The sequence below is a fragment of the Stigmatopora argus genome, chromosome 13 (assembly GCF_051989625.1).
Source record: "Stigmatopora argus isolate UIUO_Sarg chromosome 13, RoL_Sarg_1.0, whole genome shotgun sequence".
In the NCBI taxonomy this organism is placed as follows: domain Eukaryota; kingdom Metazoa; phylum Chordata; class Actinopteri; order Syngnathiformes; family Syngnathidae; genus Stigmatopora; species Stigmatopora argus.
Window position 1 is genome coordinate 12,602,079 of NC_135399.1, and position 286,067 is coordinate 12,888,145.

Consider the following 286,067-nt stretch of genomic DNA (forward strand, 5'->3'; position numbering starts at 1 on the left):
AATTTAATACCTTGCCTCTTCAACATAAAGAAGTTTGAAAGAAAACACAATAATGTGACCTTTCCTATCATACAGTAACAACACATTCTCAGTGCAAACTATTGTCAAACACCCACTTAAAGATGTCCTTGTTGGTCAGTGCATGCATGTCAAGGAATTATTCTCTGCGACAGTCCCAGTTTAGTTGATGTGCTGCTGTGTGGCATTTCTCTTATAATGGCTTTGCTGAGAGTCACCTCTGTTAACATTAAGCAGAAATACTGGCTCCAATTACAATTAATTGCAGAAGCATTTGAAGGAAGTGCTTGTTAATGACAAGCAAGAACAATTTATACGTGTTTAAAAAAAATACAAATGATAGGATTAAGAATAGTCCCTACTAATACTGACTGAATTGTTATACTAAGGTTTTAATGAACTATTGGTGCATCCACATTGTGACATCCGCAAACCTGTCAACAAGTGAGTGTATACTGTACAATATAGGAGGGGGAAAAAACTAGAAAAGAAAATGCAACAATACATAGGCACAAAAACGATGAATGAATTTTCAAAGTGTGATGAAAAATTATAATAATCATTTGTGGTATAATCTAACGTAATTAGCATGACAGTGAGGATTAATTCTGCCACTGTTTAACCACTGCTTCAGCAAAGAGTGACTGCGTAAGCTGGCAGAGAGGAGGTTTTGTACATTTCTGCTGCCCTGTCGTTTTCTCGGCGGGGTGTCTCCTGGGAAAATCAAGGAAGGGGGGGAGGTCGCCGGCAGGTGGGAGTTCTAGCCAGAAACGCACATGCACAGGCATCACATCTCTAAAAGGCATCGCAATGTCGGCACACCGACGCTACTTATGTGTGATTAAGCATCTGCCTGCGAACAGCCCATACGTCTGATGACCCTGTTGGTGAGTATCTCTGAGGTGTTGCTACACTCTCTCTCTCTCACTCTCTTTCTCACAACCTTCACCCTCCACCATGTTTTTCCCTCTGCACCCCTCCCAGATGCCACGGACGACTGTCTCAACAAGAATCACTCCCATGTAAGAGGCAAGGCATTGCTTTGTGAGGCTGCCTGAAACTGACATTAATCCACTTTTTCTTCAATAGACTGACAAGAGCATGGAATGGGAGGTGTCACACTTTGACAGTGGAGAGGGAAAGTTGGGCTCTGACAGGCCTACTAAAGCTTTGCTGCTGCCTGTAACAGTCAGAGAAACACAAATTGGAGATCCAGGGGAGATGATCTGTAAAAAACGTGCGCATCCGTGGTGTTAAAGTACAGCTGACTCAGAGAAACTAAAGCAAGTTTTTCGGGTTGTTTTGGTTCTTTTGTGGAATGACCAACTCTCATGTGACGTTGTTAAAACAGGATTTCCGTATGTAAATGTACCCTATGTAAATAGGTAATAAAAATTAAATTGTGATATCCATTAAGTATAGAAAGTGAAAGCCTGTGAGAAATGCCTTGCCAAAATTCTTCAAGTACAATCCACTTATTATTTTTGCTACATGCCTGAATATAAATAATCCCAATTCATCAGCATGTAAAACAGAACATTGGGAGGAGCGGGTTAAATACAATGACAAAGTAAATCAGCTTTTGAAGGACAATTATGGGTCAGAAAAAGGTCATTGAGAGTTTTTTTTCAGCTGCTGTGAATATGTTTGACTGAATTGTACAGATAAGTTACTTACTGGTAAAAGATTTCTAATTCTGTCATTGGAACAGTATTTCCAGGATGAGGATTCCAAACTGCTCTGTTTATGATTATCCAATGGAGGATGTAACGTGAAGGAGGTAATGTGCTGTGTAATATGAGGCCACTCAGCTGTTTGTCAAGTGAGTGTGCTACAAATCTTGCCTGGCTTCAAACAAAAACTCTCTATTTCGCTGACATGTGCAGGAATGTTGAGTTTCACCAGGAGCCCTCAGTATGTATTCAACCATGTGGGGACAATTGCTTTATTAAGAGGAATTTGACCAGGTCAGATGCAAAGATTAATTACATGCTCTATACAAGCAATTTTCTTCAGACAACCACATTATGCAGCAACATAACTCAATTTACCCAACACCTGTGCTGCTGCTTGGCTGTAATGATGCAGGGCCCTTTAAAGTGAGTGGTTTTACTTGATTATTTTAAAATCTATCATTGCATTATATATTCATTGGCCACAACTATGGGTACACTGATTATGCAATCTAATAAGCTATATTTACAAAATGCACATGTAAAAATATTAATATTTATGTTGCTAATAGTGAGAGTAAGAGTAAGATATTTACACCAAAAGACAGCTCATTAGCCTGTAAAAAAAGAGAAAGAAGACAAAAGAGAAATCTATATTTTAGCTGCATTGGACTATAAGACAGAGCTCAAAGAGGAGTAAAAAAACTGTGATTTATTTTCCGAAAATAACTGTACAAGTAATCACTATTTTAAATGGAATAGGATGGACAACAGGAGGGTAGGGTCTATTCTATTCTAATGTTGCATCTCACACCTGTTAGGACTGAATAGACAGTGTCTACGCAGTTTGTTTTTTATGAAAATGTAATAATTTTCCCTATAACTTCTCATGTGGGCTCATACACTGTATCTGCTGGTAATGGTCTACCAGTAAAATTGTTTCCGAGCCTACCGTTGGAATTCTTTCAGTTTTGTGGTCATGATATATGGCATTTTGTATGGGAAGCGTCTCCAAGATTGGTAATAAGCGATTTTTGACAATGCTGCTAATAGAATTGAATTTGACACACGATATGGTTTACTGTAAGTGGAGCTGCATTGATTTCAATCCCAATTATGCAGTGGTAAAAAAAACATGTCTGAATGAATTATCATATCACCACAAATTGAATTGAATAAGCCAGTGTTGATTTGAACAATTTCCAGTGTGGCATTATTCTCCTTACCCTGTGGGACACCAGCTACATGAAGAGCGTTCCTCGCCGCACAAAAACTAACACTACGCTGATTGGTGGAATCAGTTGAGTCATTTGGAGGCCTTGTTTATCTAATGGCTGGGTGATGGCAGATGCCTTCATCCTGAATTAAAGTCACCCTATCCGAACGAGTGGCCTGCAAGAGAGGACTATGTACAGTAAAACCGACAATGGCAGATCCTTTTTTTTTCTTTTTTTACATTTATAGCGCCCAGCAGGTGTCAACCACAGCAGTCGTTCTGCCCCCAATGACACCCCATGGCTGGCCATCTCTGACGCATGAAAGAGAAGCGAAGGAGAGGGACGGGGGTGGGCTGGGGGGTTTAGCTGCCGCCTGGGATTAAGTACCTGAGTCTAATCTTGAGGGGCAGTGGGCTCCAGTGGCGGCAAAGTGTTTTCTGGGGGAATTTCTCTCGTTCTCCACCAGCTGATTATTTCCAGATTTTAGTTCCGCCTCAGCGGAGATGAGATCCTTGCAGTTTTGCCAGGCGTGGTTAAGAGTTACACTCAGATAAGTGTTAGTATCAACCACGCCTAATGTTACTATCGAAAATTCCAAAGTGTGGAGGCTAAATGTGGTAAGAAAGAAGAAAAAAAACAAAGACATTCAGCTCTCTATGCCTTCCCCCTTCCACCCGTGTCAGCACTGCTCTGTCTACTCTTGCTCATTAACCTTGCTTGTTCTTCCACTTCATAGAACTGCTAATATGCCCACCACCCCCAATGCTTAGAAGTCTCGGGAACCCTTTGAATGAGGGTAATACATGCAGGCATTGAAATACTGGAGAGATATTTGCCTGCACCGGAAATCACTTACATTTACGACTACACTTACTAACCGTTTTAATACACACACCTTGGAAAATATTTCTCACGTTCATTACTAATTTTGGGTGATTGTATAACAATTTTAGATGTACTGTTACCAAAGTAGCCTAACATAATGAACATGTTTTGTTGTACTATGTTTTGACCATGAGCGCTAACATTTAAAAACAATCCTTCTTTCTTCCCTTTGATTTTTTTCTTGAAGACTGTCAAAATTACACAAAAATACAGAACCCTCACTTTTTTAAATAATGAAGTGCCAACAACCTTGGTAGTGGAATTTGAGCATTTAGAGATTGATGTTTTGAAGTCATTTGCAATGTGTAAATTTACAGCAGTTTGCTTCTTTTTTAATAGGGCAACTTAAAGTGATGTCTTGTTGAAAAGAAATTCCCCAAACAGTGCGCAGTTGTCAGTGGCCTCTAAATTGGCTGTATTAATTACTCTTACAATTATTTCTCTTGACGCCTCACAAACCCTTTATCTGCATGTCCTCCAATTTGTCTCTTTCTTAGCCAATCAGCCATCCAAGTTGAAATTAATAACTAGCAACGTCCAAATGCCAATTTAGTGAGGTATGGACTAGCACGGACATTTAATTAAGAGTTTATTTCAAATGTCTTAATCACATTTTGTGCAACAGCATTTAAGTTGTGGAAATATGTACTACCAATAGGCATTGAAGGCGCTATTGCTATTACCATGACAACAAAGGAAAGGTCCAATAACTTGGTTCAATTAAGAAAATTAATGCCTCTGCCTTAACAACGGATGCAGGGTATTGTAAATCATGCTAAGTTTAACCATCCCTCACTTGCGTCTGGTAAATTATGTTAGCTCCCTTTGGGAGTGGGTTGGGGGGCTCAAAGTAGATTGTTTTCATACATATGGTATAATGTATTGGTCTAGATTGATGTTTTATCACATAATTTTCAGAAAATGTAATGTCGTTTTGCTCAGAAAGCATCTTTTTAGTCAGATTATTTCTAGATTGTCTTAACATGTTTTAAAACCCGCAGTAAATGCAAACGTACAACTCGACGAGATTACAGTGGGGTTTTCTCAAAGGTATGAAATTAATTAACATCCCCTTTAAAATAATAACGTTAAGTATGACTTATCTTAAAAAGGGAACATTCAGAGAGAGCGGCACTCTTCTGTTTTTATAATCCGATGTGCCTTGAGTAGGAAAAGTTGTTCATTGATGGTTTAGTCCGAAAAATACGGTGGTAACTTTCTGTCAGTCTCAAATCAATGCTGAGCATGAAGGCAAGGCCTACATGTTTTCAAGTATTATTAGTTCCTAATAAACAAGATTTGTGCCATTCACCTATTTCAAGGCTGTTTTGTTCCATCTCCAAACAATGTGTGACCATGGATACAGTTTCATTACGCTGTGCTCGCTGAAACACATACGGCTAACTGACTTGAGTGGATGCTCAGACAAAAGAATCTAATTAGTAGGTGTAGAAAGACATTGAGAAATCAGAATGACCCTACAATCATAGGACAAATACGCCTACCGGAGCTTCAATTCTGCCTTTACTTAAGCATCAAGAGTATATCAGAGCTCATTGTTGTCTCTATTCATTGCCATTTGATGGCACGTTCAACACAGGAAAAAACCCTCAGCGCCCGCTCTAATGATGACAAAAGAGGCCAATATGGCAGTGAGATCCAGGGGAATTTAACAAAATCCTCATTTAAAGGTCTAATAATTAAGATATTGATTCATTAGTACTACATTGATTTACAGTCACACTTTATCAAACAATGACGCTCTAATTAACGTGCCATTATGCCAAAGGCTGACCTTCTCTTTTTTTGTCACATGTAATGAAAAAGCATTTCTTTAACAGCCTTTTAAATTTTTGACCTGTAAAATTTTAATGGGGACTACGGTGGGTGTTGAATGTGGATTGCCAATAAAGTCATGGGTGGCTAATGTCTGTGAGGCTGGTTAAGTGGCTGTACACACACCGGGGGCTAGAGAACCTCTCGAGAGGGATTGGTCAGGATTGCTCTGCTTCAACAAATTAACATCCGGAAAAAAAATTACATTTAATGGTCACAACAAATCCTACCTTTTCTAAGTGTTTACATTTCAACTGGGTTAGAAAACAAGTAGCTGTACTTGCAACATGTTTTGAAGATGCATTTTTAGTAAAGTTACATCAAATTCAGTGAGTGCTGGTTAGTTAATAAAGAGGTGTTGAACGGAAAATGAATATGAGGTTCCTCTCCAGTGTAATAAAATGGCACTTCACGCACTCAGGAAACCACATTCTCTTCCTAAAATTGCAATGGGGACATGTGAGTGGGGTGAAAAACCATCCACACAGTTTTTCCTAAACATCTGAAAAGATCAGGGAGGTACAATCTGGGAAGTTTACAGTTTTCCTAGTGCCCCCTGGGCTGTTCATCATCAGGGATAGGCATTGTCGTAAATTCTTCTGCCGGTGTGTAGGCACAAAGAGACTGACAAGTGTTCTATCCAACTAGTCAATTAATTTTCTTTCTTCGACATGGCAACTAATACAATAACAACTCACTATTGTGGTTTAATGGAAGTGATATGAATTTAAAAATATAAAAAGCTTATGAATATGAGTCTCTGGAGTCCCTTTCCACCAATTAAGTGTGAATTTATGCAGCCAAGAAAATGCTTTGCTAGGGTGTCTGCAACATTCAGAACATGAGTCTTTGCAAATTTGGCTCTATTGTTACTAGATCAAATTAATTATTATTTTATCTAAGTAATATTTCTGATGGACTTGAACATTTATTTCTGCTCACAATTCCAACCAAGTCGAACAATAGTACAAAAATGTTACAAAACTAAGATTTGTCTATTCCTTCAAACAAGTTTCACATGTTCCACTTAAAGTTGTGCCCTCTTGAGTTCACACAACTCTCTGGTGTAAATGGAAACCCTTCAAAGTCCGTATTTATTGACATTAATATAACATGAGAGAAAACCTTTCCAGGTTAAAGCAGAATGGAGTACTTTTCATAAATATTCTTCACTTAAAGCCACCCACATGGCATGGAATGATTCCCAGATGCATATTGCATGATCTATTGTGTAGAATGGATGGGTGAATAGATAGATGGATAAATAGATGGATAGATAGATCCCATTTTAAAAGGTTGAAGATGATATGGTTTCATATTTTAATGAGCATGAACAACCTCCATGATTTTGCTGCATCAGAACCTATATCCACCCCACCTTTGTTTGCACCCTATATTTGCATTTCAAAGGCTGCCCCTGGGAAGCCGCTTTGCATATTTACATCTGATTAACGACTTTAAATGAACATGTCAGAAAGCGAAAAGTGTGCACAGCTGACATGAAGCGGCACCGGACCGATTCCGTACCACGGGCTATGGGAACGCTTAACATAAGGTGGGATTAATTAGAGGATATCAAATTACACATCTTGGAGTAACAGTTTTATGAAAAGAGCCAAAGTATTCATTTAAAAATATTCTCACATAGAAGTACAGAGTCACATATTTCCTCCCGGCCTTTTCTTCAACGCTGACCGTAACTGTGATGTTTGAAGTTGAGGTAAAGCATCTGAGGAAGGCTTTACTTGAACAAATGCTTGCGTAAGTGAGTAGACGCCAATGGGAATTGAATGGATAACTGCCCTACAGCATTGTCTAGCGCTTGTATTGTGTCACATTGTTCTTGATTCCTATCAATATTGCAGTGCCACCAGAGGCGGTACTAATTGTTTCCTGACCATCAAATATTACCGTGAGCATGCAGGCAAAATTAAATTTGCTGTAAAATCCAAATCATGTGTTTCATTTTCAAGATCTCATGGCTTAGTTTTCGTACCGAGTTGAAGTTTAATGGCATTGTAAACACAAAACTAACAGTTTTACACTGATTTGGTTGCCAGCCAATCACAGGGCACCATGAGACGAACAATCATTCACACACACTCACTCATAGGACAATTTAAAGTGTTCAACCAGCATGGCATGCATGTTTTTGGGATGTGGGAGGAAACCAGAGTACCCGGAGAAAACCTACGCAGCCATGCGGAGAAGTGCGGTTATCGTCAAGCAAAATTGTTTTCAAATGAAGACTGACACGTTATTGTAAAAATAAGTTCACATTGTTAAGAGGAAGTCTTTTCTGTTGAGTCCTTTGTTCTGCCGGGCTCTACTCGGTATAAAATATGAAATAACTATGTGATTATTAATTGGGTCCATTGTAATTTGAGGGTTGTGGCTTGCATATTGTTGGCAGCTCTCCACGGGCTCTGTCTGTGCAGGAACGTGTCGAGGGGGTACCAGCCGCGATGCCTCAGCCATTTAGAGAGCTGCTCGCCACTCGCCCATCGGCATACCAATGAGCGGGGTTAAAAAGGCACGGCTCCTCTCAGAGACAGCCTTCCTTCGCAAGCTCGGCTCCAAAGGGTCTCCACGGACTAATTTCCAAAACCACCTCTTAATGTGGGCTTGTGTCAATCACCTGAACAGACAGCTTCATCCCCTGATGTGGAGTACTCACACAGCCCGGACCACCAAATGCACTTGTGCTTCTTTGACAGTGCCGAAACCATATGGAAACATAAAGCTCTTTAATGGAATCAACGCTTGGAACGCCGCAGCTTTGTCCACATTTACATTTGGTCATTTGCATCACTGTGATAATGGGCTTTGAGAAGAATACGCATGAAAATTCAAAGTTTTCATCCGCTATCAAACAATTATTTCAGGAGGGCTCTCTAAAATTGAGAGATGAAATTGAATTATAAACACTTTTATTTGCATTTTAATAGTTGGAAGACTACAAGGATAAATCGCAAGTTAGTCGTTTGGGAATATAAAACTGTAAATTGAAGAATTGAAAAAGAAGAGAGAAGCAAGTACTAACAGAGTGTTAATCATTTTCCTCCCTTTGATATATTGATGAAAATAAAGGTTTAGTTCCCCTTTAAAGCCTCTCAACAAGAGTTGTTTTTTGTACATATTAATAGGATTTCCTTTCAATATAAGAGCAAAATATGATTTAAAAATGCTAAAAGCCACATCGGTCCAGTAACATTCCTAGCATGTGTTTTGATTCGCCTTAAGGCCTGGGACAGGGCTGCTATCTTGGAGGGTTGGCTGTGATTGTCTCATGAGAGCTAGTTTTTCTTGAAAGGTTGGTCTCAAAAATGGTTTTTCTCTTTTTAGTCATGTGTGTACAAAAAAAATTACATTTTCAGCCAAAGCCTCCCAGGAGCGACTCTGATGTGCTTTGTGTAGAGCTGCCGGCTCGTTCAAGCAAGTGTCCAATCACAGGTCGTGTAGTGCTGATCATGTTCAGGTTTCCTATATGAAGCGAGGGCAACCTAGGGCGATAGAGTCTAAGGACCAATCACTATTATGGCCAACTTGGCCATGACTGATTGGCTAATAAAACTACATTTAATGAATTTCATCATAAAATGTTGATATGCCAGAAGAGAACGGTTTGCTGACCCTGATGTTCCACACTAATTTCTCTATTTATTTCCAAATAATTGATGAGCAGCAATCTTAGACTTTTTCCATTCTTAACATAATCTTTACACATACGCCAATAATCATTAAGTAAAAAAAATAGGCCTGTAACATTTGATAATATTTTTCCAAAACTAAAGTCAAATTGACAGCGTCAAACAATTTAGGGAGAGTGTCCAATTTTTAAATAGATATAGGAAAGCCAAGAACATAATCTGGATGGGGTCTATTTGAAATATTTTTTGTGACACCTAGTACTTATTTATTTGCAATCCTATCACCGGCTTCACACTGAAACTTCCGGCTAAACAGGGAAATGTACAGTGGCATAACCGTGTTGCATTATCACAAATAAAGCTGTCACAAACACAAAATCCTCAACTTATCTCCCACTTCACGCCTACGTGGTTTCGCTCATACCGAGTTTTACCTTTCTGTGTTCCAATCTGAGATGACACGCGACACGCTGGATGATGAGAAAACCGTGGGGTGGCTTCCAGTAGATTGATTCTCCCATCGCTTCATTTTTTTCTAGTTAGTCTTTTATTGGTTACAAAGGTAGAAGCGTCGCGAAGCGGCGTGAGAGAGGAGTGAACCGGTCTGCCCTGTTTAATCCATGTGGGCATTGAAGGAGGGTGATCACTTCTTAAGAGCACAAAGGCCTACAAGGAAATCATTGGCGTCCATGAGATCCCAAAGCTGATTTAAAGCAGAGATGTCCCAGCTTGGGCTCGAGGCCTTTACCGGGAATAAGGCCATTCTGTAGCATAACAATCTAAGACCCCAGAGGAAAGCTTTATTCATGGTCAAATAAAGTCTCAGGTTTGGCTGTCCTTTATAGAAATAAAGACCTCTTACAAGAAGAAAAAGAGCCGCTGGAATTATTGTCCGCTTACAGGCAGATCAAGTCCATCTTTACTCAATGCTGGATGGATGAATAGCGGACAAGCTGCTTGGAAATGAAATCCTCGGTAAGGTCTATTTAACTGGAAACGGGGCCCGAAAATGAGGGTGGTGTTTATTGAGAAAGCAGCCGGTTGCAAGAGTTTGGGAAGTAATCCATTTGTAAGTCATGCTGTGTGTGTTTTTATTTTTTTCAATTCAAAACTATTGATTGCACTGGAGCTTTCTTTCCCTGTCTACCTTTCTCCCTGATGATGTGTATTCATTCAAACAATGGTCAAATTATTGCACAATGGTAGCTCTCGTTTCTAACTTTCATTGACAATAACCCTTTTAGCACTGGCAGAAAACTCCAGCTCTATATTTCGGAGGTTTAAAGACGAATTGCATAATTAATAAGAGGGAACTCTGACTTGAAGTCAATGAAAATATGTCATTAATGTTATTATTCATTCACCTCTATGGTGCAGAATTTATATCACAGAGACCTCATGCGTTGAATTCTTATTGCATACATTTCCATTTTTTGACAACGAGAGACCCGAAAGTGGCTGGGGGGACATTTGGGAGGTTCTGGAGGAGAGAGGTTTGAGTGACGTTGGTGAAAATGAGGCCGGAATATTTTTATGCCCTTTCTGCTATACTTTTCACATTTAAGATGTTCACTTACCCATGAGCCTTTATGGATTTCAGTTTATTTCTTTGATTTTCTTTGCTGTATATTATCTTGTCACGATAATACCTGCAAAATCAAATATGGGAGAAGAAAATGAAACATCACTGTAAAGATAACACTTCATTTTTGATTGATAGTGATGCATACCATGAATAATAACACTCATCAATGTGTGTATTATTAGAGCTGGAAGAAGTAACTGTGCCAAGCCCATGTTGGATATGCTGGGTATTTATGTAAAACATAACACTGTGTAAAAACTGAGAAGTGATACAGAAGTTGAATTTAAGCTTCTTGTCGAGGCCAGATTTAATTATATGTTCATACTATGTGGGCCAATAAAAAAATATGCTGCATTTGGCCTTGAGGCCATTGTTAGAACACCTCTGGTTTAGAATGACTTGTAATATCGATGATCATCGGACTACATTATACGCAGTTTTTCTTGAATTCTTTCAACCTATTGCATGTTATTCCTCACAATTTTTAGGGGAGGTTGACCTGTGGAAATTCTGAAAAGAAAACATTTCTTTTGAGTGCAATTTTAATAGCGGCCAGTCTTTGCACGTTTTCAGCAATTATTTTCAAAATTGTTTGAGCAAATCTTTTCCATCCTTTGAAACTTTTTGAATGGACAATCTGGATAAAAGAGCTTTATATCATTTCAAGAAAAAGTCAGCAAGAGAAAAAAAATAATAAATAAAATACAGATTTTTAGTTGAGTACATTTTTTTATGAATAGCTTAGCAACCAGCTGACATTCAGTCTGCAAGCGCTTCTCGCCCCTGTTTCATAGTGTGCACAAACATGACAGCAATTACTCCAGCATCTCAGTGAGTTGACAACCCCTGCAAAGCATTACACTGGAATATGTTGTGATCCCTGTGTTCAGCAGTGTGTTATGGACAAAGATGAATTCCTTCCCTTTTAGCGCGCAGACATTTCTAAGGTCACGGCCATTCTGTCCATATCCGATTTCCCGGTGTATATTTAGCAAGGCAAGCAAACGGCGGGCCGCGGTCGAGTCTGAAGACTTCCTCTGTTGTCGGCATATTATGGGTCAAAGAGGAATCTTTTGAAAACAGATAGGAATATCATTCCACGCTAAATGAAAGGGGTTTACAAAGCTGCTACTCTTCTCCTAAATGTCTGACCAGAGCAAAGAGATATTCAGGCAAAATACTCAAATCATTCGACAGTCCTACACCTACTCCGTCGCTTTTGTGCCTTTAGAAATGTGGAAGCATCTGGAAGTTAGCTGTACACAGAGATTCAATTAACTTGTTTTGTAATAAGGGGCACGGATCGGCGTTAACTGTACACATCAAAAGGCCAAAGGTGGCGCTGACGCTAGTTTGCAATCAGACTCAAAGTACACACATGAGAAAAAATGAATAAGCCGTACACCTGCAGAGAATAGTCAAAAAAGAAGAAGCGGCAGGCGTTCATCTTGGAGACTTGAAATGGTGTTTGGCCAGTTTTATAAGCTGTCGGCCACATCGCCATGTGTATGCATGCACGCATTGTGGAGCCGCAGATAAATTGAATAAGCTCGTGCGCTGTAAATCTCGCAGATGAAGGACGAGGTGTAGCTCATTCTTGGCGCTCTCTGAAGGAGGAGAAAGCTTCAGGGTGATGACAGAGAGGCAAGAGTGAAAGTAGACTGAATTCGATGTTTTCTTCCTTGAAATGTTGGTGCTCAAATGAAGGTGAATGTAAAGTTGCTCTTGTGTTTTTGTCACCGCTTGAGTGTCCCGGCATACTTTGATAATAGCTTTAGCTTCTATAAACAGATTGCACGTGATGGTCATCCTTTTCAATGTCTTACATGACATCATAAGAATGATGTGTTATGTTAAGTGCATGCTTACCGTACGAGTGTAATCTCAAGATTAATTTGTTAATTCCTTACTGCGTGTTGGGAATTAATACGTGGTACAATGTGCAGTCAAATATCCGTGAGATCGTATGACAGGTAGACCAAGAAATGTTTTGGACACATTTTCTATTTCAAAAAGTCCATGGCAACTATACTTTATTAAAGGAACAGAAAATACCTAAATGCCATTCAGGTGATTAAGGAACCTTAATTTGCAAATCACAAATTTCTTACAACTGAGATGAAGGTGAAAATAATGTTTAACAATAGGTAATGATAGCCCTCCCTCTCAAATTGGATTGGACATATGTCATTGTCAATGGCAGCCAATGAGTTTAACTTAAAAATAAATAACACCATTTTAAAAACCCCATCTGATCCTCTGAAAATCACCTGATCGCATCTGGGACATCTTAAATTCTAAATTGGATAACTAGCAGTTTTTGTCTTGGCTCTGCATCACTTATCCTATCTATGACTCAAAACGATAGGATGAATAGCTCTCGTATTGCGTTTGCTTGAAGCTCTTTGATGGCTCATCCAGGCATTTCCACACAATACCCAAAGAGATTGTAAAATCCACTTTGAAACAGTGTGATTTTAATTTGAATGAATGGTTCCCAGGCAGCAATGTTTGTAACTGTGTGGCAGTGAAAATGAAACTGTGGGAGGACGCGTGTTTGATAACCACAACGCCTCACCTCTCGGCTGGAAGCAGTCACTTCCCGCGTTCGCCGTGTTGGACCGTGCCATTAATGTATCACGGCGTGGGAATGAATGACTGATCAGCAGGTCGTGTAATATGATTGTGCTGTGTTGATGCTCTGGAGGACTTTTGGGACCGGGGCCACCCTAGCAAGCATCAGTCTTTAATAGAGATGCTATTAGTCAGCAACGTCTTGTTGAGGACACTATACAAATATTCTCAGCAGGTGGCGATATGCTTTTGGTATTACTATTTTCAGCCAAATTTATACTCACTGTGTACTGAACTTAGACTCAAGACAACATTTTAATGGCAGCGATCATATGACAATATAGTTTATTTTTTTATGGGAAAGATGAATAGAGCATCGCATCATTATTTGTGTGACTAATGTTCTGACACTTTAGTAAATGACTGCAACTTAGTTTTGCTCTGTTCTGGTTTGGTCTCAGATAGTATGAACTTGAGCACAACACTAGAAGTAAGTTAAAGTTGTTGTTGTTGTTGTGAACAATGGTGCATTTTGGCATGTGCACTAGTTGAATTAACAACTGGCTTTTTTACCTGTATTAAATATATGAACATTCATATTTACTCAGGTTATTGAGGCTTTGAAATTTTCAAAATCGGTTATTTTGGTTACCAACTAACAAACAGAGCATGTGCCATTCGGCCAAACTGGCGTAGCCAGAAAATAAAATGTTAAATATGAAGTGTGCTACACGTCGTCTCTGAAGGTTGAATTCAAAATATGTTGAAGACGAGAATTTTCTTTTGAAAGGGGTTATTGCAGGAAGATAATATACATACTTGAGATGGCAATTCCGTTAGAAATTGTGTTATTTTACCCACAGAAAATAAAATGGGAATGCATGATAAAATAAATTAATAAAAGGAACTTTGTATTCTTTTTTTAAAGAAAATGTGTCCTCCTCGTTCACCCTGAAAAATTAACAATAACTACTTTGACGGTTGAAATAAATATTGACATTGACATAAAGACATTGATTGAAAACCTATTTGTGTTTGCCCTTACCTCAACTCGGTTTATTTTTTTTCATTACATCTTTGAAAACTCAAAACAAAACAAAACATTTTTTAAATTATTTTTTCACCCTGGGGTTTCCATATTTCTTTTACCAGACACCTCCTCTAAAAAAAGTATGTAAAGGTGAAATGACCTAGTAACAGTGTACCAACTATAAAGCAACAAATTACCTGACACATAAACTTCATAAACAACTTGAACTCCAATGAGTTTCAATTAAAATCATCTCATTCATTCATTATATTCTAACCTGGACATACAAACACCTACTCACATTCACGTTAATGTACAATTTGAGGCATCAATATATCTCCAGAGAAATTTTTCCCAAGCACTTCTGCACAGGGAGACCTGAAATAAAATTCCAAACCTTGAATATGATCAAATTTGAGTTTTGTGTCACGTAAATATGTCACATAGAGCGTTTAGATGAGAGAATATTTATATTTGAATATTCTGTGCCCTCTTGTGGCAGTGCTTTGTAGTATGAAGCTCCAGGAAGATTTGATTCCTTGTCCTGAAAGATGTTGAAGAACTGAAATGAAAGCCTTGAGGCTACAATCATGAATAAATGACAGTCAAACGTCGTATCCGTAGGTAAACATCTCCTCCCGAAAACAAAAAAAAAGTAAATATGTCTAAATCTCAACATCCCATATAATAGAGTCACTTTGACTGTTCAAGAGAAAACAAAAGAGCTGAATAGAGACATCAAAGTATTTACACAAGCAGAATAGATTACCATAATTTAGAATCAACAACATGCTACACTAACAACAGACTTTGACTCTGAGCCAGATTATATGGAAAGTGAATCCATTCGCAAATGCCCAGCAAAAGGTCACCATGGTATTGGATTTTTTTTTTCCACATATCTTTCAAAATACCTCCTGGCATTGCAAATACTTTTGACCACTGTGTAATTCTACGGGGAAGGATGAAGCCCCACTCTTCCATGCCCCCATCCATCTTTCTCTCACACTCTCCTCTCCACACACACACACACGCACGCACAATGGCTGCCAATCTGCACTGAAAAACATCGCTCTGGGTTATTCATCGATTGCCGAATGAAATGCCAACATTGGCCGCTCTGCTTCTACTTCACTGTGCTCTCAAAATGGACCATTTCCTCATTCTTCCACAAGGCTTCCCACTCTGTTCAGGAGTCACTCAAACACAATGTAAATGAGAGTGGGAAAGAAATACTATAAATATGCTATATATGAAATTAAAAAACAGGTAAACCCATTTCATTCTGCGGGGAGAATACATCTTAAGATTTGCTCTTTGACCTTGGCGCATTTCTTTTCACACGAAAGAAAACATCCCTGAAGTTCGAGGAAATTACATTCAACCAATCACACTGGGAATGGCCGGAAGCAGAACAAACAACGTTAACTGAGGGACTGCCATTGACAAAGACGGATGTACATTTCATTAGACCTCGCCAACAGTAGTCATTCAAATGGATTGGACATCTATCGTTGTGAATGGCTTTTTGCCGTGTGCGGTCTTTTGGTCGCCGTCTTTTGGTTGCCGGTCTTTTGGTCGCGGTCTTTTGGTCGCCCCGACTGCGACAATGGGCGACCAAAAGACCGGCGACCAAAAGACCGGCGGAAAAACAAGGTAAAACAACACAGTCTACGCATCAATAAAAGCCAACAATGGCCATGAGCAGTTTCACTGAGCCGACGTGTGAGTGTATAAGAGTTTGTATGTACATGAGTTGTCCCCTTAGGAAGGTACGTCCGTCAGGGTCTTAGCAAGTTCTCCAACAAAAAACAATAAAAGTCCGGGAAATTGGGAGCTTTTCTTTAGCCTAATAATTAATAGGGCATTAAGTATGACTAAATAGTAATTCGCAGTTTGTATTTAGGGAATTTGAGCAACGATTTAAATGGTAATTATCACTTACCTTCCGGGCGACCAAAAGACCGGCGACCAAAAGATCGTCGACCAAAAGATCGGCGACCAAAAGACCGGCGACCAATCGACCGTGTACCAATAAAAAGTCCAGGGTATGTCAACGGTTCCTCGATTTCTAATGCCCCAACATGTTTAAGAGAACGACACCGACACATACTTCTTAAAAAATAAAAACAGTAAGCAAATGAAATGAAAGAATTAATGGCGCCCTCTTCTAGCCAGGATTCATATGAATACCTGCCAAAAGTTGCACTCATTCACTTCAGAAGCGGCACTGCTTTGGACATTAACTAGTTTCTAATTCTCCCGATAATCTGCTTCCCAAGTGTAATCCTGTCAAACATCTCAGTTTAACGTTCTTTTTTTCATATCTCTCTACCTTTTATGTCAGAAAAAGTTTGCCTTTCTCCAATTGAGACCCCCTCCTGTTTCCCTCCTGTCGTTTTCCCTTCCCAAGCCAGCCGTTTGATTGCCTAAAACATCAGTCCATCATCACCAGGAGCTTTGGTTTACATCTCCCCGCTGTCCATCGTTCACTGTCTACTTTCCAGAGTGAGCTCCTCCCCGCTGAGCCGGAAGAAGTGAGCAGGTTTTTTTTTTTCTCTCTTTTAAATGGAGAAGAGACTCAAGAGTTGCCCAGTTTCTGGGAGGCCACGCCGACTGCTGCACTTCACATCCGTTGTTTGTTCATCTACGCGTGGCTGGATGTTCTCCACTCCAAGGTTCGTTTCCACAAGCCTGTCAATCACTTCCGACTGAACACTTTGAATCAGACGTCATAGGCGTCTCCAGAAATGTGAGTATGAGGCGGCTCAGCTAACGTTGGCCACCTCAGTCTGCCCGATGGAGGTATGTCTTTCAGATGGGGATTACAGAGGGGGTGGGCAGGAGGGGACATGGCCTCAATAGGGCTCCCTCGGTGCAAAGCCAGTCTTCCCATGTTAATTTCTCAAGGACATGAAGAACCTCTGCAGTGTTTCAGCTTTGAAGGTGGGCCCAACAATACAATAACAGGAACCCCGCTGGATGAGGAGAATGCACACAGGGATTCAATAGAGCGAGACATACCTGTTGCTAGGATCACAGAGGACAGCTCAGATGGTATTTTTTTTCTTAAGACAACAGATAAAAGAAATAGCCACTCCATGACCATGCTCGTAACTCAAAACATTTTCAATCTTAACCTTTTCAAAGAAATGGAAATGCTGTTCATCCCTTTCAGTCTCATTCAAAAAACTGGATTTTTTTAATAAAGTATCATTTTAAATGTTTGTGCTTTTTAGTAACTTAGGGTAATAAATTATGTTGGTTCTATGTTATGTTTGCTCATAAACAGATTGGAGCCACTTTTTTAATTATGTTCTTAATGGGTACTTCATGTAAAGTATGAAAACTGTCCGATTATGGCGCTAATAGAAATCACAGATTATTATATTGTGTAGTTTTATGTTGTGTTTGCAGCTTTTATGAAGAGCCAGTTTTATTATAATTTCTTTTATACAGTGAAATACTGTGAGGTGCTATTTTTCTTCTTAGACCTTCTGAACTGATAAATTGCATTTATATTTACACAACTGTAAATGTATTCTGAACGGAAGCAGGTTTGTGACAAATGGGGAAAGCGGGAGTCAAGGGGTTAAACTCATCTCAAATCACTATTTCTACTTGTTTATAACATGTTTCTTTGTATTCAAGTGTTTTTTTTTCATTGAAAATGGCGGTCGTGCTGTATTTTTAAAGCCCTATCTTTACATCCATATCTACTTTTCAGGTCCGTGATTTAATTTTCTTATTGTGTTTTCATTTATATTTCAAACAGTATATACGACAGCCGCATACATTTTGCATATTTGTCCTTTATATATTTGCCCTCGAGATTGTTTGCATATCTTCACTTTCACAGCTAAGACGACGGCAAAGCATATCACTGCATTACATTAAACTGTACATATGTTACGTGTTTTTATGTTCCATGTTTCTTAACCTGATTATAAACAATTATTAAAGAAATAATGAATACAGACAGTGACCTATTCCTATGGATATAGTAGTAATTCTTCACATAAATTATGCACATGTATTAATTTATGTGGTGGCTGAGAGGGTGTCTTTTGTTTGAGCCCACATTGTTTTTTTTCTCTTATAATAATAATTTTAAAAAAGGAAATGCAGTAATGTTTTAACATCTTTCTCAAGTTCTTGTTTGGCTCAGTTCCTGCCGGATCCACATTAAATATGAGCATTCATCACTCTCTGTCTCAAACAGTTATTTCACAAGCCGCACGGTCTAGCTCTAATTGAGCCACTTTACATTCTAATAAGGCATCAAAATGCACGGGATCATACCAGACTCGCTTCCCCTACGAATTAGCAAAATAGGGCTTCGAATTTGAAAAAAAATAAAAAATACGGTGACTCCACAGAGACTTGAGCGCTCATGATTGATTATCAAATCTGGAAATTGCCAAGCAACATCCATTATTTGATGAGTGAATACGTTTCTCATATCATTATCAATGTGGTGTGTACCCATTACAAGCAATTCAAAGGCCTTTTCGAAAAATATATCAAGGTTTTAAGACAGGCAGTTTATAGAGCAAGAACTGTCTGGGCAATTATCGCAGACATAATAAATCTGCTTGGCTCACAGTGTAAGAGCCCTCGCGCACTGTCTAAGTGTTTATGATTAAGAGAATGCTAAACATTGACACATTTAAAACAGCATCTAACCTAGATATTTCATCATGGGGGTCCTCTGAATAATAGTTTCTCCTTTGTATGCATTTCTCAATGAGTTACGTTCACATTTAAGGGAAGTTTCAATAAAAAGGACACAATGTAATTGTATAAACAAACACAATCACCCCTCAGCCTTGATTCGTCAAATAATGACACGGTTTTAATAGCAGGGGGAGGACGGTTGTGTGCATAACCTCATAGAGACCACAGAGATAATCTCTTTAAGCACACATGATTGTTTAGCCAATATCTATAAAGCCCAATGGCCATAATTGGCAAATAAAAAGCACTTAAACCGCAAGTAGTAATAACCACATCTATTTCCCTTGCAGTGGGAAACTTAGGAGAATGGAGTGTACTACTGTAGTCCTTGCATTTTGCATGCAGTCCTGGCATTTGGTGAACTCCCTTTAAACAGATAGAATTATTTGAAATTCTGTAGGACATTTTTTAATTATTATTTTATTGTTTTAGGTGGGGGGGGGGGGTCTTACTCCACTTTAAATAAAATTGCGAACTTCAAAAACTATTTCCAATTAGAGGATTTCCCGACACTACTCTGAAAAATGAAATAATCCGTATAAGAGACAGAAAATACATGCATGATTTACAAATCCTGTTTGCTTGCTATCACATTTACTCAAAAATCCATTCAATTTACCACCCTTTCTCCTGGTCTAAATGTTATCTAAAACACTGACTAACATTAACAATCTAAATTCTAATACAATGGTGTCCAAACTACAGCCTGCAGCCCAGTTTTTATTGACAGGCAGCACATTATAAAATATATCCTCACAAGAAGCTTAAGTTCAGACTCCATGCAGCTGCACTTCTCGGTTTCAACACTAGATAGTACAAATCACCTGAACAATGCCTCTTCATTTAGGAGCTAGGATGAAGGATCACTGGTCAACAGAAGGCAAAATACTGTAATTCTCTACAGTAAATCCCTTTTTTTATTCTCTCTGAGACACTCTCATGAGAAGTCAAAAACAAAGAATCCAAAGTTGGCACTTGTGTACTGTTGTTTTTGGGGCACAGTATATAGTCTACCTAAATGTTCAGTGCCCCACTAAATATTTGCATTGAAAAAACTGTGGTTAAATTGATACTTCTGTGAAAGTACATTTGAAATACAATAACGCGGAGAGGTGTAAAGTGCTAAGAGTGCTTTTGGTTGTCCGTGAGGGCCAAGAAAGAACAGAAAGGAAAAGAGCTTGAGAAAGAAAGCTGTCCTAGCTGGAAGAAATGTGGTGTCCACAGGCCGTCGGTGTTGGATGAATTCATTAAAGGAAGCGCATTCTCTCCCAGCTGCCATTCTTCCCCCTGCAGCCAGGCGCCGATCAATGGCAAGAATACATCCAAAACAACATTTAGCACAAGACCTAAGTAGCAGGGGTACATTTAAGACTTGTGTGTTTGTGCACGCCTCCTCCGGATGTGAGTATACACCCGTTCAAAAAAAAAAAAAAAAACTGCTTTTGAAGTAGAGCAGGAGAGGAATCAGGGCAGTGCATTTATATCACAACAAAGAAGCTTGTTTAACACATGCTTTCAGATGAGACATTCTGTCCGTTTGCAGGGTTTATTCCGAGTAAAATCAGACACGAGTGAGAGCATGACTCATTGATTGCACTTGTAATAATTGCACGCATCCTTAGAGGAAGGGAATACGCGGAAGGCCTGTATAGGCTTGATAATGTGAATATGACCTAATCTAACAGGGCTAATACGTTGGCAGAAAATACAACAAAATTCTTTTTTATGCTATCAAATGTTATTTCTGAAAAGTGTTCACTTTGTTCATTTGTGATAAGTGATTGCTGATAATGATTTTATCAGGAATTTAGTCTGATAATGTGCACTGTTGATGGTATTTAATTTGGGGGGAAATGAACTCCAATTTCAATTGATCTTTTGACTTCTAACATCAAAACTGGAACAGGGCCAACAAAATGATTTTACTACCATCTACTGGTCACGAGATGATCCGCACCTGCACCACTAATAATGTATAGTACATCAGTGTAAAGTGTGTGTAGAATATATTAAATCACAATTGGAAATATTGGGTTAATGTACGGCATTCACGTGCAATATACAGCAAATAAATTTAACTAAAAGGGCCTGCCGTTAAATAATAAAAACTTTTCAAGGTAGATAAGTGAACAAAGAAGCAAGCGTGTCAGGTGAAGGTAAAGCTCATTATTTTTGAGAAACTTAATATGCAAATCAGCTCAAGGGATAAATCCTGAAATTATTATCTTTACATAAAAGTAAAATCAGGCTGTAACATGATTTATTGGATGTTTATCTTGGTCTTTGTGAGCACTTAAAAATGTGACTTTCATAATAAAAATGACAACTAACTGAGAACATGCTAAGGACAATATCACAATGCGCACGATTTACTACATTCCTTGTATATATTTGTTATTTGTTTTACTGCCTTTGTGAGATATTTTGTGCAATAAGCGAACAGGCCGCAACAAAATTAGAATTTGACACCTTGCACCTGTGACAACATAAAAAATATTTATTACAAATGTTAAGGCAGGCTTTATTCATTACAAGATTTAAAAAAAATAGTTAAGTACAATATTGGATGGTTTGAAATATGTTATTTATATATTTTTAATGAAGTTTTATTTATCCATAGACATGAAATATATCAAACAAAGAGGATTTAAAAAACAAATCTCCCAACCATTGCAAAATGAATACATAAAGTAGTACTTCTAAAATATAATCATGAGGTGTGATACAGTGAGCGATCCTGACACACCTTACACGTGTTTGCATCATTTTTTCTTCTATGCACAAAATCACTGTGGAGAAACACTCCAAAAAGTGGCCTTTTGAGCAGGGGTGCCTGTGAGGGTTTGACGGCGCTGGTCCCGATTGTCACAAGGTGATCCCGGTACAGTGTTGCTTGAGTTTGCAGGGCAGCACGCCACGGTTCAGCTGGTAAAAGTCCACAAGCTGAATCAAGTCTGAGAAGCGCGTGTTACCGTCGTCGAGGCTATAGGACAATTCCCCTGCATCGTCCACCTTTAGAATGGAGATAGAATGTTAATGGATGAGAAATTACTGACAGTCTTAGAAAATCATTCAAATGAATGGGTAATGATAATAGAGAGAAATCAAAATCTATGAGGACAAACTACAGTTTTTTTCCACATCCGTGTTTCATGCTATTCTCTGGTTCAAGGCACTCACAGGTAAGATCTGGAAGTGTTTGACTTTTTGCAAGTGGCACATTGACAGTACAAATGTCTTGGGGTTGCTCTGACTGTCCCTCAGAAGAAATAACCTGAAATCAAAAGTTGATTCATTTTTTTTAAAGAACAAGTTCTCGTGTTGGACATTGTTAGTTTGTACAGGTGTGTACATAATGTTGTGGCCAGTGATGTTTGTGCCAACAGAGCTTGTTACCCATCAATGGGACCCTGCTGAGTGATCAGACGCTGAGCTTCATCTCGTGATAGCTTCCCGTGGAACCAGGGCTGAGCTGAATGGAGAGCTGAAATAAATTCTGCGAGATTACTTTTGATACTGTTTGCAAAGATTTTTTTTTTAACCAAGAAATAGACTTGCTCAAAAATAAATCCAACCTATATTGAGTGAACTTTGGGATGCAGAAGGGCTTCCATGTGCACTCAGACGGTGGCAGCTTTTCTTCTAAAAACCCATACAAAGATTCCGTGAACACATTTTAGACTGAAGAGCTCCTGTAATGGATTAGGGTTTTCAACAATTGTTTCACTGTAACTCACCCTCCACGCCAGGCCTTCCTGCACAGCCACAGAGAGAACTTCCGAAGGGTTTTCGATCACTCGACTCTTCTGTCCAGAAAAGTCCATTGCCACCAGGGAGTTCTCCGAGATGCTCCGCTAAAATTATGATCATTATTTCAGTCAATGTTGCATCCATTGTTTGCACTATATGTATTTACACGCAGTGTCATTTTGTACGCTGCCATTTTGTATAAGTGTTTATCTAAATGCCCCACAAAAAATAACAGAGCTGAAGTTGAAGCGGATCTTTACGTGCCAGTGTTCCATCAAAGTGATTTTATTTCTCTTTTGAGTAAAATGAGGACATATATTTATTGTGTGGGTCTACGGTTTTATTTTCAGTTACTAATTAAATAACAAAATTCTGGTTTTCCCCTTTTAGATAATAACAATAATAACACTATGCTGAAAATACAGAAGGAAAGGAGATTCCAATGAGTAACAGGCTACATGATTGTTACTCATTGGTAAGCTCTTTTTCCTTTGGATAAGACTGTTGGTCACATAACACAAGCATCCCACTTGAAAGGAGAGTTGATGAGCTGTCCGATTTTAGAGCATCTGATAGTGTTATTTTTAGAAAACAGAGAGTTCATGAACAAGTCTGTATGCCATAAATAGGTTTAGTTCAGCCCCGCCAGCTGGGTCTCGGGCTACTCTGGGACACCATTAACCGAAGGTGCCTCATTTGTCCGAACTATTTATATAACAACTACCACAAAGACTACACAGATTTCCTTATTTGTTCATCCAAGCAAATTCACATGATTTTTCAAATGGCACAAGTGATACTAGACTTTATCTTTTCTCAACCATCTTACCATTGGGGAAGCTTTTTGTTTCTGGTGTGGCTGTATGAAATTTTGGTATAGTTGCATTCCAAACTGAAACAGACAAGTATAATGGAAAATAACATTTTAGTATTCTGAAGCCATTCTTACACTCGACCTATACATCGTTCATTTCATTGCATTTTGAGAAACAATGTGTTATTCCTAACTGTCTTCCAACATATTCCAACATCAGTGCATCCTAAGTTGTAACATTAGATATTAAAATAAAGCACCCAGTTTTTATTGATTTAAAAAAAAATGGAACTAGTTAAGAGTTTAACTGTTTTATGTTAGATAAAAAATTAAGTCAACCTTAAATAATCGGACCGCTGCAATCCAACACATCCTCGTCTGCTCGTCATCAGCACACAGCAGCTTCAAATCCCGAGATGAAGTGCACTTTAAGGACTGCAGACAATTTAATAAAGAAAATTATTAGAAAAAAATAAACATTTTAGTTTTAGCCACATGGGTCATTAAAACAATACCTTGACACAGAAGCCGAAGTCAGTAGGAGCCCCATGTGTTTTTTTGGCTGACAGCAATGTATAGACATTTGAATCTGTGAAGTCAGTGATAAATTGAAGATGCCAAGGATCCTGTAATTTGCATTATAAGGATAAAAATTATCATCTGAAATTCATTACAAAATTAGTAATGAGCTTTGGTAAAAACTTGAAATTATTAGTATTACCATTTGGAGTAGTTGTCTGTAACATATCAGTAAAAGTGTTTACTTCTCTTTTTAAACTATTGACCTAAAACCTGCTTTATCTCCAATATGGAATTTGTTTTAGCTCTATTCTAAATATAGTTGCTACATAACATCATGCATGTAAGCGAAAGTGAGATTTTCATCTCTCCACAAATGCATACACCTTGAACTCACCACCTGTCAATGTCAGAATAGCCAGCTAGCAATGTAAGGACAAGTGAGCTAAAATTGATTTGTTATATAGCTATGGCCGAGCTGAATCCAAGTAATATCGTCATAATTAATATGAAGTGCATATGTCACATGTCACTAAAGCACTAAATGGAGAAAGACTCAACAACAGGTCCAAAGATAAATCTCTACATGGAAAAAAAAGACTCACAAAGACGACCATTGTTCAGCCTTCATGTGACACATTCATGTGTCTCGCTCCCTCCCTTTTCAAGTAATAGCGCAGCATTTTAATGTTTGCGCTCACACAAGCGCGATAACGTGCCACTGACAACAGCGGTTGACAACAAAGGTCCACTGTGGGCAGGTTAAAAGATTTGTAGGCATTTTTCATAATGACCTCATCATGACCTACTGTGAATGTTTAAATGCCAAGGTCACAACTATAACATTAAGTAGACATGCGTAATCAAATAAGATTGAAAAAAACCCTTGCATCAACAATTTTGCCTTTACAATGTTTTCAATGTCATGTCAGATAGGTATTTAATAGGTTATGCCATATTTGAATAATTCTGCACGCTAAAATGTTTTGTGGTGTTTCCACCAATCATGGTTTTTATTAAACCTCGCTTAGGATTCCTTTTGTGTTTTCACTAGCGTAAAATAAGCTTGCCGAGAAGTCTTCATCGTCAGCCTGTTCTTAATGCCTTTAGGCTGCTGCGAGGCAAATCAAGTTCGGCCCGTTCCACTACTCCCTTGAAACATGACCGAGATAGAACAGCAGATGAACCGGTGACCTTTTGTGTCGACAAACTAGAACAACTAGAACAAATCTACCCAGATAAAATGAAGATGTTTTTGTTTCTATTCCTGTCTCAATGTTTAGTCTACGGGAAATCAAGTGAAGTGCAAACTCTTCTATAAAAGTGCTTGAAAGATAATGATTCCTGGTTGTGAGGAAGCCCTCATTTAAAAAAATGTATTTGGGCGTCCTTGTGTGGAAATTTAAATGAACCAAAATATTTACAGACTTCAGGATGATGCTACAAATATAACCACTGTAATTAAAATATTATACAGTCAGTGTTATCTCTTGCATGCTGTGGAGCCGTTTCACGTTAGCTCACTGACCTTAGAAGTTCCCTTGCTGGAGACATAAAGCCCTGACCTCCGCAAGATAAAGTACAACTTCTTCCAGGTCTTCTTGCTTGGCTCTTTGGAATGAAGATGTCCGTGAATTTCTGGGCACGTGCTGGAGCTGAGAAATATCTGTTGGTTTGTTTTGACATGTTAATCAATAGAGAGAACAGAGGTGTACAGTGAATCCCAAATTACATTTTGAGGAAAAAGACAGATTAACCTGCCAATCGCTCACGACATACATCTGTCCACTCATGTGTAGTGTCAGCGTATTGTTACCTTTAAAGCTTCCCTTTTATTAGAAGCAGTGATAAATTGGCCCTGAACATATTATGTACACATGGAATATGAACAGTATACAAAAGATAAGGTAAGAGTTGACACCTGTACAAGTTGAGAATGATCCACTATCCCATTGGATTCACAGGATATGGACACCATGTGATCAGGGAAGAAGTCCTAGAAGAATTTTGAGAACATTTGAAAATTCACATTGCAGTAAAAAAAAAAGATACAACAGTGTTAAAATGACAAAATGACATGATTCCAGTATTTTTTCCATCACAAACTTACCGAGGGTTTCTTGAAGAACTCATATTTGGCATAATTCTTTCTAAGATTTAGCCTGTTGTCAGAATCCATCCCCCAACTGGATATCACCTCCATAATAAACTCATGGTCTTCAATTGTTCTTTCTAGATAACAAAAGAGGGATTAACGACATGATCATGTTTTCCCCCCTCATTTGTGTTGTCAGATAAGAACAGGCGTGACCAAGGTTTTTTTTTCTCCCAGCAAAGTGGAAGATTTACCACCACCCCCATTGGAGAGGCACTATTTAAGTGCCTAGCTACATCTAGTGTTGAAACTGAGAAGTGGATCCGCATTTAGACTAAACTCAAGCTTCTTGCGCAGGCGATTTTGAGGGATATTTTCCTAATTTGCTGTGGCCCATGATTTTGACACCATTACTGTTAAAATAAGAGACTTCAGATATCATACAAATAAGATAAATAAATGGTGAGCTTTGCTATGATTTTCAAGCTCCAGTTGTTCTTTTTAGCATTGGTTTAGACTTCACATATATAACATCACTCAAGTCAAGGAACTCTGCAAGAAGTATTTTTATCATTCAAAAATGCACAAAACATTGATGAAGATATGTTTCTACTTTAATTTTAGTTTCCACATGCTTTTTTAACATAATTCTGATGTCTTATATAACATTGACATTTGGGGTCTACGAAGCTCTCAAATATATTAGCAATAGATATATTTTGTTTTGAGATATTGCAATTGTTTAGAATATATGACTACTATAGTGGATATATTGTCAAGTGAACACAACTTTTTAAAATAGAAATGCAATTTTATAAAAAGGTATCTGATTGGTTGTTGACGAAACCACTACATGTGGTTGCTTGTTTCCTATGAATCAGGGCCAGCCCTCTCACAGTGTGGACAATTAGTTGCCATTAAGGAAACTGTTACCTATTCCCAGATGGGAGAGATGCTCGTAAAGAGTCAAGCTGTGTTCGTCGATGCATTGGCTCTTCAAGGCAAACAGCTGACATATGTCCCGGGCAACAATGTCACTGGGGATCTCCACCGCTCTGCTGGTCTTATCTTCATTATAAATCTTAATTACCTACAAGCACAAACCGTATATGCAAATCAAAACATTTTTTTACTGCAAATTCACTTCTATTTTATACAGTTCTTGTATAGGATTAGTTATAGTGTTACAGCTATGACATAATTCACTTTTTACATTTCTGTGTGGCTCTTAAGCCTCCGCACGCTGAGACCTTCCCAAGTTAAACCAATAGCTTTGTAACTGGTCCGTGGGACAGCTGCAGGCTAAAGAACAGCACGCATGATTACTTTATACTATGTTGAAAAAAAGAATACAGGAACAAGGACAAGTAGTGTCACCCAATTTGCGTGTCAGAAATAAATAGCATTGAAAAAATACACATTTGCATGGGACAAAATTGAGGCGTGGCATAGGTGGCAAAATCAAATTAACAATTTCCTGCAGCGGCCTTCGCATGAATACAGATATTTTTTGTTTTGTTTCTGTTGTCGTCTATTTGAAATAAATGTCAGTGAGGTTTTTTTCCCCCTTCATCTGGAAAGCAGTCATTGTATTGAATAGAGTTATAAAAGAAAGTGAACAGAATAAAACTAGCTGCACTTCGCTTTTTAAAGTGGTGTAATGAACAGAAGTGAGTAGTTTCCAGAAACATTTAATCAAAGAACATAATGGAAAACTTTAGCACTGTGGTAGTACTTCTAATATGACAAAATTAATCTTCTATTGGGATTTTTGTTTGCACAATGATGCCATGAAATAAGTGCAGAGATGAACTCAATACCCCACAGAGAAGACTGTTACTATCAATGCTGATCCCACCCATTCGTTTATCATTAGGTAAACAGTATTAATCCAAATTTGGCATGGAGAGTGGTTAAGATTCCAACGGCGTACAGCAAAAGAGTACGGCAAGCAAAGCGTAAATCTACACATTGCCGGCGTGTGCGGCACAATGGTCTTGTTGACCTTATTTCAAGGATGGGACAGCGTGCGCCACTTGGCCAATTAGACTCGTCGGCTTTAACCTTGAACCGCACCCCCACAGCTGCAGCTCTATCTGAGTGATGGTGAGGAGATGGCCTCCAGCTTTGTCTAGCCGCACACGCAGCTCGGAGTGAGTCGCCGCAAAGATTCGGGGAAAGCAAATAACCTTTTGCTTAACTGCCCCTTTTCACTTTAATCGCTGCTTTTTTATTGTCGCCATCAATTAACTGCAGTTTAGTTGCACACCTGACATTCGAGGGAATTACATGAAAATATGCGTACAGTAGTGCCTTGAGAGACAAGTTTAACTTCCCATATAAAGAAATCAAATTTACATATATGTTTCTAATTATATATGTATATTTACATACATACATATACACTTTACTATATTTCTCATACCAAGCGACAAATTGGAGTGCTCAATCTTTCTTTTATGCATGGTTTTGGGATGTGGGAGGAAACCAGAGTACCTGGGGCATGGGGAGAACATGCAAACTCCACACAGAAAGGTCACAGCTTACGATCAAACACTTGAACCAAGAAGTGCGTAATGCACGCCCACTGTGTCATCTTATTACAAAATACTATATTTCATTAGTCAAAATACTTTATTTTGAAAATATAAAAGTGAGGGTGTTAAAAAAGCAGGAACAAAATATATGCATGATTAGTTAATGCTTTAAAATGAACTCAACAGTTTATAACATCTAAAACCTTATTAAAACAAAATTATATAAATGGTGAATTCCAAAGCTTTTTGTCTTTTACAGTATATTTATTAAACGCCATATCCAGTGACGATTAAACTAATTGAACATTATTCAACATGACAACTAGAATGTCCTGAATTTCTCAATATATATAGTGAAATCTAAAATAATAGAGATGTCAGATCCTACCCGCTTCTCCAGACAAAGCGGTGTGATGGCAGGCAAGGTTACTCTTCTTGCACGGAAGTTCATGCTTCAATCTTCAACAAATGGTCAAAACCTCCATACATAGTCACTATTTAGGATGCTCTTCACCCTTTAACCAAATGCGTGTACACCAGGCGTACAATGCTATAATATGAATAACATATGTAACTCCAAATTTACTGCACGAGTCAGATCCGTTGCTCTTTAAGTGTGAGAAACCAGCAACGTTGCCACCCTAAAACACAAACTCCTCCTTTGTCCTTGGTAAAGCAAAAGCTTCCCGTTCTTTCCCGTTTTTTCTTTCTGGAAACCCTGCAGGAAACATGTTTTTATTTTTATTTAAAGATACAAGGTCATGTAGGGCAAGGAAAATTCAAGTACTGTCTATACCTGCTCATGATCATGCTCTATTTACTCAGCAATTTGCATTGTACTCGCACAATGGCTCCTTTGTTTTACTTAAGAAGCTGTCAAACGAGCCCTCGTCAAATCTGACTGATCGTCCACTCACAGGCCATATCATAAGGTACCAGAACAAAATTGGATTTACCATCGATTGAGCAAAGCCCCTGAATAGCTCTTACAATAGATTTATTTTGTTCCCCGAGTTGCACGTTCAAGCCCACAAAAGACAACATGCAGATTTGGCACCAATCATGGTCCACGCTGGCTACTCACAAGAGTTGAACGGTGCAGCAGTAGAAGAAGGAGCACCCTTCCCAGACCTTTATCTCCCAACACAGCAGTCGGACTAGTGAGAGTCCAGACAGTCAGACGCGGGTACTTATCGCATAGCTAAAATAAATTGGAATTAATGGAGCCAAGATGATAACAAAGTCTCCACTACTCTCATAACAGAAGCCGCTGTAGACACATTGTCCTTGACCGGGCTTGATCCAATCAGAATCCCCGGGAAGGGTCAATTAGCATAACCGTAAATGTATATACAGCATGCAAGTATATGTACAAACAGCACTCACATCAAGATGCCATTTTATGGTTTCCTATGATTTATAATTTCAAGGCCACACAAAAGTTCTCCTTCTAGTTCATTTCTCTCCCATGTTTCCAAAGGATTGCAATTTACTATAAATAATCTCCTAAAAATAGTTGATCTTGAACTACAATTTAAGCTGTCACAACAGTACTGCTTGACTTGGACTAAAAAGTGCAGAAGAATGTCATGTTTATTGACTTGCACCAATCAAAGTATATGTTTCTGAATTGAAGCTTTGAAATGACAAGTCACAGCCACTTAAACACTAAACAACAAGAAACAACAATTTCTTAATTATCCTTTGGGAAAAATAAACACTTGTGCTTGTTGCCAACTGCTTCGGGAGACACGCTTTCACAACATTGTGTTAATATCAATATCATTGTTATAGCTATCAATAACGGACAAACTTGATAAAAGGCGTATAGATCTTTTATTTCTTTATAAATACCGTATTTTCCGGATGATAAGTCGCACTTGTTTTCATAGTCAGCGACTAAAACTCAAGTGCAACGTACATATTTTTGACTCACAGACCACCAACCACCTGTTATGTTAAGTGCCCAAAAGTGTGTTTTGTTTCGTACAACCACTGGATTCTCTCCCTTGTGCTGACACCTCTCGGTCATGTTCGTTCAAAAAAAATAAGCCCACATGAGGGAATGTGAAAAAAGATGTCTTTTCTATGCAAAAGAATGAAAAATTACTGAGGGGCATTACATCAATAATCAAACAAACATCAATTAAGTTCTATTTGTAATGTACTGAACATGTGATTTTATCCCTGTTGTTGCTATACCATATCGTAAATGTACTTTTCAAATCTCATCCTCTCCATCATGGAGCAATGACTGTTTTCTCTAACTTTCACCCAGATACTAAAAACATACATGTTAAGATGTTCGAAGAGTTGACATCTGATTGATGTATGCATGTATAGTAATTCCCAAATTAGACGACGGAATCGGCATCTAATTGCAGTTTATGTGATGTAGTGTGACAGATTTAGGCTTTAGGCAACATTTATAACCCTGGGAAATGACAGATGCATTTTTTTCCTGTGACAAAAGTGAGCAGCATTTAAACTGTCAGTGAGAAACACAGCAAAAGTCTGGGTTCGAATTTTGGAGTATTTCAATTTGGTTGGTGTAGTTCAGCGGTCTCTAATCTTTTTCTCACAGTTGACCGGTAAATTTTCTCGCCAACCAGCATATGGGGATGGGAACAACTGAAAAGAAAAGCGTGGGGGGTGCACGGACGACGTCCAAAAAAAAGGGGAATTGATCACTGATTCCATTCATTGCTTTTAATTCTAAAGTTATATTGACAAAATGGTATAAACAGGTTGAAATTTCAGTAAAATATTTCATTTAACATTTTAATGTCAGCTTTTGTTTGTGTGTTGGGATCTTTGTGGCCGATTTATTTATTTATTTAACCCCTAGGTAAATAAACTTGAATAAACACCAATCGCAGATCATTTTGTTTCTCTGAAACTGATTTACAAACTGTACAGAAGTGAATGAAAAAATAACAATGGCCTAAAGAATAGAGGAAAAGAACCATGTTACTTAATGGACAAATTAATGATTTCAATCAAACACATAGGGGGGTTTGGAAAATAGGAGGCCATGCCATTAAAAATTAGGTTTGAGGTCAGCAGGACCAGAATAATTAGAGTGAATTTTGGGGGGAAATAAAGAATTTTGAGGGGTTTTTTATAGCGCGAAAAATATTGTAGAATCAATCAATCTCTAAATAACAGGACTGTGCTTACTTGAGTTGCACTTGATTTGGTCCAAGGTAATAAAGTGTCGGTAGTGGAGTGAGAGTGCGTTGGTGCGACACTTTCAGGAAAACAAGGTGACACATCTCTGGCCTCTTTTTTTGACCTGATGAACACAACCACACTCTTAAGCCAAGCCATTGAAATGCATCACACCAGTGGAGAAAATAAAACAAAATGTAAGACATTTCCAATCAAACGTGTAACTTTAGACGACAAACAGTTAAAAATACAATGTGTCCATTAAAAATTAGGATAATCTTTGTAAACGTTGAATTTTAGATACAGATTTTGTATTGGAGAATAAAGTCACGTATCTGAATGCTTAAAAAAGAAATCTCATTGAAAGTAGCACGGAAATTAGCTCAAAACTGAAGAATGCTTGTGTATTATTTAATTGATTTTCTCATATTAATACTGAGATAAATTGTTAAATATATCAATTAAATTGGTTAGTGATTCATTGTCAATAGAGAAATGATCAGGGTGCCATAATAAATAGTATAGATTAGTTAAATAAAACTTAATTATATATATTGTATTACATTACTAATATAACATTTGACTCGTGTTGCATGGTCCACATTGTCTATTCATTTTATTCAAATAATCATTATGTTTACATAAACAGTCCAATGTGGTTCTGCAACACAAAGTTAGTCCATGCATCCAATTTGACTTTTTTTTATTGCATCTGCTCTTAAAACTAATATTTAAATAAATCAAATTCAATGGATTTCCTAGTAAGGCTCTCCTCTCCTGACTTTCTGCACCACTCAGCAAACAGCAGTTACTGAGTTACTCATTATCTCGCACAAGGCAACAGGTGCCAGGGGTATTCAAACATGTCCACCGTGTTTTTTTTTCTGACCGTTTCAATCATTCCTCCTACTTTATGTTGAAGAGAGAAGAAAAAAAATAAACAATAAAGATGTCATGTTGTCATCATACCTGTTGCCTCTGCAGGGTGAAGTCCTCTTGACATTTGGTGTGAGTAGAGGGTCTTCTGAGGAGATGAGAGGTGAACTCCCACTCCTCTGGTCACTCTGGTAAATATCCACTTTGAGACCAAGAGTTTCAGATAAGTCCTCCAGTGCGTTATTCATATCACCTCGCTTAAATCCAAGGCATCATCATCTACAACGACAGGTCAGAAGAGACCGATAGTTGGAACCGGAGTGACTGACTGGAAGAGTGAACTGTCGTGTGCTCCTCCACTTGCACATACTGTATACATGAGTCATCTGGCTCATCTGCTGCCACACAAGGCTGCCTCAGTAGGGCAAGCTGACTGACCCCTCCCACACAAACGTGATCTATTACATTTTATCCAGTGTCCCCTACTGTAACAAGGTGCTTAAGCAGTAGCAAGCCCCTTTAGCATGATTTTATTATACCAAGTTTATTTCAAGGCCATTATTTGGATTCCTCTACAGTGCCTTAGTCATAAGAATGGTGTGCACCACATAATGTCAGTTTATTTTCACTTCCCCTCATGAAAAGATTCATTGAGTTGTACAGGTTATACGAGGTAATGCTCTTGTATTTGAAGAGGTGTGTGTAAATTTATAGTCACTAACAAACAAACTGTGTAATATACTGCAATAGGCTCATAGCTATAGTGTTGCAGATATGAGATGAAAGAAAACAGGTCAGCAAATTGCCTTGGTTGTAGGGGCGGGCATTAAGTTGGCATTAGGACATCTTAAAAGGTAATGTTTTACAGGAGTGACTGCTGCACTCATAAGAGTTAACAGGCAAAGATCACTTAATGATAAATGATTTTTTTGTGTGTTGTTAAAGAAGGCAAAATGCAGATCGGAGTTGTCTAATAATTAATCAGTCTGGATCGATAATTAAATAAACTGTCATCAGCTCATTGTATGAGATTATTCAGTGGCAAATGGTTTGTCTTAGCGCAGGGAAACTGGTTTTGCATTACAAGCTCCAAGATCAGCAGTTAAACAATCATTTGAGTAGCAATACCAATACCACCATAAATATACACACCTAAAGAAATATACATTACATATACTGTTGGATGTTTGCTATACATATCCACCTGAGGTCGACAAACTCATGTTTTGGCTGCAGAAAATAGAAGACTAATGCCAGATCAAGTTTACAGGGAGACAAAACACAAGCAGGCCTTCCACGTGGATGCAATGCAAAGAAGCATATTTCAAGGCCTCAATGAATTCTCAAACATTACCTATTACCCTCTCGCCAATTCTCTGGACAATATTTCTCAAATCATTATTCCTAATGGACTAAAAAGGAGACACCATTAAATTAAATGTTTATCAATTGGAGAAAAAAAATAGCACTCCAAAATATTTGTACCCATTAAAACACAATCGTGATAATTAATCTGCTCAAACACTCTTCTCCTCTTAACCCAAAAGGTTTGATTTGTTTTAATTGGAAAATACCCCACTCTAATATTGTACTTAAACATGATAAACACACAATAAACAATAAGGTCATTGTAAATTAAATTTCCCCACTGCTGGTATTAAGCAACCATGGGCAAACTGTATAATCAAAACAGTGTAATTTCATTTGTTTTGTTTAAATTGACTAAACAAACTGGGAGTGGGATTACAGTGACTACTACTTTGTTTGGCTAAATGCCAATAAAACCCACACAAAAATAACGCTGAATTCAGTTGTCAATCAGTGCTCACATCTTATTTGGAGAACAAATAAGTATGTACTTCCATGCAATACAATAAAATTGAGAGCATTTAAAAAAAAAAAAAATAAAGTCATATTCCAGTCAGCACTTTCCACTCATATCACCATTAATATCCTATTTTTCATGTTATTAATTGTGTGAACATAACATGACTATTCTGCTATGCTTTCCAGTCCATTTAAAGTTGATGGAAAGTGTATCCCCCCTGAAATAGAAAGGTTACTTACCTTGTTGCCTCTTTAATGGTGTTTGACGTGAAAATCCAAGCGTACGCATCACCGGTGGCGGAGAGTAACACAGAAAGAGTTCTTGTGCTTTCCGTGCAAAGTGAAATGTGTTACACTCCTTGCTGAGTGTTCACTCGACTGTTTGCAGTGTCCAATTTCAGCAGTTTGTGCAGGAAAAACCTGTCGCGTTTTACACACGCGCCAACGACTTCCATGGGAGCTTTTGAAATGATAAAGGATTTATTGCTTACACGACTCTTTGACCACAGCCACGTGTGTATTTCGGGTTTATTCAACATTATTTTCACGTCAGTTTATGAAAACTCATATTTAAATATAAACAATGCAAACGAGAAGCTTTTAGTACCAGTCGAGTCAAACATGGTCTTTGCAAAACTCAAAATTCAATATTTAGAAACCTCTCAGAATAAACAATAATAAACTAATATTATCAAAACTCTGAAATTTATCTTTATAATTTATAGAATTGCTCTTATTTAACAACTTGGTCAAGGCAAAACAATGCATTTAATGCAAGACGGCACAATATTCCAACCAAAAAAAAGATAAATTATATACCGACGCTGTTAATGAAATGTGAGTAAATGAACCAAAATACAGCAATACTTAATGATCAAACATTAAATCTATCACGCTGCCAATCAAAAGAGGTCAATCAAAAAATAAAAAAGCGTTCATTTCGTGCCCAAAAAGGTTTCAGGAAAAAAAAGAAAACAGAATGTGCTTCTCCTGAAAAAAGAATTGTAATTAACAAACCTGATGAATAACCTTTACAGAAAATTCTAATGAAATTAAGTTCCTTACAGTAGCTCATATTTGTCATAGGGCACTGCTAAATGGTTGACTCTCTCCCCCCATCCATTTCCACGAGCTCGCTCGTTGAAACTGGCTTTTCTTTGTCTTCTGATAGAGTACTTTTGTCATTCACCACTTGATCATTCTCTTCAACCTGCGTAGATAAAAACAAACATGGGAGTTTGAATAATAAATATTTTCTCAATCCTCAGCAAAAAGTGTTGGCTACTCCTTTCATTTGCCAATATTTCCAATTATAATTCTATGCGATCAGTAACTTAAGTTTGAAAATCATCATATCAAAAATCAGATGAACATACTAGTAATATTTCACAATTGAAAATAGATTTATTCAACTTATATGAGATGTGCAATACACATCTAAACCAAATGAGATGTGCAGAAATGTGGGCACCCCAACAGAAAAAATATCAACATTCAATAGATCCTCCTCTAGCAAAAAAATAATAAAACCATAAATCAGTCCAGTTGCTCCATCAATGCACATTAAACTCACAATAAGAGATATTGGTAAAGAGGGAAAAAAAACGCAAATCAAAAGTGATCCTCCCACTCTTATACTTTGAGGCAGTAGAAGCATGTGATTTCTTTCATTTAAACAGAAAAAAAATCTAATTCTAAAAACAACTCACAATAGAATGATACCATTGTGTGCTGAACCACCCACCCCCAGGTTGTGTGGAAAATAACATGAATGTGAATGAACATGAATAATTGTGCCACTCCCTAGAAATGTTCATACTGCATTGGCCATTAGATGCCACTGGGGGGCAGAAAATATCTATTAAACTTAGTACTTTGGCACCAAGAACCCAAGAGATATCAGCAAAGCATTACTCATGTCTAAATACCACTCGTCATGCCCCTTACTTTATTTTTTTATTTGGGACCAAGATAAAAACATAGTGCTCATTATTTTTTCTGAGTGGAGGAACAAGGGACTTTAAGACATGGCTAGAGTAACGCTGTGAGTGGCTACATTTTGAGTCATGCGGGTGGAAAAACAATACGAATATGCTCAGAGAGGATATGAGAGTAAAATGAGTCATGTACCCAAACAGAAGTGGTTTTGGTACTTCCATAACTTTAAGTACTCTAAAGACTTTTTTTCAGAGTCAGCTGCGAGGTGAATGTGAGTTCCAAATGGGAAATGTGAAAGAAAACACAATTCTAATAAATGCCCATTCAGGATGTCTCTCATAAAATGTCTAGTGAGGCCTTATTTAAGTATGAATGCCATTACTCACCTTGAACTTCATTACTGTGTTTTCCTCAATGACTGAAGAACAATTTGCGGGGGGGAAATTGGGTGTCACTGGAGAGCTGGGTGATTTGGGGCTGTCAGGCAGCGATCGGCTCCGCTTGACCGCCGAGGACACCGCCTGGGCAAAACGGGACGGTGTGGTAGGGGAATAAGGCCTGGGGGCCGCGAAACTCCTCAATTTCTCTAAACTTAATCCAAAACTTGGCTCTTTGGCCGACAGACCGCTATGCCTCGTCGTACGTGCATCTCTTACATCGTCCCTTTTAGGACTTGGGCTAAGGCCAGTGGCTTCAGCATCGCCCTGCATTGGAGGAGGAGGAGGAGGAGGAGGAGGAGGAGGAGGAGGAGGAGGAGGAGGCAACATCGGTTGGTCCTTGTGGGGAGAAGGGGGACTGGCGACGGGACCTTTCTCGGCAGCGGAGGTTACATAATAGCCAGGTGTCTTTTTCTGCTTGGACAAGCGGAAAGATGCTGGTTTTGGTCGAGTTGCAGGTGGAATTTTAGTTGCCTTAACCTCTCCTGGTGCAACTCCTTTAGAGGAGAAGAACACGTCAGCAGCTTTCGGAGAGCTCCCTGGCAATACGGCCTGAGTGGCTTCAGCTTGGCATCCGTTGACAGTGTTTTTAGGGGCAGCAGTAGTAGTAGTAGTAGTAGTAGCAGTGCTCAGTATTTCTTCCCTGGGCGTATTTGAGTTCTCGCCCGAGTCTTCCGTGACAATGGGTGCCGTCTCCAGTGTCAGTGCGACTTCAAAATACCTCAACTTTTCGCTCGATTTGGGTGGCACGATGGTGTACGTAGTCATCCCCACTTTAGGGATGTAGTCCCTGGTTAACTCATTGGAGGGCTTGGGCTGCGAGGTAGCGCTCGACGGAGCTTTAGGGGCAACAATTGGCGTCGGCGTTTGGCACGGGGACGTCGCTAAGGCTTGGCTACATTTGAAATCCGTTGGCTGCGGCTTATCTGTCGAAGTGGCGATGTCCTTATTTTCATTGTCCACTGACCCCAAACCAGAGTCCTTGGCAGAGGCCACATCTAGCTCAGTCTGTTCAGGTGGCAGCTCCGGGAAAGCCGTGAAATCTGTTTGCACCTGAGTGTCCTCGCCAGTGGGGCAAGACGTGGCAATAATGTCTAAACACTGAGAGCCGACCAACTCCTCCTCGGGGGCTGTGGTATTTTCTTCAACCAAAGCAAACTGGGATGCTTCGGCAACTCGCTGGAGGTCGCTGGTTACGTCCTCGTGGTCGACATTCACACTTTCATTAACAGGCTCTCCACAAATGGGCTGACCGGATTCACTTTCAACTTCACATGAGACACTTTCTGTATGAAAAACAATTCAGTGTTAATTAGGGGTTTTGTAAAAATCACTGTGTACCTACTAAGGGACTTTAACACTATTGTTTTAAATAAATAATAGCATTCCGGTTTTTTTCTTCACATTCTGAAACTCTCAGCTTAATACCAATATAATTAATCTTAATCACCAAATTCCACAAATCTATTCCTAGTGTTCATATTAAACAAATATACAATTGTTTAGCTCTTTCCAGATTATGAAATTGTAAACTGTATTTACAACATTTGTTCAAGTCATCTGTTCCAATCAATGCACAATATAAACATATTGATCGATCAGTAATGCACAGGAAAGCCATACCCGCCACTTGAGATGAGACAGGGCATTCTGGCCTTCTTTCATCGATCTGATTTGCTGCAACATCCGTAGTGCTCTGTGGCTGGCTGCCAAAGTCAAGCAAATTATAGAATTACAAGTATTCCTAAGAATGATATGAAAAGATATGTCTGCAGGGAAAGCCATTAGAGTTCGTACTTGCCATCTGAGGATAGATCACAAGACTGATCTTCCCCACGGCCCTTGTCATACTCTTGTTTATGCATCTCTTTCCCAGGTACTGATGTTTCCTCAGTGATTTCTTCCAGTGTTTTAGAGCCTAGAGCATCTACAAAAGTGCATTGTGATTCTAATGCATCAATACACAATTATTATACAGTGCATACATATTTAAGTTTTTGTATTGAGAGCTGAACAGGTTCGTCACAGGTCGTCACAAGATCACAATTCCAAAGGCAATGTGAACATAACCAGTGCGTGATTTTGTCATTTTTTTAAGCAGTACAAGAAGTACTATGAAGCTCATATACATCAGAGAAGGAGATCTGAGGGCAAATTGAGGAATGCCGTTTAACTCCTGTGAGCAGTGAGGTCAAATTTCCTGTAGGTTATTTCAAGGTGGTGACGCAGTTTATTCTGATGTAAACACAGCAAGTTTGTTTTCAAAGACGCACGCTCAAACGTTAAATGGTGTTATTGTTGGTTTAAATTGCTTTGTGCTCAGTTCGGGGCGGAATTTCCCCCACAGGACCATACAATAATGCTAAAATGTGTGCAGACAATTGCCGGAAAGTCACTCCAAAGACGGGTAATTCCAAAACACCACGGAAAGATACAAAAAGGTTGGAAAACACATTATCCTTTGAACTTGAAGGGCAAAAATGGGCACATAACTAGAAAATGTAGTAGCATTGCATTCCAAGAAATAATGATAAAATTCACAAAATATGTTGAACCTGCCAAATATATTAGCCACCAGGGGGCAAAAGCATACAATAAAAAAGTTCTTTTCAATCACTGGTCCACAGCACCGTAAGGGTCCGTCCATAAGTTATGTAAAACTGGCCTGCATGGGTAAAATAAAAATCACTGACAAAAATGTTTTATCTTGAAGAAGAACCAGATTTTCTCTAGGGAGAAAGCTCCAACTTATCCACACACAGGTTTGGGCATAGGTGCCTGCGGTAATCAGTATTAATGACATAATGCTGATGTTATATATTTGATTGGCTAGAATAGCTTGATATTGAAATACTGGCTTGGTGATATATTTCTCCTCTATCATGAATCTGAAAAGTTTAAGTGTTTACTACTAAACTAAAACTCACCTTGCACATTCTCTTGAGGAGGAACCCTTCCTGGTAGAGAACCAACTGGGGATGTTGGGGGTTGAGGAGCCTTGCGTTTAGTCCTCTTAAGGGAAGATTCTGCTGAAGAGTCACGACTGAAACCAGAAATCTGTACCATAAACAGAAAAAAAATTATACTTCAACATCCTCTGCAGCTCAACCTTTGCTGAAGACACAAATAGTAAACAAACTATTATCTGAACAATAGAAAAAGATTCAGAAAGTATGCAGGTAAAAGACTAAAATTATTTTAGACTTCTTGCGATTGAAAAGCAGAAGGCATTGCAAATTAGTGAGTTTTCTTTTGCTTAAATTAATGGTAGCGATATACAGAAATGGAAAAAACTGTGCTGATGAGATGTCTTTAGAAGTCAGGACTATGAGAAACAACGAAATAGCCTATAATGTTGACCAACCTCGCAGTCAACTGGGATAGCAGGTTCAGAGTAGAGCCTCTGGCGAGTGCTGGGGTCTGTGTGGCAGCTCTGAGACACGAGGATGGGGGGCTGAGGAGCCCTTCTCTTCTTGGGCGCGTCACCAAAGGGCGACGTTGGCGACATTAGCGGAGGTGAGCAGGAGCTGGGCAAGGCCATGCTAAGCGGTCGAGGCTTGGTCACGAGCACCGGAGAAGCAGGGGCGCTAGCTGTGGTGGCCTTTAAAAAAGGTAAACATCCAATCAGCAGATAATAAGACCTCTGCACCCGGATGACATTGCACATGTTGCACCAATGGAAAAGCTAAGTCAACAAACCTCCCTCAGAATGTTTGCATTTACCAGCTCATACAGTAGACATGCAACCTGTTCCTTGCCTGTACACTATAAAATTCCCAGCATTAGGTGCATAAGCACATGACCAAAAAAAGGCCATTAGGTACGGCATAAATTCCATACAAACAGAAAGAAAATATTTTATAAATAGTATATCTATTGCCAATATGATAACAGAAATACTGGAACATACTGTTTAACCCTTTATAGGGCACTCATTACCCATCAGCTGCCATTAACGGTATTAAACCACCAATCCATTTACTGCCAGCCTCTAATATTAATTAATAAAAACTTAAATAAATAAATAAAAATAAATACAATGTACAAAAAGCATGCACATAAATACACACATTTATATTGTTTTTCTTCAGTAAGTAAGAGTTGATAGCATACCTCCTCAGATGTTTTCCTGCTTGTCCTAAATTTGCTGAAGAGGCCCTTGTTTTCTTTTTCTTTCTGATTTTTATCTTTTCCAGGTGTCACTGCTGCTGGAAGGACACATTTGAGTAGCAGAAGGATTTCAAGAAGTAAGGGGGGGGTGGGGTTTTTTAAAAAAATAAAAATAAATTCAAGAAAATTAATCAAAAGAGACCTACCTGCATATGTGAATGAGGCTGTACACAAAGGAGACTCAGAAAGTCCTGAAAGAGAATAGTTTGATACATAAAGATAAAGTTAAATTAGTAGTACTTTATACTCAAAAGTCATGGACAGCTATGCAGCAAACTTCTCGTTTACCTCTTGTATCTCTTGCATAAACCTCCCTGATTGCATAATCATTTAGGGAGCAGGACAAGTCCAAAGGGGCCAGGGATTGCACATCTCTCAACAGAATTGTTGACTCCAGAGCAAATTCACATTTCTCACAGATTGCAGGAAGGAGTTCAGTCAAGGCAATTTGAGGATTAACTCTTAATATCGCTTTTTGGGTCTTTTTGTAGTTTATCACCATCCGAACAGTGGCCTGATGAATACAAAGGTGGAAATGTTTTGTTCAAGCGTTTTGGTAAAGTTGTGGTGTGTTAGGAATGGTGAAATGCACCTCAGGTTTTTGAGGACCCGTCTTCTTATTTTTATCATCTCCTTTAGGTTTAAGAAAGACCTTCTCCACATCTAAAGTTCCGATGAGAGCACTGGGCTTGAGTTTGATGTTGTGCCGCTCTGCGGTGATAAGTTCCAAGGTGTAACTTGACGGGTTGAGGTGATATCTTGCGCAGAGCATCACCAACAGGTCCATGAGAGGCTTGCTTATAGACATAAAACACAATATTTACTTTGTGGTTTACAAAGAAGAGTGGTGAAACCTGTACCAATTATAAAACACAAAATTGTCTGACCAAACAACCAATTGTGCTGTGCTTTTGTGGTTTAAATTAAACAACAACAATGAAGATGTTGTTAGATGTGCAGCACTCAATCATTTGTTAAATATGCAAAGCCTCCTCCCAACCTAACCCCTCCCCCCCCAAACACACGACATTCCACTTCATAGGAAGAGCAATTAGCCAAGATAACGGGTTAAACTTGACCTTAAATCAACAGAAGGTACAGTAGTAACATTATGCACCTATTTGATGGTAACAGAGTTCAAAACTGTTGTAAACTGAGGACCCCTTGTAGAAGTGTTTAGTCATAAAATGATTTATTGGTATTTCTTTCGGAATCTGAATTTATGAAAGGTAAAGAATTTGATGCGTAACCGGAATTGGTGTGATGTTTCTCAATAGTCGAGGGGAGGAAGTTATTTTTGTCAGGTTTATAAACAAACAGATCGTGAACATTTTGTTGGGGGGATTCTTTCTCCACTGAAGGTGTATTGAGACAGGAATGCTGTATCCTGAACCATTGGCTCACAGCTAGATGGTCTGCCTATACGTCATAGGAACCCTGACAATTGTGTACAAGTATGGAAAAAGAATACCAAGTGACCAGTCATTTTATAATGTTTCTAACATTTTTAAAAGAAACATTTACCTGCCATGAACTGTGGTCATCTTTTCCACACCGTCAGGCAAGACAACAACCAAAGAGAGGTCTTTATTAACAGGCTTCTCTTTGTGGTCCATGGTGAAACCCGTGTTTCCTGGGTACCACTGGGAGAAATCCAAGGAATCCAGATTCTTCAGTCCGGGCGGAGACGGGGCTTTGCTTTTTGTTGACAGTCTGGTGTTAAAAAAAGTGTTTTTAATTTGATGGTTACTATTAAGAAGTATTCTGGTAATTATATTGAGGCAATCATCACAACAACACTTTGGGGGACAAAACAATAATCAGTTTTCCATTTACTAGAGATTCTGATCATTGAAAAGATGGAATCGGTTTTCTTTGGGGGAAAATGCTTCATCACAAGACAAACCATGGGGGCTAAAACAGCAAAAGAATCACAAGACCCTGAGAGGACATAGGTACTGTGTTTACTCATTAAGCCTGAAGACATGTCTGCAAGTGGGAAAACACGACCAAGGCTGGAAAAAACTCTTTGACTTTGGAACATGGTTAATGTGATGCGAGAAAGCATTCTCTTATGCAGTGGCTAAAACATAAAAACAATAATACAACAACAGATGCAATGCAAATGTGTGGGTCTAATAACATTAATGATGGAGTCAAATTACTCTATTGGGTACAATCCTAAAAAAGTGAGACCCATGAATTTAAAAATGTAATAAAATTGAATTTTTCCTATACGTTTAAGTAAAATGGAGGGAATATGTGAAAGTGTGTAGGAGTTGTGAACAGAAAATTTGACTAAAATAAGATAGAAGAATGAAATTAATTTTTATAGAATGGATTTATTGGACTCTCTGCATTACATGCATAAAGTATCCTCTTATAGCCCCTGTGGTGGTAAGGTGAAAAGGCGGAACATGTTGTCAGTGGAGCCATAGATGACCCAGGTTTTTGCAGAACTCTTACCCTGAATTATACTCTGTTCAAGTCTCATGTGGGGGTACGGAGGAATCTGAGCAATGCAAGGTCACGGGCTGTACTGAGGCATGTCTTGGAAGGGATTATTAGCCCTGCTATGGGGGACGGCAGTCCTTAAACACCATCATATACATGAAAACCCTCGCTGCACTTAATCACCGAGGGATGTGGATACACCCAGTCTGACAAGTCATTTTTATGCATTGATTTCTAGGCACAAACACTTTGCCTACCCTACACCTTACCAAATTGAGTATGAATTCTGTCAGTGTTATTCACAATGATAGCTGCCCAATTAAATTATCGAGTCACAGTGATATTGTGCTGCAAAAGATGTTTTTTTCTTCATTAATATAGGTTACACAAGTGCAGCTAGTAAAAACAGGCAATTCATTGGGTGGTATACAGGGGGACATTCTTATATAAAAACAAAATTTTTCAACATTATGAAAGAAAGTCTTTCAGATTGCTTCAGTGTGATGAGCACAATCAGATCTGAGTGAGGCATGTGCCTTGTACAAACCAGGCAACAAAACCGTCCATCTCTTAGCACACCAACTATGCAGTAAACTACTAGGCATGAAGTGCCAAAGTTGAGTCTTGTGCAAATGTACACACCGCAGCGCAATTTTTCTTCATTGTAGGCAATAAGCTTAACAGGTTAATTAAATATTCCGGAGTGAAATAGTAAATACAACTGAATTAAAGGATTAAGTTGAATTATTCCAAATAGTTATGGTGCTTCATAGTTTGCTGGTTGCATTAATGGTCAATCCGGACAAATGGAAAATGAACAAATATTTTTATGTTTGTTCCCTTTACCAATAAAATCTATGGCCTGTATCCTATAAAAACAGTTCATACGTGGACTACTGCAAGACACCGTCATCAGCACTTCTGCACAGTCCAAAGTTGATAGACAGGAGGACTTGTTGAAATAATGGAATCAACTTTTTTTTTTTTAAGTACCACTTCACAAGGCATCGACACTTCAATGTGTATTATGAGATCAGTTCCTTTTCTTTGTGGCAGACTCCACAATAATAAAAATACACAAAATGGAGTAAAACAAGAATGTACCATCACTGTCATTAAATATGAGTGTATAGGTTAGGGTTACTTTACGATTGACTTGTTCACTCTTTTACAATTACATCGTTTCAAGAATGCAAGTCCAGCATGAGATATTAAGCCTTCAAAATTGAAACGGAAAAAAAAGCCCATGAGGATACATTTTGAATGAAAATTAGGCCATCAATTGCCAAATTACTATCAGTACTAATATGATTACGCCTTTATATGCCAACAAAAAGTGAAAAGTTCAGACAAGTGTGGAGCAGTTGGGGAGCTTCAAGATGTTGGTGAGGAATTCGTAAATATCAAGGGAAATGGCAGGAAATTGCAAAGGGAATAGACAGTAGCAAAACACACCAAATATTTCCCCTTTCAAAACAGTATTAGTTGAGTGCAAAGTCCTTATTTCAAGGCCCCGATTGTTTACATGACATCTACATCAACAGTGACGTTGAAACGTTCAGCAGTTGACAGGCACTGGACAAGGGCATTAAGTTCCATTCTTGTGTTTTTTTTTATTTTTGTTTTTTATGCAGGCGGGACAAGCCACAGCATGACTACACTGATGCATGTCTCTTTGACAAGGACTTCTAATGCTCGCAAACAAGTCTGTTCAATTGCTCACGAGAACCTGTACTTGAATATAGAGGACATACAGAAAGGAGCAGGGTTTCTGTCATTGTTGACATTGTTGCTATCTTTATCATTAGCAGAGTAAACAACATGAAAACAGACATGATTGTCAACCACCCCAAAAATAACAAGTTATAAGAGAAAATGCTGCTAAAAAGAAGAGTTCTGAATGAGATTGCAAGAGATGTTTATTAACTTATTTAAAGACAGGCAGGGTTATTAAAGGCAATTACTATATCCTCCAAATGCTTTGCGCCACTTGGAAAAAAAATGGAGCATATTAGTTTGCTGCGAAATTAATTATGAAGCAAATAAGGGACTTTTAAAATAATATGTATTGGTTTTGTGAGACCCCAAACATCTAAAAGGGTGGTTTTTATTCTACCCCAAAAAAAATCTACCGATAAAACAAAAACTGGGAACTGGTTTTGACTTCTAAGTAATTTTGCGATAACAGACAGAGTCACATACCTCAGCAATATGCCACACCTATTTTTTAGTGATCCCATGGCAACAATGAGGTCTTTGATCCGATATATTCAAATTGTACTTTATTTTTCTTGTTAATATCTCAACTAAATACCCCATTGCTGTATCTATGCATAAAATCTGTTTGAGATGCTAAACACAAATGAAAACCAAATTGGCACAATGCACAAGTCAATAAAGAAATCAAACCCGTAATTTCAGTCATTCATACAACACTTGAGCTCCAACAGAAGAGCACAATTGTATCAAAGCTGCTAAACTAGACTGTACAAGCTCCAACATGCCACCGACTAATACAACACACACTTGGGAGTCAAAACAAAATGCAACCTCTCTGGTGGCTTAAGGAAAAGTTCTGTGGCTGCTGAGCCACAGTATTTAAGACATTCCATGCAAAAATGTGGAGTGCAGGTGTGACAAACCTGCTTTTCTCCCCTTACTTTGCCAACAATTCCTTCCACTCTCTTACCTCACACAGTCTCTGCTCGAATAACCTCCATGGTGTCGCTTATCTACTGTAAGCTGTCAGATGGAGTGAAGGGTATTGAGTGTAGCCTCAAAAGGCCCACCACCTTAATGCCACGCCTGAGCTGCAGTATCACAAATGGTGTGTCCACCACCTAAATCCTGCTCGGAGGGCTTGGGAAAAGCTGCCACACATGTATGTTGATACCACTCCCCCACGGTCACGACAAGAAAGGTGTAAGCAGCTTTGCCTCCCTGTGCAGACATGAACCTGTGGGCGGGGCCACAGAAGCAACAGGATCACAGTACATTCCAAACACGTGGCTCAAGATAAATATGTTAATTTCACCATGACACTGTTTTCTAATCATGGATGACCTAATCAGGCCTGAGATGATTACATGATGAGAGCCAAGTGAACAGAAGGGTTAAAATAACCATGGCAATATCACCACTTGGGTATATAATGGAATCAGACTCCCCTTTTCATTGCGATATGACAACTTTTGTAAGCCACACCTTACCTCTAAAAAGTGACTCACATGTAAATCATGTTTATGGCTTGTCTGGTCTGTTGAGTCAGAATTTTACACATATACATACAAAAGTAAGCTGGAGCTCGCCACCTACAGTAAAAAAAGACTCAACGTAATGTAAAAAAAATCTTTCCCTCTATGACAAAAACAAATTAAAATTAAAATATTTTACATAGGAACAAATGTCAGTTTCTTGTCAAATTTGATGAGTCCGGTTTATCGCCAGGTGCGCCTTTTAGTCCATGGCATAGATTATAGTATAATGTATTACTATATGTGCACTATATAGACATACAGCTATCCAAATAGGCCTATTAATGCTATAGTGTCTACAAAAGGCTCATTCATTTATTCATCTTCCATACTGTGCATCCTCGTAAGGATTGCCGGAAACTATCCCAGCTGACTTCGGGCGAAAGGCAGAGTACACCTTTGACTGTTCGCCAGTCAGCACACAGAGAGACAAACAACCTCAGGCAATCACAATCATACAACCACCGGCAGGACTCGAGGCCACGCCTGCCCGCACGTGAACCACTACACCATCATGCGCTCCACTAACGGCTGTCCTTCTATTTTCCTGTTTTACTGTCTAATTTTATTAAACTGTGTTTAGAATGATGTCAGATCTTAGTACGTGGATGTTACCACCACAGGCTGTTTGATATGATGATACAAGGGCGGTTTTGGCCTGGGGATACTCTTTATAATCTTGAGAAAGATGACTGTGTTTTGTTACTGAGGAATCGGGGCCAAGGGCGGCTGATGTGTGCGTGTGTGTGGGGGGTTAAGATTAGAGTTGTCCATATGACTTGCATGGAGTCCTTCAAAATCTAATTCAATGCAATTGGAAGTTTTATTTAAAGGCCTTTTGTAAATACAGTACTACTAACAAATGCCATCAAGTAAAAGGAGGATAAAGCCCTCTTTACAGTCGAGAGGGCGTGTGAGTGTGTCAAAGGGGTGGAGCCTAAGAGTCACTCACATACACTGGCAGAAGGTTGGTTGATCCCTGAGGAAAGACAAAACACAGCGGGGCCATGAGCCGCAGCTGGTAATTTGCTGAGAGGTCATTCACAGTAAACAAGCTTTTAAAAAGAGATCTGGAAAGGCCATTATTTCATAAATTGTGTAAGATGGAAGATGATTAGTGAAGTGGGGCGGAAAGGGACCAAGCAACTCTGGAAGAACTCACAACTTCCTGTGCCAATTGTTCATTAAATATATTGTGTTTGTTTTTTTCCCCAGAAAAATCAATCAAACTGATTTTTTTGTGCACTGACCACCCTTGGATTGGAGTCCAAAAAAAATTGGGAGATGTTTGGGTCAAGCTCAAATTCTGTGCAGACCAAATTTCTGATATATACTGTCCGTGAGTTTCTAATTTATCTGTTGATTCTAGTTTATTCTATTTAGGAGAGGTTTGCGTAATCGTGCTACACAGTTTCACGCCAATGCAGTGGCAGTAAGACTTGTTGCGGAACTCAGTCGGCCATGAATGACTTGTGTATCTACATAAACATCTCGTCTAAACACTGATAATGAAGGTCAAATAAATTATGATAAATGTCTTGTGTGAAATGCTGGAATGTTATTGCAGATAAGTGAATGTTTCTATTACCAGGGCACAAAGGGCTAATTCATGCTGCATTTTTCACAGGGCGAGAGAAGGCGGAATTTAACTGTCACGTCCTGGAAGAGATTTGTTCCAGAAGTAAAAACTTGTGCCAGCATTGAACAGCGATGTGCACAGCAGGTCGAAAGACTCGTGTGCAACGTATGTGTATTATTCTTCAATACACAAGTCTGCACAGTTGCAAAAGAAATCTTTTGTTCACAGGCGAAAGCAGCCGTTGTGATAATGTGCGTGTGATAGTGTGGGGTTAAATATTCATCGGTATTCACGGTCAATGCGTCGGTTTCAGCGTGGTGACAAAGACAGCCCATTATTCTGAGTCTTTTGGCTTGTTGCCATGTCGACTGTTTAACTCCTGTGAGGCAGAATGCAACCGTGAGATCAAACATGCTTGTTTTCACTTACTGTACTCTAACAGCCTAATGTGCCTTCAAGGAACTATGCTTTAAAAAGCAGCAAATAAATTATGAACTGTCCATTGGCGTACAGTAAGGAGAATGTTGCCATGGCAATGAAGCACCTACTTAAATGGTGTATAATATTGGTGGACCAGTCTGGACTGCACTCAAGTGTGTTACCACTAGCATTACTGTTCAGTGGTTTGTGCAATGCTTGAACAAACAGTGCTATGCATGAGAAAAAATGAGTTAGATTTTGTGTTCAGTGAGAGCTCATTGGTTTGCCTTTTGTGTTGTTGAAAAGTATGGCATTGATAAAGAAACATAGTTTAGGCTAAAAAAAATAGTTATAAAAGAAAAACATTTCTGCCACCATTTATGTCAAACTGGATAAAATTCCATAAGGGTTACTTTGGCATAGTTAGTGCAGTGAAATAGTTTTCCTAATGCAGTCCCTTTTAAACTGTGTGTGTGTCTGTGTGTCTGTGTTCGTGTGAGGGGAGGGGTGTTTCCATTTGAAATAAAGCATGATGAAACTAATCACAAATTACAAGGAATGTAAAGAAGAAAAAGAACCCTTATTACCCACTGTGGTAAATAAATAATGTCTAAATGGATAATTCATTGCATGACCAACTACTTAAATTTGACAATCTTTGTAGTACACACTTCATACTTATTAACATTATTGCCAATTTGCCAGTAGGAATAACGTTTATAAGGTAATCCTCTGGTTTCACTTCGATATGTCCATCTCCCTTTGGTGTAACAGTTGTAGGTATTTGCAATACCGTAACTCAACCCACATTCTTCCCTGAGGATTTCCAGCTCTAGGATATGAGCTCATTCTTTCGTTTAAGGTGTGTCCAATTAGCCTGTGCCAATCTGTCTGCATCGAGACTGGTTGAGGAGTGACAGTTTGTGTCTTGATGTCATTCAGTCATACAATCACAGTTAATAAATACCACAAGGCTCGTAAAAATGTGGTTGTTACACAGAAAGTCATTTTGCAATGAATACATTTACCTCATTTTATTACTTGCTTTTTTTTTTGACTGCACTGCTTTTTGGATGTCAGAATTTGTTTAAATCCAGTCAGATTGCTGCGTTTGTGTGTTGCTTTGGCATTCTCACCTTGCCAGGGTCTTCAGTATATATAATGCTGGCCAAAGTAACTTAAAACGATGTGAGCATTAGGACTGTTTCTTTCCTCCAAACATCAGCGAGCTGACCCTTGAAGATGCAGCATTTTCCATCCTCTGACTGATTGTTCCAAGAAAACAACCGCTTCCACACTCCCCCACAATTCTTAAGTAAGAAATTTAACATGTCTTGAAATTGTGTCTTATTATAACCAAATGCTGACATTTATTTAAAAACATTTTTGTAGTATAAGTGTACCTCACAGTTTATTTGATATTTGAATACAAGTATACTGCATGCCTTTTTTCACATTTACCACACATTTTGACTTCAATATCACGCCCCCCCCCACATACAAAAGAGAGAATTCTGTTACATTACAGTAATACTATAGCTTAATGCATCTCGAACAGTATTGACATGACAGTTTCTATTCAAATAGGTTAATGTTGTAATAAAAAGTAGATCAAGTCAGGTAGGATAGCAGTAAAATTGCAAGTACTAAAAAGAGTGCATGCCAGGATTTCATAATATGAATAAGCATCAGCGTGCTAGCATTGAGTGCGGGCTGGAGCAGAGCCAACCTCGGGCTTTGGCTTTGGTCAGTATTTGGAAAACAAATGAACACATTCGTACAGTGCACGTAGTCTTCACTTGACAGCTGTCCACTAAATATTGCCTCAGAAGACCACAGAACATGTGCCATCCTGTTTATAGAAAAGGGTGGCTAACTTTTCTAAATAAACCACAGATTTTGATTCCCTCCACATCTTTACCAAGATGAGCTGACTGTGCAAAAAGGAATATTCACATAAATAGAGCGGATTTTTTTTAAAACTGTAAAACCTTAAAAATAAACTGCGGCAGGGTGAGATGTTTTGCTTCTTTGCCTTATTGTTACACTTAAAATTGTGGCCATGTGGAATCTCAGTATACTTCACAGTACTTTTTCTATTGGGATGGGGTGAATGGTAGTTGAATAAATGACACTTAAAAAGAAATGCTTAAAAGTGATGGCGGTAGCTTGACCCAGGAAATATGACCCTGCCACCCTATTATTTCATGTGAGGGGGTGTTATTATTTTTTAAGGAATCACATGTCAACTATCCTCACAGAATCTATTGAGTTCCCTAGAGGATCTTCTCGAAGATGGACTCAAATGGAAGATCTTGTACTTTCAGGAATGGAAAGTTTGCCTCAGTCAAAACCTCCTACTCTACCTCTCACCTTCAATTTAAACAACCTCTCAAAAAAAAACGGGGGAGGTCTCAAAGTTGCAAGAAACAAGCTCTGGAAACTCACTCCTCCTTCTTTAATGATTTCAACCGCTGGAATAGGCAGCTGACATCATCCCCCTGAACCGGAGCAAATAAGAAATTCCATCGTGCCCACTTTTGCATGTGATAATTTGAGATTTTGTTTAAGGATGCACGAATAAACTAATAATTTATACAAGCAAGGAGGTCGGAGAGTGAGGGGGAATCATCCGGTTCGTTTAAGCGACAGCGGAGGCAAGAGTGTCGTGCCTGCTAAATATTTCCCATGACCTCAACATATGGTCAAGACAAATTCTCACTAAAACTGGGAGAGCAGGAAATGGGGGGTGGTGGCGTGAGGGAAAAGGGTTGTTCAAAGATTGTTGAAAATATCTACAACAACTGTGATTTCACCAATACGCGCTCTGTGAAAGGAATGTTAGTCGTGTCATTGACCTTTTACTCACAAAGGTTGCATTGTGAAGACGAGCGTTGCTGAGGATGGCTCAGTAGGGGTTTGCAGGGACACACCTATGCAATGCTCATTCGGTCATAAATAAAAGCGCTGTGACAGTTTATGATAGGAATGACCCACTGTACAATGACGAATGCTTTCTTACCTCTTAGAAGAGTTGTGTGGATGATCCTGTGATAAATGATCATCCATGACTAAACTCATCGGGCTGACCAAATTTACTGGACTGTGGGGAGAAAAAAAAATAAGAATGAGTCATGCTTTATCAGCTTGAATATGGCTGAAATTCACTTCTTTCCCATTATAGTTTGGTTATTGATAATATGAGGCAGATAGGATCAACAAAGAGACATAAATAGGAAAACACAGTCATAAATAAGGAAATAGATGCAAATACATTTAATAGAGATAGAGACCGATACAAGTTTGCAGGGAGCTTCTGGAAATTTAAATCAAAAAGCTTACCATGAATGCAGATGTTTTTTGTAGCGGTGTTCAACATCCATGAGTCGTCACAGGGATGCGATTCCAAACATGACTTGGAGGAGGAAAACGGCAGCCTCATTTGTCCTAGTTAGGCGTTTTTCAAGTTCATTCCTTCCTGTTTTTTCGCACCGCCTGGTGGTTTTTGCGATCGGAATATTTAACTCAAGTGTGGCAACTTTTCCCCTCCAACTTGCATCCAGTTGACTGCCGCCGCTCCGCAGTAAACGTCAAGCTGCAAAAGGCGTGGGGCGTCCTCGATGCGGTTTCAGTCTCCCCCGGCAGGGCGTTTCAATCAAATTATTTTTTGAGGACAATCCTAAACCAAAAGAAGTGGACGTACCGCACAAGAAGTCGACGGGAAAGCCCAAAAGTGAAGTTAAATCGAAGCCTTAATAAATACACGAACAAGAATTCTTCTTTGCGGGTTTCCTTTTATTGCTTGCATTTGTGTGTCAACAGTGACTCTATGTGGGAAATAAGGGAAATGAACAGTCATCTCCATCAGTTTTCAATCATTTGCAACATTGGAAAACATTTACTTGGAGACCTAATTTGACCTTCCCTTAGTTTCCCAATGCACACGTCCTTTTATTCAGATCTTCACTACATTTTGCATAATTTACTGTTCTCCATCAAGCAGTTGAACACAGGGTTTTGGATCTATAAATGATATAAATTCTGCAGTCGAGGGTTCGATCCCAGGTCGGTCCTCCCTGTGTGGAGTTTGCATATTCTCCCCGGGCTTGCGTGGGTTTTCTCCAGGTACTCCGGTTTCCCCCCACACCTCAAAACTCTAAATTGCCACTAGGAATGAGTGTAAGCGTGAATGGTTGTCCATCACCTTGTGCCCTGCGATTGGATGGCCACCAATTCAGGGTGTCCCCCACCTAGTGCACAAAGTTAGCTGAGATGAGCTCCAGCACCCCCCACGACTCTTGTAAGGATAAGCGGTTCAGAAAAAGAATGGAGAAAGACACAATGTTGTACACATTAATGGATAAAGAAATCAAAACACACAGTTCCTTTGTTTAGAAAAAAAATGGCTCCCTAACTTAAAATAATACAGGCCTTTTCTGGCATAAATATAAGGAAAACAGTAGCATTGTATGTACACATTTGAAACAATGTTAGAGGTTTTATCATTATTGCTGTTGGACACAATTTAAAGAGCAACAATTGCCTTTAAATGTACTCAAGAAATGATTTCATTTGAACATATTGCACATGAAGTCTGAACAAACAGTACCTAAACACATGTTATAAAACAAATATTTATAAAAGATCACATTCAAATATATTGTTCTTAAAAGCTCAATAAAACCTGACCTAAACTTTGAACAGTTTTAATTCGGTGATTTTTTTAAATACCACAAGAAACCCTTTGTGTCACCAGTGGTAATATTTGTTGAAAATTATACAATGGAAAATGTTACTAAGACACTTGTATGTCCAAATTTGAATTATAAAGCCTTGTGGACAAATACTAAGTAGCAGTCATACTGGGGGTGGATTGGTAGAAACATTGGCATCTGCACAGTAAAACATCTCCATTCCGTGTGAGCAGTCTTGTGGATTGAGACCGGTCATTGTCAAACCAGTGATCATGACAAACAGGCCGAGAACGATCAACAGGGTGGGTATCAGGTTTTTGCAGTGATACCAGCATCCGGGGGAGAGCTTGAGGAAGCATGCGGCTGGGATGATGAATATCAGGGGGGTGGCGCTCAGAGCCCCCTGGTTGGTGGAGAACTCCATTAAAAATAAATTAAAAATAATACAGTTTCAGAAAAAAAGGTGACTTACATTCAACTCCAAAACAACTCCCAGGCAGTCGTAAGCCATGGATATTGCTGTACAAACTCCAACTATGATCACAGTTATTGACATGTGTTCCACTCTGGAAAGTTCCCGACCACAAATGGAGTTTGAAATCACCTAAGAAAGAAGAGAGTGATGGAGTTATATGAATATCAATGATATAAATTCACCGGTAAACACCTGATGATATAAAGACAAAGTTATGAACTCTGAGCAAACGTACAGGTGTCAAAATCTAGGCTTACCTCTCGAGTGACAAAACACTCCAGTGGAAACGTTGTTATGATGCTGAGGCCAAAACAGAAGCGACCAAATGTTGCCAGATTATCATCTTTGCAGTAATTCTCAAATATGTCTCCTGGCCACAAGGAGACAACATCTTTATTCAGTGTTTACATTTTTTTTTAAATAGCAGAACTGATGTTCACACATACCTTGTGTGTATCCCTTAAAGGTGACATAGCCTGACATTGCAAACACGGCGCTGATTATTAATGCTGAGCCTACCGAGATGTGAGTGACCCGAGTCCAATTGGTTAGTGTGGGTTGCTCCAAAGAGCCGTAGATTAGAAAGCTGTTATGGTGGCAAATGAAGGCTGAGGAGACACATGGGCGCAGAACATCAGGATTATAGAAAATTAGTAGAAAAGTCAGGATAACTTTAAGAATATTTTATTTTGGGGTCTAAGTGAGTCATTCAAATGATTTTATTTGACTTTTTACACAATAACCTGCAGAGTCATTTTACTCCATACTTCTATGTGTCATTCTTCACTCTGCCTCTCTTATTCTTCCCATTTATTCACTCATTCGTTCACTACTGTGAACACATTGGACTGCTCGCCAGTCAATTAATTCTATAACTAAACGGCATTCACGCTAGGTGGCATTTTTGTCTTCTCGTTTGCATGAAAGTACATTTTCAGCATTGTCCAAAAACATTTCGAGGCAAACTCACCAAAAGACATGATGCCGACTGCCTGAACAGCATTCCACTTTCCAAAAACCCAAGCATCTTCTGTTGGGGAACTAGGCAAGAAGCCAAATTTTTGTTGATTATTCCCACATTGCAATACATGTGCTATATTAAATATTCAATTAAAATGAAAATACAAATGAATGCTACTAATACATACATTTGAGGTCCCAATGTCGCTGCTCTGATAATTACAATAATTAGAATGACAACGGTCAGTACCATTGACAATAATGAAACCTGGGGCCAGACACGGACAATTTAAAGGCAAAAACAACACTTGGATTCTGCCATGATGACGCTCACCTTGCCAAGTTTCCCTATATTTCGAAAAAGCGAGAGAGGCAGCGTGCATAAGACTGTAGATATCACAATGACAAAACGGCGGTCGGCGAATAAGTGATCTGGTCCAACTGCAGAAAGAACCCATTTTCAGCACTTTGTGTTGGGGACTGGCCTGATATGGATCAACGTGACGACTGGTAGTTAACCTCCAGGAATCCTCTGAAACACTTTGGTCAGTGTGTCACCTGTTGTAATGTTGTAGCTGATCATAGCTTGGGGAAGAAAGCAAAACTTTAATAGGAGGTGTAACAAAATGGTGCCAACATTGGTGTCACCTGAGTTATTCAGTGATACTTTTGTGTGTATCACAGTGGTACTCACACTGAACTTTGAGATTCACAAAACATATTGATGGTTTTGAAATTAACTACAGTGCAAAAGTGCATATTATAATAAATACTTAACACATGCACAGTTTCACATCATGCCAATTAAGGCTTGTGTCACCATGACAACCAGTGGAAAATCTCAGATTTAGTTGCTGCTTAGCTTCGACATGTTAAGCACCTTTTATTTTTAGAAAGTGATGACAAAGCAATCCAGTGATATTTTATGGCCATTTAGTGAAACTGTGAAACTTTCTACTGGAGAATGGATGAATACTCAAAGCAACTCCCGAATCTATCTTCCATTGGATTATGAATACAACAAAATATGAATCTTGATTTGACTTACCAATGAACGGATAGAGGAACTGCAGCACTGATAAAATAAAAAATCCCGGAAATCCAAATGCGCTTTGCACTAGCGCCTGATAGCTGTTGGCCCCTGACAAGTTGCCACCTTTTATGAGTAGGATGATTGTGTAGTCTTCCATGATACATAAAAGAAAATTATCAGCGTACCGTAACTTTTAATAAAAGGCATGTACTCACCTGTGATGAATGCCACAAGAATCAGGAGTAAAAGGCCACATGGTAGGCCTGCTTGATTTAATGCATATGGTAAACCTGGTTGAAATTAAAATTAAAAAATAATCAATTAAAGTGCAGTGTATTTTTATCAATTGTTCTATGGTCGTCAGGCTGACTACTTAATTTTTTCTCTAGTGATACGTAACTTTGGAAGATTATAACTACTATGTGAGTGTGGGGCAAATCATGTTTGCTTTAGTAAACTTCTTTAATATTCAAACCACAAAGTCACATTATCAGAATGTGGGCAAACATCAACCCCCAGTTATCCCTGGGGTCAAGAGGTCGTGTGACCCAGCTGTGCTACAGGGCATTTTGGGTCTTAAAGAGTCCAAGTTGATCACAGAGGCTCTGGTCATATGATCAAGAGATTTTACCGCTGCAAGGCAAAGCTCACAATGTTATGCAAGCTAGTATTTTCCACCAAATTTCTGTACTGACTATAATAAACGAATACTGGGAAAAACTATTTAGAGCTCATGCCTAACAGAATTAAAAGAAACACATTTTTAAGCTTACCTATGACCCCAGATCCAATGATAGAATTGACAAAATTAAAGCAAGCAGATATTGTGGAAAATCTTGCTTCCGTGGTGGATTTCTGGGAGGAAATCAAAGAAATTCCTTGCTCATCGTTTAACTGGAAAGTAAAGATAACAGAGCTGTGGTTAAGGCAGAAAACAATAAACCATCTTGTGTTGGATTCAAGACTACCGGCTGAGCCATGAGGAACACCTGCTACTCTGGGATGATGCTTTGGTCCGTGTCTGAAGAAAATGTGACCCTCATTCAAAGAGCACTTCCTTTTTAACCACACTCAAGAATTTTAAAAGAGCTCAACAACGCCCCTAGCAGGTTACTAGTTGATCCTAAGTATTAAACAGACCGACAGGATGCCCACCTTCCCAGGCGCTGGGCTCTGTGACCTTTTCCTGCTGGCAAGGAAATCTGGCATTAAATGATTAATAAGGTAAGAATAATTTAGATTTGACAAGTGCCTGTTCAAGCTCAGAAAATGGAAATAATGGGATCAATGAAAGAACTAACCAGACAAAGGGCAAGTGTTTTTCAGCTGGGAATATTATGGGAATGCTGAGAGGATCAAGCATTCATATTAACGCTATTCTGCAAATAAAACGGAACTAATGCCATGGCAGCATGATTCAAGATTTTGAAAGCTAATCTTTTGCACACACACACATGAATATATATATATATATATATATATATATATATATATATATATATATATATATATATATATATATATATATATAAATATGTATATACACATATATATTCATATATATAAAAATATATGTATATACACATATATATTCATATACATATATATAGTTAAATCACATCGTGTTTTAGTTTAATCAACCTATTAATTTACTTTATTATTTATTTTAGTATCACCAAATGTAACCGTTAGGTGGCAACAGACCACCTGCTGAGGTCCTATGTAAACGCACCTCCCAATAGAGATATTAAAAAAAAAAGCAAAAGCGCCCGTTGTGCAACAAATGTCAACTTTTTAGACATTATTTCTTGCCACCTATCCCTTTCATAGATCACCTTTTAGACGGAATAAAACATCCCCACTCCTCCAGAACATCATTGTAGTAATGCCAAATAAAAACATCCTCAAATGTTGTCTTTCTCATGCCCATTTATTTTCAATCAAATTAAATTACATCTAAACATGGCCAAACATCCCGATCAATTTCACACAGTAATCAAGTTGAACCCGGCAAGAGGAGAGTTGACTGTGTCTCTGCCCTCTTCTGGTACCCAGGAAGCTGAGGTCCACCAGTCAGACAGTCGCACGAAGGGCGGATGAGAGGCTCTCTCTGGCGAGCTCCCTCTTTTTCTTTTTTTTTTTCTTTCTTTTTTTTCATGAAGTCATTAGAAGCAAGCTCTCTACCTACCACTCACACGGACAAATTAGTTTCTTTTAACAACTACTTTTCTCCCTTTTGGGGCGGGGAGGCAGCTCTCTGAAGTTATAAATTGGATGTTTCTGGCTTGTCGGTCAACTGGAGACGATGGAAAACTAATGGTAAGTACCACACAATGTGTGTAATTAAATATATCTATATAAAGTTGTTTTTTTACCTTTACAATTCCTCAATTGTATTTGTATTATTTTATAATGTCCATATGCACGTACATTGTCAAATTCATTCAAATATTTTTGAGTGAATATATCATTAAAGAAATGTTTCCCTTCTTTTTAATGCCAATGTTTGCCGGCTTTGAATGGGATGAAAGTAACAAATGATCACCAACAAGGGCATTCTTCACTGGCATTGTTAATGGGCATGGCAGCAGTTGTGAGGCCACAGTCCAGCTCAGGGCACTTCCTGTTTGCATGGCTGTCAACAGCCTTATTAGATTGCCGTCAATTACAGACTGTCCTGTTTGCCTTCTTGCCAGACTGTAGACATCTGTGCGCACCGTTGCCTATGGACGCTCGCACGTCAAATGTCTACGTGTAGGGAACTGTGTTGGCGGTTCTTCGTCGCCAACGCCCTAAATGAGGAACATCTTAATTGTGTTGTCTGCAAAGAGGAAAAGCACTGGTGGAGAGCACTTAAGAGCAGTCCCATAGGAGGTTACAAATTCAATACTGTGATCACCCTGTACGGGTTTTGTCATAAAAAAGCACATTGTTTTATTGTTTCGAAGATGAAGGTCCACCTTCTAAGGGTTGGGCTTTGCATGTTTTTACTATCAGTGCAATAGTACTCACCAGCCAGTTAGTCCTTGGAAGGCCATTCATCACTCAAATAAAATGACCAGTCAACATCTAGCGTGTTACTAGTAGGCCAAAGTTATCTAATCCAAACCACAATTCTAAGTCAGTCGTGAAAAATTTAAAATGAGTACAATGATTTGTGAATCCTTTGCAAGCTATATTCAATCACGTAAACTACAAAGATAAAAATAGATAAAGCGAACCTATCATGGCATTACACCCGCCATCACCACACCAACACACACACACACACACACACACACAATTTCCTGCACTAAACTGGCCTTAAACCTGGTTTAAGGTTGTCATCTATGATTGTTGTTAAACAAACACATTTCTGACAAGTATTAGCTTTGTAAAGGCATAAATAACAATGATCCATTACAAGGTAAGACCTTTTTGAAAGCATATACACAAACTTCCAAGGTCCAAAGACTACCCTTATATTAATTTAATGTAATTAGTTTGATGTGTGTTCTGTCAACAGTAATCTTCCCATGTTGACATAGGCAGAAGTGATATTCATCGGTGATTCCCATTGCTCTTACTTTGCACTAGAGGGTGTCCAAAATACTTCTAATCATCCACTTTATGATTTAATTCAATATTCAAATGGGTCATTTGTTTTAAAAAAATCAACAGTTGCATGTTTTAAGTTCCCTAGCAGGCTTGGAAATTTTAACAAGGCGATAGTTAGGATAACAGATACAATGCAAGGTCAAAGAAGGACTGTGTTTTTCCAAAGTTGAACGAACGTACAATGATGCTGGGTCAAGTCGGAGACGGCGACAGGTTGCCGATAAAGTGGAGTGGCTCTATTTGAAGGTTCAAAGTGTCAGAGGATATTTCAAGTGGAAAATATACAGTTGATAGTGGATGAATGATGACCTGATTGGGTTGAAATCCCATCAAGGTTAACCTATTCTTTTTTCTTCTCATTCTTGAAATTTTTGATAAGGCTTAACGCCTGATTGGTTCCCACAACAACATTGTCGATACATCTATTCATTCCATAGACTGCTTACTCCCACTCCGATTTCTAATTACATAAATAATAAGGAAAAAAACAGGAAACCAGAATATAATTAAGTATTATTTTAATCCCCAGTGAAAAACTATCCCCCCAAAGACATTGTGGAAGTTTTCAAGCAACACCACGCTTCTACGATTATGTCACACATGCACAAAATCCAGTGCTGTGGGGGGTTGATTGACCAGCTTTGTTTGTGATTGATTTCTTGCTTCGCAATGCAAAATGTGGAAGTATACTATTACACTATTAAACCAAAGGCAAAAGCTCTCAGTGGCAAAGCGTTGCAGTCTGAAGTGCATTCATATTTAATAGAGCAATGGGCTCCCTCACACATCACGGGAGTCAAGCCTATTAGCAGGATGAATCTTTTCATGCTGCTAAGGGAGGGAAGTCTCACCTATGATCCATCATAGTCATGTCCAATCTTAAATTTATCTACAGAGAAGAGAGGGTCATAATTAGGTCTAATTTTACCTCCCCTGCTTAGAATTTGGACATGAGAGCTCTGGATTTTGGCTTGCAGAGGCAATACACTGATCGAATAACAGAACGAAAGTTCTTCATTTTTCTGATTTAATCATAGTCATTTCAAATCCAAGAATATAATCAGGTGCAATATGTGAGTCAAACTGGGCTTTCTCTGACTAGTAAATTGGATCCTGAAAAAAATGTTAAAATGTTACCATATGCTAATATGTGAGCCATTCCAACAAACCCAACACTTTGGATCAAAAAATGTCTTAAAGATTTTTGGCTGTCATTGCTAAGATTTTGACAAGCTTTCAGTAGCTGTAACTATAATTGGATATCCAATTAGAATTGTCAAAGATATTGCATTTTTCATCCTTTAAATTTGAGGAAATTCAGGATTATAAAATACATGGAGAAAATGACGAAATATGTTGAATGTGGATATTTTCCTTTCAAATGTCCTGAGCAACCAAGCTTTACTGTAACAAATTAATTTGTAATCCTCATATTGATCAGTTATGGAAACCTGACACCACCACCTCTTATTTAGTTGCTGATATCCATGGTAAACGCTTCTCAAAACAAACGGTGAACTTTATAGTATTTCATTCCGCACTTTTATCAATAACTGTTATTTCAAGTTTTGCTAGGTGAGAGTTTATTTATAAATACAAATCTTTTGATCATAAAATGCCTCAAGAGGGAGCCATATCTAATTTGGATTCTGATACTTTTTTCCCCCCAAGATTGAAAAGTTGTCCGTCTGGCGCCCTCTGATTGGCTGGGGTGTCCCACGCCTAGGAGTACTAACGCGACCCCTGTGAGGATAAGCGGTTTGGAAAATGAATGAATGAAGCCTGAGTTTACTAAATATGAGCCACTGAGACCTAAGGTGTGCTAACTGCATCTCTGTCATTTGCTGGAGTGTGATTTAAGCTTTTATAGCTGCCTTTAAATCTAGGGGATTTATATTTTGGGTGATTTATATGACAGTGTCTAGAGTTGGTCATGATTTGTCATGGGCTACAGGGGAAGAGTGTGTGGGGTGGACTCACGAGAGTCGTGTCGGGTGAGTTGGCTGTGACAGGAGTGACCACTTTAGCTGATTGCGTCTTTTTACTCATGCAGTAGGGTGTTGGCCTCGAGTGTTGTTTGTGTGACAGAAAAAAAATGACTTGGGCCCACAGTTTTTGTCAAGTTGCCAAAGACTGGCAAGCCTGCACTCACTTTTTGGTTATGGACATGTCGTCTTTTTCTTTTGAAGCAGATGATTGAATAGAGGATTGCTCGCTGACATTTCATTTCTGTATGTGCTTGGCATCATATTCAATAGGCTAATCAAATTATTTCCTGTCGATACATGTTTTTTAGAGAAATAGGATTTTTTGTTGGATTAGAATTCATTCCAAATGGTTAAATCTATCAAGAATTCATAGAAATAATCAATCACATTCACTTATACTAATATGAAAATGTGATGGCGCCGAAGATGAAGCACTACTTTCTGAGTCTATAGATTCCTGAACTTTCCTTTCCGGGATGCTGTTATGGGAGTATGTAACATGGTTTTATCCGTGCTTATCTTGGGAATTTGCAATGTCAAAATTAGTACTTAATGATGATTATTAATGTGAAAGGTATGCATTTCCTCCATCAACGTATTGACTGACATTTATGGGTATAGTTGCACAACTATATTTTACCAAAGAGGTGGGTGAGTGAGAAATCTGATGCTTCTTCACAGTAAACAATTTAACTGAAGGGCTAGTGTATATTTTAAATCAGCAACATATACACATTTAAACAAAGAATTATACTCACAGAATGTGCGGTATTTTTAGTGTGTTTAGTGGAATTTTGCAGTGTCTGTTATATTTCTTGCTTTACAGGGAGTACTAAATAAGATGATTCACAATTTGTGTATATCACTGAACATGTGGTCCACTCTGAACAGGCCCAGATGCAATTTGGGGCCTCTCTAAAAATTGTGTGAACAGCCAGACCCTAAATGTCAGATTCGAGGAGGAATTCGATTAGAATTGAAGATGACAATTGACTGGCCCACAAAACATTCACTGACAATGTAGGACTGTAATTCAAAATGTGTTCTTGTCCCGTAAAGAAATAGCATTCTTCTTTGTCCAGGCTTTTTTTCATGAAGGAAGCTAGTTGTGCACTGAAGGTGCAGGATGAAAAGATGGCACAGCTGCTTGTACCACCAGGACCAGACAGCTTCTGCCGCTTTAGTCGCGAGTCCCTCGCCGACATCGAAAAGCGAATCGCCGAGGAGAATGCAAAAAAGCCGAAAGGGGAGAAGAAAAGGCGCTGCGATGAGGATGAACCCAAACCCAGCTGCGACCTGGAGGCGGGAAAGTCTGTCCCGCTGGTGTATGGGGAGGTCCCCAAAGGCATGGTCTCTACACCCATGGAAGACCTGGACCCCTACTACCGTAATCAGAAAGTAAGTTTCTCTTTTCTTCTTGGTTTAGTTGAGCAGAAAAAGAGGCGAGCTGGTCTGGACCAATGTCTCCTGAGAAAAAGATGACAGTAAAAAGGAGATGTGAAACAATTTGTTGAGTTTGTTCAGCGTGCTCCTAAATTAACTCCAAAACCCTGATATGAGTGGTCGATTGTCTATTTGTTTCTCAGACTTTCATAGTAATAAACAAAGGGAATTCCATCTTCCGATTCAACGCTGCTCCTGCCTTGTACATCTTGAGCCCCTTCAACCTTCTCCGAAGAATATCTATTTGGATTTTGGTCCACTCATATCCTCTTTGGAATGTAATTATATTCTCTGCCACCTGGATAGATTGGATGTTGTTTCGCCGACATTTCAATGGCATTTCCTTAACATGCATGCACATTGTTCAACTTGCTGATTATGTGCACTATCATCACCAACTGTGTATTTATGACACTGAGTCGACCGCCTGACTGGGCCAAAATTGTTGAGTATGTTGTTTCTCCTCTCCTTGCTCAAATATTATACAAAAAATAAGAATTACTGGATTCATTTTTTGTCCCTCGATAGATACACTTTTACTGCAATCTACACTTTCGAATCCCTGGTTAAAATTTTAGCCCGAGGCTTCTGCATAGGGAAGTTCACCTTTCTGAGGGATCCATGGAACTGGCTGGATTTTACTGTCATCGTCATGGCGTGAGTATTTGATCACAGAATTTTTTGCACCCAAGTGAATATGTTTTCCCTGGAGCACTTATCATTCAATTTTGGGCGCATTACTAACAACAGCTACAGGACATGTTTCCAATTACAGTGAGTTTAAGACTGATGGCATGTTATTCATTATCAGTTTTTAATTGTAATTTCCTTGCAGGTATGTAACCGAGTTTGTAAATCTAGGCAGTTTCTCAGCTCTTCGCACATTCAGAGTGCTGAGAGCTTTAAAAGCTATTTCAGTGATTCCAGGTAAGCGCTTTATGATTTCTAACATGGTTGACCATCATTTTAAGACATATTTGTTGGAAAATCTGCCTCAACTGCACTAAATGCAAAAAAAAATGTGTACCTTTTTTAACACTGCTTGTTTCCAATACAAACGGCGAACTTTGGATTTATTCGAATTAGAATATGTGAGAATTAAGTTTGGTGGAATTTGAGGTGATTTTTTTAGCCTCAATGTATCTCTATCTAAATCTATTCATAATGTATCTAAGGTTGGCTCGCAAAAAAAAATTCTTGAGATTGATCACTCTTAGGGAAAAGTACCATTGTTTCACAATTAGTAGTATGATTTTTCTTTGGAATGGGACTGATGCTATTACCATTCTGAATACACAAAACTCATCTTTAAATTGAAATACGGATTGGTAAAAATGCATCAATCCCACAGTATAACTGTATTTATTTCTGTTTTTGACTACATGACATGTCCTAACAATGTCACTGTATTGGGTAGGCTTGAAGACCATAGTCGGCGCCCTGTTCCAGTCGGTAAAGAAACTCGCTGATGTGATGATCCTCACTGTCTTCTGCTTGAGCGTCTTTGCCCTCATAGGGTTGCAACTGTTCATGGGCCATTTAAAGCAAAAGTGTGTGTTCATGCCAGTACTTGATACTTCTGCCACCAATGGTACCTTTTTTAATGGAACCTACATGAATGGATCACTTCACAGTGTCCAGAAAGAGTCTTTTAACTGGACTGAGTACTCGCTTGATAACAGTGAGTATTTGAATTATTATTATTATTTTTTGGGTCTATTTACATTTCAGCATCTATGCATTGCCAAGTCGGTCTAATCAGACGGGAGCTTCCCAAATAAGACCTATAATGGTGCAAACTTCCACTATAATAGCACTGCAACACAGAATAAATGATAGACATATTTGTTGCGGTCTGCACACTAAATGAATTGGAATTGCATTATTCTTGCTATTCACATTAATATATTTTATCCTCCAGACAATTACTATTACCTCCCGGGTAAACGGGATCCATTGCTCTGTGGAAATGGTACCGAGGCTGGGTAAGTTGAATCCATAGTTAAGTTATGAGGGAAGCATATTGTTGCAGAAAAATACTAAAAATAAATAAATAAGAACAATGCAGGATCCAATATATGTCACTTTTTCTTATCTTTTAGTCAGTGTCCTGAAGGCTTTTCGTGCATCAAAGTTGGAAAAAACCCAGATTATGGTTACACCAGCTTCGACTCATTTGGGTGGGCCTTCCTTTCTCTCTTCAGGCTCATGACTCAAGATTTTTGGGAAAACCTGTACCAGCAGGTATGACGTGAAACCGAAAGGGTCATGAAATATTTACCAAATGCTTGATTTAATTTTGTTTAGGCCAATGCAATTTAATATCCAACTATTGAAACTGCACTAGGAGGCCCAGGTTGGATGTGAGCCAATATTTAACCTTGATTGTCTACCTCAAATGAATTAGATTTTAGCATGCAATAAATTCCAAAGCCTCTCACACAGAAAGTTGCTTGCCTAAATTAAAGACACAGCATATTGCTTCATGTTAAATGTCCATGGTTCACAGATTATAATAAAAGTGCTTTATTTGTTCTCTCTGTTTGTCTAAATAAAAAAAAACTGCCCATGGACTCTATGAAAGCCTTCTCACATTACGAGATTTGAAAAAAAAATTGTTTTGAAGAGGTCGTTCAAACAAATGCACAACACGATGGGCAGGTGTGTCTCTTAATCAGAGTGAATAAAGAAGAGTTTAGGCGTGGCTCAGACAAACACATGATGTGTCTGTACATGTACTGTATATGTATACGTAGTTTGTATACATACATACATAGTGTGCATATAAACTGGAAATTCACAAGAACTGCAATTTTGACTGTCTTTTTTGCTTCCCAAAAGACACTGCGGGCATCTGGAAAGCCGTACATGGTGTTTTTTGTTCTGGTCATATTTCTTGGCTCCTTCTACCTAATCAACCTCATATTGGCTGTGGTGGCAATGGCATACGAGGAGCAAAGCCAGGCCACCATTAAAGAGGCTCAGGAGAAGGAGGAGGAGTTTCAGGCCAAGCTGGAGAGCCTCAAAAAACAGCAAGTAGATGCTCAGGTTTGTTTTTTTGTGTGTGACTTAGTGTTTGTGTAATCACATTGAGGTGCGCATTTTTTGTTGGTCTTGGTCACATTTTAACCCGTTTTGAGCAATTTTTAAATTGTATGATTATTTCTAAAATCTGCTTTAGTTTATTTCTAATGAAAAATGCCTCAAACTCAACATATTTTACAATCAATTCATTAAACACTGATTTATTTTAATCCGTTTTAGTTTATTTCTGCATCAAATGCAAAACATATTACCATCAAATTACAAAAATAATTCCTTGCCTTAAAAAATATTAAAGATATAGTTCTTTACAATAGATTTTTTGATTAATGTTTTTAGGGTGCAGCTTTGATGAAAAATATAAACAGAAAAATGGAAAGTCATATCACCACCATGATTTGTACCGTTTTGTTTTGCCATGGTCTTGTTAAAGGCCACCAATGTATTTACGTTAAATGTCACAACATATAATCCAATAACAGCAATGCGTTATTGTATTACCAGAGATGACATTGCTTTTCTAAACTGATGGCAAGTGTGCTGTTCATATGTTTGACATTTTCCTGTCTGCACTCCAGGCTGTAGCAGTCGCCTCTACAGAACACGGTGAAGTCAGTGACAATACCGGTTTTGTAGAGAGCTCCTCCGAAACCTCCAAGCTGAGCTCCAAAAGTGCCAAAGAGAGATGCAACAGACGGAGAAAAAGAAAAGAGGAGGGCAAGGTCCCAAACTCTGAGTCTCAAGATAGCTTTAAGAAGGCCCGATATCCCTTCCCTGTGGAGGACAATTTACTCAACAATGAAATGAAGTGCTCATCAGCTCATCAGGTTCAGTACCATTTAGAGGTTAATCTAGGCGTGTTGTTTTATCTCTTACTAAGCATAAGCGTTTAATTTTTTTATTTTATGGTTTAAGGTTGACTTTGGAATGAATTTATTCCATTATTTTTGTAAATACAAATGTAATATATTGCCTTCCTAAAAAGTTAGTTATTTTGTTTAGAGTACAACATCAGGTCAACTTGCAAAATTAAAAAAGATCCAGCACGATCAATAGCAGAGGTTCCGTATTGATAACTTTCAAATGAACCTGGATGTTTACTGCTAAATTCATTACCGTGTGACTGGATTATGCAAGTATACCTTATGTTATGTTTATGTAGTGCTTACATTGTTTAAAAACACTTCCAAGCACTTTTCTGTTATGCATTGCATGCCCATGCTAACATTCTTTACTCACTAACATGCGCTGTCCTTTTCATTATATTGACTCAAGCACGCTTCTTTGTGCTTGTGGCGCATCATCATCAAAAAAACAAATCTTCTTTCTCGACTCTTGTCATTGGTGATGAATTTAGCAAGACAGTTTTTTGATTTTTCTTTCCTTGAAATGCATTTCACCATTATAACACCATCATTTTCAGCTTCTTCTGCATTATTAACATCATCTTTGAGATTTTCAGTCATCGCAAATGTGGCATTTAATTTGCTTTGTTTTCAATGCTTACTTCGCATAGGCCATCTTCTTCATCACAAAGTCCCTTAAATGTCATCAATTCAATTGATCGTCTTAATGTTGTTTCTTCATCACACTCCCCGTGTATTCGTCTTTGCTACTGAAGAATATCTTTCTCTCTTAGTCCTTTCTGAGTATTCATGGACACCCATTCTCATCCAGACGGAACAGCAGGACCAGCGTTTTCAGTTTCCAAAGCCAATCACGAGATGCCGGCTCAGAAAATGAGTTTGCAGATGATGAGAACAGCATTTTTGAGGACAACCGGAGTCGAAGAACCTCTTTGTTTTTTCCCCGGGGGTGTGATCGACACGGCAGCAGTATCAGCCAGTCAAGCTTCTTTCCACATCCGCTACTTTCACCCTGTAGGAAGAAGCAGAGTACTGTAGACTGCAACGGCGTAGTCTCCTTAATGGGTGTCGATTCAATCCCGTTATCACCTATGGGGCTCTTTCGTCCTAAACTGACAGTAGATATGACCTCCAATAGAAACAAAGTAAGAAAGGGTAGTCCTGTCACCTCTGCCATGTCTTCAGTAGTGATTCTTAGCTTGTAATCCTTTACCTGTTGTAAAACTTTGAAATTTAAACAGACCTTTTCGTACATTTAGTCATTTTGCAATTAGAAGCGGGATTTGTGATGGGAAATCCGATTTTTTCAAACTACTAGTAGTTTAAAATGTCAAAGAAATTAGATGATTGGATAGTTTGTTCTTCTAGTACAGTGCAGTTCAGTTCATTTTATCATGTTTCCATTTCAAAAGGATGCAGAAATCCCTTCTTAAACTGAATCTTTCTCAGTGCCAATTTGTATATCCTAAAAAAAAACATGGTTCAATGGAAACTGAACTTAACTGTAAGGATTGTATTAATACAATATGGTCTGGCTGTTAAAATGTTTACAATCCATATTTTATTTTTCACGTTCAAGACAAGAATAAAATAAATGCCCTCTCAACAGGCTGACACCGCCGATGCCGATGGAGGAACCAACCAGGATTGCACCGATTACCTTGAGGACCCAGCAGCCAGGGACAGAACTTTCAGCGTAGCTAGTGTCATAACCAGCACGATGGAAGGTAATTAATGAATGCAGAGATATTTGTCTCCAGTTTTCCTGTTGAATAAATTTGTTGAAAAAAAATCTTTTTGTGTTTGCAACAGAACTGGAGGAATCGCGTCAGAAGTGTCCTCCCTGCTGGTACAGTTTTGCAAACTCCTTCCTTATCTGGGAATGTTCTCCACTCTGGATGACGATTAAAAAGGTGGTCAGAGTAATTGTGATGGATCCATTTACTGATTTAACCATCACAATCTGCATTGTACTCAACACCTTATTCATGGCCATGGAGCACTACCCAATGGCACCGGAATTCTCCAGGACACTGATTGTAGGGAACATGGTGAGTTGAAGACATTCTATTGTGAATTCAGAGATTTGTTAAAGGTTTGGATCTAAAAAACAAATGAAAGCTTTAACTTGGACGAAAATAATGGTTAAAAAGCAAAAGTAAGATATAATTAAGGCAATAAACAAATTATTTGTCTGAATTGCGAAGGACTCAAGCGTTCGATGGTTCCATTTTACGAGGACTAAAATGTTCAGTGGTGAGCATGTTTGGTTAAAAATGTGCGACCTTCTTGACAAAAGGATGGCTTTTCTGTTTCTCTAAAGGTATTCACCGGAATCTTCACAGCTGAAATGGTCTTCAAAATAATTGCGATGGATCTTTACTATTACTTCCAAGAGGGATGGAATATATTTGATGGAATTATTGTCAGTTTGAGCTTAATGGAGCTCTGTTTATCTAATGTTGTAGGAATGTCTGTTTTAAGATCATTTAGATTGGTAAGTTTTCACAAACACAGCATTGTCTGAAATAGTTGTTAATTGTGTTTCAATCCTTGTCTTTCTCTGTTGACAGTTGCGAGTATTCAAGTTGGCCAAATCATGGCCTACTCTCAACACCCTCATCAAAATAATTGGTAACTCTGTGGGGGCTTTGGGAAACCTGACCCTAGTGCTGGCCATTATCGTCTTCATCTTTGCTGTAGTGGGCATGCAGTTGTTTGGGAAAAACTACAAGGACTGTGTGTGTAAAATCTCCAGCGACTGCCGTCTACCCCGCTGGCACATGAATGACTTTTTCCATTCATTCCTCATCGTCTTCCGAGTGCTTTGTGGAGAATGGATAGAGACCATGTGGGACTGCATGGAAGTGTCTGGGACAACTATGTGCATCGTTGTCTACATGATGGTCATGGTTATTGGAAACCTTGTGGTACATTTTCATCTCTTGTGGTCAATTCATGAGTCCAAATCATCTGAATTTATATGTCAAGCTAACTGATGCAAACAATAATACCATGCACCCTATGTAGAAAGTGTCTTTAGCATATTCAGAGATTCATTCTATGATACATATTATGATCTGATAGGTGCTGAACCTCTTCCTGGCCTTACTACTGAGTTCATTCAGTGCGGACAACCTGGCTGCCAACGATGACGACAGCGACACAAACAATTTGCAGATCGCAATTGCACGGATCCACAAGGGCATTGCCTTTGTCAAATCCCTTATTCAGAGCACTTGTAATAGTGTCTGTCTAGGGAATAATGCACAAAGCCAGGGTGAGGATCTATCATGCCTTGAGGATATCCAAAAACCATCAGGACCAAACGGCATCCCCAACCACGCCATTAAAGCACTACCAAGGAACGGAAATGGGGATGTGACTGGAGTGGACAAAAGCGGGGACAAGTATATTGTATGCAGCAAGACTGACGACTCCATAATGTCTTTCATCAACAACCCCAGTTTGACGGTTCATGTTCCAATTGCGGTGGGGGAGTCCGACTTTGAAAATCTCAACACAGAGGACTTCAGCAGTGTCTCGTCTGATGCAGCAGGATGCCTAGTGGTAAGGATGCAGAAAAGGGCCCTTTATAGAATAGTTTTGAGACCCAAGTATTCCACAAAGGGTCGCAGGGGCACTGGATTTTATTCTGATCGAACAAGTTCGTTGTCATGTGCACCAGTTTCTAATGAATTTTAGCAACCCAACCCCACACAAAAGTTTCAAGGACTTGCAAGCTTCACTTATTTGAAGACACCTTGCAGAAGTCCTTGAAAAATGTGCTTATTTAGTTCTTGTTCATGTTGTTCTTCTTCTTGGGGAAGTATAAGACAACAAAACCACGAAATAGCAAATAAGTTTATATGCCACTAAGGTTCCACCTTATTTATGTCTAAAATGTCTTTTCCTGTGTCTGTAGTCTCACCCTCTTGCTACTGTGACAGTGAAATTTCCCGAATACGGGATGAATAAAGTTATCTAATCTAAAAAAAATGTTTTTGTTTTGATGGAACGTGAGAGGAAAGCAATACCCTTTTTTATTCAGCATGTTTGCTCAAAATATTTGCCTTCACAATAAGGAAGAAAGCTTGCAAAAGCACATTACTGTACATTACTATCATAATGCAGCTATAATCAGACTACAAAACCCTTTTAGGCAACTGATGTTTTTCTTCCTAATTTAATTCTCCAGTGTTTGTGTTTTCCCTGCTAATGTTACTTTTTATTTGTTAATATTTGCTCGCATGTAAGCCGTTTAGATACATTGAATAGTTTTGCATTGCAGGATTACCCAAAGAATTGCTTACTGTTCGTTTGTACACAAATTGATCACAAATAAATGACTAATTTGAGTTGTACATTTAAAGCTTAATTGGTGGCACAAACACATTAACTATAGTGCTCAGAGCATCTCACGGTTACATGCTTCCATCATTCCCCGCACTGCATTAGCCAGTCCCAGGACAGTCGAGGGCTCCTCCAGTATTCACTAGGAAACCTTTCAAGCTTTTCTACTGCTCCATTTCTTAGCAGACACACCCTTTGCAAAGGCTAGGAAAGAGCAACACTGCCTAGATACAAATAGCATTTTGACCACAAAAACATTTGTTTTGGATATTGGTTTTAAAAAAAGTCTGCCTGGAGATAAATCCTCTGCTGTTTCTAACTTAGTTGGCCAATAAAGATCACTCTGATTGGACACCTTGGTATTATACATAAAATCACAGTTCTTATTTTTAAAGACTTTATTTGCAAATAATGATGGAAAAAAGGGGTTTGGCCAGTAACAAATGGTCATATCAACACTGTTATAAACCCTTTATTGGACATCATAGGAAAGTTTTAACACTGGAATTTTGACCCATTTCTCCATGTAGATCTCCTCTAGTGCAGTGATATTTTGGTGCTGTTGCTTAGCGACATGAACTTTCAACTCCTGCCAAAGATTTTCTATGGAGTTGAGTCCACTCAAAAACCTTCAAATGGTTCTCCCAAAGCCACTTTTAATATATGATATACTATATATTAAATGTTACAATCTTAAATTTCTGTTCATCTCAATTAAACATGGCTTTTAATATATAAAATCAGACCAAAATAGAGTCAGTTTCTTGACTTGAGTCCATTTCAAGAGCTTTGACAGGCTGTAGGTCTGTCAAGTCATTTGTCTTTTTAGGATGTGGGAGTCAACCGGGGTAGGAAAAAAACATTTTCCTCAAGTGACTTTTTTTTAAGGGCAATGATTAGATTTCCTAAGGGACCTGTCATCCTTGTATAGATGACTGGCATTTATTATGCTTCAGTTCTATGTTAGCCTCATGTCGGATGCTTGTTTTGCTTAATCCATCTAGACCATCGATGAGGATGGCCAGCTCAGCACCTCTGAGGGCAGCACAGTGGACTTGGGGGAAAAAGATGGAGACTCTCTAGACCTTGAATTAGAGGAATCAATGGAACCTGATGCCTGCTTTCCGAACGGTGAGTATCAGTCCAAAGATAAATGGCAGACAAGATTAGCAGTCAATTAAAGTTGTGCTTGATATTTGTTCCATCTCAGATTGTGTACAGAGATTCAAGTGTTGCCAAGTAAATGTTCAGGTAGGCTGGTGGAAAGTATGGTGGACCATAAGAAAGACCTGTTTCCGAATAGTGGAGCACAACTGGTTTGAAACCTTCATCATCTTTATGATCTTGCTTAGCAGCGGTGCTTTAGTAAGTTTCTTACTGCATGACTGATATCATTCATGGATTGCAAAATCTTGATGAGTTTAATCGTGAGAAACCCAAAAGGCCTAAGCATTGCTGTAAAGGACATCAACTGGTTTAATTATGATTACAATGTGTAATCTTTGCTATTTTGTTCACTACTAGGCTTTTGAAGATGTCTACATCGAAACCAGGAAGAGCATTAAAGCAATGCTGGAGTATGCAGACAAAATGTTCACCTATATCTTCATCTTAGAAATGTTACTCAAGTGGGTTGCTTATGGCTATGCGAAATATTTCACAAATGCCTGGTGTTGGCTTGACTTCGTTATTGTTGCTGTAAGTTGTTTTTGAAGACCTTTTAGAATATGTGGAATAATTCAATGAAAAGCAAAGAATTGTTTACATTCATAGATTTGCATACATAAATTTACCTATGCCTTAATTTCGTTTTTGAATTATACCAAAAGAACTCAACTCAATTTATACAACATAAAAGTTGAAACCAGTTGAAAAGAAAAGTTAAAATAAAAATGGGGTTTTTCTCATGACTATATAAACATACATAACTGCTGAAGCCCGAAAAAGGTAGATCGCAGGAGTTAAAGATGTACTCCTTGAGCCGTTGGAGCAAAATAAGTTTGTTAAAAAGGAGGTTTTCATACCGAATTGCTTTGTTTAGGAACCTGCAAAGGTTTATGTTCCATCTACAGAAATGGTAAACACCTGGTTGATAATGGGGTGTATTTATCATTAAGAGATATATGTATGTGGAAAATTGACAAAAGTAACAAGAATGAAAATTCTAGCACTACAATCATATAGAGCTGCACAAAGCATGTACATATCTTCCATTGCTCAAACCAATACAGCATTTTATGAACTCCTGCTATTTACCAAATTAAAAGAAAATTCTATGATTAGACTCTTTTTTCCACTTGTTGTATTTCAGGTTTCACTGGTCAGTCTGGTAGCCAATGCGATGGGTTTTGCTGAACTTGGGGCCATTAAGTCTTTGAGAACCCTGCGAGCTTTGAGGCCATTGAGAGCTCTTTCCAGGTTTGACGGCATGAGGGTAAGGCTTCTCACACCCACTCCATATTCTACAACAGTTGACAACGGCTACAATACCGCTTACATTTGTTGTTTTTGGTGTTCTAAAGGTGGTTGTCAATGCTCTGCTGGGTGCCATTCCCTCCATCTTCAATGTGCTGCTGGTGTGCCTGATCTTCTGGCTCATCTTCAGTATCATGGGTGTGAACTTATTCGCGGGAAAGTACTACCGTTGCCTCGACAACAGCTCAGAACGGTTCCTGCCCACCAAAGTGCAAAACATGAGCGTATGTAAGTCCTTAGGAGATGACCAGGCTAAGTGGAAGAACTATAAAATCAACTTTGATAATGTTGGTCTGGGCTACCTTGCATTGCTGCAAGTGGTGAGTTGTAGTTACTAAATCACCTTCTCTATATAAGGATATTTTAAAAATTGGCTAATCTGGAACATGCACACAGGCTACGTTCAAGGGCTGGATGGATATCATGTATGCAGCAGTAGACTCCCCAAGCAAGGTGATCACACTACATTAAGCTTTTACAACAGTTATAAATTATGATTATCAGACTGGATATAAATATACATATATGCATATATCTATCATTCAGAAAGCCAAAGGATGTTTTGTCTTGTATTCTAGCATGGGGAACAGCCAGCATATGAGATCAACCTCAAGATGTATCTGTATTTTGTCGTTTTCATCATATTCGGTGCCTTCTTCACCCTCAATCTCTTCATTGGTGTCATAATTGACAACTTTAACCAACAAAAACGAAAGATAAGTATTTTCCTTCGTAACCAGGTACTGATTGTACTGTGGAACCTTTACTGACAAACAGCATTATTGCAGAACACTGGTAAATTTCTTATTCAATTATTTATTTATTTTAATTGACAATCCATGCTTTCTTTTAATCGAGTTACTATATAAAATGGTCATGGTCAACATTAAACTTTGTCACATAAAAGCCAAATTAGCTGTGATATGAGAAGATGCTTATGTTTTGCTGAATTTACTAGTTTTCCTCCTAAAATTATATCGGTGTTACTTCAGAAGTTGTGGTGTATTTACTGGTATATATTTTTAAATACAGTCAGTATGAGTTTTGCAGTGATTTAACATACCTTGCATCCCCTCTATACTTTGGAGGTCAAGACATTTTCATGACTGAAGAACAGAAGAAATATTATAACGCCATGAAGAAGCTGGGTTCAAAAAAGCCACAAAAACCTATTCCCAGACCATCAGTATGTAATTTTAGCATCTGTTTTTCTTCGTATTCATGATGACTTTTATTTGATTTTTGTCCCTTCTATTTTAGAACAAGATTCAAGCCTACATATTTGACATCACTACGAAACAAGCATTTGATGTTGTGATCATGGTTCTAATATGGCTTAACATGGTTACCATGATGGTGGAAACTGATGACCAGTCAGAAAAAAAGAAAGACATTCTCAGCTGGATCAACGGGGTCTTCATTTGTGTCTTTACGGGCGAGTGTTTAATGAAGATGATCGCACTCCGCCAATACTTTTTCACAAATGGCTGGAATGTGTTTGATTTCATCGTCGTCGTTTTCTCAATTATTGGTACGATCTCTTTACACTCACTGTAGAGTCCCAGTGCTTATTGCCATATTTTTCGGACTATACTGGCACCGGCCAAATAATGCACAAGTAAAATTAGTTAAATAGGAAACAACAGGCTAAATAAGCACTTGTTAATGTAGCATTTACAGTTTTTTCAATAACAGCCTAAAAAAACAGACTTTCAGTGGTCTGAGAGAAAAAAAACATATATGTCGTGCTGGAGTACTAGTCGTAGGCCCAACCAAACTCTGAAAAAAAGTGTGACTTATAGTTCAGAAAATACGGTAGTAAAGTGCTTTTGTGCTCAGCTAACAAATATTTCCTTTCTTTTTCAGGTATGTCTCTCTCGGAGCTGATTGAGGATTATTTTGTGTCACCCACTTTGTTCCGAGTCATCCGCCTAGCTCGAATCGGACGAGTCCTCCGCCTTATTAAAAGTGCCAAAGGAATCCGCACCCTCTTGTTTGCCTTGATGATGTCACTGCCTGCCTTGTTCAACATTGGTCTCCTGCTCTTTTTGGTCATGTTTATCTACGCCATTTTCGGCATGTCAAACTTTGCATATGTAAAGAAGGAATCGGGTATTGATGACCTTTTCAATTTTGAGACGTTCGGCAACAGCATGATCTGCCTGTTTCAGATCACCACCTCGGCCGGGTGGGACGGCCTCCTGGCTCCCATTCTTAACAAACACAAAGACGACTGTGATAGTAGCATGGAGCACCCTGGTAGTGCTGTCAAAGGAGATTGTGGGTCTCCTTCTGTTGGCATTGCCTTCTTTGTCAGCTACATCATCATTTGCTTCCTTATTGTAATAAATATGTACATTGCTGTCATCCTGGAAAACTTTGGTGTAGCCACGGAGGAGAGCGCCGACCCCCTAAGTGAGGATGATTTTGAAATGTTTTATGAGGTTTGGGAAAAGTTTGACCCAAGAGTAACCCAGTTCATGGAGTACAACAAGTTATCAGAGTTTGCCGATGCCTTGGATCCACCGTTACGCATAGCCAAGCCCAACAGGATTGAATTGATCTCTATGGATCTTCCTTTGGTGAGTGGCGAACGCATCCACTGCCTAGACATCCTCTTTGCTTTCACAAAACGGGTACTTGGTGAGGGCGGGGAGATGGACATATTAAGGGCACAAATGGAAGAGAGATTCATGGCCTCCAATCCTTCAAAATTGTCTTACGAACCCATCACGACTACCCTTCGTCGCAGACAGGAGGATACATCGGCTGTCATCATCCAGAGGGTGTTCAGAGAGCATTTGAAGAGACAGGCTGCTGAAAGAATGTTGGAAGAAGCCAAAGATATTGTTCTGAAAGATGAAAAACCAGTTGACAAAGAAGCACCATTCATGGACAAACTCAATGAAGTTTCAGGCTCTGAAATCAAAGAGCCGTCAACCTATCAAACGTCTGAAATTGACAATGCTGAACAGGATGCCACATGTAAAGACAGCACTGAGCATGATGCATAAGAATGTCGGCGATGCCTCAAGGAGATTGTAAAGAATGAATGAGAAAAATGTTTACAGTGGCATTGGACTCCTTCCCATAATATGGATATCTATGCCAAACTGACTTGAGCTCCTGAGCCTGAAGGTTGCTGTCTAAAATCGAAGCATGGCTCCTTTTGAAAGCAGAAAAAAACATTTTCTAGGACCGTCACTAAAGGAGATGGGCAACATTTCTCAAGTGTTCAAAAGGACAGCATAGTTCATGCTTTACTTTCAAATGCAGCTAGCTCTGCTATAAAGTGTCTTGGATTATACCTATATCACTGAATTGCCTGCTTATTTTAAAAGCATTGTTGTGATGTCATTTGTTTTTTAATCCACGATTGCCTTTTCGTACACTTTTCTTTTTGGGTTTTAAATATGTGCTTTGTTCAGGGGAAACAATCGCTTTAATGCTAGTTGTGTCTAGAATACTTGAACACTTCAATGTACAATGTCAGACCTTCTGCAGCTCAGTGTGGATACACATTTATGTTTTTTTTTCCTCTTAGAATTATGTATGCAATAGCATTTGGGGTGGAGTAAATGTTTTTGGAAGCACAGAGGGACCTCCAAAGTTGAATTCTGTCACAACCGAGTCAACAAAATTGTAAACCATCTAATATAGCGTTAAATCTCCCCTTTCAATTTTTAATTTCAAATTGTATGATTTAAGGCATCAGTCAACTTTGGATGTTCCCCTATGTTAATGTATTTGTTTACATGGATACATGTTAACAGAAACTTCACCTCAAGCCAGTGTTTCCCGACCTCTATAGTTTAATTTCACTCAAAAAAATCTATCAGCAGCCTGAAAAGGCTGACGGGGGTAGATTAATAAATATAAAAATGAAAGGAATAATTATCGGACTAAATCAAATTCAACTGATGATCTCAGTGGTTGGAATCACTGCCTTGGTCATGTGTTAAAACAAGTCCACCTCTTGGCCTGTCAAGTGTCAGATCAGTCACACTGGGCCAGTAAAACTTTGCACATTGAGTTTTGTTGCATCATCATTACGGTTATCTTAAGCTGATTGTGTGGGAGCATTTTCCAACATGGCCTCTTTCCTGTCTCCCAGCTTTTTTTTAGTTGAAGCTGAAAATCCATCACCATTTCTTTTAATTCATTCACTCACTACCAAAGACATAAACAATATTGTTTATGACGTTCAACTGCTAAGAACTAAAGAATGAAAAAGAGTCAAAACAAACCTTTTTTATGACAACAATAGAAATCTAATCTTTCTTTTTCTAAGTCCTGCATTCGTGTAGCCATAGAACACGATATTCCGTGGACCTTGAAAGAACGGGATGACTTGTGAAAAATGGCTGTCAGTTAATGAGTATAAGGTTGTTGTGGATTCGGCAAAATATTGGTTAAAAATGTGAACATAACCAAATATATTGCCTTTTATTGAGGCAGTCTGAGTTTGGAATTTTCAATTACAGCTATTCTCAGCTCCTTTTCATTCAAGCGTGTGTTAAATGTTTGAACGCTTTGCAATCCTTATCATGGTTAATATCAAAATGACCAGTGTGAGAGAGTATTTTTAATGGTTACACTTCGCAAGTCCTTGCAAATTTAGTGTGACCTTATTCTTTTGTTTACATTTTATTCCATAGTTTTTGTCACTGGGTGGTTGTTTCCATATAGCAAATGACATCTATTGTTCCATGTTATGAGAAGACTACATAAAGGTGAATATGTTTTGCATGTAAAATAATAATAAATACATACATTGTTTTGACCTTATTAACAAACGGATTTGATTACACAGACTCCTAAATCTCCCATTAGTAATATGCATAATGGTTGTAGTGTATATATATATTTATATATATACTGCATGCAAGACACTGCTTTAACTCGTTCAGTGAAAAGCCGAAAGAATAAAGATGACATGTACCTCATGTATGGCAAATACAGTTATTTTCTCATTCATCACAATGGATTTGATCTATGTAATTTCCTTTTGTGTATACTTTTTTGATACAAATTAGAGCGACAATCTTTATAATGCAACGGAAATATTCTAAATTTATCTTGAGGCAAAATATGGCATGCAAAAATTTACATGGTCTCTAATATTCACCAGAATGATGAAAAAATTAGATAAAAGAATCAAGTCAGTCAATATTGCTGTTATTTTCTAAAGATGAAACTATTAATTTGCATTGACAACACTCCATCTGTCTCTTTATTTTCAAATTGATCGCCATTTTCAACATATTATTTTTCATAGGTGAATATAATGTGTATTATGTTTCACCTAAACCCTCTTGAACGAGCTCTATTCTGGTCTGTGAGTGTGCTTTGCGGCTTCTGCCGGAAACAATTAGGATCTTAAGTGGGTTGAGTATTTTATTAATTATTGATGACATAGTCAAAATATTTATTACGGTTCAACATGCTTTTTGCTGCTTGTGACAACTAATCCCTCAGTACAGTGAACAAAAGGATGGTGACCAACTATTGATTATTTCAACTCCCATCTCCCACAGAGAATTGATATAGTTGCCCCGGGACCTGAGCGTGTCACTTTTATAATTTTGGACTTTGTAAATAGACCACATTGAAACGGTGACCCCCTTTCGTGATATATATAGATGCACAAGATTCTGCTGACAAGCTTGGAAGCCAACTTTCCCAGTTAGAATGCATTACAGTGAAAGGTTGAAACTGCTATGTGAAAGCATGCCGAATTGGATCTTGCCTCTTCTACGAAAGGACGAGAACAGTAAAAGGAGAACGAAATCTGAGAATGCAACCCATAAGAGCTCTAATTCTATTTGCCAAAGATGAGAAGACGATTCCATTAGATTAGGTTGTGGTGAGTTCCTCTGAACCTTCCTCCGCTATGGCCAAGTGACACACGCACTCCCACTCAACCGCTTAATTGCAGTTTCATTTAAACCACTCCCTCTAAAAAGCCATAAGCAGGCCCTTGTCCAGTTTATATTGACAATTCGATCAATATGGTAAATTGGTATCGTGGAACAGAGAAATTTGATGCTAATTGGGTGACACATTGAGACAAGAAAGGAAAAAAAAGTTCTTTAGTAAAGCCCAGCATCATTGAGTATGACTCAAGTACGACTTGATCAATAACAGCTCATAGAAACCACAATGGAGATGGCCATTAGAATGCTACTGCAGTTCAACTGAGGCGTGCATATTTCAGTCTTTCCACTAAAAGCTTTTCAGAAGCATTATTTTGTAAGTGCAGCAGCACATGCAATATTTATGGATTCTTGCGATTTACAACACCTCACTCATGTAACTACCCTCTATATGCTTAATACTAATTTTTACATATGATTTGACAATATCTACATCTCGTGAATGGCTTGCGACAATATCTAAATCATATCGGTGAACTCCATTGTTGACTACAGGACACAAATAGCTGCCTCAGCCCGACAGCAATGTGATTTACACTTCCATTGATGTGTGCTGGAGAGAGTTAACGATTATGTGCCACAGTTAGTGGCTAAATAATATCTGACACGGCCTGGAAAGGTCTCTCCTGGAACCGTTGTACCCATGCAGGACCCATGCTGCTCCCGCTATTGAATTAACACTGCAAACGTCACCCGTTCAAGCTTATAAGTCAATGCGCGCCGTTACATAAGGCTGGAGCAACAATCATGGGTGGATGGAAATTTAAATTCCACGGTGAAAAATGCAAAGATGCTGTGACCAAAACTAAGCAAACACACAAGGTATACTTAGAAAAACTACATAATTCAATACCGTTTAACCAATACCGACCTCTAATAGAGAAGTGTTGTTGTTGATTTTTGGGGGATTTTTTAAAAAAAGAACTTACTTAATACATTGATCTCTACAAATACTGCAAAGTGGGTTTACATCTCAAAAGCAGGGAGTCAAATTCCTAAGGCCTCAACGCAGCACACGCTTGATCCAATATGTCATTTCTAATTTTTGAAAAATTGGGATGAGTAGAAAGCACCTGTAGATGGAAAGAAAAATGAAAATGTTACAATATACACACACACACACATGCACAAATCTGAACTTGAGCTCACCTTATGGCACACATCTATGGCATCAAAATTTTGTTTTGCTTTTAAATAGTTCAAAGCAAGTTTGTATCCTGTAAAAATATCATATATTATGAACTTATTTAGAGTATAGTAGACTTAAACCTGAATGATCAACATACCAACGGTTGGGTTGAATTGATTTCCATATTTCCAAGCCAATCTATAGTTGAATGCTGCATCATGGAATGCTTGCTCGTTTTCCATTATGAAACCCCGGTACTCATAAGCTTTACAACACGACTGCGAAAAAAATGTGCAATTAGAATGAGCTAATTAAATTACTGCTTACATTGCCTCATATTTGACACGGAAATCAGCACTTTTGATACATTATTTGGACAAATTAAGCCACTCTAGTTTAATTTACACGGTTCAGTCAGACTCCTTTCAGTGAAGACACATGCTATCTACTACTACCTTTCCCCCTCATCTACACATTACAATGATATAACAGTGCGTGCCATCAGACCTTGTTATGATTGAGGCATCTCTTGAGGAGGTCATCTGCCAGGTCGTACTTCCCCGAATGAATGTAAATGTTTGCTAGGAGGAGCCAACTCTTTTCAAACTCTTCGGCATCAACAATATTCCAGCTCATCTTTGTTATTTGTTTGAGTTGATTTCTGGCTTGAGGCGTTTGTTTCAACATCATTGAAGCTGTCGCGATGCCCAACAGTGCTGGTACGCGGCCTCTCTAAATTCAAACACAACTCTCTAGTTACGCGAGTTCAAGACGATAACAATGCATGATGACGGTAACTTGGTAAATTTACTTAAAACAAAGAACTGTGCTGCTATTTTTAGGTAGCTTACTACATTGGTTGCAATCTCTGTGAAAACAGTAAGGGCTTTCTTGATGTTGACTTCCTGTTTAGTAGCCAGCAAGCAGTAGTTCTCCAGTATGTGAAGCTTTAAATGTCCTCCAGGTGTTTCTGGCTTAATCTCCTTCAAGAGCTGATGAGCTGTTGTCACACAAATCCTTTCCATCTCTTGCTCCTCTGCAGTGTTTCTGATGACAAAAGTGCACAGCATATTGTCCAGTCTAATTTCATTATGAGACTGTTGTCGTTTTCATCAATCCTACCCAATTCTAAGATCCAGGTTACATATTTCAACACCCATCATGTCATTGTTGAAATCTAAGTAGATTTCAATCATTTTATGAACCGCATCTTGACCCCACTTGGTGTCTTTTCGAGCCTGGTTGAAGTGATGTAGTGCAGGATTGGATTGTCCTGTGTACCTGACCATCAAGCACAAATATGGTCATAAAATATGAAAAAAAAACACTCAGAGGTATGTGAGTGATTACCTTAAGAATCATTTGACTTACCAAAGGTAAAGTCCATTGCAGTAGTGAAATCCAGGGTCTAATCCAAACCTGGTAGAATGCTTTTCTAACCTCTCAAAAAATGCAGGCATCTCATCCAGCTTCCCTGCCTTCCGCAGCAAGTCAATAAGACGTGACACGGTTGAGAAGTCTTCTTAAAACAAATTCATATGCATCACGTGAGGCCGATTGACCCCTGATGAGTTACTGTACAGATTTTACACCTGGATTGCTATCCAATAGTTGCTGGTAATGGGAAATTGCTTGTTCTTCATCTTGTCTCCTGAACATAATGTTTGCCATCATCTAAGGAAATAGGTAAGAAAAATGCTTTAGCGATATTTTCCAAAAGAATATTGGCTAAACATGAGTTGAGAGACAGAACAAACCAGAGTTGCATCTTTATTAAAGCAGTCATTCTTCAAGACAATGATGCATTGTTCCTTGCATGCATCAATATCTTCTAAAATGAGGAATGTTTGGGCCAACTCCAGCATCACCTATAATTTTATGGATTGTGGCTTACTTACAGTGTTAAAAAAGTCGACGACTTCCATAATTTTCCTTTGAAAAACTGATTGAAACTAGAAATATCGGACTAACAGTAAATGTAAAATTTATGCACCAGAAGAATTTTGTTTTGATAAATATTGCACATCTTATGTTAGCCCGATTGAACTTGGTTTCCTTTCTAAAATATGACTCTATCCATCCATCAATTTCTTGATCCATAACATTTAAGTTGCTGATGAAACATCCAATGATTTATAAATGGAAATTTTCAGTATATCCATACCGCGGTATAAAAAAGCCCCAACAATCAACATAAGGGTTAAGATATGTAATATCAGACGATAAGATGGTCAGAGTTTTCAACCAAAGCTGCCATGGGGAAGACTATGATTCAGCAGTAGAATACAGACCTTGTGATCAGTCTCACAATGGCTAAGAGCTTCTTTGTAAAACTCGATTGCTTTGGCGTAGACCCTCTGACTAGTGTAGTGTTGCGCGATCTCAGTGCAGATCTTGGCAGCCAGCTGCTTCTGGGCGTCGAAGCTGTCAGGCTGCTCCAGTTGCACCCGCTTCAGCACTCTGGCCTGTACATCCCGCGCCTGCCAACAGTGCAATTCATCAATAATAACATACTGGAACTCAGAGGATAGAAATGTAGTATCGCTTTTCAGTATAGCGACAGGATGGCAGCAAATTAACTTAAAAGAAAAGAAAAAGGAACATAAATATAAATCAAATTAAAATAAATTTTAATGAGGGCCCCAAAAGTCTGTCTGTGAAAAATATTTCATGGCCTATCCCACGACCTCTTCTCCTGTTTTGTCCATTGTGCCTAAATTGGAGCTGCCATGTCTTAAAATTGCAGTACAAAGTATATACAAATGTAACATTTATCTTTTAAAAAAAGACTTACACTTTGTAGGGATACTAATGCCTCTTCAGCTTTGTCAACCCTATTTTGGACCTTTGCCAACAGCATCAAACAACGACAATCATCTGATAGTGCACTTAGCCCATTCACTTGGGTAGCCCACAAAAAAGAACAAAAAGAAAGAAATCATGCTGAAAGATATTTTGGAGGTTATTGGAATTTCAAAAACAGTATATTGCATTGCAGATATGTTTGATGTGAGGTAGTCACTGTGTTGGTTTGAATGATCTAAGTACTGCTAAGTACCTGGCTTATGAGCAAGAGCATCGTGAATTACACTCTCGCAGCGCTCATATTGTTTCATCTTCATTAGCAACTCGGCCAGGTCATAGCGCAAGAAGTTCTGATGTCCGGTCTTCAATGCAGCTTCATAGTAATGTAATGCCTGGGTAACATTAATAGTGTGTCAAATCGGTTTTCTTTCTGAGATTGAATCCCTATTATTATTTTTAAAATGCAAAGCAAGAAAAAAAAATGATAAAGGTACCAACTTTGTCAAAGTAATGAGTCTTGATGAGAAACTTGCCAAACTTGCTCACTAGAGCGCCATCTTCAGGTGTTTTCTCCAAAGCATGCTCATAAACCTCAATGGCTTTCTCAGGCTGATGAGAGTTTAAGTTTTATGATTAGTGGTTGGTGTTCCATCTTAAATTTTAAAAAGATTTTTTTCTTGTTTACAATATTGATAGTAACTGATTTAAAATGCTGGTACTTGTACTATAGTATTTTTTTCAGGGTCGGCTCATTCATAAAACTGTGATCCATGCAAATAAATCACTGCAATAGTCAAGTTGATTGAGTACTTGAGACCAATTGTGATTGCTACTTACCTCTAAAATGTGCATGTAGGCTTCCCCGAGTAAGATGTATGTGTGAGGACTGGGTAGTTTGTCAACTATTTCCCTGAAGGACAGAACAATAGTTTTTTAATAGTATTTCTGTAAGTGTTGGTTTTCTTTCGAAATACTATAACAATTTGACAAGCATTTAGGTAACAGATTATAATAATGTGCATTCAATAAATGTGCATAGTCATTTCAACTCACCTGTAACAGCTTACGTACAGACGTTTGTCCTTTTTGTGATTCAGGAAAATGTCTGCCATTTTCTCCTTGGCTTGAATGTAGTAGAGCTGCTCAGGTGTAATGTTTCTTAGCATACTCAGTGCCAACTCTGTGTCACCATGCGACAATGCTAGATCGACATTTGCAATAGTGACTCGGAGCTCTTCAGGAGTACCGGAGAATTTATTGATTGCATCCTGCATAATGTTGGCTGCTTCTTGCTGCAAGTGCAATGCATATATTTGAGTACTATATATTACAACTGACTTGAAATTAAATTTCCCATGAACGATAACATTGCAATAGAAAGACTGGACCTGTTTATCGCTGAGCCGCAAAGCTTCGGCTAATTCCAAGAAGACAGAAACACAATCTGCAGAACTCAGTTCGATCTTCTTGTTTTTGAACATGGCTGAGGTTTCAGCCTTGCAGACACCTGGAAGATTCATTGCAATTTGCAAAATCTGAATGGCTTCTGTCAGCTCACCCATTTTCTTCTTGGCTTGAGCCTTGATCAGGAGGTACAATGGATGTTCTCTAATCTGGAATGCATGTGTAAACTTAATAACATGTTGAAATTCAAAGTGTGTGTGTGTGACCGGTATATTCTATTGATGCCCTTACCTCAAAGTTATGGCTGAGGCAGAGTTCAAGCGACTGGAAACACAAAGTGAAATTCCCCCGCAACAAATGGATCTGTGCCATGAGCAGATGAGCATCTGTATGAGAAGGACACTGTTCCAGGCAGTGTTGTAAACTGTTCTGAGCAGTGTCCACGTTACCTGAAAGAATACAAACATGCAGTTGTAACTAATGATCAGTTAAAAGCAGGGGTGGCCATTACGTAGATCGCGATCTACCGGTAGATCGCCAAGGTACTATTGGTAGATCGCTTTCAGTAGGTTGGCTCATTGAAAAGTATATCTTGGAGCAAAAAAAGTGTGAGCACCCCTGAGATAAAGGAAACCAAAAATGTAATGCTCACCGGACTGATATCGGACTTTGGCTTGCAAAAAGACCCCTTGAAGGAGACCTGGAACAACCCTGACAACGGTATCCAACAAGGAAGCACAGTGCCTGAGCTGAGGAGCAAAAGACTGGCCCTGATCTGTAGGCTGGTACAAAAACCGCCAAATTGTTTTAGAACTATGGCTTTAATGTAGAAACAAATGCATTGAGGTGTACCTTAGAAGGACACAGAGCTAGATACTCCTTGACAATCTGTAAGAGGAAGTCAGGGTTCATTTTCGTAAAGTACTCCACGGATAAAGGGAGACCTTGGAGATTAGAGAAATGGGTTTCCACTGCTTCTTTTAGGAGCTTGGTTATCTCTTCTTGGGGACGACGCTTTTTAATTGCCACTTGCGCAAGCAAGTAGAGGATTTCCTAATACAATAGAAAAAAAATGTTGGAGAAAGAGAAATTGCAATCATGAGAATAGACAAAGTGCAGGACACTAATAATAGAAAATACAAATTGTACCCCTGATTTTCCAGTGGTTTGTTGAACTTCTGTCAGAAATTCCAAATCTTTCTCAGCTTCCTCAAAACAACCCTCAATCAGCTGGCAGCAAATGATGCCTGCGATATTTAAAAAAAAAATACACACTGAAAGCTAAAAAGGCACAGTGTTTGGGTACTCTTCAACTTACCAGTCAGTGCAGTAAGGCTCATCTCATCCAAAGTCATGGCTGTCTTGTACCATTTCATGGCATCCTTCATTTTCCCCTGAAGAAGCATGAGGTAGCCCAACTCTGCTGCTAAATATGAGCTTCCTTGCGTCTCACCAAAAGCTTTTTCCACCATTTTGAACACCTGCTCAAGCACCATCTCATTTCGTCCACACTAGGAATAATCCATACAGCAAATTCTAACATTTGACCCAACAAAAACCTGACAAAAGCCTTCAAATTTGCCTTACGACTCGACTGAATGCCAGAGACATCTTGTAAGCGAGTTCAGGGTTGTGTGGTTCTTGCACATCCAGACTTTTAATGAGGTTGGAAAGATGTCTTGTTGACTGCCAAGGCAAACATTAACATTTAACTCCACTTATTAATGGTTTACTATGCCAGAAACCCTGAAATTTTGTTGTTGTTGTGTACCTCAGTCATATCTCCATTTATACATAATGAATGGAGAGTTAGAAGATGTAGAGCATTCAGATTGTTCGTGTCCATTTGTAGAACCCTGAGAACCGAGAGATGAAGAATATATACTACAATATGCTTGCAATGACAAAATTGTGATTTCTAGACACAAAACAACATGCTACCAACCTGATTGCTGCCTCTGTGGTTTGTTCCCAGTCTTGGAGATTTAAAAAAAGGGTCATCTTCTTAATAAGAGCAGGTAAGAAACCAGGAAAACTGGCAATGACCTTATTAACCACTCCTAAAGCTTCTGAGTAGCTTTGGCAATTTTCAAAGTATTGTGCCTAGTACAGATAAATGTAAAATAACATACTTTACTATGTTATACTGTAATATGAATGTGACATAATATACATCAGTAAAACTTCCCAATTATATATTTAAATACCACTGATGCGTTTCGCAATGGATTTGAAGAGTGTGATTCATAACTATAATAAGTGATAACAGCCTCACAGAGTTTCAGAAACTAAATTCACTTGACTTTTTTCCAACCTCACCTTGCCCATCAGAGCAAAAACATCTGCTCCATCCTTCATCCCTTCATCAAATAATTTTCCGGACTTTCTGACATAGTCGTCTTTGCCACAAGTCACATCTATCCATGCTTTCAGGATTAACCCCTGCAAAGTAAAACAAAATGTTCACACAAAAACTGCATCCCCCTAATCCCCCTCCTCTTTGGGGTTACCTCTTTGGTATTATTGGAGATTTTGATCATTCGCTCAGTGTATTCCCTCGCTTTATCATTTCGTCCCAATAGCCAAAGAAACAACCCAGCATAGTAAAGATTCTGTGGAGATGCACTTTTGCGATCCTCTCTGATTTTAGTTTCAAGATCACGAATGACCTCTCTGTCTGTGATTACATATCATTAAAATGTATGAGATTACAATTCTTTAAAATATAAACAAACGTTGTTGTTATACCTGTTGTTGACTTTTTTTTCTCGGCGTAGATGAGTGCCATAAGAGAGCAGAGAGAAACATCTGATCTATCTTTAATCATGTCCAACTCAGCTGCAGCTTGTCGTACTTGACCTGTGATTGTATTTTGAATTTGTTCGATAAATTGCCAAGAATTTTATACTGTATTGATTTCGTCCAGCTCACCTTGCATCAAAGCGCCGTATGCACGGAAGATATGGAAGACAGGCTCATTTCTAAATTTTTTCTGAGCAGTTGCTGTGGCATTAGCAACATGATTGAAATATTTTTCATTGCAATAATGCCGAATCAAAGCCTGAAATAAAATAAAAAATGGGCGAGTGGTAGATGTGTTAGGTGTCAAACAGATAGAACATAACCCAAATTCAAGGGTTCAAGCTAGGATTTTGTGATGTAAAAAAATGAATAAGAAAAGTGATTTTTAATGTGAACAATAAATAGCACAACTGAATTAACCTTTTTTTCAGAGGTGGAAATTAAAATAATTTAAAATGTGATTGCACATGTCTCACAATATGAATCGGATGAAGCTGCCTGAACTGGCAATTTAAAATTGTGCATTTGTAAGTTTTCAGACTAATTTTACAAATACATTCAAATCAAAGACAAAAGTACAACTATTCACTATTGAGCCCGGCCATAAAAATCGCACAAGCGGTCACGTTTGTTCAAACCAATAAATGTGATGCTTACCATTGCTGTGTCTTTATTCTCCATATTCACTCTCAAACTGTTGTTAGTTTTTACAGCTTAATAGCGCTCTATTTTTTTCAGATGTTATAAATGTGTGTTTTTTTATTTACTACAAAGGCACTTTCAAAATAACCTATGACACGTCAATATGCGTAGATGTTTTTATATCTAAAGGAGGTAACTATTTTTGTACAGTAGTTGTAATATCCATCTTGTCCAGATCATGGCGCTGTTCAATTGGCTACCTACACAAAAGACGAAGAATAAGATACGTTGCTAAGGCAACACAAGAGGAGGAAAGTCAATATGGCGCAGTCCTATACAAAATTCGTAATGATACAGTAGTTGTTCATCATAAATGCGACTACCAGACGGATGAAGAGTTTCACATGATCAACATTTTTCGGGCAAAATGGAAAAAGAAGAGACAGCGTTGGTGAGCTTAATTTTGATCTGTTCTACACGTAAACATAGCCAGTCTTCCACGATCAGATTTTTAATGTTGGCTGTGCCCAAGAAACTAGTGTCTTTAGAGCGATCAAGTTATGAAATTACATTCCTTGTAACGTTCATGTCTATGTTTTTTAATGTGCTGTGTGCTAGAGAGAGGTAAAGTAAGGTATTCACACGCTATACTTGAGTACTGTACTTAACTCAAAGCTATTTAAGTAACGGCAAGAAAAACTCAAAATTCTACAAAGTACATACTCAAGTCAGAATTTTTCTTCTTCTCTTCTTAAAGTATCAAAAATGTTTACCTAAAGGGAGTAAACGTAAAAAAGTAATCAGAAAAACCTATATACTTGAAAGATCTACTTAAGTGCATAAACAAAGTACGTATTTAATTGAGAATTCTACTACTACTGATTTTCTTTTACTTTTCTGGCATTGTTGTTGTCAGGCTTTAATCAGATATTATTGCAATGAAAAATATTTCAACCACGCCGTGAATGCCGCAGCAGCTGCTCTGATAAAGTTCAGAGGTGACCCTGTCCTCAGTTTCTACCATGGATATGGCACTTTAATGCAAGGTAAAGTCCACAAAATATGCAAAAAAAATGCATGATAGCTATTCTTAGCATGCATGTTCATGTGGTGCATTCTCATTTTTCATTTCCACAGATTTAATCCAGGAAGCAACACTAGAGTTGGAGACATTAAAAGATGCACAAGATGTGTCTTTGTGCACGCTAATGGCACTGGTGTATGCCGAGAAGAAAAAGACAAAACCAGGTAAGACAATATGTATATTTTACTAATGATATAAATATATCACTTTTGCTAATATTTAAATTTTTGTGTCTTGGTCATTGCAGACAGAGAAGTTGTTCAAGAACTTGAAGCTAAAATCAAGGAAGATCGCAAAAGCGCATCTGCCCTGAGTCTCTATCATGCTGGTATGTTTCTCTGGCTATTAGGCCGAAATGATAAAGCGAGGGAATACACTGAGCGGATGATCAAACTTTCCAATGGCTCCAAGGAGGTAAGACGGCCTTACTCTTGTCATTAAAGAAAGAAAAACATTCAGTTTTGTGGTGCCGGGAATCAAACCATCACATTTGTTTTGTAGGGAATCATTCTAAAAGGATGGATAGATGTGACATGTGGTAAAGACGCATATGCCAGAAAGGCTGGAAAATACTTTGACGAAGGGCTGAAAGATGAATTGGATGCTTTTGCTCTGATGGGAAAGGTAAACATGATAGGAATATTATTATGGAATTTGAGTCCTCAAACACTGTTAAAACTGTTATGATACTTAGATTAGTCACATTTTATATTCCTATACATCCTTAGGCTGTTGTTATTGTGATTAAAGAAATGCATTTTCCTTTGCTAGGCCCAATACTATGAATATCGCCAGAACTACTCTGGAGCGTTAGATGCGGTGAACAAAGTCATTGCCAGTTTCCCTGGGTTCTTGCCTGCTCTCATTAAGAAGATGAAGCTGTTTTTAAATCTCCAAGACTGGGAACAAACAAGAGAGGCAGCAATCAGGTGAGTAGGGAGATGCTTTGCACCTCATGTTTTTGTTAATAAACAAATTCATTTCCTATTTCAGACTTTTACAAATGGATAAAAATAACCTGGACGCACTACAGATGCTAACTCTGCATTCTTTATGTAAAAATGGAGATATTGATCAGGTACAGTATCTTCACAAAATTCCCACCTAGGCGATATTAATAAGCTCACATTGTTTGTAATGGTTGTTTATCTCACTTGACAGTCAACAAAACATCTTTCCAACCTCATCATCAGTCTGGATATGCTGGAACCACACAACCCTGAGCTTTCCTATAGACTCTCTCTCGCATTCACCCGAGTTGTAAGCAAAACATTGTTTTTGTTCCGCTATTAGTTTATTCTTGTTTTAAATTATTATTTGTATTATGTGTTGATTATTTGTAGTGTGGCCGAAATGAGAAAGTGCTTGAGCAGGTCTTCAAAATGGTGGAAAAAGCCTACTGCAAGACAGAAGGGAACTCAGATTTGGCCACAGAGTTGGGCTATCTCATGATTCTTCATGGTAAAGTTAAGGAGGCTATAAAGTGGTACAAGACAGCCATGACCTTAGATGAGACAAGCTTGCCTGCACTGACTGGTAAGATCCACAACCTAAAGATACTATAAATTGAACCATCTAGTCCAGTTAGTAATTAAATACTCGCCCAAAAGAATGACAACAGGACCCTTCAAGAATGGTTTATTTTTTCATCCTAGTTTTTTTTTTTGTCATCATTTTTTTCACATCATTTTGTTGTACAGGTATAATTCGATGCCAGCTGCTAGAAGGCCGGCTTGAAGATGCAGACCAGCAAATTGAATTTCTAACAGAAATTCAGCAGACTGTCGGAAAATCAGGGGTAACTTTAAAACATTTCTCAAATTCAAAGACTCTTTTTAATAACTATCAGCATAGGCCATCTACTCCTGCAGGTTGATATTCACATACTTCCACATTTACGATAACTTCAATTCCATCTCAATAGGACCTCTTCTACCTGCGTGCGCTTGTCGCAATTAAAAAGTGCCACCCTCAAGAAGATGTGACCAAGCTCCTGAATGACGCCGTGGAAACCCACTTCTCAACTCTCCAGGGTCTCCCTCTTGGTGCGGAGTACTTTCAGAAGCTGAACCCTGACTTCCTCTTACAGATTGTCAAGGAATATCTTGCTCTGTGTCCTGCTAAGGTACAACTTATAACCAAAGTTTAGGTTTCTGCTCTAAGGTGTACTAAAATAAAAATCTCTTCTTGACGGATGGCGTTTAGCCTCCAACTCAGGGACAGTCTCCTGCCCCTCAACTAAGGCACTGTGCTGCATTGTTAGATACAGTAGTCAAGATTGTGCCAGGTCTCATTCAAGGGGTCTTTCTGCAAGCAAAAGTCAGATATCAGTCTGGTGAGCCCTCTAAATGTAACGTGCTAGCATTTTCTTGAATTTACTATTTACTACTGCATGCTTATATTCCTTCAGGTGATGTGGACGCAGCTCAGAGCAGTTTGAACCACTGCCTTGAACAGTGTCCCTCTCATATGGACTCGCATCTGCTCATGGCACAGATACATTTATTGCGTGGTAGCTTCGCTCTTTGCTCACAGTCGTTGGAGCTCTGCCTCAGTCATAACTTTGAGGTGAGATCACTGTCATCGTCTTCACTGTTTTCTCCAGAAAAAAAATCATTATTCCATTATTTTTAATGAAAATCACATTAGTTTCACAGTAGTGGATTTTTTTGTAATAATGTCAGATTTATCAAGATATAATGTGATTCAGCACTATTTTGGGTTAATAAACCACAGCGTTAGACGGCAGAGTTGTGCTTTTTCATGTGGCGTGTAAACATCCTTAGCTTGCTGCTGCAATGATGCGTAAACAGTACTGCATGCAAAAAATCTGTTGCTAAAGGATTTGCTAATTCAAACCAATAGAAATGAGAACTATTTCCTTAACAAGATACTTTTATATTCCAGATTCGAGAACATCCCTTGTATCTTCTGATTAAAGCTCAGGCAAAGAAAAAAATGGGCGAGCTGACTGAGGCTATCCAGATTTTGCAAATGGCGATAAGTCTCCCTGGGATTTCCAGAGCTGGATCCTCAGCTAAATCCAAAAACAAAAAGATCGACGTGAGTTCTGCAGACCGCGTCTCTGTCTTCTTGGAGTTAGCTGAGAGCCTGTGGCTCAACGGAGAACAGGTATGAAGATTTTCCATTTGTAATCTATACTGTGTGTAGGCTCATATACCAATTTAATTGAACAGCATGAAGCAGCCAAGGTAATGCAGGATGCCATCAATGAGTTCTCGGGGACGCCTGAAGAACTCCGTGTCACCATTGCCAATGCAGATTTGGCTTTGCTTCGAGGTGACACGGAGTTGGCCCTGAGCATGCTCAGAAACATTACACCTGAGCAGCTCTACTATATTCAAGCCAAGGAGAAAATGGCCTCTATCTACCTAAATCACAAAAAGGATAAGCGTCTGTATGTGAGCTGTTACAGGTGAGGTGTCATTTGGATCTTAATATAGACGCTTATAATGCAGAGCAGGTTTCCTAACACTTATGTATTTGTGTAATGAGGATGCCATTTGATGTATCCTGGTCTGTTCTGTAGGGAAATGGTGGACAAGTTACCCGGTTCTCAAACGTACATCTTACTCGGAGACGCTTACATGCACATTTTAGAGGTAGGAAGCTGCAGAAATGGATAAATATAAATGTATTTTTTAAATATATTGTGTATTAAGTTACTGATAGACCTCCACTCTCTAGCCACCTACTGATACTCTATGTTTTACATACTGAAAAAAAAACTAAACTTCTGTAAAGGATACCTTTTATGAATCCTAATGAATTTGATTCAGAATACTTAGTACTCTTTTATCCTTCATATTGTTGTTTTTAATTCAGCTTTATTCTACAACATATTGAACTATTTATTCATTGAATGGAAAAACGGTTATGTGTGAACAACGTATGTTCTTTTAACTTTTTAAAGTTTCAGTGATAAGTAATGCTATAAACATATAAATTTCAACAACACCTTTAAGCAGATACAAGTGGCCTAACACTGTTTAATGTTCTTATCCCAAGCCGGAAAAGGCTATAGAGGTCTATGAGCATGCTCTGGAGAAAACCCCTAAAGATGGCGCTCTCGCCAGTAAGTTTGGGAAAGCCTTGGTCAAAACTCATTATTACGCCAAGGTTTGTATTAACATTTACACGAATATGCAATAATGCCTGTCAGAAAAAAAACACAAACCTTCTTGTTGCACAGGCAATACATTACTACGAGGCTGCGCTGAAGTCCGAGCAACAGAACTTCCTGCGTTACGACCTGGCTGAACTGCTGATGAAGATGAAGCAATATGAGCGCTGTGAGAGACTTCTGATTGACTCTCTCTCCTGCGAACCAGGTGCAGTTCTCTCCTCACAAAGCTCAGTGTCAACGTTACAACACACAAACCACAGCCAAGAAAAATCGGAAAGTGTATCTAATATATTCATGGCTGAGGATAAAGAGGACCTTGTGAGTGAAGTGCTCAATCGAATTCAAATTCAAATTTCTCAGATTTGCTAACAACACTCATTTCTGGTTTAAGGTCAAATATTAAAGACATTTATTTTCATACAGTGGGGGCTTTAAGACATTAATTACAAATAGGGTTATCAATTTGATTTCATAGTTCAAATTAAAAGGGCACCAATCCTTTGAATGAAACAAAAACTTTCTACATGTTTGCCATCTGCCCCACTGTACCTCACTTGATTTAACACATTATAAGATTATAAATAAGACCAAATTGAGATAAAATTTAAAGTCGGCCCACTCATTCCAATCCCCATTTCTCGTAATGCTTTTTATGGGTTTATTTTTTTTCTCTGGACCATAATAAAATGAAGATTTTGACAAGCTTACCTGAGGATATTAACTCCTAACAACTAACCTTAGCTAACAACATTTCTCATGTTCTACTATTTTAATATAACAGACCTAATGTTTTTTATTTACAACTTGTCCATCTCCCCACAAAGCAAACGAACTGACAGCCCTCTCAGATGACTGCCGCTATTTAATGCTTTTGGCAAAGGTCCAAAACAAGGTTGATAAAACAGAAGAAGCCTTAATATCTTTACAAAGGGTAAGTAGTTCTATTTGTATAGTTCCCTATTCAAATATATGTTTAATCATAGGTTTATGACAACATCTCTAAGCAGATAGGCAATAGAAAATGGGTGTCGTATTTAATCTTGTGTATGTACTGTAAGTGTATTTTATTGTGGTTAAATCATGTATTGTTGATAGGCTCGGGATGTCCAGTGCAAGGTTCTAAAGCGGGTGGAAATGGAGGAGCCTGACGCCATCCCCATGCAAAAGCAGCTTGCTGCCAAGATCTGCGCTGAGATAGCTCAACACTACACGAGGCAGCGGGGCTATGAGAGAGCAATCAAATTCTACAAGGAAGCTCTTGTTTACTGTGAGACGGATCACAAGGTCTGTACAACTGAATCAAAACGTCCTATGTCCTACTCTGTCGCAGCTGTGGTTGACTATCTTAAGCATCTTTTTCAATCACACCCCTACAGGTAATAATCCTCTTTTTGGATTTTTAGATCTGGACAGAGTGATTGCATTTATCTTTTTTAGAGGGATTCTTAAAACGTACTATTTCTAGGTGATGCTGGAGTTGGCACAGATTTTCCTCACGATAGATGAAGTTGATTCGTGCCAGGAACAATGCAGTATAATTCTGAAGAATGACCAATATAATGAAGACGCAACTCTGGTGCGTTTAGTATTCATTGCATCATTTGGCATTATGCTATTAGTACATGTTATTTTCCACGTGTTTCCATTTAGATGATGGCTGACCTTATGTTCAGAAGACAGGACTATGAGCAGGCTGTTTTCCGCTATCAACAACTCTTGGAGCGCAAACCAGGTTCAAAAAAGTCTACCATCATCTGTTAATTTTTATTTATAGTCAGGCCTGTCCACTAGCTATGTTGTTTCAATTTAAAAAAAATCATGAACATTTTTTGACATGGTGAAAAAGCATTATGATGGCATACTGTTATCAGTAAAATAATCCATACTAAAAATATTCTCTAGCTGGAACCCCACCATCCTTAAATTTTTCATGTTGGCTTAGTGGTACCTGTATCTAATGGCATTGTTCTTTCTATACATTGCCAATAGAGTCTTAATATTGCTGAAATCATCCGTTTTTCACATTTTGAACTACTAATTAGCAGTGCACATGTGGACAAAAGACCACTCACACTGTCACCAATGGATAATTTTGCAACTTTCAAACCCTACCACACACACTCTATAATTAAAAATTGGTGAATAGGTGAGTGGAAAAGCAAAACAATCGTAATCATTTCCACTTCTCATTATTTATTGTACATGTCAGACAATTATCCAACTCTGTCACGTCTCATTGACTTGCTGAGGAGGGCAGGAAAGTTGGAAGACGTGCCCAAGTTTTTTGATAAGGCCGAAAAACATTCATCCCGGGCGAAGTTTGATGCTGGATTTAACTACTGCAAAGGACTTTTTCTTTGGTGAGTCGGGCATCTATTGCTATTTCACTATCATTTACTTTGTAATATGTGATGTACAGTACCATTTAATTTGTGTGAAGGTACACAGGAGAATCTAATGCTGCTCTGCGCCACTTCAACCAGGCTCGGAAAGACAATGATTGGGGTCAAAATGCAATTTATAACATGATTGAAATCTACCTAAATCCTGACAGTGACACGTTAGGTGGAGAATTGTTCGAAAATTTAGATGGTGAACTTGGGTAAGTGAAAAGATCTTATATTTCAAAGCACCTATTAGCCATGTCCTTAAGACATAACTGAAATGTGACTTTCTTCAAATGCCAACCTATTTGTGCAGGAACTCTACAGAGAAGCAGGAGACGGAGCAAGTTGCGGTGAGAACGGCAGAGAGGCTCGTTAAAGAGATCAAGCCGCAGACCCCCAGCGGACATGTACAGCTTCGTATCCTGGAGAACTACTGCTTACTGGCCACTAAACAGAAAGCCAATATAGAAAAAGCTCTTGCTGTTTTCACAGAGTTTGCAACAAATGAGGTGAGTCAACCGTAAGAGTATGCTTGAGTGACTGCATTCTTCCAAGTGTAAATAACTTCACTGTGGTTGCTGGGCATTATTTCACCTCCCCTTATCAGCCATTACACAAGGGCAGGTAAAACCAGATGAAGCGCCCGTGTTCCGCAAAGTTCCATTGCTTTTGTAGACCATTTGTGGACCGTTTTAAAACTCGTTAAACACACAAGCAAGGGAGGGCGCCGCTTGCTGCTCTGATCCTGTTTGAACAGGATGTTGTTTTTGAATTTAGAAGGACCATGTGCCAGCATTGTTAGCCATGGCCACCGCCTACATGATGCTGAAACAAACACCTCGAGCCAGGAACCAGTTGAAACGTATCGCCAAGATGGCGTGGAATATCGTCGATGCCGATGAGTTTGAGAAGAGTTGGCTGCTTCTAGCGGATATCTACATCCATTCCGGGAAGTATGACTTGGCGGATGACCTCCTGAAGAGATGCCTCAACCACAACAAGGTCGGGAGACAGCTTTGGCATTGTATGGAGGAATTTCTTTAGTCAAGAATGTATGATATGAAAAACTTGACTCAATATTTTCTCTGCAGTCGTGTTGTAAAGCTTACGAGTACCGGGGCTTTATCATGGAAAAAGAGCAGGCGTTCAGAGATGCGGCATTCAACTATGAACTGGCTTGGAAATTTGGAAATCAGTCCAACCCAACCATCGGTATGTTGATCAGAATCATGGGCATGAATAAAGTCAAATTCAAATTAAAATGGTTATAGGTCATTTACAATCTCTACTTTCCAGGTTACAAGCTGGCATTCAACTACTTAAAAGCAAAGCGGCATTTTGACGCCATTGATGTTTGCCACAAGGTGTGTGACATAAAGCGTATTGCTCACAGTTGGAAATGATGTGAGTAATCATCTTTCTTTTTGTTCCCTACTTCTAGGTACTCGCTGCACATCCAAATTATCCAAAGATGAGAAAGGACATTTTGGACAAAGCTCGGGCTGCCCTAAGACCATAAAATTTTGTCCAAATAGATTTGAAAAGTTTACATACATTTTCTTTAGTTTTTTAAAAGTATTTTCCAAGCACCTGTGCATATTACAACCCCCCTGGTCACAACATTAGGTTGGCCAGAACTGTTTGAAAAAATATCCGATTCCAATTTCAATAGTATTTACAAATATGTTCTCTAAAAGAAAAAAATATATTTATACACCTTCCATACCTCTGATCCTTGCAAAGGTCATGAGGGTGCTGGAGGATATCCTACCTAACTATGTGCATAAGGTGGGGTCCACGCAGAATTGGTTGCCACCAATCACGGGGTACAATGGGACAAGCAGCCATTTTTCATGTTTTTAGGATCTGAGAGGAACCGGAGGACCTGGAGAAAACCTACGCAGGCATGGGGGCAACATGCAAACTCCACACAGGAAGGCCCAAAACCCCAGTGACGCCCTGTAAAAATAAAAATGTATTCATTTTCTGAACTGCTTATCCTCACAAGGGTTGCAGGGGGTGCTGGAGCCTATCCCAGCTAACTATGTGCACCAGGCAAGGTAACACCCTGAATCAGTGGCCAGCCTTTCATAGGGCACAAGGAGACAAAGGACAACCATTCATAATGATTTGGTGATTCATCATGATCCCATTGACTTTGATTTGCTTTGTACTTTGTGCTTTTTGCTTTGTTGTTCTGCGGCGTACTGTCTAACTTATAACTATGCCCTTTCTTGCTACTGTCACAATGAAATTTCCCGATTACGGGATGAATAAAGTTATCCAATCCAATCCTCACACTCATACAATTTAGATTGTCACACTAGCCTATCCTGCATGTTTTGTGGATGTGGGAGGAAACCGGAGTACCAAGGGAAAACCCACGCACGCTTTGGGAGAACAGGCAAACTCTACACAGTGAGAACCGACCCAGGATCAAACCAGGATCACAGAACTGTGGGCCGCCGGGCCACCCTACAAAAAAATAAAAATTGGATAATATCATAATTATCATTGTAATACCCACAAAGGCAACTGGATTATTTGTTCAATGTGTTCATGTTTCCCCCCCAAAAAAACTACATGGCAGGTATGATATGTAGTCAACAAAATACTCTGTTATTCCATGAATGTGTTTGGAATTGGTTTACTTAATAAATTACAATGAATCCATCATGATTGTGTTTTTGGGTGGACTAAGTAACTTCCAATTTTTGGGCGAGCTACTGCATGGGGCGCGCCAACTTGCAGTGTGTGCGCTAGTCCGGTTGAAGGCATACACGCTCCACGGCTGTGACCGATGTCGGTAGCTCTTTCCCCACGGGTGGGATTCAAGTCCCCCCCTAACAGCAGACTCCTCATCGCAATCTCTGCAGAAGTACTACTACTAGTGGAGGCGCGCCGAGTCCCGCTCCATCTGCCGGGTACGTGTTAGGAGGTGATAACCAAAATCTGCATCATCACATTGCCTTTGCGAGTTATTTGTTTCAACTTTTGGCAACATTTCCTGAGAGGGCTCGATTGGATGCGGTGCAGGATAAAGCGCGTTCCTATCCCGTGGGTATCCCGGCAACTGTGCGGATGAATGGGGCTCTTGAACAAACCCCACTGCTTCTTAGATTCATTCATCGTGAGAGACTACACAAGAACGCTCGTGTTAGGATCCCAAGAAGAAAAGTCGTATGTTTTATCTTATAACATTTCTTTGAAATTCAGTTTTCCTGATATACAAGACCCGATGATGTTTCTGTTTCCTTTTTGCAGCCATGGAGTTTGACACGCACGGCTCGGCTCTACGCATGCGCGTAAATTGGTCCCCGCCTTCTACCTGAGAACGGCGCACCTGGGGCCATCGAGACGGAAGTTTTGTAGGTACAAATCTTTTTTCCTGATTTCTCTGGGCTTCCCACGATAAACATCAACGTTTCCTCGACATCGGTGCGGCTAGGAGAGCGTTGCCCGATCGGAAGGAGACATGAATTTGGTCCCCTTGGTTTTGCTGGAATCGATTTTGGAGCAACTTTTTATTGAACGCCTGCTATACTGACTCATGGTAAGTTTTTCTTCTGTGACGGAATCCTCAGCATTGGGGTTGACTGATTGATGACATATTTATGCTCTTTGTGATTGATTATGTGTTTAAGATCATTCACTGCCATTAACAGAAATAGACATCTGAACTGCAATGATCTTGCTTTACTGCCATTGACGGACGTGGACGTCCAATCTGTGATTATTTCAAGGCTTTCCTTGTGGGAATGGACTAGATGTCAATGGCAGTGAATGGGTTATTACCATTACTTGTGCATTAGTCATTGAGTTCATTGTGCATTTAACATATAAATGGATGGCAATTGTGAGGTTGTCTCTTATTTCTCTTTTCACCACAACAGTGATTTTTTTTGGCACTGGCTCCTTAGCCGGTAACCGGTCAAATAGTCCCAGGGGCTATTTAGCCGGTAACCTATTATTTAACATTGAATGAATAGGGGATTTTCTAAACCATTCAACCAATCTTTTTGAAATTTGATGTGTTATTGCCAATTGATAGATTTTAACATTAGGTGAATAGGGATTTAATCACTATTATTTAGACGGTGGCTCCGTAGCCGTAGTTTCTTACTATTTACCCCACACAGAATTCTTACCGGCTAAATATGGGGCCATATAGGCTATTTGACCAGTTACCGGTTAAGGAGTCACTGCCGATTTTTTTTTAAATTCAACCCCATTGTCTTGTAATAAGTGTATTTTATGAAATTACAAAAGGCAAGCATTGATGCAAAGCCCACATTTTACCTCATGAGCTGACTGCAAGCAGTCTGTGCCCCCAAACATATTCTTTTGTGTGTATTTTAAATGTATCCCCCCAAAACACAGTTTTTGCAAAAGGAGGTAATATATACTCAATTTTGTGTGGGTTAGTTTTATTTTTTATTTTTGCAATATATTACATATTTCTCTCAGAAATTTCAATCACTTGCATTACTTCAAAATGAAAAAGTAATAAGTTATATTACTAGTTTCTTTTTTAAATGTTGTTCTTTTTTGGCATTTGAGTCTAATATGTTGTCCAACCAAAACGTGACACCGATTTTGACACTGCTTCTTTATCAATGTTTATGTACAACAGTTCACATTGCCACCTAGAACCTCCCGGCTCTTCATCTAAGAAGAATGACATATTTGCGTCGAGTGCTCCGACGACGACTGCACCCACTTAAACTGGCCCTGGTGGCTGTGGCCTTTGTCGCATTCTTGTTTATCATACAATGGGAAGTGGAAAACCAGAGTCCACAGAAGGACCCATGGTTACAGGAGATAAAACAGAAGCGCGATTCCATGCTGGGCTTGATGATGGGAGCAGTTAATAACTTCAGGGACGCCATGCCAAAGATGCAGATTAAAGCTCCGGTACATCAGAGGCACAGTGCAAACAGTGTGTCCTGTTTGTCGGGTCACTACACAGCTGCAGAGCTCAAGCCCATCTTGGAGAGGCCTCCCCAGGACCCGCTGGCTCCCGGGGCCGCCGGCAAGCCTTTCCACACCAACAACCTGAGTGCCGCAGAACAGAAGGAAAAGGAGACGGGCGAGCTGAAGCACTGCTTCAATCTGTATGCCAGTGACCGCATCTCGCTGAGCCGAGACTTGGGCGCAGACACAAGACCACCGGAGTACGTTTGCCTGCGCGCTCGTCATCCTGTTCACACAAAAGACTTTGTGTTTACCTAGATCTTAAATTCAATATGGTGTCGGTGATCTTTGTGCAAACTAAATGGTGCTTGCTCCTTTCCCAAATAATTATTCAGCACTAAAGCTACATTCACACCTGTGCCATCGTCAAATAATCTGATAATGGTAATAAAAAAATATTAACCAAGCACAAGGAAAAAAGTCCACAGACTACTTGTGCCATCCGATCGTGATAAGCCCAAAGACATTTTGTGTCATGTGGTTAAAATATGAACACATAGTATCTATTGTGGCCTTCATGACCTAAAGTGTCATGTCCACATCTGTGGATACCAGGTCTTTTTTTTCCCCTTTCATTTTTTATTTGTGGAAAATAAACACTTGGAATAGGGATAACTTGATATTGCCACTCTAGCGTTTCAACTAACTTATTCAGTTGAGGTAAAACTAAAACTTGCTCAGCTCCTTGCAACATGTAAATTGGGATGAAAGAACAATATCTTCTCTTATCTTATCTGTGGAGTCAGACAGAAACCACAAAGATAACTTCTTTCACAAAGACTTAACACCCTTAGCCAGTTGCTGTGGCAAACACAGGGCAAAGGCACTACCATTTGGCAAATTCCAGCAGAAATCCTCCTGCACCTCTTGGGACAGATAGATCTTTGTGCTTCTTTCTCCAGATGTATCGAGCAAACCTTCAAGCGATGTCCTCCCTTGCCAACCACCAGCGTGATAATTGTGTTTCACAACGAGGCCTGGAGTACCCTGTTAAGGACAGTGCGCAGCGTCCTGCATACATCCCCCGCAATCCTCCTCAAGGAGATTATCTTGGTGGATGACGCTAGTGTTGATGGTAAACGGGCCAATTATTTTGTTTTTTTTTACTGGGTTTGATTTCACATGGCGCTGTATAGAGGAAGCCCCTTTCCCCTTTTGTTGATCAAGGAAGAGGGGGTTGCTAGTGATTACTTTCTTAAGGGGCCTTCACAGTTGGAGCTAAGAATTGACCCTTGGAAACAGCTCAGTGGAGGGAGGTAACAAAATCCTGTGGGAGAGTTCAGCCAATCCTGAGTGTTTGTTAGCTTCTGTTACTTCTAGGGGGCCGGCCACAGGTGGTGCCCGGATATGCAAAGGCTTTACTTTGTAGAAAGTGGTTTGACCAAATTGCGTACAACGTTGAGGATTAACAGAAAAAAAGCTCTTTTATTCTGGGTAAATCAAGCATGCCAAGAATTGTGATTTTTAGCCAATCAACATCTTGACATTCTCTCCGCCTTTGTATGCATTCGTCAGCCATTCCATTGAAACTGGAGCAATGTGCTTTTAAAACTGCATCAACATTGTCATCTAAATTAGAATGGGGAATGGAGTCGGATTTTATGCCTTTTACAAATGTAAAGAAATTCGGGATCAGAAATCTAAGGAATCCAATATATTCTGGTTTCTGTCCCTTCAAGACCAGTTCTCAAACACAATAGCATTTTTTTTTTTTTTTTTTTGGTATGGGTTTTTGTGGTACAGCAACCAACAAAGGCTGGACTTCGAAAGAGAGAGGCATGTTTGTCTTTCAATTTATCAATCATACTTTTTTTTCCATGGCCCACAGTACGTATAATGAAAATACTTGCACCGGTTGTACATGTTTACCTTGAATCTTTCAAAGTACACACCATTTACTAGGCAAACACTTCAACATAGGAATACTATGTAAGTATTTTAAATAAAACTGATGCCTGATCCGTATTTTAATCCTTTATGGAAATAATTGGCCGCAACACCCTGCTGCTCAGGTTATTACATGCCATTCTGTCCTTTTGTCACTGTATGGGTGGTGTCTGTTTCACCTGTATAACCTGTAAAACTTTCATTTCTCGTTTTGAACTTGAATTTTGCCTTGCAGATGTGCTGAAGGACCAGCTGGATGAATATATAAAAGCACTGAGTATCGTTCGGGTCGTTCGGCAGGCGGAGAGGAAAGGCCTTATTACCGCTCGATTACTGGGCGCGTCGGTGGCCACTGGTGACACGCTTACCTTTCTGGATGCCCATTGTGAGTTCTCGCATACCACCGAGACATACGAAGGTCATCCCTGATGCATTTGTTTACTTTCGTTCACAGGCGAATGCTTTAATGGCTGGCTAGAGCCGCTGCTCGCCAGGATAGCGGAGAACTCAACCGCTGTGGTCAGTCCTGACATCTCGACCATTGATCTCAACACCTTTGAGTTCATGAAGCCATCCCCATACGGTCAGAACCACAACCGGGGTAATTTTGATTGGAGCCTGTCCTTCGGGTGGGAGAGTATTCCGGAGCATGAAAAAAAAAGGAGGGAGGATGAAACAGATCCAATAAAGTAAGAAAAGCGCCCTCACTATATTGGCTTTTTGAAATATTTGCTTTTTGTGTGTGTGTAAATTGAAATGTTGTTTAGGACTCCCACGTTTGCCGGCGGACTCTTCTCCATCTCGAAAGCATATTTCTACTACATCGGAAGCTATGATGAGGAAATGGAAATATGGGGTGGTGAGAATATTGAGATGTCATTTAGGGTAAGAATTTTCTATCCTACAAATGCCTCTTTGCCGGTTGTTCAGTCACACTTTTCTTTTTTTCCACCCTAAATGGCATTCCCAAACTTTCCAAAGGCCCTCATTATGGTGCCACGTTCAAAAGGGTGACGCTTACAGGCACATTATCAAGTCATAAGTCAAATTGTGGGGCAGGTCATTCATGATTGCATTCTGTCTAACTGCTGTAATATTAAAGCTCAATGTGTCATGCATACCACTGAAAGTCTTCAGGAGAATAACTGAATTTATGGTTCTTACTGTGCCTAATATATTAAAGTTCCGTTCAATTGTATCAGAGGTGAACAATAACATGTCCTGTGTTACACAGTTTGTCCGGAAACATTTTTCATTTTTCAAAAATAAATATATAAATGAAAGTGTTTCCCCCCCCTACAGACACTTTGGCTCATTTTTCTCTGACCAATGTAAGCGAAGACATTTATATTGCAGGAAGTTTCTGATCCCAAGTGTGTAAACTTTGTTGTGGTTGCAAAATTCCAGCACCAACAGACCCTGCATTCGTATACCTAAAAATGTTCCAGATAACAAATATAAGAAGTCAGTATAACACATCATACTTGATCTCGGTTTTCCATCAATCTGAAATCCCCAAAAATACAAGTGTTAAAATACTTTTTGGGAATCAAACAGTTTTTGAGCACTTGAGCCTTCTATTCTATCCTATTTTAATTTTAGTCAGGGTGGTGATATTTCGAGTGCTGGATATTAAAAAAAAAGGAAAGGCATTGTTTCAGTATATTCTAGAAACAAGAATTGAGGTGTCTCTGAACCTGCAGGTATGGCAGTGTGGCGGCCAGCTGGAGATCATCCCGTGCTCAGTGGTGGGCCACGTTTTTCGCACCAAGAGCCCCCATACCTTTCCCAAGGGAACGCAGGTGATCACACGGAACCAGGTCCGACTGGCCGAGGTCTGGATGGACGAGTACAAGGACATCTTCTACCGTCGTAACCAGCAAGCCGGGAAGATGGCCAAAGATGTATGCACTACCAGTCCTTGCTTTAAAAATCTATATGCTTTAAGACATGGGTGTGGGCAAAGCGGTCTTCGAGGGCCGCTGTGGGTACAGGTTTTTGTTACAACTGATCCAACAGGTTTCTGCTAAAAAAAAAAGAAGCGCCTGACTGCAATCAACTGATTTCAGTTGTAACATACCGGACTGGTGGAAAGGTTTCCTCTTTATGGGTTGAAAAGAAAACTTGCCCACACTGCGGCCCTTTGTGGAATAGTTTGCCCATCCCTGTTTGTCTTAATACCTGATTTTAAAAAGTTTTTGAAAGTTTAGTTACCAATCACCCATCTTATTCTCAAACTAAGTTTTTGTTACATAGTCAAGTACAGTTTAAATAAGTGATAATCATACCTTGTCATACAAAGTACAGAAATCCATCTCAAGCCTAGAAAGTGCTTTGTTGAAAGCAGACATTTTCTTAACTTTGTTTATATTGGATATCGGTGCAGGTGCTCTTATTTCACCCCTCTCTCCCCCCCTACAGCAAACATTCGGGGACATCTCAAAGCGTGTTAACCTCCGCGAGCGCCTGCAGTGCAAGAACTTCTCCTGGTATTTGAAGAACATCTATCCAGAGATGTACGTGCCTGATATGAAGCCTGTGCGCTTCGGCGCGGTAAGTTTAAGCACCGAAACCCCACACAACTTAAATCCTCCGAGCTCAATGGACCCACTGCTAGTTTCTCCTCGGGACCTCCAGCAGGTCCGGAGAGCTTCCAATTTGACGCCGCTGACTCTCTCCAGACACTGGAGTTGTTTAAACAGCTTGCTCGGTTTGTTAGCTTTTCATTTTGAGTCCTCTTTTTGTGTTTAGGTGAAGAATGTGGGCAAGGACTGGTGTCTGGATGCGGGAGAGAACAATGACGGTGGCAAACAACTGATCATGTACCCTTGCCATGGATTGGGAGGGAACCAGGTTTGTGGGAAAAATGCCTTAATGTCGCCAAAAATTAAAACTCCATTAATTTTTTTCCCCTCTCATCTTTGCGTCCAACCGTAGTATTTTGAGTTGTCCACTCAACACGAAATTCGACACAACATTCAAAAGGAGCTGTGCTTGCATGGAACGGAAGGGGCCGTCAAGCTGGAGGCTTGCCAATATAAAGGCATGAATACAGTAGTGGGTGTGCAGCAAAAGTGGCAGCTCAAGGATGTAAGTCTCCCCTTGCATTTTTTTCCAATTCCAGAGACTTTGATTGCAGGGAAATGTACTTTTTTTTGTTTCTCCAACTAGAACCTGTTCTACTTGCCCACACTGAACATGTGTCTGAGCGCCCGTTTTGAACATCCCGGTCTGGCTCCATGCGAACCATTGGACAAATACCAGCTTTGGTCCTTCACCTGAATGGTAACATCTGGTGTGTCATTTTTTTATAGTCATGACTGCGAGGAGTTTTAATTTATTTTTTTAACACACAAACGAAACTGTTGCTGCTTCAATGTGTGAAAGTTGGGAGAAAGCACGGTGGGCCTACTGCGGGGAAGAAACCTTTGACGGGTCACTCCCCCCAGCTCACAATGTGAATTCAAAGATGCTTGGAATAATGAAGGTTCGCTATGCTGATGAGAGCCTCGTTTTGTGTTTGAGATCAAATATTTGGTTTAAAGTATCGGGACTATTGCCACTCAATTTAAAGTGTACATTTTTCTCAAATGTCTTGGTAAGAAGAAAAAAAACATCCCCAAGTATGTGTTTTCCCGAGACTTTTGTCCTTGTGTACTATTACTTCTTATGGTAAAATGTAATGTGCTACATTGCACATATGAAGCCAACACTGAATTAAATATCTAGCTATAAAAAAACAGTTAATGCACCAAAGAGACCACAATGAGCGCTGCCTTAAAGAATATATTTTTATACAACTTTCATCCTGTGCCTTAGATATCATTTTATTCGATGGGAGTTGGTAGAAAGTGATCTATTGTGTGTGGAGAATACTGTTGCGGTTCATCACTGTCTTTATTTTCTTGGTATTTGATCTACGTTAGTACTTGATTCTGGACCAACCTGATGCACTGTCCCATGTTTAGCTGGAAAAGGTTTGTTTTGGTGGCACATTCTAAATGCCAACACACTAATGTAAAAGAGGCCAAAGCCCAAACCTGGTGTCTGAAATACTGCAAACTTTAATAGCATCATTGTATAATTTCATGTGAACATGAGAACTTGAGTAATAATAAATATGTGCAGTCATTTATCAGAAGCCCCGAAAGCATTAGTAGTGAGTTTCCGTCTAAACAGATTTGGCCGTCATTGCCAGCCAATGACGTAATCCTCTGATTCAAAAAGATGACCCGGCTAACTTATTTTGTAGATCTCTGATAGATTAATTATAAAAATAATCAAGGTATTCCTTAATTGGTTTTAATCATATTCTCCATTTTTCCTTAGGTTTTGAATGAAAGCACATTTTGATTTGCTACCTTTTGAATGCAAACATGAGTCAAAATTGATCCACATGAATTTTCTGCTCTTGCATGGATGGGTAAGTGTTAAGATGAGATATTCTTGAAATATCTTCTTTTTAAACAATTACACGGCCTAATATGGAGTAAATATTTTCGTTTTGTTGTACACAAATCATATTTATTAAGTCAAGGCCAACCAAATATTTTCTCTTTACTTATCAAAACAGTGGAAATTAGAGATTTATGCCATTTCCCTCTGCTTTTGCCCATGTTTGCGTCTTTTCCTTTTCCAATTTAGGGTGATTTTATAGTTTGTTTTTGTAAAATGAAACAAAAATATGAACCAGACAATATGGTCACCGGAGGGCGCCATCTATTCACAAATGACACCCACATTGCTTTGAAACGTCATGAAGACCAAATGACATTTATTTCAAACCTATCTAAAAATGAAAACTAAGCAAATCCTATCTACAAATAATCAAACACATAGAAAAAAAATCACCTTGTGCAAAACATGTGCATTTCACAAAATACAACAAAAAAAGAGGCACATGAAGCTTTACAACTCACAGTCAGCATTTAAAAAATAAGCAATTTTAAAATACTGAAGCAAAGTATTTATTACTGACCACAATAAATTCACGTTAATATATCATTCATAAATACTGGGGGTGGGGGAAAATGACTGGATGCAACATCATAGTGTCTCACCTTCTCACTGTACTGAATACTTTGGCAAAATCAGTACTAAAAGAGTTTTGTTCAGTCCCTCCATTGCCTGAAGCAGTCCGTGCGCAAGCACACATACAAGGTCCAACTACTCAACACAACCATTAAAAAGAAAAAAGAAAAAAAGATGTATTAGGAATTAAGTATTTATATTTCCTTAGCGATTTTTTTAAGTGCTTATTTTTCAGTTTCTCTCATTTTCAATGACTAGTATGATCATCTAAATATCAAGGTATGATTGTCATCCATTTGTTTATGTAATTGCAAATGGAGAGGAAGAAATGTAGTGTTAAGCCATAAAAGATACAAAAACAATTAATGGACCTTTAATACGTGAGTATTACACGCATCAACCTCATTTAGTGGCTCCACATAAGTAAACCACAGTTAGTAAAAATAAATAAAAAACAGACAGGAATGTTGTTTGAACTTAGCTCAAGTCAGTAAAATAACTGATAATACAAAAATAAAAAATATAAACATTCCATTAATTTCAGTACGGTTTGTATTTACTTTGTTTTCAGTAGGAATTTAAGTTTGAGCTCATCGGAGACATTTCAAAGTGCTATTTAATTAATATCCCTGTATTAATCAGACCTTCTAATATGGCAAATTGTTTTCCACCGTTCAAGTATCGCTTCAAGAGAAAAAAAAAATAAACACCAAAAACCACAGCATCCAATGGACCACCAGTACTTCAGTCCCAAAGGTTAAAATCGGACAATTTAGAACTCTGGCTTTTTCATGCTTTATAAGACATTAAAAAAAAGCATATGTAAGGGGGGAAATAAAACAAGCGCACATTTTTGTTTGTATAAAACAATATCTTTTTGTTCCCCTTAAATACTGCTGCAATTCCCAAAAGAGCATGCCGATTATCAAAACATTTACAATATATACTGTACGTATACAATAATAAATAAACTTAACGAAGATTCTTTTTGGACACATTTTGACACATAGGATAGACATATAAAAATTCCATCTACAGTACAATATTTGATCCAAACTAGAACTTTACATCTGAGAGTACCAGATAACATATCACGGGGTGACATAATTGAGCTTTGAAGCGAATGAATGTTATTAAATATGAGACCTAGGAAACATTCCTATGATGAAACCCGTGACCTCAGTGATGAAAATGTGCCACGGTGCTATGAACTGCTTTGAAATTGGACATCACGTAATGCGAAAGGCCATGGATTGTATGTACTCCCTAAAAAAATGCAACAAAACAAACTGGTAAAGAAGTCTGTGTAGCGTCTCAGTCATTCAAATATTATGCTAAGGCTGAATCGAGGCAAAGAAATGTTTGTTTTCTGTTAAAACATTTCACTTTTAATCAAACGGCTTCTGTAGGTTCTACTTTTTAATTCTTTTTATCCTTATACTAGTTGTAATGGAGTTCATATCAGTATTATAAATAGAGATGGCGATAAGTAGTGTAATAGTAATACTATTTGGTGTTTTGAAAACAGCAGAAAACTCAAAATGAATACTGTAGTCTTAGGCAGGTAGTGGAGGTAGAGCAGATACTAAGTGCTACTATACATGCTCCCCCTTGTGTGTTCCAGTTTAGCGTTTAACTCCTCGTGTCTTTGTAGATGCTTTATTTAGTTTGACACAGACGACTTTTTTTTACGCCTCATTCAAACCAATCGCAATCCTGATTCTGAAAGCCATCCTCAAGAGTACGGCTCTGAAATTTGGAAACTGAAAAAACTAGTAACAATTTAAATTCCATTGCCTCGGCACGACCTTGGTCCGAACGAGTCTAGATACAAATGCAGCCACTTCTACACAGCTGGTAAAGAAAGATTCTTGGTACTCTTTGCGAGTAAGTTCAGGTCTGGGTGCCCGTTAATATTGGACTGGGGCGGCGGTGGCTCGGCCGTCGTACATGAACTGTGAGTGTTGAATGGAGCCAGGCTGTTATTATTCAGGTAGTTGTGATACTGGTTCTCAGGCGGATCCACAAAGTCAGTTTTGGAGAGCAGCTGTTTGTCGTTGTCGTAGTGGTTTAGAGGCGCCTGGTGCGCATTACCGCCTAAATGAAAATTCCTCGGGTATTGTTCCTCCGGCTGATTTGGGAAGCCTCCCTGGGTTTGGCTGCCGCCGATTGTTTCTTGGAATGCTAAGGCTTCCCCGTAGGGTTCGCCAGATTGGCCAGCCGGACCTCCGGAATTCCCGAGTTGGTAGTAATCGGCCGAGGGGGAGTTCATTAAATACGCGTTCCCGTTGACGTGGTTTTCGTCGTCCCCGTAGCACAGCACCGAGGCCAAGGGGACCACGTCGGCGTGACACGAGTTCTCTGGCCTGTCTTCGTCTTCGCCCTCCTCCGAATCACTGTTGGCTAAACTCTGAGTGCTGGAGTCCGAAAGCCCGCTGAAAATGCTGCTGCTATCCTCATCATCATCATTTTCCTCATCCTCGTCGTCTTCCTCCTCCTCCTCCTCGTCTTCCTCGTCATCCTCTTCTTCTTCCTCCTCCTCCAAGGCTTCGTCCATCTCGCTGGCCGTCTGCAGGTGCACGCCGGCGCTTTGCGGAACATTTTCCAGCAAAGCGTAGTCCAACCTGTGCTGCGGCTGAACCATAGGACTCGAGCTGACTGCGTCGTTGCCGTGGTAACCGTTGGTGGGGGAAGCTTGTTCCTGCTCGCGACTCTTCTCTAGCTCCAGCTTCATTATTGTGTGCAGGAAATGGGTCCGAACGCGGATGGGGTTGAACTCTACTCTCCCACTCGAATTGCTGCAGCCTTCTTTTGTGCATCCGCATGGAAATGACATGCGGTCCACCTAGACGAAACAAAGCATTTCTTGTCATGGCCTGCAGAGTGTGATCATTATATATGAATTTAAACACCCACTATCACATCAGGTTGTGCTTTACCACATTTGATAGATTGGACTCACTGAGCCATACATAACCTGTAGTCTTTTTCTTTGTAAAATAAACCAAAACAGCGTTATCCTATTTCAGAGTCAGTTACCAGAAGTGTTGTAGGTAAAAGTAGGCTTTATCGCGTGCTGAGCTCTCATCGGTTTAATTTCATTGCTGCGGCGGCCAGCCTTTTAGTTGTTTCTTTCCAAGAAATTCAAGCGTATAAATCGGAAAAGAGGTTAACACATATTCTGTTGGAGGAAATAAACAATCCCAGACTTTGACTACATTATCAGTTTCAACTATGCAGAGGAAAACTGAGATAAATATTTTTTTTATTGCACAAATTACATAGTCATGGATCTGTGTGTCTTATTGATTTATTTTCGAATACTATGACAGCATGATGTTGTTTAATTTGTGTGTAAAAATCTGTGATAGTGGGACCTTGAAAGTTAAAAATGGTGTGGTTTAGCTCAGTAAATGTTGGCAATTTCTAAATTAGGCATAAGTCTTTCTTACCTGGCACTTGATGCCCGCATTGCTGCAGGCGCAGGTCTCCGGCTCACAAAACACTCTGCAGTCGCACCCGCAATCCTCTCTGGACATACGAATGGCACGAAGCTCATGCTTCTCTTCTACATCAATCTTCTTAACCCCCGATGTACGAAGCAGGGCCCGACGCTTTTTAGTGGTAAGCGGCTGCAGAAAAAAGTAATCGTCCACCTCTGTGTTGTCCAGGTCTATATCGTCGTCGGAAATATCTTCAGCCGTCAGAGCGTTGGCCTCTTCGGACTCGACTGTTCCGTTCTTGGTCAACTAGAAAGCGGGAGAGCTCATTGAAAATAGCTTGAAAACATTTTTTAGACTCCCAAGCAGCCAAATAAGAACAAAGTGTTATGTTTTACCTTGAGTTTGATGGAGTTGAGTTTCTCCTCCTTGAGATGGTCCCTTAACATGTCCCTGTGTATCCTCTCTTGCTCCATGGCAAACTCCCCGAGGGAATACTGCCTGACCCAGCTATGCCTGTTAGACATACCCAATGTACTGCCGCCCTGGCTGGGCACGCTGGTGAAACCCTGTCTTCTGCTGAAGTAATACACCGTCACCTTTTCAAAGTGCACCCTTCTCGTGCACAGACGCTTCTCTCTTTTCAGGATGGAGCCGGCTGTGGGGGAGAGCACGGGGATAAAATCGTGTCGCTATAAAGGCCTGCACAGCATTTCCATTGACAGCATAGATAACACATGTAATAATAGATACACTTATGAATAGGCATCACTAGATACATACTGGGAAATACTAACTGTTACTGTTGGATTAACACTGGGAATAATAGGGTGACAATTCATGAATTCCCACAGGTCATATTCTTAACACTGAGGTCCCCACGACCTGCTTGGCCCCCCTGTCAAATCTTTCATGTTATCTCGTGTTCTTTCCTATCGGAAGAGTTTTTTTCCTGCTGGTTTATAGTAGAACCCATAAAAGGAGTTTACCAAACTCGTCGTCGGATATTTAAACTGTTCTTCCAGCATTAATTTGCATTTGGATACATTGTGAAAATTTAGTTTGGGTATGTGATAAACAATAAAATGTGACGTTTGAATTGCTTGTGTACAAATAACTGCGTCTGTCAAGCAACGTGTTCACCAAACAAGTGCGAATTCAAACAAACAAGTGAATGTTCTTGTCCAAATATTAATGCAAGTCAGACCTATCAGTAGTATTTGGGGTGGGCTGAAGTCTCAAGATGAATGAATTTACTGAGCCTAGATTTTTTTTTTTTTTTAACTCCTTTTTATCTGTAGCTTTGAAGATGTTCCACTGCTGAGGGAGAAGAATGGAAACAGTACAGTATACCACAAAATCCCCCAGTTGGAGAGTACCGCGTTAAAAACCTTTGCATGGAAGAACAACCCTCCGAACGAGAAGAAATCTAATGCCATTGAGCTTGTATTAGCAGCTGCGACAAGCACGTGTAAGTGCACTTGTATGCTCACAAGCGAGTCCCTAGATCTCCCCTCCGTCATATGGTGCCGCGAGCGCACGACAATCGACAGAAGGTCAGCCTTTGCGAGCCCCCGTCCGCTCGCAGCTGTGGCCGACAGAAGCTACCGTCCGACTCCAGGGGAGCGTTTCTCTCCTTATGTTAGCACTCCCCTCATCAGCGAACCTCAGCTTTTCATTGAGAAATTTTGGCTAGTCTCCAAAGTAGTAGTCTTTCTTCCTGGCTCATGTCTATAGGGCCAACCCTTCATTTGGAATTTAATAACTCCAAGATTAGACAACACACAGAATAATTTGTGATATATTTTGTGTCTGCAATAGCGACCACCAAAAGTGATCTGCAAAACATAAGGAGATGACTGTACTGTTCAGTTAGTCTGATTTGTGTCAGGCTGGTTAACAACACTCTTCCTTGGCATGTCAAATTGTTTCCATTTTAATAACAGCTTCTTGTCAATCGCATCATCAGCTCAAACAAAGAGATACATTTTACAAGATTTAAGACCATTGCATTGTATTTATTATTTCATTGTATGAATCGTATAATTTATATATTCATACATTATATTTATATTTATATATATATATATATATATATATATATATATATATATATATATATATATATATATATATATATATATATATATATATATATATATATATATATTTCCATTTTAGGATTTTATTTCTACTATGTACTTTGAAACAGGATAACACGCTACATAGACAACTCGGCTTGACAAAACCCTTTTCTCATTCATGCTGATGCTGTTTTTCCTCACTCCGCCTTTCCAATACACCAGTAGTATGACAGCATCACTTAGTCTCTCCTCACACAGATGACTATGCATTCATATTTCAGTCATTTCTACAAAAGCCAACTCAGGCACACAAGATTAAAATAACACCATTAGGTCTATTTTTATGGATACAACCTCCTTTAATTCCTCCTCTCTAATGATAAAACAACATTCCTTCCCTCGCTCGGATGACGTGCTTTGTTAGTGTTTGTAAGTGGGTACGTGGTGAATGGCACTCACGGGTGAAAGGGCCTGAGGCGGACGGGTTGACGCTGTCGCTGCTGTCCCCGCTCTCGCTGCAGGATACCTCATCATCAGACTCCCTCAAGGAAGAGCACGGGGAGGAGGAGGCTTCCACCTCCTCGAATTTCCTCTTCAGTATTCCACTCATGGTCTGACACATCTGCACCTGAAACACAAAGACAAGGAAGAGGCCACGCATTATTTCATATCCAGTTTAGGAGGCCTCTGTAATCCTCAGTACACTCAATTAGCACACCATACAAACATGCGCCACCCTCCCCCCAAACCCCCTCTCGCCTGGCTCTCCCCCGGCAATTGATCACCTTGGCACAAAGGATCAGCGATGGCCAGCGAGACGCCGCTAATTACATTCCCCACCCAATCTAGAGGAAGTTCATTTTTGCTGGCTTCATTTAAAGGCTGGTTCGAGAAGAAAAAGGTTGGCTTTACCAACAGAATAATGTAACAGCCCTTTCTTATGAATAGAGTATATACTCAATTATAATCACATAGTCAAATTATTTGCCAAGTAATATTTCATCAATGTAAAATGGCACTTGTTCAAATGCCAATTGTATCATTTCAAAACCTCCCACCATTAATGCGACCTAAAACCTGTGCACACACTTTTCAAACTCGAAAATGGTAGTATTTACCACACATTTCACAATTACTTTTATCATCATTCTTTGCGTTAGCCCCAGATATATAAATGTTCAATTTATTTTTTATTATTTCTTGAGGCTGAAAAGTACCACCTTAGTTTCATTGAATCATAAACCTAACCAAGGGAAACAAGCCAATGTCTAAAATTTGGCATATTGACCTGATGTTAACTAACTCATAAATGGCAACCCTAATTTAATCTCCCCAAAAATTCCAATAGATAAAATTCAGCAATACAGATACGCAGAAAGAAAATAGAAAAGTAGTACTGATGTAATATCTCCTGACTTAAAGATTTGAGTTAAATAGAAACTACCTACTTTTAATCAATGTAATCCACCTCATACTGGAAGTGTGTTTACCTTACACACAAAATGGTCTTTTTGTAGTACAACCACTCTACTATTGTACATTCTTGTGTACAGCATATCCTAAATGCATATTTTATGGCTTGCTCTATTCATTGTGTGTTTTAACATGGATGGCTTGAACAAACCAGAGTTCCCAATAGCTTGGCTGTTACCCGCCTTGGCAAGCAAAACAGCAAAGACGGCCGGCATCTTCAGCGAGCCTCATTCTGTATATCTCTCTGAGCAGCTTGTGGGGGAGTTTCATTCACAAACCTCCGCCACGTTTCATCTGGGGTTCTGCTATCGAATCATTACAGATGCAAATGCTTCCTGTGAGACATTCCGCCTGGGAGAAGAGATGGAAAAAAAGGGGTGCAGCCCAGATAGGAGAACCACCATTGCCAGGAAGAGAAACCCATTGTTCCCTGAGGGTTATGATTTTTTCCCCTTTTTTGTGGGTGTACCGCAACCACCTCCAGCTTTGCAGATTAACCATCACTAGTGAAAGCGGACTTGCAAGCCACAATTTGAATGTAAATATGAGGTTCACTCAGTTGTCTGGATAAAAAAATGAATTAATCAGAGTGCATCATTGCAACTCTCAAAACGTACGTCCTTCTCATCAGTGCAATTCCCGCTTGACTTCCTTTTGTGGAAATTTCCACCAGAATTGGCGTGGGCAGCTGCCATAAGGTTCCAAATTAGACACCATTGTTAGCAACCTATGTGTGTGCTTTGGCTCTCTGCTGAGAATGCATTAGGCTTTGATATTAAAAGTGGTTTCCATGGAGATAGCAATGTTCCTCTACAACTTGTGCTTTTCCATGTGACAGTGCAATAGAGCACCCAAAGATCCACACCAATGCTGGATATATACATATATGCACACATCTGTACATACACATACACAAAGCATCCTTAGCCTTAAACTGGAGTATTCTATGAACACAATGTGGTCATGGTGAGTGAACCAAAGTCTTCCCAAACAGAGCAAATTAATCACATTTTTAATATCACAATCCCCCCCAAGTTTTGTATATATATATAAATATATATCCTCAAAAGGGTTGCAGGGGGTGCTGGAGCTAACAGCGGGCACCAGGGAGGGGCACACACCAAACTGGTGGCCAGCCAATCGCAGGGCACAAGGAGACAGGCAACTATTCACGCTCACATTGATACCTAGGCACAATTTAGCGTGTTCAACCAACCTACCCTAGATGAATAGTAAGTCGATTAATAAAGCTACACCACACAGAGCAATTCAAACTCATTTACTATCTATAAATTCACATCACTACAGCCAATGCCAACTGTTGTTACTCTTTATTATCATATTATACCACAAGGACAATTCCAATGAAACAAAATAGAAATGAACAGCCTCTACTTCTCTAAAATAAACAGTCATTCGTAGATATTACAAACACATTTCCGTTCTTCTCCTGATGCACAATGACAAGCACGCGCACACCAACAGCCAAACATGCATCCAGCATCACGGCAACTCCCTCTGGCGCCGGCCGGCCCTCATGGGGACCACTGACCTGCATCCGCTGACAGACTCCGACTCCTTTCACCTCTCCTCTCAGCAAGATGGCTACACAATCATTAATGCGGCAATTCACACATGATGGATGAAGAGCTTCCCATTTTGTCTCGGCCCACTGACTTGCAGCAGCCCCAGAGGTCCATGGGCATGAGGTTTAAAAAAAAAAAGAGAGAAAGGCGTGGGGGAACTGGGGGACGGGTTTGCAGACTGAGAGATGAGTCTGTCGATACTGTATGCTTTATTACAAGCCGCAATAAGACAATCTTTCACACTTAAGCTTCCTCTTTGTCATAGTGTTGCTCTCTCTGCCACACAAAGGCTCATTAGCGGCAGCCGGCTGGTAGGCAAGGAGGCTGAATGGAAGTGAGGCACAGTCAGGCTGAGAAGTCACATGGGTGGATTGTCTGAGAGCGAGTGAGCGGCAATGCAGGCGAGAGAGAGAGAGAAAGAGAGAGAGAGAGAGAGCCACCTCTCCTGCTGTCTGCAGATATTTTTACTAACATGGTAGATGGGGAAAGGGAGGGCGTGTGGGTTGAGGCTAGCAGTGGTGGTAGGGAGGGGGACATGTCAGAGAAACGGATGAGGAGGTGTATTTGGGTGAGCCAGGATAAGAGTAGGAGGGGGTTTAAAAAATAGGATATAACCATCGATTAAGAAGGAAAGAATAATAAAGCCAAGGCATGCACAAACACTTGGCAAGTACAAAATGTCATGCATGAAGTACTGATCTCACGTAAAAGATTGTTCTGTAATTTTGGATGGGGATGTACCGGAGAGAGAGTGGTTAGTGTGTCAGTCTCACAGTTCTGAGATCGAGGGTTGGATGCCCACTCCAAACCTTCTTGTTTGGCGTTTGCAGTAATATGACACATGGATATTCAAATATACATCAAATGGACAGTTTCAACATTTATAAATCTAAGTGAGATGCAGTTAAACATCATTATTGTGTTTTTCAGGCTTACCAATAATATTTGAAATCTGATTAGAATTTTTTTTTCTCCTTCAAATTTGAGAAAATGAGGTACAATTCCCTTATAATGTCTTTTGCAACCCTCATTTTGATCATTTTTGGGAAAAATTAGCATACATATTGTAGCATAACCGTCAGTTTACCATAGTCAATATGAAGTATGAGTATATGCTGCATTGTTGACAGCCTGTGATTTATCAACACAATAGTCATGTGCTTCCTGTAACAGGAAAATTAAAGCCCTGAGTGGTTTGCCTCTAGCAGATCTGAGTCATTAAAAACAATTAGGAATTCACACTGTAAAGAATGTAATATTCCCTTTAAAAGAAAAGAAAAGAAAGAAGCCTAAAATAATGGATTTCAACATGTCACATTTCATTTTTAGTCCATCTAAAGCCACAAATCAAAGTGCTGAAGGTCACTACAGGTGGGTAATGCTGCTGTTTCTGCTGATGTAAATAAGGGCATTGTGATGAAAAACCAATATTGGTTCTCATTATCTCTGCTTTTGGCCTCTCTTACTCCCCGGGGAAGCGTCAGGCTCTTTAATGGTTAAATTCTGCACAGTGCTCACCAGGCAGCCACTAACCGTGTCGGTTTGATGTGGCGCAGGTAGTGATCTTTTAGTGCTTTTTGTCAGAAAACAGCTGCCTGCTGAGGCCAGAGAGCACACTGTGGGAGCGCTGAGAGTCAAGACATACAACAAAGTCGCAGCTGGACGGATCAACAAAATTGTTTAGATAGCTCCTAATCTAACACCGAATTGTTAGTTCTTCTGTTTTGTTACATCAATCTGTTGTTTCCAAATACTTATTTCCAACTCCAGTATATTCAGGATCTGTTGTGTTTTACATAAATGCCCCCCCCTCCATGCCAGAACGTCCCCTTTTAAAATATGCAGTTTGAAAACGAGGCCAGAGGAAGTGCACCGCTGAGCGCTCCGAGATTAGACGGCTGCAACGTAAAGAGCAAAGAGCAAGCCAGGCTAATGAGAGAAGTGCAGCAGGCGAAATAAGAAGTCACTCACTGTTGTTTATCTGTTGATGGAAATCAGGACAGACTCTTTCATACAACAATATCACTGACTTCGCACACATACAAGCCTTTTTCTTTAGTTCTTTATTTTCTTCTAATGGGAATTCAGTCTAGGAAATAGTATTTCTATCAGCTCAGAAATTCTCACTGAGTGCAAGTTTTAAACAGCATAAGTAATGCAGATAAGATAACAATCAATAAGCTACTCGCCTTTTTTGAATACTAGTGTAAGGCAACAGTAAATGCTGAATCTATAGAATTCAATTTCTATTAGATCTGTCTGTGTTTTCTATTGATAGGTGCTGCCAGTTTCCTTTTAAAAATGTTTTTATGCTACCAACTATCAATTAATTGAACTTTTCCTCCTACAACAAAACATATATCAACTCCAAGCCTATTATTATCCGCTTGTCTGGTCAATTTCTTTGCAAATTGTCCCTGGGAGGAGCCGAGAGCACGTCTGTCTGTCAGAGAATAACATTTATATTCTGTCCTATTAGATAAGATGCAAACACAGGAAGGCTGCCATGCATTTGCCTCTCCACAAGCTGACCTATATTTCCTTTCTCTAAAACGACTAAGCCACATCGAAGAGGGTGATCAGATGTAAATGAGCTTTTGAGAACAAATGTGCTAGTGTCATAGAATAATATCGAGGTCATATGCAAATAGTTGGCTACCTCCCACTGAGGTGGATAAAAGGTGATTCCAAAACATGATTGGAATGCTCGTCAAACAAGCAAATAAGGATCACTTGAAATCCACACAATAGCTTGTTTAGTTTCACTCTTAATCTTTCTCATGTACATAGAAGTTTAATTCATTAACACTAGCACAGCAAAAATATTAAAAAGTAAGTTTTTCATGGAAAAAAATCCTTGGACAGAAATGTACTTCATTTAAAAAAATATGTAATACTAGAATTTAATATAATTAAACTATTTGTACTATTTTATGCTTTATTGCTCATTAACACTGTATATGTTATTTCATAACAGTTGTTCAGGCACATTTATAAAGTGCTCTCTGTCAGCAAATTGATTCTCCAAATGTTCAATACATGCCTTTAATGGAGTTCGATGCCTACAAGGTTTGTAAGACACAAAAACATCTTTAAAGGAAATCTCTTCATGATTCATCTTAATAAGCCATCTCAGCCATTGTGACTCCTTGTCAGGGAGCATTTCATGGATTGTGCCTGCAGTGGGCAAAGTTGCATCAACACAGCTTACTTAATGCTGAACAAAGGAACAGGCGAACTGACACCTGCAATTGCAACACTAAGGCTTGACGAGCTCACGTTCCTTCGTTATAATGTACTCAATTAATTGTACTTTTAGCTAGGACCACAACAAGTGAATATCTTGATTAAAAACAAATTAGAAACATGGGCTAATATAAAGACAATTATTACACTGCGTTTTGGTACTGCTGCTACCATAGGCAAAATATGAGATAATATAACAAGTTTTTAATGGGGTGAGTTATTGTGAAATTCTCACCCATAAAATGCAGCTTTTTTTTCACAGCAGAGATGCAGAAGATCATGTATTTTTCCCCCAAAAAATTTTTTTAACACATTTTAATTCCCAGACACTCGGAAAAACCAAGGGTTCGTCCCAGAATTGGAAAGACTTGAAGACAAAACCATGAAACCACAAAAGAGTTAGCCAGGGTTTGCGCTGGCCCTCATTTATCATGCATGTCGAGCTCAGCCCTAAAAGGTAGACTTGGAAGAGGCTATGGAAAGAAATAGTGACAGAAAAACGGATCAAGAGCGATACAGAGAGAGAAGGTAGGGCTCAGCTGGACTCCGCTGAGCTCAAGATGATTATATGGCAACAGATGATGTCAGTGGAACACCCCCCACACCCCACCTTAGATATTCATGAATGTTTTATTTTCTTTTTTTATAGGCTTGTTCTTAAAATAAAATGGACGGATGTTGCTGTGAGGTCAGTTCGTCTTCATCTGCATACATACGTAAACATCACATGTAAGTATGATGTCGCTTATTTGATTCATCAATGTTAGTTCATGAATGGTTCAATCTTATTTGTAAGTAGATGTGGAAAACATAATGCTTTCAAGAAAAAGTTGGATTTGAATGATCATGTTTCACTCTGATTCAATTTAGGCTGTTAGCGATTGAACAATTGCTCGCTACCTATATGGTGGATTATATCGTGGTGTTCATTTAAAAATGCAGCTTGACAGAAAAAAAATGTGAGGAGTCAGAGAACAGACATAAAGAAAATGTAAACAAAAAATTATTAAATATTGATGCTAGCTGACTATAACTGGCATTACAAAGCCATCTTAATTTATCTTAAGTACACCATGTAATGGAAAAAAAAACTTTACAGTAAAGTTATATACAAGTTTTAATCATGTTGAAGTAAGGCATTTTCTTTTATCTGTATCATATGTTTTATTTGATCTAATAATGAGGAATTCTGCACACACATTGATTTGTCAACTCACTCACACACTGGCATTGCATGCAAATTTATGCATAATTGTGTGTCACTGACAGATTTGGCCCTGCAGTGTGAAAAAGATCAAATGGCGTAAGTGTGCAAATAATGAAGCAAAGTTGTCAAACGTCATCGTTTTCAATTACGGTGGAGCTTGGTAAAAGAAAAAAGCACGTACCCATTCCCCAATTACACACAAAGGAATCCAGTTATGGAAACGCTGCGACATCTACGGATTTATGCAAATGAGGCTTCGCTTCGCATGCTCGCTGTACATTTGTTAACTGGCACTAGCCGGAGGCTGCAGACGGATCTGCTCGGCACACATTAAAAGGAGGGGTGGGGGTGCAAGTGTGCTGCTCTGCACTTGCGGACTGACTGAGGGGCTGCAAGCAACATCCCTCCTGCAGCTGCGCTTACACAAAGTGCAGGGAAACATTGATCTGCTCTTCCTCCACTCACAACAAAAAAAGGACAAGGAGCATGGTGTTGTATGATCTACACAACTAAACAGCAAAGATGACCACTGTGGCTTTGGATGAAAGCTCCAAGCGTCAGGAAATAACAGAATTTTGCTAGTTGTACAAACAAGGCGCGATCACAAGGCACCTCATGTAAAAACCAGCCCCAGTTAGACTCGTGTTTTTGATTTGCTCTAATTCTAGTCACAAGCACATGCAGCCCTAATCAGAAACCCTCAGCCATCACGTCAATCACAATGCTCGACTACATTATTCATGCCTCCATTTCTTATTTATGACTGGATTTTTCCCATGTTATCGCAGAGTTCACAAAAAGCAGGCTGGCTGGCAGAAACAGAGCTGCCAAAGCATTTCGTGGAGACGAGGAGGCTTTCATCTCACACACAGGCTGGGAAAGCTGCAGGATTGCGAGGTTCACATTCAGAAGACAAGCCTTATTATTTATATATAAACTATCACAGTGAGAATGTCAATCTCTTTTTAACAGGTGTTTAAAAAACACACACACATTCCACAACATAGTATTCAAATTTCTAATCATTTGACTATCTACACTGATTTAATACACTGTTATGTTAGTATTTCATCACTTCAGTTCATGATTAATGCACTGCGTTCTAATCACATGACTCACAGAGCAACAACAACAGAAAAAGCTACAATCCTTGCGCCAGTTGGGTTTTTAAGCTGTTATACCGTAGCAGTAGTACATAAGAATCTCGGATTGCCATTAATAATTTCCCACCATAACACAGTAGTGTCTACAAATGTAAAATCAGACAGCTTTTGCGTTAAACCAAGCAGAAGACTTTGAGTTTAATCACAGGACAGCAAAACTATTTTTTACAAATCAGTGATAGCACATTTTTTAAATAGTTTTATGGTTTGAAGGTTATATAGTTTGATTGGAGATATTTTTGTCTGTTAAACAAAATCAACCCAATTGGTGGAAGCCGTCTTTTATGCCATCTATTATGATAATAATAATAATAATAATAATAATAATAATAACAAAAATAATAATAATAATAATCATATGCTGTAGCTAAGATAATGAGTAAATATTTTTGTTAAGCTAAATTAATGTCTACTTAGGTGAGAGGAAATGTTTATATCTATGCTAAAATCATACTTTTCCAATTAAAATGTTAATTAAATGTTCAAAATAGCTTTAATAACAGATATTAATAAAACAACCGTCATGTTAAGTAGACATCGTAAATATGCGCTCATCTTATAATGCTTGGCGAACAACGCTCAGAAATGTTTTTATTCCACTGATGTTTGAATCATAACAAACCCCGTGTATGAAACTGGCCATAAATATTCTAAAGACTCCACTTTTAATGAGAGTGATATCAGAGCCGTCTCGGTGGTATAATCCGGCGAGATTGGTGCAGATGTCTGTGTTGACTTTACACTGCATCAACATCACATCATGTCATGTTACCACGGGGTCTTTTGAGGCAGCATAGCAACAGTTTTGTCTGAGTGCATGTATGGTGATCACTAGTTCAACAATGCCATCTTACCTTTAGAAATTGATATTACACTGTGCTCGCCTGCCTCTCTCCTGTGGAGAGTAAAAAGAAGAAAAAAACACCATCAGCTTCTGCAGCAAATTGCATAATGCAAAACAGAAAAAGAACTCATGCAACCTGATGTAAGAAGCCGAAATCAAAAGAAATCATGCTGGGAAACTTTGGCACCAATAAGAGAGATGATAAAAGGATGGGGGCAGATGGGGCATCCCAGAGGAGGTGGGATTTTTAGTTATCCTTCCTGCACTGCAATGGACTCTGCAGGGATCCAGACTCTCTTCAGGAAGCTGGCCTTGCAAACAGTCTTGTGTCCGACTGGTCGCAGGGTGGGTGACACACGGGCCTGCCCACCCTGGAGCTACAGGATGGAACACTGACACAAGCACTGAGCAGGAGAAGAAAAACTGATGCACTATTCAAGCAAGACAAAGAGAATGTGGCCCCAATTTGGGGGACGGAGACTGAGCAGAGTTTAAACAAAAGTCATTTTGCACACTCCATAGCAAACAATGAAAAAAGGGCCCCCCTTAGTCAATGTGTCATGCAAAAATGTAGTCAACTAACTTGAAGGCCAATTGTGCTCACACTGGTTGCCACTCACCATTCATGTCGTTGTGCAGCCAGTCAATTAAATCACCGCCCCTCCCTCACTTCCATGCAGTGTCTCGTCGAGTCCCCCCCATGCATGCAGAGTCTCCGGTGCGGTGGGATCAGTCGAACCGTGGCGGGGTTGGGGGGTCACGAGACAAGAAGAACCGGTTCGAGGGATGCACACTCCTCCGGTGGCTTTTCAGCAGCCAGCCAGCAGCATCCTTTCTTCCGGCTGCCGGGGAACAATGGTGCGGTATCGGACTGACAGGCTCCCGGGCCAACGTGACTTCCTCCGTCCAATCAGAGCTCGAACATCACCAAGCAGCAGCCGCAGAGCTTTGGAAGCGAGAATTTTTCTTTAAAAAAATATATATATATGGTAGCAGGGCTCCTGACTCTAGGCAAAGCATTGATAGAAGTAAAAAAATATCAATATTTTTCTGCATTTTTGTGCAGAACAAGTTGCATAATTCCCATGTGTTGACACGCAAAGTCTGTGGATGCAAGTGCAAAAATTGTCCCACTCTCATTATATATGTGTGTGTGTATATATATATATATATATATATATATATATATATATATATATATATATATATATATATATATATATATATATATATATACATATACATACAGATACATATACATATATATATATAATACATGGTTTATATACTGTGGTGTATATTGTAACAACAGAAGAGGATTTGTAAAAGATCTAAAAAAATAAATAAATACATTTTTAAAAAGAAACTCTTAAGACAAAAAAATTAAAAAGAAAATTGTCATCCACCTAAATAGGAATGGCGGGGAAGGCATTTTGATGCAATGCAATTCTAGACCAGAATGATTCATTAATTCATCTTCTTGACCAGTTATCCTCACAAGATCTTCGGGATCTTGGAGCCTATCCCAGCAAAGAACAGACAGGGGGCGGGGTACACCCTGAATTGGTTGCCAGCCAATCGCAGGGCACACACACACACATTCACACCTGCAGACAATTTGGACTCATTAATCAGCTTGCGTGCATGTTGTTTGACTGTGGGAGGACGCCAGAAAAAAACAACGCATGCAGGGGAAGAGCATGCAAACTCCACAAATTAAGGTCAGAACCCAAACACTCATGCACCATAAATGCAATTTCATATTATACCCGTCAACCGTTTTGAACGCAGCAGCACACTGCCACCGCTTGGTTGGATTGATGAACGACAACTACATTGCATTCATTCTTTGTCTGTGTGTGTTTTTTTAAGAATGATGTCACAAACGTGGATGGCTAGTACTATTTACGCGCATACGTGGATTTCTAACATGCATTATTAATCAAATTTTGCAGAAGGTGATAAACCCTTGGTTCTGAGCAAGGCTAGTGTTTCTCTCATGAACCAATAGATGGTGCAACTGTCACATTGCAACCATGCCAGCCACACAAGTAATTTATTGTAAATTCATGCTGCAAATAGACAAGTGTTACAAGAAATGTATAGTTCATGCTACATGACAACATCTTACTGTAATATATCATAATTAATTTGTTCAGCATTATTAGGAAATTATCAAGTTACTGTATATGCAGTAAAATATGAAGTAGTCCTCCATATTTGAGAATACAAAATTGTTTTATAATTTACTCCAGTATCTTAATTGCTGGTAGTTGACATTTTTAATATCCATCCATGGCATGAGTATTCTCTGCTGGCTGAGATTTTAATTTTGACATCCCTATTAGCACTATGAGAATATTTTGTTGTGTAAAAGCATACGTTTAACCAATGGAGGTGATTTACTGCCTAATATCTTTACTCATTTTGACAGGCTAAGAAACACTTTTTTTCTCCTAACTTAACTGATCTAACATCTTGAAACAATGGAATGACTTCAGTGTCACTCAATGGGTCACAGACCCCTGTCAAGTGCCAACTATTGATTAAAGTAGGGCAAAAGTACCAAATTCATTCCACTTTTTGGCTGCCATTGACAGTGCAAAAAACTCCAAACCATTTGAAGTGGGGTACTGCCAGACCTTACAAGTTGAATTTAATGGAATGGCTATTGCCATCAATGCCAATGGATGAGTATAGTTGGTGCCATGTAAACAAGATTAAGTTAATGAGTATATTTGCTGAGTCAGGTCAGTACCACCAAGAGAGACGGAAGAGATTGTAGGTGGGCAGCGACAGTGGTGCTCCCTTTCCTCTCCTTTTGTACAAAGAGGAAAGTAATCTTCAACCTTTGTAAACTGATAGCTCCTGGATGAGCGAGCAGGCTTTACATGACACTCCAGTGTGGCCTCATCTGAATAATGCAGCTCTCTCAAGTTAACAAAAGCCATCCAGCATCTTTCAACATAAGCTTTCATTGTGTCAAAGGATCTGACATCCCTAAAACTCACTAATATTCAGCAATGTTCCAAGACCACTACATTGTTTTCTTTGTATGACGTGTCGGCGTACTGTTTTGTGTTATGGCTCACTTCTAGGATTACTAAAGGCATCTCTTTAGGGCTATTATGTGCTTCTTAAGAGAGCCCCATAGGCTACAAAGAAAGTTGAAGCCTGCCGAGTGTGGTGACCTGTGTCCTCTTCCTTCTCTAGTCGTCGTCCTGTGTGATACAATTGCATGTCCGTGGGAACTCAATCAAGAGATGAGAGAGACCGGCGGGCCAATTATTACCACTTCCAGGGGAACTTTTAAGTATTTTGGAGGACATCAGCTGTGAGTATGCCTATTATTGTTGTGTTTGTGTAGAAGAATTAGATCATTTCATGCTTGAGATTGCACCCACCACTGGGCTAGCAGCAGTGGGAGCAGTTTCACAGCTAAATGTTCAGTGCAATAATGATGTACTTTATCGAGCATTCCTATTGGGACAAGATTCTTTGCTAATTCATGATAAGAAATGACCATGCGCTCTTCTTTATGGCTTAACTGGATGGGGAAAGTGTCACCTGTAATACTATAAATGCGCTTAATTTCTGTTATATTTTAAAACTAAACACATCATATATCGTGCCTGTCTTCACATTTTTTTAAAGTAAATTTTAGTGTTTCTGTAATTCAATATCTTAAAGCAAGTCTGTTTTTAGATTAAATCATGCTGTAGTTCTATTTAATAAAAATAAAAAACAGTCAATTATTCCCATTTCTTTTCTAGAATTAGTGCACAGCCTTTTAAATGTTCTTTATTTTAGGTTATTTAGTTCATGATTGATTGTGAAACAAAAGGAAAAAATATTGCTTACTATTCCATTATTGTCCTTTAGATAGCAGTTACGAGTCATCATGTGATTTAATGGACTCATACATGTAAAACTCTGCCCACACTCCATGCAAACATAAGTAAATATAAAATGTGATAAGGTAGCTCCTTGACCCATGAAACCAGCCCTCTACAAAGTTTTACGATAATTAGTTGAATGTTAAGTCAATTATGGTGTAGTGGCACACTTAAGTGACCTTCATGCTGACATCCCTTTGAGTGATGAGTTTGTAAGCATAGTCCTCTGTAGCTGCATTTAAATAAATCAGAAAAGAAAGAGGGATTTAGCCCAAAAAAATGGAAAACATTGTTTGGCTTCATACTATTTACCCAACAAAACAAAACACATTCAAGGTCATATTCATTTGTGACCATTTTTTTTTTGTCACACTAGGTTTACCTGGTGAAGGAGAATGGCTAATGAATGAGTCAGGTTTGCTTGTGACCATGAGTTTTAGCCTACTGTAGCATATTACAAGTGTATTCATTTGTGTGTTTCACTTTCTATTTCAATTCTGAAGGTAGAACAGCGACCTTGCAGAGAACAGAGGAATAGACATTGATTAATATGATTAAGATTGGTTAGAAATACCACTTTTGTCAAAAACCCTCAATTTAGTACAACATAGTTTCTCTGCACCACAAGATGGTGGCAAGCTATTTTCATCTGAAGGAGCTCCTCAACCTTCAAGTAAAGCTGTAGTGATTATGTGTCAGTATTTGGAGGATGACAAATACTGCAATCATGTTAACATATTTGAGTTAAAATTATGCAAATACAATCTGGGAGGCCACATTGTTAGCAGTGTGTGTGTTTGTGTGTGCCTGTGTGTGTGTAAACGAGCGTGTCATATTCTTGCACAGGAGGAAAGGATAGCGTATCCATGACAACGCTGGAAAATGAGTTCATGTAGTATGTGGTAAAACATCTCTCAGTATGTAGGATTTGGCGTGAATATCAAACATGCCACATGGTAGATAAGCATTCTGGATTGACACATTTCACACCCCTGCCAATTACAGAGTGTGAATCCTGTGTCACATAAATAATGAAAGGAGGGCTATTAACGCATGTGTGGGTTTGTGGCAGCGGTTGAGTTATTGTTCCATCAGACTGGATTAGGCTCGTTTAGATTCTTTTTTTTTCTTGCTGGTAGGAGCAAAAAGGCATGAGGCACACAAGCCTTTATTTATATAGCTCAGTCCAACACTGTAATTGTGATCAGCAATCTAGAATGTGCTTAATTGGATTCTGAGTGATGAGACCAAGTGTGTCTTTAAGAGGCAAGAGTCATTAAGTAGGGAGGAATTAGTGACACCTGAATGTCAATAATTGTGTTATTGGCATGTCATTAAAACACTGCTGTGAGTGGATTCAACCACAAGATGGCACACATAACTCAAATAGGTTGCAATGAATCATTTTTTATAAATATATAATGTGTGTGTGTGTATACAAAAACATGATGATAATCCGACATTAATAAAAACATTCATTAAGGCTAAATTTCCAGTCACCTGACCCCGTTATTAATCTTTATCTCACCACTGGTTCTGCAACCTGTGTGACCTATGATTTAATATGCTTACATCGCAAGGCCCCCCTCTCGACAGTAGAGATTAATTAACCATGATGCATTTTGCATAATATCCGCTCCAGTCTAATAAAAGAGTTTTGTTGAAAATAAATCAACACTGGTCTAGAGGTAGTTATGAAAAGGAGAAAAATGTGGGAAAGGTTTTTTTAAGGTCTCAGCAGCCAGAGTTGGAATATGTATCATCATTGAAAAATGTTGCCGTTCAGCAGAATCATTTCCATTAGTAGAACTGATGTGAAATTAAAAAAGCTAAAAGAAAAAAAAAGGGATGGAAGAATTAAGGATATATATATATATAACTCTAATGGAGGGAGGGTGTGAAGTTTATGTTGTAAGCACATCTTTATGACGGTGAACCAAAGTTGCTCATCTTTATGAAACACTTGAAAGTTACAGTGTACCAATACTTTGCTAGCTCATAGAAGGCGCTATTGTGTTCTGCTTTTATATTTGACCCTAAACTGCATCAAGGAGTTGGCACAGATTCACAAAGAATAAGTGTATGAAATTTTTCCTTTGAGTAGTACAACTGTGTAGTAGGGGACACAAACTTTGATCTTCTATTCCTTGCTCTCTGGCCTTGTTTTGGCATTACACAGAGCCCATTTCTGTGAAAGAAAAGATAAAGAAGACATTTCAAAGTAGAAAAAAACAATATCTTCACCTTTTTTGGCCTACAACATATTCCAACTTTGAACATGTATGGAAGATGAATATACTACTATGTAGAATTCTTCCAGTGTTGTTATCACTGTAGAAAACCGGCCAATACGATGCAAATAGAATAATTTAAGTCATTTTTCTTTTCTTTTTCCTGTGGCCTTAATGTGTGTATTAGCCCAATAAAGCTATTTTTTTAGCCCAAAGCTGCACAATAATTATTACGATCCCGGACCCACAATTAATTTAACCTAAACGTTAACTTAGCCAACCATCGTGAGGCAAGAGAATTTTTAAAGTCATGGTTATGCTAAGATTGTTTTTTTAGTTTATTTATTTGTTTTTTTTTAACGCTCATTATTTTTATTATTAATTTTATTGTTTATTCCAATTAGCGTTTGTCATCACAATACCATTTATGGAGATGGACTTTGGTTTTTAATAATAATGGCCAAGCTAGATGTGCAAAACAGTCTTTGGAGGGACCAGTTCTCTTGTCAAAGTCATCAAAATGGGAAACAAATAGCATCCCAATCCATAAATGTGAGCTATTTTGTGATGAAGCAAAATAAAAGCATGTTGGTGACATGTTGCAGTACGGCCGCAAATGCTGACAAGGCGTCAAAGTGCGGTGACATGGCAAGATGTGAGACCAGAATGGAACAATGTGGTGTAAATAGATGTTTGAATTATGAGTGTGACATAGTTGACGGGATCCTTAGAGGCCGTTAGAGACATTTTACAACTATCGATCCCTGTGTTACGCCTGGTGCTGTGAATCGTTTGACGGATTGCAGCTTGTTGAAAACGTCAAATCTATAGACGGCGTTCAAATCCACGACTATCTATTTATTCTGTCTGACCACACTGTCTACTTCAATGTGGGCCAGCCTACTTGAAGTCATTGGGCTTCTTCTTTTGTCATTTGAGATATTTATTTTTAGATAACTTCAGCATGTCCGTGGTGTCTTTTGGTGCCGATATTGTGTGTCAGGCATGACGATGTCATGGCACAAGCAGCTGCTAAATTTAGTCCCTGTTGCCACCAATGTGTTTTGCTTGGTTATTGTTCCTTGAGAGGGGGACATTGTTTCATTGTAAGTGTAAGTAACTCGCAGAATGTCAAATTTGTGACAAGTTGTATTGTTTTTGGAAGGGAGGGACCATTAAAGGTTCAGAGATTAAAGAATTTTAATTTGACGTCCATTATTTAGTGGTTTGGGCTTTGAGAAACTTTGAGAGTTTCTTCAATTGATAATTCCATCTTCTGTCATTGTTATTTAACTCATTCATTTATTAATTCTGTCACAGATGTCTGGTGCCTATAAAATGGGAGGACTGATAGTGAGTTTCTATCCCTGTTAGCTGTTCTTTTCCTTGTCCAAATTTGTTTCAAGGAAATTTAGTTCGGATTTTTCTGCCTTTTTTTCTAGGCATTTTTTTCTTCTCTTTTTATCTTTATACTAAGTACTCCTACAATAAAGCACAGTGCAGTATCCAAGAAATCCTCCTATCCCTTTTGTTTCCTATTTCATGTGAATGAGAAGGTGACTCGTGATGATGGGCAAATTCTAATTGCCTGAGAAGCGCAAATCTCTTCTTTCAAGCATGCATTCTTGCACGAATCTGCGAAATTGGTCCATCACAAAAATCTTTTTTTCCAACGGGTCTGTACAAATCTGTAACTATTCACTTTCCACTAATGACAACCCTGGGGTTTGTCCACAGTGCAGTCAGGCGACTGACATAAAGCTTCCTCCTCTCTGCGTGAGTCCTAGTCATGTGAAAACATCAAAAAGGATGTTCATTAGCATATGTGCAATCAGCATCTCATGCACACACGACGTAAGAACACGAGGGCAGAATTGCAAATGCACCATACCGGGGATCTGAGTCCCAGCATTGCCTTTGCTGCCTTTATTCAAAGCAAATGTTGCTGTGGTCTTTGTATTCATTGATGTAAGACGTTAAAAGTTGTTTTATTTGTCTTGATGTGTGACCAAATCTCCCCTTAGTGGAGGCTATTGCATCTTAGTTGGGCATGAAATTGTATAAATATTAATCTGATTCATATGTCAGATGTAATCAAATCGGTAATAAAAACGAAGACACTTGACAGTATATTCACAGTTTATTTTCAATTATGATGCTACAGTCACAGCGCCTTTACATAACTCGTTACCATGGTTACATGTGCCTGCATTGTACAATCACAAAGCCAATCCAATAAACACAAGGTACTTCATCAGAAAATCGTCAATCAAAGCAAAGTTTCACATGATTGCGCACAATTTAACATCTCATCAGCTTGCAATTTTTTTTTCGTCTCAAGGGTCGAATGTTTCCATTCTAAAACCGTCATTCATTCTTCAGGGATTGTTTTAAATCACTGCCACACAAATGTAATGAAAGACTTAAACACTGTAAACATTCATTTGAGGATATTGCAGAACAAGTAAAGTGAGATTTGTTTCACAGCATTTTACATTTTTTTAAAACAATTGCTAAAAACTCAGAACGACTGTGTGTAGTCCTCCAATACTGTAAATATAGTCTTGTCCTTTTACCTAAATTCACATTTGTTTTTTTTTATTTATTGTAAAAAAAATGCTTCAGGCATTTTACCTATAATAATAAATTCAACTTGCAACAAGGACGGAATAATTTTAAGAACTACCCCAATAAACACCCGTCGTTGTGGTCAGTGGTTTCGGCAGATGTGAAGATTTGCTTTATTCATGGGATTGTCGGGAGTGCCGTAATGAGGCGCATATTGAACAGTCACTGACTTCACAGGTAATAAAAGTTTAAAACTGGGCTTATTTGCATTGCTAATGTCATTGTGCGGAGGAAGCAAAAGTGGGAGCTGCTTCAGAACTAGCTGCCCAAGCCTGTTGTCATCATTGAGGAATGAAATAGTGGTGTGTATACGTACGTGGACATGGCGGTCTGTATAATTCCTTCTTTGAGTTATGGCGTCAGTCATTCCACACGCTTGACGCTGGAAACTAAACGCTGTCTGATACATATATAGTCATGCCAATATGTACGCTGTGCAGCTAAAATGTTACTGTCTTGTTGGCAGTTTGCAAATACTTAATATATTCATGCCTCGAGCAACAAGGCCGTATTTTGTGCTTGCTGTAGTGAGAGACTTAATGAAATCACAGTGTCAGAATGGAAATAAAATAAATTTCTATGAGCATGACGAAGTATGTTTGGAGGCGCTGCAATAATTCGCCTGGGATCATTTTAACTCTGCATTTCTTGTGAGATCACTAAATAAATAGCCCTGTTTGACAATCCCATGGGAAAGTTTCAAGGGTTAACCATTCATTTAAGAAGCGTCCTTACTGCAAACAGATGGATGACATTGACATTTTGGGGTGTCTTATTAACATCGAAGCAGTATCAGGAACACCTCCGGGAACTTTTCTTTAAACTGTTAATTGAAAACAAAAAAAACAAGAGGAATAGTTAAAATATTTTACAAACCTTTGAGTGTTTGTTGCCGTGCATCCGACCTTGGAAGACCCAACGTGATTTGCATAAATCACATTGGTACACTGCAACATTTATGAATGCAGAAAAGTGACATTTTGACTTTTTTTCTGTGTTTATAGACGTTGTGCTTTCAGGGATTTTTTTTTTACTTCAGCAAGGGAGAACAACAGAGTAGTGCTTAGCATATCTGGCTCACAAGTTTAATTTTCGGGTTTGAATCTCAGCCCCAGCTTTCCTAGAACTGCTTTTTGTGTTATTTTCTCATCTGAAATAAACAATGTCTGATTTATTGGGAATTTACCAAGAGCACACAACTCTGAGCGGAAAAAAAACACTGCTTACAAAACAGATGCGTTCTGCTGGGCCATCAATATTATAGACTACTTAACGCAATGTTATTCTACTTAATAAACCCAACCAAACAATTTAGACTCTAATGCCAAAGTACATTCATCATTTATATTACTTTTAGATTACCATCAGTTGTAATTATTGTAGTCAATGACAGTGGGGCATCGTATTTGGTATCTGGAATTTGACTGGGGACTTACACAACTTAATAAATGCCTTCAATACCACCAATTATAGAAACGATCAATACTATACAAGAACACTGTCACCCTGTAACCATACGCAACTGTGCCACATAAATCCACTTGAGCCGTTTGAAATCAATTTTTCTCAAGCAACATGACAAAAATATCTCTTCAAATGCAGAGATGCTGATTATAAAACATCAATTTGTGCACATGACTACATCAGTGTTTTGTTTGTCAAAGTTTATTCTGTTAAATTTCAAATGAAGAAAGAATCCTGTTGGTAATACACAGACTGTTTGATAAATAACTTCTTAGTCCTAAATACTTGTAATCTATTTCAAAATTATAATTCTTACAAGAAAGATCATGTTTAATTAATGATAACATAAACAGAATTATGTTGATAAACCCAAACTGTACATTTTTAATGATTCCACAAACAAGTCCAAATGATCCAATTTGCGGGTTCTGATCTTTTTAAAAGACGCCTGCATAAAACTGTTAGCCTTCCTATCATAATTATCTTTAGTTATCCACATTCATAAAAAAGTATGTCTGAGGACAATCACAATGTTGGGTAAAAAATTATTACGAGTATATCTGGATTTAATAGGAATCACAATAATTGCTGTAGTTAACATTAAGTAGCTGGTGAAAGATAAAGCCTTGAAGATAATGAACAAATAGCTTTCTGTCATCGTCCTTCTTTCTACATTGTCACACATTGTCACTCCATCGGGCAAATATGAAGAAGGGTCTCACACACACGCCATTTTCCCTCCTCATGACCGCCATCATTTTTTTCTGATCTACAGCCCTCATTTGAGTTCACTCCGAGCGTCGTTTAGAGCCCGCACTGCTAGACGTTCCAAAGAGGAAATTAATTTTCCAAATGCTTGGATTAAAGTGGAACACTGTTTTTCCCCCCATCAGATAGCCACTTTATGGTTGAATTAATTAAAGCTCAGTTGGCTATTCAAATTATCCCAATGCATCACTGCGCTAAGTGTGGGGACAGATAAAGAAGGAGAAGAAGAAGTTGTGCTTCAGGATGAATGGAAGCTTTGATCGAGGCAGGGCACAGCTTTACTTGGGGTGTCATCTGGAAGAGATGCGGCTCATTGACATGCGTCCCGTGGCGCATCTGTCGGCGGTCCGCGTGCACTGCTCGCTGGAGCGCGGGACAAAAGTGATGCCAAATCTCCACAGTGCATCACAGGGAAAGCAGATTGTATTTTAAAAATGCATTTCCTTCCTTCAATATAGTACAGCCGCAGTCACGCATCTTCATATGCTTCCAACAGAAATGTTCTTTGAATAGGACGCACATTTCAAGTACAAGACCATTTTTTCAATATAATTATGGGAAGGCTATGCCTAATGACAGGATAAGAATTGGGTGACTGGGAGGTTAATTAACCGTGGCTTATGGATAACATTCACATTGTTTTGTGGAACTAAAGTCGAGAGGTAGCACAAAGTGTTTCTTCTAAAATATGTTGCTGAAAAAAATAATGGCCCTCTGAAGGACACTCAGATGATTTTGTAGCAGTGTGTTCGGGAATATTTACAGTGGAACCTTGTTTTTTTCTCAACAACTTCATTTTAAATGGCAAGTTACTACTGGCATTCAATGCAAGTCACAATCCCTGTGACCATATTTCAGTTCCTCAGCACCCTCTATGTCCTAATTTGTGCTATTATTGTGTGCAGTCATGTAAAATGCTCCACACTTGATAGATAGTTCTCATGCAGCATCATAATGAAGATCACTCTTGTATCTTATTACACCGTGCAGGGCTCAGATGTTATGAGTGGTTAGCTTGAAATACATTCTCATTGTCTGATACCAAGATGGAGAATTCAACCATTTCATGTTCAACGGGGGGAAAAAAATGGGAAAGTGTCTGATAGCTCCATTGAATGGGTTTCCTCGAAGCATGATGTAAACAGCTCCAAGGCCTCCCTCTTATTTAATCGAGCGTCATGACAAAGAACTCAGATATTAAAATCAGCGGGATGAATGAGAAGGAAAAAAAGCTATGATTTACTCATTCTCACTTTAAAGCTCTCCAGGAAATACTTGTTTGGCCAATGAGTATTTAGTCAGAGGACCGAGAGCCAAAGCCCCTGAAGCTCAAGATGAAAAAAGACTATTTATTTGCTCTGGAGACCAGCCCTGTTTGCTGTGTTGTGTGTTTTAAGTCTATTGCCTGTGTTTGGTTCTTATTGGGACCATAACAGCCACGTCTTTTTAATTACAAGGTTGCTGCAGGGTTTTAAAAAGTATGATTTGTTTCATAATTACTTCTGGATAGTTTGTGTTTTTTTTGGGGGGGGGGAATTGGACAATTGTTAATATTTAACTTGTCAGATTCTTACGAATAGTGTGCCGGACCAGGACTAAATATTACCTTTATATGCAACTGAGGTATATTGTGATTTAATTTTTAGACAGTTTCAGAAGTTGGATATGAGACAATGGCGGTATTTACTGTAATTTGGCAACTCTAGTTCTCGTTGGCTCAATTATTCTCCAGTAAATTAAATAATTCAAACTATAGCAAAAAACATGATAACAAATTATGCCCTTTCAATAGAGAAGAAACACTGAAATGTCTTACCCTCCAGTTTCCACCTTGACGGTGGGACATTTCTCACTTTGGCATTCTTTTTGAATATACAGTACATATTTCTCTATTACATTTCTGATCCTTTCTCTTGGTGCAGCAGTAATATCATAAATCGTACATACAACACAAAATATTTCTACAATTCATCTTCTGTGGTGTCCTGCATGTAGTCCTAGATTTTTCCTGGCTACCTCGGGCTGGACCCATGACTTAATCCCATTAAACCCATGACTAATCGACAAGAAAATTATTCAAAAACTGCTATCCAATGGTGATGAAAAATATTATCTTCATAACATTTTTGTAGTTGAATGTCTGTGTTGAGGTTTTATCAGTCTGTGTTACAAAATAAAAAGTTTTGGCAAGGTAGCTATTCCAGACTTGCATAACATTTGACCCGTGTCCTTGGCTGTAGTCTGGATCACCGCAAAGCATGCAGAGTAGTCAGGTTTCTTTGTATCGTTTCAAACTCAACAAGGTCATGCAACTATTATATAAATGTAATAGTTTCGTGTGTGTTGCCTAACGGCCCAACTCAAGTAAGCTTACAAATGGGTCTTTCTGAGCAGACTGCTTTAATCAGGGTCAGAGAGAAAAAAGAGAAACCTCCAAGTTAATGATTTGGAGCCATCCTTTAAATCCTCTCGTGCTCATCTACTCAACGGGTGTTATGGGATGAATATAGTAACTCAAAATGCTGGGAGTTTGACTTTTTCAGTTACTGTCGAAATAATAAGATCTGCTATGAAAAATGCACATTGACATCATTCGCTCTGTTTTATATCGATCGGGACCTGTTAGTCATTACACCGGTTTACCAACCTGAGTTTCATAGACCCTTTTGCATGCCTTGTCATTGAAAAATGTGCGAGATGAATACATAAACATGGCAGTTAACATTTACATTCCAATTACCTAGTTAGAGATTGAGTCCATGGGATTCAGCTGATGGCTGTACTGTTTTTTCTTCTAAATCATGGGTTCATAGAACAAAAACCTGCAGCCATGGGGCCCTTTGTGGTATATTTTGTGACACCCCTGTTCTAAATTAAACTCCCCCCAAACAAGACTTTACAGACCCGACCTTGTCCACTGAGGCACAGTCATTCAAGCCTTCCCAACTAGTTGAATTGTCCGTGTTGGATATTTCTCCAAAACAGGTGGGCCGTTAGAAGATTTGATGCCCCTCTAACCGGGGATGTTCAGATGGCTAGAAAACACGGACATTACTTTTGCCTTTACAAGATACCAGAGGCAGGTTGGCGCCACCGTCACTGTCTGGACCAAACAAAATGAGCTGCCAGCAACTCAACACTGTCAGGTGTCATGAGATTTACTGCCCCCCTTCCGACTACTCGCGTTAACATTACATTACATCATTGGCCCCATTTGAGGGCCACCGCACAGCACCACACCATTTACTGTCACTTGGATTGAAAACCCCCAGGAGTCAGTGTCATGTGGTGTGATGGATTCCAGGCTTATTGGCGCGGAGATATTTGTGATATCGTGACAGGCGGTAACAGCTGCTGCGCGTCATGCGACGTGGGGTTGCGATGATGAAACTGGGGTGACCTGCTTAATGGCTACGCAGGCATCTGGAAGGGAAATAGTTTTTGAAAAGGGAGGCGAGCACAGCTAGGTTTTGGGAGGGGGGCGGAGGTTCTAAAATAAAATCAGCTGTCACTCTCCTGGACTGACAGAGGTGGACACGCTGCTGGAGCTGGTCTCCAACGCCGACTGGGATTTTGCTTTGGATTTGGAAGGACCCTGCTGGCTGGGGGTGCAGTCGCCATTTTTGTGGAATTCTACCTGTTGAGCTCCTATTTTTTTACCTGGTAGGTCAAGAATGAATGCTGTGTGAACATTTGGGTTGCCAAGTTGGTTTGGATTTATGAATATATGACCCGTAGGGAAATAAATACAAAATTAACCCAGCAATTTGAAATGGCGCCTTGGGGAGAGAAGTGATTTATTCTGCTTCCAAAGCGATACTGCAGGTGTTCACACTCTACTTTGGAGATACTTGACAAGCCATGAAATGAACAGTGCAGCGGAGTCATTTACAATAAAACTCACGTTTATCGACGCCATCGTCACATCTTTAGACAGAAACTGTGGAGCCTCGCAGCTTCCATAAAGACAAGATGGCCCTTCATGGTTGCGTTCAAAATAGGCAACATTTATTTTTGTATGGCGCCTAGATTACTTCACTTTCTTGTCATTTGAGATCACGGCCCAACATAACGTGTCATTAGATAGCCTGGGACTTTTCTGGTTGTGAATTTCACTACCTGCATTAACATTTAATGGCCTCTCTATATACAGTACTTTCCGTTCATGAGACCAACAGAAATTTGTAGCCAGTTACTTGGTCATTCGCCATAATTTAATTTAAACGTCTGGTTTATATAACTCACTTTCCCTCGTAGGCAAAACTCACATAATTATGCTGTTAATATATAACAATCTGGGATGTTAATTATTTCAATTAAAATAATCTGTAAATGGTGAAATGGTCCAATGGTACACTTTCATTTCCTATTGACTTTGATAGTAGTTTGAGATCTTGATGTTATCTACCAGAATAACTAATTACAAAATGTTTATTCCTTTTGAAATTAAAAAAAGTAATCTATTTTAAAACCATATCCTGGTTGGCTTGATAAATATATGTTCCATTCTCTAGAGTAAATGATGTTTTTAGCCACAGATGTCAAACTTGAGTTCCTGTTGGCTTCATGTTTCTTGCTAAAATCAAATTTCAATAACATTTTTGTAGTCTTTGATAATATATCAAAGATAAAATAAAATAAATTATAAAGAGAAGGAGAACATGTAAATAAATAAATAAACATTTGTTCTGAGAAATAAAGAGTAAATGTGCTTTTGCTTAAATAAACACAAAATAAATGAATAAATGGAAAAAATGGAATATTTACATAACAGGTATGTAAATAGACCAAAAAAATCTAAATATATGCAAATTTAGAAGCAAAAAAGAGGCCAATTTTCGGTCATTAATGTCACTAAATGAATCAACGACCACGACTTGTCAATTTATTTGTTGTCAAATAATCCTCGAAGTCAATTATAACGATGACATAGAAGAGTGATGCATGACAGCTGAAATAGGTTATTCTGTCATTCAGTAGTCACAGTGCTCTACAGCATTCAGTAATCAAGAACAGTTTTTCATCTGTGGAACATTTTTTTCTCTCATTTTGATTCATAAGCCCATTACCTGAATTATTAGTACTGAAGCCAGGCAGCAGGCATTCTTGACAGATGATGAGCTATAAAGCTATAAACTATGAGTTATTGTTTTCTTGTTTTTGTTTGTTTTACAATGTTGCCGCTTTAAACTAAAAATTCATGATGGTTTCTTGCCTGTTTGTGTCTTTAGCTGCTGGCAGCACGCGTTTAAGCCGAGCAGGAGCACCTGAAACATTTTAAACCGACGAACCCAGAGCTGAGCCACTATAGAGCCGTCATGCACCAGGCAACTGCCACCCAGCGTGCAGGCAACACCATTTCCAGCAGGGTACTTTGTGCACACATGGACATTTCATCGCTCTAACACGGTGTCGAACAGCAATGTTTTGGTGGTCGCCCTTTGTTTGTACACAGCCTGGGGGGGTCGTTGTGTAACAATAGTTTTGGTATTGTCACCTCTTATTGCAGATATTGTTATTCTGTATTTGTGGAGGTGGTGACAGTAGTGCAGCAGGGAGTGAGTTGCCAAGGAGGTCAGCAGCCTTTCATAGGCAACACAAATAGGGGGGTATAAATAGGAAGGAAACAAGACTCTTGGTGAGCAGCTCAATGCTGAAAAGAGAAAATGTTGCTGTCGTTTTTCAAGGCTTTGAAGGAGAAAAACTACTGTGGAACCTGTGTGGTCAAATGCAATCTGTTCGGGGACAGTGGGTAATGTGCTTTTTATTGCCAGGAGGAAACTTTTCACTGCTTGGGGTTGGATAGTGATCGAGGTGTGCAAAGAGAGAAAATAATGTGTTCTTTATTTCCAGGCCACACAGAAATACTGCACAAATCTGAAAATAAAACTCAGTTGGAACAATTAGTATGATAACTACGCAAATATATTAAAAGGGAGATGTCACTTTACCTCCAATGCCAACACCTTTTTATACCCTGAAAACCATAAGTAAAAATGTGTAGATCTTTGAAAAATGAGAAAAGGTCAAATGATGAAACTGAAGGAAAGTCTGCCAATTTTGAAGGGATAAAAAGCAGATCAGCAGTTCTACTTAAAGGACAGGTGATCTTTAACCACACTAAGCTCTGCGTCATATATAGTATGGCAACAGGGTCATGAATCAGGAGATGAAGTCCTCAAAACAGTACTGGATGTACTGGATGTTTTCGAACATTCAGTAATATTTGCTAAGCAGGATTTTGTGCAATAACAACATGCCCCCCAAAATAGAATGACTCACTAATGGACATAAGACAATTTGTGATTTTCAATTATTTTAGTATGGAACATGGTTTGTTTGTTTCTGTGTTGTTAAAATAAAGTGGTGTCTTGAGACAGTTTACAAGCAAGTGAAAACACTTTAGAGATACGAGCCATTATTTGACTGATTTTATTTCTTTTTTTTGCGATCAGCACTATAATACCAGTGAAGATGAAAGTACTTTCGAATAAGCAGGAATTTGTGAAATATTAAAATTTCGATCCAAAAAAGGCTTTGATCAGCTGGGTTTGCAACTTGCTGATACTTTGAAACACTAGCAAGTAACAACCCTGACACATGCCCTTTCTTTTGGCGCCTAGGCAATTCAAACAGGTAAAAAAAATGCTTTAAACACTTTTTGTCAAGGAGAAAGCCTGTTTATAGGCTTGCAAAAATATATTTTTTATTTCTCTTTTGGAGGGAAGGGACAAGTGTGAAAGCCTGTTTGTGTCCTTTCACAAAACTTTAGATGAAAGCCCTTTTCCATTTTTTGTAAAAGCTCATTTATGGATTTTCAAAAAGATCTTTTTTTGACCATTTTTTCTTTTTGGTTTACGTACTTTTCATGAATAAATAAAAATAAGTTTTCTTCCCTGCGATTGGCTGGCAACCAGTCCGCCTACTGCCCACAATTGACTGGGATAGGCGGTATGTAAAATGAATGAATAATTTTGCTCCCTTCTTTAGTGTACATACCAAGGGCACAATCACATTTTCAATCAAGGTCTCTGAATCATTCTATTTCTATTTAGTTCAACCATAAAATATTATTTGAGTTACACAAGTGTTGATGCAGAACAAATTAAAATTTGTATGAGGCAAAAGGTTGGAGACCTGTTTTTACAGCACAATTAGCAGGCTGAAGTGCAGCTTCATGCCAGGGTGACATCGTCTAATGATATTCTCTGCTTCAATAGGTCATGGAGGAGTCTGAGATCTGTTCCGTGCCTGGGGGTCCCACCAGTGTTAGAAAACAATTTAAGACCCAGGAAACTACTTCCACTACCACATCACATGTAACCCAGTTCCATTTTCAGCACAGCGGTGTGCAGGTACACATATTAGAGGCTAGTTTGCCCAATTATGGGCACCAATGCATGAAAGAGAATGGCACGTCTATCATCAAATGAGAGGGAAACATTACCCCACACAGGAATTTCGGATATCTTGCTTTCATTTAGCTCACTAACACGCTTGGCTGAGCCGCGCCAAAATATGCCATTTATTCTGAAAATGGACCTAGAGGTTCACGATGCATGTTACCTCATATTCGGCGTACTGCTTTCCTATTATTTGGCGTGATAGTATGAATACACAACACTGCATGTTTTTTTAACATCTTGCCACTTGAGGCCACATCTTGTTGTACAATATACAAAGTATGTATATGTATGTATGTACAATGACAACGAAGCTTTGTGTGTTTTATTGGTTCTGGTCTAGGGAACTATGGGATTGTTTCTTTGCAACTCCATCTGTTCAGACCATCAATGAATTTGGTTAAAGGCAGAAAAAAATAATCAAAATTGAAATTGGTTCACTTCATTGTAGAATGTGAACTAATAAGGCAACCACAGACTTTCTGCACACCTGACCACTCTTTTTTTTTTTACCCTTACAGGAAATGTCACACTCAGAGATCTCAGTTTCCGGTAGCGGGCAACATCTGGTGACAAACAGTCAGCAGCTACTTTCCAACCAAGAAACAATGGTAGTATTCACTATTTAACGTGTTCTCTAACACTTTCCAGCAACTATCCTCTTTACAGAACAAGAGTACCACCATTGGTTCTAAGTTTAAGGCTGCATTAAATGCACTGTCGTCGATGAATAAAAAGTTGCGATCTGCTGCCCATTTCACTATTTTGTTGACTAAATATCGTGGGTTTGGTAAACAGCGATTACAGAGGGTGAAGTCTAATTGATATTTTTGTACCTCGTGTATATTTACAGGTGTCAGACAGTGGCATTGCCATTCATTACGGTGATGAAAACCATCAAAATGAAGGTAAAGCATTGAATGCTGGCTCAGAATTGCTTGAAAGCGAAATTGCTTGAATGCTATTTTTTTTTCTAAATAGAAGAGGAATTTCCAAGGTACACAACAAAAGAACTGAGGGCTCAGTTTGAAAGAACGATTGAGGAAGCGGCTCCTCACAAACCAATTAAGGTAATTAAAGACTCACCAGAGTAAAATAGATTTCAGTAAATATGATAAAATACATAGTCTATTGTTGGCAGCTCGTCTTCTTTGGTAAGATTGTGTCATTGAGTGACTAACAGCTTATTCTACAGGTAAAATTACTTTTCCACTCACTTTACTTGAAAATGTCAATTTTGCTTTTGAAATAAGATTGGACGTGACATCAATCAGTCAAAATGGTCCTCCAATGTGAGCCGAAGCAACACAATGACTAATGATGTGAACCGAGAGTCAGCGTTCCAAGTAGCAGAGGACACACCGGAAGCCGTGCAAGACTATGAGGACTTTCCACCACCGCCACCAGCGGCTGTAGAAGACTCTGATTACCTTCCGCCGCCACCCCCGGATTTACTCCAAATGTCATCCGGCGTTGAAAACAATGCCGTAACTCCTTGCTTATCCGAGGAACCCCAAGTAACAGTGAAGTCGGCCAAAAACATTATCAGCAAAGAGGCTTACATCAAGCAGAAGAGCATGTCTGAACTGAAACGTCTATACAAGCACATTCACCCTGAGGTTAGGAAAAACATCGAAGAGGAGTTCTACACTGAATACGAGGATTGTGGAAGCAACCAACGCGATAATCAACAATACTTCAATGAAGATGAAGCCGATGTCACTGATGAGGAATACGAATGGGAAGAAATCCTACCTGGAGACGTGCAGGCTAGGCGCTGGATGTTTGAGAATAAGTCGCTAGATGCCATCAAAGATGAATCCCTGGATGGAGAGGGAGAGGAAAACAAGATTATAGAGAAAGAGATGATTCTCGGAAAGGATGTGAGACGTACGGCGTGGATGTTCGAGACCAAGCCCATAGATGAACTAGGTCCTCGTGAAAGCGACTCCGTGGAATATAGGAACAAGTTCAACAAGTTTGACAAGGGAGATGTCCGAGCCGCGACGTGGTTGTTTGAAACCCAAACAATGGACCGTCTGAATAAAATGCACCAAGAAGAGGACCTCACCAAAGAGGTGGTATTTACAGAAGAGGATGGAAACGCCACCATTTACATGATTGACAATAAATACATGGAAGGCCTCGGACACACGGAGACGATCGATGAGCGTCATCTGCTGAGTTTAAGAAACGTCATTGAGGAAATCATAAATGAGGAGAAAACCATCACGACCACGTTTGAGACTCAGTTTAAATGCTTCATTATGGGACAATGCAGTCAAATGCTGGAGATCAAATCCGTGCGTAAAATTGAGACAGAGCTGGAGAATTCCATTGCATCACGCTGGCTTTTTGATACACAACCTCTTGATGAGAACAAGCCTCTTTCATCTATCAAGCTGGTGTGTAGCCTTTCCATGGAAGACAGTAGCAAAGGAGACTGGGGTCGATGGTTGTTTGAGATAAAGACCTTGAATTCCCTTACTGAGTTAGAACACTGCGAAAATGAGGAGGTGGTTGGCGCGGATGTGCGCAAACACTGCCTAGTGTTTGAAACACAACCAATGGATTCTCTCAAAGATCATTCAAATGACACAACACAGTCCGTTGAAGAGATAATCGGAGGTAATGTTAGATCGGCGAGGAACTTCTTTGAAAGCAGCCCTCAAATGGTGAGAAAGAACTCCCTTGAAGTTGGAAAACTTAAAAAGGCACTGGTGGATGAAGACGTAAAAGGTGAGGTGAGACATCAAAAGTGGCGCTTTGAGAGTCAACCTCTGGAGCACATACGAGAGGAGAAGAAAGAGATGATTCGCACAGTAAACATCGAGGATGACCTCGTGCAGGAGGACGGCACAAGTTGCAGAGCAGATGTGCGGACGCATTGCTGGGTTTTTGAAACTCAGCCAATGGACATGTTAAAAGATGATTCAAATAGTCTCCACTTAACAAAAGAGGAAATTGTTGCAGGTGACGTGAAATCCGCCAGGAATTACTTTGAAACGATTCCAGTCGAGGAGCCTAAGGAGCTAGCAGAAGTGGGAAAACTGAAGAAAATGGTGTTGCCAACGGATGCCCCTGAGGAACTCGCAGAGGTGGGCAAGTTGAAGAAAAGGCTGGAAACTGATGAGGAGAAGGGAGATGTTCGACATCAAAAGTGGCGATTTGAAAGCGAACCTTTAGAGCACATTCGAGATGAAAAGAAGGAATTTGTCCGAACGATTGAGTTGGAAGAAATTGAAAAAGTGGATGTGTCAAACTATAAGCACATGTTTGAGAGCACAGATTTAAACATGAGAGATGATTCTCAAAAGATCACTATTGAGGGTGTCACAACTGGCTCAGTGCAGTCAAACAAAAACTTGTTTGAATCAGGGCTATTGTATGCCATGCAGGACAGTTCCGGCCACTACCACGAGGTAAAAACGGTGCGTCACGAAGAGGTAGTGAGCGGAGATGTAACCACATGCAAATGGATGTTTGAAACACGACCGATTGACCAATTTGATGAAAGCATTGACAAGTACCAAATAATCAAGGGTATATCCAAGCAGGAAATCGAATCGGGTGATGTGAAAACAGCCAAGTGGCTGTTTGAGACACAGCCTCTTGACGCCATCAAGTATTTTAGCAACGTTGAAGATGAGGAAATGCAAACTGAAAGTAAAGAAATTGTGAAAGGAGATGTAAAAAAGTGCAGGTGGCTTTTTGAGACGCAACCAATGGACATTCTGTATAAAAAAGTGGACCGAACCTGTGAAAATGAAGAATTTCTCAAGGGTGATGTAAAAACATGCACATGGCTTTTTGAGACGCAAGCACTTGATACTTTACGCGATGAAACTGAAACCGTGTTGAAAACATGCACCGTAAATCAAGAGGACATTCAGGGGAAAGATGTCAGAACAACTTGTTTTCTCTTTGAGACGGAAAAACTGGAGAGTCTTTCTGACAATTCCAGCTCATATACGCGGGTCACAGAGATTGACATTGCATCTGGAGACGTGTCAAGAAAGAAGCACATATTTGAACACGGCGCATCCGATATCATGACATCAACGTCGGAAGAAATGATGCAACATCTCAAAAGAGTCCAGTCTGAGGATATCCAGAAAGGTAATGTAGTGACCTGCAAATGGCTCTTTGAAAATCAATCCATAGACACTATCCACGACGGAGAAGAAGAAACACTGACGGCCCGCACGGTAATCGATGTACAAGGGGGAGATGTAGACAAGGGCCGTTTCATCTTTGAGACATTTTCCTTGGATAAGATCAAGGAGACGGCATCTGAAACGGAGCTATCAACAATGCAGACGATTGCTCGAAACGATGACGAGAAGGGCGACGTGAGAAATTACACCATGCTCTTTGAAAGTCGACCTCTTTATGCTATTCAGGACAAAGAGGGTCATTACCATGAAGTTACCACAGTCACCGGTGAGGAAGTGACCCGTGGAGATGTCGTCGGAACCCGCTGGTTGTTTGAAACCAAACCCCTTGACGCCATCAAGGATTCCGATGAGGTTTACATCATTAAATCTGTAACGCAGGAAGATGTGCAAAAAGGGGACGTGACCGCTGCAAAGTGGAAGTTTGAGACGCAGCCTCTTGATAGGATTTCTGAGGAAAACAGAACGTTCACAAAGACGGTGGATGACATTCAAGGGGGCAATGTTCGAATGAATAAAGATCACTTTGAATCTGATAATATGTTGCAAGAGTCTGTCAGAACAGTTAATGTAAGTGAAATACAAAAGGGTGACGTCAGGTCGGCCACTTGGCGATTCGAGACTCAGTCAATTGACAAAATAAGAAGCCTGAGCTCGGAAAACCTGATTGAGATGGTTCGAAAAGAAGAGGTACAAAAAGGGGACGTAAAACAGTCCATTTGGTTGTTTGAGAAAAATCCTTTGGACCACATTAAAGAGGTCGATGAGGATGAGGAGACAAGTGTCAACCACGAGGAAATTGTCAAAGCAGACGTAAAGTCAACAACGTGGCTCTTTGAGACCACGCCTTTCGATAACTTTAACGAGACGAATATGGAAAAGACGGAAATCTTGGGCAAGAGTGTCAAGGGGACGCTTGAGGAACTTTACAGTCAGAAAATGGTGACATCGAAAGGAATACTCATCGAATCTGATGAAATTGGGGATGTTAGGATGGCAAAATACAATCTCATGAATCAGCAGGTTCCTGAGATTCAGCGGGAGGAAATCATTAGAGGGGATTTGCAGACTATTATGATGAACCTCCTAAAAAGGCAGGAACAACAGGGTCGGCAGGTGGTCATCGAATCAGAAGAGAAGGGTAACATCCATTCAACGGTGCAGCAGCTTTTCAACCAAGAGAACAGCAATTATATTGAAAAGGAAGAAATTATTCAAGGGGACATTCGGGAAGCCGTAAATAAACTTTTCAACAAAAGTGTCCCAGCCAAACATGGCCTTCTCATCCAAGAAGACGAGAAAGGTGATGTACGGATGACAATCTATGCCCTTCTGAACAAACGAGACCATGTCACTGTGGAAAAAGAGGGTGTGGTCAGAGGCGATTTACAAAATGCTCTGCGAAAACTTTCCAGCCAAGATAAGACTGATTGTACAAATCGAATAACAGTGGATGACACTGAGAAAGGAAATGTCCAGTTTTATTCTACATGCATTGAATCTGGGGCCCTCAATTACCTAAAACAGCTGCATTTAGAAACAGATGAAGTATCAGCTGACATTTTAGAGAAAGACAAGATAATTGGAGGGGACATTAAGGGCATGAAAGATATCCTTAGTCGCAATCAACCTCAAGTGGAGCGCACAGTGGATGACATCGTACCAGGTGATGTTTATAACACAGTCAAAGTTTTCATGACGGAGCCCACTGTCTCAACAGAGAGCCTCCGAAAGGAAGAAATTGTTAAAGGGGATTTGAAAGCTGCGTTAACTTCTTTGTCGGACTCGGTTAAGCAGACGGTTGTTGTGGAGAAGGAAGAGGTGGTAAAAGGAAACATACCCCAAACAATGCGGAGCTTGGAGAGGGCACAGTATCTTCACAAGGAAGTGGAGAAGCCAGATATCGTCCCTGGGAACATCAAAGGAGCTCTGAGATCCCTTGAGAAATCTGCAACATCCCGAGTTGAAACCCATGTGGAGGATTTAGTTTCTGGAGATGTTAAGGCCACTTTAAGATCCCTTGAGCTGGCAAAGCAAGCCGTGCATGAGGTGGAAAAGGAAGAAATTGTGAAGGGTGACATTCAAATAGCTATGCAATCCCTACAGGATGTTTCTGCTGAAAAGAGACAATATCAACAGGAGATTGTTGTCCAGGGGGATGTGAAAGGAACCATACAGCTTTTTAAAGAATCTGCGTCCTCCCCCAAACTACAAAGAAGCTCAAGCAGTGAGGAAGAAGTAAAAGGTGATGTCAAGATGTCAATTAAGTCCTTATATGAGCTGCAAGAACAAACTTTGGTAGATAAAGAAGAAGTGATAAAAGGTGATGTAAAAGGCACAATTAAATCGCTTATGGAAACAGCACAGCGTGAACCTCCCAAAGGAAAACTCGGCTCTTACAGAAGAGTTAGAGTTAAGCAGAGGCCTCCTGTTAAGAATTTAAATGCCGAGGAACAGAGGACCGTACAAAAAATTCAAACTGCCGTTTCAGCAGATAGCCATTCTGTTGCCAATGAGACCAAAAATGTTCAATCAAAGTCTTGTACAGTGGAAAAGAGAACCACACGATCCGAAAGCACTTTAGAGCACAAAACAATTACGCAAAATCATGGCATCAAAACATTACAAACGGAATTCTGCAACCTTAAGCCCAAAGGAATGATACAGATAAATAAAACTAAAGTGCAATCTAATGTTTACACACCCAAAAGACAAGTAGCAGCGCCCGATTTGCCTCTTCCTCCTCCACCTGTGGTAGACATTGATCTCCCTCCCCCCCCTACGCCGCCTCCTCCCTGTGTGGATTGTGACATTGACCCCCTCCCTCCGCCACCACCACCAGCTACCAATGAGCAGGAATTCCTCCCACCACCACCACCACCACCACCTCAGCGAGAAATGGAAAAAATGCTCAAACAATCAATTCACGTCTCACCATCGCAGGCCAAAAATAAGGTGAAGACAGTCAAAGTGCCAACATTGTGTCCTGTCCCAAAGCTTGAGCATAAAGTGGAAACAGTTCAGTCCCTAATAACGACACGTACATCCAAAACAGTTGAAGGCCCAGTGCCACCAGAACAATCATTTCATGCCTTACCATCGGAGGCCAAAAAGAAGGTGAAGACATTCAAAGTGCCAACATTGTGTCCTGTCCCAAAGCTTGAGCCTAAAGGGGAAACAGTTCAGTCCCTAATTAAGACACGTACATCCAAAACAGTTGAAAGAACAGTGCCACCAGAACAATCAATTCATGCCTCACAATCGGAGGCCATAAAGAAGGTGAAGACAGTCAAAGTGCCAACATTGTGTCCTGTCCCAAAGCTTGAGCCTAAAGGGGAAACAGTTCAGTCCCTAATTAAGACACGTACATCCAAAACAGTTGAAGTCCCAGTGCCACCAGAACAATCAATTCATGCCTCACCATCGGAGGCCATAAAGAAGGTGAAGACAGTCAAAGTGCCAACATTGTGTCCTGTCCCAAAGCTTGAGCCTAAAGTGGAAACAGTTCAGTCCCTGATTACGACACGTACATCCAAAACAGTTGAAGTCCCAGTGCCACCAGAATCCCCACGACCTTCGAGGAAAGTTTGCATTTCTCCTATAAAATTCACGCCACCATCTTCCCCTACTCCTCAAATGAGAGTGAAAACAAGTAAATTTAACACCCCATTAATGAAAGCAGAGGAAAAATTCCGGAAGCATAGGGAGGATAGCACTCCTCCGACCACTCCAGTTCCCCCTAACGTAAATGACTCACTAACGGAAGCTGTTCACATTATTACCACTGAAAATGCAAAGCACACAGAGAAACTACCAATAACGAAACAGACCACAGCAAAAAATGCCGCTTTGATGCTTAATTTAGACTCCTCATCAGGTGATGCATCCACGCAGGTTGTTATCGCCAAGAGCATTCAGAACAATGTCAGTGCAAATCATGAAAGATTATTCGCAGGTTCCTCTACAATATCATCTTCCAAAAAGGAAATCATTTCTAACAAGGCTTCTGAGGTCGTCTCTGTTCAAAAGAGTTCTACAGTGACGGCTGTGAGACAAACTGCACAGGCGACGAAACAGAAAATGGTTTCTCTTTCCTCTCAAGTGTCGACTCAGGCTGCCGTTACTGACCGAATTCACACTAAAGTCACTGATTTTGCAGATATGAAAAAAGAAACTGCTGTTGAGAAGAAAGCTGTAAAAAATCTGAGCGCAAAGGGACCTGATGCAATGGAAAGAAAGACGAATGATGGAACGGGCATGGATAATGCATCAGGCCTTGATAAAATAGTGAAACCTGAAAACACCCAACAGAAGTCAAAGAAATCCCAATCACAGGCCTGGAGAAAAGAGAAACTAGAATTATCCATTAATCAATCTCCCACCCAGGAGCAAGACACTGTCCCTGATGACCAGAAGCAAACACAAAAAGCAGAAGCTGTTGACACCGTGAAAACAGGCACAACATACCAAAAGGTAAAAAAGATTACGGAGGAAAGGAAAATTGATGCCAAGGTGGTAGAAGGGAGAAAAATTGAACAAAAAGTAATATTTGAGTCAAGTCATGCAAAAACAGAATTAAAGCAGGAGGTGACAAACATGTCTACTAGCCTAGCTGATGATGTAACGATGAATTTAACAGACAACCAAACCGTAATATTGTCACCAACGAAGAAGAAAAAGAAGTTCAAAAAGTCTAAAGGTGGTACACAATTAAGCCAAACAGAGACAGCAGGTGAAACAGAAAAAACAACAGCTATTTCCCAAAATGTGACAGAAAAGAACATTCAGCAAGTCGTGATGGCAGAAAGCACTGAGGATAAGAACTCCCAAGAACTAAAAGCACATCAAAATGATCTGAAGGGATTGCAGAAGAAGAAAGAACAGACGATTGCTCGGAGGAACGCTCAGTCGACACCAGAGAAAAGTCATGCTGACCCAATTAAAGTGCCAGATGAGTCAAAGCCAAATGAAATTGTAATGTCGACATCAGTGGGAATAGTAGATTGTCAGAAACAACATGGTTCGGGCTTAATCTCTGTTTCCAAAACTCAACTTGGTTCATTTTCAGATATCCTCCCAGAGGTAGCAAACAAATGGACCGATCAATGTCCAAAAGACGACATAAAGAAGCATGAATGCGAGTCACTTACTAAGACAAATGCATCTGCTAAAATATCCAAGATCAACACTGGTTTCACTAAAGACCAGACGCAATCAAAGAAAGAAACCTTAATTGAAAGCAGGAAAGAAAAACGAACTGACCTCCGAGCTCCCTCGCCATCACTGAGAAACCGCTCTCCCTCACCCACATTTATCACCATCGAGTCCATACGGAAGACGGACTCACCCGTGAGAGTTACACCCTCGCCTACGTTGCTCCACAGGCCGGCCACACCTCCCACACCACCGCTACGCCGCTGCGAAACCCCGTCGTCAAGAATTGCAAGGATCACACCTTCGCCGACGTTTGACAGGGCTGAGAATTTGCCGCGACTTAGAAACACCACAGCCAAGCTTTCGCGCGGCGTTACTCCGCCTCCGCTGATTTCCCCAGAGTTAAGATCTGAGAAGAAATCAGAAATTGTGGGGACACCTTCATCATTCCACCAGCAGATCAAATTTGAGACTACCCACGGCTCAGAAGAGACATCCACAAAGAACCTTGTAGAGAAGATAGAAAAAGACACTTTGCAAACTCTAGAGTCTTTTAATGAAACCCAAAGTTGCTCAGATGTCAATCCGTTACTTTGTAATGATCTCCACGAAGATAATTCAGAGTTATTACTGGCATCAGTTAAAGAAAAGAGGGATTTTTTTGAGGAGGCCCAAAAGGCTGAAATGAATAAAACATATACCCGCAAGGAACCAATTCCCATCCCTGAACTGCTGGGCCCAGACCTGAAAGACAGTAATGAAGATAATTCCCACCAAAAAATAAAAAATCCTTCCAAAGCTGATTTGCCCAGTCATGTAAATAAATCTGAATCCACAGATATATCAACTATCAGCAAGGAGTTAGACTCGCTTACGGAATGGTTGCAAAACCAATGTGACGAATGCATCAAAGCAAAAGAAGACATCTCAGAAAGGGCGTTGCCCGATTTCGACATCCAGGCTGTTCCGAATGTTTTTCAAACGAATGAGCAAAGATTCTCTTTAGATGAGCAGAAAAGGGATCAGAAAGAGCCGGCGTCAGGCCGAAGGGAAGCCGTAGTCGACACATCAAAGCCGCTAAGTCCTCCAGAGATGCAGGGGGGCTTAGAGCAGATCTCTACCCTCCCTCCTCACAAAAATGTGGAAATTGTACGGATAGAACCACCATCCTATTCCGAGAGCCAATCAATCACAGAGGACTTCTCAAACGCTGATGTGTTTGGGAGCAAGGTCACGACAAGTGTCAATCAGCAGTCTGGCAGTGCGTCAAGACAGTCGGTGCCTTTTTCTTATGCTGACGCAGTGAAAAGAAAAGCGGCCAAGCGAACCCAAACCTGCGATAAAGACGCCACTGAGAACTTGCTGGAGAACTTCCACCAAACCCGCAAAGAGAGCGAGACTGTCCATGAGAGTTTCAGCTATACGGTGTCAGAAGTGATGTCGTCCCGAGCGGTGTCTCATCAAACTCATCAGACAACTATTGTCTCCGGTAATGGAAAGCATGAGATGTGAGGAAACTGCAGCATGGGTTGAAATTTTACTTGTGCAGCTCTAAAAAAAAATAGCTTGTGATGAAAGTAATTGCAATATCAGAATGCATAATGGATAGTAAAATTTCCTTTGGAATGCGCAATTTTAATGGAAACAGGCAGGCTGCAGGCTTTGAGTTTAAATAACGCATGGACTGCTTAACCTTAATGCTGCGTTCAGACCGGCCGCGTCATGTCACGCGACATCGCGCTTTTACCAAATGCTGTTTCCTGTTGACATCAACCTTTCCATCGCCAAAGAGTTAAGTCCGCAGACCCAGAACTACTTCTGCTTCACATACTGTAAAAATAAGTAATACCACGACTCTTACCTCATAATTTTACAACTTTTTTTTCTCTTAACCTTATTTAATTCTTTTAAAATCACACCAAAAGTAGTTTTGTGTTGATACGTCGCCTTAAGTCTCTCAACCTTAATTCTCATAACATTATGACTTAAATTCTAGTCCTTTTTTCCGTCGTTTTTTGGGGACTTTTGTAGGTTGACGTTAAAGAAGGTTCCAGTTCCAGCAACTGAAGTCATGTGAAGGGGAAAATCTATTTGATTGGCTGCTTCCTCGTCCTCACTGAAATCTGTCCCAGGAATACCAATTCGGTCATCTTCTCTGCGGCACGAAAATTCAATGCATGATCTGGTCAAACTGGCGATATCACCCTTTCCACACCAGATTACATTGACCCCATCGCGCAACCAGAAAAATCTTTGGCCGGTCTAAACGAGGCATAACAGTGTGTCATGTCTTTTATTTTTTATTATCATTAATGGTGAACATGATGCAGTCTGTGATTATTCATTCTGACATTTTTAAACAGCAGTAGACCATCTGACTAATTGCTTAATTTTAGAGATGGCATTGAAATGTGTACCTAAGTGAATTAAAGGTCTAGTACGCTTGAATAGAATAACAAGCAGCCGATATTATTATAAATCTTAAGATGTTTGCATTTTTGCTCGTGCTTAAAAATATGCAGATGAGTGATTTTTTTTTAATTGCACCGTATTGGCAAACAAATTTAAGAGTTCCCATCAGCTCAATTTCTCTCCAATAGGCTCGAGTTCCGAAGTCGGAGCTCTGCACAGTGTGTCGAAGGAGGGTTTACCCGATGGATGGATGGCTAGTGGACAAAAAAAAATACCATAAATCCTGTTTCTTCTGCAAGCAATGCAAAAGCAAACTAAGGTAAATTAAAATAACTACAAAACACCTTGAATGGGAGCTAACGCATGTCTATTGCAGCCTGGGAAATTATGTCTCTCTCCACGGACACTTCTTCTGCCTGCACCACTACAAACAACTCCTTAAGTCCAAAGGGATGTACGATAATGACCCCGGCCAGAAAGCACCAGCAGAAAGTAACGCCTCCGTCCCACCAGACCAGAAACACAAATGGAGATATTCGACAAGCAGCTTAAATTCAGTTGACAGGAACAAAACACATCGTGGTGAGGTTGAAACAACAACATCATTTGATGATAGAAAACCGCAGGGCAGCAAGATATCAGTCGTTTGGCCTCCACGGGATGATTCCCCTAAGAAAGCCTTTAAAATAGAAGATGATATTCCATTAGCGAAACCGCAGTGGCCCCCGAAAGACAACTCCCCCATGTTAACGAAACAGCAACACGGGGATACCGTCCCAAGAAGTATCCTTTGAAGTATATATATCGGTCCAATTAGGATGAAGATTGATTGTTTGGGTTGTATTGTTGAAAGGGTGAAAAGTATGTCTGATTCATGGATGCATAGTTGTGTAAGCAGCTCAGCATGTTGTTCAGGTTTTGCTGTACATGAGAGGGAAAGTTAGAGGATGTGGACAGGACAAGGAAAAAGTTTTAATTTGCTGCAAATCTTTGGATTTGGTTTCATGTTAAGCAATCAGGGGTATTATCCGTTTAAAAGCATGGCCAAAATTAGTTTGCTGTTCTTCAGTTTGTTTTGGAATTGGATTTTTCAGCTAGTGAATCTAAATATTTACAAATCATTTGCTTTTGTCTGGTGGATAAACCCAGAAGTTTGTTTGGGAAATTTAACACAGTTCAGTTATAATTGATTGTTTTAGTTTTCTTTGTTGTTTTTTAAATAACAGTTATTAACAGTTTTTGCAATTGAATTCTCCCAGGCTAGGTTATTCTTTTATTTTATTTAGATTAGTTAAATACTTTGGCACCTGGTGTGCAGACAACTAAACAGAATAAGAAATGATTTTATTTATTTAAATGTACATGATGTCATAAACAAACTGGTAGTACATTTGTATTCTATTTTGAACAAAGATAAATAATTTTTCAGACTAAAATGTTACTTTTTAAATAGGCTGAGCTTATTTGAAATTGTTTGTCAATTCCTGAATTTGTTCATGCTTTCAGGCTGGTTTGGTTATACATTATAATTGATTGATAGCCAATGAAGGGCTTTTCTTTTTCTGTTGGATTTTCTGTCTGTTTCAGTGATTTATTTTTCTAAATTATTTTCTGCCTGAAAAATTAATCTTCTAAAAACCTAGTGTTGTCAATGGCATTGAAAAGAAGCATTCACTGCCAGTCTTTTCAATTATGTTGAATTGGACATTTATCATTGTGATTGGCAGACAATGAGTTAATCATAAATATTAATGCTATTAATGATATATTTTTATTAATTATGTATAATCTCTAGAGTGTTTTAGTGGCTATTTGTGTTGTTTTAATTGATTTGAAATTGTGCTATGAATATTTTGTTTATTTATAATTTCATTTTAATTAAAATTAAGAATTCCGCTTTAAAGTCAGAATTTCGGCCATCTTTTTTTTTAAAATCAGTGGCACTAATACTCCGTGTCTAAAGGATATTGTCTACGTTATTAAAAAATGTAAAAAATACAAAATGTTGCAAAAAAATGGATAAAATCAGTTTAAAAAAACGCATGCAGCAGAAAACAGGAAATGTTGGCCAGTGTATTTTATGTACCACTAAAAATTGCAAATTAATACATTTATTTTGCATTTAAACATGTAATTTCAGTTACTTTCTACCATCCTAAAAAGATGCAAATGACAGCGTTGACATCAAAGCTTGCATTTCGTGTCCATTATTTAAAATCTGTCAAAGTCACGTCGTCAACTACGTTGCTGTCTGTATCTACGATGGGCGGGTCCAGAAACGTTTCTGCAAGGCGATTGGCTGATGACTCTGTGGATTTGAACGCCCATTGGCCAACAGTGCTGACGTTGGCGCCCCGTGCTACTCGCAATCGGGGCTTTGTCGGCGTGATAAACGCGTTGCAAGATGCTACTGTGGATGACGAGGATCTGGCTTGCTGTGCAAACGACGGCTCTGCGATGCGGTGAGGTAAGCACGGCATAATATTCTCGCTCTACCGTCGCATTTTCTTGTGCTCCCTCTTTTCGATTCAGTGGATGAAATCGCCCTTTCACTCTCACGCCGATTGTGGAATGCCCTTGCTCTCTGTGACATTCCACGCGAGTTCCCAGTATGGCAGGTATCCGGATCTTTCTAACAGAGCGAGCCATAAACAATTCATATTTTCTAATGTTATTTCTCGAGATCCATTCTCAGAATTGAAAAGCAAAAATATATGAATCTGCGATTTTTTATTTTGGCATTTCACCACTTTTTGAGTGCAAAAAGTCTTTGAATTCTTTTGACAACATTGTTATGCTGTTGATAACCAATCAGTTTCAATGATATTCATGCAGAAGAGTAATTAAAAAACAAAATTATGATTAAAGTGGTGCTAGAGGTAGTGTCGACATAACGCTCCTATTGCTGCGTTTGGGACTCTGCTCTCTCACCAGCGATTTCCATATTTTACCTCACAGGTTAGTGGAGAGCCATATGCACCTTTGGAAAGAGCCGCATATGGCTCCCGAGCCATAGGTTCCCTACCCCTGCACTATGGTATTTGTAGATCTCTCATGACAGTAGACACAGGTAGGTTCTTAGAGACGGCCGTTTATTGTTGTTTATGTCGAAAGTCACCCTTCAAATTGTTCCTTTGCCCTTTTAATTATAAACCTCGAAAGTGATTCACACAAGTTTTACACCTAACAACTGGTTAAGGAGTTTGTTTAACGCAGCTCTTCATAAATCTTAGATTAGAACAGGTCTTCTCAATGTTCTCTATTACTTCGTTCAGGTCCTTTTCTGAAGCCTCAGACATCAGGATCAAATGTATAAAAATTTGAATTTAAAGGTAACTTGACATTTCAAGACACTATTAAATGTAGAGATGAAAAGGATACTGAGTGCATTTGCAATTTCTAAGGTAAACCACTTCTCACACCACATTAACTTGAAGGCTGTAGTGGAGTACTTCTTGGCTTTAGTTTAGAGTTGTCTTTTAACACAGTCCGTTCATCCCATCAGCTTGCGAACCTGGGCATGGACATGGTTTATCTGAGGTTGCACATGGATGCACAAAGTGTAGATCTTCAAGGTACTATTGGTAGCTTGAACGACAATAGGAATTGATCCAGTCTGCTGGTTTTTCCTTAGCTAGACTACTATGAATTTGAGTGTTTGCAGTAAGCTAAAGCATGAATCTGGAGCGGATTTATAGCAATCCCACAAAGGGCTGCAGTTGGTGCAGGTTTTAGTTCCAACCCATAAGAGGAAACCATTCCACCAATCTGGTATGTTAGATATAAAATCAGTGGATTGCAGTCAGGTGCTTCTTGTTTCAGCAGAAATCTAATTGGCGTGTTGGATCGGTTGGAACCAAAACCTGCACCCACAGCAGCCCCCGAGGACCGGATTGCTCACCTCTGGCTCTAACGTGAGGTATATAAACATGCATAATTGCTGATCTTTGGTGGTGGCCTAGGGGGTGACATTTTGTAGGTTTGATTTCTTGAAATGTAGATCTTGGGGCAAAAAAGTTTGAACATCCAACAGCCAACCGTTCAGGTTTTAGCTACACTACAGTATAGCAACAGCAGCTTAGCAGTCACCAATTATCATTCATCTAGTAAATTGTGAAAATCCACAATATTTAGGGCTTATGTTGACAAATTCTAAAGATTTTTTAATGTACTATGTTGGGGATGTGTTCAGTTATTGCTGCTTTGGAATTGATTCGGAGTCATTGACCAGATTGAAACAGGTTAGCAAGATCTGATTGGACTTCAATCTCCAGTTCAGTTTTTCATAATATGGCTGCCTATAAAATGACTTGTCAATTATGTCGGCATCTTGAGTGGTCGATCAGCCGTCACGTTTCAGTAGAAGAAGCCATGAGTATTTCAAGTAAGAAGCTAGAACCAAATCAGGAAAAAGATTGTTAAACACTGTGTACAATTTGTTACAAGTTGGCTTTTAGAAAACTATTGTTTTGGAGTTAACAACATAGTATATGTATGTTCAGAGCATTATAAAAGTAACTATTACTGGTATTATAAAATCATTTTGTGTCTTGTAATGCAAGAAGCGAGAATTCATATTGAACAGGACATGTGAATCAAACTGAAAAAAAGGAAGGGTTTTGATCTTTCACAAACCTTTCCTCTGCTAATACAAGATGTATGAATAGATATAGTCAACACCTAATCAGAATTCTGTGTTTGTGGGGAAAAACCCAGAGATTTCATGTTCTATCACCCAGCTCATTGATCAATGCATGGATTTTTATGTCCATCCTTCCTGAGCATCTTCCTAGTGAAATCTGTTTAGATTGACAGTGCATCTTCCTTCCCACTGCCTGGACATTTCTCATCAGTACCTGGATCACGGGCTAATCTACTTTCCCTTTTTTCCCACATGCCCGTTTCCTATCAGAGCTCCATTTGGTTTTTATGAGGATGACGGTCCAAAGCCAGACATGTTGTGTATGTGAAAAAACTCCTCTTCATTTTGTTAGCTCCTGAGAGAGAGTGCATGGTGTAACGACCCGGTCAGTGTCTGACGGTGTCCTTCTTACTCTAATCACATTTCCGCAAGGTGTAATTAGTTAAGCGAGTTTAAATGCGTAATCCCCGGTTTTAGTGTTGTGCGACTTTGCTTAGTCAGTGTTGCTTGCCTGATTACGTGTGAACAACATTCTCCACAGTTGTTTTCAACTATTTGTCCCCTTTAGTATTGTTTTGCTGTTGGTTATATTTACGCTTTTAGACTATGCCTATTTATTTTATTATTATGGTTAGAAAGCCCAAAGGTTTTTTCTTTTCCCCATTCTGCTTAAAACCAAACATCAACAGATCCCTGTATCGTACGGTTTGTTGATTTTCCTCACTTGGAGACTGAGTAATAACTTTATATGCAATAATATATTATAAAATAAAATCCGATTTATCTGACACAGAATGATGCCTTGGCTTGGCACAGAACAAATGTTGTTGTGTCTTAGAAGCAGATCTGAACCAAGCTGAGTTTCAAGATCTTTTAGAAAAATGGCTTTCATCCCTCATGTGTAAATGCATTGAAGTTTTATGTCAACTATTGCTCATATCCATTCAACATTTCTGTTTATGTCCTGGGCATTAGTCATTGTCATCCCTTTGCACAGCTGCCAGAATGACTTTTTCTATCCGCGATGCGACTCTGGCAGGATTTTCTTCTTCAGCCATAAGCCAAAGTTAAAATGAAGGCAGCACAGTACAGATTTAGGGCGCTCACTTGAAAAGCACAAATTAAAAAGGCAATTTGCTTTGCATTGCATTTTCCTTGAAGCTGCTTTTGAGAATTTTATTTTAGTTCTCTTCCTAAATAGCCATAATTAAATTTTGCAAATTGGAATAGACTCTGGGGTGGGACAGAGGCATGTAAGGTTACTGTCACTGCTTCATGGTGTCTGGCTATGAATTTGGACTCTGGTATGACATCCAAATGTTTGTATGTTCACCGCGAACCATCCACGTTATCCCCCCAAAAAATGCATTTTATGTTGAATGAAAACGTGGCATGACATTCCATAAGTGTAGATTGGCAGTCTGACTATTACTCCCAATAGACGGACTTGCGAAAAAAAAGGACAACTTATTTTTCTGGTCCCATAAGGCTTAAAGCTACTTTAAAATTCTCTTACTCACTTTTTCCATTCCCCTCCAGGGAGATTCTCTTTTATAGGCATCCATTTGTTCTTTAGGTTTTTTTTTATACCAGGTTATATATTTTGTAGAGTTCTGCAGAATCAGTTTCAAGACGTTTGACTTTGTAAGCATTGTTAGCTTGATCTTTGTGGATACCATGTAAATGGCAATGAATTTGGGGAAAGAAATGTATTATTGTCCATTCAGGAAACACAATTCATTGCATTGTTAAGTTTGTGAGCCATTCCACCCGAAAGAAAATTTTCTCACGCAGTCTCAAAATGCGATAAGATACCATTTAGTGGCAATGTGTGCATTTTCATCTAATATATTATTTACGACTAAACTCGCGGCTCAAAAAGTTTTACTTAAAGGTTTGCATTTAAATGTTGCGTTTAAGCAGATCTATCACAAGCATAAAACAATTCCACAGTTGCCTGTTTGAGAAGCTTGCACATAAGGTTGGTTGATATTAAAATTAAAATAAGAAGTCTGTTTATTTGTATAAAAATACGGCACAATTATCTAATCTTTAGCTATTATTATTGTATTTTAGGATCTTGAATTTCTTCATATTTGAAAAACACCAATAGGGTTTATTTAGCCCATTCTGATCCTTTTTAAATGATATATGCCTTTTTTGGAAAGCTTGGCAAACACACTAAGAACGGCCAGAAATCTAATTTAAAAAAAATAAGACCTCGCTCATGATCCAAAGCTACTAAAATATACAGAAAAGACATTCACATGTTCCAACCTCTGCCAAAAAATATTATATTTGCGCAGTATGTTTTGTGTTTTTAATAAGAAAAATACCATATTGTACTAAAAGACATGCATGACTAAAATGTAAGAATTTAACAAGTTTTAACACTTTTCTTTTAGGCTTATTTCATCTAATTTTAGATGAGATAGAGATAAATCTAATAATACAACAGTAATATTTTCACCATGAACACGTATCAGAAAACATTATATTGAGTATAATATTACCGAAGAACAGTGAAGCCAATTGTTAGCAAGTCTGCAATGCAGTCACATTCCAATCAAATGTATGCAAATTTCATCTATTGTCTGCCTGCAGCAGTTGCAATTGTACTTTTATTTTGCTCATCTGAAGCACAACAGATCTCAGAAAACGGTGTGAGTAAATTATTTATTATCTTGAGAAATTAATTAGCTTCTTGTTGATTATGTCCTAGAAAGGGAATGATAATAACAACTGGGAGGCTAATCAAATAAGCAGTCACTCAAACAATGACATAATAATTTACTCCTTGCTATTTTAAGCTGTCAAACAATTCTTCTGGACGTTTCCAGTCCAAGGGCCCCAGTAACTCTGCGTCTCTGTGGTCTCCACAGTTGAGTTGCCTTGCGATCCTTGAAGACTTTCTGACTGATGTGCCGTCTCAGCGCACTCGCTGGACAAGGCTGGAAGCCTAGAACCGATCTAATCGCTTCTCCTCGCCTTTCTAATATTCCAAGCATCTCAAAAGCCAGCTTGGACATTTGGAGGGCCGAAGTACCCCAAGGGTCCAGCAGGGGCTGACGCAAAAATCTATGCCGAGATAGTAAATCTTTTATCAGTCCATGATGAATAAAACACGTTCATGCTTGGAGGCTCAAGATGCCGCCCTTTCATTTTTTTGGCTCTCCCGCCACAAGTAGCCATTTGCACACTATATGAAGGGACTTTACACACAAAAACAAAAAGATGTTGGTTATCCTCTATCGTTCGACTAATTAAAAAAACAACATTCTCATTCTGCTGATTCAACACAGGCTGTTTGGAAATGGTAGCTTTGAATTAGTCTTCATTTTCATAGGATGCACTATGTGATGATTATTTAAATTAAGTTGCGCCTTTGCCAGCAGGAATTCATCCCCATTCAGTGTCATTCCCTCATTTTCACTCTCCTTGGAATCACAATGCGTGAGCGAAGACCCATATGGCCAGATTGGCACTTGCTTGACGAAAAACATGACGGATGTTTTATTTCTATACAAAGTAGTATCCATTCATTCATTTATCTTCCGTACCGCACATCCTCGTAAGGGTTGCGAGGATTGCCAGCGCCTATGCTGACTTCGGGCGAAAGGCAGACTACACCCTAGACTGGTCGCCAGTGAGCCGTAGGGCACACAGAGACAAACAACCATCTGCACTCACAATCATAGTCTAATGTGGCCTATATCCGACCAATTTGGATTTGTTGTAAAATATGGTAGGGCGGCTTATTGCTAGGTGCACTTGATGTCCATAAATTATGTTTCAGTAATAGTCAAAATACTCTAAGTGGATTGAAAAATAAGTGACTTGCTTCGTATCCTGCCCTTTTTTTTTTAACATGCTTTTAAGTTATGTATTTTTAAGAGTTCCATAAAATATTGTTAAATAATTGGAATGAACATGTTTCTGTCGATGGCAGTGAATAGGTTAAATGTTTGGTTTTCTGGTTAGAATTATGTATGTGTTGATGACACATGCAACATCTTAACAGCTCGACCCCGTCCCACATCACCGTCACATCACATAAGTAGCACGTACTGACAATCAGCATAAATATGATCTGTCATTGTCTCGGTTTAAGTCACCATTATAGGTTCCTGTCATATAATGCACAAGCATAATGATCCTAATTTGGTTAGCCACAGTGAGACGCTACAGGCAGATGAGCTGCAGGATGAATGCAATCAAAACGTTCCAGCTCTTAACTCGCCGAATGTAACCTTGGCAGCACAAGTGGGAAGCTGTAACGGGTGGCTGTTTCATATATATTGTCACTATTTCATGATCGGCCTAGCACAGGAAACAACATTCAAATTTTCACGTCCCTTTTTTGTTGTTGTGATGAGGGTAAAAATCACAGAGCCGTAACTAAACTCTGCTGAGGGTATTAAAAAAAATAGCACATAATGCTTACTGTATATATTCCACACTGGATGTAAAGCAGCATTGTTGCTTTTTTACTTCTTGCAAGGGCTGTTATCACTTTGTCAATAAGGGCATTAAAGTCATAAAAGGACAAAATTAAACTGCAAACGCAGCAAGACAAATCGTGTTTTGCTCAAGAGTCAGCATTTCTCCCAGTCTCACGCTGTCATGCTCCTCTTCACATTTAGATGCCCTCACGGCTTAAAAGTCGGAAGCCGCAGAACTCGAAGTAATCCACGTATCAACTGCTAACCATTTCGTCCTCACGTTTTTTTATTTTTTTTTATTTTATTCTTTTCAAATAACTCAATTGAAGTCATTGATGCCAATAGATTTCACATCCTGACCGTTTTTTTAATCTGTTCTGTCATGCTGCTTAGACACAGAGAATGGCAAATCTGAGGCTGAAACCATTTTAATGTGCCACATAGGAGATTGGTGTTTTTTCTTTTGTGGTTGTTTGTATTGTGTTGTTTATTCAGAGAATGCTGCTGGATAGAAAAGGATAGAAAAGGCTTTTGGTAGTCAGAGAGACACAATGAATAGAGGGAATAGTTATGTAATCACATTGAATAAAAATATATTCATATATTTATTGGGATCAGTTGGTTCCTGTGGCAAAGGCAATATCTGGTGGTAAGACATGAACAATTGTTTGTCCAGATTTATATAATATTTGTCCCGATTATTGAAGCCAATTGTTGACCAATCACTTAGAAAAACAAACTCATCTCTCGCCTTCCATTCTTGCCTTCTGTCTTAAAAATATACACTAGTATTGTAGCTGGAGCAAGTGCTTTGCAATACTTTTTTTTCTCCTGTGTCATCCAAGATGCCGTCTGCCAAATGGACAGAATCCAAAAAAGTGGGAGGGTGTATGAGAGAATGTAGAAACGAAGCACAAATGAGTTTCCTGTGGCTGTGTGTGGTGTGATAATGATGTAAGCATCCAAAACACTGCAAAGGCTAAGAAATGTGTCCTAAAATCCAATTCACTGTAGAAATGGAGTTTAAAAAAAGAGGTAAGGTGTGTTTTGAAGCCAAGAAAAATGTTACTCTGTATGTACAGGGTTGTGTGCTGTTGTTTCTGGGAAGCCGCGGGACACCTTGGTTGAAGGTGACACCCATCAGTGTCTCACACAGTCTGTCAGGGATTGATAGCACAAAAAAAATGCCCAGCCATTTCTGAAGTCCAGCCTGAAGGAAACTTGAAGATTGGCTGAAAGGGATAAAAAGCAGCGCCGCATTGTGATTCCTCCCAGTTTGTGTGCAAGTGTCGTCCGTGTACCTAAAAGCACCTTTCTGCTTGAAAGAGAGCTTTTAGTATGAACTTGAGTTGAAAAGAAGGATTTTTAGCTGAAGGCGTCGATAAATATCTTGCCACTGAATCAGGTCTCAATGGAATTTTGGGGGGTTCATTTTCTCTTTCTTTCTCTCCACGGAGTTCTAGGAGTCAGTGCCTCTTTTATTTCCCGTAGTCGTGTTCACGATATTAAGCCAGGATTGTAAGGCGATGCATTTGCCAAATGTATTGTTACATGATAGGCGGCGGTGTGGTTTGAAAGCAAAATCATTCTCACTTGTGTGTGAGTGTTTTGAAAAGCAAAATCATTCTCACTCGCGTGATGGAGAATCAACACAAAAGTGAGACTTGAGTGCGGGTGGCATTGGCTTCATATCTTATCCCCTAGCATATCGTAATTACTTTGTCAAGAAGGGCTTTAAAGTCCTAAATATGAAAAATTCAAGCCACGGCAGAGAGATAAATAAACAAACTCATATGCTCATGATGAAAGTATATTGATCACATTTTCTGACACTGAGGAAAAATGCAGCACACATAGCCAAAGGCATTTCTTTTTTTTCCCAGTCTAATCCCATTTTGCAGCTCTTGTGGGCCATGGTTGCTTTGGCCTGTCGGTAACGTTAGGAAAATGCATTCCCACCAGCTCAAAACAACTCCCACAGATTAAAAGGATATTTATCAAAACATGTATTCTACATATTAACGCATTGGTGCCATAGAAGAAATTATATCATTTTAATGATACTCAATTACGTCATTCTGCCAGATAGTATCACATCAAATGTATTGGATGTCAATACCACCATATGACTTAAATATTTTTTAGAGTAATACAATACAAAATTAGATTTAGACTACTAAATAAAACACATTTTTGTTACAATCTAAAACCCAACTATCATTTCTTTTTAATCCTAAATGAATGTTTTTTTTTTAAATCATCTAAACTCACTGTGCAACATGTCAAGGTTTTTAATAGGAACACCATGTATTCTATGTAAAACCGAGCTTACCAAGTTATAAAGAAAGTAAACATTTTACCTAGACATATATCCCTTTTTCTCTAATACCAAGTACAACTCCAGCCTGAATCTTAAATTTGTTGGCAAACCCTGACGTGTCCAACTGCCTGCGCAAACTTGCCATCATAAATGAAATCAGTTCATATCTGATCTAGAGGCTCTGCTGCAGGACTTGCATGTACAGTTGAATGTCTCTCTGTACACCTGATGATGAAACACTATCACTAAACGTTCCATCTCCATGCTAGCACGGTATAGAATGTACATCCTAATTTGAAAGTGTTTGAATCTTGCGATGTTCTTGTCAATGGTAGCGGTCTGGGTGGGAGTACCTTGAAACGATTGACAGAGTTGGAGGTCGCAGCTCAGTGTTTGTGATGTGGGAAAATCCACAAATTTCCCAATCGCTCATTTTTTTTGACAAAGGAGTAGTAAACCACAATTTTACTGGATGTTTTTTTTTGTTTTTTTTTGCTTTGTAAAGGTTCCCTTGGGAAGAATGAAGAATTATAATACTTGGGCTTTAAAGTTGTAGCAGCAGATCAGCAATCAGTTTCAGGGCTCAGTTGCAAGTGTTTATGCTCATTGATGTCAGAATCTTGTTCACGATATATTAAGCTTCTAATCATAGCAGATGAATTTATGGAAATTGGATGGCATCATCTTTTCTTTCCCCTCTTTGCAAATCAATTATTTACTGTTGTATGTCATCTGAGCTGGAGAATTGCAAAACAAAAAAAGGAAGCAAATGAAAGTGCAGGTGGAATTGACTTTTTCATATTGATTCCTGTACATTTAGTCACGCATCCCAACACTGCATTACAGCATGTGCAGATACGGTACATGATTTTCATTTCTTTCTAGTCAGCAGAAATGTCAAATTCTCTTTGGAAAAATGTAAGGGTAGTGCCGTAATCCCGCCCGGGAAATATTCCAAAGGTGGATCGGTTATTTGAAGCAAAATTGAGCATCTCAACTGTAATTTAGTGGGTAAAAATGCTTTGCCATTAACTTGCACCTAAATGAAGTGATAACTCCATCCTTTTGTATGTAGAACATTAGTAAATGACATAATCTATCTTTTTTTTAATGGAATTAATCTGATTCCCTTGTAGGATGAGTCCATACAGTGTTTTAGTCCTTTGAAGGTAGCAGATGGCCAAGTTGAAAGTCCTAGGTGAAAATAATTAGAGATGGGGTGACTTCAGGCATCTTCTCTTACTTAACAACTCAAAGCACTTGTTTTAAATGCGGATTTAAAGTAAAGCCTCCTCTTGATGTCAAGAAAGTTGAAGTACCTGTAAACCTGCATGATGAATAACAGTATAGAATTAAACATTATTCCTATAAAAATAACCCTAAAGGTTTAACTACACCGTGTAATAGTCTAACATTAAAGTAGAAGTTTTGCTAGTAAAAAACCTCATCAAAACTGTTAACTATCCCAGTCGTTTAACTCATTGGCTCAATTCATTCAATGCAGAGGTATGTAACATTTATGTCGGCATGTTAAATAAAAAATACCCTAAATACAATAACAGTCATCAAATGGCTATTAAAATTTAAATAAAACAAACAATACAACGACGGTACTGTAAATGTTTCTGCATTTTGTATAATTCAATTCAGTGTATGCCAAAAATGATTAGTTCACAACTACATCTGTTGGGAAAGTACTCTATAATCATACGGGTTTGCTAATCCGACAAAAAAAACGTTTAATCTCCTGATTGCACACAGCTATTGCTTTGGTTTTCCACAGTGCCTTTTGATGGCAATTCAAAACAACTTTTTATCTTCATGAAATTAAATTTTCATTTTATCGAACTGCATGATACAATACGAGTAATGTAAACAATCACCTCCTTGCATATTGCAAAAAAACCCACAATAAAACAGCCTTATCCTAAGAATATTTTCACTGAAGATATGAAAAAAATATATCTTTGAAGAGTCTGCAACCCCATCTCCCCCCTTTTGATGAAGCAGATATGTCGCCAAACAAGACATAATTATAGTCTGCAACCATCTTAAACCGTCCACTGTAATTTCCCCGTGGCTCTATTTCACTAAACATTGTCAGGGCCAATTAATATCTTTACAATGCAATCATCTCACGAACGTTGAAATTACAGTTTGATGAGGCTTATTAAATTGCAGCATGGAATTCCAAAAGTGGACAATAGGGTCGTCAAACATCAAAGTATGCATACTGAAATATATCCAAAAATACTTTTTTTTATTGTTATCCAGTCCAATTATATCCAGTTAGTTTGTTGCACAGTATTACACCTAAATATTTTTCAAATTGGGGACATTGTCCTATTCATTTGTTTTTGCAGTACAACAGGTCACCAGAAATTGGATTTTGCATTAATCTCGATAGTAATTGGATTGCTTTTTAAAATTTTGTATTAATGTAGTATCAAACAAGGTGCTGCACATGGAGTATTTTGTTGAGTATCAATATCGGGTAGAAAATCTTTAGTATCATGTCAATACTAGTGTAAAACTCACATTTAACTTGTCATTCTGTTCCTTCCTTGAAAGTCATTTTTTAGACTTAACTGTTACAGTTACACTTATTCAGTTTAATCATTATGGTGTTAAAAATTGGTAAGTAAAATGATGAATAATCGTGAATCCTTGAGAAGTAATGTCAACATACTCAACAGGGTTTTTTTTTCATGTTATACTCTGAGCTGTATAGAAAGATCAGTGAAAAAGGTTTTATCGATTTTAGAGGTGTAGAACTGTTTTAAAACAGAGAATAAAAGCTAATGGACAAGTTTTGAACCCGATTAAATCTATTGACATCAACTGAGCCAAAGGCACGTACTGACTCACACACGCAGCAAAATATATTGACATTTTATCTTTTCTTCTGAAATAATTATGGGGTACTGCAATGCTATCATACCCTCACAAATCCGTTGATAAAACTCGATGGATCAGGTGTAAACAATATTGACACTGTCAGATTATCCTCATGAAATGCTCTATTTGCGGATATCTGTGGAAACTAAAAACTGTAGTGAACCAAATCCATCATATTTAAAATAAAGAGTTCACACTTTAAGATTCTACTTTGTAAGTTAAAATTTACAATGTGAGTAGTATCCTGTTTCGAAGACTCCCATATTTTGCAAGCAAACAATTCAACAAAATCCCACAGCAAAGTATTTGACGACAACAGCACAACACATCCTAATTAAGGCGCCACACGCTCTGTCTCCGAGGCCGTGGTGTCTCCAGAGGATTCTCACTAAGGAGTAAATTTGGGTTCATCCTTTCTCTGGCTCCGCTTGGAGCACCGTTGAGTGAAAACAAACTGTAGCGAGCACTTTCCAGTGAAAAACTCTTTTAGTTCTGCTCTCTACTGAAGAGAGAGACTTGTCATCGCAAAGTCCCAAACGTGACCACCATTGTTTTAGTTTGTTTAGACGGTCTTCAAATCCTACATCACTTGGCACCCCACTGCCATTGAGGGTGGGGGGTGTCCAATCCATTTTGACTGGGTGGGTGGGCAGCGGTTTTAGCTGCCAGTCCCTCCTGGTCAAAATGGTAAAAATAAATTTTTTTGCTAGCTACCACAACATATTCTCTGTGAATAGTATGCATATTTAGTACACAGCCTGCTGATGAATGAGTTCCATTTTTATTTCAGCAGACAGGTGTAATGTTTACAAAAGAAATGGAGAGGATATTGTTTTATTCCGTGCAATGTTCCACACTTATTTTTTTCTGATATTACAAAATCCAAGTCTAGTGATGGATTCCACTTTGTTTTCTTCTTATTTTTAAAGAGTGGGAAAGACTATATTGATGCTATATTCATTTATAACCACAATTTGCAGTGTTTTGGTATTGGAAATATTTTCTAATTGCATAACAGATTTTTTTATATCATTATTGCATATAGCCGGTCTTGTATCACTATAATTGTCGTTTTATTTTATTTTTTTACAACCTCAAAAGATAAGATTTCCCAATACGACTATATTTTGATATTATAAAAGACATAAAAATAAAATGTCACCACTTGGGGACAAATTGCACAGGGGAACATTGCTGTTTCACAAGGAAGCACCAATTGTGCCTTGTTAGCTTCCTATACATTGCTCCTGTAATAGCAGCCATAGTGGTACACAATTCCTTCCAATTCCTCCACTATTTCATTCTCCCTTCTGCCCAGGAGACTCAAAATGTTCTCCTGGATTCATGGTTTATGGGGAAAAACAGCCAAAGTATTTATATGAAAAAAGAGAGCTACTATATATATATATATTTTTTTTTTTCAGGCTTTAAATGCTGTCACATGATTCTAATCTGCTCAAACATTTATACTCCCAATCTGCTTTCGGATTTAGTAGTACTGAAACTACTGTGGGCTGCGCTCTAATTGGCTGGTCTGAGCACGTCTTTCTATTATAGTGTTTAGTAAACAAGTTTTCTTCGGTCATAATTTAAGTATGAATTATAAAAATCAAGCTTCAAGCGAAAGGAAGATGAGTTTGCAACTGGGACTAGCAAAGGAAGTGTCCTGTTCCGTGGCCGATGCCAACATATTGAATGTGAATGCATAATTCATGGCAAAGCGAAGGGAGTTGGGGAGAGGAAGGTGGAACCAAGAGAAAACATGTTTATTTCTGTAGTTTTCATTTTTTACAAGATTATATAAATATATGCTTTGACAAAGCAGTATTGTAAATATCGCATGTCTCAAAAATGCGTTTGCAGATTTCATCGGTTTTGTTGTCAAGTTATAAGAAAACCCATAACTATGTTCGATGATGATTTGCCTCTGAGAGCTTTGTGTGTCAAGGCCCACGTTTCATAAACAATGGAAAAACACACGCCGCCTGTGCCAGGTCTATGAAGATGGCAACAGCTTTCGAATGCCATCTGGACCGGCAGTACATAAGATCGGCTAATTTCATAACACAACGGACTTGTCGGAGTGTACCATTTGAAATAATATTTGAGTAGAAAAAAAGGGGTTTGCTTGTGCACAAGCTATTTTGATGATCAACTAGCAGACCGATTGATGCAGTTTTGAGCCACACAAAAAAAGATGTCTTTTTATTACAAAAAAAATAGAATGGTTCTTGTGGTGCAGCGTGTGTGCGTGTGGACTATTTGTGGATTATGACATGGCTTAGTGACCTAAAATAGCCACCAAACCTCACTAAAAGGAAAATGTGGACTTGTGCTATAAACTGCAACCTATGAAAATATCACAATGATTGCTCTAACATTTTTAATGGAATAGATATTGTAAACTGCCGAGCTTTAACACGTTTTAACGGGCTTGGAAATCCCAGTAGTGGTGTGAAAGACCAGTTTATTTGAGAAATTCTTTTATAAAGCTTGCATTCAAATAAGTATGAATACTGCGTCGAAAAGGGAAAATAAAACGATGTATTAAACAGCCATTTTTGTGGAGAGATTTGAACTTATTAATGGCAATTCCAATTATTTGAATAAGGACTGTTTAAATGATAATGCTTTGAGTTACGAGCTTGGTAAGGGAATGAATAAAAATCATATCAAGGGACTATCTTATTTCAAAATGTAGTTAAATACTGAAGAATACACTAATTGTTGAATAGTATATAATAGGACATCCACCAATTTTCTAAGGAAGCAGTGTCTTACTGAAAGGCCATTTAAGGACAGTAACGTTTGGAGAGCCACCTTGGATGTGACCCATCATTTGCCGTCCTCCATTTAGACAGTCATCATTTCTATCATGGCGGCTGCATCTTGTTTCATCATGAAATGAGAAATGCAGCCAAATGAAAGCTAATAGCTTCTCAGCAAGCAGAGACTGTAGGTTATTTCTAGGTCGGGGAAATACAGCATCCCACGTAATTTCGGTGCTACACAAGTCCATGGAGAGAGACTGCTGCCGTCATGCATTTTGTTCTTGTCATTTTTCAGTTTGTGATGGAGAATAATCATAGCTGATGATTTTGCTTCCAAAGATGAAGGAGTTTTCTCTGAGAGGTCCCATGAGACTGACTTGTTCCCTTACAACACATCATTTTGCCACATGCATACTCACTCTCGCGTTCCCTTTTTCCCCACCTAATGTCATTCTGTACCTTGCATTATCTTTCAAATCTCAGTGACGCCTTGCCTTTTTTTTGACATTTTCATTTGGCGTGACAGCCATCTCTCGCCGTGCTAAATTGTGTTTGCCGTGTACAAGACAGCAACGCTAGTTTCGCGGCTTTGGGTAATAAGTAACCTTGCTTGGCACATTTATTGGAGAGTAATTCACAAGCCTGCGGAGCAGCGTCAGAGTTTCACTCCTATCAACCTGATAAGCTTCCTGCAGGTTACTGAAGCTTATTTTGCATTTCTGACTTGACTCTCTAAATAAATTTTAATAAGTCAAATAGGGCCACCCGATGGTGCAGAGTTTTTCCGCTTGACTTTGGTGCAGTCAGAATTTGGGTCCGATTAACTATTGGTAGTGGTGATTGTGAGCGTGAAGGGTTGCCTGTTTCATTGTAGTAACCAATTCAGGGTCTCCCCCTGGTTGCTGGGATAGGCTCCAGCACCACAACCCCCCCACGACCCTTATGGGGATAAGCGGTATGAAAGATGACTAAATGAATAATTCAAATAGGTCAGTGGAGAGTCCAATCATCCGCAGCACCATCTGTCTCTCTGATGATTACCTGACTGCTGGATGTGACGTGCCTGGCTACTTCTGCAAACATCTTTTCATTACTTGACTATTTTCAACATTTATGACACGAGATCCAAGCTATGGTTATTTCTTAATCCAATTAAGTTTCCACGATGCTCGATTTATAGCATTTTTCTATAGGTGAGGGCAGAGTTACAACTACTATGTATAATGCAATTGGCTTGTTAGTGGTGTTAGACAGTAGATATCATACTGTCAGCGCAGTGACCTTGTGGAAAGTCTGCCTTATACTCGAGAGGTGTTGGGGTCAAATTCTGGTTCAGGCCCTCAGGGTGGCGTTTGAGTTTGCTGTGGAGTCCCATTTTCTAATTACAGTTGTTGTTCACTTGCGTGCTAAGAAAGTGTGTTTAAATTACACTCTAAGACATGTGTCAAAGTGGCGGTCTGGGGGCCAAATCTGGCCCGCCGCATCATTTTGTGTAGCCCGGGAAAGTAAATCACGAGTGCCGACTTTCTGTTTTAGGATCAAATTAAAATGAAGAGTATAGATGTATATTAAATTTCCTGATTCCCCCCCCCCCTTTTAAATCAATAGTTGTAATTTTTTAATCATTTTTTTCTGTGTTTTTAGTTGAAAAATCAATTTGTATTTCTAAAAATATATTAAGAAAGTTAAAATAAACATTGTTTTAGATCTATAAAAAACAGAATATTCAGGGCTTTTAATCCAGTTCTTTTAATCAATTTATTAAAAAAATATCTAAATATTATATCTAAAATGGTTCGGCCCATGTGAAATCTAGTTGACGTTAAAGCGGCCCGCGAACCAACCCGAGTCGGACAACCTTGCTCTAAGAAAAATAAATAATGATAATATTACATTATTCAAGGAGCCAACCATGACATTAAATTCTTGTAGTAATAACAACAATAAGCAATTTGGACAAATTTATCCCAACACAAAATTTACATTATATTACAATTGGTCTGCTTAATTCCTGAATAATTGTCCGGCATTAATATTTAAGATCTAAAATTTCACTTGTAATCATGGCATGATGTTTTAATTTAAAATTGTGTTATTGAAAGACTAACTAAAGTGTATTTTCTTGGGATATTCAAGGTCCTGTAATTTTTTTTTCTGGGCTTTTAAGAGTGTGAAGTGGTTTAGTACTGTTTCACTACTGAGCAACGTCAGGGTTTTTTCTTTTTTAGTGTCTTCGCTGCAGTAAATGGGAAGCCTGCCAGTATATTACTTGGAACAAGAGAAACTGACTGTGCAGAACTGAACAGAAAAGAACAACAGTATCTACCCAGCAAAGTCATATGTAGCTAGAGGAAGACCTGCCACTTTCAGTGCACTAGATTTGGTTAAAATGTATTTTGTAGCGTACAATAAACAGGCCATAGTGCTCTTTTCCAAGGTTGGAGAGCGTTAGTTTGGGTATTTGCTGTAAAAGCTCCTACATTTATACTCCCAAGTTGTTGCATGAACCGCAGCAAACCTGTTTGGATGAGGCGTAACATTTTGTAACTAAGACCAGCAGAACAGCCCCATTGCAATCCGTTCAATGGGCTGTGAATACACCAAGTAATGCGTGCCACTGCAGCAACATCAGTCCATGTTGGAAAATGATCCCTGCAAAGCTGTGAGGAAGAGAATTTGCCTCAACATATTTTTTAATTGTTGCTTTATTTTAGTTGTTAAAGGTTTAGGTGCCATTATTTGTTGGAAGTGTGCTGAAAATGCCCCAAAAAGAACAATCAGCAAGCAAATATTAACAGGGAATGACCGAGGGTGTATCATACTTAATAGGAAGTGACACAAAACTGCCATAGTCAACAAGAAGTGAGCTAAATTCAACTAGAAGTGACCTTTAAATCCTCCCAAAATTAACAATGTGACCCAAAATCAAATCAGAAGATTAAATCAATTAAAATCATTAAAGTTAAATCCATTTCCATTTTTCTTTTCCTTCTTAAATCCTCAAATAAAGGCCGTCATTATAAAACACATTGATTTATTGCATCGGCAATCAAGAAAGCCAGTCTGTGTGATCAAGTATAACTGTCGTCATTGGTGAAATCAAGGTGAAGTCATTGAAATCTTTTCTCCGGCTAATTATTTGCAGCTTTGTGTGAACTGCTAAATTGAATGTGGCAATGTATTAGACGAGAGATGTTGTTATTGGAAAAACACTTTGGAAGGCTGTCTGCTCATGGCCTTGCAGCCATGAATCAAAACATTTTTCTTGCGTGTGGGGCATAATAAGGCTTTTTTAGAGAGAAGTCCGCCAAACCGTTAGTCCAGAGGCTCGGGGAAAGGAATGTCACGTTATGATAAATGTTTGTCTTTATTCCCCTCTCCATATACTAGTAAGCTCTTGCTGTATCATAACATTTGATAAATGGCCTCTCTTTTGGCACTGTAGACTAATTATTTTTCCCATTCAATCCCTGCCTTTTATTTTTCAGTAAGTGTGTAGCATGCCTTTTAAGGTCCAGTGCGGCTAAAACGTACGCCCGTCCTTCCCGTATAATATTGACTGCACACTTCATGACTGACTCCGATTTTGACAACCCATATTGAGGCTGATTGGAATAATAGCTGCACAAAGACGAAGCAGCCTGGCCAAAGGCTGGGTTTCACGCTACAGTAATCTGGAGCTGTAATATTCTCTACGCGTGCAGAAACCTTCAACACCCCTCAAGTGATGAACAGTCAGGCAGTGGGAAAAGAATATCTGGTGTTAAAAATGGAGAAAAAAGAGCTTATCCCTTAGCCATGAAAATGGAGCGGAATAATGAAAGTATTTTTAAAAGTAGGCAAACATTTGTACACAAAACAAAGTCATTTAAAAATCTTTCTGGAAGACTTTTGCACTAATATTTTTATTCACGCATTGACAAAAATTAGATTTTTTTTAAGACAATGACCTACCTGAAAAAAGTAGGACCTAAATACTTTAATGACCAACATTAAAAAATATACTCTTGGTCAAAAGATTAGATTTCTCATCCAACTGAAGGGTGAACAGTCCCAAAACTTATGAATAGTAATAGTATATGAAATAGTACATGAAAGATAGATTTTTTTTTTTACATTGAAGTAAATAATTACTTATAAGGTAGCATTATCATAAAATGCCTTTGAACTGAGATGGTTGGTATTGATGATCATGTTTCAGTGCCATTGACAGTCTTAAATGTCACATCCATTTTGACTGGCAGGGTCAAAATGAATTGGACATCTAGCATTGTCAATGGCAGTCATTAAGTTAAAATAGTGCCCAATGAATGGTTAACATTTTCCAATATCTCTTGATGTGGGATTTAACAAAGAGCAGATGCTTAGTGGTTCAACTGCAGCAAAGAGGAATTCATTTGTCATATAAAAGATTGCATTTTAATGATTTTTTCCCTTCTCTTTCAGGTTTAAATGGGAATGCTGTAAAGAAGTTGGACATCAATTCATTTTTCAGGTGCTTTGCATTGGAACGCAAACAGCATCAGGCCCTTGAAAAGTTATCGATTCGTGGCAATTCATGTCGATCTGCACACAGGAGCAGCTCCATGCTGCCGCGCTGGTTGGAATAGCGCACAGGGACAGGTGGACTTATAAAATCCGGCTTGTCCCGAAACACTTAAATGCAGCATAATGCCGTCCAAAGTATCCTGCCTTTACATCCTGACAGTAGTGTGCTGGGCAAGCGCTCTGTGGTATTTGAGTCTATCTCGGCCCACGTCCACCTACATAGGTCACATGTCTCTGCCTAGCCGCAGGACTGTAAAATCTGCCAAAAACATGACCTCCAACATCCGCACGCGACCGCTGAACTCACACACCTACGAGTTTGTCATCAACGAGTCTCAGAAGTGCCATGATAGTGCCCCATTCCTGATCATCCTCATTAGCACCACACACAAGGAGTTCGACGCCCGCCAGGCCATCCGTGAAACTTGGGGCGACGAAAGCGCCTACAGCGACCTGCGTGTCCTCACCATGTTCCTCCTGGGCCGTAACACGGACGCCGTCCTCAACCAGATGGTGGAGCAGGAGAGCCAGATCTTCCATGACATTGTGGTGGAGGACTTCATAGACTCTTATCACAACCTCACCCTCAAGACGATGATGGGAATGCGTTGGGTGGCGACCTTCTGCCCTAAAGCGCAGTACGTCATGAAGACCGACAGTGACGTGTTTGTCAACATGGACAATCTGCTTTACAAGCTCCTCAAACCCACCACGAAGCCTAGAAAGAGGTACTTCACCGGCTATGTGATCCACGGGGGTCCGATAAGGGATATGCGAAGCAAATGGTACATGTCCAGAGACTTGTACCCCGAAAGTAAATACCCGGCGTTCTGCTCTGGCACCGGCTATGTGTTCTCGTCGGACGTGGCTGAGCTGGTCTTCAACACTTCGCTTCACACCAGACTTTTGCACCTTGAGGACGTGTACGTGGGTTTGTGTTTGCGCAAGTTGGGGATACACCCTTTTCAGAACACTGGCTTTAATCACTGGAAGATGGCCTATAGCCTGTGCAGGTACAGGCGGGTCATCACGGTCCACCAGATCTCCCCTGAGGAGATGCACCGTGTTTGGAATGACATGACCAGCAAGAAACACCTGAGATGTTGAAGGGGAATGTTGCTCCGAGTGTTCCTTTTGCCTTTTGTTCCTTTTTGAAAGTCATCGGTGATTGATTGAATGATGGAACCACAAAAAACATTGGAGGCTGCTACAAATCTGATCAACAACAATACAGGGTGTTCCAAAATGTTCGACCCCATTTGTAAGCCAATAATTTTGACAATGTTCATTTTCAAAGCTTTTGTAGAAACGTTTCAAGTTTTAGTGTGTAACGTTTGGCATTTACATCTTTTCAGGTTAAGTAATGCAGTACACTTCAAAAGAAAACGCATTTTGCATGTTAGTGTGTGCTCGGACTCAGTTGCTGAAGAAAGAGCAGCGTGATATCATCACAAATTTTGCTAAGTAGGCACCAACTACAAAACATATTAAGACTTGGCACCAAAAATTTAAAGGAAAGAGCTGGAATGTGGGTTTCCACACTTGCTCTTCTAACTAATCTGGATAGAGTCCCACCTGACACAATGACAAACATATCCAAAAAAAGCACCGTGACGAGAATTCAAACACAGGAGGTTTTGTTGGCACGATAACTTTAAGGTCATGCTGTTGCACATGACACTAAGTAAAAATCTGTACATTACGCAAGTATCTCCGGGAAGAGAACAACCATTGTAACAGCGGTGCTGGAAGAAAAGATTGTCAGTAGAAACACTTAGAAGTGGAGCTAGACTGCTAGTTGGACACCATCATTTGATGCATTTCTGTCCTCGGGATAGACCTGTAATGGCTATATTCTCAGCATGCGTCCACACAAAAATGCCCTCTGACCCTTCAGCTGCTTTTTTGGGGTGAAGTGTCCATGCCACTTGGGTGGGTGACAGCCCAAATCTTTGCCTATAGACATGGCCACAAAGCCCTCACTCACCCTTACTTAGATTGGCATATGTATATTAGTTGGCCAAACTCAATGTCAAATGTGCACTACACTGGTCCATGCTAGGTTTTGCTCAAATTATAGGTGCTATGCAAAACATCCAATATCATGTCCTGGTTGACCTTCTGGCATACTACCTTGAAAAAACCCTGGAGGTTAAGCAAGGTTGTGCATGGTTACTACTTGGATGGGAGCCTGCCTTGGAATACCGGGTGCTGGAAGCTCTTATTTTTGCTCACTGAACCTCGTGAGAAGCAGTTTGATCCACAATACACACAAAGCACTCACTCACACTTACTTAGATTGGATTATGTAGATTGGTCGGCCAAACTCGATGTCAAATGTGCACTACACTGGTCAATGCTTGGTTTTGCTCAAATTATAGGTGCTACGCAAAACATCCAATATCATGTCATGGTTGACCTTCTCGCATACTACCCTGAAAAAACCCTGGAGGTTAAGCAAGGTCATGCATGGTTACTACTTGGATGGGAGACTGCCTTGGAATACCGGGTGCTGGAAGCTCTTATGTTTGCTCACTTAACCTCGTGAGAAGCAGTTTGATCCACAATACACACAAAGCACTCACTCACACTTACTTAGATTGGCTTATGTAGATTGGTCGGCCAAACTCAATGTCAAATGTGCACTACACTGGTCAATGGTTGGTTTTGCTCAAATTATAGGTGCTACGCAAAACATCCAATATCATGTCATGGTTGACCTCGCATACTACCCTGAAAAAAGCCTGGGGGTTAAGCAAGGTCGTGCATGGTTACTACTTGGATGGGAGACTGCCTTGGAATACCGGGTGCTGGAAGCTCTTATGTTTGCTCACTTAACCTCGTGAGAAGCAGTTTGATCCACAATATACACAAAGCCCTCACTCACCTTTACTTATATGTATGTATTTGTGCGGCAAACCTCATGAAAAATCAAAGTTTGCTCTTGCTAAAACTATACATGCTTCTCAAAACATCTAATATGTCCTGGTTGGTAAAGTCATGTCAAGACACTTAGTCCCTGAACACCAAGATTTTTGTTTCCAGGTAATGACCAGGGTTCGAACCCAGGACCCTGGATCTCAGAGGCTAACGCTCTAACTGCTCAGCCAGCAGAACACATAATAATTTTAGTTAAAAAAAAAAAATTGACATGCGTTTTGCGCCCAAAACCAATGTCAATTTTTTTTTTTTAACTAAATTTATTGTGAGCTCTGCTGGCTGAGCGGTTAGAGCATTAGCCTCTGACATCCAGGGTCCTGGGTTCGCATCCCAGTCACTACCTGGAAACAAAGATATTGGTTCCCCTCCCACCAAAGGTGGGAGGGTGCACCAAAACATATTGGTGCCCCCTCCCACCTTTGGTGGGAGGGGGCACCAAAACATATTGGTCCCCTCCCGCCTTCGGCGGGAGGGGACATTAAGACAGTTGGTCCCCTCCCGCCTTCGGCGGGAGGGGACCAGGACTCTTGGTCCCCTCCCGCCTTCGGCGGGAGGGGACCAACACACTTGGTGTCCACCCCCGCCTTCGGCGGGGGTGGACACCAACACACTTGGTGTCCACCCCCGCCTTCGGCGGGGGTGGACACCAACACACTTGGTGTCCACCCCCGCCTTCGGCGGGGGTGGACACCAACACACTTGGTTCCCTCCCGCCTTCGGCGGGAGGGAACCAAGACTTTTGTTTCCAGGCACTGCCTGGGATGCGAACCCAGGACCCTGGATGTCAGAGGCTAATGCTCTAACCGCTCTGCTGGCGGAGCCCCCAATAGTTTTAGTTAAAAAAAAAAATTTGACATAGGTTTTGGGCACACAAAAAAAATAAACAAAGAGTATACCGAGCCAGGATTTGAACACAGGACCAAAAAAAATTTGACATGCGTTTTGGGCACACAAAAAAAATAAACAAAGAGTATACCGAGCCAGGATTTGAACACAGGACCCAAAAAAATTTGACATGCGTTTTGGGCACACAAAAAAAATAAACAAAGAGTATACCGAGCCAGGATTTGAACACAGGACCTCAGATCTCAGAAACCGACGCTCTAACCACTCGGCCGGCAGGTTCGCAATGCCTTGTGTAGTCCTCGGAAGAAATCCACATTCGAACCATTTTCTTGAAATTTTTGGTGCGAAGTCCTAATTTGTTTTGTAGTTGGTGCCTTTGCAAAAGTTGCGAAGAAAACACGCTGCTATGTCTTCAGCGACTGAGTCCGAGCACACTCTAACGCGCAAAATGCCTTTTCTTTTGAAGTGAACGGCATTTCTTAACCTGAAAAGATAGAAATGCCAAACGTTACACACAAAAACGTTTCTACACAAACAGAATATTTCAGGTCATTTTAACGAAAATTGTCAAAATTATTGGCCTACGATGGGGATCAAACATTTTGGAACGTCCTGTACATCTATGTTATTGGGGATGGACTATTCATTTTCTTTATCAACTTCTTTTCATAGTACCACGATGACAACAAAGTGATGTAAATTGCAAATAAGGGGAGCACTTCAACACAAAAAAATTACTTGGAAAAATTACTATAAATCACACAATAGGTGAATCAAAGCGGCCCGGTGGCCGTCTAGCGTGTCGGCCTCACAGTTCTGGGGTCGAGTGTGCAATCCCAGGTCGGTCTTCACTGTGTAGAGTTGGCATGCACTCCCCAGGCTTGCGTGATTTTTCTCCAGGTACTCTGGTTTACTCCCAAAAACATGCATGGTAGGCCAGTTGAACACTAAATTGCCCCGAGGTGAGTGTGAGCGTGAATAGTTGCCTGTCTCCTCGTGCCCTGCGATTGGGTGGCCATGAGTCAAAGTTGAAGATGGTCAACAGTCCCAATGAAATAATAGGCCCCAATTTCAAATGTGTGGGCTCCTAACGCCCAGTCGCAATATTTGAATAAGAATATCTAAAACATAATTACTGCTCTGCACATGATCATTTATTTGTTTTCATCCCGTTCTCTTCCCCAACCACACCCTTGTATACCCTAAAACCAGGTCGCATTTAGGTTTTGGCCTGAGTATACACCCTCAGCACAAATCCTTAATTCTACCCTTTGTCGTAGTTATTGTTGTCCTTATTTATGTTCTCATTTTTATTTTGTTTTATGGTTTTTGAGCACTTTACAACCGTTTAATAGAATGGATTTGGTTAAATGGTTTAAGGTAATTAAGCACAACCAGAAGTTAACTTGATTAACTTAAATTAAACTGCTCGGTAGAAAAATGGAGCACCTAATTCCATCTCAAGTTGTCAATCAATGCTTGAGATGATTCATTGTGTTGGTATTTGCAGTCAATGTTTTCACAAGGTCAAGGTCCACCAAAACATTCCTCACATGCATCCAGTCAATAAGTGCTTTCTATTAATGTAGGGGTCACCATTTTTCAAGCGTTTGCCCTTTTGAAGATCGACAGGACTTTTGCTCTTCGTCAATATTGAGGCCTTCAAACGCAGGGCAAATTTTAAGGTTGGTGTGTCAGAACCAATTTATTGTGGAGTACACTTGGTTGGTTGGATTTTACCCTGCACGCCCAAGTGCATTTTGAGTGACACATATATGGTTTACACCGATAGATTTGGGGCAGACGTCAAGCTTGCAAAGAGTTTATCTGATTGTTGCCATATCCACATCTAATACATCTCTTATTATCCTCAATACTTTGACAAGGCTTGATTTTTATCAGAGCATCTTAATTTTCTCGCTTGAACCGTGCCATGCTCATGTAGTTGTTAATAAACTAAACTGATTTTCAATTACCAAACATCTTTGTGAAAGTTTGACTGAAGGGAAATTGACTTTTTCTTCACGATCTAAGACATTTGACCGTTTCGTCGAAAGGTCTTCCTCAGTGTGGCAGGTTTACCAAATCAATTGCAGGGAAAAGGAGATTTTGATTGGACACTTTTGCATGGGTCATTTAAAAATGGTAAACATTTTGAGAGATATTCATGCAAATCACATCAGGTTAGCTTACTTCCGTTGGGCAATCATTGGCGCCAACAAAGTGCTTGTGTGGAAATTGTCCCTTTGATGTAGTTCATTCAAAAAGGAAATTGGAGGATTATGAACAAGCCTGTCCGCAGAGTAACTGTGGCCATTCCAAATTGATTTATTTACAGTGCCAACTGTTTTTTTGGGAGGGGGAAGCTCCCTCCACAATTTCAGCTCTTTGAATTGTGTCCAACTTCATATGCCTTTTATTTTCTTATTTGGTCAGTGTTTGTTGCACCAATATTACAAAACAAAAGTAAACTAACTCATTAGATGTCAACGATGACTTTAGACATAAACACGTAATTTTACAGCTTAATCTAGGAGATTTTATTGAAATGTTAAGTGACTTAGCGTTCCTTTAACATTTCAGCCAGATGCAGCCAAGTGACAGTTTTAACCCATTTGTCTTTGTCAATAACACAAATTGACTAAAGCCGTAATACTTTTTTTTTTTAGAAAACATTTTGGTTGTAAAGCCGTGATATTAATTAATCCAAGATGAAATTGTGTACAATTGTTCCGTGCTATTCCCTTCATAAACATGTGCGTTCATTTGGCTTCAATTGAAAACAATAATTCTCTATTTTGAATAAGTGATCATCTGCGGTGGCACAAAAGAGAAATTCTTAACATTCTCATTAATTTTGAAAAGCAATTGCTGTATGTAACCAAGATCGCAAATGACTAAAATTCAAGTGTCCACTTTCAATTATTATATACATCACATTACCGCTTTGTGTGGGGATGCTGTTTTTAGGTAGCCCATGACCTTGGTTCGAACACCCACGCTCCTGTCCCTTGTAAATTGTCCTTGGATGAGACAATGAAGCTCCACCACTGCTGACTGACTCAGCATTCTGAGCTCCCTGTAGAGGAAAAGGCATGCGGTGCTTGCAATGATTAAAGTGTCACATCATTTAGTCAATCTTGAACATGAAGCAGTTCTAAATGATCATTTCAAAATCAATGAAGAACACATTTGGTGAAATCAAACTAGACACACCATTGAATCTTTCCTCATTCGTTGCCATTAACGGCCATTCACTGAAACGGAATCATTCTGCTTAAAACAAAATGAACACTCGTCGTAACATAATACAAGCGCAACCGTAACGTCGTTCCATGGCTTACACATGACTATGGATTATAATCAAACTACACATGACTTTGTGATTATACCATAAAGCCACTGTCTCTTCAATCTTTATAGAAAGTGTATTTTAGTCTCCGGATGCCCTTGTCATCAGTTTGTGCCTCAAAGAAGCAGCTGCTTTAGCTTAAGTACGCTGTATGGCGGCAAATTCATTTGTGTAACCGTTGCGGAAATGTTACAGGATGATGCAAATATACTTCATCTGTTGATTGCAGAAGCTATCGACCTATTTTGTGTCTCTGTGGCTTTTAAAGCTCTGCGTCATTTTGCTTTGCTGTATTTAAAACTAATGTGGTATTTATCCCACAAAAGGTTGTGAAGTTTTTTTTAATATTAAAACAAATACTTGAATAAATTTATTGCTGCTTTTTGACTTTGTGACTGTTTCAAGTAGGTAATTTGTCTCATTTCTGAACCACTTAATCCTCACTTAGGTTGCAGGGGGTGCTGGAGCCTATCCCAGCTGACTTCAGGGCCAGAGGCGGGGTAGACCCAAAATTGGCAAGTTATATCTGAGGGAAACTTCGTAAATTGGGGGGGAATTGCATTATAAATGATTAAAATTACCAAAACAAAATAAACTCATGTTGAATGAAGCTCAACATGTTTTAATAGCAATTTATTGATGATTACATGGGGATGAACAAGTGAAATAATGTTGACATGGATACACATATCGTACATAAAAACTATTAACTCACTTACGTACGATTTTGAACACATCAACACGCTAAAATAATTCGCTGCGACTGGGCATGTATGAGCACATGGAGTTCATTCTCATTAATCCTTGAGCGCACTAAACGCATTTTACCAATCATAATAAATTTGAATTTGGGAGCGTTAAGTTTTGTTGTGCTGCATGCCAGAATGAAAAGAAGTGAATCTGTTAAAGCAGATGAATGACAGGAGGTCAGCTGATCACGCCACATCACCACAGAAAAGTTGTTTGAAGAAGAAGAAGAAGAAGAAGAAGAAGAAGGGGAAAAAAAAGATGCACAACTTCACTTGTCTCCAAGGACCAAGGCCTCTGCTTGTTCGGAGCAGACGCACATCAGCCCAAAAAAGTGCATTAACATTAAGATGCTTCGCAGCTGGACTAACACGTGTGAAATGGAAATCGACAGACTGCTTAGTATTTGTGTGGGTTACCTCTGACTAGCTGTCTTAGGCACGTGAAAATGAGCAAGGCACCTTGAGCGTTGTGAAGCGTTAACACTGTTATGACTTGAGCAGCAAATTGAACACAGTCATGTCCAGGTCTCTCTTGTTCCTTGCTTGGACACTCACACCTTGTTGTCCAAGGTGAGAGTACTGTGAAGTATTATTAGGGCCACACTGAAACATGAAATAAACAGTTATTTCTTTTTTTTAAATGCTATTCAAATTTCAGAAAACTGAGAAAGGTGGTGTACATTTACAAATTATGAGACAGAAAATAGAATGTTATCGAAAAGAAATTGTACTATTGCGGGAGTCGGTTTTATGCGGTTTAAAAAGGCAAACATTATTTTAAAGAGAATTCAGTGTTCATAACATAAATGTTCTGCTTTCACATGATTCAATTGCTGACGGTCATATGGGCAATTGAACCTTCATTCATCACGTATTTCCCCCTAATGTCAATTTTCATCATTTTTCATTGTGGCTCTAATACTCATTCATAGCATACAATCTGTTGTCTTGTTTTTTTAATCAAAGACATTCATGGTTTTATTTTAAGAAAATGTGCTTCACTAGGAAAATGTGGGCTTTTGGAATGCTAGTCAAAGCATTTTTTTTTTCTTTGGGCAGATGAGGAGAAAAAAAAATCAATAAATAATCAAGAGCTTTGAGGAACACGAGAGGCAACGTGATGTAAAACAAACATGAAAATAGTCCGGAAATAAATAAATAAAACTTTCAAAGCTACATTTCAGGTCACCTTCTTCCACATCCTGAGTACGAGTACGTTTTTGGGCTTTGTCCCGATCCCTGTCCGTGTGCTGGGCGCAGGAGCGTGGAAGGGTTTGGTGCTCGGGAGGGGTGGGGTTTTTTTTCCCAAGGGAGTATAGGATGTTTGCTGGATGTGGTGCTTCTTGTTCCTCAGCCTGTCTAACCCTGAAAACGAGTTTTGCCCTGTCTCACCTGCATGAGGCATCAAGAGAGCATCAGCTAAGACTCAGCTGCGCAAAGCCGATCAGCTTCACCTCATCCGGAAGCTCGGTATCGTCGCAGCAGGATGCCTGCGGGGGTGAGAGGGACGACACGGGGGGAGTCAATAAAATCATTGGAGCTAAATGTCACATACAATCCTTTGTGGGGAAAAAATAGTCACTTATTTTTATCGTCTATGTCTCAGCGCCATTGGTGCATTTTGACTGGGAATGGATTTGTTGCCGATGCTAGGGGGTCTTTTTTTCCCAATTAATACTGATTTGCTGTCCATGACTGTCAACGGAAGTTTAATGAATGCATTTACATGGCAAGTAGACACCTGGCTACTTGGTAGAAGGGTGGCCAGATTGGAAAGACAGTCTTCAGCACAATTGTACTATAAAATTCACTTCAATAAAAACCAATCCAGATTACAACATCAATGTATATTACTATCTATCATAATAAAAGCAAGGTTAAAGAGATGCACAATATTTACATTTAAATAGTGCTCTTGCCAAGTCATCTGTCATGTCTTATCGCTTCATATCAGTCCTCACATAAACTCACTTAGTGCTGAGCCCAAATGGGAGCTTTAAGTGCCCCAAGTCCCAAATCTTGTGTAAAGATTTATTACGAGTGGTGCTTAAGCATGAGGTGTGATTATAAATATTTAAAAGACTACGACTTAAAATGGGAATGATGGCTACATCTTCATAAAGGCAGATGTTTTTTGTTTGTTTGTATTTTTAACTGCATAATTCTTGTACTAGACCTCATTAAAAAAATTGGATGGCATGTGGTCTCCAGTTTGTACACATTTGGCTGGTGGTCCACTTGTATGCGTTAGGCTAATTAAACGAAACGAGGGTGCCCGTACCCAAATTTCCTGAGTCATACATAATTTACAAAAACGTAAAAGTGTGACTTATTTCATAGTTATCTTTCACTGATATTTAATGGACCATTAAAAAGTCTCTCGATCGGAAAAAACGTTTAATTTAGTGCGTGCAATTAGTCTTTGAGCACTGCTGTTTACACTAATGATAACTGAAAAACAACAGTGTTGGACCTTGCAAAAGTGCCAAAAATAGACTTAGCTGGAATATTTGAGCTGACTCGTGACATATCCTGTCCCAAAAGTGCCTTTTCAGCATTTTAAAATTTGGAAAAAGGTGTAAGACAAAAGTGCCAAAAATGGACTTCCCCAAAAACTGCACTTTGGGGGCTCATTTGGGCTAGGTCAATAGTCCCGATGCCTATTCTTTCGCGGTGCTCCCTGGTCCAAAAGTGTTTTTGGAGCATTTTCAAAATGGAGAAAAGAAAAAGGAAGCAAACTCTTACAAACTTGCCAAAACACTCGCTGAATTTAACTCATTGGCTATCAGAACCGGTGGAAACCAATTAAAGATTAAACATGCTATGAAATACTACAAGTGACATCCAAATAATAGTGAACCGTATTATAAACATACATGTGAAATGACATACGTGCAGTCATTTTTTATGGCATGGTCAGCATTTCATACCACCTTTAAATCATAAACAATGATGTTCAAGTCCATCAATCATCTGAAAACTCACCAGCTTAAAGGTCAACACTTTGTAGGTAGTGGGGTCATCTACAATCTTTTGAAGGTTAGCAGCAACTGGGATACACCAAGTGCAACACAAGCTTAATGTCAGGCACAAAGCAGGGCAAACAAATGTATTTTTAACACACACAAAAAACATACCAGTATCCACATCGTGTCCATTGACGAGACCCGCAGAGAACAATTCCTGGGAAACACCATCAGCTGTGTCTAGAAGGAAAACAATTCCAATTATTGTAAATGGGTTTTTCATATACATAGACATCAAGCTGTGCTCGTACCTCGCCCAGGAGTGAATTCGAACCGGATGTCGTTGAGTTCCTTTTTGGAATTCCTAAAAGAAGAAAATGCATCATACGGTCAGTCACCAGGCAACACACTAAAAATGCCCTCAGTCATACTCGTCTTCACTGAATTTAATCAGACAACAATCCATTCGTCCAAATAAATTCATTATAATCCCGCAATTGGTGAGTATAACCAGAGAGCTAAAAATAGAACAGGTTAGCTCAAAGAAATGAGTGGCAAAATGGAGATGGTAAACAGTGCTCACAACTCATCTGCACAGATTTGTTTTCCACCATTAATGAGCACAAATCTGCATTGCAACTCAATATGTTATCCCACTCTCAATTTCAGTGACTCCATTGTTTTGTGATATGTGTTGACATGCACTGACCTACATTCACCACCTGAATTCTAATACAGGGTATAATGAGTTATATTCAATCCATGGCCAAGCTTAGATGTGACTGAATTTACACATTCCATTTCAATGCCATGAATTTGTTCCAGGCCCTGATGAAAACAAACAAACAAAAAACCCATGAGATTTATTCCCTAAAGCCTATTCATTTCCATGTTATAGCTTTTGCTATTGGTTGCACTGATTTCAATACATATATTAGGGCCTTTTTTGTCTCTTTTGAAGTTCCAGGAAACAAAAATCTGAATCATTTGTTGCCGTTTACTCATCCTTGTAAAAAATGTCTAACAATTATTATAAAAGGGGGACGATGTGTGTGTTGGATTTCTTTTTGTCTCCAAGGTTCAGCTTCTATGGCACCAAAGAAATTCCTTTCTGCTCAGTCAGTCAAAGAAAACTCATTACAGCCAACTTTTGACTGGAAAAATATGTCTTCAGCAATTTGAAAATGATATCACTATCTTTGGTTAGCGCTATGTAATTTGTTTATATTACGACAGTGGCTCCTGTTGACGATGGATGATAGATGTCTATCCATCAATTTAAATTGAGTGAACGCCAGTCCTATAAAAATCAGACATCTATCGTCTCCAATGACAAGTTAAATCAAGACAACCGGGGAAAATACTAAATGTTTAACTGCTAATAACAATATTCTTTTATGGTTTTTGACGTGCCGTTATAATCTTTTTATATTGATGCCTTTTTGAAATTGTGACATGAAAGTGGCTTTCCTAAAATGTCAGTATTGTAATATTTTAACAGGTATATTAATGTAGAAAGGTCAACTCAAATCACTGTTTCAAAAACTGCAAACTACTGCGACTGAAAAAACAGTTCTTTACTACTACTACTACCGAATATGTATGGGAAAATTCCTCCAATACATTATTTATATCATACACTGTTTGGAAAGTCACTTGAAAATGATTTCACATCATAGTTTGACATTTGTCTAGCATCTTCCTCTTCTCCCTAGATGTAATAAAAAAATGCATGGACGTGTCATGTCATGATGAAACCATAAAATCAATTTGGATTTGAGTGTTTTTTTCTGTCTTTGAGCTGCAAATGGGAACTAATACTCTAAGCCCCAAATTCTTCTTCAAAGTCTTGACAATGTGACTCTAGAGATGGCCTTGGTGCCTTCACAGAAGAAAGCCTCATTTACTAGCAAGTGAAATGACAAGAAGCCAATTATATTGCAAGAGTGTCTTACTCCCCTGATATAATCATAACTCATACTAATCAACTGCAACTCCCATAGTAGCCGAGATCAAATTAGTTGTCGTTTTGCTTGCAAAACACAATTATTTTCAATACAGAATGCTGTTGCATGCAAATCTACAGCGATCATAAACTCTAACCTTGATATGATTAAATTATCAGGCATCAAGAGCAGATGTAGAACAGTTTAACCCTGGTAGCATTGATGCTTTAAGTCTACAATTGGGACATTTAATTGTTTTGTTTAGCAACAGAAAGAAGAACAAGGTACATGGTAAACACTGACAAATGACTAATGGCATATGGCCATTGAGGAAGATGAAAATCCCCCCAGAGCTTTAAGCTGCACTTCATGGGTAAAGGGCTCAGAAAAAAAACTAAAGCATAAACGATTCAATCCGTATTTGAGCTTCAGACCACTCGAAGCCCTCTTGCTGAGAAATGTAAAAATGCAATACTTCCAAATGACCTTTTTCTGTGCAGAACTCATCATGAATCCGTACGTTCAAGGATGGAAGAACTTGACAGCACTGACTTTTTACATTTTGGGATGAAGTGGAAATCAGATTTAAGCCATCAAGGTAACCTTTCTGTTCTTCTAGAGTAATGGGAGATATTTATCCACAGACAGACTCAACTTGGCACAAGGACTATAAATTATTCACTACCCAGTTGTTCTATTGTTATTTTGTTTGTACAAAACATGTAAATCATGGCAATCTTTTGGCTCTGTTCAATATTTCATTTGAGAACTTCCGCAATGATTGAAAAGTGAACCGCACGACAGTGCGCTTGTCTCACCTTAGTCGGAGAACCATGTTCACAGCACCTTGAATATACGGCGAATCCCCATAGGGCTCCACCTGAATGAACATAAGATGGCGGATATGAACAAATAGTCTTGTATTATGTTGTTTGAAATAAATAAATGACTCTACAACTAATAAGTGACAGGTGACTTTTTTGTTCATTAAAAAAAAATATTTTAAGTCAAATTTTGTTATGACTATTTTTGTGAGTGGCATCAACCAATTGTATTTAATTCACAACTTTAATTCCGAGATCAAAAAAAGATGGCACAGCAGCGCATCAGTGTTACAAAATATGCCACATCCATAGTTAGTTACTGCCTAATGGGAGCACGAGACGTCACCTCAACCCCCCATGGCTCATTTGGAAAATGACAATGCTTTTGGAAATGGGCTATAAAAGCAGTAAGACTGTAAAAGCAGTCAGACTTTCAAGGCAGACAAACTGACTAATTACAGCTGAGTGGACCCCTCCATAAATAAAGTGAATGTTATTAAATGCAAAAATTTCATACAAAAGGCGCTTAGACAGTAAGTGTAGCGCCAAGGTCATTGACTCATAACAAATTGAGAGCAGCTGCTACGGCTACAGTTCTCACCTGGGGATGCTGAATGGATAAACCATCGAAAGGAACATTCTTGACATTCTCCTCATTCTCCTCATTCTGCAAGGGACGAAATGAGAGGCAAAGCTGTGAAAGTGTTATTACACGCCAATCAAGTTAAGACTCTTCCAATCAAGGTGACAGTAAAAGCCAATTGGCAGCGATCAATGAGCAGCAATGTGCTTGTGAGATTTGAGCCCGAGTGCGGCTGTTTTGAGTTCAGGCGAGTTCAACAAGATCTGTGAAAACAGGAACAAGTAATTGCATTTAGAAAACCATATCTTTCCAAGTGCTGCCAGCCTGCTGAATTAGGAGGGAAATGCAGACCTATTCATCTGCTGCCTTTTCACCAGAATACAAAGCAGTTTAAAAAAATAAATAAATACAAGCAGAAAAAAAAAAAAAAGAATCAACTCACTTCTTTGGACCCGTCCTTGACCCGTCGAGACTAGATGGGAACAAAAAAACAAACAAAAAAATGAAATACTTTTGTTGCAGAATGGCCATGTCTTCATTTAATCAATTTTGAAGATTCCAAAGTTTCATCAATTGCACAATGACTACTTGGGCATGAGATGACAAATGTTACAATATTGCCATCATCTTTGGCACTTATCACATGTAACGCATATTTCTGAAATAATATTGCATTCAATTTCTAATGCTGAAGGAAATATATTTGGAGAGGCTCTTTGTGGGATTATAGCATGTGAACATTTCCTGTGTGCAGAACACTCATTTGGTTGTTATTGTAAGGTATGAATATGATCCCTTTTTTTTGCATGAGACATGGGAATTATTTCCAGGAGCAAAGCCCATCTGTGAGGTTACGTTGTCCACTGTGTTACCATTGAAAAGGAGGCTACATTTTAATCTGAACGGCTTTATCTGGTTTATTTGCTTGTGTGCAGCCTGCTTTGTAACTTCTACTTCCAAATGAATTTGCTGGACACAGATAATGATGTAATTAAAATGTACCATTTATGAGGAAGAAAATTAAAGAAAAATCCTTTCAATCTAACGGTCTGTGCTCAGTGTACAAAACTCCCTTTGAATGGATACAATCCAATCATCCCTATGGCTTCAAATCCCATTTGTATTTTTAAAAACATCCATCATACAGTAATAGTAACAGCAGAATTAGAGAACATTTTCATTTTTTGTTATCCAGTTTCTCTTGGATTTCCTTTTAGTTTGTGAATTTGTTGATTCTTCAGGTGGAAAATCCTTAGGAGCTCTGCATTGAGTGCTTTTGCTTCCAGTTTATCGAGTGAATTTCAGATAAAGATTGGATGGCCCTGTTGTATTTGTTGAATCACAGAATCTGACAGCAAATCTCAAGGTTTCCTCTTTCCCCCAGTAAAATAATACACGAGCAACAAAAATAAAAATGTTTTTTTTTTTTTTTAAAATCAATCGAACTTACCCTGCCCCAGTTTACTGCCGCCTTGCCTTCCTCACTTCCTTCATCCAGCTCGTCGTCGCTCCATTCCCAGTCTCCATCCTCAGTCTTGTGCAGATGGCCACTAGAGCCTGGGACCCTCCTAACCTACAACACACCAGTGGAAGGTTAAAACTTGAATAAATTCACAAATCATTTGTCATAGCTGGTCACTCCAAGGCAAATATGAATCATTCATTTTGGGTTTATTATGTATAATTATCTTGTTTACATACGCAGATCATTCTTATGTAGCATTCGATTTCCAAAAAAGCAGCCGATAAGTATAAGAGTGAGATTCCCTCTAATTTTTACTTTTGATCTTGAAGTTATCTTATGTTCATCTAATATGTATGTATATATACTTCCTCTGGAAAACAAATGCTTTATGCAACACTCTAAAAACAAACAGAATAATAAATGTCTTTAAAAGTTATCAGATATTAAAAAACTACACATTGTTGGTTTTTCATTTGCCTGGTTTCATTGGCTATTTTCAAGAATAATGTTCAGTTATTTTTAAATTGCACCTGATCTTTATTATTGCTGCTTTAAGCCTCCTTTTTCCTGTCTTGTCAGTGACTCTAGCCACAGAGGACATTAGGACCAACTATTAACCCACAATGTATAGATATGATCATAATGACTGTGTTAGAGGTTGTCTAAAGATAGGGCATATACTAGTCAGGTAGCCATTTTAGAAAATTATATTGCCTTATACCAGGAACGAACATACTCTCCACAGACCTGTTAAACACTTAATTGGAAAAATATTCTGCCATCCAAGCAGTCTTTCGTGGAAACCGCTGCTTATTTTAGCAAGACAATGAAAAAACACATTTTGCGAGTGTTACAACAGCATGTCTTTGTAATAACAGAGTATAGGTACTAAACTTTAGTTCCCAAAGGTCTATTGAATGATGTTAAAACTGTCTCAGCTTTTCTGTAATGTATTGCAGCTATAAAATTACAAGTGAATGATGATCTAAAAACATTTTATCTTTGTAGTGTTTTCAATTCAAGTTGAACATGATTTATAAATCATTGTATATATTCACAATTCCAACTTCATGAGAATGGGCAAGGATTTGAGCATAGTACAAAAATAAATTGAATGATGAAACTATGATCATAATATTCCTATTAATCTAGATTGTATCCCTACATAACATGAGACAACAAAACAGATAAGGTTTGGCTATGATTCCCATTCAAGTGGAGAGAAAATGCAAGCAGCAGTTGGCTCATAAAGCAGTGGGAGGTACAGTCTATTATGAGAGCACTACAGTGTTACAGACAGCACACAAAATGGTAAGCGACCAGTGCTGGCTCTAGGCAACGATAAAAAGTTAAAGAGGCACTGCCCGTCTGGTGCTCTCAGCTTGTTTCCAAACCTGACACAAAACTCACGAGTCCCCCAGTTATCCTCTGGCCCCTTGAGCAAAACGGACACGGATCTAATCTCAGTGGCTATCCCTGGCTGCCATTCACATCATAATAATCTCACAGCAGGGCACATAAAGATTTTTCCACTAAGGATGGACTAATTGGTGGAAATGTGTGACAAAATGTGTTGAATAATGTCTGCACGCAGTGAAATTGTTAATTGTTCCATTTACTTTAAGATTGCCTACAGAACCCCTTTTGCCAAAATTTGCAGCATAGTAATACGGTGTAAGGCTGCCCTCTCCTGGTCATTTATTTCACAAGCACTAACAATTTGAAATGATAAGGAAAGAAGAACTCTTATGGGAGGTATTTGATTAATATTTTGCTAGATGTTACTGTGCTTCAGAGTCCGTTATTGGATTTTTAAACTCCATTTGGGCTTGCACGTATCAAATATATATGCTCTGTCTGTCCTCATTTAGACCCCTATGGCACTTGTTTTAGCGAGGGCAGCAATGTGTGTGTTGAACATGATATACAGAAAACCAAAATAGCAGAGGGCAGACCACAAGGGTGAAAAAAACAGCATGAATCACTTTGCTCACTAATAGAAGGTAAGGACATTCAAGGTGCTAGTGTATGAATGAAGGGAATCGGTTTGTGAGTGGCGAGATGGAGGTCATACCATGATTCTGATGATCGTATGAGGCAAGTTTTGGAATTTTTTATCCTTATGACATGTAATTGTCAGTATTTGTCCATCCCGGAAAAAACAGCACAGATCATTAAAGGGAAATGTAATTATATGAACACCATTTGAAGGGAAGAATGCAAAGTTTGTGTTTATCTGACAAAATATTACCCAATTGGCTGCCATTGATGCTGGCGTACGTGTAATCCTTTTGAACAAAGAATGACTAGCAGTGCTTTAAATAGATTGGATGTCAATTCCTGTCACTGGTAAAGAAACATTAAGATTCATTGCCAGTTTTAAATAAAAATGGATCAAACATCTATTGCTGTCAAAGGCAGTTAATGATTTAATGAGCAAGTCTACCTATTTAATAGTGTGCACACACACACACACATCTTTCTGTTCATGTCATCCATAATAGCAGCAATGCTCTCCAGGATGCCCTCTATTAAACATGGCAGTATTTTTCCATCCCTGCACTTACCCACACTGCCTGCCTGCCGGCTACAAGCTTCTGCTAACTGACAAGACCAGGTTTTAGATAAAGTCAATATTAATGTGGCGTCTATGTAAAAGCCGCTCTCTCATGCAGCAACGAGCAAAACTAATTCCCATGTAGACAAGCTTTTGAAGATAAGCAACCATTTCATTTAAACCTATTCGTCACGCCGAGCCATACTCTGGGGGTAAAACTTCGTCAGGACATCGACACGGTGTGGCTCTTTTGCGACACGAGCCCATATTTTGACAAAACAGTTCGGCATTTATTGTCTGAGGTGTTGCAAAAGTCGTAGTGCATCACTCATGTTGACTGTAAATGCAACATTGCGATGGAGGGAGTTCACTCAATCACCACGCTCACATACAATTCATTATGTTTAGTCCAAACAGTTATTTTACAGACAATTGCAGGTGTAAACATACCTTCTTTGCTCTCTGGGAAATCTTTGGAGCATGGCACAGGAGCTTTTCAACAAGATATTCTTTGTTCTGTGGGGAAAAAATGGGCAAAAAAAAAGATCATTTAGAAACGTAGCCCAATTGGCTCAAAAAAAGATCACTAATAAATGTAGAAGTTTGGTCATTAATTGCATACTTTAGAAATCATCCTGCTTGTTGGAAGATATTTTTTTATAACTAAAAAATTATGTACGTATATCCATCAAGAACAACCCCGCTAAAATATAGAGTAAAAACTTTGAAGGGAGAACTAATAAATACCTTAGCTTTTTGGAAAAATTTACACTTCAAGAGTTCCGCAGCTGCAGGCCTACAGAAAGGAATAACTTTAACGTATTAAAGGAATATTATACAAAAAAATTGAGTATTTCTCAATTGCCAATTAAGGCTGTCCCAAACACACCTACTACCTGACTGACCTTTTTCCAGGATCTTTCTGAAGGCACATAGATATTAGCTTCCTAAAAGATTTGCCATACTTCTTTAGCATCTCCTTATCCTCTATACCGGTTTCCAGAGTGGGGGGATCATTCTGCAGTGTCAACATTAAAACCTAAACAGATGACACAGATGGTTTTCATTTGCCAGTGCAAAAATAGTAGATGACATGAAATTCGTGGCAGCAAACTATTTTAAAAGGAACTGCCATGTGAAATCAGAAGAGCAAGTTCCTCCTAGATTCGCATGAAAGATAGGTTTTTGTTCCTAGTTGAGAAAGGCAAAACATTTTTTCTCATGATGCAACCTAACAACAGACAACATGGCATGAAAGTAAGGACTGACAACACTGACCTTCATAGGGGGGTAGCGGTGATAGGGCGCACACCCTGTTGCTAGTTCAATGGCCGTTATGCCAAAACTCCAAATGTCAGCTTTGAAATCATAACCCCGTACCTGAGGATAAAGAATTGGGATACCTTATTTTAACTCTATGTGGCCAAAGGTATCATATTTGATACATGAATTTAGAGCAGTGGTGGGCAAACAATTCCAACCCATAAGAGGAAACCTTTTCCACTAATCTGGTATGATAGAAATACAATCAGTGGATTGCAGTCAGGTGATTCTTGTTCCAGCAGAAATCTAATTGGGTAATAGACGGGTGGGCAAACCAATCCTTTTGTTCCAACCGATCCAGCACAGACACTTTAACCAATGAGATTTCTGCAGAAAACAAGAAGCACCTGACTGCAGTCCGCTGATTGCAATTGTAGGACACCAGATTGGTGAAGAGGTCTCCTCTCTATTGGTTGGGATGAAAATACCACACCCACTGCAGCCCTTTGTGGAATACATAGTTTGAGGGTTGGAACATAAACCTGCACCCATACCAGCCCCCAAGGACCGGATTACCTACCTCTGATTTTGAACAGTGTTTTTTTCCCTGCTAAAACCAATAAATCATATGAATACGATACAAATTTATGTCAAATCATTTGTGAAATGTCAGAGACTTTTTGTTCCAAGGGACCTTTGAATATTTGTTATTTGCTATCAATTATTTAGCAGTTTTGGGCTTTAAAGGATTATACACCAACATCTTTCTGTTTTTTTTTTTCATTTTGTGAAATAGTAAAATAAAAATTTTATGGCATCACGCAAACCCAACGGGATTTACCTGTTCCATCACTTCTGGTGCCATCCAGCATGGTGTTCCCACAAATGTTTTTCGAACTTTGTGTCTCGTCATATCCCCTCCAGTGGCTAAGAATGCGCTAACGCCAAAATCTGTCAAAATAGTAATAATATACAATAATACAAATTAAAATATAATAATAAAAAGCTCCTCATAAGGAAAACCTAAGTCAAAAAAATCAATGACAGCAATTTGAGACACACTATCTTGAAAGTGGTATTTTAAAAATCCTATCGGCAGCAAATAAAATTTAAAAATGTGATGGTTAATAAAAATAGTCCCTGTGCAACACACCTGCAATCAGAACAGATCCATCTTCTCCCAGCAGAATATTACCGGCTTTTACATCCCTGCGACCAACAAAATACACAGTCAGTCAAATGGCTAAATCATGGCGCTCAGCATTGATTCTTCCATTTGCGGAAATGGGGCCACAAACACTCGCCTTCATCTAGATTATAGCCCAGGGGACTAATAAAAAGGTCAAGCCCTGACCATGGTGACCGTTATGTCCTGGAAGTTTACGTTACGGCTGCACAAACATCAATTTAGGGCTGTTTACTTTAAATTTTAGCCACTAATTGCTATCTTCTGAAGGAAATATAGGGATACTAAGAAACACTAACATTCACAAATCATTACATTTTGGGGGAAAAACAACATGATCAGCATTTTGGATAGAGGAAAAATATTTTTGTCATCTGATTATTAAAATAATGGTTATTTGCAACCCTATTACGATGGTATGTTTAGAAAATGTTCTACCGGTGAATTTGTCCATGTCTGTGAAGATAATCGAGGCCCTCAAGGACTTCCTTCAGTATCGAAGCAATTATTGGCTCGTCGAGATTTCTGTCCTCTTCTATGCTTGTGTGCTTGATAATATCCAGCATGGAGCCTAAAAAAAATACAAACCATTCATCATATGGATGGTGGCCTCATTTTTATACAAGAAAAACAATACAGGCCAAAATTTTCACTGAAAAGCAACCCACAAAAAAGAAACGTGATGAGGCTGTGTGAAGTGTTAAATATCCTTTTCACAATCACCCAAAAAAAGGAAGTATTATTTTCGTCCTATGCTGATTTGCATTGTGAAGGTGCGCGTTATAGTTATTCTGGCAAAACTCAATTTTCTGTGGCCCTGTTGTTTGTTGTTGTTTAAAAGCAGTAGTCAAAAGGGGAACTCTTTTTTTTTTTTAAATATGTGTTAGTGAGTGAGTTCAAGAAGTTGACATTTCACATTAGGGGGACTGGAATGCCAAATCATGTTGATCATATTAATAGTGGCCCATGCTGGAGCTTTAAAATACTTGTGAAGACGCATAATAAATTTGCCAACGTTTTCAAAATCATTCGCTTTCTTTATGTTACCAACTTGACGTAAACAAACTAAATGGTGAAACCGAACCGTAATGGAACTGTTAAAGATGTCATTTTTGTCTCGACTCGCAACCCATGTATCTAGATACCCATTAAAGTATGTAATTTCATAATGCCAAAGATTCCAGGATCCTACACGCGTGAATGTTTTCAAGACCGCTGATCTCATTCGGTTGCTGCCAACATCATCACCTTTGAATTATACATCCAGCCTTGGACGTAAAGCTTACCTCCACTAAGGAGCTTCATGACTAGCCACAGTTCATCCTTCACCACAAAGGAAGTATAATAGGTGACAACATTAGGATGATTGCATTGGCTCATTGCTTGAATTTCTTTCTGTTGGGAAAAAATAACATATTTAATGTCTAATTTAAAAAGCATTTCCTCCTTGTACTAATATATAATCAACAATGTTGCCAAGACTTGAAGATCAGAGTGACATTTGGAGAGGGTGAAACTAACAGCAGAACAACTAAAACTCACAGCCCTTATTTATTCTACTCACTAGTAATTCGTCCATGCTGGTCTGGCATTTTTCCAGGTTGATTCTCTTAATGGCAACACGCTCCTGTCTGGGGGTACAGAGGGCTGCCTGCACCACCGCTGTGGCCCCACTACCTGAATAACAGCCACAACAGAACAAAATAATACACCGGCACACACATCTGGGTTAAAAAAAGGTCACTGTTCTGTATTTTGACATTCATTGGCTTCTTGTTTAAAAGTAATTAGGAAGTTTATTAGAAATCACACCACATTAAAGTGGTGAAATTGTCCACATCCAGAAACATGACGCATGTGTCGTCAACTGTGAGGGCGAGATAAGCAGAAGTATCGAACCAATATGATCAGCGTGTTTTACAGTGCGCGGGAACCGTGGGGGTCTTTCAACCACACACCCATCACAGCGTGGAGAGATGTGGTGTTATTTCTTATCTCTATTGATAAGACGTCAGCTGGAAGGTGGATAGCTGCAAAGAGTATTCAGGCAGGTTCCGTTTGAACTTTGCTTAATCTTTATGCCCAAATAGAATTACACAATAAAATAATAAATGCACTTTCGGATGTTGATTCAAAACAAATTATTATATTAGTTATTTGATCTCCTTTGACTTTCCAGTTTTTCGGAGTGTAATTTGAGAGGATATTGTCTTGGTTTTAAAAAGAATGTTCAACAATTGCATATTTTAGCAGATCTATATAATAATGAAACTCAGATCAATAAAAACTGCAGGATTTAAAATAACTAAAAAGAAATGGCATAAATACTGCAATAGATGTAGTATTTTTTTCTACAGGTGACATTTCTGCATAAATGTAATACCGTATTTCTGATTTGAATCTACCCACTTGTGGTAGGCGTCACTGTCATTTTATGTGTCATAAGGGAAGCAGCATTATTCATCCACTACGTGTCGTCAGAAATAGCAATGCGATCATTTAACATGAGCATCCGCCATCTATATTAGTCATCGAACAAAATGGGCAAATTGCCACGACTCAGCATCACAGTGTCAACTACTTCAGCGTATTGTACCAAACAGAACGGAAGCGAACGCAACGTGTTACGTTCACGTACATAGCAAATTTCCAATGGAATCCACTACGTCCGTTAACACGTGTGATGTGAACCGGTAGTTTGTAAACGAGTTCACATCCGCAGCGGCTACTTCACGTGTTAGAAAAGCCGGTGGGCCTTTCCGTTATTGCCGATTATCCTCGCGGATAATACCCCTTAGGAGTATGAGGGTGACAGTATAACCCCCCGCTTTGAAGACCCCCCTCCAGTGTACTAACCGATGACTTCCTGTAGCTCGTACGACTCCCTTGTAATTGGCCAGATCGTCGGCGGCGGCTGGGCTGGAAGCGGGGCTTCGCCTTGGTCCGCCATGATGGTGGTGGTGGTGGCGAGTGTGGCGGTGATGCTGCTGCGCCGGTTAGCTGCCTCTCGCTGCCACGATCGCGCAAAAGACACGAAGTGAGAGAGAGCGAGTCAGGTTTGACCTCCCCTCCTCGGCCAGTGTCAGCTGGCAGCCGCAGCCGAGCAACTGCCGCCTGCGAGGACAGCAACCCGGAAAATAAAAGGGCTCGTCCGGCGCGCGTGCACATGTACACTAAGCGCGTTGCAGTCTCTTGCCACATCAGAAAGTCGCGTTTCCGCACATTTGGAGCGGGATGCCACTGCGTGCATTTCGAAATCATATCATTTCATATATTCATATACTTAAAAGACTCTGGTCATGCTACAACGACTAATACAACTCCCCAAGAAAAGGACCCTAGTGCAAGAAAGTTATTTATCTGTTAATTTGTTTGTTATTGTTTCTGCACTTCCCTACGTATTTATGTGTTTACACTACTTATGTTGACTATTTATTTATTTTTATTATTTCTTTGTCTGTTTGTTGTTTTCATTTGTGCACTACGTGGTGAAACTTTAAATCGCATGACTATAGTACTATATTGACAATAAAAGCATCCAATTCGGTGACATCCACATATCAGCATTAAATGTCTAATTTATCGACTGTAGAAACGTTTGTTTTGTTTTTTAAAAAAAGCAATTCATGTAAATATTGCTATTATGTGTATTGTAGTCATGTTCAACAAGGAACAAAGTACAATAATGCATTAATTATTAGCAAGTGTCACCCAAAAACGCTAAACGGACCTTTTAAACATAATCAAAACAACTTTGATTTATATATTGACTTGTTTTAGCATGGGCAAGGATAGAATATTTATTCTATCATAAAGAATGTAAAAATTTAGTTGCAATATATAAATCCGTCAATAGATGTCAGGGTTTACCAAGATTCATTGCTATTTGAAGCTACTAAAAAAATATAAGTCTATTCTTTCGCATCACAAGTGTATTTAAAATCGATATTAAATAAAAAGATCGTTGCTTAATGCACAAATTATTATATCGACTTGAAAATAGTGCATACCCGTAATAAACACCAATTGCTTGGTTGTCTAGGTTATTCGAGGGACAAAAACAAGTGACCACGTCCTGGTTTTATGTGTGACATCCGAGCGCACCAATCCCGTGCGAGGATCCTTCTTGGTCCACTTCCCCATACTGGAGGAGCTTGGCAGACACGGACGGCCGTCGATTCAGCCGCGACCAGTCAGTCAGTGAGACAGCCAGCCAGATAGTCCTTCACCCTTGTTAGCTGCACCAGCCACCGAGTGCGATCTCGATCTCATCCTCCATTTCCATCGGATCACTGGTGTCTTATCAGTCAGTCGGCGTGGAGAGATGGCCGGTATCTTGGCGTGGTTCTGGAACGAGCGTTTCTGGCTCCCCCACAACGTAACGTGGGCAGACTTGAAGAACACGGACGAGGCGACATTCCCGCAAGCCGAGGACCTCTATCTGGCGTGCCCTTTGGCCTTCTGCATCTTCATGGTGCGGCTGCTCTTCGAGAGGTGAGGTCTATTTTTTTTTAACAGCTGATGATGGTGCTACTGCTTCTTCCACTTTAAACAATGGCATCCTTGGCTGGTGCTAAGCCCCCCCACCCCCTCCACCGGCGTTCTTCATCCCTGCTGCAGGCCCGCAGCGTTAGAACGCGGTGCATTGATGCCCCAACTAGTTGTCCCATCACCAACTTGCTGCAGAGTCTCGTTTAAAATTTGCTCATTCATCTTTCATACCGTGCATTCTCGTAAGGGTTGCTGGGGTCTATCCCAGCTGACTTCAGGTGAGAGGCAGAGTAGACCCTCGACTGGTCGCCAGTTAGTCGCATAGAGAGAAACGGACATTCACGCTCACAATTATAACACCACCAGCGAGAATCGAGACCGCACTGAAGTCAGGCGAGTGAACCTCTACACCACATGTGTCAAAGTGGCGGCCCGGGGGCCAAATCTGGCCCGCCACATCATTTTGTGTGGCCCGGGAAAGTAAATCATGAGTGCCGACTTTCTGTTTTAGGATCAAATTATAATGAAGAGTATAGATGTATATTAAATTTCCTGATTTTCCCCCTTTTAAATCAATAATTGTCATTTTTCATTCCATTTTTTCTGTGTTTTTAGTTCAAAAATCATTTTGTAAAATCTAAAAAAAACATTTAAAAAAGCTAAAATAAACACTGTTTTAGATCTATAAAAACTGAATATTCAGGGCTTTTAATCTAGTTCTTTTAATCAATTTATAAAATAAAATCTAAATACTATATCTAAAATGGTCCGGCCCACGTGAAATCAAGTTGACGTTAAAGCGGCCCGCGAACCCACCCCGAGTCTGACACCCCTGCTCTACACTCAGGTGGGTCGGGTTTAAAATGTCACCATAAAATCAAACTGCTGTCCACAGACTCCAGTTTTTTTTGTCCACTGCACCTTCTCATGTTGCCCAGTCGTGCAATCGAGGCCCTGAAAAATACCATTTTCTTTTGGAAAAGCACTACAATTATAGGGGAAAAGTGTCACCTGATAATTATTGCAAATGCTTTGTTTTGTGGTTTCAAATCCATCCAGCAATCGGTCCATCCGTCATTTGAATTTGATTATAGCCAGTCGCCAGATAAACAAATCTGGTTACCTGCTGTGTTTTTGTTTAAAATTGACTTTGCATGAGGTATCTAACTGCATGCATTTATTTAGCTAAATTAAATCATGTGTGTACTTAATGGAAATTTTGCAATATCTTTCCTAAAAAAAAGAGTTAAATTTGGTCTTGAAAAATCTGAAAAGAACGCTTAGGCATTTATTTTAAGGGGTTGATATGTAATCCGATGTAAATAGTCTGGATCCGTTTGTGACAAAATGCCCGACATCAACGCTCTGAATTTCCCTTAAATAGAAATGCTTGTTTATCTATGTGTCGTATGATTGGCTGGCGATCATTCCGTGATGTACGCTGCTTCCTGGCTGGTCAGCTCTTACAGGATTTAACCTATGACCTGACTTAATACAAGTACCAAATGTTATGACCTCAGTGGTCTCTGTAGATTCCCTGTACTAAGCAAGTGAGCTAGCTGTTCATTCCGATTTGTGATTAAATACTGAAAACCTCAGTTAAAGGAAATAAAATGGCTAAAGACTGAATCACGTCGGACTGTTTTTCATGACTAATCGTATCCTGCTTTTTCCATTTCAGGTTCATTGCAAGGCCATGTGCTGTGGGGCTAAAGATACAAGCCAACGGGCCACAAAAAGCTCAGCCAAATGCTATCTTGGAGAAGGTTTTCACTGCAATTACCAAGGTAATGCTGGTACAAAGTCTATAATCCGTGCTCCATCAAAAAAATATAACATTTCTTGCTTGTGTAACCAGCACCCAGATGAAAAGAGGCTGGAAGGATTGTCCAAGCAGCTTGATTGGGATGTCCGGACCATTCAGCGCTGGTTCCGTCAAAGACGCAACCAAGAGAAACCGAGCACTCTTGCACGCTTCTGCGAAAGCATGTAAGGCAATATTTCATATTCAATGCTAATTTGTCTGTCCCCATAATGACGCCTTTAGAACTATGAAGTAAAAACATTGTCATTGATAAAGTAAAATATTTTTGTACGTAACTGTAATGTGATGAAAGTCTATTAAAAATCGCTTAATGGCTAACATCATCATTTTTTTCAGCACAAAGGTCCACGATCATGTTTGTGCCTCAGTTGGTTTCATTTAATACAACTCACTAATGGTGTAATTATTGAGAGCCCTTTGAGGTTTCATTGCCACAAAAGCTGTTTTTGTTTTTGGAATTTTTGTCTTAGGGACTGTGTTTCATATAAATGTTATTTTTTGATCAGTAAAAGGACTCGGTTAACTTGTTATTCAATCTGTTATCGTCTACATGCATATCTTAGTTACTGTAGACTTGATCTTCTGTTTTCATTTTAGTTTTTTGTGGATTTAATCTATGAATTGTCGACTTTGGAGAAAATAGTCAATTTCACGGTATTCTATGACGGATAAAATTGTAGTAGAAGCAGGGAAGTTTGGCTAAATGGTTTCTTTTATGTTTTGATTGTGTTAAACACACATCAAGTCATTATTTTGGGTCACTTGGGGTTATCTTAACATGTTTGCAAATACTCTAAGATGCATAATGCCTTAAATCTTGACACTGTTCTGAACCCACAAAGAGATCTCGGCTCTAACTGAGAAGCAGCTAATCTGCGCTATGGCTCATTGGCATTAGGGAGATGAGTTACTGTGTACTTTAACAGTGTGATATTAGTAAAGGCCAACAGATGAGTCTTTTGGGAGGAGTCATGTCTGACGCCAGTGAACCAAATGTGACACTTTGAGAAACATCTCTGCCTAAATCTTCATTTCAAACCAAAGCTCAATTTCTTGCCCTACTGTGCTGCTCTATATGTGTTCTGTGCTAAGCATAACTGGTTGTAGTACAACAGACAAAAATATCAAGATTTAATAGGAAGATATTGGCATTTGGCCATGTCTTCATGCCCTTGAGCAAGTTCTTGTGCTCTTAGTTGCCCCGTCATCAATAGGCGATTGAAACAGTGGTACAAGTAAAAGCCCATTTATCCATTGAGAGCTAAGGTCATTTTGTATGATCTTTATATTCTACTAACCTTGAAAGCCATTCACTGGGTTTTTATTTGAAGTTAGCTGCAATATTAAAAAAAAGAAATAAAAAGATTACTCATTGTTGGTTTTCACAACAAAACAAAGCTGCATATTTCCAGCATGGCAAATATTATCCACTATCTAATATAATTAATGTCCCTATTTGACAACGTCACCCATAAACCAGCTTCATTATCCTTATCAAAGCAGATTCTTTTGAACAGCTCTTTGTCTGACGCACATTTAATTGTGTAGACGGACCTAATTTTGTAGCGGGAGGCCTTGTGTCCCGCAGTGTAACCTCACCCACTCTCTTGGTAAAAATTAGCCAACGACAGCACGATCCAATTTCTGACAACAGAACAAAACTAAGTCTATTCGTGGCAAAGTCAGTGAGTCACTGTGATTGTGCAAATCTAACAGCTATTCAGCAGCACTTGGAAAAAGAAAAAAAAAATGGGGGGGGGGGCTTGATGGCAGACTTGACGAAGCAGTTGCTATGCAACGGTCTTGACTTTGTGCCAGGTAGACAAGCCCAGTTAATTTTCTTTACAATGTCCCTTAATCAAGCCCAAAGTGTGCGCATCGCCGTCACGTGCCACAGTTGATCAACTCTGGGAAAACAGTACTTTAACGAGCTCAGTGGTAATAGACGACGTCGTCAAAGCCCACCACCCTTACTTTCTCGTGAAGTAACGACTAAATGTCAAGAACAACCATCAGCAGAAGAAATAGTCTTATCAGATGTCAATCTGATAACCAGCTTGGTTGAAGTTCCAAATGCCATGATGCATGCAACTATATATCCACAACTTCAATGTATATACTCTGTGAGATAAGTTCTAATTTTACCTAAGAACGAAATGTATCTCCTTTTCTCCTGCAAAAAAAAACACATTCTCATTCAATTTTTTTGTATTCTTTTAGGTGGAGGTTTACATTCTATCTCTACATTTTTACGTATGGTGTGCGTTTTCTTAAAAAGGTAGGAAAAGCCCCCCAAAAAAGACAAAAGAGTAGAAATGATTACCAGTATGAACTTAAATTTTGGGTTGTACCCTGATCACTACACTGCAACTATAAATTAACACAAATTGTTCATGTCTTTAGACACCTTGGCTGTGGAACACTAAAGAATGCTGGTACAACTATCCTTACCAGGTATGATGTTATTTTACTTATATCACACTATACATTGGACATTGAATCCTTTTGACATTGTGCCTTCATATGTTCTTGCAGGCACTAACAGTGGATATCCATTATTACTATATACTGGAGCTGTCTTTCTACCTATCTTTGCTCTTTTCTCAATTCACCGACATCAGGAGGAAGGTAACGGCGAGTAATTGCATGGGTTTCTACTGGTGCTGTAGTTTTTAGCCAAAAACAGTCTGTATTTTTATGTTTCAACATGTTTTCCTTTTTAGTTATCAGTTGTATTTTAGAACTAAATCACTGCCATTGACAACTCAAATGAATTTAAATGAGGATTACCAGGAAGATACATTAAATCCAGTTGTAGATATTAGATTTTTTTTAAATGAAAACATAAATTATTTACTAATACCCTTAACTGATTTACATGTTAACTTGTCTCTTTGCCTTAACTTCCACCAAATGCTAAAGGTATAATCTGATGAACAGCTATATTATTGTCACTCTAATATGGTGCCTTGAGATAAGCGTTAGAATCCAGTTACTCAAATACGCATTGAAATTAATGTAAATGGCATTAATCCATTCCACCTCCCCAAAAATCCAGCAAAACTTTTGTAATTATAGTTTATACTTCATTCAATAGAATGAAAATTAAAACATTTTTATAAAGAATTATTTTCTTGTTGCCAAACTGCGGCTCGATGTCAAATAAGGTGAATTCAGCGCTGATGGCCCATATCTCTAAAACCCTTTTAGGTGGTCACTCATATCTCAAAGGCACCCCATTCTGCCCAATTTTCTCCTTGTTTGTATCAATCAAAGACAACATGCTTTTAGAGATTCATATTTTTTACCTGACCAATCATCTAATTTTCAGGGAAAAAAGCCGTTGAACAATATCAACCCATTTTCAGTCATTTTGATTTTGTTTTGTCCCCACCATCATAAACATGGCCACCTACAAATTTGGTTTCATGCACTGTTACTTGCATGCCTCCCAGCCATGATTTAATTCTTGTCTCCAGTCACCCCCCACCCCTTCCCTTGCCCACAACTCTGTCTCCCCTGACCACAACACGCGTGTTGCCACCGCGTGTTCGCCCTCACTCTGTCATTTCTGTGTTGACTCTCGGCATGTTGTCTGTTTTTTGTTTCTCCTTTCAGTTTTTTCATGCACAGCACTACACTGAGGAGGTCCTCTGCATCCCCTGCCAATTTCAGTATGTTATCCCTACACTTTTCTCACATGGCTTTCATTCTGTGTCTTCTACATCCTTCTTGTCCCTTTCATCTTTTTTTTGCCGTGCTGGCTTGGTTCTGGTTGCGCTGACATTTCGGTTGCTATGGTTTGATCGATGGCGGCTCTCTTGCTCTTTTTCTAAAGCTTTACAAATACTGGGCTGTTGTTCTTTCATAGAACAGTGATCCAAAATGTAAAAAACACAATGACCTCACGTCTTTCTAAAAGGAACCTCAAAATCATATCTAACTTTGGCTATTGTTTTACATTGCTATATAGCATAATTTATCCAGCTACAAGATTTTAGTGTTTATTTTGTCTATTAAAGTGAGACGTCCTGAAGCTGCTGCGTCCGAATATAACCATCATAATTTGAGGTTGCAATAAATTATCTTTGCTTTAAGCACACGTGGACACTGTAATAATTGTGACCGCGATGCTGACATTGTTGGAATCTGTATCTGCAGGATTTCCTGATTATGTTCCTTCATCACGTGGCAACCATCTCGCTCATCACGTTCTCATATGTTAACAACATGGCCAGAGTAGGAACTCTGGTCATGTGCCTTCACGACGCAGCCGACGTCCTAATAGAGGTGAGGGTGGGTAGGGATTCAAACCCAAAGAATGATTATTATCTGAATTGCAGTTCAAACTAAATCTCTAGGACTATCGTTTGATACACCTGCTGTATCTAAAATAGCTTCATCAAATAATTCTGCCTTTTCAAAGACAGTGACTAATGAGTGTTATGAAGTGGGAGACGAGTAATGTTCCATAAGGCAAATTCTTTTTCCACCACAGCTGCTAAATCTAGTGATTCATTGGCCTTACATGGCCGCCATAGAAGATTAGTCGACTAGCTTACATCTCAGGGCAGCGCTATGTATCAAACGGGGAGAGATATGCTATATAGTATATATTAATTGTGTTTTTCCCTAGGCTGCCAAGATGGCTAATTATGCCAAATGTCAGATACTGTGCAACCTCCTGTTTGCAATGTTTGCAATGCTCTTCATATGTTCCAGACTAGCAGTTTACCCAATTTGGTAAGTGTAATTCTGCAAGGCATGCTCTTGAGGGCTTACAGTTTGAAGCAATTTTTGCAAAAAGATGGGACATTATTTTTTACTAAGCGCTAGACAAAGGCTTCTTTGTATAATTTCATTCAGACCAGAAGAAACACTGAATGGTGCTTTTTATATACAAGCAAGATCAGTTTAACTGATAAGTGTGTGTCTTTTAACAAACAGATGAATTCATGTCTTCTTTAGACTTGGGCCCATATCTGTGAATTTTGTTGCCAAGGAATAGTTACTATGGATACGGTGATTTGGGTTGTTAGAGAAAGGAAGAACTTTATAAATGAAAAGATGATTATGGTTCATGGCTTGAGAAAAAAAACGGAGGGTGGGATGTTTCACAGTCAAATCAAAGTGAAAGGATTTGTTTGTCTATTTTCATCGTACAAGGTTTCCCTTTTTTGGATCTTTGTTTTATTCTGACATTTGATTGCTAATATCACGTTGTGATTTGGCCGATATTCTTGTTTTTTCGCAAGGGAAACATGATGTATTGTCTACGTCTGTATTTATCTGATGTAGTCTCAAACAACAGATATTTCATTCATTCATTAGTCTTAGCATTGTAACATCTTTTTACCTACACGTCACATAAATATCGTTCACCACGGCACTTGTAAAAGGCATCCAATGTTGTAAAGCAGTTGCCATGGCATCAGTACGTTCAGTTCTGTTCAAACACTTATTATAAAAGGCTCAAGTGATTTTTTTTCAAGCAATAAATCACCATTTTTCACATATCATTACTGTTATGTTCTCCAACTTCCTCTTTCTTTGTTAGGATTTTAAATACAACCTTGTTTGAGAGTTGGGACATTGTTGGGCCCTACCCATCCTGGTGGGTCTTCAACCTGCTTCTAATTTTACTGCAGCTTCTTCACTCCTACTGGTCCTACCTCATCGTAAAAACAGCATACCATGCCATCTCCAAAGGAAAGGTAAAAGTTACAAGAACAATTGCTAAGCAGCTTTCGTACCATGCAGGTTATTGAATGATTGGGTCAGTTAATATTTAGAATGGCTATCTCTGACTTCCTTTTTTTTCTTTCTATTCTTTCTGCTACCTGCAACCAACCAGGTGGGGAAATGGAACCCTTTACATGTAAGTAGCTTAAGTTTTAAGCTTGACGGCTGTTTCCTTTTTTTTACCCTATGCTTTAGGTTTTATGATTTACGATTTTTTGCCATCCTTTCCTAGTAATGTTTTATTTTGTAGAGGAATGCAATATACTCAAAATTTGTGGGCCTGAGTCGATTTATTAACCATTCATCATTGATTTATTTCCCTGCATACAAATATATATATTTTTTAAGATGAATAAATACAACCCACCATTATACTTAGTAATTTTCATTAGCTGTTCTTTTTGTTTCATTGTTCTACGAGTTGACACTGTATAGCCAGGCTAAAATAAAATAGCACTTGAAGTATTCTTTGAAAAGGAAACATTAAGTTAGTTATTGAACAGCCTTCCTAGTTTGGTTTACAAATAAACTTAACACCAGAGTGTGTGTATCCCAAACAACAGTCAGTGTCCTTATGAGTGCCTCCCAGTGGCCAATGCCAGAACCTGTAGCTACAACATGCTGATTCGAAAATCCACTTGCCATTTTTAATGTGGTTTGATTAGGTTTCAAAAGACGACTGCAGTGACATTGAGTCCAGCTCGGACGAGGACAACAGCCCTCCGGCCAAACACAAAAACCATAACAACGCCACCAACGGGACCAACAAGCCTCACGGGACAAACGGCTACCTGACAGGCACTTCCTACCCAGATGAACACTGACATAGGCGTTACAGCACCAGATCTACACAGCAATCCATCCGTGTGCAAATGCAGAGACAACAGTAACATCACTTATCGGATTGTGGACGTTTTGTTTTCGAGTTGATCTAAATTCCTTTCGGTTTCTTCATCTGCGCATTCAAAATCTATTCATGCCGTCTGTTTCATCAACTTCTACCGCTGTAAGCATGCTTTGTCTATACACAGCTGTCTGGCATTCTGGGGGTGTGCACACGTCCTAAGTTTGTATCTTTTCATGTTATTTATTTTTCATGTTTATTTTCAATGCTACACCCCCAAAGATTTGCCAAAATGGTGAATGGTGGGCTGTTATGTGTGGAATTGCCATTCCTTGGTCGGGGGAGACAAACATTGTCCACTTAGGCTGTATATGAGATGTCAGCAACAGTATTAACTGTGTGCACCAGATATGACTAGATGCTGTATTCCCTGTCAAAGCATTTCGTTAAGTCGTGCAGCGCATTTCTGATCGTGGCACTTGTAAGAGGTGGTCACAATTTTGAATTCTTCAATAAATAAAAATAAGAAATATGTGTTTAATGAGTGAGAAATATTCTGAGCTTCCCTGCTGACACTTTTGGCTCCGTGACCTGACCTGATTCACAAAGTATTAAGCAAAGTAGGTTTGCTCACTTTTTATCTAGAGTACTTAAAAATTTAACCACATGCTTTTTTTCTTAAAAATATAGAATAGCCCTAAGCTATTTGGTGGTTATTTTTTATTCAATATAATTAATTAACAAGTATGGGATTTTTTTCAAACATTGCAGTTGCTTAGGAAGAATTTTTCCTTGAAGTCCATAGACAACGCAGGGAGTACTTAAAATTTTAACCACACGCTTTTTTTCTTAAAAATATACAATACCCGAGGCAATTTTTTATTTTTATTTTTTTAATTAATTAACAAGTATGGGATTTTTTTCAAATATTGTAGTTGCTTAGCAAGAATTTTTCCTTGAAGTCCATAGACAACGCAGGGAGTACTTAAAATTTTAACCACACACTTTTCTCTTAAAAATATACAATACCCCTAAGCTATTTTGTTGTTGTTTTTTGAATAAAATTAATTAACAAGTATGGGATTTTTTTCAAACATTGTAGTTGCTTAGCGAGAATTTTTCCTTGAAGTCCATAGACAACGCAGGGAGTACTTAAAAATTTAACCACACACTTGTTTTTCTTAAAAATATACAATAAGCTATTTGGTTGTAGTTTGTTTTCCGATAAAATGAATTAACAAGTATGGGATTTTTTTTCAAACATTGTAGTTTCTTAGCGATTTTTTTTCCCTTGAAGTCCATAGACAACGCAGGTTATTTCCGCATGAGTGACTCAGGTAGGTCGAAGTTTGCAAAGTCCAAAGTCAACAAACTGCTCCAGTCTTTAAGATGAAGGACTATATCAGCAACTGCTCTGTGAGTACCTGCGTCAAACATTTTACTTTCTAAATGATCTGTCCTGTTGAGTCTTTAGCTTGAAGAAGCGGGTGACATGTTAAATATGCTTTGGTGTATCATGTTTCAGTATAACCAACTGTATCAAAACGTCAAACGTGTGGCAAAAGATGGCGAGTATTTCTGCAAAGAACTCATGAGCGTCTTACAGCAAAGGTAAAAGCAGTTAATATACCTTACAGATAAATTCTAACGCATTTAACTTCATTATTCCATTTTTTTAGGTCTGAGCTAGAACACAATCATTCCAAAGGTCTCCAAAAATTGGCTGGAAAACTTATGAGGGCTTCCAAAGGGATGACCAACAAGTAAGGGATGCAGTATTTTTGTTTCAAGATGTCACAAATGGTGTCGCATGACAGTGTAGTGTCAAGCTTGAACTTTTTCTTGCTTTCAGCTCGGTCTTTAGCGCTTGGTGTCAAGTCTCAGATGAGATGTACTCACGAGCAGATGCCCACAAGTAGGTATTATCCGAAACTATTTAAACAAGAATCTTATCTCAGTGTGCGAATTGTAATCTTTTTTTTTTTAGATCGTTGGGAAATGCATTTCAGCAGGAGACCATTGTGGAATTACGTCAAGTCTTAGATGAGCATAACAAGAGAAAGAGGCCTGTGTGTTATTTTTCTTTTGTTTGTATTTACAATACAAAAGCTGTGCCTTGAGATAAGAGTTTAGTCCCTTACCTGATACCACGCTATTATTGTTTGATGGTGATGGCAAAAAGTGAACCCATATACAGAAAAACAAGAGAAGTGAGAAAGCGGAGAAGGTGTAATCCGACAAGAAAAGTACTACGTATTATTCCCTAAAAAATAGACTCCAACCAACTAAGCTCAGGTGATAAAATTTTGTCTATCAAAGACTGAAAGAAAACAGGTAACTAAGTAAGAGACTGAAAGGAACACAACACAACATTCAAAACAAAATATTGCAAAAAATCTACAAATACAGACTATTGAAGGGTCACTTTTATCTCAACACCTCAGCGTAAACAAAAATCTCCATCTTTTTCTAACGCGACTCTTGTTGAACATTCTCTTTGCTTCAACAGCTCGACAACGCTATCGACAGAACGGGGAAACTCGTTATGACGAACTGGACCGAGCAGCTCAAGGTCAAGCCCTTTCAAATAGATACAAGACAGCATAACAGTTTTCTGTGTATCTGTGAATTTATTTATAGGATCATAAGACCAAGATGATCCTGATGTTATTGTTTATAAAAGAAAGTGCTGCACTTCAAGTACTTGTGTTTATCGTCTTCCAAATCAGACCAAAAAGAAACTGTCCGGCTTAACGCGGGAGCACGAAGGCTTATTCAACTTTGTGGAGACTAATAAGCACGCATCGACGGAAAAAGAAAAACAAAAGGTAAGCTCGTCATATTTGAGTTTTGACCTACATAGCAATGACTTCACTGTCCGTGACTTTTCAGATGTTGAACCGTCTAACAAAGTCGGCAGAGCTACAAGCACGAGTAGATGAGGAGTACTTCAAGACCAACATGGAGGGTCAACAGATGAGACTCAAGTGGGAAAATACACTGAAAAACTGCTACCAGGTATGAAAACATGAAATGCATCATGTTTAAAAAAAATTAAAAAGGGCATCAAAATGAAATATCACCTTTTCCACGTTTCAGGTTGCGCAAGAGCTCGAGAAACAGCGTATTGAAGTACTCTGCAACATGCTGACAAGATATAACTTGCATATGTCTAGTTTTGGGCAGACCCTAAAACATGTAATATGTAATAAATGACACTATCGTTGTGAATCAATCTTGTCTTATAATGATAATGTCTTGATTAAGAATGTGACTGTTCCAGGGCCAAAAGCAGATAGAACTACTGTTCCAAAGAGTGGATATGGCTAAAGACATACAAAGACTGGAGGAGGAGAGCAACATTACGACAGCAGACAAGGCAGAATTTTTGATGGCGGATTATTTTGTAAGTGTCTGCTATATTTAAATTTACTCTAAAAAATAATATATTTTATAATAGGAGTCAGAATATTTATGGACATCTCGAAAATTTCTGATACATCTTTGTATGTTTGTATTTTTTTTTCTTTAAACATATCATTAGGAGGAAGACAGCAAATCGCTGATGCACAGAGAGCGGCGAAAAGAAGCCCTTAAAGTCAAACTTCATCGCTTGGAGGAAGGGATGTCGAAAGCCAAGAAAGATTGCGAAGGCAACAATCACCACTCATGCCAATGACCTCAAGCCATTGTTGGACTAAAAACATTGACATTATTTTGTGACAGGGATCGAAAAGCTGATGAAAAGCTACTCGGAAAACCCTTCTTTCTCAAACCAGAGAAACCTGGAGGACACGGAGCAGCAGCTCGATGAGGTGCATGCTGTGTGACACTTTGGATTATGTGGATGTTAAATTTGAAGCTGAGAGGTATCATCTTGTTGCGTGCAGAACACTCTGAAGTTGGACCTCCTGGAGGCAACTCACTATAAACTCTCCATCTCGTTGTGTCAACTGGAGGGGAAACCGCAGTCCTTTCATCGATTTAGCGACAGCATTGTTAAGTGGAAAGATAAGGTATGTGCACATTGTCAACAATTCCAATCCTCTAAATCATGTCAAGGACATTAGGTTCACATTATTATCGATTTGAGCAAATGAGCTTTTCAACCTACAGCAAGTGCGCGTGCAACTATTTACATTAATACAAAAACCAGTCCAGCATAAGCGCCTTGTGAAATTCCTTTCTTTGTTTCTAGGGTTTTTGCATAAAACAGTACATTTAAAAATCTATCTAGGACGACGACAACATTTGAACATTCAAATTTTCAGGGTTAAAGAGTCAAAGTATGTTCTTCTAGCCAATGCAGAAAAAAATGATTACTAATACTCATAACTTATGACAACTGGCCATAAACCTTACACACTGATATTTTTTCTTGTTATATTACTAATTTTTCCCGTTAGGACTCTGAGCACAGTGTGGTGCAGTTGGCCCGCCCCTTAAAACTCAGGAGAACTTCCTTCAGAACCAGACATTCCCTGAGGGCGTCCATAATCTACAAAGGTCCTGTTCAGACCACAAAACGTCTCACTGAAGAACCCTCGACCAGCTGCCAGAAATCAGAGGACCTTGCTCAAACCCCGACACCCATACAAGAGCCTAGAGAACACGGTAGGCACTAGTATGTAATACAGGTTTATTTTGGACACAAGTTTAACCATGGAACTAAATTTAAAACTGGTATCATCGACAGTTCGAAGAACGCCAGATGTTTGCACCGTGGGACAGTGCAAGGCCTTGTACAACTTTGCACCCCAACGTGTGGACGAATTACCTCTTAAAGAAGGTGCACAAAGGGCGAGAAAAGAAGTCAACAAAAGCAGAAAGGATGTGTGTGAACTATCATCTCTGTTTCACAGGGGATCTACTCGATATTTATACAAAGGAAGAGAATGGATGGTGGTTCGGCGCACTTAATGGCCAGACGGGTCATTTCCCTTCAACCTATGTTAAGGAGTTGCCTGTGTCAAGCAATATCCAATCATCAGAAGCTTGACTGACATCTGCAGCTTTCAAGCGGAACTGACTAAATATGCATGAAAAAAAAAATGTAGCAAATTTGTTGATTAAATAAAAACAATTATGTAGATGTGATTAAAAAAAATCATTACATATTGAATTACATCCCGCGAGCTCGGGAAACAAACTGTAACCTCACGTTGGACAGGAAAACTGCCAGGTTGTTGGTCTCCTGAAGTCGTCTTTCCAAGTCTGGCAAACACTCGATGGAAGGCTCACACGACACAACTACGAAATGGAAGGTTTTCAGTCAATTTTTCACAGCCTTGTTATAGAAAGCTTGCAGCAACAAAACAACATTTTTCAGATCAAGTGTTCAATCAATTGTTCCATGGATCCTTTGACAAAAATGACAAATCAGGCCCATCTTGGAACCTCAAATACTTTTTGAACCCAAAATATGCACATTCTCAAATAAATGCAATAACTATAAATCTGAGGTCCATTTATAACATTAATCTATCAAATCGGTACAGTATATATTTTGATGATGGGACTTACTTTGATATAACCTGTTCCTGATTCCCATTGTGATGACAAACGGACTGTTGTTATCCGGGCCCAACTCCCGAAACACAAACTGGAACTTTCCATCTTCCCAAAAGCAAAACAGGCACAGTTACACAACCTTAAACCCACACTGCTGTAACTTTAAATAGAGTCAAGATAAAGAATAAATCTGTCTTGCCATTAATTGTTCGCAATTCCATCTGCAACTGATCTTGAGAAAAGACTCTAATATGGTGCAGGTTTTTTAATCGGTCCTTATTTTCTTTATATTGGGACTTCATTACTGAGGAGAGAAAGAGTAAAACAGGCGAATACCCAGTCAATTAATAAAAAATCCATCAAACAGGATGAAGATGCTTAAAGAAAACTCACACTCTTTAGAATTGGCTTGTTCATTCAGCTTCTCAATCTTCTGGATAATCATCTTTTTCTTCATTTGCTTCTGCTTAAGCTCCAAAACAATGTCTGTGGTGTTGCGCTGTAGCTCCTGCTCTAATCCATTATTTTGCTGCAACACTGGCAACATGAAGAGTACAGATTGAAAAACAATGCGGGAATCAAGTGCAAAATTCACGTATGATACACCTGCACGGTACACGGTCGATTGGTCGCCGATCTTTTGGTCGCCCGGAAGGTAAGTGTAATTACCATTTAAATCGTTGCTCAAATTCCCTAAATACAAACTGCGAATTACTATTTAGTCATACTTTATGCCCTAGTAATTATTAGGCTAAAGAAAAGCTCCAAATTTCCCGGACTTGTATTGTTTTTTGTTGGAGAACTTGTTAAGACCCTGACTGACGTAGCTTCTTAAAGGGACAAACCAAGTACAATAATAATAATAATAATAATAATAATAATAATAATCGGACATAGGCCATGTCGTCATTACCACAACACAAAAAAGCCTACTTGTCATCACACGCAGAAACTGCGTGTGACGAAATTGATGGTGCTTCTCCATAAGCTACGTTTAATCGGCAAAAGACCTAAATAAGTGTAAGTTACGGACTTGTAATTTGTCATTCCGCTGTTGTGAATACAATACAAAACATCCTGAAAAAAATCGAATCTGCATTGGTACATCCCTAGTATAAACATCAAGAATCACTGGTCGAGAGAAATACAACAAGGAATATTTAGAATGTACAGGTCTGATCTTATAGCAGGACAGAACTGTCATGCAATACATTGAATAGGTTAAATGACAATCTAATAAATATCAGCAATTATTTTTAATCACACTGTCCAATAAAGCAATGCTCACCTTTCTTGACTACACCAATGTTCTCGATCCTCACGTCTCTGTCTGCTGAGATCTTGTAACATTCCTCTGTGCGGAATAGATGGAATAGAGTCGTCATCCATTACACAAAAGCATAGAGAAGCGTCGCAATGAGCCTTTGGCCAATCAATTATACGTAGCTCGTACCTCGAGACAGTTTGAGAAACTGCTTGTGGAAGTGGATCTGCTGAGTAACATCCTCCTTGTAGTCTTTCATCGCTGAAATGTACGCGTCATCTCTGGTTTTGGCAAAACTAAGAGTTGTGTTGAAATCCTTGATTGACGTCATGTTTGGAACGCCTGTTGGATGGAAATTGACAACATTTAATGCTTTTAGGACAAACACGACATGGTGAACCAAAATGTAAACAATCGAAAACGTATTGTGCTTTTAGGGAGGAACTCCTAGGCTTAGGAAGACGCTAGTTGAACAACTCTTCAGACGTTAGGCTCAGAAGTTGATCGGAGCACATTTTAGGTTACGGCAAATGCACCTAGGTCATTTCCGATTACTTTAAATGTTATTTTAAAACGCATCGGTGCTACTTACGTGATCAGATGCGTGTTAAAATAGCCAAACTCGCACGTCCCGGTGCTCACTATGTTCAAAACTTGGCGCTTTGCTTGTTTTTTGAAATTGGCCATCAATGGAGAGGCGGGACTTCCGGTTGCTTCTTCTTCTTCAGTGTTCAATGGAGATTTTCAAACCGTGTTAATTCACGACCGCCGTCTGACGATCTTTAACTATTACTGCTCCTGCAAATGGAAACAAATACACATTGAAAGCGAAATTTTGACCAAACATTTATATTCACTCAAATTATTCACGAGTGAAAATAAATCACGATATTTAAGTCCATAAATATTGATTGAGTACAATAACACATGAACATGTAGTACAAACACAAACAGGTGCCAGGTTTTAATATAGAATTTAAAAAAAAAAGTACAAACAGGGGTAAACAAAATACAAGATACTAAAAAGAACTCACTGAAATGCAAGAACAATACAATTGTGTTATATTCTATTTCTATATTCATTCATTTTCCATACCGCTTATCCACACATGGGTCGCGGGGGGTGCTGTAGCCTATCCCAGCCAACCATGGGCAACAACGCTTTAAATTGGTTGCCAGCCAATCACAGGACACAAGGCACGTTCTCTAAAACAGTAATGTTTGTTCTTCCTGTTTTAATTTTTAATTTTTTCTATTTTTTTTATTACTTATTTTTTTTAAATAAAACATGGGTATATTTAAATATTTATTCCTCTATATTTGGCTGGTGACTGTCCAGTACATGACTCCAGTGAAGACACACTCATTTTATATTATTATTCTTATTAATCTACAAGGTTGAATAATGAAAAAAAAAAACATAATTATTACAAATATAAACAGTGTGACGTATGAACATCTTTGTTATTTTGCTGGGACCAGCTGTGCAGATTAAAAAAGAACTAACAAATGAGGCTGGCTGTGCCAGGAGGTTACGTTGGGAGCGTTCCGTTTTTGTGTTTCCAGTGGCTAATATTTAACAATTGTAAAAGCAATGAAGTGTAACACATCTAATGGCTGACCGTAAGGGCATTAGCAGTTTTGTAACACGCCAAAGTGCTGAACCCTCATGACTTCTACAGGGAAGATTTCTTGTATGCAAACTGAACAGCCTGCAGTAGTTGCCATGGTGTGAATGAATGATTTATTATCATGACTCTGGGTTGAGATATAAAGCTATCCAAGATGTGCTGATGTGATTTTGAGCCGGGTCGCAGCATTCGTTTTTCAGTGCCCGCCAGAGACAGAGTCCAACTGCCATGGAGTTCCTCTACAGCCATGAGGTGTTGATTATTCAGCATCTCCAGAACAGCTACGGAGAATACCATGACTTCCTCAGCCTTATTTCGACAGTGGGTGACCCTCGAAATATATTCTGTATATATTTCCCTCTTTGGTTCCACCTGAGTCACAGTGTGGGCACCAAGATGATTTGGGCGGCTGTTTTCGGAGACTGGTTCAATCTCATTTTCAAATGGTAAGCCATGGATCACCCCGGGGATCCCCCTGGGGATCCCCCTGGTTTCTCTCATAGCAGTCGTCGATGTGATAGACTTTTGAGAAACCTTTGATTATAGGATTCTCTTCGGACAGCGGCCTTATTGGTGGGTGCAGGAAAACCCCCCTTTTCCTTTGCACAATGAATCTTCTCATCATTTGAAGCAATTTCACATAACATGTGAAACAGGGCCAGGTCAGTTTCAAGAATGTCGTATCCTGGTAAAACACTATAAAATAAGTCATTTTTGCCATCTGACAAACTCTTTCCATGCAGGTAGTCCATCTGGTCATGCCATGGGCTCATCATGTGTTTGGTATGTTATGATCACATCTGCGCTCAACTCTATTCAACCTGCTGCGCTCAACACAGATCACACGTCCAAAAGGTAAATCAAAATAGTTAGAATTTTTTTTAACGGAGGATGGAGAATATTTTAAAATCAATTCAAAACTGATTCATCTGTTATGCTCCTGGTACCTAATTTTGAAACGAGAATCTATTAAAATTATGTTCATCAAATATTCCATTTATTTTATAAGTAGGCTTTTAAACAAAATTGCTCGTAATGTAATTTTTAAAAATGAACATAATCCGAAGTCTTTTTTTTGCGAGACACATGATTGACAAAAATGGAGCATTTTTTTTTACTCTTGCGCTCTGTTCTTCCAGGTTTTGGCTTCTGAGGTCCTGCTTGTGGGCTGCCTTTTGGGTCATTCAGTTAAGTGTTTGCATCTCCAGGGTTTTCATAGCAACACATTTTCCACACCAGGTCATCCTTGGCCTTCTAGCTGGTGAGTTTTCTCCCTGATGTTCTTCAAAGTGCTCTTCTTTCTTCAAAGAGCGTGTTATGATATCCACTGCTCACAATAATTAAACCTATCGGGTTTGCGAGTGAAATCTACATCTACATCTACTACCACTGAATAAAACAACTGCTCTGTTGGGAAAAAAAAGAAAGGCTCCAATAGATGAACACTCACCTTTGGCAATTTCTAGGTATGGTGGTCGCAGAGGCATTCGAACGCATCCCTTCAGTCTCCAACGCAAGCTTGAAAGCATACATCCAGACCAACATTGTCCTCTTCTCCATCGCTATGATCTTCTACTTGCTGCTCACCCTGGCAGGCGTGGATCCCCTGTGGTCAGTGGCCAAAGCCAGACGGTGGTGCTCGAACCCGGACTGGATTCACCTCGACACTACCCCCTTCGCCGGGCTGGTGCGAAACCTGGGAGCCTTGGTCGGACTGGGGCTGGCAGTCAACTCCGAGACGTTCATTCAGACGTGTAAAGGCAAAAATGGTCAGAAAACGCGATTTAAACTCATGTGCTTAGCCGCCACCCTCACGAGTCTTCAAGCGTTTGATGTTTTGAAAATACCCACACACACACAGATGCTTTTTTACATCTTGTCTTTTTGTAAGAGCGCCTCAATTCCGTTGGTTGTGGTCGCTCTGATTCCTTACTGTGTTCGCCTGATGATGGGAGATGATGACAGGAAACTTGATTAAAAGAAAAAAAAATGTTTGTTTTAATGATATGAAATGAATGATTTGCTCATCTACTGTATATATACACATCTGTGACATTTTTTATACATGTTTATAAATAGTTGTTTTTATTTAATGCTCATTGAAAGGTTATGTTAAATATTTCATTTGTTTAAAATGAAAAGTTAATAAATTGTGTGGTTTGAAATGTGAGTGACTTTGATATATTTTTACAATCACAAAATGCTAATCAGTGTTTTAAAGAAGAAACCTAAAGCAGGCTCTGGATGCACAATTAAATGTCTAGAACATATCATAGGATACACTTTCACAATATTTTTGATATTGTACACCTTGCAAGGTTTTAAGCAGCTATAAAAATAAAAATAAATCACATTAAAGTAGTCAATGCATCAGATTATAAATGTGTGGAGTCCACACAAGGTATATGTTGATTCCATCTCTCCAGTCTTATTACATAACTTGCAACAGCAGTGTTTGAGCTGTTACAATTCATGCCGTCAACCTGCTGCGTATCAACAAAACACTCAATCTTGAGTTGCCAAGGTTGAGCCGTACTTTTCCGATGAATCAGCCAAACTGTAACGAAGCTGAAGAGAGGCTCTGATTTCATTCAATTTGCATTAGTAAACACATTAGTGAGCAGCATCTATTTGTTGTTTTCCCTAGTTGTGGATAGTTGCTAAGCATTCACTGGTACCTCTCGTCATTACATAAGTGTTCTAAGTAGTCCGATGAAGTGTTAACAAAGCAGTATTTGCATGATCCTTTTAGTAATTCGACTAATTGGTTGTCCTTGTACTGTATTTGGAGATTAATGAGGTCCTAAAGTGGGATGGTTGTCTTTTTATTTATTGAATTTGCAGATTTTTTTCAATATAAATCATTTCAACATCAACTGAGATAACAAAATCCTCAAAATGATGTTTTTCTCATGTTTTGTTGGGGTTTGATGGCTTTATGTCCTGTCAAAGTGATTGTATATGAGTTTCACCTGCTGTGTCGGCGTGGAAGTGTTTTCTGTCTGTGATGATTCCCCTCGGCTGCGCAGCGGAGTAGAACCCAGGAGCAGGAAGCCGGAAAACGAGAGGGAAGCACTGGTGGACAACTTAAGATTGTAATGGCAAATATAACTACAAAATAATCACACAAAAAATATACACAGGGGAAAAAAATTAACCAAAATAAAAACTTAACTGGTACATGGAAAAAAAGGCAAATATAATGAAGACAGAAAACACTTCCACGCCGACGCACAAAAACACGGGGTTGAAATACACAGACAGGGGTTGATGACATTAACGAACACCTGGGTCACACAAGGGAAGGAATGCCAGGAAGGACACAGCAGGTGAAACTCCGATATTATCACGTGGACAGGACACACAAAGAAAAAACACCCAGATAGAGCCCAGTGCAATCTGCAAATAATAGTTTTGATCTGGTCCACCATTAAAAACACGACCACAGAACCCAATCAACTCATACAACCGAATCCATGTGACACATATTTAACAGTACTAAAAAATAATGATCAAAATGCAAACAGTTTAAACACCTCTGTTCAAATGCAAGTTTTTTGTAATACAAAAAACAATTGAGTGAAGAATTTTGAAATAGAACACCATTTTCTGAGAATCCTTTGGTTTTAACTGATAGGAGCTCCAGTTGTGACCAGTTTGTAATAGGCACTCGTTTTGGCCATGAGTTCTTCATGAGTGCCTTGTTCTATGACAATGCCATGTGACATAACTGCGATGATGTCAGCATTCTGGATGGTGGACAGCCGGTGAGCAATGACGATGCAGGTTCGGCCTTTTCTCGCATCATCTAGAGCAGACTGGACGATCTGTGGAACAACAACCAATCATGTAAAGTTCATGCGGTGGTAGAGCTGGTGTATTAAAGTGGCTACCTTTTCGCTCTCTGTATCCAGAGCTGAGGTGGCTTCATCTAGGAGAAGGATTTTGGGGTTCCTAACAATGGCCCTGGCAATGGCGATGCGTTGTTTTTGTCCTCTTGAGAGTTGGGAGCCTTGCGCACCGACCTGAGTTTCATATTTCTAAGAATGTGTGTTCCATGGTTGAGAGGGAAAAAAAAAACATGCCTCAAGGTTAATATTGCGGTTGCATATTTTAAGGCTAGTTGGGATGATCAACACATAAATAATTTAAATAAATGATCAAGTATTAACATTTTAAAATCAATTTTTTGAGTTTTTTTTAGTCTTCTATAGGAAGGAGATTTACGCTCACATTTGGCAGCGTCATCACAAAGTCATGAAGGTAGGCTTTCTTGGCTGCCACCATGATTTCCTCCATGCTGACACTGCGCGTGTTGTCTCCATACTGAATATTCTCAGCTATGCTGCAGTCAAACAAGATGGGCTCCTGGGAGACGATGCCAATCTGAGATCTCAGGAAGGGCACGTTCACCGAGTTAGACGGCCGGCCATCGATCAACTGTAATCAAACGTGGGAATGTGTTGCCGAAATCTCCGACGAGTTGACTCATCTGGGAATGAAGATGTGCATTCACCCACCACTTTCCCTTGATCCGGGTCGTAGAACCTTTCCAGGAGTTGAACGCTGGTGCTTTTGCCGCAGCCGCTGCTCCCCACAAACGCCAACGTCTGACCCGGCTTTACAGACACCAGCAGGCCTTTCAACACGCGCACGTCCGGACGTGTCGGGTAGGTGAACTCACAGTTGACAAAGTCTATTTCGCCCTTGAAGTGCTCCTGAGGATGAAATGAGCAAATACAACACAAGACTGTAGAATTATCCACGTCAAAGCACTGCGTCTGTGTGCTGAAATATTAATGAATACAAACCCATTTCTCTCCTTCTGTTTCACTCATGCTTATTTTTGGGCTCCGATCCAATAGTTTGAAGAAATGAGCAGCAGCCGTCTTGGCTTTGGCGTAATCTGGAGTAAAAGAAGAAGCCCTGCCCAGTGCAGTCCCACTGATGACTACTGCTGATATGACCCTAGAGAAACAATACCCTAATTTGTTTTTGTCAATCACATTAAACATGCGTAATAGAGCTGAAAATGATTTTACCCACCTGAAAACGATCACGTATTGAAGCCCCTCAGAGTTAACCAAATACCCTCCATATCGAAATGAAGCAGCGTACGCCATAAAGATGACGCACTGGGACAAGCCAAAAAAGAACCCGTAGACGTTGGCTCGTTTCTTGGCAGATTTATAAGGACACTCGAGTCTTTTCTCATACGACTCTACAAATGAGGTCTCCTTGGTCAAACCTGCTATGGTTCTGATGTTGGCGAGGGCTTCACTGGAAACCTGTAAAAAAAATGTATACAACTGAATTCTAGGATTGTACTTTTTTACATACCGTATATTTCGGACTATATTGATGGCAATTTTTAATTTTATCATAAACCAAGAACAATGAAAATAAGTGCAACTCAATAGTCCGGAAAATACGATAAGTATAAAACTGTGGTAGGGCTAACCTGGCCTGCCTCCTCCATTGCCTTTTTATCTTCATTTGCAAAACCTGTCAACATTTTGGCTTGCAAGAGACCAGACAGCCCAATAAGTGGCAGGAAACACAAAATGACCAAGGTCAACTTCCAACTAAAGTAGAAGGCAATGATGAAAGAGGCCCCGATGTTGGTAAGCGAATTCACAATCATGCCAATCTGGGATCCTGTGGCCTGAGACATACAAAAGTTTACAAGTCATACACTCGAATCGTCTCTGTAATTTTTGGATCGTTAAATGAAATTGTCAAAAGAATTACTACTCACACCCTGAACCATGGAGGCATCCGTAGCCAGTCTTGTGGTCAGAGCTCCCGGGCTATTATGGAGATCATCAAACCATCCGATATCTTGTCTCAGCATGGCCTGGAAGCCCAACTTCCTTAGACGGCGTGTCAGCAACTCTCCAGACTTTGCAAAGGCGTACCCCTGCAACATGAGTCGATCATGAAAATCTGTCTTTTTGTTTCACAGTATCTTTATTAGCACATACCTGTAAAAACTGCGAAAAAACACTTATCACAGCCACAATGCAAAACAGCAGGCATATTCCATTGATTTCCTCCCTCTGCTCGTTTGCGTCAGCTAACGCAAAGGTCTGCGGGCATGAAAGAAAAAAGCAACAGGTCGATCTCTTGAGTTTCTTATTCAACTTCACGCAATCTTACCCCTAGAATTTGGCTGAACAGCACAGCGTAGATGGGGTTTACAGAGCCATTGATAGCAGCTCCCACAGATCCCAATACCATGTAGGGCCACTCTGACTGGTTGTACTTGAGGATTCGTGCAAGTGGGGCCGGTTGAAGATATTCGTCGTCGTCTTCTTCATACTCTGGCTGTTAAAGATTCACATTAAGCCATCCGATTCCACGAGAAAGAGGAAGGCAATTTTTTTCACATTAAAAACCCATACAATTTCCGTGACAATTGTTTGGCTAGAAAGGATCCCGAGGCTTTTCGATACAGTGTCGGGGCCAAAATCAGTGGACAAGTTGCTTTGAGATCGCAGTCGGACTGAGCTCCTGTGAGAATGATATGCATTAGTTTGCTTGGAGTGGTGCTCAAACTTTTTACAGTCAGTAGCACCACGAAAACAGAATCGGTTCTCAAAAACAACATGAACTCAATGGCTGCCATTGAGTGCACTAGATGTCCAGTCCATTTTGACCGGGTGCAATTGCTCCCATCCTCAAAATAGATTGGACATCTAGTGCTGTCAATGGCACTGTAGCATGAGCATTCTCTGGCAATGCTCCCAGTTCTAATCTATTGTGCACTATCAGTTCCAGGCAATGAGTAACCATTAGTCTAGAGGCAAATTATCTCCTTGACATGGTCACATTTTCATTTGACTCAACTTTACCTTTTACTCGACCTGGTGCTGCTTCGGCTAAAAGTCCTCACTTTGGTTTCATAGTTTTTCTCATCTGCATCTCCATGACCAGCATCTAGGCATTTCAAAATGAATTTTTATTGAAGAAAACACAAAAAAGTGGAGGTAAAATGAAACAAAATTTCCACAAACTAACCATTAATTGTCTTTGATACACCATGATTCTGCAGGGTGACTAAAGTGAAGTAGACGCCTTTCTTTTCCAAAAGCTGGCTGTGCGTTCCCTTCTCCACAGCCCGTCCACGTTCAAATCCGACAATGACGTCCGCTTTCCTGATGGTGGAAAGACGGTGGGCTATCGATATGGTGGTCCTGCCAATGCGTGCCTGCAATCATGAGTGTCATTTTCTGAAACAATGTGGGCAGAATGAGGAGTAACAGTTGCATACCTTTTCCAACGCTTTCTGGACAACTGCTTCACTCTCATTGTCCAGAGCTGAGGTCGCCATATCCAAGAGCAGGATCTTGGGATTGCGGATCAGCGCTCGGGCAATAGCAATCCTTTGCTTCTGCCCTCCACTCATCTGACCTCCACCTTCACCCACCAAAGTGTCAAATTTCTAGAAAATTAGAATGGAGGACTGTTTAAATCCCAACTTTAAAAATCGACAGACGAAAAACACTACTAAAACATGCAGTTTGTGAGTAAATTCAACTTTTCTTGAGATAAAAATACAACTTAAAATTATACAAATCTAACACCGGACTATGCTTGGAAATAAATATATCTGGAGAAGCTCTTTAAATGCCATTTTCTAGCTAGACAGCTAGTCTGAACGGTTGAGAAAAGTGGAACCTTTAATGTTAAAATTGGCAGCCCTCTTACCTATAACTATTACTGTGATTATGACAAATAACATGTATACAATAAAAATAATGAAATAAAATTTTAACGTTCATCTATATTTAGGGTTAATCAAGCATGTATGTTTATTATGACTTGAACATACTTGTGGAAGATCTTTTATAAAATTATAGGCATTGGCCTCTTTTGCTGCCTGGATAATTTCATCCATGGTCACTCCTGGTTTCCCAAAACGTATATTGTCTGCAATAGTTGTGGCAAACAGCACCGGTTCCTGTTCTACGATTCCAATAAGTGAGCGGAGCCACTTGATGTTCAAACTTCGGACGTCATGGCCATCCAGAGTTACCTACGAGTGAGATTATTAGTTGAAACGACATCACAACAAATCCAGAGCGCAGTTTTTGCGAGCACTGTCTCACTTTTCCTTCCTTTGGATCGTAAAACCTTTGGATGAGCTGGACTGCTGTACTCTTCCCTGAACCGCTCGGGCCAACAAAAGCGGTGGTTTCGTCTGCTTTGACTTGTACACTTAGGTCATTTAAAATCTGAAAGTAGATTGTTTAGTTATTGCATGATACGTATAATGCTGCGTGGATCTGTTTGGTTTAAATGACTTACCATGACGTCAGGTCTGGAAGGATAGAAGAAAGTGACGTTATGAAACTCAATGTCACCTTTCACTTTGTCTAGTTTATGGCCGTTTTCAGAAAAGCAATTGATTTCTGCCTCCTGTGGGTAAAAGAAAAAAAGAAAAAAAATGAAACACAAACCTGAAGAAAAAAAATCTTGTCAAAGCAATTTAATGGCAAATGATAATCGCCAACTCTCAACTGTGAATGGAGATATTCTGGCTGTACCCTGTCAATTGTTTCAAAGATGGACTTTGCAGCTGCACGACCTGAAGCAAAAGCTTCAAGACAAGGGGAGGCCTGACCCAGGTTTATTGCGGCAATCAGGACTCCAAAAAACACCTGGAAAAATAGATAGCTGTCAAAAGAAAACACGGAAGCGCAATGAATGTAAAAGACTACATTCATTTTACATACCTGTATAAGAGTACCAGGAGATAGCTCCTTCTCGTCGATGACCAGTTTTGATCCGTACCAGAATGCCAGTGCATATGTAAGAAAAATGATGCACCACAGATATCCTTGAAATATTCCAATAATCGCACCTTTTTTTACTCCCCAGTTCTGAGCGTCCACGAGGTTTTGGTCATACCTGAATATTTGCATTTGTTTAAAACACAGACTTCATTGAACTGTGGCCCTTAAAAAAAAAAAAAAAAAAAAAACGACTACCTTTTGACCTCTTTGTTCTCCCCACCAAACGCAGCAACAGTTCTAATGGACGAAAGGACTTCATCGGCCACAGCGCCCGCCTTTGCATACGCCTTCAGCTCTCGTCCTGTTAGCCTGGCCACTGCCTAAAATAATAAAGTATATCCACACAAATTGGATCACATAAAGTATAGACATAAGGCCTGATTTACTAGACATATTTGAAGAAATGCACACAATATCGGCAAGTGGCGTAGGCCTCACAGTTCTGAGATTAAGCACTGGAATATAAAACTTCCCCTGTGACTCGTGTGAGGACAAGCGGTATGGAAAATGAATGAATGTACACATATAAGACCTCTTGATGAAAACTAAGTGTACCGTATTTTCTGCACTATAAGGCCCATGGGATTATAAATAGTAACAGTAATAGCAATAATAATAATAGCAATAGTAATAGTAACAGTAGTAGATTGTGTTATACATCCATTAGATGAAGCTGTGCTAAAGGGAATTTCAAACAATGATTAACTCATATTGATCAATGTGAGGCGCATCGGAGGGCTTTTGAGGAAATGTATGTCTTTTAGCTCCGCCTCATAATAATTTTGATTGTGTATGAGCTCCAACTTTACCATTGCCATCAGTCCGGCAGCGACGCCAATCAAAGGGCTCACGGCAATGACGACCAAGGTCAGCTTCCAGCCCCCGATGAAGCCCACCATGAAGCCAAACACGAAGGTGGAGAGCCTCTCAAGGAAGAAAGACGCCTGGTCGGCGATGGCATTATTGATCTTGTTGATATCGCTGAGAAGAATTCCAAAACACATATTTCAATGACATTGATTTACGCCCTATCTCCAGCTGGGAGTCTCACTCGGATAATCTTGTGTTGAGTTCACCAACAGAGTTGCAGTCAAACCACCCGATTTCCATTTGCATAATTTTGTGGAAATATCTCGTTCGGATTTTCAGAGTCTGTCTTGCAGCAGCCGTCACCCACAGAACAATCTGGAGGGGAAATTATTAATTATATACTAGATGTTAAATTATGTTGCTGGAATTGGGTGAAGCAGATAAAATACTCACTTGAAAATAACTTAGACATAAAACTCCTAGTCCAATTCCGATGTAGTAGTATGCAAACGTGGTCATCTGGGCTTCAATATCTACCCTGTCAAGAGAATTTAATTATATAGTTCATATTAGTTAGGTACTAGTATGTATTGACTTTAACTCATTGGCTGCTATTGGCGACTCACCCACAGACAACTGTAACATTTTCATCAGGCTCATAAATTGAGCCATTTATCCAGTGGATTATGTTGTCCTGGCAGGTTTTATTTGGGTCTTTCAGTTCTTGAATTTCCTGTTCATAAGTTACAAATGTGTTGGTCATCATGCCGTACACCAGAAGCATGAGAGGGGCGGCGGATCCATGTATTAACGCGCACACACTCCCCACTGCCATCATTACAATCTCCTTCCATGTTGCAAATCGAAACTGGACAAAATAAAACACATTATTGAGGGTGAATCTTCTCAAGGAAGGAATCCTAATATAATATGTTTTTTTTCTTTACCAGTTGAAAGTATCCAACACTGAGCGTGTTCTCTTCTTTATATTTCTTGTCATCCCTGTAAATATTGTGTTTAATTAATATTAGTGCCTGAAATATTATTTTAGTGTTCAGATTAGTCACAAAACTTACCTATTCCTTTGTTTGCCTGCAAATGAGGAAAATGATTTATCAATGTGGGAAAACAGCCAGCCTAAATCATTACTCGACATCTATGTTGGTATAAAGTGCCTTAGACAGTGTATTAAACTGAGCTATGTTGGTTTTGATTTATTTATTTAATCTTTTGCATTCTCTTGACATTGCAAAATGTATTTCAATAGTGCAAATATAATATATGCCGTTTTGCAATATTCTTATACCTCAAGATTATTTTTCTGCTTGAAAATTGATTCTGATCATGACACCAAAGGCTCTTTTAAGTAACATGAATCATTGCACGTTTTCTTTTAATTCATTGAATCCACTCACCAATTTCTGCCACAGTTGGAGTAAATTTCACAGTTTTCTTCATATCACTCCTGAAAAAGAGCAAAATCAAGATATCTTACATTAGCTTAATAAATGACCACACTGACTTCATCCTTTTTATATAAAGTAGATGAGTTGTGAACTTGTGTTCTCAGTGTTCTTTTCCATCCTTTTATCCATTACTACCAATTATGCTGCTCAGGGTCAGAGTGACTTGAAGCAAAAGGCAGATGAAAAGCAACAAACATTAATTCACCATTTTATTTCACACTAATTAAGAATTTTCAATCAAACAATCATTGTGTTATTTATGTGGTGAAAACTGAGTATCAGGAGAAATCCCACACAAATAGGAGTAAATGAAAGATCCAAGTTGATATTTGAAATTTGACTGTGAGATGAATGAATGGAACACATTTATTAAAATCAATCGATTATCCATGTAAAAAAAAGTGGATTTACATTCAAATAATGATACAGAGGAGGAATAACAAAAAAGATTGTACGGTACCTGCACTGGACGGCTCTCAGTCAATGTGTGGTTTCTTCAGCAAAAACACAACAGGAGTTAATAAGACAACCTATGCCCCTCCTCTTCTACTATTATCTATAGTTCTATTATACTGATAAGGTGTGTTTCAGCACTATTTCCACAGTAAACAGAATGTTAAAAACTACATCAAGATCTTCAAAAGAAAAAGAAAAAAATCAACTCTAAACTGAGAAACCGAATGTTTTCATAAGAGAACCTAATGGGTGATTTAAAATGGGAATATTTGATATTAGTATTACGATTAAGAGACTGGAATTAAGAATGTGTTTTGGCTGTTATCAGGGGTGATTGTAAAATGAGTTTAACGACCGCAAGGACATTAGTTGTGGTCAAGTGCTCGTGAACTGGGAGTGCACGCGCTGGAATGCAGACAATCCATAAACCTTGTGAAAGCACAGTTGACTTGTAATCATTAAAACAATTTAATTCTTTGGCCCATTTAACTACACACAATTAATACTGGATATCCACACGAGGGTCTTGGGGGTTTCTTGAGAACATCAACTTCAGTTTAATACAGTTAAGTATTGAAATGACAAGCTATTGCAATTTTATGCTTCATAAATCGATTTTTCATTCGTTTTTTTTTAAATCTTAAAAAATAATAAATGTAAAAATATATTGTTGAATACCGGATTGTAGAACGTTTATTTTACTGTTTTGTTAGATGAATAATAATAACAAATAAAACACAAATAGTTTTAATGATTAATTTAATGATGTTAGATTGACACTTCATTTACTTATCTGTCTTTTTTCCCTGTAAAATGTGAATGCCCTTTGTAGTTACCTCTGTAATTTTAGGTTGCTTCGCAGCTTCCCTTCAGATTACAAAAAACAACTAAAATATTTAAAATCAAATAAACATGGTGACAAAAGGTTAATGACTGCACGGACGTGTGTTTCCATATGGAATTTGCTCTATCTGTACAAATGCTCTGATACAGTATACCCAACAAAGGTTGATTAATAATGCCAGGAGAAGGAGGGACTCCAGTCAAACACAATGTTGCAATAAAAACAAACCCACCGGATTTCCTTCATAGAGTTGAGAGTTACTGTGATTATGGCTCGTGAAAAAATAATAATTTTCTTTATTTATACATCATATTTATTTATTCTTTAGATTTTGTGGAATGGATTGCTTTCTAATTTTAATTACTACTAGTTTTGGCATGAGTAAAAATAATATATATGTATATGCATAGGTATATATCTATATGTATAGGTATATATGCATAGGTATATATGTATATGTATATATGCATAGGTATATATGTATATGTATAGGTATATATGCATAGGTATATATGTATATGTATAGGTATATATGCATAGGTATATATGTATATGTATAGGTATATATGCATAAGTATATATGTATATGTGTAGGTATATATGTAGCATAGGTATATATGTATATGTATATATGCATAAGTATATATGTATAGGTATATATGTAGCATAGGTATATGTATATGTGCCTATGCATATGCATATTTATATAATAATAATAATGGAAGAAAGGCCTGGGCTAGATTGCCTCAAAAAGTGAAGGATGAGTACGGACCAGCTTTTGTGGAGAATGGTGAGTCACTACCAACCCTCCCAGTTCTAATGGATTGGTCGTCTAGCGTCGTGGCTGGCGTTGAATGAGTTCATATTGCAGCACTCACACGTAATCTGAAGTGAAAAACAAAGTGTAAGTGTAAAAAAAAGTTACAGAATTTGAAGAGGAGGTTTTTCCCACTTACACCTTCTGTTTTCCCTTTTCCACTCTCAGGAATCGGGGCGCTTCGTAGCTTCTCATCTGTTTTCCAGATTATGACTTCCGACTATTTCTGGCAATGTTTTTTGGGCAGGTTAAAACTGTTTTCAACATACTTGGCCAATTTTAATTCATTTGATTTTCTCAAACATGGAGACCCCACAAGAACTACATCAAAACTCTATTCAGATATACAACCCAACATACCTGTTTATATTACAGAAATATCTTTGTGTAAAATGCTAAAGTCAATATTAACCATTCTGAGAGTCAGTCATTCGGTCATGTAGGTTTTTGTCTGACTGTATTCATTAACTCTATTAATCTAATCACATTTTGGCATCAGGGTGAAATCTTCAGATAGGATGTCTTGTAAAACATCGCAGATAACAAACTGATCATATTACGCCGCACAGAGGAATTCGACTCGTCTGACAGCTTTTATATTTAATTCCTGTCATTGTCCAAGTATGACTAATTACTTGGCTTTGTGTGAGTTATAAACATGATGTAGTCAATCATGAATGATACTTTCTTTAAAGGCTAAGTTTGACGACTGGTTTTATTTTTAAACAGTCCCACCTTCGTGAGTTTGACACAATTCTCGTGTTGAATTCGGAATATATTTGAATTCAGGATATTTGCAATTCAGTATTATTATAAGGAATATACAGTACTGTCAGTCACTGCCAATGAAGGGCATCAGAGGGTGCTATAACTCCTTTGGAAAACAATACATAGACGCTTTGAACACACAAGTAATAGAAATATATGAGCAATGGTAAATCTCAAATATTATATTGTCTATAAGAAACTGTTTTGTTTGAAATGATAAAATTAGAGGATGATTTTAACTGTATTTTATCATAGCATTGTGTTGTTTCTTATCTATACATAGTTTACTTCCAGTAAACTCTTAACAAGTATACATACCTCCCTGTGGTCATTAATTACACATATATTCTTCTGACATAAATTGTTTTAGAGGAATACAAAAACAGGTAGATATGCAGTAATGAGCTGTCGCAAATTGGGTGCTGCGGGTCTTGTGAAATATGGAATTGGAGCCTTTTATAAATGAAGACAAATTATAGTTTGCACTTTGTTTAGTAATATAAAGGTCGAGACTATGGTTGCAAAAAAATGTACTATTTCAGAGAATCTTGTGCATTTTCACAATTCACACATAGCTTGATATAATAAATTGTATTGCCAAAGGAGGAATTAGGCCAAGCAGACTATGACAGATAATTATGACACATTCATTTTATAGGATTTGAATTCATGGCTTGAATTATTGGAATTCTGCAGAGGGTGCTTTGTCAGATTCACAATTACTGACCCTATTTGAGTGTGAAGGTTGCAGTAACTTCAAGTTCTTTGCAAGCAAGCTTCAGCAAATTCTTTCGCTTTCCCTCAATACTTTTAATGAACAGCAGAAATCTGCCTCTGGTGGAACATCCCAAGTATATTCAACTGGCACTTTTTTTTGTCCTTTGTCGACTTTATGAAGCTTTTACTATCATCAGCAGCCAGAGTTTTAACTATGGCATAAAAAGATAACCACCTTACATCATTTTTCTCCTTTACTTTTTCAGCCCATCCTGAATTTCAAAGTATTTTTTTTATTAATTAAAGCCGCTTGGGCCAGATGAACTGTCAACACTAATTATCTGATAAAAGCAAGCTTGCATGAAAAGCAATATAAGCTCATTGTTGCCAATCCACACAAGGTGAAGGTAAGTCTGAATGAGTTTTTTAGAGCTGGACGAGCCCATGATGAACTTTTTGGCTACCATTGACAACATCTAATTCAATTGAATTGTGAAGACAGACAGTGAATCTTTTGATATCAGCAACTTCGACAGTGATAGACGCCCAATCCATTTCAATGGAGAGAGTCTATCTTTTGCTATTCATCACCGTCAATGACAGCTAATGAGTTCATACGTCACAGTCACTCTGCCTTGTCATATCCGACCGACCGAGACATTCCTATCATCCCAAATCCTTTGCAGTAATTGTAGCATTGTAGAACCGTTAAATAGAAATGACAGCTATAGGATTTGGAGCTGAAAAATTGGAAAACCTGTTGGTAAAGATGCCCACTAACGTTATTTTTTTTAAAAATAAATAAATGACTGTTAAGTTGAAAACAGTTTTGCCATTGTGACCATTACGTGTTATGAATAAGCCATTTACAAATAATACTTAAATGTAAACAGGCACAGACTTGAAATAGAATTGTAGAAATAAAACTAAAATAATATGCAATTCAGAAATGCTATAAAGAACTTCTATTTCTAAAATACATTGGTTTAGCATAATGCAAAAAGAATACGGTGTCAAGTACAGATTTAAAAAAAATAAGAACATGGGGTCATGTCCAACTGACGTTTGACATTTTTTACTGGAATAAACTGGAATAAATAAATATACGAGTGGAGAGAACGAGTGACTATAACTAGGAACTTTTCTAAATACTTTATACGTGAAATCAATAGCACACTAACAAAATACACACTTGTTTTGACTGTCTTCAGAAAAGAAAATGTCTAATGCAGTTCATAATGCTTTTTATAATGTAACATTCACAAATTGAAACCCTGTCATTGTCAATATGGTCACGTATGGCCACGGAAAGCCACAAAATATGCCCAGAGAGCTCATAAAATGCAATTAATTTAAATTGACAAGATTAGCTCGGAGCTTTGCCTCACATCACCATGTCCATGACACAAGCATTTGAATTAAACCTTGGCTTAAACAAAAATGGCAGTCTTAAATAAATCAATTAGATACAATAAAATATTTAAACACATTTCTCATATCTAGCAAAACATTAGGAAAATGATCAGTATTTATAATTCATCCTCCTGTGAGAAGCAAAGACCAGATGAAAATCAAACATTTAATTAGAAAAAAAACCTAAAAATATAAGACAATTATTTTGTTTCACAGGTTTCCACGATTTATTTGCATCAGTGTTCAGCTCTCCAGTTACACACGTTAGTAACACAAAAAGCATGGTGCTTGTAAACAATGAGGGCCAACTAGTTTTTTGGGGGGGGCACATGCCAATTTATAGATTTTTTTTTAAATTATTAAGACTAAATTCTAAAATGAAGCCATTACGTTCATGATCCACCGTTAGAATGTATGACTGCATCCTTTGAGCTTGTTCCACAATGAGTAAAACCGAGCATTTCTCAAGGCCACTTGGAGTATTTCTTTTTTTCAGAATAGATCAAGCTTACCTGCAAACAATCAGCTGCTGAGACAATTGCTACAACGGATAACGACTGGCGAAAGTTATTGGTAATACATTCAGAAGGAGGTGAGATAACACCCGGGCAAATATTCATATTGTGGAGGCAGCGAGAAAAAGATAGGGGACACTGTTGTCAGCTGCCCACTCTTACAAAATACTCAACTCTGTCATATGAATAATGCACGATGGGTTGCATGTGGAAATGTGGGAGTTTATCTTGATTGCGGTATCCACTGGGATGATGGTGTGGGGTTAAACATATTTATCTCTTCATTTCCAAAGGAAAATGAAGGATATTAGGATAAAGGAGTTCAACAGAAAATAGCCATATAATAAGTGCTTCGAAATATTTGGTTTTTATCTTCTTTTTGCCCAGCAGAGAGAACAATCACATTTAGCTTTTCCTGCTCATAATGTGGGTTCACTTTAGGGGTCTTGAAATTTATTTGGGTGAATGGCTTTCTGATATCAGATCCAAATTTGGATGGAATTTGTTTGAATTTGGTAGAATTTTCCCATCTTTTCTTATGTTCATAACAATAAAAAGTACCACAATTCACATTCTGTTTCTCGCCATAGCTGACTATTGACCGGCAAATAAACATATAAGCTGATCAAAACTTTTAAAAGCTTTGCTAATGTTAAGTAAAATGAAAGTAAATTTTGTATTATTGTGAATCTTAAAATAAAAATGTACGTCACATTTCCGTCACGAATTGATTGATTACTTCACATCTCCTCTTGTGGTGTATGAAGGCAAAACCAAAATACATCATGTCATTATCCATAATTATTAATTCCAAATCTATAATTAGGTACATATTATCCCTATGTTCCTGTGTTCTGTGTTATTTAACGCACGTTCATGTGTCATTCGTCAACATTTCCTTGTTGAAAAGTTAAAAATATTCTCATTTCTTGGCTTTTAGGTGTCAAAAATGTGTAGGATGGAGAAAAAAGCTGCATCATGTTGTTGAACTCAAGGCAAGCCTGCATTTGGTTTCCACATCTACACAACAAATGGCATCGTCGACAAAATACAATTCAACATCAACGACTTGCATAAACATTTCAAACACTATAAAAGTCATTTCAAAGGAAAAGGAATAGTGAATCAGCACTAATGTAGTGCATAAAGAATTATTTTGTTTACTCTCAGGGGAAAAAAGGCTTTCTACGCAAACAAGTTGTGACACTTCCTTTACGAATATCCAACTAGAATGAGAAAATTGTTCAATGTTCAGACTCTGTATGCCATAAACTGTTCCCTTTGGTCCTTCTGGTTTTCAACACATCAAATGACCACATGCTTCACTTTTGGAAGCTTTGATAATTTCAGGCTTGCAAGTCAAACTGCAGATTAAGAAAACAAAATCCTCTGCAGGACAATTTGGCATGTGAACGTGTCATTAACAGCAAATGCCTGAGTACCTTGGTCTGTCCGTACCACGTGTGGTTTGAGAATGTGTTGTTGTGGAGAAAACCAACGTGGTTACATATCAATGTCCCCATCGTATGCCAGGGTCAAAGGCTTTTGTAGCGGAGGAGAAGTCTTTGTTATTTGGTCTGGTTTACTGCAAAGAAAAAAAAATTGAATAAATAAGGCAAGTGTGACACAAAATAACATGACAAATGATTATAAATAGCATCCTATTGTTTCCATATGTAATTGGGTATAGGTTTTATTACAGCCATTATTTTGATTTTAGCTACCATTTCATTTTGAGAATATTTTAACAAAAGTGTCATCTTCTAACAGTGTCTCAATGAGGAATTTTGACAAGCATATAACAGCGTTTGCCATTTTCTAAAGAGAGCTGAAGTTTGTATTACAAAGAATAGGCATGATATTTCATAAGCTGTGTGAAACAAACCTTGTCATCTGTCATTTTTGGTTCAAAGTGGCGTGTAATGGTAAGACCAATGGCCCTAGAGAACTAAGAAAAGTTGTAACACAGCGAACATCACAAAAATGACTACATTTGGTGTGTTTCAGAAACTGAAAATAAAACAATTTATCATTAAATAGCGATTCCTGCACAATGCCACACTACACTCGCTGTGATATCTGACTTGAGAGTTCCATTATGTGATAGCAACAAAATAATGGCACAATGTTGTGATGGGTATAAGTCATCCTTGACAGCGTGGAGAACAGATGGATAGCCATTTTTGCAGCTTCTAAGTACTTTCCCTGTCTGCGTGTATGATGTATTTAAAGCCTTCCATGCAGCTAAAGTTTTTGTGAAGAAATTAAATTTAGTACATACCAGACCAGGAATGAGAATGCAATAACGAAGAGTATTAAGATGAATCCGACAGCAGTGACGGCGTAAACCCACGGCTTTACTTTTCCATCTGTGCAATGAAAGTCCACTTTTAGATATACTGTATGTATATATATTCAAGCTTTATGAGGGAAAAAAAAATCAAGTTTTATGCTCAAATTGTAGAAACTATATAAAATATTAGGCTCTACTGACGTTTACACAGTCTAATGGCTCAAATTTTTGCAGCACATACTGATTAGCCTGGTAGAAATATTGGACTTGAATGAATTCCGCCCACGGCTTAGCCATTCAAGCTCCATAAAGCCAGTAGTCAAAAGTAATGCCCTCTTGCGCAAGGGTCAGGCAGTACAGATCATTTCTATTTCAGTACCTGGCCCAACAGGTCGTAAGGTCCACTCTGTGTGGCGGTCTCGGGCCCGGGATGGTTTTAATCTTCCCGAGTTAGTTTTTACGTCAGCTTTCTTATTGGCGTCGACTCCTGGGGTTCGAGTGCAGTAGTCCAAGAAGCCATTTGTAGTCATGACTTCGGTGTAACCCTTCTCGCATCCACACACACCACTCTGCATGGAAAGCGGAGGCATTATGTCCATTCACTGTATAGATTGAACAACCCAATCTTTCCCGAGCTAATGTATATTGAAATATTTTAAACATTTTATCACGAAAATTTAGCCAAGTATTTAAGAATATTGAGATGTTAGAACCAATTTTCATGGTTATCACTCTCTATTTTAACACATTGACTGCCATTGATGGTGATTGACGACAAATTAATCTTTGGGGGACCTGGGGCAAACATTAATAAAATGAAAATGAATAAAATCAGAAATATATTGTAACTGTCCCAGCAACGCTCTGAAGTTGAATTTTTTTTTCACAGTGTTCACTTAATTGCCTGGCATTGACAGTTATTGACCTTCAATTCATTACAACTTTGTACATTCATTTGCCCTTCCCAGTCAAAATTAATTGGATGTTTATTATGGTCAATGGCAGGTGATGAGTAAAATATTGAATACGTGTGTTGCCATGCTCAACAAGTATTGGCAATTTTTCCAGCCTTTAATATCAACCTTCTCGGCAGACTACTATACGGTATTTAACTGTTTGCATGTACACAGTTAATTATTAAGACATACAGAATAAGTCTATTAATAAAAATGCATGCTTAACCGGTATGCATATTTCACAGAATAACTAAAAGAACAGATTTATTTCCATAAACGAATCTCATTAATAGTTCCCAAGTAATCCGCATTTTGAGAGCTGGTGGCTTGCACTTGCATGAAGGCAACTGCAAGGGGCAGTAAACCTTCAAAATGTAGTCACGTCTCTTTAATTTGTATGCAGTTACCCGCCTTCTCCAGGTGTAAGTGCATCCTGGCACCTAGCCTGCATTTATTGGCATTAATATGATTATATTTTATGGCCTGCTGTTAAAAAATCAAGATGTCATCATTCAAAATCCATTTGAAGCGACCCCGACGATGTGGCAAGCTAATCAAGAATCGATCACAGTTGTTTGAGAACACTATTTTGTGATCTTACCGAGGTGCAGTGTGAGAAGGGCTTGGTGCAGGGTGGGAGGCAATGCCGGACTACGCTGGGTCTTTTCTGCGGGAAACACCCTCCTAGAGGAAGAGGAGGAGGAGAGAAAGTCTTTCGCTTCAGTGCCTGGACTCATCGATCACTAAATTAATGTAGTGTCACCACTGATTAATGGGCTGAGTTGCCTATCAGAGTCCATGATCAATCTGCAAACATTTTAATTCCAACATGGGAAAATTACATGTCAAAATATCAAAGAGTGTTGGGCTTCCTCTCCAGAGGGAGGTTAGTCCTCCTAGGTAGGCTCCTATTTGCCAGAAACACTTCCTTTAAAATGATAAGATCACACTCAGCTTCTATTTACAGCCCACAGAGCTCACCCTAAGCCTTCATTCCCACAGCACCGCTACCTTTGTTCCATTTCTCTGTGCCTGCTTTTCTTCCCACACATACAAATGCATGATTATATTTATATGGATTGAAAGTCTCCCAGCTCAGCCTCTGGCTTATTGATTACTTATGCTAAGAGTGAAGGTAGAAATCAATGAAGGCCGCACCGAGAATAGGCACATCAGATGAGGTGGTAAATTCAAATAGAGCGCTACACTAAAATTCGTCTTTTCATGTGAGACGTGTGAGAGGTGTCAGCCCCGCGGACGATTTTTCGTACTGTTAGCAATCATTTGGAAATTAATGTGTTGGATTCTGTTGGAGAGAATTAAATGTGTTGTGGGGAAAATGACACAAATGAATACAAAGAGCTGCTTTTCAAATAATAAAGGTATTTAAACAAAGAGTGAATCATGTCCATCGACTTTTTGTTTCTGGCAAAATAAACATTTCAATAACATTTTTGTAATCTTCAATGAAAGATCATGGATGGCAAAAATTAGAGAATATATTTTGCTTTTTTTCCTATTCAAGAAAAAAATCATTTTAAAAACAATGAGGAAAAAAACGTGATAATAAATCGCTCTTTTTTAGAACAAATACAATTTACACATTTCCTTCAACTTCATATTTCCTGCTAGTGTAATCTTCAAATAAAATTTGAATGACTTCAATGATCGACAACTACAGTAATCTTGCTTTGCCAAACAACCAAAATCATAACTATGATGAGTTTGACACTTCTGCATGTAGGTGATGCAATGTGTACTCCATCTACATTGTAATTATTCATGAAATATCAGTTGCACGCTCCATTTGTGAAATATTGTGCATTGCTAAAGATGTTACATCTTTTCCAGTTGTTCCAGGAGAAACATAAAACCTTGCATGCATATTGATGCACTCATAGCTCGCAACAGCTTGACGAGGATAAAAGCAGAACTAGGACATTTGAAGCATCAATAGAACAGAGTGTAAAGCAAATTTGCATATTTCTATGACAACGGTTCCTTCAAGACCCATCTGGGATGATGGGCTGACAGTGCACATGTTCACCTGTTACGACGACACCATCCGAGCGTTGACACCACACTGCTCTCTCATTATTGCTCCATCCCCCTGTCCTCCACTGGTAACTGTAACATTGGCCTCCTGCAGCAGAAGTAGAGAGGCAGATGATGATCATTAGCAGTACATATCGACCATCCAGCGTGGTTGTTAGACTCCGATGGACATTTACCAGAGATGTACTACATTACTGTGCAAGACGAAATGTGGTTGGGGGGAAAAAGGGATATCATTTACCACTTGGCGAGGATTACAGGAAATGGGATTTGTTACAATAAGGTGGAAATGATTTAGAGACAATTTTGCTGGAGGGGAAAAGTCTGGTGAATAAAATTCGAAAACATTCTAGTCACATTTCATTCAGATTTTTTCCATCAATAAAAAAACAAGATTAAAGATTAGATGACTTAGATTCGCAAGACAGATATATTTAGTCAGACAAGAATGTGGCATTAAATAAAATGTCAAGTACTTGCCAAATGGTTTTAAATTTGCCTAATTAGTGAGTGAGTAAAATGCCTGTGGTTTATTCAGAATGTGAAAATACGAAAGGGTAAGCCTATTTACTGAAGCAACAAAAAAAACAACAACTGTAGTTAGATGAACCAATCCACCCAAACTCCTGGAAAATACATGCAGTATATATACCACATCCTGTTTGTCCACTGAACTGGGCAGCCGCCTAATGCTTCATCCTGAATATTTCATTAAAATTGAATAGGTAATAAAACAGTTTTGACCTTTGGATGCTTAGAATACTGACCTTTTAATAATGACCTGGAACACTGTTAATATAGCAAAATCATCATTAATATCATGACTGCGTATCGAGGTATGCAAGAGCAGTGATTAACCTTTATGCCTTGCTTTAGTTAAGCCCAACTGTATATATCGTACAATTATTATATGAAGCTATGGACTATAGGTGGATGAGAAGCCTTACAATGTGGTGAGAGTGTCCCCAATTTCAGCCAATCACATGGGATGTGCAAACATCTAATCACATTGCTCTAATTATCATGCCGATTTAACTGACAGCCAATAGGGTGCATAAAACAATACCATAGGTTAGAACATCTTGCTTGATCATTTGCTTTATGTGGTGGAGCAAAATTGAATGTGCAAGAAAAAAAGCCTTGATTTACACTTCTCTGGTGGTACATTCTGGTATGAACATGTTGGATCCATCATTAAATAGTGATAGATTTGTGACAGTGCAAGTATTAGTAGACAAATCATCCAAAAACAGCAGCATTTTTTTGTTAAATTTTTGATAAGGAAAAACAACATTATAGTTTAAAATACTATTAATAGAGAATGTGAACATCTTTAAAGTAACTTTACAAAATAACACATTGGCTGACACTGGCAGTGATAGCGCATTTGCTGCCAGCCTCTCCTAGTCCAAATTGATTGGACATCTAATGCTGTCAATGGCACCGGAAAAAGAGCTTTCAATGGCAGCTATTTAAGTTCAAATGGTTTTGGTCTCTATTGCTGCCAATGATAGCGGATTAGTTTATTTAACTAAATGAGAAGAGGGTTCCTCCGTACCTTTACATGGCTGAGTCTCAAAGACTTGCTGTGGACAGGTGTCCTGGTTCTGGGTAACTTGAATGATCACTGCTCTGGAGCGGGATTGACGTCCTGTGCTTTCAAAGCTCCGCCCATCCACACAAGTCAATTGGCATGAGCTCCAAGTTGACCATTCAGCCAAATGGCAGTCTCCTGAGGAAAGAAACAGACAAAATAAAAAACTTTTTAGCTTTAACTTTTTAGCCAGTACATTTTAGTCAATAGTATACAATATAATACTTTCCAACACGCGCTTATATGCACTATTATACTGTTACGCACTGTTTGTTATAGTTTCGCAGTCCACTTTTTTTTCTTTACAGAAAGAAATGCTACTATACATACATGACAGCTTTTGGAGAGATCAGTTTAAAAGCTCATCCAGTTATTTTACAGCTCATGTCAGCATGCAGCTCAGTTCCAGAGCTTCCTTATTAGACTTTGAGCAGTATGAGGGCTCTTGATGGTGTGCTGAAGAGTAAAAGCTTATTTGACCCTTGTGACATGGAACATTATTCTGCAGGAAGTAGCTATAAGATGAGTATATAAGAGTGCACTGTAGTTAAAAAGTGATGGAAAGGCAAAGAAAAGGTACTCGAGTATAATCCTTCAACAGCACCATTTCTCTTTCATTACTCATTCTCTGCAAGGCACTTGAGAGCAATTTGATTTTTCATTAATGTGAATATTGTGTTTATAATACTTTAGGCACCAAAACGACCAAACTGCTGTCATTTGAGTTCACATGCAATCTTCCTGCTCAATCTGACTATATCCTGCAATTGTAAGGTTATTTAGTCATAGATTGTGTTGTCATGTCCTGCAAGTAGGCTACAGCAGAGTACTTTGTACATCAGGGAAACTGTGAATTTTTCTTGTTATTTCAGGTTCAACTCCCACGTACAGTTGAGGAATATGACTGAGCTTTCATCAGATTTACGTATAGCATAAATATTGACTGTACTAGGAGTCCGCTTATACTGATTGTAGTATACAGCAGCGACATACTTTACTGCACATTGCATACATTAGAAGAGGCCTTTCCCTAGCTGCGGCAACTTTCACAAAGTGACACACAATCACATCAAAAGACTGTGATCCTGAGCCCGAGCTTGCGGCACCAGTGTGTTGAGTGAGGAATTAAGGCAAACATCAGAGGCACACTGCAAGATGGTATGTCTTCATAGCAAACAGGAGACTGTGGCTTAGCAACCACTATTAGCTCATAGAATTATTCCTATGGTATATATTCTGTCATTTTGGAAACAATAATGCAAATCAGGATTTTCTTTATCCATCCAATCCACCTTTAGTGTACTGGTGGACCTTTGGCTATGAATGTAAAAATATGTGTGGACAGTCCAATTTCACAGGCACATAAAAACATATTGCATTTATGATCATTTTTGATACGCAGGAAGATAATATGTAGGCTATACCCTCATCCACCATCTGGCTATCCTCTTTTCCCCTCTTTAACATGAAACAGTTGGTGTAGCTGGCCCCATTACAACAGTCTGATATGCTGTTTAAAATTCCATGCAGCAACACAGTGACAGATCAACAGAAAGAGTTGATGCTTAGCAGAATTAAAAGGCCATTAGAACACATACACACAAACACCTACACTACAATTGATTTAACTGATTTAAATGTTATTTTTAGTGCCACTGAAAGCCCTAGACGTCCAATCTGTTTTAACGAAGAGGGCTGGGAACAATCATTCCCTGAAATCCTCTTCCTTGTCCATCCTGTCTTGTACCATCAATGGCAGCTAATGACTAAATGAGTTAAGGGTTAAAATGGGGTAAGAAAATAATATTTTACTGTAACTTCATCAACTAAATGGGTAATTAATTACTATGGTACTGATTGAGTTGGCAATAGTAGCTGTTTTCAGCAGCAGCTGAAATGTGAAAGAGTCTGGGGAGGGGATGGATTCCTGAAAATGAATGAACATCAATGCTTGTTGTTGGCATGGAAAGCAGGAAAATAATTATTGGTCCTATCAGTGCAAATGGAACGGATAATAAATAATTCATACAATCGTCAATTTTGGCCCTTGACAAAAAATAATTACTGTATGCTGACAAATTTAGTCAAGAGCTATTTTTCCAATGCTCATGAATTATGTTGAAATATTTCCAAAATGAATGTCATATTTAAATTGAGGCACTTTGCCTCAGAGCCATAGTTATTTTCTATTAAGCCCTCCTGAAAAAAGGAACATATGGCAGTAAAACTTCACCACTCCCTCTCTACTGTGACTAAAAATGGCAATTATCTATGAAATATCTCTATAAAGAATACAAATGTTGGGATTGTTCCACAATGTTTTGCTGTTTATAAGTGAAGCCTTAATATATTTGGCTCCATGTGTCTGATGCCTACATTTGTAGACACAGTCTGCAACCATAGTCAAACTGAGGTCAAGTATACTGCATTAGATTGATCATATTTCCTGAATTTAGCTTTGTCCTAATCTCTTTATTTCTCATTTATTTAATCACATTTAAATATTTATTAATGCTGTCTTTAATGTAATATTGTTTGTTCACTGCACTGCATAACTCCACTGCCCACACTGAGTATGAGAAGGGCACTGCCAGGTATTTACATGGTTGTGGAATTATATTTTAATGAGAGAAAGGTTGCTTTACCTTCACAAGGAAAAAAACATGGCTTCTCCAAATCCTGTTGAATTTCCTTTCTCAGCTTGTCGCCACAAAATTCATCTGCCACTGGCAAAGGTGGAGAGTCGGTCGAATCACCATCGTGGCTGACACACGATAGGTTTCTTCTTTGATAACCCTCACCACACTCTGCGCCCTGCAAAGGCAGATATCAGTTGAAAAACCTACAAACAGTGGAACCTCTACTTACAAATGCTTCTACTTAAGAAATATTAACGTTATGAAAATGTAATTGGTTGGCTGGGATAGGCTCCAGCATCCACTGTAACCCTTGTGATGGATGATAAGCAGTATAAAAGAATATGGGGTGATTTGCATGGAAAATGATGAGACTAACGATTCCTACCTGTATGGTGCAGGGGGACCAGTCGCTTATCTGCCACAAGTAGCAAGGATTTACGGGACACGGCTTTGTTTGGACAAGCATGTTAGGACAAGGTCGACCTTCCTCGTGAGCTTCCCGCAAGATTCTCCGAGTACGCACAAACTGCCCTGCGGAACACAAACCCATGTTTGAAAGCTGCAATTTAGATGAGAACATTTCCTTTAGTGTTGGAACATGACACACTGCTAAACAATTAAATAGGCAGGTGAATAGACTAAAATAGCTCACCACCAAAGAGCAATGGTGTTTAAAATTGATATAAGGCATATTCAGATGAAAGAAGGCACGCGTCTACACTTTTCCCCTCACGACACATTTTTCCCAGAGACAAAAAGGAATTAGTTCAACAACACTTTTTTATTCATTTCATCATTAATGCTCATGTCTCGCAGTCACCTAACACGAGTGTACGTGCGAGAAACTCATTAATAATTTGTGAGTGCAAAAGTTTGGGAAATGGCTAAAAAGGAACGAGTGGCCCAATTGGGTTTGCTAGTTAGAGCACATTTCAGAATGTGGCCCGGTCAAGAATAAAGGGAAAAAAATGTGGTTGTTAATGCTACAAGCTTTCAAAAACACAAAAGACAATCGCTCCCACGAGGCCCTAATCATCACACCCGGAAAGAGATATGACACAAATCCCACGTTAGGGCTGACAGACGGTCGGCAGCAGCCACCGAGCAGCGAGACCGAGTTTACATCCTCAGCTACAGCACACTTGGCTCGAAACTTCTTGGAGTTGAGGGCGAAGAGGCGAGAGCAATGAATGTCAAATTAAAATTAATGAACTTACGAAGAGGCCATAGAGTCTTACCAATTACAAAAATAAGGTTTTGCTCTTACAGATTGGCTTTAGGAAAAAGTGCTGGCAAATGATGCAAGGATCCAGGTTAAAATCATTTCCTTTTGTATAATGCATGAGCTTATAAAATATCTCTTTCAAAGGAAGCCACAGGTTGCTAATCTGTAATTGCATTTTTTAAACCCTGCATGGGTGGGATATATATTTTATTTAGTGACACTAAATTATTAAACGTGCTTATCCTGTTATGGGTCAGGTGAGCTGTATAAAAGTGAAACAAAAATCAACCTGCTGTTCTTTCACAATGACCTCCTATACCAAATAGCCAATTAAAAATGGTAAAAAGAGGGTACAAGATTGAAAAATACAACACACCCTCTGTCTGTTAAGAAAGCATTGAACAGATGCTTTTATTCTAATATTTTAATAAATGAAAATATATTCATGAGGAACCCTGTAGAACGGCAAAGTAGAGGAGATAATGAAGCAGCAGCGTCTGTCCATCAATTTTTGCATTCCCACAGGGTTAGATGAATTTTGTTTTTTGTTTACCTAGACTCCCACAGGTGTGCGAGCATTCCCCCCATGGCGACCAATCAGAGAGGACACAACTGACCGGACAGTCCACCCCACAGTTTTCCACCAACCTCCAGTCCTTTACCAGCCCAAACTGTAAAGAAAAAGGCACAGAAGTTCTAATTAGTGCCTGCTTTTCCCCTTTCCATTTTTCGACATTAAAATAAATAGATAAAAAAAATAATAACTGAGTATATTTATAGTGCCTTCCCCATTTAATCTAAAAAAGTTGCCCGTGACAAAGATGAGTTTGACATCTCTGCTTTAAACACTACATTTTTGTAAAATATATATTCCTATCTTCAAATTGGGCAATATAAATCTGCTGTTTTTTTATCTACATAATGCATGAAAAATGAACAAAGCATTTGGGATCAAGAATCTTTCACAACTTATTTGAAACACCCCACTGAGAAAAACAGAGGCTGCCACAGATAATTTAACTTTAACCAAAATTGCCCAATGAAACTGGAATAAATGGGATATATATGAAATATTGAAATTCCCAATGCCCTGTTTATTTGAAACAAAGGGGACAGAACAACTGTAGCACAAAATAATTAACATGAAATGCATCAAATTGTATAGCTACATTCATGTCTGACTAAATAGTTGGCTTTCAGTAAGAACTCCTACAATTTACCTGCTCACACGTTTCCAAGTCCACAATTTTTCCATCACCACGAATGCAGTCAAGAAGCCGTTGTCTTATACCTTGACCGCAAATGGCATTCTCACTCAGCTGACATGTACTCCATTCTGAAAAGTAGACATCGTTTCAATAAAGAACATGTGCAATACTGCGGAGGAAAAAAACCAACAACCATTAGGTTTGTTGTTTTACCATGTATGTATAATTTACAATGTAGAGTAGTGGTTGAACTGAATTTTACTACATACCTTACCAGTAATAAAATATAATTAAAATATCCTATATGCACATATAGTTCATAGATGCATTACCTTGTATGTTTCATACTAAATCAGTGTCATCAATGAGAAGAAACAAAAGTTATTCTATAAATCTGTGCCTTCATTGCAAAAATATTTTTATACAACACATTTTTTTTAATTATCTACTTAACCCATTTCCAAATTTGTGAGTGTAGTTCAGCAAGACCTGAGGAAACATTGCCTGGCAACACTGTGTACCTACCTGACACTTTGTACTTGTAAGTGTGGCAGGTACTGTTGAGGATGCAACTTTCTGACTGCACCATTTCTGGACAGGCTGTGCTTCCAACAGCAGGGAGGCGAAGGATATGTCTGCTTCTGTTTCTCTCCGAGCCTCGATCACATTGCTGGTCATGCCAAGAGAGCGCAAACAAGCACACATATACATGATGAGAGTTAACATTTTTTGGCTCACAACTGCGAAGCTAAATTTGACATGCAATTAAGTAATAAGACTTAAGTAGTAACAACAATAGTTATGATTACAGTTAATCTTCCTTAACAGTAACTCTTAGTTTTTAAGACATCAAACATGATGTCGAATTGTATGTGAAGTAGTGGCAAAAAGAAAGCATCTGCTTCAAGCTTAATTTGTCTCTGTGGTCCTGATTCATCAAAACATGCACTTCAATCACCGTCATTTCTTCAAAGAAAATTCTTGCTGATTTAGTTTCTGACAATACTGCAATTATTAGTCAAACATCACTTAATTAGCCCTAGTACATACACAATTCCTTGTTCCAAACTGAGCATACAGCCACAACATTCTCTCACTGCTCTAGTACATTTGTGATCACAACAAAAATGATATAAAATTAATGTGCTCCATAGTGTGAAATTAGTACATATACAAATGCTGTTGTTGTGGGAAAAAAAAGTTGGACATAAAAATTAAACCACTCCTCCCCAACAATATTTTTCTCAAATATTGATGACAACATTTTCTAAATGTGAGAACTTGCCTTAAGCGAGATATGGCATCAGCTGATTAGCATTAGTATTACACAGGTAGGCCTTAGGCTACTCACAATTAAACAGATCTAACAGGTTTTGTAGTATTACAGGAAGATAAAACTGTCTATTTCATGCCATTGTCTTTGATTCCAGCTTATCCAAAGATAACGAAAATCTAAGTTATTTTTTGTAGAGTATTTGTTTCTTTGTAAATGCAAAGCTATTTACATTAAATAAAAAGCAACTGTGAACGCACTGTACTCTAAAAGACTTATCATTTTCTCATAGCTTGAGGGTCTTCTAGTGTCTAATCCACATTTAACCACTTATACAAATGGAGCAAACGCGACATTCCTAAGAAGAGAAGTCAAAATGCAGATGTTTCTGTCAACTATGTTTTGATTATAATAGTAAAATCCCATGTTTATAAGAGGCAAACCATTTTCTCAGACAATTGTACATTTATGTCTATATACTCTTCAAGGTTATTCTTGAGTAAATGTAAACAGAATCTTACTAATGGGACATTTCCATATAAGCTGTGTTGACATAGCAGTGTCAGGTTAACACTGTTGGATTTGAAGGAATTAATTACTCTGTTCATATTTACACCAGACCTCAGCTCCTATGTAGAGACAAATGTCAAAAATCCTGCTGTGAAAATATGCAGTGTAGTTAAATTGCCATTCATGAGAAATAGGATGCTCGCTTTAAAACCCAAACAAAATAAGTCCGTATGGAAGCATGAAGTCTTGAAAATACAAGACAGAATGCCAACATGTACTCGCAGTGTCGCAAAACTGTATTTTACTGCTGTTGCCATTGATGCAGACACATTCAAGATTCATGCTATGAGAGGTACGGCTAAGTGCATACTAATGGATTTATTCAATTAGCAAACTGGACGCAAATGTCACGGATGTCATTGAGAAGCAGTCTATTTTTCAGAAAGAGGAAAAAAGAAAACAAACATGCATAATGGAAAGTGTCAAATGTGTCATTATTTTTTTAACGAAATGGTCTTGTAGAAGTTGTACGTTATTACCCTAATGGTGTTCCAAAGTGAAGAAAAGCCACATGAAATGTTAAAACAGCAAAATGGATGCAAATGTTTTGAACAAAAACTTGGTGTTTGTCTTTTAAAACAACAAAACAAAAGAATAGAATTAAAATTTGATGTGAAGCAACAGACTGAGGAAAATTCTTATTCATTTCTCATTCCAATGCCAGTTCTCCCAGTTTAAATCGATTAGATATTTGTCGGTGTGAATGGCAATGACTGAGTTAAACTTCTTACTAGTGGGCAGTTTCTCCAAGGTTCCCATGGTGACATGACACAGTCATTGTGGCAGGCCAGAAAGCAGACTTGAGCTCGAGGTGGCATTTCCTCTTGATCACAGTGACTTTCCTCCACACTGCTGACTTCTCCACTTGTTCCCTTCTTCACACACCTGGTGGAACAACATATGCAGCTATTTAACCAGTCTCCAGAGTCCTTATCACTAGGTTCTACTGGAACACATTTACACATTTCCACAGCTAATAAGATTTTCAATGCTTCTTAGTTTCCGTGTTCCTGTTCAGAGAACAATTTGCAAAAGAAACTCCTGTGAAATGTGAAAACATTTCACCAAACCATTGATGTGTTTAAAAAAGAAATAGAAAATGCACTAATATCTATCACATCGAGTATCATGTGGTGTGAGGTTGGGTTTTATATTGTGGTGACAGAACTAAACATGCATCCGCTTTTTATTGTAATTGTCCACATTTGTGTTTGATCGTAAAAATTCCGGTTACGTATTCTGATAATGTGCAGGGTAGCGGTTTAGGGGGTAGTATTAAGATCATGGTACATATTCTGCTAATTTAATGTAAAATAGGCTTTTATTAAGAAAAATCCAAGTTATGAAACCACTTCAGGAACGAAATAATTTCATGAGTAGAGGTACCACTGTACATGAATTCAGACTGGATAAACGGATATGCCCATTTTAAGTGCCGCTCGTTAGAAGGCAGCTGTTTGGTCTGAAAATTCTATCTTGGCATTTCAAACAGCAAGCCCGATTAGTGCCAACCTCCTGGTGAGGGATGCCATTTCAACACTCTGCCAGGACTCCCTTGCATACTGACCTGATCTTGCGGCTTTGGACTCCCTCCCCACATGGCAAGTCGCCCACCATGTTGATTGTGCAAATGGACCAGGGCTCTACCCTCCACTTGTATTTGCTGCAATCACTGTGGCATGGCACGGCTTCATTTACCTGTACACACAAGAACAAAGAATGCATTACATAGTGAAAGCAGCATCATAGGCCAAAAAAATATATACAAATGAAGAAAAAGATGGGGAAGAATATACATGTATAATATTAAGTGTAAACACTTGACTATTACATGGAGAAAAAAGAAACAGATCCTGGAATGGAATATGCACAATTCCAGGCCTGTTTATTCCACTGAGAACAGCAATGACTATGCTTTTATTTTGCATTAATGTTAAAAAATGGTCTTGAGCTACAAAGAGAGAGTCTGAATGTAGATGGGTAGGTAATGACGCACAGACCAAGTGCAAAGGAAAACATTTTGTGCACTCAGGGGTGAATTTAGTGCAGAATATGAGAGTTACATGGAGTGTTAAATGAATGGCCATGAGGACAAGGACCCACAGGTAAGGGTGAATGTTGAATCTATTAAAGCAGTCTCAAACTCATCTTTGTCACGGGTCACATATGGTTCGCTTTATACCGTCTGTCAACTCAGGCCGCCATGATTAATCAAAAACGAATTGTTGGCCCAATGACCCATCAAATATATTAAGTTGATGAAAAGTTAAGGAAAATTGTGGACCTAAAATATGTGCAAATTATATTTCTGAGTTTCCTAATACAAAATAGTGTCTTAATATATTTTTAATTTTCATTACCCTTTATAGGGGGCACTCACTTACCTGATTGGCTGCCACTAAAGCCACAGGTGCTGGAGCCATTCCAAGCCAACTAGGGTTACTAGGTGAGGGACACCCTGAATTAGTGGCCAGCCAATGGCAGGTTGGGGCATGTTTTTGGGATGAATACCCGTAGAAAACCCACCCAACATCAGACATCACACGTGTTTACAGAACAAGTAGGCGGGTAGTAAAAAGAAAAAGATGCACTGCAATCCCCACCCCCTTTTTTTGTATTCGGTCCAGTCACCACCGGTTGCTTTGGAACCAGTACCAAATTGATACCAGAGTTTGGTGCCCAACTGTTTCCACAAGCTTGGCACGCCGTCCTATCAGACAGAAGAGCCAGCGCTGTGCTCCTGTAAACACGTTACTCTCTAAGCGTGTAATTGTCGGATGCAGTGGAAGGTAGACTCCAGAGGACAATTTGTGGAAAAAAGGCTATGACAAGCTGTAGTAGGTGCGCTAGTGTGTTTGTAAAGTAGAGAGGCGATGACTGTTGAGCATCGCTTTCCCTCTAGGTTGCACAGATGCCCATTATACACCCTCATCATCTCCCATCTGTGCCTGCAGATGCCCCTGCTGGGTAAACTGGCAAATAGTTTCCTCACGCTTGCACCAAGAAAAGAGTGACTTTCAGCAATATGCTCAATATGCAATTGCCGACTCTCACCAATAATTTAGTGTGAAATCATGTCAGGCACACATGCGCTAGCACAATAAACAAACTGAGCAGAAGCCTAGAGAATATGGAGTTGTGACATATTGCACAATTATAGTAACTTTTTTTTTACTGCAGAGGGAAGAGGAAAATATGGAGTCTATCTTCATGTTCTCTTTCACACGCTATTGAAATGCAGAATAGTCTTCAGAAAAGCAATACAAAAATGATGTAAAGCACCTAAGTCATTTGAAGCTCACACTAAATTATTTGACCAACTATGCCGTCTCTCAAAGTACAGGAATTCCTTATGAATGTCAGTTTGACTTAATCCAGTGGAAAAGCAGGTTGCATATTTCCCAAATGGACTCTACATGAATCCGCTTTGGCCGACTAGCTGTGATGAAACGATTGTTCTTTTTCTGAGACAAAGGCAGCCCGGGTCATGGGAGAATGTGCAAGTAGGACAGATCCTGCATGCATTTGGTCTTCATTAGCTAAAGCAGAGTTTAAGTAGAGTGAATGGAACTGACCTGAGCCTGCGTGGATGTCCATATTAGCAGTGCATGACAAGCCCCAGGTTGGGAAGGGAAGAGAAGAACAATGATATGAACATTAGTTTGGAGAATTTTGTCTCTCCAGTCTAGCTGATGTCACATTTAAAAATTATGTAGACACTGCGAAATGTATATTTGGAATGTCCTTAATTAATTTCTTTGATTTTTTTAATGTCTAAACCCAATAAGAGGCTTGACTCTAAAAATATATAATATATAGTCAACTGCCAAAATATTAAAAAATAAATGAATAAGAGTTACACAATACTGAAAAACTGGAATCAGATAGAAAGACTGAGATTTAAAGCTGTAGACACCTATTATGTGCAGCATATTCCACGCTGGAAAATTGAATTGTTTAGCTGAGTAGTAAAACAAAAAGGTATCAAGGTGGTGTTAACGTGACTATAATGAAACTGAGTACATTACATAATAACTTTACCGTATTGTTCTGTGTTTTTATTGGGAGTAAGACAGTGGAGAACTCATCAAGTCCAATTCAAGAAATCTTGGATAATTTGCAGAGAGACAAAGATGACTTTTAAACGGTTGCAGTTGGATACAACAGCTGGGCAATGACTGAGCCAGTGCTTAACTCGGAGAAATTCAATTATGTGAGGACGTTTCAACAAGCCAGAATGCCCCTGCACTAGCATATGTTTCAAGAGACTGTGTGCACTGCATATAAACAGTCATTTACAATTAAACTTAGTCAGCTGATGTGCTCTGTAATTGAGCCTTTTATTAGTTTTATCAATGATAAGGACAGAATGCAAACTGTTCCAAGATGAGGCATTATCCTCATCTGATGTTAATATTTACCCTTAAGATTGAATGTTTTGTTGTCAGTAGCACTGAATGACAAAATATTGAAAATCCAATACATTGTAAGTGCAAAATTGTAATGTATTGCACATGTTTAACTCGCTGGCCTAATTAATTATCATAATTATTATTTATAATTATAAAATAGTCAATTGCCCTATAAAATTGTTTATTCATAAAATGATACCATCATCTAATAGCTGTCATGGTGACATTTTATTCTGATTGTTCTCAGGAAAATGTTCTGGCAAATTTCTACTTAAATGTAAAATAAGTGTACTGAGAAATCATCATACATATTATGTAAATGATGAAAAATATAAATCCAAAACTGCCTTGGAATCATTGTTTGGTAATCCCAATTCAAATTTGCTTTCCCGATTATTTCAACTGCACATGTGTATTATGCCGTTGAAAGAAATTGAGGCCTTCGTCTGTTCTGCCATTTTCAACAGAAACAATCATTTGAATAAAAACATTCCTTTGAAATAATCATCGCAGCACACATAGATTGTTTGTTCATATGAATACATATGATGATTACAAAACAGCAGATGCATTCACGCTGATTTGTTTTTGTTCTGATGCTCAAACATAATCCTGTCGGAAAAATATTTTATATTTTGCAAAAACACGAGTGTGAAGGATGTAAAGTTTTGCCATCGGGGAGATTGATTTTTGCTTCTTGTGAAGAATTAGTTTGAGATGAACAACATCAAAAACTGACGTAATTGAAAAAAACATAGGCACAGTCAAATTGCTTTATAAATGGGTTGAACATTCATAGCCTTTTACTGTAATAACTGATATTACTTGCGATTCAAAGAACAGGCAGCTACATGAATTGCAACTAAATGCAGCATTGGAATAACGGTCATACATAAATATCCATGAACAAAGTTAAAATATCAATAGGCTCACTTGGTTAAGACTTACACTGTATTCTTAGCGGCAGCGCAATTTTTTAGTCTACCGTGGATTAAATGTAATAGTTGTGAAAGAAGACGGTGGCTCGGGATGAGACCCTGTGAGAGGGCGTCATTTCTGAGTGTATGCATAAGGAAATTGTTTAAATGTGGTCATGGTCTAAGAGAAACCTAGCCGGCCATTCTCATAAAGAGTTAATGCAACTAAACTGACAGCAATCAGGAATAGTGCAGGAAGTGACCAAAAAGCTACAGCAAGTGATCAATTTTTGAAAAATGATTATTTCATGGTACCAGATGTTGCTTGTTTATACAATAACTCACTCACCACCTGCAAACTAGTTTACATAAAAACCCTCTGCGACTGTTTTAAAAAGAACACTTGGGTAAAGTGCAAGGTCCCAGAAGGTAGGCATATTCATACTTAAGTATCTTACAAAAAACATGCCACACTTGTGCCAAGAACGTAGTACGTTTGACAAGTGCTTGACTGAACTTCAAAGGGACATTTTGGACTTTTTGAACTGAAATTCTGCGCTCATCTGAATCAATTGTTTCATCACATATCTGGGAGGCTGTCTTCCATGGAGATTTGTCATTGTGTGGGCTGCTGGGCCCAAAGCAAATTTCTCTCAATTGCCTTACATAAAAGGGATATGCCTTTTTACTGTGCTGTCCACGCAAGATCAACCATTGTCTCCAAAGACAAAAATGACGATGAAAATTCACATTTGACTGCTGTGCAATGACAAGACTCCATAATTACACATGTTAGACTTCCAAGTACTACATCTCTCAATGAAAATCTCCTTTATCCAATTTTAATCCATTAGAACAACACAGTTGAACACGACAGGAAGGCATTAGTGCCATGTTCCACAAGCTTTCCATTGGTAACGAGAAATACAACAATCTTCACATCATTAGAGCTATGCAATTAAATTTTCTGTCATGCCTTCACATTCTCAAAAAAATACCTTTAGTTTGAATCATCACACATAATAAATGAACAGTTTAACTCATTCTTGTGAGGATAAGCAGTATGAGAAATGAATTAATAAATTAAAGCAACACTTAAAAGGAGATGCTTTCCTATTCAACAAGTACAGTGAAGAGGATTATCAAGGGCACCTAGCACAGAAACTGCTTCTGAATAGAAAATATGCTTTCATTGTCTTGTCGAGCAAAATGAGGATCAATCAAAAATACATATCACCACAACAACAATTCTGCATGCGTGCACTAGGACTCCTGAAATAGTAATCTCTATCACTGGGGATATGTCGGGATAAGGCATATGACCTTGATAAGAATATACGTTAAATCCATCTGTGTACTACATACGAAGCTGATATCTGACTAATTAATAACAATAAAAAACAGATAGAATTCACAAAGAAGCCTTAGAATGCACTGTATATTCTCTAAATAAAACCTATTGCTTTGCCTCCTTTAGCGTCATACATCAAGGCAGGTTAATGATTTCACCTCACGCCAAAATAGAAATATACTTCAGTGTGGGGAAAAATGAGACTAAAAATTCCAAACTCATCAAAATGCAGAAAACAGAAGACGGCTTAAATTATTAATCAAACTGAATCGAACATGCACTCACCGTTTATCACAGGTGACATTTTGGATGAAAACTCAAATTCTGTTATGAGCAGGTCAGTCAGTTATTTGCATTTCAAGGCACTATATAGCATTTGCATGAGGTAGAATTCCCACTGTATGGAGCAGTATGTGTTCAATACCGATATATAGATATATGAAGTTAACCTAACATAACTTTCAATAATTACACTTTGAGGTTGAACCCAGCTGTGCTTGCCTCATTCATGATGCATAAGCTGCCAAGAGATTCAATCGAGGATGATCAAAAAGTCATGTCCAATTTTTTATTTAAAGCTTCAAAACAAGGAAGATGATGTGATTGCAAGATGATTTTGACATGATACGAGCATCTGATGACTCCATTATAACCCAAGAGTGCACAATAATCCCCTATCTAAGGCCATCCCATGTCAGTACACCTGTGCAGTGATAACTAAAAAGACACACAAAGAAGGAAACAGAATAAAGTTGTGCAACTCTAAATTTAAATTCTCAAATTTTCTGTACACTGTTAAAACTAATTTGAATAATGCGGGGGCTCAGGCATTGAACAGTGATATATAACAAGATGTGTTTTGTGGATGTTCTATATTACATACACACACGCACACCTACACATTTGCCAAGTGAGACATTTGTTTTCTCACTTACATTGTTTGGGATGGATGAACACTGTATGCAAATAATATTCCAAATGTTGAATAGATTAAACTTTCCCTCAGACTAGCAAATGCTTATTGCCCATGACTGGAGGCTTTAAGCGCACATATTCATGCTTACAAATTTAAATATTAGCCCAAGAATGGCTCACAAATAGTGTTCCTATTCAATTTTTAGTCACTGTCAACCAGTAAATACATGACTGAAATTGAAACATTATTTTCGCTAATTAAAATCAATAATACAAAATGATGACCAACTGAAACTGTATTGTGTGTTCAAAAAAACAAAGTAAAACTAAGAAGTCCTATGAGAATTTTTTTTGATGATGATGGAGAGAAAGAAAAAAGCAAGTGCCTCATCGTGGAAACTGGTGATAAAATATATGGAATTCTTTTCAGAAGAAAAGAAAACACAGCAAATCTAGAAGTACATTTGATTTACACTGCGAGTATACTTGGACAAAGTGCTCTGCCCCCAATAACAACAATAATGGACTGCTTTCAAGGACGACCAAATAGCTGTTGGTTAGTAAAAATATGTTTTTCTCAGATATTTTTTATGGATGCCTGTAAATTGCAAGTTATTTATTTCAGGCCAGCAAGTATTTACACACATTTTGCACTTTGAACTGTGTTTTTTTTCAATCTTGTCTTTAGTCGAGTTGTATTATTATTCTTTTTTTTTCAACCCTGCACCTGACAAATAAACAAAAGCATTCTTTCATTCATTCATTTCCTGAACCACTTATCCTCACAAGGGTCGCGGGGGATGATGGAGCCTATCCCAGGTAACCAAGGTGAGGACCGAACCGAGATTGAACCCAAGACCCCACAAATGGGAGGCCAACGCGTTAACCACTCGGTCCTCAGGTCACTTAAACCAGAGCATAAAAAACACCTACAACTGATAAAAACTAAACTAAAATTTACCCTAAGAAAACAACAAATAATAAAAACTAGCAAATCCCTCATTAAGAACTAATCAAGTAAAATAAAATAAAATAAAATTAAACAAACTAATTATGAAACAAAAAAACTTATAACCCAGCCTCTTACTGAGATTGCAAACTCCCCCTAACTGTAGGATTCCTCCCTATACCTGTACCACCCAAAAACATTTCAGAACAGTAAATGTGGAGGTGACACATTTAGTCTCTCTCACATTATATTTGCTCAGCCAAGCATGGGGCAATAGAATGAAATGCTCCGTAGTTCAAATGTCATCTCTGTCACGGCTGTCTTCTTTAGCCCTGATGGAGGGGAACCATCTGCTGGTCGGAATTTAACCATCTTTGGTCAAGAGTTCAGTTGGCTTTGGCTAGAAAGTTAAGTGGTGACTCATTTATGACTTAAATATAACAAGACACTCGTTCACACTAAGGAAATAGCAGGGGCATCTATTATTCTTGACATTTGTTGACTTAAATATGAAGCTATTCTGTATAAGAAGTCTCACTTTACAGTCATAGGGATGCATTTATCTAGCAGGAGTAGTTCTGACAGTATATTACCTTTTTAGCCACAACTGTGACAGATGTAACTTTTTATGAGAGCCATTGAATAACATTAGCAGCAAGCCCCGCTGTCACCCCAGGATAAATTTGTGGGGGCCTTGACAACAATGGCCACCCGTTTAAGTGGCCTGGGTTATTTCAGTGTATTACAATGGAGGCCATAAAGCCCTTGTTAGCGGGTACTTAACCATCTGTACACAAATCTCTTTTTGCGAGCAGTGCCTCATCTCCATACTGACCTCCACAAACTACCGTGTCCTTTCAAAACCAGGGAAGCATAACGATACTATTCATAAAACACATATTCCCTTTCAACCATGACCAACTAAGACGCGTGTCAAGCAACAAGTCACAGGTCACAAGTCAGTCACCGGTGGAACATGATTTTTGGATTTTTGAAAAAGAGGGACCTAGACCCGAGTTATTTGGAAGCTATTCACTGTTAAAAAACATCCCAAAAGCCCCCCACGCACCTGCCAATTCTTCAAATGTATCTTTAGAATTATTATTATTATTATTTTTTTAAACAGGAAAACTGTAAAATACATGTACATTGATACAAATTTTATGTTTTGCTAACTATAAGTTTTACAGTAGATTGTTTTTTTTAATGGAAAATATGTTAGGACCACCCACCAACAGGTCTTGATGGTGGTGAGGCCACTATGTTCCAGTTTCCTGTTGCCCCTTTCCCCTTTTCTGTCATCTTGGTAGGTGACCGTGATGACTCCTGAGCTACTGAAAAGAAAGTAGTGACTTCCCACTACATCAGACTGGCTACACACATTTGCATTTTAAAAAAGTAAAAATGCTCTTTTTACCATAGTTTACTGTTAATTTGAAGTGACCTTTTATACGGTTTTCCTTTTTTTTTTTCCTGGTTGGCCAACTGCCAGTGTTTTAACTTGTTCCTTTATTACGTATTTATTTTTTACAAAAATTATGATCCTGTTTCATTTTTCATTGTGTAGTGAGCAAGAAGTAAGGGTCCGAAAATACTGTAAACATTTGGGGACCCTCCATAAGCTTTAATGGTACTACACCAAAGCTAATATCCCAGAACAAGTTTTATCTACAGATTACATTGTGTACTGCGTATGGCATTAGTACAATTTGACTTCCAGCGGAGCAATGAAAATTACGTGTAATGGTGGTGAACATGAATGGACCGTAAGTGCAGATTGCCCTCATTTGCATTTAATAAAAGACAGACGTGCAGAACATTGTGGATGGGTTAACTATTGTTGTCACGTCTCCATGAAATGTGAAATGTATTGTTCAATTGCCTATAAATATGGGTCTGAACATAGCAGTTATGAAAAATCCTGGGGGCTCTTTTGTGTGACTGATTTAGGTCCACAGTTTCCATCCACAATGAGTTTCTCTGTAATGACATTCCTCTTACCTGGTTCTTCAGATCCAGTTTAGGGCACGGACGTCCTCCGTTAAAAGCCTTCTCCCTCAACCATTTGGACCTGACCTTCAGCCCACTGCCACATGATGCAGTGCAGGCCGACCAAGCGGACCAGTCGCTGAGTTTACAGTCCAGGGGACATGGGATATGGCACTCCTCAACAATGTAGCCTGGAATGCAACGTTGGCAGAAAAAGAAACAGGTCGGACTTGCATTTTGGTGACATCTTCATTATAGGTCATATGAATAATTTCGCTCACTGGCCTGTGCTCTGCCACACTTGCTCGCTGTGACCAAGAAATAATTATCAGTCTATGAGTGGTTTTCTTGCACAGCTGTGCCAGCGCAGCATTGTTAAACTTTCTATAGCTTCTCAAACTGCCTATTACTACTCTTGCGAAGACTACACTGTAAAAGACCATTTTTTAAATGATTAAATTCAGCACAAGTTGGCAGAATTGTGCCGCTAAAAGAAAGAAAATCACATTAGGTTTACAGTACAATTAAAACATAACTACCCCAGAACGAACTATATCTTAACTGAGTTTTTTATGGCAAACAATAGTAAAGTATGGTTGCAGTTACTAACATCTGTGTTAACTGAAGCATCGATCATGTATTTATGATTTTCCTGTTTTTTTAAGTTAGATTCTGTCATCCCAGGCTGTCAGTATTTTACCGCAAATCTAAGTTCTGTTTGTTTTTCAATCAGTGTATATTTTGTGTACTATTTGGTCTTACCAGTTTCTGTACACAGAAAAGGCTCCACTAGACGTCCTTGTTGATCAATGCAAGACACAGCTCTGTAGCGTAGACCTTGACCACACTCTTTTGCTTTCTGGTGGCTCATCCAACCATGAAGGGAGCCCGCAGTGGAAGGTTCATGGAGGATGCAATCAGACCAGTTCCCGAAAGGTTGGGACAGATACTTCTGGCAGGGACAAGTCTCTTTCTCTTCCAGTGGGTACAAAGTCTCATTCAGGCATTCTTCCTTCTTTTTACTGCGACCTGCGAGTGTGATTAAAGGAAAAATAACTAAAAGTTACACAAATGCATACTTGTTTCCACATAATATATGTATCGTCGCTTTGTAAGAAGAAGTAATTTGGAATAGATTACGTCTAAAACTCCCTAGACATACAGGACTTCCAAATATTGCAGAAAGTCTTTGAGAGTGGGTGATTTACAGAAAATATACAATGTTTAAAATTGAAATGATATATGTAGCAGTGGCTGGAAGGCAATAAACATACTGCCTATTTTCTGCAAGGAGGCAATTATTATACTTTTTCACTTAAACCTTCAACATGAGCGTCAGCAATGACAGACAAAGTGTTCCTAGGGTTTAGCTTGTCTGATGTGAAAAAAGCCTTTATACCAGCCATCTAAAATTTGGTATCAATGTAACTGTAGGTGGGCCATCTTGGAGAATGACAAAAAGTTCTCTTTTTTTTAAATCAATCAGGTTAGAGTTAACACGTAAAATTGCAATTAGGCAAGGCTTGTGTCAGCTTTGTCACCATTTGTGTCCCATGAGCAAGATACTCAACAATACCAAAAAGTTCCATAAGTCAAAGTCATTTTCTATGATTGAAATCCACTTTATGATCTACTTCCAAATTGTGATTTTTCCCAGGAAAATGGTGTACATAAAATGCTTGGACCTAGGAAATAGTGACCAGAATTTTTTTAGAGGTTAATAAACACAGTATTCGTGTTGGAGTGATTTCCTACAGAACACATATTAACCATTGCAATAATAAAAACAAAAATTAATTGCTTGGAAAAAAAACAACTAAAATACTGGCCACCACAACAATAAAACTATACCGATGAGGGCGTTACCTGGAGAAAACCCACATAGGCATGGATCGAACATGCAACATAGGAAGGTCTGAATCCTCGATCTCAAAAGTGTGAGGTGTAGTTGCTAATGACTCGACTACCGTGCCGCCCTGATTAATATTTGAATAGTAGTATTTCATGGTGCATTTGTAGTCTGAAAAATACGATAAACATTGTCTATCCATTTAAAGGATTTTCCCCACTGTAAAAAAAGAAAAATAGCTGAAGACATGCTCTCAGGTTTCGGCAGTTGCCCGCTATTAACTCAACGTTAATGACCTTGCAGCCTCACAATTATATAAAAATGGAGAAAAAAAGTCATGACATTTAAGTAGATATAATGACCCTAAGTGTGGCAAATATAAACAGCCGTTAGGGATGACCTACCACTGAACTCAGGCCAATTTTATGTGTTGGGTTCGAGGAGCATTATAGAAAGAGACTGGGTGTGTTTACTACTGCCCCTGTGGCGCTGGCTCAAATATTCATGAAGACAAATAGTATCCAGGCCCTCTCTGCAAAGACAGCATGCAATTCAGATTTGCCCATCTGTGTTAAAATAAGGGATTACACACTATTAAAGACCCAATTTAGGCCTGAGACAAACACACCTAAGATATATAGGAGATTGTGAACCTTTTTAATACTTGCATTCAGTCCAACTTGCTTTCAAAGATACTCTTACCTGTAAGGGAACGCTTGCTACTTTGGAAGCTGCCACATCCTGCGCACTCAGAGAATTTGGACCAAGCTGTTAGAGTGCAGTCATTCTTGCAAGCCACTCGGCATGCTTGGATCTGTGTGGGCAAAGGGCCAGCCCAGCGTAGGCACTCTGTCATGTTGGCTGCTTCGTCCTTCTCTCCGACGCAACTGAGTCCTAGAAATATAAAAAAGGAGAACATCCTTCTATAATTAAATTTGACGGACCTCGTGTATTCGCGGTATCATACAAATCTCATGAAATTGTTTATCAGGGGTTTTCCCCGGTGCTTTAAAAGCCTGCTAGGCCATCCCCCAGCACCTGGCTAAAATAGTGCTAAAGTATAAAATGTACTCATTTTTTGTAGTGTTTTTTTGGACCGATACTGTTCTCAGCGGTTTCTGATAGCTTTTCGGACCCTTGGCTGTGTGGTATCGGGGAACGACGTTACTGCATCAAAACTACATTCATTCATTCCTTTTCCGAAATTGAAAACAAAGTAATTTTGGCATGTTACGCAGAGAAAACCCACGCAAGCCCAGGGAGAACATGCAAACTCCACACAGTGGGAGCAACCTGGGATCGAACCCTTGACCCCAGAACTGTGATGCCAACGTGCTAACCGCTCGCCGCCAGGTCACCTGGTCTTAATCTATTCATCTAAATGACATACCAAAGTATGGCAATAATATGCTACAAAAAGAGTGTAAAATATCTAGAAAAACGCATTAAGAAAACAAACATGCATGCAAATCATGTTTAGGTCAACTGTGAATCAACAAAAAATATTCATAGCCACACAGGGATTTGAAGGAATGACTTCATCAGTATGCAAATTTATGCAGCAAGGTAAACTACAATCTAATCCGGGAGATGAGAGGAAATCCATGAAAGGAAATCTTTGGATTTCTTACCTCATGGTTTAGTGAGCAATTCAAAACACCATTGATACACTTCCAAAAATTTAAAAAAAACTTTCTGAAAAGTAGTGATGATATTTAGACCAAAGCGATAATGAAAGAGTAAAGAGAAATAGTTGTAATTTCTATTTATGTTTTTTTTCAAATTAAAAATAGCTTTAACCCTTTTAAGAGGCTGTTGCCATTGGCGGCAGTAGATGGCCCATCAATTTTGAGTGGGAGGGGTCAATTGTCAAAATGAAGGATATTACGACAAAAGAAAAATAGATTTTTCCACAAAAAAATACAACGTGAATTGTACATTGAGAAGTTTACTGCTTCAGGTGTTTTGGAAAGAGATACAAATAATTGTATGGTAATAAATATTCAGTGTAATATAAAGTTGAGAGATATCTAGAAAAATAAAATAAAAGAACATTAGATGACCAAGTACTATGCTAAAAGTATTGACTTTTCACCCTATTATTATCACTGTAGCAATATTAATGGGTGCCAATTGTAATTTACTGTCATCCACTTCAACTTGTCATTTTCCTGAGCAAGTGTATTATAAAAGCACTTAAGTCATTGGCTCATTCTGTCTAGCCACGTGTCCTTTTGTTGGCAGAACCAGAATCCTCCTTTCTACTTCAGCCCCGGGGTTTCACACATCATCTCAACCACAGACAGGGATGATATTTAATTATACGCAAACTTAGATAGGTGAAAAGTTGGGGCCAAATCACTGAAAGGACACCTTTGAAAAGGCTCACACGTCATATATTTTTCTTATCTAATAAAACTTGGAAGAGAATCTTATTGAATTCATGTACATTGAATTAAAAATAAAATCTATCTATGTTCTACCCAAACCAAATGCAGTTACATTTTCTATCATATTAAGCTATAATAATGGTGTTTCTACCTACATCAGTTAAGTCATGAGTGAAGGAGCATTCGTTCATTTGCTGCCACCTTCTCACTTCAAATGGATTGGACTTCTACTAGTAATGAACAGATTTCATTTCACAGTACAAGGAAGAAAAGAACCACATCATTGTCAGTGGCAGTGAAAGAGTTTAAAAAAAAAAGATGCTGGTATGTTTTAATTGGTCTCCAAGTTCCTAAAATGTCACACCTATTTAACATAGACATTTTTAATCATATTTAAAAGGTGAACTTCTAAAGGTCGAGGAGGCTTACTTTACACCTGGGTACGCTTCATTCATCTTTGGTGACTGGAAAAGTCACACAGATTCATTTAAGAAATGTCGATCAGTAATGAGACTCAGTGGAAGATAGTAGGAAAAAAAACGGTCGCACAAATTCAAGAAAGCTCTTAAAGCATCAAATATAGCTGCTGGAATAAATTTTTCGCTTTTTATTTTAGCTCATCTTTGTGATTCCACAATTACAAAATGATCATCATTATTTAGAAAGAAAAGTGGAACACCAGAGTTTCTGGCTTTTTAACAAAATATTGTCTTTGTTTTTGTCATTATTAAAAAAATAGCTTTTTTTGGGCCATACAAAATCACATGGCATGATTTGACCCTTGGACCTTGAGTTTCTACGATAGTTAAATCAATCCACTGCAACAAAAGAACTTGACGAAAACAAGCATATTTTTATGAAACAGTTTTGCTTGAAATTGTTTATAATAGTTGAGCTTCTGTGTGATACAAATCAAAGTTACGCACGCCTCAGTCCGTGCTTGTGGCCGCGTCGGGCTTGCTCCATCAATAAAGAACCAGTGGCGTGATGAGATCGTCAAGACAACAGACGGAAAGATTCATCTTATTACACTCCCAGGACAAATTGCTTCTGTGTTTTATGGCTCCATCGGTTGTTTGTTAAAGGAGCCGTTATGAAAGGACCGTTAGGACTCATTAAATAAAGTTAACGAGATGGAAGCTTCAAATTGGCTAACAAGAACTGATAGATAAATAGTCCTGGAATCAAAAAAAAAAAAAACGTACCTCTTGTTTCTAACCCATTTCCACAAGTTTCTGCTGTTTGAGATAAGCTGCGTATGACAGAATCGGGAACTAAGGTACAGGCGTGCCACTTGTGTATCCGCCACCTTAAAGAACAAAACAACAAAATAAAAAACGCAAATTAAAGCTGGCTTGTGAAGCCTCATGCAAGAGAAATTAACAACATGCGAGGTAAACATGTAGGTTGCTGCAAAGGATTTAAATATGTATATTTCATTTTTTCCTTTTTAAATACATTTGCAAACGTTTCAATTTCCATATTTTGTCATGCATTAATAGTTATCTCTAGCAATTAACTGTTAAACGTGTGTTTTGGAAATTAGAAATAGTGGGTTATATACACCATTTCGATAATGCACTATTTCAGTATTACTCATAGATAGGAGGCAAGAAAATATTTTACCTGTAAATTGGACATGCAGGGAGTGATTCACATTCCCGTTCTTCATAAAGAGTGTCGGGGCACTCTTGACCTCCATTAGCAGACTTTTGAATGATAGTCCGATGCCGAGACTGTGTGGCAAAGGTGGTATTCTCTGTTGGGAAAAAAAATGGTCTGACACACAGCCTCCTTAAAAGTGGGTAAACATTTTGTGTTCATGGGAATATGAAATCCATTTATTCTTGATCACTTTATCGATTGCCTTACTTTTATTACACAATGTAAAATAAAACTGCTGCCTTTTATCAAAAATGAGCATTTTTTAAAATAAAAAGCACAACCCAAATTCTGATCTTGACATAATGTTGTCTATAGATAATTGGAAAACTGTGTTTTATGTAGCTTAATTTACATAGCTTTTATGTGATTTCTTAAAATGGTCTGTTTTAATTGACATGATATAAAGCCCCTTAAATTTCCTTTCTGATGAATTGCGCCTCAGTAATATGATATCATCAATGTCTTCCCTCTGATTTATTTGTTCTATAACTTCCCTTGAGAGTCAAAACTTTTGAGTGCATGTCTAAATAACAAGTTTTCTCAAAGCAGATGCGCTAATGATTTGTGTGTCTGGTGTAAATATAATTTCCTCCAGATTGCAGCCCTGGACATATGACATTGTAAGGATCACAGACTAATCACCAAATGCTGAAATGAAATGTGATTGCATCATCAGCAGACCAATGAGCCACAGAATATTTATGGAGATGAGTTGTGGTCACGATTGTTTTGATTATTTATTTTCCTATGAAGAAATCATTTGTCCTAATGTGTCAGACAATGTAATATAATATTAGTGAGTAAAAACATAATGGACAGACAGAGGAGGATAATCTTTTAAAGAGCTATAATAGACGATTTTGTTGATTTTGTTAATTGCCTTGATCATGTTTAATGCTATTGACAGCAAAAGACGTCTACTCCAATTTGACTTGCGTGCTGGCAGCGATCGTTCGATGGCTCGTTTGGACGTCTATCACCGTCAATGGCAGCCAATATGTTAGTATAAATTATTTTGGTTCGAATTCTTCAAACCTGAAATAGCATTTAATGGAATTTAAAAATTGATATTCTATTCATTCATCCACTCCTAAATAAAAAAAATGAAGTAAATGGCAGCCATTGTAACTGAAACATAAACAAATAAACTACCCTGAGACTCATGTCCAAATCCCCAAAATGAGGTACACACAAACGTGGCAAATCCATGGTGTGCACAAACACACACACATACACAACTGCACACGCACACACTCCGACACACAAACAAAAAAAGAAGTGTTAAAAAAATAGCACAAGTCAAGTTCTGAGCTTGACACAATGCAGTCAATGGACCCATTGTGCAAATCCAGCCTTACAATTTTAGATGTAGTTCAGTAATGCATGTTCAAGACTACCTGGCGTGCAGGTTGATGGACAGGCCGTCCATTCACTGAAGGGTGTTACAATGCAGTCTTTCATGCACGGAAGAACACAGGACTGGACGTTTTTTGGACGAGCAGAATCCGCACATCTAAAGGCATACACACACAAAAAAGTGTTCTCATAGTCCACTCAACCCTCAGGCCGTGAATGATAAATGTCCTGAGTCTTTCTGGTAGCAGGACAGTGCAATGAAACAAGTGTCCTGTCCTTGACATCACACATCTCCCCATGGGAAACATGATTGATTATTTCTCCCGCTGCTCGTACGAGGCCCGGCAAAAGTAGACAGATAAAAAGAAATAGTACATTAAAAGAAAATACCGTTGCCACACACATGCCTTTTGGAGATCCGATATTCGCGTAATTGGGAGAAGTATAAGTCATCTTGGCATTAAAATAAGCAGTAAGTGAAAAAAACATCAGAAGTTCTAATTTTCTTGATATTTCAAGTGTGTCAATTTTAAAACACTAAACTGTAAGTACACAGAGGAGTATTTCAGTCAGGAGGCAAGCTTTTAGCAAGGCTTTCTGGTTCAAAAAAATGCTTAGATATTCTTTATTTCTGCTCAAATAAAACTCACTCCCCACAAAATTCACTCACTTGACACCAACAGACCAACACAGTACATCAAAGCTAGAGGTCATCGTTATATAGCAGATATCTGGAAGCAACGCTCAGGAGGTCTCATAAAAACAAAGTTAAAAGAAAACCAGGTGAGGAGGACGATTTTGCCAGCAAGCAAGCAGAGCAAAGTGCCCCTCAGCCGGATAGATGGTGCACAGCGGCGGGATGTGGAGGTCATAATAAAAAGGCATGGTGTGCTGTCACATGTGACCAATTTCACAACCACCAGTAAGAGTTCACTTCCAAAAGCAATTGCAATAAAAAAAAGATGGAGAAAACTAAATTGATAATATACATCAACCAGGGCACACTCTCATTTCAACCTATCTTATGCATGAACCAGTGTTAAATACTGGAAAATGACTAGAGGACCTGTTCAACAACTATTCATAATGTTCAAGCCTTCAATGAACCTAACATGAATGTTTTTAGAAGGTGAAGGATAAGGAATCACTGATGTGTTTCTCCTAATTGAAACTTGAGGTTATAAAATGCCAACTATGTGCCCTTGCCTCCCTTGGGAAAGCCTCAGCGATTACCAATACAATGTTCAATTAATGACTTACAGCTAGTATAATGACATTTTCACTTACTAGTGAAAACATGCAGCTTGTGTATTTGCCTACTGAAGCAATTCTTAAAACGCTAATGTGGACTTGTTTTCCTCTCTTTACAAGCACCAGTACTGTACTATTATGACCAACGAGATTCAAGGGACTCCCAAAGACAAAATCAATTAGGCTTCACAGAATCCCAGCTAATTAAAGCTGACAAAAGTAAGACAATGCAAACTGTTCAACAAATTATTCAGCTCCAAGGACAACACTGGCACCACCTTAAAGAGCACATCAGTGATATTTAACTAAAAGTAATATAAATAGAAAATTATTATGCTGTGTATTCCCTCTCTTACAACTGTGTTTTTCAACACTGTAACTTTGTATCAAGTCAGAACTCGTAGTAGTAGTAACACATACTTTAATGCCTTAATTCCAGGAGATGCTCTTAGCAGGCATCCCTCCCAAACCGTCTCCCCCACTAAGGTAGTACTTTACCGAGGCTAGCAACCAAAATTCAGGTCTCACTTGGAACTCAAGATGGTGCCACGTTCTGCCTGTAGCAGAAAGTCAGGAGGCACAAGAACCTGATCAAAGTACACCCAAGTACAAGGAGCACGAAACATACAACGTTCCATCCTCAAGTTTCCCTCTTACCAGAGCTGCATGCCAAAGGGCACAGCAATGCATCTGGGCAGCTGGGGGATACTGTCAGATACTCCAAGAATAAAATTGGGAAAACTATGACTGGTGTGGAAAAAATGGTGATGTGAAACTCAAAAGTACTGTACACCCACTTGCAGACATGCACGCCAGTCTTTTTGGATTCTGGCTAAGTGTACGGAGCATGTTTAATCTATCAGAGTATAAAAATTGAATATCTCCTCAGGGTGACTGATAAAGGGATGTCCCATTGAAATCTGGGAAATAGTGTTTGGAAAATGTGCAAAGAGAAAAATTCTCTCTCATTGTTTTGCAACTGTTTCTAGGATGGAAAAAATAACAATTCATGTCACAATGTGCGGTGGATAATTTAATGCTCATTTCTATTTTGGTACAACTTTGAGATTGGTCTAAAATAAATATACAATATAAATAATATTTATATATATATATATATATATATATATATATATATATATATATATATATATATATATATATAATATAAAATAATGATGGGGAAATACAAGAAAACTCAATCATGTTTTTCTCTACTGAGAAACATGGACTAAAATGAACCCTTGAAAGATTCTTGGAACAAAGGCTGATCAAATATTAACAGAAAGCATTAGCATTTTTTAAGAGAACAATTGAAAAACAATATGAAGGGGTGTCCTATAGTATAAGATAGAAGTAAATTCCCCAATTTCAATAAAAAGCCACCTGGAGATGCTACTAAATCAACTGGAAGTGACTTGCAAATGAGCTCAAATCAACATGATATGAAGACTTGCCCCATTAATGTACCAAAATAAACAGGAAATGAGCAGTAACAGTTTTTTGACCAGGAAAACAGAGCATCCCCAAATAATATCTAAAAAATGCATTTTTTTGTTATAAACTGTTTACGCAAAAGAAAACACTTTACTCTTAACATGACACTTTCTATAAAAAATAAAAGCTAAGTGCACACTGTATATGCACACAGCTTCAGAATTTCATTGGTTTTCTTCTTATATGAAGAAACTATGACAAGACAACAAATTATTTATAATGTGTTATATGCTGTTTTATGTACAATCTGCTAAACAACAAAAAAAACCTGTTGCCATCTTATTGACTCTATTACAACATCTGTATATATGTGGACAAGGTTAAGGGGTAGAAATCCTCTCTATAATTTAGTTAAGAGCACTGTCAATAATATATGGAGCTAAGGAAGGGCAAAATGGTATGAATTATTCATGCATTTTCCTTGGGCTGGCATAAGCATTAAAATAACAGTTTATAGTCATAACAATGGTTAAAAATGTGTCAAATGCAATCAAAATGAACAAAAAAAATACAATGGAAAAACAGGCCTGCTCTTGCTAAGGTTTAAAACGCCAAGAATTAACTACATTTTCCAGCTATCTTTAATAATAATAATCTCATGTCACGTTATATATTACTAAATTTTTCTAATATCTCAAACTTTAAGGAAAAAAAAAAGAAATTAGGAATTATCTTTAGAATTAAGATGAATTCCTCAAATCATGTGCTTGAAAAGCACAGTGCATGCATGCATTAATACGGAATGTAGTTATCGAGATCAATATAACAGGTTGTAAATCTTACCTTTTGTTCACAACAGAGCCACCATTAATCTTCATGCAGGTAACTTTCCGAATTTGAACTCCCATAGCACAGGAGTCGGTGCCATTCCAGAAGTTAGTTTGGTTGATTATTGTAGTATTGCTAACGCATGGCCCCCATGTTGAAGCCTCCCAGTAGAATACCAGGCAAGGATGATCATTACAAACTCTCCACTCTTCCAAAGCCGGAGCTCCTGGACACTCTTTTCCCTCTGGGCCAAGCACACATACAGTATACATCAGTCACCTTAATTAGTGTTGCACCAATACCGTTCTTTTGCTGCTGATACAGATTCGGACGGCTGTGTGATACCGGCTGATGCAGACATTGTACTGGGACAATTTTTTTGAGGAAAAAAATCTAATACTATATTACTGCATACTACAGCTGGGTAATAATGTGTTACAGTTACTCTGTTACATTGACTTTTTTTTAAAAAATCACCCATTGATGACAAACAAGGTTCAATCCATTTCAACTCGGAGGGGCTCAAAGCAATCGTTCAGACCCTTCCAGTTAAAATAGATTGAACGTCTATTGTCGTCAAGGCAGACGATGAGTTAATCCAGTTTAAGACTTCCCAAAGAAAACAACAAAAATCTATCTTTAATCAACCTTTGAGACTATTTTGCACTATTTTTTCAATTGAAACTGATTCGCTCTGGCATCATGTAATAACTTCCAAAATGTAACTTTTGTAATATTCTGGCACTTTTTGAAATATGTATTTGTCCTTTCCATCTATTTAAAATATTCATATTTTTCATTTGCATTAGCCTCAATTTTTCAGTTGTTTTCTAGTCGCTCCGTCCACAGATATTCTTGGATACATACCAAGTGTTTGGTGTTTTCTCTGAGAAAAACGACATCAATATTTACTTCAGAGATCAGGACAAGTAACCACTAATGTGTTCTTTACGTAGCAGGGATTACTAAGTAAAAAAACAGTTTTTTTAGAAGGCCTCCAATGACAATGACAGACAAGGAGTTGAGACATAATAGCAAGGACTATATTCAAGTGAGTGGGGTAATTTAGTATTCCATCCGTGCAACACACAAACAGTACATATATTTCTATCTTACCTTTTCCTGGGAGTGCCAACACGGTTCGTGTGCGACTCTGTCTGCCTTCTGCGGTTTTGGAGGCACAACTGTGAGAGCAGGTGGACCAAGAGGACCAGATGCTGACAACACAATCTCCAGGACAAGCCACCTTACAGGGTGCCTCACTCGGTGGAGGGTCTCCTGCGCAGTAAGTCATGGGCACATCCTCACCTGGCCAAGAGAAAACAACAAAATATACAGGTTTATTGTTCATGATTAAATCAAATTTTAAATTGCCAGACTCTTTTGACTTATATTCATTGAACTCTTTCACTGACGTTGACAGGAGCGGAATATTGACTGCAATGGCATTGAAGGTTTCACTGCCAATTAACGGCATTATATGTCCAATTCATTTGGCTCCCCTCCCAGAAACAACAATAAAGCTGTTAGTATCGTAGGAAGGTTGTTGATATGTTTCCTTAGTTTGAGTGTTGTAAATATTAATATGGCAAAATTGCTGACTGGTCAGTTTTAAAAGAAAAAATCCTTTTTAGAGTAACTCTGCTTCGTCCCTTGGGGTGAGTAAGTTTAGAGTGGTGTCATGAGCAATTATTGGATGTACTATCCCGCAGAGCACCATCGTTGACTTGTGTCAACTCTTCACAAAAACATTTCGGAGAAAGGTTTTCTAGTTTTACAATAAAAGCCCAAGGTTAAATTCCACACACATTTTTTCCTCTCCAACAGAATATAATTGGTGCAAAAGAAGAACAGTTTAGAGAGCAAATGTGAGTATCACTTCATTACAAAGATATGGAAGACTCCTTTGGGGATTTTGGAAATCTTTTTGTCCATAAAGCGACACTGATCTCACAGCCACTAAAATAACTGCAGTGTTTACAGTGGAGCCATTAGTCTGCTAGAGGCATTGATGATGTCCCACCGGTGACATTGGTGCAATGGCTTATGCCAGTTAAATACTAAACAACAACTTCTGACCAGTTTAGGATTGTTTAGGGGCTAGTTGGACCGAAAACAAAATATGTCGCTTCATAGAAAACATTTCTGGATAGCTTGAGGCTCATTTTAAAGGCTATTATCAAGGATTTTTTTTCAAGAGTTTGATTTATTTAATAAAGGGACAATGCACATTACTAAATATATACATGTAAATATGTAGGGTTATAGCCAAAAGCTAATTTCCATCTTTAGTCCCTTGTGCAGGGTGATGTTAAAAATCCAAGATAAAATTAATAAGGCAGTAGTAAAAAAGAAAAAAAAAGACAAGAAAGCAGCGAGTATTTGAGCGAGTATATAGTACTACACAGTCATAGTATTAAAATATTCATATTGGATTGTAGTATGTCCCAAATTCGCGTTTTCTGGTGGAAATATTGGTAGTTTTGTTTGGGTTGATCTTGCAGTAGTTGTAGCAGTAGGAATAGCCAACACATTATTAGGAGTGTTCACCAATGTAGCTAGTGTCCCACAGGTTCCCAAATGTTCACTGCATAGACGAGTTGAATTCAATGGTCTTGTCTGCTGGAGGAAAGGTTTTCAAAATATGTTCCTCCTGACACTATCAGCATGATGGTAGGTAGCGGCAGGATGTCAAAACAACTGACCACTCTTTTTCCCCCACCATCCCTCTTCTCTCCCTGAGAGACCCAAATTTACTTGACAGCCAAATGTTACACTGTTATAGAAAATCACTCCTGGGGAAAAAAGCAAACAGGATGGATGGCTAGTCTTGTCATTGGAATAGTAATGAAGTGTGGTCCCGAAACAGTCTAAACACCCCCGTGTTATGTGATGACATTTTTTGTAGCTCAGCGAGGGAGGCACGTGTTTGATGTTGTCACACTGTCAAAACTAGTAGACAGATTGAGACTCAAGTTTGCTATTAAGTTTCAGGTGATTAGAGGGAGTAAGTTTGGTCTAGAACAATAAGAAGGTACAGTTTTGGTAGGATAGGTATTTAAGACTTTACATGCAGCTATGCTGATTTGAAATTATTCTTTTACATGAATGTATTTATGTGTAAAATTACAATAACATGCAACCCCCCTGTACAAACAATGAAGAAAAACACATTTATACATTAAAGGTCAAAGTGATAGAGTGAGATACCAATTGGGAGGGTGAACTTTCCAAATAGATGGCTGGTCTGCGTCTGCGGTTCCTTTGCATTATTAACACATTGAATTGTAGTGGCTTGTTCTCAGATAATAGTTCTGCCACCTGCATGGCTATTGAAATGATTTTTGTACTGCGCGCCCACTGAATGATTATTTTAAGTGAGGTAGTTATGGATATAGCACTCACCTTTGCCTTAACGCTTATAATCACATCCATTCCCATCCACTCCCTTAAGTTGCTTTTTACAAAAAAGCTTTATGAAATAGAAAGGCACTTTAGAACTAACTATTATTATTATAGAAATAAAAGAAATGTATGAAAAAGTTATCCAGAATCATAATTGCCTTTTTAACCTCCTACTGGCACTTTTAAATGTTTGAGCTGACACGTAGCTTGATTGTTACATGCTGAGAACAGTTAATTCATTAATTTTCTGAACCACTTTATCCTCACTAGGTGGCCATCCAATCGCAGGGCACAAGGAGATGGGCAATCAATCACTCTCACACTCATACCTAGGGGCAGTTTAGAGTGTCTAATCAGCCTACCATGCATGTCTTTGGAATGGGGGAGGAAACCGGAGTACCCGGAGAAAACCCACGCAGGCCGGGGAGAACATGCAAACTCTACACAGGTGGACCGACCTAGATTTGAACCCAGGACCCCAGAGCTGTGAGGCCGACGTGCTAACCACTCAAGCCGCCGGGCAGAAAGATATAATTCCGTTAACTAAAATTATTAAGTAATATGATGATATCAATTCTCCTCAAAAGCAGTTAATACATTTGTTAAATTAGCTCTTACATACAGGAATATATTATCTAAATCAGCGCCATACAATCATACCAGGAATAAAAACTAAACATACAGTCATGATACCCTAACTCACAGTCTTGTGAGAACTCAGAACATGAACTGTTGTAATTCCCATCAGTTTCCCAAGAGCCTTTAAGAAAGAGATACAGACATTTTACTCAGCGGCTGTCATTCTGTGTATGCCGAGGACAATGCCACGTCTGTGTTGTGAATTGAATAGACAGATGGCAAGCCAAAACAAAACATAACATAATTAAAAGTATTGTCAGTTTTTATACTGTGAAAATTGCGCCATTTTCCCCGCAAGGATTCTTGGATAACAATGTAATAAGAATAGGTATAGGTAATAATAGGTATAACTTTTGTCTGACAGCCAGAAATAATTTGAATTATTTACTGCGAATGACTTTTGCAATTGAGGTAATTTAGTCAACAAAACAGCAAGACATTTATCTTCCACAGGATTGATGTTTGAGCAAGCCATCTATACATTTTCGATTATTAAAATATAAAAACAAATTAAAGTTTGAACAGCGATGCACCATGGTCTGCATTTAAACTTACCTGTGTGAAATAATGAAAAGGAGAGAAAAAGTGATCATATGTACATCAAATTTCCAGGGGGCCTCAACTGAAGCCCCTCAGGGGAGATTGATATGGTGCCCTGATGGGAGGAGGGACTATGAAAGTGCTGGATTGGTTCTAATTTTTGTAATAATGTCACTTCAAAGGTCTCCAGTAGCGACAAATGGATAATGCTACTGTGACAACGAAATTTCCCAAATACTGGATGAATAAAATTATCCAATGCAACAAGTACTCACGACCAAAAGCTTTGGTGAAAAAAAAGAAGAATATCTCAGGTGGGGTGGGAAAGTCAAGCAAGTGTTCTTTTCAAATGGAGATGTCAGCTGAGGTGATTCACTCAACTCATTAGAATGCCTCATTAGTCCATTAGCTTGTCATTTTCCCCATTATAACCCTGACTAGCCCGTGAGGTGTCCCTGACATCTTGTGGAAGCAACTCATGGCACTTGGAGGGTCCCATAAGTCAATCAAAAGTGCATTGTGATCAACGTTCTTATAATAAAAATTATGATGTGGCTTTTTTTATAAATATAATTCTCTCCTCATTTTTACCAAGACTCTTTGCCTGCCACCCAGTCAAATCTCATTACAATCTCTAATGGATGATTTAGGACAATTTGGCAGCAGATAAGCAACTAATGAAGTAAAGAATGAGGGACTGAAAAAAATAAGGACAGAGAGACGAAGCAGAAACAATGAATTTTTTTCTTTGATTATTTTCTGTGGCTATAAATGCAGAGATGGCAACCCCATAAATAATGTATGAGATCACATTATACATTTATCAAAATGCTGCACATAATACTACTTGTTGAATCTCTAGTTTTATTGTATTGTCTGAAAAGTATAATTAATTTTTAATTGAGCTATAAATAATGAAAGGCGTCTAACTTACTACCGGGTCTGCATCTCACTGCAGTGTGTAAAAATAAACAATATACACTCACGGCGCTCATGTGACCAGTAAACATGCCAGTGAGCAAATATTGTTACTATAAAACATTCATTCATCCATTTTCTGAACTGCTTATGTGCTCTGCTTATACAGAGGAAGTAAGAAAGTTTACCTTCCGTACTGACACACTTCACACTTTGGACCACAGCTCCAAGACCACAAGTGCTATTGGTGGGCATACATTTTTCTTGTTGAACATGCCACGTGTAGCAGGCGGGGTCTTCGCAAGGAATGAACTCGATGAGATGAGGGCAGACATCCTGAGAACTGCTGGATGTCCACAACACCTCTCGGCTCCTTTGTATGAAACCTGACAAAGAAGAGAAGTCTGTGAAAGCCCAGCCACCGAGCAAATGTGAATGTGATTGAAGATCACCGGAGAGATTTGAAAATGTTCGAGCACCTACGGCAAAGGAATGAGTGAAACTGCACAAAGGCACAGTAGGAATCCCAATTGCGTGGAACCCAATTCAAAAAGCGCATCCCTGCGTTTGCTACAAAAATATGAATTAACAATGTATTGAGCAAAGCTGATGACTATTAATGGGCGTGATATTGCACACGCATAAATATGGACAAATTAACGAACATTTAAATGAGTATTATTCCGAAGTAGATTAAGGGCACCAAAAAAAAGACAAAAAAACTGCAACAACCTGAGATGCTCAAGAACATGTGTCAAGGGACTGAGCTGCCAAATATATTTACAGGGATAAATTATGAGCATCTACTTGATGTTATTCCCCTACAGAAATCAGATAATATTTAGTAACATTTTTTTCTTGCAATAATTAAAGAAAATGACCCCCTTGACAATATCTTTTAAATTATATATTATATATGTATAAAATCACATAAAAAATCTATATTAATGCTTTCTTAATGACTAAATCGTGGCAGCCATAGATGGCAAACATAACCGGTATTTAACAGAAGCCATAACTACCATCTGGCTCCAAATTCCATAAATGGAAGAGTGACGAGGTAAGCTAAAACAAGTATGTACACTGTGAGCTCATCTCATTTTCTGAATCGCTTTATCCTCACTAGGGTCGCGGGACACTGTAATGTATTACCATATTTTACAAAGATGCCACTTTGATTACACTGTTTAAATAATGAGCAGATGTTTACATATTGGCTCAGAAAGGCTCAAAAAAGGCTTTAGGATTATTCTTATCAACATACACAGTTCCTAACTGTATTCATACATAATGTCTACCGAAACAATAAAGATGAAAATAAAATGAAAGTTATCTCCTGTTGCCCAATTCACAAAGTAAGCACAGGGACAGAAGACAAGTTAATTCGAGAAAGAGCAACGCTTTAGGGAACTGGAAGGTGTCAGTGATTGGGGCCATATTAAAGCTTTCACTATGAGTCACAATAAAACGTGCTGTTGCCGTTATTGAGCCTTGCTGAGATATAACGGCCTTTAATAGTTTCAGAATGGGTTTGCTTGCTGAGGGCCACTGGCCCAACATAAATCCCATGAAAAAATGTTGGCACGGCAGACGGTCAACCATAAACTCTAGATATGCTGGGAACAATTACGTATATCATTGTACCTTCAGGGAAACAGTGCTACTAAATTTCTAAACTAAGTTCCTAGTGCAGAATAGAAATTACCAATAAGTCATTTAAAAGGCTTATTTTATTTGATTTTTCACTACTTCTTGTTAGAGTCTGTTATCTCATTGACTGCCATTGACAATAAACAAACGTACTGAGTTGACCTTATATTGACCAGACAATAACAGTAGCATAATAACATGAAATGAAAGAATAACAACAATATTGCTACTGTTGTAACAGCGCGAATGTGAGGTAGGCATATCTGAATGTGCTAATGTTTAATCTGGTTACAGTATTTCCAACTTTTATAATATTCCTCCATCTTTTGATATTCATCATCCTTATGTACTCTGCTTTTGACTTAATTGTGCTCTTGCAGTGGCTTATATGGTGTTCTAATCTGTCCGGTTTCTGACAAATGGACCATCAAATGAAACAATATCTATATCTTGTAGCAGCAATCTAAAGAACACTCCGCAACATCTTTTTTGAGCCACTCTTTTGTTTCATTTCACCTAATATGTCATTATAAAGCATGAAATTGCATCAAATCTAGATTATTAACTAAAGTCATTCTATTTTCAGACTTTGTTGAATGGTTTACTCAAAAATAATGAACTTTAATAATTAAACATTGAGCCTTTCCAAGTCCATGATGTCAAATAGGAATGTTGGTTGTGATCACCTCTAAAGGGAACTTCCTTCTTACTATACATTGGCGCAGAAGGCACATTTATCTTCAGCTATTCTCATTTTAACAAAGCCCTGACATTTGGCACAAAGGTCCTACGTTATTTCCGTGCACAGGTGGAACTTCTAATCTCCACGAGGGTCAGAGTATACACAATTCGTCCACCAACAATCTACTAATATAATACAATACTTCAGGAATCTGATCTAAGAGTAGTCTATGAAAATACTTGAAGAGCACAAAAATTTCCAGCCATTGCGCTCACTGCTACTGAAATCTTCACCACAGAAATAATTTTGGCCAGGGGTTAACAAAGAGATGTTAATAATTGATATGATTTTTGGTCATACTGGTTATGTCAGGTAGGTGTGGTACATACAGCACTGTGTCAAGCTGCAGCACTTCTGTCAGACCTACGACCTCAAGTAAAATAATTAAAACACTGGATTAATGGAACCCCAGGGTTAAGTGCATTAACATCATTTCAATGTCAAATCTAATAAGCAGGGAGTGTCGGGTAAAATATGTAAAGCTGCAGAGTGAATTCATATACATATGTATTAGCCCATTGCGGTAGATGTCCAATCCTTTTGATTTTGGAGGGTTGGCAGTGAATGAACGGATGTTCATCCGTTGCCAGCTTCCCGATAAAATTTGATTGGCCTTCTACTGCAGCAAACTGAACGTCATCATCAAAAAGGGCGCGTAAGTATATGCATCTGACACGGCGTTAATAGCTATAGGGGATTAGGCTGATGTTGTCTACGTTAAAGATTTGCGCAGGGTACCTTGAGATTAAAATTCAATTCTCGATGAGCTAGTAAACATGTGATAAGCTCATGGCCCGGGTGCCGCATCGGACCCGCCAATCTTTCCATGTCAGCCATCAAAGTAAATCATGTGCATCACGTTCATGATTCTTGGTAAAAATATTTTTGGGTAGTCCCCAAAGTTTACCAATTCTTATTGTATGTTACCAACAATTTTTGTTTAAGTTGGTGGCATTAACCAAGTCCAATTTTGCTTTTACCTGATAGTTTTTATCAAAGCTCCTGAATCTCAACGTGACAAGTCAGCATGACGCCATTGTGACATGTCTGTTAAGAGAACGCATCTAACATTTAGATTCTAAATGATTGGCGTGTCAGTCACTGCTGTTGTCAAGGATTGGCATCATCCCGAGAATTTTTTTCTTCCCAAAAAAAATCGAATTAAGAAGTACCATATGGGTCCAGGGAGGGCTGATTTTCCCTCCACAGATCAGCTCACTCGGCTCATATCGGTTCTATCAAATATGACAAAACGTTTTTATTTTATTTTATTACTACCTCATTTGAAGCGTTCAATCACAAGAATATTAAGGTTTAAATTAAAGCAAAGCTTGTTACTTTTAATATTCTGTTAGTTTCCTTCCGTTCTGCTCTGGGTCTAAATGCGCTGCCTCAAGAGAAAGATATGCAAAAAGCAGATGCTGCGTCTTTTCCCTCTTGAAATATATTAATGACATTGTCTGGAAGACGAGCTGCCGTCATCCCATGTAGACCAGTGTGGGCACTGACCTGAACAATCCACACTTCAGTCTTTCCCTGGGGGGCTTTCATGGACATTTACACACAGCAGCGATGAGGTCGTGCTGCCCTTTTAGCAGAGAGCCAACACCAACAGCTCTGGCATACTAACACATGAGGTGGATCTCACACTCTATGTGTGTGACTCACCTGTACACCTGCTCCAAAATGGAGCTTAGAGACACACATGCTCACACACACAATCACATCAAGACACACAAAGGAAGCTTCTGATCTGTCTCTCAACCTCCTGGGTACAGAGACCCAAAAAGCAGGTCTTTGTTTTTTATCAGTCACAGCTTGTTGGTGTTCTGCTTTTTTCATGTGTAGTCACATAATGTGTCTAAAAAATAAATGCTTTTGAAACATAACAACTTCCCTTGTCTCCAAATATGCCATTACCAGGTATCCTGGATTACCTCAATTGAAGACAGTTTTTGTTCTTCTTTGTTACTTTAGCATGTTTTAAATCGATGTCTAGATGGTTAACCTGACGAAACCTGATGCAGTAGTTAATAGAGATGAGAATAAAAATAATTGTGCTAAAAGGCATATGTAGTAATAAGAAAATACTAGACATAAGTCAGCAAGTGTTTTTTGAATGTTGACCTGTTTGTTCTAAAACTTTAAAATTCAATTTGTCTAGCTTGTTAGTTGAAAACACCATCAAAACTGCCTCAAGCAAGAAAGAAAAACTAATGACAGCTTTTTACAAAGGAAAAAAAAGTGTACCCCAAGTTAGAACTGGCTCATTAAATTGAAACGACACAATTTGTCCAACCTAACATTTTTTTTGTAATTCAATACCTTTCTTTCCCAGTGGATCTTTGCAGTTGTCATGTATGCAGGAGCCCCAAGGCGACCAGTGGGAGAGTAGGCAGCGGTGCTGGCAAGAAATGGAGCAGTTCTTGGCAGCCAAGGGAGATTCTTGACCTGCACACAGCCTGGCAGTCACGGGTCTTGACACTGTGCAAACACAAGAGTTGCAGGGGATTTAAGCAAAGCTTCGGTACACAATGGAAGCAGTGAGTTCTTTTATTACGCCCCTTGGGAGGACATCTACCAGTTTTTTGCTGTTGTGAGACTGTAAAAGGTTCCAAAAAAAGGAAATTCAGTTTGTTCTGATGAAATAAAATGGCACACAGATAATGAGGAAATGTTTATAAAAATGAAGTAATACATGGTGTCTGCTAGGAGACTGGCTGATTTTCATCAGTCTTGGACAAGGTTAGAAAATAGGCACAGAGGAAGAAGCCCATCGAAATTCAGAGTGTACTGCAACATTTTTTTTCAAGTGGATATTTGGAGAGCAAGAGTTGAGTGACCTGATGTCTCCATTTCTCTGCCCGGATATTTACTCTTTTGGTTTCTTAGAAAATATATGTCTGGGCTATAGTGACCTCAGTTGCTGTGCATTCTCAGACTCGGCTGTGAATTTTATTCACTTTCTGTCCTGTCCACGTTTTAATATCTTCGGAGTTGGGCAGAAAGCTCAGAAACCTTGTTAAATGTCATGTTTGTTCGGGAAAAAAAATACCAGGGGGCACTTCCCCACTTGGATCTGTTTCATGTTTTTGAATGGTAAAAGAAAAGTTGGTCCCTATACAATATTATTAAATATTATTGTGTGTGCTTTCAATATATTTTTTTTAATTAAAAAAATAATAATAAAAATGGCTGACTCAAAATCAGATCTGCTCTAAAAATGAACTTTTTACAATGACCGCACATTGTCTGTGTCATATTATGGTTTAATACATGGAAAAAATATCAATAAATGTTCTACTCTTGTAACCACTTTAAAGTTATTTGGTAATTTAAGTCAATATGGGAGGGTTGGCAGTGATCATTTGCAGCTAGCCTCTTTCACTCAAAATGGAGTGGCTGTCTATCACCCTGACACTGAACATTTTGTCCATGCCAACCACACTGGATGCGTTAAATCCGATTATCAGTAAAGACGAAACATGACGGGTCTGTTTCACTACAAAGCAATGCTGGTGTTATTTGGAGACGTTATATAGGATCAGTTGCAGGAGTTGTTATAATTGTGTACAACAAAGTGAGAGTATTTTCTCTCTCCCCACAATACAGGAGTTTTTATTTAATCTAATATTCTAGTTTGATGCACTTCCACACATCAATGAATATCACATTTCCATTTAAATGAGAGCCCAGAGAGAGATTCTGCAAATGTCCTTCTTGCATAATGTTTTCTTGCCCGGAGTCATTTTACATGGTGTTTGATCTTCTGTGTAGAAATAACATGCATGCTTAAACACATGGATAAAGTGCATATTACACATTTATCGGCTTTGTTCCCCAAACTGGAGGTGACAATTACAGAGTTGCAGACGTCCAACAGCAGCAAATTGCTTTCAGAATAAGCCGAGCATGAGACGCGCTCTGCAATGAAGGCAGAAGCCACATCAGTTTACATCACCTGAAGCGGCGCCAGGGTTGTAAACACAACATCGTACATATTGATCTTTGCCCCACACCGCAGACCACAGAGCACCATTGATATACTACATAGTGAAGAAAAAATGTAATAACCCTACCTCTGCCTACCAACGCACCTCAGTGATCTAATGTTGAAGTAGACTGCATGAATGTATCTTTATTTTCCGATTGGTTAGTTTACTTGCATTAGTGAGCTGTTGCGGGACAAGATTCTCAATTTCAAAATAAACAAAATGTATTAAATAGGGCAAGGAGGAACTTCAAAGGTCAAACTTGTGAACATCCTCAGATTTCAAATACGTTTTTCATTGAAAGCGTCATGGCAATAGTATATTTACTATAATACACTCGACGTTTATATACATAGGCATGTACTATATTCGTAAAGACCTTGTAACGCTACAACAACTGGATAGCATATTCATTTCTTTACTTTTTTTATATATCACTATTCCGCCTGTTTTTTTCTCTCTTTAGGAGACTATTTCTACAACTACGGATGCTGATAAGACATCTGAAGCCTCTTCCATATTTTCAGACCAGTAATATAATTTGACTACAATAAACTAACATATCTCAGTTTAAAACCGTTTCAGACCTCACAGTTAGTCAGTTTTACTATTCTCAGATACATAGGTCAAGTAAAAAAGGGGGATTTCATTGGCAAAAGAATCAACATTGTGATAAAAGGACAATTAACTGTACAGCAAATACTTAAAATACACAATAGTGCTTGGATTTTAATAGGGTCCTTAGGCCTAATTCTTTGCCTTGCTTTATATTCAGTACAGTAAAACCCAAAGCTGTTAAACATGATCGCATTCCCATGACATTGAATTGGTTTCAACCGAAATGATCTGCCCCCTGGTAGAATCAGATTAATTTGTTTTTTTGTTTTGGGGTTGTACTCTTTGTTGAACTATATTCACGTTTCCCCTTTGCATGCATGCATCATCACACCTTCGCTCATGTGAATAATCGTTTCAGTGTCTTGGTAAATTGATTTCTGAGCTTTGTCTCGCTGTACCACTAGCATGTCCTCAGATGTTATACTCTCCTCACAAACAAGGTCTCTGAAGACTGTTTTTTACAACAGCTTATCCAGTGCGGACGGAGCGACACTCTAAACTCCTGTGGATGCAACATTTCTACGTGATTTGTCAGGCGTTCTTCATCCCCGACATTAAAAACTGACACCATATTGCCATGAAACATTTTTAAATTGATGACAACTACTTAGTGTGGTGATTTAGAGTAAATGCTTACAGTGGCAGATGCTGCATGGCGTAAACAACAATACGAACATTTCCCTAGCATTTATCTATTTTCATGCCATACTGGGGTTTTCTGTCTCTCAATGCGGATTAAGTTTCAGATGAAACTGCTTCGCCAATGAGTAAGTTGCTCCCAGGAGAGACTACTGTAGCTGAAGATAAGCTTTGATATACTTTCAACATGCTTAAGCTTCACCATCCCTGTCTGCTCTTTATTCTTTGTGCCTGCACGGCCACAGTGCCTTTCCGTGTCTCAAAGAAGAGCTCAACTGGGATGACGGTGGTTTTGTCTTACCCTCCTTTCTGTGATGTGGAGTTGAGTCATCAGGAACTTGAACACAGTAGGTCTTTCTGGTCTGCACACCCCCACCGCAGAGACTACTGATGTTAGCCAGACGCTGGTCCATCTTGCTCAGTAGAGGGGAAACCATGCATTCATCCCAGTCAGTGGTTTTCCATTCATACCTGAAAGTAGCCCAAAAAATAAGAGTTCATGGAATTTTAGTGGATGGTTATTAATCTTTCTTATAAGCATTGCAATTCTCATACAATAGACTAGAAGATTTAGCTACAATAAAAAAACAATGGTAAACTTAAATACAAGTTTAAGCTGAGGTAGAAAATAAATATGGAATAAGGGCAAAATAAGTAAATGCAAATCAGTGCAAATAGTTGCTGAACCTCAAAACAAAGGATCAGGCTTTGCCATGAAAAGTGCACTGGAGCAAAGAGCAACAATATTTGGAGTTTTCCAGAACAATGGCCCCAAGTAATCTTTTAACGGTTAATTTCTAAAATGAGCTTTTCTCTAGTCATGCAAGTCCTCCACTCTGAAGCACTCAACATAGATTTCACAAATAAATTTGATAAACAAAAGATATACCTGAAGGGAAACAAAGTTGATTACATTATTAGGTAAATATAATATTACCCAACATCTAATATTGGACTGCAAACTTGGAACTCTCACATGAGTATATAATAGAGCAAGAAAATGAAAAGTATATCATAAACATCTGCAGCCTTTGGGTATAGTATAATCAAGCCACTGAAAAAGTGCCAAATTAATTTTGAACAAGTTTAAATTACCATGCATGAAACATTAAAGGTGATGTGAGCCGTTTATTCCTAGTATATTTAACAAATAATCTGGAAAAAAATGTACCTTGGACAGTTTGCAAGCAAATCCCCCATAATGTTGCATGCTTCTTTTTCCTCAAGGGCAGGACATTGTTTCCCCCCGCTTAGCGGGATCTGTGTCACAACCCGTGACCGCAGACGGTAACCAGGTGACAAGTCGGTGGAGCGGCAGGTCTTTGAGCAAGGACTCCATGGTGACCAGTCAGAAGTGTGACAGTCTCTGGGCATCACACACGATTGGTACATCAACAGGGAGTTGTACTTGGTACAAAGGCTGCAGGTTGAGAAAATAAATTCAATTCAATTGGAAAAAAATGCAACAAAACATTACCTGAGTTCAAGAGAGTAGATACACTGCCTGGCCCAAAAAAGTCACCCAAAAATTGATATTATTGGACAGAATGATTGGACGACTCACACCTTCAGTGGCAGCCAATGAGTTAAATTGAATTACAGTTTTCCCACTAATGACGAATGATCAATATGAATCAAGCAAATTAGTCATGAAATTACTCATTCTATTGTTCAAATGAGACTACTAAATTAGCTCTGCTATTAAGATGCTGCTACAATCCTGTTGTAATGTTCTAATTAGGCTGTCATTGGAAAATAGAATGGAATTGAATCAAATGGGACATATTTTAATCCAAGTTTAACTAGTTCTAGACATTAACAGCCAATAAAAAAGTCTATATTCAGGCAAAAAAAAGATTGGCATCATGAGACTCGTGATGGATGTAAAATAAATTAGAACAAAATACCACACGTGCACTGGAATGTGTACAATAGGTGTGTGTGTGTGTGTGTGTGTGTGTGTGTGTGTGTGTGTGTGTGTGTGTGTGTGCGTGTGTGTGATCTCTTATCAAAATGCAAATACCAAAGTCAGTTTAAACAGCAGGGACAGAAAAGGAGTAGTATACTTGACATTTAGCACAATAGTGCTCAGCTGCAATGTTAATGCGGTCAAATGCCCATGCTTTCGGATATTTGATTGAAAAAGGTTTGCCAATAATAGAAACTCTAAATTCAAGTGCAACATGTTGCATTACTGGGCCACTGATTGAGTCGCTTTTGTGTTGCACAATGACAACAAAACGACTGTATAACATTAACGCCTACCTAATACTCAACATAAATGGAACAAGAAGGGGAGGAAATGTCAAACATATGTATACATCCCAGCACATACGTCTTTCACTGCATAAAAGGCAATCAGCAAACTGCACTACATTGAAAATACTTTTTTTATACTTTTAAGGTCATGGAAAGTGTTGCTCATTAACTGCAATTCAGTTATTTCTTTTGGAGAAAACCCATTCATGATATGAGCAAATAAACATTCTGAGCTTGGTCGTGGATTGTGAGGGTTCACTGTATACATGAAGTAATTTAATCTTACCTCAGCATTGTATTCTTCCCATCACTCCTTGTGCAGTCAACTTGGCGTGTCTGGTATCCCACCTCTAGCTCCCACGACATGGGGTACTTCTGGTTGTGACGGTGCTCATGAGAGTATTGATGATGAAGGGAATCGTGTTTGTGTGACATGACTGTATTGTTTCCTTTGTTCATGCTGAATTCCACAGTGGTCCGACCATTTAACAGGTCGTCTTTGTGATGTGGGAGCCTACACTCGCTCCAGGCTCCTACTTTAAGGCTATACTGGTAATCGTCTTCCCCGGCAGGGCATGGGACAGGGCCAGAACAAGTTCTGGTTTCGGTCAGATTGGGGCAACTGGCGCCACCATACATTGGTGTGGTGAGAACATGTCGAGTCCGATGCTGGAGGCCATTGCCACATGTTTTACTGCAACCTGACCATGAGTTAAAGTCTGAAACGACACAGTCCTGCGGACACGGAATGAGACACGCCTGCTCCACCGGTGGTCTCTGGGAAAAGAAGTCACATATTCTTGGAGTGACTGCAGTGCCATTGAAAGTGCGCACACACCGCACTTTGCGTCTCTGGAGTCCATGCTGTGCCGTAATGCACTCTGTGGTCCTTATCTTGAGCTCGTTGGATATAAAAGGAACAAGCTCACAGTTTTCCCAGGCAGACAACTTCCACTCAAAGAGCTCCTGGTGCCAGTCACACACCTTAAAGCAATGCCGGCGACTCTCGGGTTTATCCATGTGGTTGCAGTAAGATTGATGTGTCCTCCAACCCTCTGTGTGGATACACCAGACGGTCCTGGTCTGAACTCCACCAGAACCACACTCGTTTCCCATGCAATGACCCCACTGGCCTAGAAAAGAGAAAAGGCAGCACCACGACAATTAAAAAAATGGAAGCTTCAAATTGAGGATTGAAATTGCACCTAGTAGATACTAGCCAATTTGCAATCAAATATAATTGAAGGCCAATCACTTAACCTCCATGATTGCTTTATTCATGAACAGAGAAAGAATGCACCGACAAACTGAAAGCAAACAACCTAGTCAATATATTTTAAAAAGCAACAGTTTCTGATCACAGAGGATGAATTCACATAGGACTTGCGAAATTCCAGTGCTCTCATTTACCCGCAGTCATTTGCGAGTCATGACCACAGAATTATGTAAACATCTGCACCAAGAAAAACCTGAACTCATTGGCTGACATTCACAGCACTAAATGTTCAATGACTATTTGTTCCAGTTCAAATGGAGTAGACGTTTACCAGCGACAAATTAATTTAAATTCACAGCAGAAGGATGAAAAGAGCCACACAATTGGACATCTATCAGAGTCAATGGCAGTGAAAGAATCAATGCTAAGAGTCTTAAATGACACTCTTTATGTCTTTTGGATTTAGTTCTTGTTTTGTGGTTGCGCAGTAACAACACACACCAAGAATACAATCATGATTAGTCTCTACATCTTTCCAGTAATGGGGAAAGTAGTATTTGGTTTGGGAAAAGCAGAGCTTGAGTTACAACACTGTTGTGGGTGATTAGCAGAAAGTATTATTGCTTCAGTCAGCGACATGGGTTACCACTTTCTTTGCAGTTATTGTTTAGCATTCAAGTAGTAGTAGTCACTGATCCTGTAAGGATGAATGGAGAATCTCAACAATAGCCCGCTGGGTTCAT

The 286,067-nt window shown here is 38.8% G+C and overlaps 17 protein-coding genes across 46 annotated transcripts in view; 8 read left to right on the forward strand and 9 right to left on the reverse strand.

The window, feature by feature from the left end:
• Positions 1-21,675: 21,675 nt before the first annotated feature.
• grb14 (growth factor receptor-bound protein 14) lies at positions 21,676-35,159 on the reverse strand. 4 transcript variants are annotated; one of them, XM_077617236.1, is made up of 15 exons: positions 35,035-35,158; positions 33,061-33,246; positions 32,101-32,215; positions 27,317-27,473; positions 26,399-26,520; positions 26,210-26,284; positions 25,817-25,954; positions 24,285-24,395; positions 24,109-24,204; positions 23,785-23,847; positions 22,943-23,059; positions 22,781-22,847; positions 22,602-22,689; positions 22,386-22,479; positions 21,676-22,217 (listed from the first exon to the last, which is right to left on the reverse strand). In XM_077617236.1, the coding sequence occupies exons 2-15, from the start codon at positions 33,213-33,215 to the stop codon at positions 22,071-22,073; spliced, it is 1,545 nt and encodes a 514-aa protein (XP_077473362.1). In that variant the 5' UTR covers positions 33,216-33,246; positions 35,035-35,158; the 3' UTR covers positions 21,676-22,070. The 4 variants fall into 4 exon arrangements, 3 of the variants coding, with proteins under 3 accessions (XP_077473362.1, XP_077473363.1, XP_077473364.1); XR_013304624.1 differs by having other exon boundaries at positions 22,163-22,217; positions 22,558-22,689; positions 35,035-35,159; XM_077617237.1 differs by lacking the exons at positions 32,101-32,215; positions 33,061-33,246; positions 35,035-35,158 and adding an exon at positions 29,309-29,622.
• Positions 35,160-35,308: 149 nt separating this feature from the next.
• Positions 35,309-52,817, reverse strand: cobll1b (cordon-bleu WH2 repeat protein-like 1b). 3 transcript variants are annotated; one of them, XM_077617235.1, is made up of 14 exons: positions 52,389-52,817; positions 52,069-52,149; positions 46,483-46,749; positions 42,864-43,052; positions 41,932-42,136; positions 41,628-41,853; positions 41,486-41,530; positions 41,283-41,377; positions 40,534-40,770; positions 40,097-40,226; positions 38,967-39,096; positions 38,793-38,875; positions 37,119-38,455; positions 35,309-36,004 (listed from the first exon to the last, which is right to left on the reverse strand). In XM_077617235.1, exons 4-14 carry the CDS (start codon positions 42,953-42,955, stop codon positions 35,888-35,890), a joined length of 2,697 nt encoding a protein of 898 aa, XP_077473361.1. In that variant the 5' UTR covers positions 42,956-43,052; positions 46,483-46,749; positions 52,069-52,149; positions 52,389-52,817; the 3' UTR covers positions 35,309-35,887. The 3 variants fall into 3 exon arrangements, with proteins under 3 accessions (XP_077473361.1, XP_077473360.1, XP_077473359.1); XM_077617234.1 differs by lacking the exon at positions 46,483-46,749 and having other exon boundaries at positions 41,283-41,374; XM_077617233.1 differs by lacking the exon at positions 46,483-46,749.
• Positions 52,818-52,826: 9 nt separating this feature from the next.
• slc38a11 (solute carrier family 38 member 11) lies at positions 52,827-57,284 on the reverse strand. 2 transcript variants are annotated; one of them, XM_077617241.1, is made up of 12 exons: positions 57,177-57,284; positions 56,982-57,102; positions 56,424-56,498; positions 56,224-56,316; positions 55,695-55,760; positions 55,510-55,616; positions 55,364-55,443; positions 55,186-55,256; positions 54,662-54,823; positions 54,473-54,585; positions 54,213-54,344; positions 52,827-54,143 (listed from the first exon to the last, which is right to left on the reverse strand). In XM_077617241.1, exons 1-12 carry the CDS (start codon positions 57,186-57,188, stop codon positions 53,904-53,906), a joined length of 1,272 nt encoding a protein of 423 aa, XP_077473367.1. In that variant the 5' UTR covers positions 57,189-57,284; the 3' UTR covers positions 52,827-53,903. The 2 variants fall into 2 exon arrangements, with proteins under 2 accessions (XP_077473367.1, XP_077473366.1); XM_077617240.1 differs by having other exon boundaries at positions 56,224-56,358.
• A 103-nt stretch (positions 57,285-57,387) lies between these two features.
• On the forward strand, positions 57,388-78,890 carry scn1laa (sodium channel, voltage-gated, type I-like, alpha). 9 transcript variants are annotated; one of them, XM_077617229.1, is made up of 27 exons: positions 57,388-57,432; positions 58,264-58,527; positions 62,876-63,191; positions 63,380-63,497; positions 63,595-63,685; positions 63,765-63,893; positions 64,072-64,163; positions 64,654-64,917; positions 65,158-65,221; positions 65,339-65,480; positions 66,078-66,284; positions 66,857-67,105; positions 68,754-68,871; positions 68,957-69,195; positions 69,468-69,641; positions 69,718-70,074; positions 70,232-70,714; positions 72,502-72,628; positions 72,708-72,862; positions 73,022-73,195; positions 73,809-73,931; positions 74,020-74,292; positions 74,369-74,425; positions 74,551-74,688; positions 75,054-75,158; positions 75,233-75,503; positions 75,839-78,890. In XM_077617229.1, the coding sequence occupies exons 3-27, from the start codon at positions 62,886-62,888 to the stop codon at positions 76,984-76,986; spliced, it is 5,604 nt and encodes a 1,867-aa protein (XP_077473355.1). In that variant the 5' UTR covers positions 57,388-57,432; positions 58,264-58,527; positions 62,876-62,885; the 3' UTR covers positions 76,987-78,890. The 9 variants fall into 9 exon arrangements, with proteins under 9 accessions (XP_077473355.1, XP_077473354.1, XP_077473356.1 ...); XM_077617232.1 differs by lacking the exons at positions 57,388-57,432; positions 58,264-58,527 and adding exons at positions 61,638-61,799; positions 67,918-68,289; XM_077617226.1 differs by lacking the exons at positions 57,388-57,432; positions 58,264-58,527 and adding an exon at positions 61,638-61,799 and having other exon boundaries at positions 69,718-69,778; positions 69,848-70,074.
• Positions 78,891-79,356: 466 nt separating this feature from the next.
• LOC144087003 (tetratricopeptide repeat protein 21B-like) lies at positions 79,357-88,783 on the reverse strand. Its single transcript, XM_077617242.1, has 29 exons — positions 88,706-88,783; positions 88,178-88,307; positions 87,995-88,105; positions 87,757-87,923; positions 87,566-87,688; positions 87,192-87,349; positions 87,018-87,102; positions 86,834-86,932; positions 86,565-86,757; positions 86,396-86,493; positions 86,099-86,299; positions 85,899-86,028; positions 85,538-85,695; positions 85,231-85,455; positions 84,896-85,134; positions 84,680-84,752; positions 84,341-84,451; positions 84,096-84,234; positions 83,832-83,938; positions 83,329-83,517; positions 82,795-82,905; positions 82,630-82,711; positions 82,409-82,559; positions 82,160-82,318; positions 81,889-82,084; positions 81,545-81,769; positions 81,195-81,315; positions 81,058-81,125; positions 79,357-80,981 (listed from the first exon to the last, which is right to left on the reverse strand). The coding sequence occupies exons 1-29, from the start codon at positions 88,727-88,729 to the stop codon at positions 80,904-80,906; spliced, it is 3,951 nt and encodes a 1,316-aa protein (XP_077473368.1). The 5' UTR covers positions 88,730-88,783; the 3' UTR covers positions 79,357-80,903.
• A 209-nt stretch (positions 88,784-88,992) lies between these two features.
• ttc21b (tetratricopeptide repeat domain 21B) lies at positions 88,993-98,987 on the forward strand. Its single transcript, XM_077617468.1, has 29 exons — positions 88,993-89,141; positions 89,607-89,736; positions 89,828-89,938; positions 90,022-90,188; positions 90,276-90,398; positions 90,546-90,703; positions 90,768-90,852; positions 90,936-91,034; positions 91,118-91,310; positions 91,475-91,572; positions 91,699-91,899; positions 91,980-92,109; positions 92,185-92,342; positions 92,682-92,906; positions 92,972-93,210; positions 93,325-93,397; positions 93,804-93,914; positions 93,988-94,126; positions 94,746-94,852; positions 95,017-95,205; positions 95,387-95,497; positions 95,572-95,653; positions 96,131-96,281; positions 96,362-96,523; positions 96,622-96,817; positions 97,086-97,310; positions 97,400-97,520; positions 97,605-97,672; positions 97,750-98,987. The coding sequence occupies exons 1-29, from the start codon at positions 89,118-89,120 to the stop codon at positions 97,825-97,827; spliced, it is 3,954 nt and encodes a 1,317-aa protein (XP_077473594.1). The 5' UTR covers positions 88,993-89,117; the 3' UTR covers positions 97,828-98,987.
• A 324-nt stretch (positions 98,988-99,311) lies between these two features.
• On the forward strand, positions 99,312-113,624 carry galnt3 (UDP-N-acetyl-alpha-D-galactosamine:polypeptide N-acetylgalactosaminyltransferase 3 (GalNAc-T3)). 5 transcript variants are annotated; one of them, XR_013304565.1, is made up of 15 exons: positions 99,312-99,488; positions 99,573-99,861; positions 100,942-101,482; positions 102,185-102,357; positions 103,405-103,554; positions 103,624-103,858; positions 103,937-104,054; positions 104,873-105,073; positions 105,591-105,722; positions 105,921-106,022; positions 106,107-106,259; positions 106,341-106,464; positions 107,499-107,592; positions 111,872-112,224; positions 112,288-112,739. XR_013304565.1 is itself a non-coding variant. In XM_077616766.1 (13 exons), the coding sequence occupies exons 4-13, from the start codon at positions 100,986-100,988 to the stop codon at positions 106,449-106,451; spliced, it is 1,872 nt and encodes a 623-aa protein (XP_077472892.1). In that variant the 5' UTR covers positions 99,314-99,488; positions 99,573-99,680; positions 99,757-99,861; positions 100,942-100,985; the 3' UTR covers positions 106,452-107,310. The 5 variants fall into 5 exon arrangements, 2 of the variants coding, with proteins under 2 accessions (XP_077472892.1, XP_077472893.1); XR_013304566.1 differs by lacking the exons at positions 111,872-112,224; positions 112,288-112,739 and adding an exon at positions 112,942-113,624; XR_013304564.1 differs by having other exon boundaries at positions 111,872-112,739.
• On the reverse strand, positions 107,911-124,260 carry csrnp3 (cysteine-serine-rich nuclear protein 3). Of its 2 annotated transcripts, XM_077616769.1 has the most exons (6): positions 123,864-124,260; positions 123,254-123,294; positions 114,184-114,352; positions 112,039-112,298; positions 111,653-111,949; positions 107,911-111,045 (listed from the first exon to the last, which is right to left on the reverse strand). In XM_077616769.1, exons 3-6 carry the CDS (start codon positions 114,344-114,346, stop codon positions 110,047-110,049), a joined length of 1,719 nt encoding a protein of 572 aa, XP_077472895.1. In that variant the 5' UTR covers positions 114,347-114,352; positions 123,254-123,294; positions 123,864-124,260; the 3' UTR covers positions 107,911-110,046. The 2 variants fall into 2 exon arrangements, with proteins under 2 accessions (XP_077472895.1, XP_077472894.1); XM_077616768.1 differs by lacking the exons at positions 123,254-123,294; positions 123,864-124,260 and adding an exon at positions 116,750-117,177.
• Positions 124,261-124,842: 582 nt separating this feature from the next.
• On the forward strand, positions 124,843-153,898 carry xirp2b (xin actin binding repeat containing 2b). Its single transcript, XM_077617695.1, has 11 exons — positions 124,843-124,964; positions 126,457-126,577; positions 139,462-139,599; positions 141,451-141,585; positions 142,155-142,244; positions 142,487-142,541; positions 142,615-142,703; positions 142,887-144,674; positions 144,732-152,451; positions 153,563-153,693; positions 153,751-153,898. The coding sequence occupies exons 3-10, from the start codon at positions 139,549-139,551 to the stop codon at positions 153,652-153,654; spliced, it is 10,020 nt and encodes a 3,339-aa protein (XP_077473821.1). The 5' UTR covers positions 124,843-124,964; positions 126,457-126,577; positions 139,462-139,548; the 3' UTR covers positions 153,655-153,693; positions 153,751-153,898.
• A 1,810-nt stretch (positions 153,899-155,708) lies between these two features.
• Positions 155,709-177,993, forward strand: b3galt1b (UDP-Gal:betaGlcNAc beta 1,3-galactosyltransferase, polypeptide 1b). 6 transcript variants are annotated; one of them, XM_077616545.1, is made up of 4 exons: positions 155,738-155,841; positions 156,333-156,444; positions 157,200-157,293; positions 174,894-177,993. In XM_077616545.1, exon 4 carries the CDS (start codon positions 175,119-175,121, stop codon positions 176,100-176,102), a length of 984 nt encoding a protein of 327 aa, XP_077472671.1. In that variant the 5' UTR covers positions 155,738-155,841; positions 156,333-156,444; positions 157,200-157,293; positions 174,894-175,118; the 3' UTR covers positions 176,103-177,993. The 6 variants fall into 6 exon arrangements, with proteins under 6 accessions (XP_077472668.1, XP_077472671.1, XP_077472672.1 ...); XM_077616544.1 differs by lacking the exon at positions 157,200-157,293 and adding an exon at positions 155,907-155,992 and having other exon boundaries at positions 155,788-155,841; XM_077616546.1 differs by lacking the exon at positions 157,200-157,293.
• Positions 177,994-182,739: 4,746 nt separating this feature from the next.
• Positions 182,740-198,845, reverse strand: stk39 (serine threonine kinase 39). 4 transcript variants are annotated; one of them, XM_077616540.1, is made up of 19 exons: positions 198,529-198,845; positions 197,237-197,349; positions 196,959-197,067; positions 196,111-196,243; positions 195,640-195,695; positions 195,328-195,437; positions 194,502-194,603; positions 194,129-194,262; positions 193,971-194,019; positions 193,674-193,739; positions 190,652-190,774; positions 189,644-189,673; positions 189,220-189,285; positions 188,613-188,674; positions 186,160-186,212; positions 186,020-186,088; positions 185,868-185,932; positions 184,337-184,372; positions 182,740-184,274 (listed from the first exon to the last, which is right to left on the reverse strand). In XM_077616540.1, exons 1-19 carry the CDS (start codon positions 198,620-198,622, stop codon positions 184,242-184,244), a joined length of 1,503 nt encoding a protein of 500 aa, XP_077472666.1. In that variant the 5' UTR covers positions 198,623-198,845; the 3' UTR covers positions 182,740-184,241. The 4 variants fall into 4 exon arrangements, with proteins under 4 accessions (XP_077472666.1, XP_077472665.1, XP_077472667.1 ...); XM_077616539.1 differs by having other exon boundaries at positions 182,740-183,485; positions 184,275-184,372; positions 198,529-198,843; XM_077616541.1 differs by having other exon boundaries at positions 182,740-184,372; positions 189,220-189,276; positions 198,529-198,840.
• Positions 198,846-199,796: 951 nt separating this feature from the next.
• cers6 (ceramide synthase 6) lies at positions 199,797-209,115 on the forward strand. The gene is made up of 11 exons (XM_077617750.1): positions 199,797-200,166; positions 201,845-201,950; positions 202,022-202,152; positions 204,209-204,266; positions 204,392-204,442; positions 204,524-204,616; positions 206,150-206,278; positions 206,625-206,731; positions 207,546-207,702; positions 207,843-207,866; positions 208,396-209,115. Exons 1-11 carry the CDS (start codon positions 199,997-199,999, stop codon positions 208,552-208,554), a joined length of 1,185 nt encoding a protein of 394 aa, XP_077473876.1. The 5' UTR covers positions 199,797-199,996; the 3' UTR covers positions 208,555-209,115.
• Positions 209,116-209,941: 826 nt separating this feature from the next.
• Positions 209,942-214,151, forward strand: nostrin (nitric oxide synthase trafficking). The gene is made up of 16 exons (XM_077617051.1): positions 209,942-209,990; positions 210,100-210,185; positions 210,254-210,337; positions 210,427-210,489; positions 210,562-210,643; positions 211,084-211,146; positions 211,304-211,402; positions 211,467-211,592; positions 211,674-211,772; positions 211,858-211,980; positions 212,119-212,227; positions 212,301-212,389; positions 212,465-212,590; positions 212,981-213,188; positions 213,271-213,363; positions 213,437-214,151. Exons 1-16 carry the CDS (start codon positions 209,964-209,966, stop codon positions 213,571-213,573), a joined length of 1,614 nt encoding a protein of 537 aa, XP_077473177.1. The 5' UTR covers positions 209,942-209,963; the 3' UTR covers positions 213,574-214,151.
• On the reverse strand, positions 213,197-216,105 carry spc25 (SPC25 component of NDC80 kinetochore complex). The gene is made up of 7 exons (XM_077617052.1): positions 215,942-216,105; positions 215,539-215,691; positions 215,374-215,439; positions 214,479-214,622; positions 214,285-214,389; positions 214,098-214,190; positions 213,197-213,824 (listed from the first exon to the last, which is right to left on the reverse strand). Exons 2-7 carry the CDS (start codon positions 215,678-215,680, stop codon positions 213,697-213,699), a joined length of 678 nt encoding a protein of 225 aa, XP_077473178.1. The 5' UTR covers positions 215,681-215,691; positions 215,942-216,105; the 3' UTR covers positions 213,197-213,696.
• Positions 216,106-216,943: 838 nt separating this feature from the next.
• LOC144086886 (glucose-6-phosphatase 2-like) lies at positions 216,944-219,139 on the forward strand. The gene is made up of 6 exons (XM_077617050.1): positions 216,944-217,078; positions 217,167-217,426; positions 217,527-217,642; positions 217,724-217,835; positions 218,120-218,241; positions 218,447-219,139. The coding sequence occupies exons 1-6, from the start codon at positions 217,019-217,021 to the stop codon at positions 218,956-218,958; spliced, it is 1,182 nt and encodes a 393-aa protein (XP_077473176.1). The 5' UTR covers positions 216,944-217,018; the 3' UTR covers positions 218,959-219,139.
• Positions 218,557-228,115, reverse strand: abcb11a (ATP-binding cassette, sub-family B (MDR/TAP), member 11a). Its single transcript, XM_077617598.1, has 29 exons — positions 228,111-228,115; positions 228,004-228,053; positions 227,665-227,680; positions 227,536-227,590; positions 227,215-227,456; positions 227,042-227,126; positions 226,830-226,963; positions 226,588-226,759; positions 225,974-226,098; positions 225,719-225,893; positions 225,530-225,643; positions 225,291-225,401; positions 225,092-225,217; positions 224,815-225,018; positions 224,254-224,424; positions 224,001-224,190; positions 223,835-223,919; positions 223,385-223,493; positions 223,140-223,307; positions 222,965-223,069; positions 222,739-222,900; positions 222,442-222,645; positions 222,027-222,268; positions 221,792-221,948; positions 221,501-221,698; positions 221,214-221,420; positions 220,874-221,020; positions 219,953-220,807; positions 218,557-218,949 (listed from the first exon to the last, which is right to left on the reverse strand). Exons 1-28 carry the CDS (start codon positions 228,113-228,115, stop codon positions 220,607-220,609), a joined length of 3,960 nt encoding a protein of 1,319 aa, XP_077473724.1. The 3' UTR covers positions 218,557-218,949; positions 219,953-220,606.
• Positions 228,116-233,058: 4,943 nt separating this feature from the next.
• The window catches only part of thsd7ba (thrombospondin, type I, domain containing 7Ba), a 92,826-nt gene continuing 39,817 nt past the window's right edge, over positions 233,059-286,067 (reverse strand). For 2 of the 3 annotated variants that reach the window (XM_077617729.1, XM_077617728.1), the window contains exons 4-29: positions 284,395-285,241; positions 283,021-283,269; positions 282,151-282,320; positions 278,926-279,084; positions 274,397-274,594; positions 269,823-270,014; positions 268,722-268,950; positions 265,232-265,347; positions 263,796-263,928; positions 263,375-263,478; positions 260,482-260,673; positions 258,693-258,959; positions 257,943-258,121; positions 248,965-249,095; positions 248,129-248,282; positions 246,080-246,224; positions 245,567-245,682; positions 244,900-245,017; positions 243,507-243,652; positions 243,128-243,296; positions 240,447-240,620; positions 238,881-238,976; positions 237,435-237,517; positions 236,257-236,446; positions 235,866-235,953; positions 233,059-235,169 (exon numbers count right to left, since the gene is read on the reverse strand). In XM_077617729.1, the coding sequence (XP_077473855.1) occupies positions 235,088-235,169; positions 235,866-235,953; positions 236,257-236,446; positions 237,435-237,517; positions 238,881-238,976; positions 240,447-240,620; positions 243,128-243,296; positions 243,507-243,652; positions 244,900-245,017; positions 245,567-245,682; positions 246,080-246,224; positions 248,129-248,282; positions 248,965-249,095; positions 257,943-258,121; positions 258,693-258,959; positions 260,482-260,673; positions 263,375-263,478; positions 263,796-263,928; positions 265,232-265,347; positions 268,722-268,950; positions 269,823-270,014; positions 274,397-274,594; positions 278,926-279,084; positions 282,151-282,320; positions 283,021-283,269; positions 284,395-285,241 (4,727 nt within the window). In that variant the 3' untranslated portion in view covers positions 233,059-235,087. Of the gene's footprint in view, positions 235,170-235,865; positions 235,954-236,256; positions 236,447-237,231; positions 237,518-238,880; positions 238,977-240,446; positions 240,621-243,127; positions 243,297-243,506; positions 243,653-244,899; positions 245,018-245,566; positions 245,683-246,079; positions 246,225-248,128; positions 248,283-248,964; positions 249,096-257,942; positions 258,122-258,692; positions 258,960-260,481; positions 260,674-263,374; positions 263,479-263,795; positions 263,929-265,231; positions 265,348-268,721; positions 268,951-269,822; positions 270,015-274,396; positions 274,595-278,925; positions 279,085-282,150; positions 282,321-283,020; positions 283,270-284,394; positions 285,242-286,067 lie in introns of those variants that run through there. The other variant, XM_077617730.1, reaches the window with a different exon arrangement.

Bases quoted from the DNA above. Each gene is read 5' to 3' on its own strand.
- scn1laa (XM_077617232.1), top strand. From the start codon at position 61,717: ATGACAGTGTCTAGAGTTGGTCATGATTTGTCATGGGCTACAGGGGAA. The intron at 63,894-64,071 runs GTGAGTATTTGA...ATTTCCTTGCAG, and splicing joins TTTACTGTCATCGTCATGGC to GTATGTAACCGAGTTTGTAA. The intron at 72,863-73,021 runs GTAAGTTTCTTA...GTTCACTACTAG, and splicing joins TGCTTAGCAGCGGTGCTTTA to GCTTTTGAAGATGTCTACAT.
- abcb11a (XM_077617598.1), bottom strand. The intron at 223,308-223,384 runs GTATGGGTTTTT...AATCTTTAACAG, and splicing joins AAACAATTGTCACGGAAATT to CCAGAGTATGAAGAAGACGA. The intron at 221,421-221,500 runs GTGGGTGAATGC...GTTTGATTACAG, and splicing joins ACCCGGATCAAGGGAAAGTG to TTGATCGATGGCCGGCCGTC.
- nostrin (XM_077617051.1), top strand. From the start codon at position 209,964: ATGAAGGACTATATCAGCAACTGCTCT. The intron at 210,490-210,561 runs GTAGGTATTATC...TTTTTTTTTTAG, and splicing joins TCACGAGCAGATGCCCACAA to ATCGTTGGGAAATGCATTTC. The intron at 210,644-211,083 runs GTGTGTTATTTT...TTGCTTCAACAG, and splicing joins ATAACAAGAGAAAGAGGCCT to CTCGACAACGCTATCGACAG.
- spc25 (XM_077617052.1), bottom strand. From the start codon at position 215,680: ATGACGTCAATCAAGGATTTCAACACAACTCTTAGTTTTGCCAAAACC. The intron at 215,440-215,538 runs GTACGAGCTACG...TATTCCGCACAG, and splicing joins GTTTCTCAAACTGTCTCGAG to AGGAATGTTACAAGATCTCA. The intron at 213,825-214,097 runs GTAAGTCCCATC...TCCATTTCGTAG, and splicing joins CAGGAACAGGTTATATCAAA to TTGTGTCGTGTGAGCCTTCC.
- slc38a11 (XM_077617240.1), bottom strand. The intron at 55,761-56,223 runs GTAAGTCAAATC...TTCTTCCCCAAG, and splicing joins GTTCCTCTATCCGTTCATTG to CTATGATCAGCTACAACATT. The intron at 54,824-55,185 runs GTGAGTTTGCCT...GTGTCTCCTCAG, and splicing joins AGTCGGCATCATGTCTTTTG to CCTTCATTTGCCACCATAAC.
- galnt3 (XM_077616766.1), top strand. From the start codon at position 100,986: ATGACATATTTGCGTCGAGTGCTCCGACGACGACTGCACCCACTTAAA. The intron at 105,074-105,590 runs GTATGCACTACC...CCCCCCCTACAG, and splicing joins CCGGGAAGATGGCCAAAGAT to CAAACATTCGGGGACATCTC. The intron at 105,723-105,920 runs GTAAGTTTAAGC...TTTTGTGTTTAG, and splicing joins AGCCTGTGCGCTTCGGCGCG to GTGAAGAATGTGGGCAAGGA.
- b3galt1b (XM_077616542.1), top strand. From the start codon at position 175,119: ATGCCGTCCAAAGTATCCTGCCTTTACATCCTGACAGTAGTGTGCTGG.
- xirp2b (XM_077617695.1), top strand. From the start codon at position 139,549: ATGCACCAGGCAACTGCCACCCAGCGTGCAGGCAACACCATTTCCAGC. The intron at 141,586-142,154 runs GTACACATATTA...TTACCCTTACAG, and splicing joins TTCAGCACAGCGGTGTGCAG to GAAATGTCACACTCAGAGAT. The intron at 142,245-142,486 runs GTAGTATTCACT...GTATATTTACAG, and splicing joins TTTCCAACCAAGAAACAATG to GTGTCAGACAGTGGCATTGC.
- grb14 (XM_077617236.1), bottom strand. From the start codon at position 33,215: ATGAATAACGCACTGGAGGACTTATCTGAAACTCTTGGTCTCAAAGTG. The intron at 26,285-26,398 runs GTAAGTTTGTGA...AAATTCTTCTAG, and splicing joins AGTTCTTCAAGAAACCCTCG to GACTTCTTCCCTGATCACAT. The intron at 22,218-22,385 runs GTGAGTGCCTTG...TCCATTCTAAAG, and splicing joins AACACTTCCAGATCTTACCT to GTGGACGATGCAGGGGAATT.
- LOC144087003 (XM_077617242.1), bottom strand. From the start codon at position 88,729: ATGGAGAATAAAGACACAGCAATG. The intron at 86,300-86,395 runs GTACAATTTGTA...CTATTGTATTAG, and splicing joins AAACCACTGGAAAATCAGGG to GAAATCCTCTACTTGCTTGC. The intron at 81,770-81,888 runs GTAAGCTACCTA...GTTTGAATTTAG, and splicing joins CAGAGATTGCAACCAATGTA to AGAGGCCGCGTACCAGCACT.
- cobll1b (XM_077617233.1), bottom strand. From the start codon at position 52,429: ATGGATGTTGAACACCGCTACAAAAAACATCTGCATTCATG. The intron at 43,053-52,068 runs GTAAGAAAGCAT...TTTTAACACCAG, and splicing joins CCACACAACTCTTCTAAGAG to ACTGTCAACAAAAAGCAAAG. The intron at 42,137-42,863 runs GTAAATGTTTCT...TATGTCTATAAG, and splicing joins ATGACCACAGTTCATGGCAG to CAAGCCTCTCATGGACCTGT.
- ttc21b (XM_077617468.1), top strand. From the start codon at position 89,118: ATGGAAAAAGAAGAGACAGCGTTG. The intron at 89,939-90,021 runs GTAAGACAATAT...TGGTCATTGCAG, and splicing joins GAAGAAAAAGACAAAACCAG to ACAGAGAAGTTGTTCAAGAA. The intron at 92,907-92,971 runs GTATGAAGATTT...TTAATTGAACAG, and splicing joins TGTGGCTCAACGGAGAACAG to CATGAAGCAGCCAAGGTAAT.
- LOC144086886 (XM_077617050.1), top strand. From the start codon at position 217,019: ATGACTTCTACAGGGAAGATTTCTTGTATGCAAACTGAACAGCCTGCA. The intron at 217,836-218,119 runs GTAAATCAAAAT...CTGTTCTTCCAG, and splicing joins ACAGATCACACGTCCAAAAG to GTTTTGGCTTCTGAGGTCCT. The intron at 218,242-218,446 runs GTGAGTTTTCTC...GGCAATTTCTAG, and splicing joins CATCCTTGGCCTTCTAGCTG to GTATGGTGGTCGCAGAGGCA.
- csrnp3 (XM_077616768.1), bottom strand. The intron at 112,299-114,183 runs GTGAGTGCCATT...TCTCCCCCACAG, and splicing joins CGCCTCAGGCCCTTTCACCC to CCGGCTCCATCCTGAAAAGA. The intron at 111,950-112,038 runs GTAAAACATAAC...CCCGCTTTCTAG, and splicing joins TCAACTCCATCAAACTCAAG to TTGACCAAGAACGGAACAGT.
- cers6 (XM_077617750.1), top strand. From the start codon at position 199,997: ATGGCCGGTATCTTGGCGTGGTTCTGGAACGAGCGTTTCTGGCTCCCC. The intron at 201,951-202,021 runs GTAATGCTGGTA...TTGTGTAACCAG, and splicing joins TTTTCACTGCAATTACCAAG to CACCCAGATGAAAAGAGGCT. The intron at 204,443-204,523 runs GTATGATGTTAT...ATGTTCTTGCAG, and splicing joins GGTACAACTATCCTTACCAG to GCACTAACAGTGGATATCCA.
- stk39 (XM_077616539.1), bottom strand. From the start codon at position 198,622: ATGGCGGACCAAGGCGAAGCCCCGCTTCCAGCCCAGCCGCCGCCGACG. The intron at 195,438-195,639 runs GTGTGTTGCACA...CTATTTTGACAG, and splicing joins TGGATCTGTTCTGATTGCAG to ATTTTGGCGTTAGCGCATTC. The intron at 186,213-188,612 runs GTGAGACAAGCG...TTCTTCTTTTAG, and splicing joins AACATGGTTCTCCGACTAAG to GAATTCCAAAAAGGAACTCA.